Source organism: Schistocerca serialis, chromosome 7 (assembly GCF_023864345.2).
Source record: "Schistocerca serialis cubense isolate TAMUIC-IGC-003099 chromosome 7, iqSchSeri2.2, whole genome shotgun sequence".
Classification (NCBI taxonomy): domain Eukaryota; kingdom Metazoa; phylum Arthropoda; class Insecta; order Orthoptera; family Acrididae; genus Schistocerca; species Schistocerca serialis.
This window is the reverse complement of record NC_064644.1, coordinates 505,041,626-505,329,983: the sequence shown is the minus strand read 5'-3', so window position 1 is coordinate 505,329,983 and position 288,358 is coordinate 505,041,626. Positions and strand designations below refer to the sequence as shown.

The following is a 288,358-nucleotide window of genomic DNA, read 5'->3' as shown; positions in this document are numbered from 1 at the left end:
ACAAATAACATTCTGGCAGTCGACCAAGACCACGTGCGAGTGGTCTTTAGCTGTCAATTCACTTAATGCTTCTAAGTGGCAGGTATATTGTGCTTGTACTGTCTTAGCCGAAATAAAAGTGTGCATACTCGGATTCTGGCAATGTCATTACATATCTCACATCTCATCCACAGTGTAACACCAGAAAAATATTAAATGCAGAACAAATATTATGGCCTCTCTAGTGTACTATCATTTGCCGAACACAAATTTTAGATATTGTGAACGATTCATGAAATAAATGGGAGTGTTACATCTTACGCAACTCAGCCTAGATAATATACTGGTGAAGCAAACATAGACTGGGTGGTCCAAAACCGTATCATCGCTCGCTCTTGCACACGTTTATTTTTATTTAATTGAAAACATCGTCATTAGTCTGAAAATAACACGTTTCTTACAGTTTTGTATTTATGTGAGAGCTGTGGATAAAATGGCAGCAGAAAAGAAGAATTGATGGATCATCACTTCTTCCTTGCGTTTGCAAATATTCATTTTACACATCTCTTTCAATAATTCATACACAGATTTTGTCTCTGCCAGGATACATTAGCTGATGCAGGTTAAAACTACAAGAATGTTCTCCTAAGTTCCAGACTTGATCTACTCCAGCGCAGCATAGAAGAGCTGACATCGGGGAAGGACGGCCACTCAGCTTCGCGCCTAGTTTTTACCTGCCTAGCTTGAAATACCTCGCAGAGAGTAATTCTAATGGCAGACTTCTCATGAATGACGCAACTCACGGTGAGCGAGGCCGACTAGAAATACCTCGATGCCGAGCGAGTTGCCGACTTAACTCTGTTATACACACTAACAGCTGCACATATATAAACAAGGCCTTCACATTTGAAACAAATAAGGTTTTCGGCAGGAACTGGTAATCTCCTCCGAAATATTTTAAACTGGGATTCGCTGCCACACGTTCAGACCACCGATTTTCGCTAGAATGAATCAACCTCTGTTTTTAAGAGGTCAAATCTCAAACAACTCGCTTTGCCTGGGGAGGACTGAATATGTAAATAAAAAATTGAACATTGATATGAATTGTGTGTTTACACCGCAGTTTTTATGATCTACCGAAAGTTGTTCAAAATTACACTGTTATATTTATAAAAAGCTGATATCTCAGTATGGAAAGTTAGGAGTCTTAACCTCACAGCAAAGTTTTCACCCATTTGAGTGCTATCGCCCTAAACCATGTCTGTTACATCTTGAAACTTTGGTGACAATGTGAACGTATCTGTGACTCTTCATAACTCCTGCCGGGCCATATATAGGAACTCCAGAAAGTAAGTTACACACGTCGCCCCATGCTAAGACCATTGCTCTAAAAAGATTGGCGCTATTTGACAAGAGAGTAAATGTTCAGGGTTGCCTGCAGACACTGTTGCGCTGCGGTAGAGACAATATATACATCTCAATGTAGGAGTGAAATGGTACGTCAACTGCAAACGTACTTCAGATTCGAAATACATGGGACAGTACGATTCTTGTGGATAAAACGTCTACATTGTACAAAGATTAACGATGACATACGGGCCGTATGCCCAGCCTTTTTGAAATGTTGCCGACAATTTGACCAAGGCCACACGTGTGTTGGTGATGTTGACAGGGAAATCCAGATCTTGCACAATACGATTTCCATCTTTCCAGTAAGCTGAGAGGGCATCCGAGGAAAGAGGTTTCCCAACGACGAAGACGTTCACAAAGCAGTTCTAGAATGAATCCGTGACCAAGCAGCTGGTTGCCAGTAGAACGTTCCGAGCGTTGCTTGCAGAGGTTTGACTATGTTGAAAAATAGCGTCATGTATCTGTTACACTTTGAAGTGTAGTGAACCATAGAGTAAAAAGCTACTTGTCCTTCCATAATAATGTGTGAGTTATTTTTTGACGTCCCCTCGTAAATGGAACTACACTACACTGAGAAGATGAATGCACACAGTGACCGAATTGACATAAGCTAATATGTCCAGAAAAGTGCCTCTTAAACTTGCGTACAGTCATAACAACATTGGCATTTAAGCTGTTGTTACTCCCAACATTTCACCGCTACCCAAAAACGGCGACGTACTGAATGCAGCGGTTAAACATCACTCTCAGCACAGTAGAAAGCTGAGTAATACTGTTTAGTAAGAGCTGTCAGTGATGTCCTGTTAAACCTCTTTCCAATGTTCATTAATCCAATGCATTTCGAGGCACAAGGCTCACCATCAGCCACCAAGTGCAATGCTGCCCCTTCTAGTGCTTCTTTCGTACTTCAAGACGGAAGCAGTGACTGGAAGTTACGATATAGTCTACAGCATTACATGGCCCCTTGTTTGCGGACAAATTCATACCAGTGGTGTAGGAAGAACCACCTCCAAAATGGGGTACACCTTATGTGACGAACACAAAACTCGTGTGTCCAACAGATGTTGCCTGTAGAAATGATCCCCTAAGAATAGTTAGTCCTTTCTCTCCTTCGACATAAAGACTCCAGGTATAAATAATCAGGCGCCAACGCCGATTTTGTTGCAATTATTTGGTTGGTTTTGCCTGAAGCTTTAACAAAAAATCACAGTGTTGCCTTTTTTCTATTGCTTTGCGCCCCAAAAATCAAATTTGAATATCAAGAAAGTACAATGACGCCACACATTCCCTCGTATTATGTAAATAAGCTTGCACCTGAGACTTAAAATGCTCTAATCCTCTACAAGCAACTACAAATATTTTCATAATTCACTCTGTATCTGTTGTATACGGAACTTCAACCTTGTGTTTTCTTAATCTTTCCATAGCAACAAAAGAAATGGGAAAGCCAAGGCTTATGTGAAGAAGTATAGAGTGTTTCAAAATGAAAATACAGGTTTTAAGGCTTTGTAGCACATATTACATTGACCTTACAATTATAAATAACACACCAAATGAAAGAGAAACACAAACAGTTTTTCTTACAATTATTCAGTGTGAACACAGAGTCGACAGACGAGTTGTTTCGAAACCTTGATCAGTGTGTCAGAAGTAATTGTTGCAATAACACTGTTTCTAAAGTAGGATAGATCAACTGGTATCGGAGGCACATCACACAATCGCGTCAGATCGTGTGTGAACGTGGAGGTCATGCATAATATGCTGTGTTTACGGGCCTCTTGCGCCCAATCCACCAGTCGGATACAACGTCGTTTAAGCTGTCACGTACCGAGTTACGCCAGTGAGGCGTCGCACCATATTGCTTCCAAATAAAGATGTGTTATTCAGTTTTTTACAATTGAGGCACGGGCCACAGCCGTAGCACTTCAAGATAAGAAACGTCAGTTACAGGTGATTCACGGAAAAGGAAAGGCTCATAAACTTTCCGCGGCGATATTTCTTGGGGCTAAGCGTCAAAGACTCGCACTCGTTCAACACGTATTTCAGTCACTCTTTTTGTGATTCCATACTCTTCCCATTGTGCACAGGTATACAGACAAAACTGTTTGTGTTGCTCTTTCATTTGGTTTATTATTTACAATTGTTAAGTTGAACGTAATAAGTGCTACAACGCCTTAAAACTGGTATGTTCATTTTGAAACCTCCTGTACTGTACACTTTTAGCAACAACATACGGCTATAAACCCGAGAGGGAATACATTCTAAGAAAAAAGGCGCACGGCCGAGGAATTGCGCAAATTGGTAATATACTGATATTCATACACCTATCTACGGAAAATGCAAAATTGTAAACTTTGGCGGCCGATGGGTGAATGTGTGGCGCTGCTGCACAGTTTCACCACGCACCTGGCAAGGATAGTAAACAGGGGACATGTCGATGCCAGGGCTTAAAGTCTTTGCCAATTACATTCCGAGCTCTCAGTTGGACAGTAACTGTGCTTTGCAGACAGGCGCATGAACAATATCCGCAGATGTGAGCATTTGAGGGAGGATGTGTAGATGCACTCAAAGAAGCAGGTTGGAGTAAATGGTGAATCTCTCGACATTTGAATAGGAGCGATGCATCTCTTCTGTGATGCTGTCAAGAAGGAAGCAGTCGACCTAGAGAACTGACAGATCGTGAGGACCGGTCAGTTGTCAGAGAGGCACTTGGAGCCCCAGAGTCATCATTACCATCGATCCGACGTGCAGCTGGTTCTTCAGTGACCACGAGGGCCATTAATAGGCGGCTCACAAAAAGGGGACTGAGCTCACAGCACTCCATGCACTGACTACCACTGATCTCTGTACGCCAACAAACCCGTCTGCAGTGGTGTCGCACACGTTCGGTCTGGAATCTCATTGAGAGGAGTAGAACTGTCGTCAGTGAAGAGTTCCGCTTTCCAACTGATGACCAGAGAAGGATTGAAACTTCCTGGCAGATTAAAACTGTGTGCCGGACCGAGACTCGAACTCAGGACCTTTGCCTTCCGCGGGCAACTGCTCTACCAACTGAGCTACCCAAGCACGACTCACGCCCCGTCCTCACAGCTTTAATTCCGTCACTACCTCGTCTCCTACCTTCCAAACTTCACAGAAGCTCTCCTGCAAACCTTGCAAAACTAGACATGGCTTAGCCACAGCGTGGGGGATGTTTCTAGAATGAAATTTTCACTCTACAGCGGAGTGTGTGCTGATATGAAACTTCCTGGCAGATTAAAACTGTGTGCCCGACCGGGACTCGAACTCGGGACCTTTGCCTTCCGCGGGCAAGTGCTCTACCAACTCAGCTACCCAAGCACAACTCACGCCCTGTCCTCATAGCTTTAATTCCGCCAGTACCTCGTTTCCTATCTTCCAAACTTTACAGAAGCTCTCCTGCGAACCTGCCAGGAAGTTTCATATCAGAGCACACTCCGCTGCAGAGTGAAAATTTCATTCCACAGAAGCATTGTTCGGAGACGTTCCAGACATCGGTGGGCTACCAACCTGACTGTCGCTTGCAGTGCAGCCTGGCAGCGGAAGTGGTGGTCCGGGGTGCCGTTTCATTTCACAGCAGGACCTCTTTGGGTGTCATCCGCGGCATCATTGGAGCGCAGTGTTATGTCGACGATGTTTTACATCCCGTTTTGTTGCCTTTCACGGCAAATCATTCTGGGCTTACGTTTCAGCAAGATAATATTCTCCCGCACAGGGCGAGCGTTTATACTGTTTGTGTCTGTGCTTGCCAAACCCTACCTCAGCCAGCAAGGTCTCTGGATCTCTCCTCAATTGAAAACATTTCCAGAATTATGGGCAGGGTCCTCCAAATAGATCTTTGACGATCTAACATCCAGTTGTTGTGCAACTAAAATTATTGTTTGTCTGCACATGTACTACTGGTCTCCGACCTATAAGGATAATTCCTTCATGATGCGTCGGTGTTTCTCTTTTTTTTCTGTTTTTACCCTTATAATTGAAACATCCCCTTTGAAAAATTAATGAGTTACTGTACTGATAAACCTCTTACGTTACTTGATTTTCAAACTGCTGAGCAAAACTGACATTTCTCTCTTTACTTATTCTGATCATCACTAAATTGACACACTATATATATATATATATATATATATATATATATATATATATATATATATATATATATATATTAGCGCAACGCAATCTGACTTTCAATAATCCCTACAAAAGAAAGGCCCTGACTAACAATAACCTATAACTTTCATGAATCACTTACCTAGCGGCTCACCTCCAACTGCTCAACGCTACGCGCTGTGCACATCCAACTGCCCTACACTACAATAGCAAATATTTCATCGATGCAAACCAGCCACAGACTTCACACAGCATTGTGAGTTTCATATAGAGCGCTACGTGGTATTGCCAACATAAAAACCTAAACAGCCTACGTACATAATGAATGTCCGGTTTTGCAACTAGTTTCCGAACAGAAAACGTAGGAACGTTTAACACCACATTTCGGTAGCTTAAGCCGGCCAGTGTGGCCGAGCGGTTCTAGGCGCTTCAGTCTGGAACCGTGCGACCGCTAAGGTCGCAGGTTCGAATCCTGCCTCGGGCATGGATGTGTGTGATGTCCTTAGGCTAGTTAGGTTTAAGTAGTTCTAAGTTCTAGGGGTGTGAAAGGGAAGCAGTGGTTGGGAAGGGAAGGAGACAGGGTTGTAGCCTATCCCCGATGTTATTCAATCTGTATATTGAGCAAGCAGTAAAGGAAATAAAAGAAAAGTTCGGAGTAAGTATCAAAATCCATGGAGAAGAAATAAAAACTTTGAGGTTCGCCGATAACATTGTAATTCTGTCAGAGACAGCAAAGGACTTGGAAGAGCAGTTGAACGGAATGGACAGTGTCTTGAAAGGAGGGCATAAGATAAACATCAACAAAAGCAAAACGAGGATAATGGAATGTAGTCGAATCAAGTCGGATGATGCTGAGGGAATTAGATTAGGAAATGAGGCACTTAAATTAGTAAATGATTTTTGATATTTGGGGAGCAAACTAACTGATGATGGTCGAAGTAGAGAGGATATAAAATGTAGACTGGCAATGGCAAGGAAAGCGTTTCTGAAGAAGAAAAATTTGTTAACATCGAGTATAGATTTAAATGTCAGGAAGTCGTTTCTGAAAGTATTTGTATGGATTATAGCCATGTAAGGAAGTGAACGTGGACGATAAATAGTTTAGACAAGAAGAGAATAGAAGCTTTCGAAATGTGGTGCTATAGAAGAATTCTGAAGATTAGATGGGTAGATCACATAACTAATGAGGAGGTATGGAGTAGAATTGGGGAGAAGAGGAGCTTGTGACACAACTTGACTAGAAGAAGGGATCGGTTGGTAGGACATGTTCTGAGACATCGAGGGATCACCAGTTTAGTATTGGAGGGCAGCGTGGAGGGTAAAAATCGTAGAGGGAGACCAAGAGATGAATACACTAAGCAGCTTCAGAAGGATACTGGCAGATACAGAAGGTACTGGGAGATGAAGAAGCTTGCACAGGATAGAGTAGCATGGAAAGCTGCATCAAACCAGTCTCAGGACTGAAGACCACAACAACAAGAACAAGTTCTAGGGGACTGATGACCTAAGATGTTAAGTTCCATAGGGCTCAGAGCCATTTGAGCCATTTTTTTCAGTAGCTTAGCGCCGCGGCTTCGCTCAAGTAGACTGTACGGTTTGCACAGATTTTTCTTTTCTTGAATCAAATTTTTATGGTGTCCAGTCAGAAATTGCAACGCCCTCCTAAGCTTTTCATGGTAATTAAGACCATGGAAGCACGGTCTTTACCGAATGCAATTCTGACCAAAAAGCGATTCTGGCAGTTGGAGTCCAAGGTTTTTGTTAATCATGCCTTTTGCGTTCTTGTGGTGATGTTTCCACAGAAACTTTCCACCCAAAACACACATTTATCTACATATAACCGAGAAAAACTGAAACATGTATTTTTTTATTTCTAGCCAAGAAGTCAAATACCAATTTTCGCACATGTAGCTTCAAAAATGCTATAGTAGTTCTTTAATAATGATCCTTTTTTCAAAGAAAACTTCACCACCTGAGCAGCTGAATTTCCGAAAATGCTGAAAGATGTATTCTCTAAGTTCTCAGTGAGAATCGAAATACCAGTTTTCGGAGTTATAGCTTCAAAATTGCCTTAATAGCTTCATATTTTCCAAAAATATTTCATCCCCTGTTTCACCCCCTTAGGGGCGGAATTTCAGAAAATCTCTTCTTAAACAACCATATATATATATATATATATATATATATATATATATATATATATATATATATATATATATATATATATATATATATATATATACAGGTTGGTCCATTAATAGTGACCGGGCCAAATATCTCACGAAATAAGCATCAAACGAAAAAACTACAAAGAACGAAACTCGTCTAGCTTGAAGGGGGGAACCAGATGGCGCTATGGTTGGCCCGCTAGATGGCGCTGCCATCGGTCAAACGGATATCAACTGTGTTTTTTAAAATAGGAACCCCCATTTTTTATTACTTATTCGTGTAGTAGATCTGTTTTAGTTGGACCACTTTTTTCGCTTTGTGACAGATGGCGCTGTAATACTCACAAACATATGGCTCACAATTTTAGACGAACAGTTGCTAACAGGTGGGCTTTAAAAATTAAAATACAGTACGTAGGTACGTTTGAACATTTTATTTCGGTTGTTCCAATATGATACATGTACCTTTGTGAACTTATCATTTCGGAGAACACGTGCTGTTATAGCTTGATTATCTGTAAATACCACATTAATGCAATAAATGCTCAAAATGATGTCCGTCAACCTCAATGCATTTGGCAGTACGTGTAACAACATTCCTCTCAACAGCGAGTAGTTCGCCTTCCGTAATGTTCGCACATGCATTGACAATGCGTTGACGCATGTTGTCAGGTGTTGTCGGTGGATCACGATAGCAAATATCCTTCAACTTTCCCCACAGAAAGAAATCCGGGGACGTCAGATCCGGTTAACGTGCGGGCCATTGTATGGTGCTTCGACGACCAATCCACCTGTCATGAAATATACTATTCAATACCTCTTCAACCGCACGCGAGCTATGTGCCGGACATCCATCATGTTGGAAGTACATCGCCATCCTGTCATGCAGTGAAACATCTTGTAGTAACATCGGCAGAACATTATGTAGGAAATCAACATACATTGCACCATTTAGATTGCCATCGATAAAATGGGGGCCAATTATCCTTCCTCCCATAAGGCCGCACCATACATTAACCCGCCAAGGTCGCTGATGTTCCACTTGTCGCAGCCATTGTGGATTTTCCGTTGCCCAATAGTGCACATTATGCCGGTTTACGTTACCGCTGCTGGTGTATGACGCTTCGTCGCTAAATAGAACGCGTACAAAAAAATCTGTCATCGTCCTGTAATTTCTCTTGTGCCCAGTGGCAGAACTGTACACGACGTTCAAAGTCGTCGCCATGCAATTCCTGGTGCATAGAAATATGGTACGGGTGCAACTGATGTTGATGTAGCATTCTCAACACTGATGTTATTGAGATTCCTGATTCTCGCGCAATTTGTCTGCTACGGATGAGCGGATTAGCCGCGACAGCAGCTAAAATACCTACTTGGGCATCATCTTTTGTTGCAGGTCGTGGTTGAGGTTTCACATGTGGCTGAACACTTCCTGTTTCCTTAAATAACGTAACTATCCGGCGAACGGTCCGGAAACTTGGATGATGTCGTCCAGGATACCGAGCAGCATACCTAGCACACGCCTGTTGGGGATTTTGATCACAATAGCCATACAGCAACACGATAAAGAACTTTTCCGCAATTGGTAAACGGTCCATTTTAACACGGGTAATGTATCACGAAGCAAATAACCGTCCGCATTGGTGGAATGTTACGTGATACCACGTACTTATACGTTTGTGACTATTACAGCGCCATTTATCACAAAGCGAAAAAAGTGATCCAACAAAAAAATACATATTTCTTTACGTACTACACGAATATGTAATAAAAAATGGGGGTTCCTGTTTAAAAAAAAAAAAACGCAGTTGATATCCGTTTGACCTGTGGCAGTGCCATCTAGCGGGCCAACCATAGCGCCATCTGGTTTCCCACTTCAAGCTAGACGAGTTTCGTTCTCTGTAGTTTTTTCGTTTGATGCTTATTTCGTGAGATATTTGGCCCGGTCATTATCAATGGACCACCCTGTATGCATCCTTCCGGTCGAAGAAAATAAACAACAGATAAACGCGTAATGACACTAGCTTAAGCAAATGTTATTACAGTCAGATTTCAACATTAACATAGTAACATCATTAGTTTTTATTTCATGAATATCTTATGTACAGTTACTTTTTCTTCTTCTAAAAGGGTATGAAAATGTAACTTTTGTTGGTAACTTTGGTTGGTAACTGATATTTCAGACAGCAGATGTTTGTTATTAGCGATATTGTCATATCCTTCCAGTACATGCGACCAAAGGAAATATGTCTTCCGACGCTCTGAATTCGCGCGAAGGAGATAGTACGGTTTGATGCGCCAGAGATCGTGATTAAACATCATGCGGGACACAACAACTAAGAACTCTCGGCCGCAGCTGACTCCACAACGTCACGTCGATGTCGTGGACACTGCAGATGGAGCATTAAGTCACTTTGTAACTAATTTACCCGTTTATAAAATTTTTCATCAGTTTCTGCCAGTTAGGTAAAAGTACAAACACAAAGTGTCTACGGAAAAAAGCTGTCTGCAGTGATAGCTAACCAAGCTACAAGCACGCACAACCACCCACTGGTTCGCATCTACCTTTTTGGTTTATTGAGTCGCCGAGTACAGCGACACTGCAGCCCTCGCTTTCACTACGCAAGCTCCTCTGACATTGGACTCCTTTCGGGGGACACATTCGTATACTTAGAATTAAATGATAGGCCATGGATGAGGGCGGATGGCCTGCAAATAAATATCAAAATTGTCTTGTATACGTAAGTATCCTGTTCATAATCAAAGCTGTACGTACGTAATACTAAAACTCAAGGAGCCTTCAAAGAGAGCCACTAATTCAGAGGAATGTCTTCCCCACACTCACTACAAACTAGCGACGCCAGAGGAGGTGAAACAGCAGACGGCCATCACGCACACACATTAAACGACGCGTGTGTAAAACATTCTTTGTACACTAGAGGTCATGATTTGAAATATCGCCCGGCACCATTTACCTAACGATTCTCACTGTTATCACGTTCACCCACTCAGTTGTGAGCATAAGCCCATTTCCGATTATCTAAAATAATGCTGAGAATATCCGCAGCATAATGGTTAGCACAGTCCTTCTTACCACGCAGTGGAGAGCAGCGGCACAGAGGAGTGGTATATACTTTTTTCGTTTGATCTAATCACATCTGTGACTGTAAGTATTGCCAGCATTCAAAATGAAACATTTGTTCACCATTTAAAGTCCCTACCTACACGATTATACGGATTTCACTTGGGAACATCAAATAAACTACTAATTCAGCCTATTGTTCCACTGAGATTCGACTAACACAACGGTGATGTCAGATACAACAAATTTCATGGCAAACGTAATTAAAATACTTTTATTAGCAACAACTGTGACGAACGCTTACACCCACTCAGATCAACTATTACGAATATTTTCCTATGTATTTATATTATCCAGACAGTACCTTTTCGGATGGACTATCGTGTCTGATTAAAGCTCATCATGATGACATGACTGGGCAGGTCATCTGCCAGAATGAAACATCTAATGAATTCTCAATAATGAGTGAGCTCAGACAAGGATGCATTTTTGCACCAACATTATTTGCCTTGTACCTGACAGCTATGCTTTATGGGACATCTGTAAACAACGCTGGGGTAGAACTAAAGTACAGGTTCGGTGGACAATTGTTTAACCAACCCAGACTCCACTCAAAAAAGTTCAGAAGTACTAATAGTGTAACAGAGCTGCAGTATGCTGACGACAATGCCACTCCAGCTCATTCAACTGCAGAGATGCAGAAGTCTGTTAATTGTTTCAGCAAGGCATACAAACGATTTGGTCTTTCCATCAATATTCAAAAGACAAAGGTGCTTGCACAGACAGCTCCTGGCTCTTCCCTTCCCGATTTCAGCATATCCATTTCTGATACACCCTTGGAACAGGTGGACGATTTCCTTTATCTGAGAAGCATATTGTCATCTAACTGCTTATCTGAAAAAGATGTGAAGAACAGAATACGTGCTGCCCATGTACCATTTGGTCGCCTCAGAAAAAGTGTCTTCCTGAATAAAGACCTAACACTATACACCAAATTGATGACGTATAAAGCTGTTGTCATCTCAACGCTGCTCTATGGTTGAGAAACCTGGACATTAAACCGCCGCGACCTGAAGAAACTAAAACGCTTCAACCAACAGAAGCTAAGATACATCATGAACATGAAATGGGATGACTTTATATCAAACACTACCATTCTTGAGAAAGCGAAAATGTATAGTGTAGAAGCTCTCATTATTGAGCGCCAACTAAGATGGGTTCGGCATGTCCAGCGGATGAGAGACGACTGACTTCCACGTCAAATGTTGTACAGTGAAGTGAGCACAGGTTAAAAGGCTGCGAGGTGCCCCTCTTCGCTATAAGGATAAGTAAAAGAAAAATCTAAAAACCTTGAACATCGATCTGAGTAACTGGTCCACCACAGCACAAGATCGCAGTCGCTGGCGCTCAACTACCTCAAAAGCTCTTCAGAACTTTGAGCGGAAACGTCGAAGACTGGAGAATGACAAACGCCAGAGACATAAACTCCCCCAGGCCCAGCCAAAAGACATTTCCACGCCCGAACCGTGACAAAGGAAATCTCAGGACAGAAACGAAACCTCGGATACAAATGTCAGCCGACGACAACGATCGTGTCCCCCTCACGTCAGGGACATGGACGAGTCCATTCCTCTGGGCCCCGCTACACAAACTGCTTCTTACTTTTCGTATACATACGCCAACCTTTTAAAAGGTTCAAGAAAGCTACGTTGTCCCCTCCACACTATATAGCTTCATCCCAGTTCAGCGTCCCTGCTGCTTGCTTGCCAGTTTCTTCCGTCACCTGCCGGAACAATAGCTACCTTCCACTCCTCCGAATCCTGCTGCTCTGCTAACTTTAAACTTGCATATAAGTCAAACTACACTACTGGTCATTAAAATTGCTACACCAAGAAGCAATACAGATGATAAACGGGTATTCATTGGACAAATATATTATACTAGAACTGACATGTGACTACATTTTCACGCAATTTGGGTGCATAGATCCTGAGAAATCAGTACCCAAAACAACCACCTCTGGCAGTAATAACGGCCTTGATACGCCTGGGCATTGACTCAAACAGAGTTTGGATGGCGTGTACAGGTACAGCTGCCCATGCAGCTTCAACACGATACCACAGTTCATCAAGAGTAGTGACTGGCGTATTGTGACGAGCCAGTTGCTCGGCCACCATTGATAAGACGTTTTCAGTTGGTGAGAGATCTGGAGAATGTGCTGGCCAGGGCAGCAGTCGAACATTTTCTGTATACAGAAAGGCCCGTACATGACCTGCAACATGCGGTCGTGCATTATCCTGCTGAAATGTAAGGTTTTGCAAGGATCGAATGAAGGGTAGAGCCACAGGTCGTAACATATCTGAAATGTAATGTCCACTGTTCAAATAGCCATCAATGGGAACAAGTGGTGACCGTGACGTGTAACTAATGGCACCCCATACCATCAAGCCGGGGGATACGCCAGTATGGCGATGACGAATACACGCTTCCAATTTGCGTTCACCGCGATGTCATCAAACACGGATGCGACCATCATGATGCTGTAAACAGAATCTCGATTCATCCGAAAAAATGACGTTTTGCCATTCGTGTACCCAGGTTCGTCGTTGAGTACACCATCGCAGGCGCTCCTGTCTGTGCTGGAGCGTCAAGGGTAATAGCAGCCATGGTCTCCGAGCTGATAGTCCATGCTGCTGCAAACGTCGTCGAACTGTTCGTGCAGATGGTTGTCGTCTTGCAAACGTCCCCATCTGTTGACTCAGGGATCGAGACATGGCTGCACGATCCGTTACAGCCATGCGGATAAGATGCCTGTCATATCGACTGCTAGTGATACGAGGCCGTTGGGATCCAGCACGGCGTTCCGTATTAGCCTCCTGAACCCACCGATTCCATATTCTGCTAACAGTCATTGGATCTCGACCAACGCTAGCAGCAATGTCACGACACGATAAACCGCAATCGCGATAGGCTACAATCCGACCTTTATCAAAGTCGGAAACGTGATGGTACGCATTTCTCCTCCTTACACGAGGCATCACAACAACGATTCACCAGGCAACGCCGGTCAACTGCTGTTTGTGTATGAGTAATCGATTGGAAACTTTCCTCATGTCAGCACTTTATAGTTGTCGCCACCGGCGCCAACCTCGTGTGAATGCTCTGAAAAGCTAATCATTGTCATATCACACATCTTTTTCCTGTCGGTTAAATTTCGCGTCTGTAGCACGTCATCTTCGTGGTGTAGCAATTTTAATGGCCAGTAGTGTATAAGTTCGATTTATACGCGGTTTACATCAATTAATTGGAAATTTCATACCGCATGTTTTCCCGCTCTAGTTGGGAGAGTGTTGTACGTAGATGGCCATTGTTCGATGCTTTTATGTAATGACTGATTCTAAAATCACATGGAGGAATGCCCACTAGAGACCACCATACGCAATTTGCGCCATTTTCTCGTTTTCGTTGTTCCCAGATATAAGGCTGAGTTTTGTGCGGCACTTGTAAATATTTCTAATTCTATATATTTAAGTTCTGTATAATATAATAAAGCTATTTGGAATATATTGTTAATTCTTCAGTTTAGGAATTCTGTGGTGAGGAAAATGCTATGTATTTTAAAACCATTAACACAACGCGTGGACAGTTAAGCCATAACGAAGTTTTCACTCTGCTGTCGTGCGCTGATATGAAACTTTCGCTCTTGGGTAACTCAGTTGATAGAACACTTGCCCGCGAAAGGCAAAGGTTCTGCATTTGAGTCTCGGCCCTGCACACAGTTTCAATCTGACAGGAAGTTTAGTTACAGCGTACACTCCGCTGCAGAGTGAAAATTTCATTTTGGAAACATTCCGCACTGTGTTGCTAAGCCGTATGTCTCCAGTGTCCTTTCTTCCAGGAATGCTAGTCTTGCAAGGTTTGCAGGAGAGATTCTATAAAGTTTGGAAGGTAGGAAATGAGGTACTGGCCGAAGTGAAGCTGTGAGGGCGCTTCGTGAATCGTGCTTGGATAGCTCCGTCGGTAGATCACTTGCCTGCGAAAGTCAAAGGTCCCGAGTTCGAGTCTTGATCCAGCATACAGTTTTACTCTGGCAGGAAGTTTCAGTTATGCCATACTCTGTCGTCAGTTGTGCATGATATTGTACCTTGAAACAGAAGGTCTCTAACCATGGAACATGTGATATTTGCAAATGAACTGATTTTCTTTAATATCTTATCAATTTTACCTGTCTTGAAAATGGAAATCTGTGATGGTAATTTGATTTCACTTACTGATTATTGGTGTGTAATAGAGTAACAATGTAACGCATAGGCGATTAAGTGCAGTATTGAGAAGACTTTATCGATTGCAACACTTTTAAATTTCAATCGAATATTTGTTCCTACGAACATGACAGTGTTGTACTTTGGAAATTTTTTTTCAGATTTGGAGGAACCTTAATTTTTCAGAGTAATTGCCGTCATTTCAGGAAAACACTTTAGCACATAATAAATGGATGTGATTATTTAAAATCGAATAAGAAAATATAATAAACTTCAGTTAAAGGGCTGGCTAGTGGTGAATGTCTGAAACTTGTACCAATGTCCAACAGTCTCCCCTGCACAGTAATTTCATCTTTACGTTATTAAAGCATACTAGAGACAGTACTCAGTGTGAACAGAGGAATGAAAATCACTGCCACGTGTGAAATTGCACAAGAATGGAGAATTTGAATAGTTGTGATGTTACTGAAAGAGCCATCCAAGCTTCACCTGAAGAAAAGTGATTAAAGAAAACGTAACTCAGGAATACTCTGCTGGGACATGAACTTCGATACTTCCAAGTTCGTATAAACCAGTGCAGCATCGTGCCGAGCACTAATGTGGAATTTGCATTGTATGAGCTGTAACGTCGCATGCGTTACTGGCTGTCCACGGAACAGTCGGAAGAAAGAGTGAACACTGAATACAGTTCCTGTAGAGCGACGCGCGTAAGCTGATTTGTGAGCACATTACAGATGATTTTATCGAAAGTGCTTTCTAGATAGGATCACCCGTGCGTGGCAAGTCCCGAACGTTATGGAATAAGGCATCATACTTATGACGCGGCCCAAGTGAATAACAGAATGACGGGAGTGTAAAATGCTATACTATGAACACGTTGACCAATAGCTACCAAACTGTCACTCCAATCTTTCCACCCTGTGGGATATGATGATTAAAATTTCATCCACATAGAAGCTTATTTTCTCTATAGAGAAAAGTCATTCCTACAGCTGAAGAATGGTGCGATTACTTGATAACAACTGGGTCTGCTAACGTTATTGAAACTTGTCAAGTGGAGATCACAACCCAGCGGCACGCCCGGAGGACGTACACATACAGCTAATCACCGTCCTTCGTGCTCTGAAAAAGGTCGAATAATTCACATGAGGTACATGGGAGCACCACACCGCCAAATCGCTTAGACCACGGGTGGGCACTTAGCGGCCCGCGAGTTGTTTCATTCTGGCCCGCCGGAGAAATATTCGTGGGAGAGTGACAGCGAGGCGCTCGTATTGTACTCCGTCTAGGACGCATTTTCGGAAATTTCCGTGATCAGTCATCAAAACTATTTTGAACAAACATCCAAAAGATGTTTCCTAATAGTATCTGTGTATATTAGTACACTAAATTTCAAACACTCCAATTCTTTTTCTGTGGTCAAAAATCGCAAAGTTGCTCTTAATTGCTTGTCGACTGGAACTGCCTATGTCATTGCCATATTTTGTTTTTCTATTTTTCCCGTATTATCATTAGTAAATAATTCTTGTTTTTTATGGACACAGTAGAATACTGTGAAACGCCGCCTTAGAAATATTATGAATGGCTGTGCTGGTAAACTTCTACGTTATTTGATTTTCAAACAGCTGAGCAAAACTCAACGTACTCAGACATTTCTCTCTTAACTTATTCTGATCATCACTAAACTGACACACAATATTTTTGCGCAACACAATCTGACTTTCAAAAATCCTACAAAAGAATGGCCCTAACAAATCACTAAACTGCCACACAATATTTTTTGCGCAATACAACCTGACTTTTAATAATCCTACAAAAGAATGGCCCTAACAATAACCTATATCTTTCATGAATCACTTACCTCACAAAAATCTTCGTTACTCGAACTACTGCAATACAGCGAGCGCCAATACTGCCAGCTAAATAAAAGATTCTAACTACTGAAGGCACTAACTACTGGTAGGCATAGTTAGCAAATGAAAGATTTTGATAGAGAACAAACATTGTATTTACCTTAATAATGTTCAAAAGGGTCAGTTCATGATATCCAATAGTACAAATTTACTCTTTCTGATGGACACACGTCCAGATTGTTCGCTCTCAAAATTCTGCCATCTCTCTCCCTACATCCACCACTGCTGGCGGCTCACCTCCAACTGCGCAACGCTACGCGCTGTTAACATCCAACTGTCCACCACTACACAAGCGAATATTATAACAATGCCAACCAGCCACAGACTGCGCACAGCACAGTCAGTGATTTTCATACAAGGCGCTACATGGCGATAGCAACATAGAAACCTAAACAGCCTACTTACAACTGCAACCGCTGAAACCGAAGGTAATTATAAATTTCCCTTCACCCTCCATGGCTTTTTTGTACTCTTCTTTCTTCAGTCTGGATTCGAGCTGAGGAAGTTGTCTAGAATGGACGAGCGCTAATTTTTTGGACACCGTGATAATTACCGGAAGAGCATTTGGAATAAAGATATCTCTGTTCAACAGATAAGTTAGAACAATTTTTTATGGCGAAAACGCAAAGGATCTGGAATTATTCAGGTTAAAACCTTTCCAAATTTCCTCATTTAAGTATGCATCTGTCACTTGTTGCAGTATAAAAGAGATCATTTTCTGCATTAAAGAATGTTCCGGTAGACAAATACATTAATTTAAATGAGAGAATTTCGATTATTATTCATTTATCACATGGCTTTTAATGCCGGGTCTCCGAAGAGACACTCGGGTCGCTTTCGATACAGCTATTTTGATTTAATCTGAGAGGCTGCATCTTTAAGGAAATTCGAATCTTTCAGGAAAAAAAGGTATTCGGAAGGGATCGGCTGTGACCTATAGTAACAGATCAACCCCGTCATTTTCTTACATTGAAAATGGGAAACGAAAGAAAACAATTTTCAAGGTTACCGGCGGGTGGATTCAGATCACCTCGGCTCCTGAATCCAGGAATTGCCAGCTCAGCGGCTCAGCACGTAGGGTCGGTGGGGAATTTGGTAAAAAACTGGTTGTTGTACATAGTTTTAAAATGAAATGCATCACAACACAAGACTGAATTCTGACATTGCATATTTTTCCTTTAATTGTGCGTGTTTAGTCATTCGAGGGTACATGAGCGCATGCATACTTTAATTTGCGTCGAATTACTGGTTTCAGTTATTACAGAATTACAAGAGCGTAAAAAGATTTTGGTCGAAAGGGGGAGGAACGGATGCAAGGCGCAGTCAGCAATTTTTTTAAAGAAATGCAGCCGTCGTCGTTGTGGCGATATTTTTCATTGATCAACGCGACTTTTGACGGACATAGACAAATCCAAGTGTGTTTTTAAGCACTAATTTTAATTTAACGTTGTTTGTGACATTTACTGCTACGCTGCCTTGTGAAATTCTGAATTATTACAACCCCAAAGTTCTATCAGCCTCCAAATAACGACTCCAGTGCTAACATCAAAGAGCTATAATTGGAAATTAGACTATTATTGTAGTGCGTACATAGTTTTAATTTACCATAACGCTAGCGGACGAGTCAAAATACGTTTTACTCTTCTTTCTTGCAACAAACGTATCCGTAAATAGAAACTACCACAACAGCACACAGCACAAAAACAAAAAACGGTAGCACTTATATTAAATTTAACTGAAAGTAAGAACTGAACTGGTTAACAAAACAACTGAACGCAAACAAGGCAAGCAATTGGGCTTGGCTGAAATATTGATGGGCGTTATGAATGTTTAGATAGTTTAAATCTATAATCAGCCTTGCTGTCGACGGTGCGTACACATTTTTCGTCGTATGACTGAAAATCAAAATATTTTTCAATTTTACTACACGTTACTTAGGTCGTGTATAATTTCATTTAGGTGATATCGTGGGGAGGGGGGGGGGGGCAGGGACCACCTGGAACCCCTCTCCCCTTTGGCTACGTCCTTGCCGTAGGTAACCAAAGGTTGATCACGCCTGACTTAAGACAGTTAGCAGTAGTGCAATGGCTGCAGAAACAAAAAAATTCGAACAGGCTAACTAACGTAAGCAGAACCAGACGGCAATTTTCTTGCAGTCACTTCATCTACGAAGGGCTGGCAAGAAACCGCTAAAATGTTGCAGCACATGCCAAACTGTTGTCAACAGAAGCCTACTTCTTTCGATAACATCAAGCAAACGGGTTGCTTCCTAGCTAGGGTGCCCATTCGTCCCGTTTTTCCCGGGACAGTCCCGTTTTTTACCAAAATGTCCTGCTGTCCCGAAAGTTTTTTTGGGGACGCTCAAATGTCCCGTTTTTTATGATTCCGCTTGGCTAGAGTATTTTACGCTGCTGGTTGTTTGACTTGCCATTAACTGCTCAATTATTTACGCTAGGAAGCGTGTGATGACTTTGAGCATATCCCAAACATGTACCGAACTGTCAAAAATCGCAAGTAATTTTAAACGCACTATAGGTTACGAATAACAACGAAGATTCTTCTCTTCTAAATCGATCCCCTGAATCCGTCCTTTCGGTCCAGAGATACTCTACACCACTAATACTTGCTCTCTGGCTTTCGCCAGCACACAGTTAATGTTTTGCACTGTGCAATCACTGTTTCATTATGCCAAAATGAAAGTGTAATTTTAACAGCAATATAAAAAGCAAGTCTCCTTATATCACTGGTAGTGGAGAAACTGTAGAATGTACGTTGTGCAGATCAAAATTTGCTATTGGTCATGGTGGAAGGTCTGACATTGTGAATCACAATAAGACTAAGAAACATCGCATGAGTGATCAAACGAAAAGAGCAAATAAATGCGTGAGTGACTACTATGTTTAAAATCAGTAACAGAAATGGATAGGCAGTTGGCAGCACAAGAAACTACGTTTGCATACCACAGTGCAATGCATAACCATAGCTTTAAGTCAATGGACTGCACAACAGTTGTTAAAAAACTTTTCAATCCTAAATTCACATGTGGACACACAAAATGTAATGGAATTATTTCAAATGTTATTGCACCGTATGCAGCTCAGCAGGTTTTAAATGAACTGAAAAGTGCTCAATTCATTTCTGTAATGATTGATACATCAAATCACATGGATTTGTAGTTGGTTCCTCTCCTTATCAGGTATTTTCACCCTGAAAATGGCATCACGGTGAAAGTGCTCGAATTGGTTAATTTGGCTGGAGAAGCTTCCGATTTACTTCAGAATTATGTGCTGGAGGTTTTAAAGAAATATGATCTTGATGGAAAGGTGATTGCAGTTACTGGAGACAACACTAACACCAATTTTGGTGATAAGCAGAGGAAAAGAAAATACAATTTGTTCTGTAAACTGCAATAGAACACAATAAATAATATAGTAGGTGTGGGCTGTCCAGCACATGTGGTGCACAATTCCTTACAAACTGGCTCAGATTGCCTACCCATCGACTGCCAATTAATTGTAAACAAATCTACCAGCATTTCCACATATATACAGTAAGGGTTGAATCTCTGAAGTAATTCTGTAAGTTTACTGAAACTGAATACAAAACTGTACTTGGGCACAGCAAGACAAGGTGGCTATTTCTGCCACCAGCATTGGAAAGAATTGTAGAGATATTTCCTGCTTTGAAATCATATTTCATTTCTCTTGATAAGTGTCCTGTTATCCTTAAACAATTCTTTGATAACCTTTTGTCTATTGTTCTCCTACATTTTCTTGTTAACCAGCTAAAACCTTTCTCCACAACAATTAAATGTATTGAGAAATAGTGGAAGTTTATCAAGAAATAAACAAAATATTGGGCAAATTACAATGTAGAAAATCTGAAAGATTTCTCACATCCTTTGTACATGAGACTCTATGAAAGCTGTAAGAAGAGGGTGAAATTACTGTAGAACAATTTGATATTTATGTTGACATCTTCTATGACTCTTGCATTGAGTATATTAAAGAATGGTGTTTATGATTTCTCACACCTTTTAAAGCATTTGACTGGGTTAATACTGAAAAGGAGCAGCTACAGTGGAAGGATATTCGGGACTGTTGTGTTTTTGTTAAAAGTATTGTACCAAATTTTTCTGTTGATGAAGACGAACTGTTTGATGAATTTTCATGTGCACAGAACATCATAAAAAGTGAAGGAGACAAAGAAAGTGTTAGTGCAACGTGGTGTAAAATATTTGCTTATTTCAAAAGTAAAAACATTATCATGAAAAACATGATTCATTTGGTGGAGTTTTGTCTGGCAATTCCTGGGTCAAATGCTGTTGTGGAACGTGTGTTTTCGTTAGTGAACTCATTGAGGTCAGATGAAGAAAGCAGAATGAAAGTTGAAACAGTGAGGCCCTTGCTCATTGTCAAAACACTTTAATGGTGTATCGTGTACTGACTTATGATACAATTTCAAACGAAAATGCACTTCTTGATAAAGTACATAAAAGTGAAAAGTACGGTGATAGTGAGGCAGAATAATTGTAAAAAGTGATTTGGGGTCATCTGAGTGCACGTTGTAAAGGTAAACTTGTATGTGTATTAAATTTAGTCAATACAATATTTATGTTCCGTTTTTTTCTTCATTGTCCCAGGTTTTTCTCTAATTTATTTTAAATGTCCCCTTTTTCAATGAATATGAAATGGACACCCTACTCCTAGCACAATATGAAATGTACGAGCTGTAGCCTTAAAACGCGCCAGTCCTTGATCTATGACCATCAGTCATGAAGGATAATCTTTTCCTTGTTTGTCTCCCTTCTCAGTTCGGGTTGTGACCTAGACATGTAGCTCTTTATCTCCTACATAGTTCGGATCTTAAAGTCTCATTGATGCTCGATCTGAAAGGCGCCGACTTAAAACCTTATAGAGCAAAAGAAATTTCCATAACTGCATATGACCGTCAAGAAAGCAGAGTTGATGTGTAAGACTATTAGTAAGCCCCTCTGCAGTTTCGGTTTGGCTCAACAGCTGCTGCTTGCAGTGTTTTTTTTTTTTTTTTATTTTCTTTACCCGTCGCTCTTCTGGCTGGTAGACACGGCTAACCACGCTTTCCCATGCTGGGTCAATCTCTTAATCTCAAAGTAGCACTTACATCCGACGTCCATTATTATTTACTGTGTGTATTCTACATACTCTGTTTAATATCTGTTTAAATGATTCTAACGAAGCTGTGCTGTGACAAGAGGAGGAAGGGTAATGAAATATATAAGATATGCTGGTGACATAGTTTACTGAGTAAGAATGAAGAGACAATTGAAGACATCTGCTTTAAACAATGTTGAGCGAAATACGATGTTAAACTGAGTTATTGGCTGCTAATCAAAACAAATGATGTCCTTCAGTCCTATCATTTGATATTGTTGTTGTTGTGGTCTTCAGTCCTGAGACTAGTTTGATGCAGCTCTCCATGTTACTCTATCCTGTGTAAGCTTTTTCATCTCCCAGTACCTACTGCAACCTACATTCTTCTGAATCTGCTTAATGTATTCATCTCTTGGTCTCCCTCTACGATTTTTACCCTCCACGCTGCCCTCCAGTACTAAATTGGTGATCCCTTGATGCCTCAGAACATGTCCTACCAACCGATCCCTTCTTCTGGTCAAATTGTGCCACAAACTCCTCTCCTCCCCAATTCTATTCAATACCTCCTCATTAGTTATGTGATCTACCCATCTAATCTTCAGCATTTTTCTGTAGCACCACATTTCGAAAGCTTCTATTCTCTTCTTGTCCAAACTATTTATCGTCCATGTTTCACTTCCATACATGGCTACACTCCGTACAAATACTTTCAGAAACGACTTCCTGACATTTAAATCTATACTCGATGTTAACAAATTTCTCTTCTTCAGAAACGCTTTCCTTGCCATTGCCAGTGTACATTTTATATCCTCTCTACTTCGACCATTATCAGTTACTTTGCTCCCCAAATAGCAAAACTCCTTTACTACTTTAAGTGTCTCATTTCCTAATCTAATTCCCTCAGCATCACCCAACTTAATTCGACTACATTCCATTATCCTCGTTTTGCTTTTGTTGATGTTCATCTTATATCCTCCTTTCAAGACACTGTCCATTCCATTCAACTGCTCTTCCAAGTCCTTTGCTGTCTCTGACAGAATTACAATGTCATCGGCGAACCTCAAAGTTTTTATTTCTTCTCCATGCATTTTAATACCTACTCCGAATTTTTCTTTTGTTTCCTTTACTGCTTGCTCAATATACAGATTGAATAACATCGGGGAGAGGCTACAACCCAGCCTTACTCCCTTCCCAACCACTGCTTCCCTTTCATGTCCCTCGACTCTTATAACTGCCATCTGGTTTCTGTACAAATTGTAAATAGCCTTTCACTCCCTGTATTTTACCCCTGCCACCTATAGAATTTGAAAGAGAGTATTCCAGTCAACATTGTCAAAAGCTTTCTCTAAGTCTACAAATGCTAGAAACGTAGGTTTGCCTTTCCTTAATCTTTCTTCTAAGATAAGTCGTAAGGTCAGTATTGCCTCACATGTTCCAGTGTTTCTACGGAATCCAAACTGATCTTCCCCGAGGTCGGCTTCTATCAGTTTTTCCATTCGTCTGTAAATAATTCGTGTTAGTATTTTGCAGCTGTGGCTTATTAAACTGATAGTTCGGTAATTTTCACATCTGTCAACACCTGCTTTCTTTGGGATTGGAATTATTATATTCTTCTTGAATTCTGAGGGTATTTCGCCTGTTTCATACATCTTGCTCAACAGATGGTAGAGTTTTGTCAGGACTGGCTCTCCCAAGGCCATCAGTAGTTCCAATGGAATGTTGTCTACTCCGGTGGCTTTGTTTCAACTCAGGTCTTTCAGTGCTCTGTCAAACTCTTCACGCAGTTATCATTTGATAGTTCCACAATAATCCGAGGGATAGCAGATCTATCTCGAAATTCAAATTCTATGTAGTGGCAACTTTGACAGGATGTGTGCATGTGAAAAGTGGTAAGTGCCACAAACAGGGCTGTTTCCAGTGTAACATCTGTGGTCGTCGTACTCAGAAAATAGTTTTCAGGAACGAGCTATACGAATCGGACGATGATATGGTTACATATGACTCCCATAAAGATCCTGCATATGTTCCTGAACGGAAATACTCATCAAAAGGTGTTACTAATCAGATAAATGTGCATTTTCTTCAAGCAAGTAGACAATATTATGTCACGTCGTTTGCCGTGGTTTAGGTACATTTACGTGACGGGCGATGGCAGGCAAGTTACGGTAAGCGCCATCCTTAACATCGTTGACGTGTTGTACGAGGGTCGTTCAATAAGTAAATACCCCACACTTTTTTTCTCATAACATATCTATCGTTAAGAGTCAGAATTTGGTGACAATATACATCAACATGTCTTGTGCATGTCCTATTTTTCAACGTCGTCTCCATCACGTTCTACGGCCGTACGCCAACGTTGTGGAAGAACATGTATTTGCTGCTGGTAGAAGCTCTTGTTGTCTAGGCGTAGCCAAGTTTTCACTGCATGACTGACACTCTCGTCATCTTCAAAGTGTTAGATGTGTTCCCGAGTTCTCAGACTTGTGTGTGGGCGTGCACTATGGTGTTGAAGCAAGATTCTGCTAGATTCTTGTCCGATCGAACACGTCGGAAACGGAACCTCAGTTTATTCAGAGTCTTCACGTATGCCTGTGAATTGATGGTTGACCCTCTTGGCATCACATTCACGACAATGATGTCATCACAATCCCAGAAGACTGTCACCATGACTTTTCCGGCAGACGTGGTCGTCTTGAATTTCTTCTTTTGAGGTTGATGCCACTCCATGGGCTGCCTTTTTGTTCCCGGTGCAAAGTGCTGCACCCAGCTTTCGTCCCCCGTAACGATCTGTGACAGAAAGGTCTCCAACAATTCAGATAAAATGGCCTTTCTTTGAATCTTGTGGTCCGCTATGAGCATTCGTGGAATCCATCGTGAGCACTTCTTTGAATATCCGACAATCTCGATCATTGCAGAAGCACTTCCAATGCTGACCGACGACTGTAGAGTTAATTGTCGAGTTGTGATGCGCCGGTCGGCACAAATAATGGCATCCGCACGATTCAGCATGTCTGGAGCAGTGGCTGTGCCAGGACGTCCCGAGCGTGGCCGATCATGGAGCACTGTTTCTGCATTTCCTGAGGCTGTAACTTTCTTTACCCATCGCCCAACTGTACTATCAACTGCAGCATCGCCATACACTGCACACAAACGTTTATGGATATTCTTTTTCTGCACACAAGTATTCAATAACAGCACACTGCTTGTAACGTGACTCGTACGTAGACGCCATTCTGACGCTGTACTACGGCTCTGCCGTCTGCCAGAACGGTTCGAAGCTTCACCGGCGTCCGCAGCTCGTGGTCGTGCGGAAGCGTTCTCACTTCCCGTGCCCGGGTTTCCGGGTTCGTTTCCCGCCGGGGTCAGGGATTTTCTCTGCCTCGTGATGACTGGGTGTTGTGTGATGTCTTTAGGTTAGTTAGGTTTAAGTAGTTTTAACTTCTAGGGGACTGATGACCATAGATGTCAAGTCCCATTAGTGCTCAGAGCCATTTGAACCATTTTGAACTTCACCGGCGCTAAGAGCAAACATCAAATGTGAAGCACCAACAAGGACGTTTGTCTATGTATATTAATGGCTTTTTTTTTAAACAAATGTGGGGCATTACATATTGAATGGTCCTCGTAATAAGATGCTTGCATTACTTTCTTATAAAGCATTATGTTCAGCTGTATCCATACCTTGAAAACAATGCGAACAAAAGTCGGTTAAATATTTACTTGTTTATGCACATTATTACTTCATTTATATATCCTGTAAGGCATGTGCTGCATGAATATGTATTAGGATGCTAACGAGTACGTGCTGCAAACTGTGGATGGATGGATTTTACTTTTCTGCGTGAATTTATTCTGAGATATGTGGAGGGCGTTAAGCTTATAGCTCTGAATTTTTGTAGGTTCAGAGGAACATCACAGAAATGTATCCTTCCAGAGATGGTTCAAATGGTTCATATGGCTCTGAGCACTATGGGACTCAACTGATGAGGTCATTAGTCCCCTAGAGCTTAGAACTAGTTAAACCTAACTAGCCTAAGGACATCACAAACATCCATGCCCGAGGCAGGATTCGAACCTGCGACCGTAGCGGTCTTGCGGTTCCAGACTGCAGCGCCTTTAACCGCACGGCCACTTCGGCCGGCCCTTCCAGAGATGGGCCAGGTCCTGAGATTCTACAGGCAGACGGAGTAAAATTTTTTTCGAGCGTACAAGCAACACATATTCAAAAATTCCTGGCAGCTGAGTTGCTATGATGCACAAAACACATAACTACAAGCTTGTTTACAGACAAGAAGTATTACTTGTACTCTGAAGAGTCTTCACAGTAATGTTTCGTTAACTCTCCCAGCAAGTAAACAGTGGCAAGTAACTGATAACTGATGTTAAATACACTCGGTTTGCAAATGAACAATATTAAGTACCCACTGGCGAAATTTTAAGAATACAATTGAGGGTAGAATTTACCATTTTAAAAATGTCATTACGGTAGATATATACTAAAAAAATGTTGCTTACCATTGTTTACAGCCGATGTCTTCAGTTAATACGTTAAAAGAACTGACCACAAGCTCTGAGGAATAGGAAGACTCCATATGTAAAGAAAACTAAAGCAGTTATTTTTACAAGGCAAAGAAGGAAGCAAATTTGTAATGACTTAGTTAAACAAGTAGATAATTTAAGGTTCACGGGGTGCAAAATTATCAATGACTCTAATCAAGAAATAAAAACAAAGATAAGTATTGCAAAAAATGTTTTTCAGAAGGGGGAATACTTTCTGTGTTACATTAAATAGGCAATAAAGGAAAAGATTAGTGAACTATCTTATCTGGAGCGTTGCCCTGTATGGTGCCGAAACATGGACACAGCGGTGGAGAGAGGGGTAACGCTTCGATGCTCTTGAGATGTGGTTCTGGAGAAGAAATGAAGTTGTGAAATGGAGAGATAATATAAACGAGGAAAGACGAATATTGGAAACAATGAAGAGGAATAAAACTAACTGGCTTGAACACTGGGTGAGAAGAGACTGCATAAGACAGGAAGCACTAGAAGGAATGTTGACTGGGATGAGAACAAGAGGGAGATAAAGATACGATTTAACTGACTACATAAAGATAAATGTATCATACTCACCTACGAAAAGGAAGGCACAGAAATGGAGAATGCAAAATTTGCAGTGACAGACCTCCCTAATGGGCTGAACACATCATCATTCCTGTCTCTGTTTTTCCCAGCAACTTTACCCTCTGTAGCTCGCACAAATACCGTGGAAGTTAATCCTTAATGTCTTAACACATGTCGTATCATCCTGTCCCTTCTTCTAATCTGTTTTTTCCAAACATTTCTTTCCTAGCCTACGCCGAGTGACTATTCATTTCTTATCTTACCAGTCCACCTGATTTCTAGTATTCTTATGTAGCACTTCATACTCAGGTACTTCCATCAACAGCTCTGCGTTCCATAATCCAACATTTCTATCACACTCTAATTAAAAATAGTGACACACAATGAATATAGCTTTTATCTTCTTCTAGCCACTTGTTTGACTGGTAATTACATAATGAATAGAGGGGAATACAGTGAAGTTTTTATTGCATTATTTATGTGGCGTTTGCATGTCTGTGTGCTGTGTACTGAAATGGTTTCGGTAATTTAGGAGTGGTTTGCGTGTCTGCAGAGCGTTATGTCAGTAATTTACGAATAGTTTACTGGGCTGTTGGCTGTGTGGCGTAACCCCAAGCATGTCAGAGCTTATGTTTGGTATCAGTGTGATAAATATAATATCTAAAATCCATCCCTAAATAAATTGTTCCAAAATAAATAAAGTACACTCCTTCCTCTCTCCAGCAGCCTAATGCAGGCTGAGTCATTTACCCTTGCAGACAGCCATCTTGGGTTACACCACAGAATGGATGACAGCCCTCTGGTGGCAGTACTGTGTACTAGGTCAGTTGGACTCCTGACCCCATGGTGACTACACTTGGTGGTACTGCCTCTAATTGTTTAAATAAATAGTGCATGTAAAATAAAGACTTATGTCCAGCACAGGTCGAGTCCTGTTCCTGCCATTTCCTAGGACGAGGTGGCAGTCAGTTGACTTAGGTTAGTGGAGGTAGCCCAAGTGACCTAGCTTCCTGCCATTTTTTGAGGTTAGTAGAGGTAGCTGTAGTGTGTTGCATTGTCCTGATGGAATTTGAACTTCCCACCATTTTCTGGGGGAGAGAAGGTGGGGTTAGGTAAGTGCAGGTAACCCAGTTGATCTATCTTCCCGCCAAAATTCAAACTTCCCGCCAAAATCCGCCATCTTGGATGACATCACGGCCACCATATTGGATTACGTCATGCGCTGCTGCCAACTCTACAGGCCACCAACTTGGATTACGTCATCGCCACCATTTTGGATACATCTGGCAACAATGGAGAGTGGGGTGACACTCTCCTAGCTCTACTACTCCAGTGTTGTTGCCGATTTGGTCTGGGATAATGTTGTAAATTTGCTTTTGATTGTCGTTGGGAGCCCTTTGTTGTCATGAATGTATTGAAGTAGTTCGTTTACTTAGTAATCTAGTAAGTTTTTTCCTTTGTAATTTAGAAGTTTAGCACACTGACAGCAGCATTTCGTGGTGCTTGCATCCCAAGTTGTACTTAAGCTGGTTTTTTATTGCTAAACATTTGTCTCCTAGAATAATGAGTGTTTCATTGAAAATATCGTCGCTGAATTCGATGGTCAGTTCAGGATGAGCTTTTCGGATGTGGTATACTCTGGTATCACGCATACTCTCTTTAAAGACGTCCCATACCTGTTTTGAATTCGATAGGTTACATGTTGTTGGAATTATAGCGAATGAGTGCCTCATTTGTTCAGCTGAGGCTGTGAGTGAGGTTTTTTGTAGTGTTACTTCCCAGTGGTTGTTGTTTTCCCGTAGTCCTAACCATTGGCATGCTTCTCTGTACGTCTGGCATAGAGATCTTTGAAACTTGTAGGTCCCCGCACTTAATGTAGAAACATCAGGAGATGTTTGGCGCTGTTCGGATGTACGGTGTATTCTCAGCTCAGTGCGCCAGTTTTCATGATTCCTGGATGAACTTCTACTGGAATTCCTTGCTTTCGTCGTTGAAAGATTTTTCTTGTTGTGTTCCGCATATAATATAATATAGTAATGTTATCTCGAATCGATCCGTTTGGCACTGTTGGTAAAAAGCTGTGTGGTCTGAGGTGGTTCGCTTGCAGTTTTTCTAGCGATGTTTTTGGTGAGGTAAACTTTCTGTCCATTCTCCAAATGTACTGCTAGATGTGGCACAGATGGTCCGCGTTCATGTATGAGAAAACTGAAAACCCGCTACGCTGCTTCGTTACTGTTGATATATCTTCCCCTTTCGTACATGAGGATCTCGTCGTTTCTGTTTTGTTGTTTGCTGTCTTCGGTTACTGGAAATACTGCCATGTCATAGCCTTTGTTCATATTTGTACAGACATATTTTATGGATTTCACTGAACTGCCGTATTCTACGTTTATGTGTACTTGGGAAATTTTGATAAGTAGTGTGTTATATGGTACTACCCATTGGTTATCTATTTCCAGTTCGTCGCTGCCTCGTATTCGTATTTTTGCTGCGAAGCCACCGTTCCTGGATGATTGTCTTCTGTACTTGCGATAGCCATCAGTTCCGGTGTGTGTGTTGTCGAACTATGTTTTGGGTATTTTTTTGGTACATTACATGGCGCATCGGGGTTTAATGGCCCGCATTATTCGTGAATCATGTTTTTCACTAATGTGTCGTACAGTTTCGGATCTTCTTGTGGAAAGGGAAATCCAGCTTGGACGATTTTGACGATATCCATGGGGAATTCTGTCGTGTAGCCATATGAGATTGGGTTGAGTGAGGCAATCCTCGTGTGTACATCCTGCGTCTAGCGGTTCCAAAGATGTGGTATTTTGTGAGGACTTCAATAAATCTCATTTGTTTTTGTTGGGAAACTTGGACTATTATGTTGTGTCATTGTGTGGTGGCTTGTAAGTATCTTAATTGACCTTTTATTTCTGGCCACGACGAGTTGCATGTGAAGTTTATGAAGACGTCCTGTCGTCCATATTTTCTTATGTAAGTAATGGCATCTTGGGTGTATTCGTGCACGTGTCTCGGACTTCCTATGGATGATGAGAGATAAGATTACCATTGTTCCAGTGTCTTCTTTGTTGCCCTCATTTATGATTGCGTCCCGAATGCGCATGTATTCTTCTGTGCGTAGTTTCTTCTGATCCAGCCTTATGTAAAGCAGCCGTTCCGTTTCAATTTTTGCATGCATATCTACCAGGAATTGTTGGAGTAAATTGGAGTGTTGAGAATGTGTGTGAATGCTTCGTTGTCTCTCATAATTAAGCAGTAAGCATAAAACTCCTTGGAAGTGACTTTTTCGTCTGTTTTCGTGCCTCTGCGCGCAGAAATATTAATCGATACTGGAGAGCATCATATGAAAGGTGTCTCAGTAATGCGTTGTAATCCTTCTCTTCTTCGTTGTACAATTATGTCACGGCTTGTATTTTCATTGTCCACAATTACGAGGACGACTTCGTCTATCTGAGGTATATTAAATCGACGTTCGTGTTCTCCATGTGGTTTTTTGTCAACTCGAATTATAACTTTTTAGTCATCCTAAATCATTCGGTTAGTGCTGTTTTGAATTGTGGATCAGCTGATTGCATTCGTGTAAGATTCTCTGTACACCTCGAAATACTTTTTGTCTCAGTCCACTGATATTTGTGCGTCGTTGATCAATTTATGTTTCTTCTTTTCCGATGAAACATACCTGCAGAAATTTATGGTCTTCATTGGATAGTTGTAAAATGATCCAATGTTGTGGTAGATTTGTGCAAGGATGGAGAAAACATGACAGATTTCATCTGCGTTAGCGTTGATCGAATTGATACCGAAAGAAGTCATTTGGAAGCAGGCTTTGTACGCTTTTATATTTTTAAGAAAGTGTTTTGATTCGGGAGTTTCCCCAGTCATGCAATTTAAAAATTCCTGCGGAGGTACTTCCAGTGAAGGTAATCGAGTTTTTCCATTCCTGCGGAATCCTGATGTTTCTATGCTGAATTTTTTCGCGTTGCAAAAATGGCAGATGTTATCCACTTTTTGCAGTTACAAAATGTTTGTGTTTCTTATCTCCTTTCGTCGGGTCGTAGTGGAATGCTTCATTTGTTAGGTTGTACTTTTACTTGTCCTCGTCCGCGCTTCTGGTAGGGTGTTATTTTCATGGCTGGCTTGAATTCGTAGTCATTTATTTTAAGACTGTGTCGCAATTCTTGATTCGTCAATCAGTTCATTTCGTTGTTCTTCGATTCCTCTGCTTGTCGTGGTGCTCATTCTCGCACTTCGTCTGTTTCGTTTTTGCGCTGTTCTTTCTGTTTCCGCCGCTTTGCTTCAGAACTGGCTAGATCTACCCCTCTTTTACATTTGGGCATTATCTCTAATATAAGTCAAATCAACTGTTTATTAACAGTACACCAAGTACACTCTACACCCGTTTCACACTTTATTTTCGATTTATATTCCGTCACCGTATCACTTTGACTTCTCACACTTTACTGTTTGTTTTTATTCACTCACTGCAATACTTTTTCGTTTCCTCCCTTCGTCACTGATAAGAAATTGATGTTCGAACCCTCTACGAACCTTGCTTTATACCAGGTGTATCGGTACGAAATGAGCGTTAACATACAAATGTGTCGAGAGGGAACATTTGTTGTGAACGATCCTTAATTTTTTTGTTTGGTTGGTATGACATCTGTCAAAGATATTTAGTATACATCAAGTGCCAGCCGGAGTGGCCGTGCGGTTCTAGGCGCTGCAGTCTGGAACCGAGCGACCACTACGGTCGCAGGTTCGAATCCTTCCTCGGGCATGGATGTGTGTGATGTCCTTAGGTTAGTTAGGTTTAATTAGTTCTAAGTTCTAGGCGACTGATGACCTCAGAAGTTAATGTTCAGAGCCATTTTATACATCAAGTCATGGAACAAACAACATCATCTGTTTTCATCGTGTTAACGATGTCGAATTTTGTACCAGAAAGTGATGATTTGCGGAAAGCATTAATTTTTTGTTTTCATTTGAAAAAAAGTGCTGCAGAGTCGCATCGAATGCTTGTCGAGGCATATGGTGATCATGCTCTATCAGAAGCAACATGCAAAAGATGGTTTCAACGGTTCAGAAATAATGATTTTGATGTAAGCAATGAAGAACGTGGAAGACCACCAAAAAAGTTAGAAGACGCCGAATTGCAAGCTATATTGGATGAAGATGATACTTTGAGTCAGAAGCAAATGGCAGCAATGCTAAATGTTGCACAACAAACAATTTCTGACCGTTTGAAAGCAATGGGAAAGATCCAAAACTGTGGAAAATGGGTGCCACATGAATTGAATGAAAGACAGATGGAAAACCAAAAAACCATTTGTCAAATTTTGTTTCAAAGACATGAAAGAAAATCAATTTTACATCGAATTGTTACTGGCGATGAAAAATGGATTTCCTAAACGGGAAGAATCATGGGGTAATCCGGGACAACCATCGACATCGACTGCAAAACCAGATCGATTCGGCAAGAAGACAATGCTCTGTGAGCTTCTAAAACCCGGTGTAACAGTGAATGCTAATCGCTACAGACCACAAATGATCAATTTGAACTATGCACTGATCGAAAAAAGACCAGAATGGGCCAGAAGATATGGCAAAGTAATTTTTTTACACGACAATGCACCTACACACAAAGCATAATTGGTTCAGGATACAATCAAAACACTTGGCTGAGAGCAGCTGCCCCACCCGCCGTATTCACCAGACTTGTCCCCTTCCGACTACCACTTGTTTTCACCAATGGAACACGCATTGGCTGAGGAACACTTCGATTCCTACGAAGAAGTCGAAAATTGGGTGTCTGGTTTGCTTCGAAAGACGAACATTTCTATTGGCGTGGTGTCCACAAATTGCCAGAAAGGTGGTCAAAATGTAAAGAAAGCAATGGTCAGTACTTTGAATAAAATGCTTTTACTTTTCAATTCAGAATTAGTGTTTCATTTTCACAACAAAAAAAAAAAACGCTCATTTCATACTGGTACACCTGGTATACCCCTACCAGTGGGTAGTCTCACCAGTGGCCAATGCCAGAATATACCAGAAAGGCTTCGAATGGTCCACAATGTTCCAGAACATTCTACAACATTCGAGAGTGTTCTGGAATGTTCCACAGTGATCTGAGTTGTTCCGAGATGTTCTCAAACATTATATGTCTATGGAGATCTGGCAGTGAACGAAGTGAGTCGTTGGGAGAGACGTCTGTAATCACCACAACAAAGTGGCATAATCTTGTCCAATCTCACGCGTGCCAGCCGGTCGCACGTAACTGTGATTCCTGCAATGTTGGAACGTACGGACACTCTCATTCGGTGTGATTGATGGATCACAATAAAACACATCTCTGCACAACTGGTTATCTCTGTCGATAGTGTTGACACACTCGTCCATTGAGACAGCGTAGTCAAAGGTTTTCTTCCTCATCCACGCAATAGCCCGGATCTCGCACCTTCCAACTTCCATCACTGGCCCAATGAAGGATGCACTCCGTGGGAAGCGGTGTGTAGACGATGGGTAGTTTATTGATGCAGCACGACGTTGGTTCCGACCTCGACCAGTAGAGTGATACCATGCGGGCATAAAGGCTTACCCAGTAAGGTGGCATAAAGGTCGTTACATTGAACGGAGATAATGTGGAAAAACATGGTTTTGTAACCAGAAGAGTGAAGAATAATATAGTGTATTGGAATCCTGAATAAAACCAACTGCTTTCAGGAAAAAAAAAAAAAAATGCGTTGCGTAGCTTATGAACACCCCATGCATATTAATGACACAGAAAAGTAACCTCAGATTTATCTATAATGAACCACTACCGCAAATAGGCTTCACAAATATCAAGTCAGATCTTGATAAGATTTCAAAGGAGTGAAACGGTTGCCAGCTTCTTTTAAATGTTTAGAAACTGTGAACTTCACACACAGCAGAAAAGTAGCACCCTACAACTATAACATTAATGAGTCATAATTGGAATTAGTTAACTTGTACAAATACCTAGGTGTGACAATCTGTAGGGATATGAAATGAAATGATGCCATAGGCTCAGTCGTAGCACGTAAGGCAAGTGGCAGAATTCGATTCAGTTGCAGGATAATGGGAAAATGCGGTCAATCTACAAAGTACTGCTTACAAAAGAGTTGTACGTCCCATCTTAGGATATTTCCCAAGTATGTGGGACCCACATCAAACAGGGGATATTGACCGTGTACAAAGAAGAGCGACACGAAGATTATAGGTTTGTTTGAGCCAGGGGAGAGCGTCACAGAAATGCTGAAAAAACTGAACTGACAGATTTGAAGATACACGCATTGGACAAAATATGGAAGCACCTTGAGAGAAACACGGTCGAAAGTAAATGCAAATAACAGCCAAGCCTGTTGGTTGCGCTGTTGTATTTGACCACAAACGGCACCTGTTCAGTGCCCTCCATAAGTGTCATTAATGGTCAGAGCAGTGTTCTGTGTAGTTGTGAGTGCATTATATCGGAGCTAAGTGAATTCGAACATGGGCAAATAGTTGGTTCCACCGTAACTACAGGAGCTGAAGTGTTTGGTAGTTCAAGAGGTGTCATATCGAAGATTTATACTGTATACTACAAAGCGGAATACGTTATCCAAGAAGTCACTACGCGGACGAAAGTGTGTACTGAGTAATCCTGACGGACGTTCACACTGCTTCCAACTTCTAGCCGATTTTACGTCAGAAGAGTGAAAGATGACGGGGGTTCAGTGATGATATAACCAACCATGTCGTAATATTCCATGCTTATCCTGCAAGGTCCACATTAGTGGCAAGGATTATCTGACCATTTTAACTGATCAGGTTCATTTCATGATACAATGTTTTTACCCGAATGATGTTGCTGTGTTCCAAAAAGACTTGGTCTCTGTTAACACAGTTCGCATTGTCCAGTATCGGTTTTGTGAGCACGAGGATGAATTGTCGCCTCTGCCCTGGGCAACACACTCGTCAGATCTCAACATTGTTGAACCCTTGTGGTCTATTTTGGATACAAGGGCGTGTGATCGTCGTTAGTTTGCAAGAATAATAGTCTAACATTCCCTCGGAAATCACACGCAACCTGTATTTATCCTTTTGGATACGACTTGGAGCTCTTTCGAATGGCAAGGGATTTCTACACTTCATTAGGCACGGTAAGGCGTTCTGTTTCATGTGTTTGCATATTTTTGTCTGACCTCAGTAGGTGCCGATTATCATGCAAAAGCCTACTAACGAAGCTTTAGGAAGCTGTATGAAGCGAAGAATCCCATGAACATTCTTCAGTCTCCTACTATGGTTCCCGCAGTGACCGTCAAAATAAAATTAGATTAATTGCAGCACTTACAAAGGCTTTTAAGTAATCATTCTTCCTGTGTTCCACACATGATTAGAAGGAAAAAACAATGACATGCAGTGAGTCTACATTTGCATCTACATCACTAGTCTGCAATTCACACGTATGTACCCTCTGCCATACACTTCACAGTGCTTCGCACAGCATTTATGTTGATGTAAATAAAAGCATTGGATTTTGTGGCGGTCAACATTCTGAAACTTGCGCCTTAGGAACAGAAAAGCAAGGAACATTAATAACAATAATAATAAAAATCACAAGAAACAATTTGATGTTTTCAGCTTCTCAACTTCTGAAGAGAAATAAATAAAAAATTTAGTTTAATTTATGAAGGCGTATGCATTTCATTCTAGAAACATCCCCTAGGCTGTGGCTGAGCCATGTCTCCACAATATCCGTTCTTCCAGGAGTGCTAGTTCTGCAAGGTTCGCAGGAGAGCTTCTGTGAAGTTTGGAAGGTAGGGGACGAGGTACTGGCGGAATTAAAGCTGAGAGGACGGAGCGTGAGTCGTGCTTGGGTAGCTCAGTTGGTAGAGCAATTGACCGCGAAAGGCAAAGGTCTCGAGTTCGAGTCTCGGTCCGGCACGCTGTTTTAATCTGCCAGGAAGTTTCAGAAGATATATTGAATTTAATTGCTGAAAGGAGAAAATATAAAAATGAAACAGGCAAAAAGGAGTACAAGCCTCTCAAAAATGAGATCGGCAGGAAGTGCAAATTGGCTAACAAGGGGAGGCCGCCAATTATGAAATTCAGATTGGATTCATACTGCGCATAATAAAAGCTCATGGCCAGAGGTGTAATGTGGCAAAGCACCAAGATGCACTTCTCAGCCGTTGTCGAGAAAATCGACAGTTAAAGAAACCGTTCCGGTGAAATACTCTCTATGATTGATAACTTTCTACAGCGTCGTAGCGCAGCGGTAAGCGCTCGGGTTCGTAATCGGAAGGTCGCCGGATCGAATCTCGCGCCATGCGATTTATTATTAGTTTTTTGTAATTCAAATATATATATATATATATATATATATATATATATATATATAAACTATTAATGAATTGCTTATGCATGCTGGTGAAGGCGGATCGCTCTCCAATTGTACCGACTCCATTTTTCCGTTTTTTTAACAGGGTGTACCAAAGCTCTCGCGTCCCCACTGATTTTCGACGATGTTATAAGTTGCGCTAGGGACCGCATCTACCTTCTTTCGAAGTTAGCAGGCAACTACGCTGTTATGCGGCGGCTCGTTTCGGCCCATTCAACATCTGTCCTTCAAGTGCAACGAGCGAGTAACGGAGTTTATATTTCATACCTGCCACAGCGAATTTGTGTTCGTGGGGTCTCTATTCTAATTCGAACGTTTGACTTACGCTTGAAACGTCCCCTTTAAACAATTATACATGACTGTGCTTAAACTGACACACAATATTTTGTTAGCGCAACGCAATCTGACTTTCAATAATCCCTACAAAAGAATGGGCCCTGACTAACAGTAAACTATACCTTTCACAAATCACTTACCTCACAAAAATCTTCGCTACTCAAGCTACTGCAATACAGCAAGCGCCACTACTGCCAGCTAAATAAAAGATTCAAACTACTGAAGGCACTAACTACTGATAGGGATAGTTAGCAAATGAAAGATATTAATAGAGAACAAACAATGTATTTACCTTGATATCATCATATATAAATATAGCAGTTCATGACAAATTTCAAAACTCCGCCATCTCTCTCCCCACATCCACCACTGCTGGCGGCTCACCTCCAACTGCGCAATGCTACGCGCTGTTCACATCCAGCTGCCGCTGCCCAACACAATGGCAGACAACAATGCAAACTAGCCACAGACTGCACACAGCACAGCCAGTGATTTTCATATTGAGCGCTATGTAGCGTTGTCAATAAGAAAACATAAACAGCCTACTTACATAGTGCCAATAAGAAAACATAAACAGCCTACTTACATAGCCCCCATGCTCCCCACAAAAAATTTTACAAATTGGTTTGGGCAGTGGCCAATACAGATTTGAAAAAAATTTTCATAATTACAATAACAAAGAGATCAAATGCACACACTTATTGATACAATGTTGGTCAAAAGCTCAAATTTTCTCACAGTCCATAAAGACAGTCCTGATCGTTCATCACTGTAAAATAGTAGTGTTTTTCTCAAAGTCTGAGCAGTAGAAGAAAATGCACACGGAAGTAGTGGATTTCCATGCAGTCTTGAAGAAGTAGTGTTGTACTTCCAACGGAAAGACAGTGCTGACTCTCGACATGCTGACAGGTAATGGGCCACAACAGAGCAAACCCACAGCAGAATCATTCGACGTTTCGAAGAATATTGGTAAGTAGGTCATCACAGAGCAGACCCATTGTAGTCCTGGTAGAGATAATGGTACTGGTGGATCATCAAAGATGCAGACCCACTGTAATCCTTGTAGAGATGGTCAGCAGCCATCTGTTGTGACTGTGCAGGTGCACAATCACTATTGAAGAGTCTTGCGGATAATATAGCAAGTCCATAAACCACAACTTGTGCACTCACAAAGTTTCTGGAATTGTCCTTAGAACCAGCAATGCTGTTATCCAGTCCCTTGCTGAATTAGTAACACACGTCCAAACACTAACAGTCCCAATTTCTCACATATTGTCCATATACTATGACCAAAAGAAACGTGTGCAGTGAAATGTAACTAACAAGGTACAAACTACATCATTAAAAACATAACAATACAGATAACATTTGTAGTACAGGCTTTACAAAAGAATCGAACTAACATATACATCAGTGGAATTATGACATGAGTACATACATAAAAGATCACAATAACTTTTGAAACATCAACTTCACACATGAGCATTAAACAGAACAGAATTAATAATGTCTAACATCTTTACAAAGTAAATAACATATTATTAATGCCAATTATATTCGAGTATAACAGTATTCCTCATCATAGTGAATGTAGCTTAATATTAAAAAAAAAAAATTCTATGGAACTACACAGAGACAGGAAGAAAACAAATACACAAGGGTACACAAACACATAGTGGGATAACACCAATAGGAAAGGACAGGGTTCGTTTTCAGTGTAACATTTAGTACTGCAGTCCAACCCAAAACTTCATATATCTTTCCTCTTATTTCATCCTTTGTTTCCACCAAAAAAATTCTATCTAAGCATGCTTTCTGTATTTATATGTTCACACATTTCTTACCTCAACATTTATTTCCAAGAAAATCCTACCTAAACCTGTTTTCTGAACTTTTTTTTTTAACTTCTCAATGCATTTCTTCCAATTCATCGCAATTCATTCTTTTAGAGGCTACCCCTCTTAAGCTAACTTAAATCTACTGAGCTCAGATGCTAAACTAAGGGACGAGGCAATGCAACAGCACAAAATAAGTAACACAAACAGCAATGACCAAAAAAATGGAAAATTGCAAAGCAAGCTACAGTAAATCTAAATTACCAAGCAATGCAACATTAAACTAATATGAGCCAATGTGCAGCAACAAGAAAAATAAATGAGTAGTAAAACTGGCTTAGCAGAGTAACACAAAGTCAAATTCAGTAACACTATGCCTGGCAAACAGCAGTAACTTATACCTAAACATGACATAGCTCAAGCAGAAAAAATATTACAGTAAAAACAACAATGCAGATAGGGGAAATGTATATTCACATCTTAATGTCTATGTAATTAAAGTGGTGCACCACAAATTATTCTACAAAAGAAATTACCAAGTACTTGAAAAGAAAATTATAGATGCAGTTACTGTTATTAGTCCCTTCTTATTGTTCTCTCTATTCCAAGAGCTCCTTTTTCGAAGAATGTGGATCAGAAAATAATTATTTAATAAATCTGTTGACAGAAAGTGTTCACATTAGCAGATGCATTTAAGTTGATTTTATAAAACCAATGCTGCAACACAGCTGGAAACCAGATATTAAACAAAATGAGCAATCTCTTAACTACAAAGACAATAGATGTAAAATGTTTCTAATCATTTCATTAGGCATTTTGGTAAATATCATAAATTACGAGCCCCACAGTATGCTCTCAACAAGGAAATGTCAATAGCGAGGACAATGGCCTCCCCTTTCTTTTTTTCTACCTGTGCTTCTGATGAGGCACTCACTAATGACTTGTTCTCCCAGCGTCTGACACAGCTGCGTGCCCACGACGCATTACGTGCAGGTGGTCACTTAATTTTCTTACGGAAATATTTATGACAGCAGTTTCCGCTACAGTGGCAGTCTCATATAAAAAAATTCACAGGTTAAGAAATTGCGTTACAAATGTGTAGAAACAAAATCCTGTAAATATAACAGAGTCCAAAAATTTTCGCCAGCATTGTGATACATTCACGCATTTACACACATTTCATAACTCTTAAAGTACGATTCTTGGTTTCCAACAACCTTTTCCACAAATTGGAGTCCCTAAACACTACTCATTATTCCTTACCTCATTATACATATACATATTCGTCGACACTTCTTCAATATTTCATCATGAGAAATACGTAGCATAATAAACATTCCTCAACAACATAATACACATCGTCGTCGTAATAATAACATCATACCACCTCAGTCAAATCTCAAAATCGTCGTAGCTTCCTCCAATAATTTCAAAACCTAAAAAGAATTCTCTACTCATTTAAATAGTGTCACCTACCTCAAACGTACTTTAAAAATCATGATCTCATACCAAATACATCATTCAAAGCTCTCATAGTATCACAATGGGTCTGAAAAAATATGAACAGTTCACACAGTACAGACAAAATACAATTTCATAAGTGTGAAGCAATCCAACTCTGTAATTGCGTAAACATCTGTCACTGACGTAGTAAAAAGAATGTTTGTTTCTCTGTCAAATAATCAGATAGCTGTGTAATTCTGTGTTAGAGAAATATGGTACCGAAGTGTAAAGTTGTATAAGCAAATACCATATTAGCTAGGGCTCCTTGTGCTTGCCAAACACATGGTACACAAAGTAAGTGTGTATCCCCCTGAGGATTAATGTAATTATACCCTCAGGTGTTACAGATTACGGCAATGGAATGAAATGTGTCACGGAAAACCTTTGTATCATTGTACTTCAAATATCTTTAAAAATAAATATTTGAAGTACAAAATCAATCACTCAAATACGTGTCCTGTAGCGCTAAATGTGCGTCTTGTTGCAACATAATCTCTGTGGAAGTGTCGTAGTTATAGTCCTCCGAAAGCTAAGTTCTGCAGAAGTCAATGTACTTACCTCATGATAAACAAAAGTGAAATGCTTTGTGTATAGATATCGTAGTTATTACGTACATTACTGTGATCAAGAAAGTACTATACTGTAACGTATTGTTGTGCTACGGAAAACCCTGTCTCATTGTAGCTATACTACAAAAGTTACTACTAAAACCTGTTTTACTTTCCAGAAGAATTCAGAAAAACTGTGCAGATATAAAACAGATACACCGCAAAAGCAACATTGTAAATTGTCACTCATTAGTAGCGTCGTGATAAAACCGTGTAGTTGTCACATAAACTAACCACTGTGTCGTCTGGTATCTCACAGAAAGTACTTTAAACCCAGAATGTATTTTCAAGTAAACCAAAATGTTGCATTAAAATCTCATTAGCAGTACTGGTAAATGTAAGCCTTATAGTCGTTACGTAATCGTACAACTAACAAGCAAGAATGTACAAATAACAACATTGTGTCGTCTGTTCACTATAACAATGCATTCGTAATTTCTGTTTAAAAATGTTCCCTAGGTTCTACACTGGATATTTAACTTCAAACATTGTTGCATGTTAACAGTTTCTTAAGTCTGACAAAGCATACTAGAAATGTGAAGTGAAAAGTTTTATGGCAAAGACAAAGTTAAAAAGTAGATTATCTTTCAATAAACGGTTTTACATGTGAAATGTGGTGTAAACCTTTACTCTTCCTAGTACGCAGAGTTTCAACTTCAACGCAATTATCATGTGGTATACGTCGGTAAAGAATACTGGAATTTTTTTCTCAAGGTTAGCGTCTATGTTATTTTTCTCTGAGCCAGCCGGCGCACGCGGATGCCTGCGGTGCGAGTCATTGTCTGTTCCTTTGTTGGCGCGCGTCGTTATTGGGATTAGGAGACCTAACTTCTACAAATTCACGTTGTCGAAAGTGCCCTGCTCTGTTTGAATCCCACCAGTTGTGATGAAATTCAGGTCTGTCGTTATGATTATCTCGTCTGTCGTCACGTCGGTAGATTTCATAATTTCTTTCTTGTCGGTCATGTGGTGGAGAATTTCTCCCTGAATTATCACTGCACGGTGGACCTTTCCGTCCGTGATAATAATAGTTCTGGTTGCCAAATTGTCTGTTTCTATGATTGTCTCTGTCATATTCCTTACTATGGAAATGCGATCTTTCTCTGTAACTATTACTCTGCCAGTGGTTGTCATACAGGTGGTGTCTGTTTTGGTCACGATTTACGTTGTAAGAATAGGCTTGTCGTGTCCAGTTATTGCTTCTGTCGTCACGGAATTGTGACGGATGTGACCTGTAGTGATTGTTTTCCTGTTTTCGCATCCCGCGACTGTCTGTGTCAATTTCTAATTCTTGTAAGAGTCCCTGAAAAGCTTCAATGTCATCTTTGCAACGTCCTGCTAAAATAATATGTCGTAAATGTTCAGGCAATTTCATTAAGCAAATGCGGATGAGTTCTGAAGGGCTGTATGGGTTTGAAAGATATTGATTCTTATGCAACATGTCTTCAAAATATTTGACAAGACTGGAAAATTCAGATTGTTCAAAGTGTTTCATCATCATGATGCTATGTTTTACTCGGTCTTGTGTAGCTTGAGACCAATATGCTGAGAGGAAGGCATGGTAAAATTCTCCTTCACTGTGACAATCGTGAATGACCGATCGCATTCTTACCACTGGTTCATTCTCTAAATAGCCACACATAAATTCTAACCTGTGCTCCAATGACCAGTTGGGAGGAAAACAATGAGAGAATTGATGGAGCCACGCTTGTGGATGAATGTCGTTGCCGGAATTCTTAAATGTTTTGAATTTATGTGTAGTAATGAACAGCTTATAGTCAAAATCATCATGTCGGCGAGTCGCATGTCGGTCATTGTTACGTCGTGTCGGCTGTTCAATCTCAAAATTCGGTGCACATTGCCAATTTCTTTCATAATTTCCGAAATGCGCTGTGTTATTATTTTGTGGCTGTTCCGTATTTCTATGTCCCTCTTCCTGTATTGGGGCGCGAGTGTCCTCTGAAATACGTAATTCTTGTACTACTTGTGCCAACTGATCTTGCACTTCCCGGATTTCTCTTTGGTACTGTGTATTGATTTGATTTTGATTTTGTTTGAATTTTCTAATTTCTAGATACTCTTCAGTGTCAGTGAAGGCTACAGGTGTTGTGTCATTCAGATCATCATCTACCTTTGTAGATAAGTTAGTGAACTGATCTGAATGTTCGGCTACTTTATCCGATAGTGAAATTATTTCCTCTGTATGTTTTTCTGAACCTAGTTTCAGAGTATCTACTGTGTCCTTTAAGTTTTCCTGAGTTTTTGCAAGTTGCGTAACTGAATCGGTAGATGCAACTGAGTCAATTTTAGCTTGCAAGGTGTCGTGATTTTCATGAACAATGGTTTGCAGTTCTTTTATGGCTGCTTCGTGATTCTGTAATACATTTTCATGCCGTTGAAAATGCTCACAAATTTGTGTTTTTACGTCATTACAGACTTTTTGACATTTCGATTCAATGTTATGTAACTCACTAGTTAAATCTTCACGTGTTTGTTCAAGTGTGGTGTCTAACTTTTGAAGATTTTGTCCCATTGGGTCTAACTGTTGCTGTGTTTGTCTCTGGTGTTGTTCCATTGTGTCTAACTTTTCAAGCTTCTGTCCCATTTATTGCATTAATTGTAATAACAATGCACTGGTGTCTGAAACATGTTCCTCAGTGCTTTTCGGCAGTGAATTTGCACCGGCAACATTCACATTTTGACAAGCGGAAAATGTGTCTTCACTCATTTGAGAAAACGGTGAGGACGCAAAACCTGAATCTACAGTATTTGCAAAATTGTGTCCTGTCATTTCGGATTCCTGAGGCGAGCTGTTGCCGACCGATCGATCGATAATGCTTCCCTCTTCACTAATTGTTTCACTGTCCACGCCATTGTTTGCCGCCCGCTCCATTTCCCTATGCACAATTACCAAATTACTACTTTGAACATCAGTTAATTCGGGCCGGCCGAAGTGGCCGTGCGGTTAAAGGCGCTGCAGTCTGGAACCGCAAGACCGCTACAGTCGCAGGTTCGAATCCTGCCTCGGGCATGGATGTTTGTGATGTCCTTAGGTTAGTTAGGTTTAACTAGTTCTAAGTTCTAGGGGACTAATGACCTCAGCAGTTGAGTCCCATAGTGCTCAGAGCCATTTTTAGCCAACATCAGTTAATTCATTACTCGGTGGCGCTAACACACTGCTTTCATTTTCACTGTCATTTCTCAGTTTACTTTGGACCCTAGTATTACGTTTTTCACACGCCATTATTGTCACTGTATTTCACACGACAACACAGAAAAACACAATTTGAAGATCAAAAATCAGAGAACACATTACAATAGTACTGAAAATAATATCTAGTTAATTGCAGCTGCGAAATACTTGGTGCAAATCTACATGCATGCCACAACTGTTTTACTGTACAACAATGAAAGTCTGCAACTACAAAGGAGATTCTCAATACAATTACACACTAGCAATAAACAAATTCTACACTAATTACACAAACTACAAGAAAAAAATCAGAAGATTCCAGTGAGGTATCCTCGGCTAAGGGTCGACATATGAAACGTCCCCTTTTGAACAATTATACATGACTGTGCTTAAACTGACACACAATATTTTGTTAGCGCAACGCAATCTGACTTTCAATAATCCCTACAAAAGAATGGGCCCTGACTAACAGTAAACTATACCTTTCACAAATCACTTACCTCACAAAAATCTTCGCTACTCAAGCTACTGCAATACAGCAAGCGCCACTACTGCCAGCTAAATAAAAGATTCAAACTACTGAAGGCACTAACTACTGAAGGCACTAACTACTGATAGGGATAGTTAGCAAATGAAAGATATTAATAGAGAACAAACAATGTATTTACCTTGATATCATCATATATAAATATAGCAGTTCATGACAAATTTCAAAACTCCGCCATCTCTCTCCCCACATCCACCACTGCTGGCGGCTCACCTCCAACTGCGCAATGCTACGCGCTGTTCACATCCAGCTGCCGCTGCCCAACACTACAATGGCAGACAACAATGCAAACTAGCCACAGACTGCACACAGCACAGCCAGTGATTTTCATATTGAGCGCTACGTAGCGTTGCCAATAAGAAAACATAAACAGCCTACTTACACGCTATACGTATTCGTTTCGGAATATCGTTTCTACGTCTTCCGTTAACTATACGTGGTTAAGATTATGAAGACAATTAATAACATTTGTGAAATACAACTTTGTTTGCGGAAAAAATAATGATATTCGAAGTCGCCAGTTTTTCCACGACAAACAACTTTCAACAACTTATTACATGCATAATTGTTGCAACTGATTGCCGGGAATTATATATATATATATATATATATATATATATATATATATATATATATATATATATATATATGAATTACAAAAAACGAATAATAAAAAAATTTGCATGGCGCGAGAATCGATCCAGTGACCTTCGGATTACGAACCCAAGCGCTTACCGCTGCGCCACGACCCTGTAGAAACCTATTAATTGTAGAAAGTGTTTCACCACAACGGTTTCTTTTAACTGTCGATTTTCTCGACAACGGCTGGGAAGTGCATTTTGGTGCTTTGCCACATTACACCTCTGGCCATGAGCTTTTATTATGCGCAGTATGAATAGAATCTGAATTTCACAATTGGCGGCCTCCCCTTGTAAGTGGGGGTGGCTATAGGACAAATGTAAGGATGTAGAGTCATATATCACTAGGGGTGAGGTAGACACAGCCTACAGGAACATTCAAGAGACCTTGGGAGAAAAGAGAACCACCTTTATGAACATAAAGAGCTCAGATGGAAAACCAGTTCTAAGCAAAGAAGGGAAAGAAGAAAGGTGTAAGGAATATATAGAGGGTTTATAAAAGGGCGATGCACTTGAGGGCAATATTATGGAATGGAAGAGAACGTAGATGAAGATGAAATGGGAGATATGGTATTGCATGAAGAGTTTGACAGAGCATTGAAAGACATAAGTCGAAACAAGGCCCCAGGACTAGACAACATTTCGTTAGAGCTACTGATAGCATTGGGAGAGCCAGGCATGGCAAAACTCTACCATATGGTGAGCAAGATGTATGAGACAGGCGAAATACCTTCAGACTTCAAGAACAATATAATAATTCCAATCCCAAAGAAAGCAGGTGTTGACAGGTGTGAAAATGACCGAACTATCAGTTTAATAAGTCATGGCTGCAAAATGCTAATATGAATTCTTTACAGACAGAAGGAAAAACTGGTAGAAGCCAACCTCGGAGAAGATCAGTTGGATTCTGTAGAAATATTGGAACTCGTGAGGCAATACTGACCCTACGACTTTTCCTAGAAGATAGATTAAGGAAAGGCAACCTATGTTTCGAGCTTTAGAGAACGCTTTTGACAATGTTGACTGGAATACTGTCTTTCAAATTCTGAAGGTGGCAGGGGTGAAATACAGGGAGTGAAAGGCTATTTACAATTTGTACAGAAACCAGATGGCAGTTATACGAGTCGAGGGGCATGAAAGAGAAGCAGTGGTTGGCAAGGGTGTGAGACATTGTTGTAGCCTATCCCCAATGTTATTCAACCTGTATATTGAGCAAGAAGTAAAGGAAACAAAAGAAAAATTTGGAGTAAGGAATTAAAATCCATGGAGAAGAAATAAAAACTTTGAGGTTCGCCGATGACATTGTAATTCTGTCAGAGACAGAAAAGGATCTGGAAGAGCAGCTGAACGGAATGGACAGTGTCTTGAAAGGAGGATATAAGATTAAAATCAACAAAAGCAAAATCAGGTGATGCCGTGGGAATTAGATTAGGAAATGAGACACTTAAAGTAGTAGGCGAGTTTTGCTATTTGGAGGGCAAATTTGCTATTTGGAGGGCAAAATAAATGATGATGGTCGAAGTAGAGAGGATATAAAATGTAGACTGGCAATGGCAAGGAAAGCGTTTCTGAAGAAGAGAAATTTGTTAACATCGAGTGTAGATTTAAGTGTCAGGAAGTCTCTTCTGAAAGTATTTGTATGGAGTGTAGCCCTGTATGGAAGTGACAAGTTAAGACAATAGGAGAATAGAAGCTTTCGAAATGTGGTGCTATAGAAGAATGCTGCAGATTAGATGGGTAGATCACGTAACTAATGAGGAGGTACTGAATAGAATTGGGGAGAAGAGAAATTTGTGGCAAAACTTGACTAAAGGAAGGGACGGTTGATAGGGCATGTTCTGAGGCATCAAGGGATCACCAATTTAGTATTGGAGGGAAGCGTGGAGGGTAAAAATCGTGGAGGGAGACCAAGAGATGAATACACTAAGCAGATTCAGAAGAATGTAGGTTGCAGTAGGTACTGGGAGATGAAGAAGCTTACACAGGATAGAGTAGCATGGAGAGCTGCATTAAATCAGTCTCTCGACTGAAGACCACAACAGCTCAGAAGAGTCTGATGATTGACATCATAAGCAGAACGCTTTCAGCTTCTCTGTTCTTACCGTGTATTGAAAAATAATTAAAAATTTTCATGACCATTATTTCAAAGTCGACATTAAGACTCCAGCAGCGCTTGATATACCGTAGTATTGTGAAGAATATGGGTAAGGCATCCAATTCCTTCTACATTTTTTCCTAGTTCTCCTTTAATTTGGTGAAAAACATTCCGTTGGTTGCGTCGATTATGTCCTCCGATGTTGGTATTGTCGCCACAAAAAGCGATTAATTTATCTAATGAAATTTGCAGTTGTCTTAAAGTTCTTGACAAAATTTTGCAACTGTCGCCGATGTTACGTTATTCGGTGAATCAAACTTCAGCTTGTGTTGGAGATCGTCAGTTTCGGTAGAGCATTGAACAACTAAAGGAAACATTTTTTCAGCCTTGTGGTTCGATACGTTGGTGCCTATTCCGTAAAATAAAACTTCTTACAATTGTTTCACGCATTCAGACACGGAGTGTGGTGCGCTAATATTTTTAACAATCGCTGTAGCTTTGGTTCTGGCTATAGACTGCTTTGCGGCGACTGTGGAATCAGGATACATTGCGGCACCCAGTTTTAGGGTACAGTCAAGGGAACTGAAGGACTGATGATGCTTGACAACTCCATAAGTTGTTGTTAGTTCTGCAACAGCAACAAGCATTTCTTCCTGGGTATCTTATCTAATCATTAATGTAGAAATAGGGTTTCATGTCGATGCTACTGCGAATCTGTTTGTATGATTCTTCGTATAAATGTGATGCCTCACATCTAACTTACCTCCGTGAGTTACTGAGATGAAACAGCTACAAATCTCACAAAACGCTTGCTGATCGATACATCCCTTCTTGACAAAACACCACTCCTTTGTGTAATTATCCGAAGACTGACACTTTCTCTTCTCATCCTTAGGCATTTTTGTAACCTATGATAAGTTTATTAGACGGTAAACCGTCGACAATAACATTTTAGTCATTGAAGTACACGTCACTATAGACTTCACGCCCGATATAATCGCAGTAAACACTTCAGACATTACTAACTTGCACGCGATGTTTGTCTTACGTTTAGAAAGAATAGTCTTATCAGATAGCTATTCAAATGGGAACCGCCTTATTCTTCCGCGCGGAAGTGCTTAAATAATTCCAGCCCCGCATTATGCAAGTCTGGTATTTTCTCGAATAATGGCGCTAGACATAGAAGGTGGCTGCACCGTCGATACACGACACGCAACATGTAACGCCATCTGTGGGATAGCCTTGTCAGCATAAGCATGTTGACATAAATAAAACTAATTGAGGCTGCAGTTACATGCTGCTCTAACAGATGGTGTTACTTCAGTGCTTGAGCCAGGCTCCTAACAATGTTTTGCAAAATCGGGACAAAATGGGATCTTGGTAGGATGTCGGGATAAGAAGGTCCGCCGGCCGCAGTGGCCGAGCGATTCTAGGCGCTACAGTCTGGAACCGCGCGACCGCTACGGTCGCAGGTTCGAATCCTGCCACGGGCATGGATGTGTGTGATGTCCTCATGTTAGCTAGGTTTAAGTAGTTCTAAGTTCTAGGGGACTGATGACCATAGAAGTTAAGTCCCATAGTGCTCAGAGCCATTTTTTTAATAAGGTCCATAACGGTGACGTTCCCGATGTATCTTGACGGATGGCAACTCTAATTTTACACCCCACGTTTGTATATGGTTTAAAAATGTGCCAGTAAAGTAATGCAGTAAGTCATGGACTTTGTCAAAAACATTGGCCTAGTGGAATCGAGAATGAAAAAGTTACTGTAGTGGTTACGGACCAGGCTAAGTAAATGGTTTCAGCTGTCAAACAATTGAAATCTGTGTTCCCTAAGCTACAGCATGATACAGGCATTTTCCATGACTTCACAGGGTTTGTGAATCCATAAGGAACGAATGCGACATCGGAAATAAATTCATCTCTGCCCTGAATATGATTCAACTGAAAGAACCGACTCGTGTTGTTGCCTACAGGAAATCAATATTTCCTGGTCCTTACTCGCTCGGGATCTTGGACTGAGTGTGCAGCAAAGTTGTTTGAGAATTTTAACAAGAATAAAGTGTTTGTAGATTTTTTTTTTCTTGGATCCAGCTGGCGCAGGTACAATTTCCAGAGCACAGCAACTTCTGCTTCCCGAGAAAATACATAGTTTGCACAGCTATTTTTTATCCATAGTTACCTCTACTGACAGCAGCAGATTGAAAGAACAAGGTCTTGAAAAGGAAAAACAATGGTATATTTTTGCTCATGTGAATGAGCAGTTAGAGGGCGTTGCCAACAAACTTGAGTCTAATCTTCATAATAAACCGATTATTGGGGAGTTTTCCACATATGTAGAGTTCCCATTCCGAGTGAATGCGAAGTTAGCCCCTCTAGTTTCTGTGGATGTAGAAGCTATAGCATCTACAAAGATAATGTATCTCCTAATAGAATCAGACATACTTATGAAAACGTAGAGATGCTTAACTTCTTTAAATACTACCGCTTCATGTTTCTCCTATCATCTGGTTGCTGATGATTTGATGTACTTGTTTGCAATTCAGTAAACTAGAATAGGAGAAAGAAAATTTGTTGAATTAGTTGAGTAAAGCACCACCTTTTGGTCCTTTTTTACTTTATTTTAGCACCTTTTCCGTCCTTTTTTTCATCTGAAATTTGCCTCTAAAAACCCTAACCCCATTAATCACCAGTATTAGACAGCTAACAACATTGTGTTTAATGGATGCCAATAAATGAGTCCCAAATTACATTTCAACGGTTGTTAACTCGGCCTACGCTATAGACCTACTAAAAGCTAAACAGTGTTGTATGGTAGTTCACGTTAACAGCGGTCAGATATCGGTTTAATACCAGTCGATGTCATTTGCTTTCAATCGATTCAAATTGTCCCATCATTAGTGTTGCCAAACATCTCGTATTTCCCGGTACGTTCCGTACTTCCAGCATAATTTTAAATGTCCCGCTGGGACAGGCTCTATTCCGTATTTCAACCTTATTCGATTACTACAGCGAAATCTTTTTCGCTGCAGCTGGCTAAAACCCACATTACATTCAGAAAGAAAACGAAACACTTTGAATGAATAGAGACAGGACGTTCATATTCACAGCTCTTCTACATTAGTATGCTCTGCAGAAATGATTAGTATTTGAATCATGTCTGCCTGCAGTCACAGTGTCAACATGGATATCGCGGCGCGACACTACCTACCTTACGGCTCTCGTTGTTGCTATAAACCGAAGGAATGGACCAGTGTGACTTGAGTTGACGTGCAAGCTGCATCGCAGACGTATGAGCGAACCGTACCGTCAAATCAGTGCGTTTGAAAGAGAGCGCATTATTGGCGTGAGAGAAATTGTTCACGGAATGCCGTAGATATGATGCATCCACCTGGGAAATTGCTGCTCGTGCGAGACGGGGTGCTCCGGCAGTGCAACGGGTGTGTGCAAAATTGTTCACGGAATGCCGTAGAATACGACGAGATGGGTCAGGTCGCACCACCCAGACCATCCCCCGAGAAGATCGACATCTCATCCGAATGGCATTGCAGGACAGATCTGCGGCCTCCTCGCCTTTGGTGCAACAGTGGAACAGCGTGACACATAGTACACTGTCAGGGGTGACAGTACTTCGCCGTTTATTACTGCACAGGTTACGTGCGCGCCGTCCACTTGTCCGCCTGCCTTTGACGAATTTACAGAAACATGTAATGGTGTATGGACCTCCATCGATGGGGACATGAATGGCATCAGATAGTACTGTTGGACGAATCCAGGCTCTGTTTGTTTGAAAATGATGTCGCATTTTGTTTCGCCGCAGACGGAGAGGCATCGCAGTGCCTGGATTCGCACAAGACATACAACTCCAACTCAAGTCCTCACAGTGTGGAGTGCTATTGGGTACAACCACAAATCCCAGCTGGTGCGTGTCCAGGGCACAGCGACCAGTGCGACCAACGTGAATGACATACTGCGACCTGTAGGCATACCCTTTCTGCACAACACCCCAGACGCCATTTTCCAGCAAGACAATGCACGACCACATGTTTCTGCACGAACATGTGTCTTCTTGGCGTCATAGGATGTCAGCCTTTTTCCCTGGCACGCCATATCACCATACTTCTCGCCAATCGAAAATGTTGGGGATGTGGTGAAACGACACCTGCGGCGCTGTGACACAAGCCAACCACCATACATGAACTTTGGAGCCAGGTGAATGCAGCGTGGATGGCGATACCATAGGATACCATTCGCATGGAACAAGTTATCAGAGCCCATGGTACACCCTGTGGCTATCGACAACAGGACACATGCTGAACCGAGGTGACTGAAATGTGTTGGATTTTTTGGGCGGAGGCGACCAAACAGCAAGGTCATCAGTCTCATCGGATTAGGGAAGGATGGGAAAGGATGTCGGCTGTACCCTTTCAAAGGAACCATCCCGGGATTTGCCGGTAGCGACTTTTAGGGAAATCACGGAAAACCCAAACCAGAATGTCCGGACGCGGGATTGAACCGTCGTCCTCCCGAATGCGAGTCCAGTGTGCTAGCCATTGCGCCACCTCGCTCGGTGGTGACTGAAATGCTTATCATTTCTGCAGAACATACTAATGGACATGTCCTTTGAAAATGAATGTCCTACCTCTAGCGTTCAAGGTGCCCTGTTTTTTTCTTCTTTACATGAGTATATTATATATGCATGTACCTCATGAAGGTACGACTAGCTCGGCTATCAATCTGTGACAGTGCCGGGCAGGGGCCGATTTTCACCGTTTTCCACCCACTCTCGCGGCGCCGCACGTCTCTCTTTGCGTCCGTCTGTTTGTTTTACATTCTTCTATTTGTTTTTATCCATTTCACTTTCTTTCTACACTTTTGTGTTTACATTTTCATTGCTTTGTTAACTCGTTCAAACCCTATGTCAACACGTGTTCGCGGAGTGGCCGCGTGGTTTAAGGCGCCATGTCACGGACTGCGAGCCCTCCCTCGGCCATGGGTGTGTGTGTTGTTCTTAGCATAAGTTAGTTTAAGTAGTATGTAAGTATAGAGGCCGATGACCTCTGCAGTTTGGTCCCTTAGGAATTCACACCCACCCACACACACACACACACACACACACACGCAACACGTGTTAACAATACTGGAAACATCTTTTAAGTCATTCTTGATTGTCATTCTAGTTCAAAACATCGTTCATTGTTTTGAGAGAACTGCTCAGTACTGAACGTGTTACGCTTACGAATTATTTCTAAACCTATAGAGAAAATTAGTGATCTAAGCTACACTGACACAGATAATTCATCTAGAAGTGGTGGAATACCTTCTAAGACAGCCAAGAGGCTTACTAAGTATAATCCGAACTGGCAAAATGGTTATTCCATGTTAAGACAAGTAAAACAAAACGCGTACAAGGCGCACTATCGCCTGTGCAATAAAGATTTCTCCAGTGCTCTTGGAGGCGTTGCTGATCTAAAACAACATGCATCTACCAAATCTCAAATAACTGTTGTTAACAGTATAGCATCAGGTACGTTACCCAAATATTTCTCGAAGCCTGAACCGTCTGCGTCGGTGGCGGCACGGTAATTGCTGGCGAACTCGTCATCTGTTTATCTCACGGTAAAGCATTCTGTTAGTTACAATAGTATGGACTGTTCACACAATTTATTACTACATATCTGCAGGGATTCAAAAATTGCTCAATGTTTTAGCTGCGGAAGAACAAAAGCGGAAGCTAATGTATGCGAAGTATTGGACAAAGAACCTGTTAAAATTGTTTTAAAGACCATCCAAGAAAAAATATCTATACTTTTCTGTAGCGACAGATGCAAGTAATAAAAAACATAGAAAAATATTTCCAATTTGCTTACGATTCTTTGATTATGATACTGGTATTGCAAACCCTCTACTGAAATTTGTAGAATGTAACGTAAATGTGCAGATAAAAGTCATTAACAGACGCATTGGAGAAGAATGGATTACTTTAAAATAAAGTTTCGGCATTCGCTGCTAACAATACCAATGTAAACTTTGGCAGAAACGATTGAGTTTGTAACTTCTTTTAGCTGAAAATGATAAAATTCTCCACAATACTGCAAAATATAGTACTGATAAGCTGGAAGTGAATATAGAAAGTTTGATACTGAAAATATGCAGTCACTTCAGTAGATCTACGAAACGAGGAACGGACTAGGCAACTCCAACTCGAATCGAATGAGATTAGATTAGATTAGTTTTTCGTTCCATAGATCCGTGTTGAGGAAATCCTCGTAGATGTGGAACATGTGAGATACAATGGGAATAAATAGTAAAACATGTTGCCACGAGATTTTTATCTCTTGGTCCCGCTGTCGAAAGAGCATTAAAAATATGGTCTCCACTAAAATCTAATTTTCTGGAATTCCGTAATGAATGTCGTCATCTATCAGAAAAGATAGTCACATGTGAAGAAGAAGAAAAGAAAACTTCGGTGTATTTGTCGTTTCTGCTTAACATAATGTTTTCGATGGACATAACAATGAAGAATTTAAATTCCCCGTCACTTGTTTAGATGCATGCTGAAATGCAAGAGACTCGCGAAAATACTGAGCAACTAATAAAAGACAACTTTTTCGGAAGTAAGACAAGAGCTATGGTTCAAATGGCTCTGAGCACTATGGGACTTAACTTCTGAGGTCATCAGTCCCCTAGAACTTAGAACTACTTAAACCTACCTAACCTAAGGACATCACACACATCCATGCCCGAGGCAGGATTCGAACCTGCGACCGTAGCGGTCGCGCGGTTCCAGACTGTAGCGCCTAGAACCGCTCGGCCACTTCGGCCGGCTCACAAGCTATAATGGGTGACATAAGCACTACCATGAAAGAATCTATTCGGAAAGATTTTCTAGAGTTCTATACCAGTTTTGTAGGATATTTGTTACCACGATATGCTTTATCACAAAACAACGTTCTTTCGAAGACACTGTTTTTAAACTTAAAGTCCCCGGTAATTACGACCATTTTAAAAAAGCTGCGGAACTTTTAAGGATCGATCAACTGAACGTCAGCTCCTTATACGAAGAATTTCAAATAATTACAAGAAACCTGGACATGGCATAGTCCTTTGATGACAAAAATAAGGGTGCGATTGAGAAATGGAAGGAAATCGTGTAAGAGTTTTGCAAGAATGAAATTCCTAACATTTTTCACGTCTTCATCCCTGGTATCTCTAAAATAGTTCAAAGTGCTTCGTAGAACTTTTTTTTTTTTTTTACAGATGACATTAAAATGAACTGATGTACGAAATAAATGTACCCCTAATTTGAGGAGAAGTGAATTAATGACCATTTTCAACTACGATTATATCTTCATTGATTTTTAAAAAAAATTTAAAATCAGACAAAAGGATGTTAAAACTTATACATTCTTCATTAAAATACAACAAAGACCAAATATAAAAAAAATTGTTTTTCATTTGTCCCGGGAAAAAAACGAAATCCCGTTTTCTTTGCCAAGCTTTGTCACTTACAGGGTGAAAAAAATCTGGAAACACTACCCATCAGCCACTTCCCTGAAAATCTTCTTATAATGCTCATACAATTCGCGCACAGCAAACGTCTCACAATTTAGAAATGTATGTAGGATATAGGGCCTATGCTATATTCTATAACATAATTTAGCGATGTACAGCACGGGGAACTGAATTACCTCAACAGTTGCGCTACGGCTCGTGTCAACTTCACGACGATATTTGGAAGAAGCCAAAAATGGAAGTCAGTATGCACAAAAAAGCGGCTTTGTTTTACTGCTTTCATTTGCAGCTTGGTACAGCAGCAAGCTCAAGAACACGGGAAGCAGAACAACCCTTTCTTACTACTTTGTGTGTCTCCCATAAAATTTACTACTTGTGGCATGACACATACCGAAACTCAGCAATTTAGTTATATCAAGAATGGCATTATTTTAGTGTCTTGCCACCCATCCAATCCCATGCGCAATTTCATGTGTTACCCAATAAAAGAAAACCCATGCATCATGTCCAGCATTCGCCGAAAATTGTTTTGGGAGAATAAACATTGTGTTCATGACGGTGGAATCACATATGCCGTATTAATCTCCCACCAGCTTGAACTATATCTAGAAGATGTACGTGTGTTAGACCCAGACACAATTATTATTCCTTTCTTTCGCTTAGTTGATACTTATTGCCTAATTTAGAATTTATCACATAACATCCCATAGGACATCAGCGAATGAAAATATGTTGATTTACTGATTGTTATATCCCAATAGTTAGCTGAACATAAATATTTCAGTATTCTCCACATGTAGATTAACTTTCCAGTTTAAGTTTTCACCAATAGGCACATCAGAGTCGCTTCTATCTTGTTTATAATTTATTGTTGTTACGTAATTTTGATCCGAAGTGGGGTATTTTTCACAGTATGAAACTGGATGAGCCGTTTTTTCCCGAAGTTTAAAGCTAAACATTTTGTGCAAAATCAGTAAATAAATTTAACTAACCTTTTACTGTTTGCCGTGTTGATGTTTCTTTACTCGATTCGACAAGAACGTTTTTACCATCTGCACAAAGGACTTATTGTGCCTCCTAATTCATATAGAATGGTACATCATTAACGTAAGAGCAGGAAACATAATGCGGGAACGGTGACTTCCACAGCTTCGTATGCTATTGTCAGCTGCTTTGTAATTCTGCGGTTTCGGAATATGTTACAGCTTAAATTACATAGGTAGCGCTATTGTCGGACTGCCACCGATGGTGTTGCTATGTCAACCCGTTCAACAAAATGGAAATTTGCAGATGCACTCATAAATTTGAAATATGGAAAATAAAAATGGGATCGTACCAGTACTATCAATGAATTATAGATAAGTTTTTTAAATACAAGAATTTGTGCGTTTAATATGTTGAATCACATAAAATTGTAGCAGATTTGTAGCACCAGGATAAATGAGAATGATGACATTCACCGTACAAACTGAATTATTTACACATATGTAATGATGGCAGTGCTTCGTAAAACTGAAGCAAGTCTGCCAACTGACACAATTTTATAGAAACAGATTTTTAGTTATTTTCTGTGGCCGATTTGAGAGTTGCAGATAATTAACATACATCAGATTCACGTATTTCATTAATAATGTTGCTGGCGTTTTGTAGAGATTCGAGCATATCCTGTGCGTCTTTCCTTCGCTGAGCAATGTGTCCTGGCTCGCTGAGCAAATCATCTACTTGATTGGATGTGTATAAATTCGCCACCAGCTCAGACAGGAGGCTGTCCTTGACGTAATTCACGAGGAAATGCATCACTGCCTTCGGCACGCTGTCCTGAATAGTTTTGCGCACTATACAGAAGTACTCGATTATAAGGTGTTCTAGAAGATCACAGTCTTTCCTCTCTTTTTCAGAGAGCTTTCCGTCTGCCTGTAGCGGAGCATCCGGCAGCAGATTAACGGACCTCTGCCGTAACAGTCTCGATTTGCGTTCGTGAATACGTTTTGGTGAGGCAGACAAGTGGATTTCATTTCGATCTTCATCAGTGTTTTGGTTCTCCTTAATGGAACAAGCTCCAGTCGGAAACAAGTTGGACAACCACGCAGTCACTTCACTTGTGCGCCTGTTGCCCTCAGACTCGGCTAGCGCGCAAGGAAAAATTGTATCAGAGTAATTCAGTACGGAAAATTTGGATGCAGTTTTTTCTTCTTCAGAAGCGGTTGGGCTGTCCACGTCGGTGGCTGCTGGCCAGTCCTTGCTGAGGTTCGGATGAGTGGTGTTAACGTAAGCTAGCTCCATCGCTAACAAGTTCTCAACCATCTGATTCGTAATCGGCAGTCTTCGTCTGAGCAGCTGGGTAACGATTTCTACGATTTTTTTATGGAGGTTGGGAAACCTCGCAAGTTCCTGCTGCACTTCGAAGCCGCAGTGACTGATAGCCCGTCGCATTTCCTCGTGCACTAGCTCCACACAGCAAAGGGCAGGCTCCAGCAGGCGACGGATCTGTCGCTTCACGAGTATCTCGAAAGACACCTGTGGAACAAACAGCGCCGGTCGCAGTCCACTAGCATTGCGTATAGCTGTCAGCAAGTTGAGTTTGTTCAGGCCTCCCAGAGGATGGATGGTGTCTAGAGTTTTTACAAAGGTTTCGTGGAATATAAAGCAGATGCGGGCTCCGCTAGTTAGTTCGTCCGTTTTCATATGCTTCGCAGGTCCTTCAATAGTGGCGCAGTACGACGAGGCGAATTTAGTGATAACCTGAAGCAAAGTCTGACTTTTGTCCGAGATGTCGTCGCCATAGGACGCGAGCACTGTCTGGAACTGCGATATCATAGAGTTCACTCTTGCCTTGAGGTCAGGTAAACAGTCCCGTATGTGCAGCATCAACATTTTGCTCAGTGTTCTGGCTAAGTAAGGCGTCCCATTCCTGTCCGCCAAAGCTGGGTAATTTCTCTGCAGGAACTTCGCTTCATCTTTGAGAGAATCAGACACTGTTTTCTTGTCGATGATATCCTTCTGTGACCTGTTAACGACGCCAATGATTCCTAGTTTGACAGGGATCACCCGTCCGCACAGTATGTCCGTCGCATCTGTGCCAGCGTCCATTAGATCCAGCTTCGTCACCACAGCCAAAGTTCTTCGCCCATCGGGGTCACACTCCTTGGCCAGTTTAAGGCTCTCGTTGGTGGCCATGTCAGTGTTAGCAGTGACTACAGCTAGTATAATTGAATTAGGATTACTGATGTAGCTTAAAACCAACTCACGTATCTGGTGCTCGATGTCTACCGGCTGGTCGTCTAAAGGCACTTTGGTGAGACCGGGAAGATCCACAAGCGTCAGATCCACCACGTTTGGCGAAAATATTTTCAGTACAATAGGTTCTGCACTGATTCCCTTGCCGGTTCCAGCAACTTTATCCGTTTCCCTGTCAATTTCTTTACGAATTTCGCCGAAATCCTTAAATACTTCGTTGTTTTTATGACGGAATATGCCAAACGCTTCCAATTGAAGAGTCCCTTGTCCAAGAGATCTGTGACGCGTGTCTCCTTTCGGGCTATGTACAAGCCGCAGCAAAAGTGGGCGACGTGTAACCATACCAACTCCTCTGGGCAAGAAGGAACGCCCCACAAACCCTTCTAATACCGAACTCTTGCCAGAACTCTGAGTCCCAACAACAACTATCTGCGGCAACTGAACAGATTGAACTCCGACAGCACCAAACACATCTTGCAGTTTGTTTAACACAGGTATTAGTGCCTCCATGGTATACTAGTTGTTTCCAGCAGTTCAGAAGATGACAGTGTATTTTGCAGCTGTGAATTGTATAGACAAGCTGTTGTATACCTGGGTTGTTCTTGTTAGCGGCAAACCCGTCAGCCTGCGAGCTATACTTCAACACATAACACAGTATGTAAACGTAGGAGAGAGTCACTGCTGTTTACTCTTTGTTTACGGGATACGGCTAACACTCTTTGCAACCTTCACACGCGATGCTGTTCCTTTGTATTACGATAGAGAGCACTCGGAGCAGATAGTTTTATTTTTAATTTTTATTGACTTTTTGCTGTCGCTATAACATAATTATTGCACCATTCCTAAAACATATTCTACTGTGCATATCATTGTCATTTACAAAAGATGTCGGTAAAGAGGAATCTGCAATACTACTCCAGTTTTGACCACTGGCTTAATGGTTATAGTTGCTGAGACGTCGCTTTCTGGTGCGTATTTTCAATTGCATTTTTCTATAGCGCTTTTCGTTATCACTCATTCATTGATTTCGAGACAAATTATTTTTTTAAATCTCTGCTGTATATGAGAAACAAAACACCTCGATTTGTCAATCTTTTTTTCTTTATTTACAAATATGTCCTCTCTCTTGCCTTCGATACCATCCGTCGACTTTCATCAATGACATCATAAGAAGCCCCAAAACACTTACAAATATTATTTAAAAAAGGCAACCAACGACTCTACCCGTTCCCATGGCACGAAAATATAAACATTAAATACAGAATCATACAAAATTCTTAACAATAAATATTGAAGCCAACGCAACAGCCGTGGGAAATTGTAGTTTTTGGCGGGAACAATTGCGAGAAATAATAGAGCTCAATTCTCGTAACCGGTTCCAAGATTTTTTATTTCGTCGTGAATTTTCGTTACAGTACTTGTACAGTGCCTTTTATGAGTTTTGTTCTGCTCTCTCCTGTGCTTACTTCTTATTCCGTTTTGCGGTTTTAGTATTGGATTTTGGTTCGTCCCCACCCAAAACTCCCAGTTTCCTGCGGTAGTTGCCATAGATTAAACATTTATTGTTAAAAATCGCTGCTGTTGCATAATATTGGGAGTTTGCGATGTATGATATTGACGACCTTAAAGGTCGTCCGTGATTCTTTCACTTACTAGCATTAACTACGATAACAATTTACTGTATTTCGCGCCAGTATATTTCCTTTCTTCTGTTGTTAATATCTTTTTCGCTACCTCAATTTTTTCCGATTTAATTCTTGGCTTTGTAATTAAGCGCTTGAATGTGATTGTATATTCATGGAGGTAACTTGTGATTGTAAATTCATGAATGTAATGTAGTGTGCTCTGATTTATACAGAAATTCGCTTTAAAATGGCCAGACTCGTTGTGTGACAGTAAAATGAATATAGCAAAAGTGGAAAAATGCCGCCGTCTTTTTAGGTTAATGTCACTATAACATACAAACTCAGTCTCGATCCGCGTCCGGCCATCCTGATTTAGGTTTTCCGTGATTTCCCTAAATCACTCCAGGCAAATGCCGGGATGGTTCCTTTGAAAGGGCACGGCCGACTTCCTTCTCCATCCTTCCCTAATCCGATGAGACCGATGACCTCGCTGTTTGGTCTCTTCCCCCAAACCAACCAACCAACCAGTCTCGATCTCGCTCAGCAAGCAGCACGCCAGGCAAGGGTTTCATATTCAAAAGGAGAATGTATTCATAAATAATTCCAAATTCGCGTTAACTATAATCACTATTATCTCTTGTTGCTATGAAAACAACATATAAGGTTTAATCTGTGATTAGGTACGTAATCTCGTTAACGAATAACATCACCCGCCGAAAGAGTGCTGTATCATCGTTCAAAACCGACAGGCGGTATCGAAGGCTCAAGTTGAGCTTCTTATTTTAAATTCATTTTGCATGTCGTGGTCTCCACTGCAGCTGTAGATTTTTTATTTGTGATGCTCTATTCATTTTATTTCCGATAAATAATAAATTTTTGATATGAGTGCTATGATATGTAAAACAAAGGGAACATTGGTGTACTCAGCGACTTTGATAAATACCTGTATTAACTAAATACGAACAGCAAAGTGTTTGGAAAGCTATCCTCTAGCCGCAATTTAAATGCTATTTCCTTGAATGGGATGTTTGAATTCTAAAGGCGTAAATTTATTTATTTATTTTTTTATTTATTATCATCCCAATGATCACATTTGTGATATAGGATTTGTCAGGGTACATTTTAACAACTATATAATATCTTTACAAAATTTGTATCTGTGCTGAATTCATATTAATCTATCTTATGTTTAATACAATATACAACTAATAAGTGTTTTTATAACATAATTTCTTATGCACTGATGTAATTTCACTTGTCACATTAACTTAAACATATATTGTTATACAGTTGCACAGAGATATTCACTTATGCTGTAATAACATTTGTCAAGCATGTGGTTCTTTATAACAGTTTTAAATTTATCCTCGTTTTCTAGCTCTTTGATATGTTTTGGTAGTGCATTAAAAAGTTTGATGCCTTGATTACATACATGTTTCTGGCTTCGGGTCCTTATTACAGCTTGTATGTGGAGATCTTTACATTGCCGTGTATCGTAATTATGGAAGTCTGTATTGGTTTTCATTTTGTCCTGATTTCTTTTGATCACCAACAGACATTTCAGAATGTATAATGACGGAATTGTTAAAATTTTCAATGCTTTGAAAAGGGGCCTACAATGTGTTTGAGGTGGGCTGTGGGTCATTATCCGAATAGCAGGTTTTTGTAATTTGAAACTCTCATTTAGACGACAATTTGTTTTTCCCCAGAATACTATCCCATAGGATGCAATGGACTGAAAATAGCCAAAATATACTAATCTGGTACAGTCATTACTACAAACTCTTGCCCGCATCTCGTGGTCGTGCGGTAGCGTTCTCGCTTCCCACGCCCGGGTTCCCGGGTTCGATTCCCGGCGGGGTCAGGGATTTTCTCTGCCTTGTGATGGCTGGGTGTTGTGTGCTGTCCTTGGGTTAGTTAGGTTTAAGTAGTTCTAAGTTCTAGGGGACTGATGACCATAGATGTTAAGTCCCATAGTGCTCAGAGCCATTTGAACCATTTTTTTGAACAAACTCTTGAAATTATTCTAAGCACAAAACATGCTTAATTTAGTTTTAGTGCTAAGCTCACCACATGGTCCTTCCAATTAATCTTCTCATCAATGTGCAAACCCAGGAATTTTGCACACTGTACTCTTTCAAGTTGTTTGCCCTTCATGGTGGGATTTAGGTCGTCCTGTTCACTTGTTTTTCCATTTGCAAATAATTAGTTTTTTTTGCATTCAGTGTTAGCTTGTTAGCACTAAACCATTTTTGTATATCTTGTAGGGCATGGTCCACAGTACTGTGCAATGACTGCTTCATATCACTAACTATTAAACTAGTATCATCAGCAAATAACATGATTCTAGCTTTTCTCTCTGACACCTGAATATCATTATTGTAAATGAGGAACAGCAAGGGGCCTAATACACTTCCTTGGGGTACTCCTACTGTGACCTCCCTTGGATCTGATCTTAGTTTAATTTTTTGATTAATATTGAGTGCTGTAATTTCAGCCACCTGCATCCTCTTTTCTAGATAAGACTCAAACCACTTTTTTACCGGTCCTCTGATACCTATAGCTTCAAGCTTTTTCAAAAGTATGCTGTGGTCAACAGTGCCAAAGTTTCTAGATAAGACTCAAACCACTTTTTTACCGGTCATCTGATACCTATAGCTTCAAGCCTTTTCAAAAGTATGCACTGGTCAGCAGTGTCAAAGGCTCTTTGACACCGTTGACCACAGCATACTTTTGAAAAAGCTTGAAGCTATAGGTATCAGAGGACCGGTAAAAAAGTGGTTTGAGTCTTATCTAGAAAAGAGGATGCAGGTGGTTGAAATTACAGCACTAAATATTAATCAAAAAATTAAACTAAGATCAGATCCAAGGGAGGTCACAGTAGGAGTACCCCAAGGAAGTGTGTTAGGACCCTTGCTGTTCCTTATTTACATTAATGATATTCAGGTGTCTTTAAGCTACCAGATTGTTATTTGCTGCCACATTTTCTTTTGTTTCAAGGGAAATATCGTCCCTTTCGAGGGAACTGTAACATTTCATCGAATTATCATCCCTTTTTCTTTGCAGTAAACGCGTTTGTTTTCATAAAAAAAAAAAAAAAAAAAAAAAAAATCTTCATTGCGTGCCAAGGTCTCTCTTATTTACGATACTCAATTCGTTTTCGTTCCGACAAATAGTTAACAGATAACCATTTCTATTTACTTCTGATACATACATAAATTCACATCTCTGTATAGCTTGTGTAACAGTGTTTTGAATCTCAAGGGCGATCAACGGCGAGGTCTTAATTCGTAGTGGTTGCTGGGTCAAAAATGTTGTGTGTCCACTCAGAGTACATGAGCACCATGCTCTCTTTCATCTTGAGCACTGAGTGGAATGTGTTAAGAGAAAACTGAGTAGGAATCATTCATAACGGTGATTCTGTTGCCTAGGATTTCAGCTACTCTAGGAATTTTCTAATGAATCAGTGAGATCATTAGGTTTTTGTAATATGTAATTCTTTTCCACAGACCTCACATGATTTCTGTATTGTGCTAGTGCAGCATAGTTGTCTGCTTATATATGAACTGCATCATATTTCTTTTTTATGTTCTGTTTGAGGTGTATTTGTGTCTTTTAGGGGATTTAAACTGACCTCTGCTGTGTGGGGACATTTTTTTTTAAATTATTGCGTGTGACAATCTGCTTTTGTGTTAGCAAATACATATGATGATTATTTTATTGTGTTAGATTTGCGTGTGATGAATACTTTTTCTTTTTGTGATGCTAAACTGAGCAAAGAATTAGTGTACTATTTTGGGCATCCAATTTGTATTGGAAATTTCCTCAGTCATAGTACTTCATTCACTTGTTTGAACTGCAAGATAGTTATGTGCAGTTGTTCAGGAAACTGCATAAGAAGGAAGGAATTAGAAGCTGGGGACTTAGTAGATAGCATGCTAAGAGAGGATGTTTCAGACACAGAAGTCAGTGTTGTAGAAAGTAAGTCATCACCTTCAGTGACGAAAATGTTGGGACTGAGACACTATGTACCCACAGTGCTAGGCAAGCAGAAGAGCAAATGACTGAGCTGAACTCTAGTGGCAAAGTATGGATGTTACACTTAGAATATGCCCACCGAGTTCCACTCATGGTTGCTAGTAGTTCTAGCCAAGTGCTCGATTTTCAAAGTAAGAGTGCAGACAAGGCTGAAACACGGCAAATGAAGAGAGTTCGCCAGTATGTGTGGCTCCAAGCTGTGAGTGATCATTTGCTGATTTCATCAGGATGATGGCAGGAATGAAAAAAGACTTAACTGTGGGAAGTGATACATTACAAAAAAGTAAATTGCAGTAAATGCAGAGCAGAGGAATAAGTTGAAGAAACAGTTAATATCAGCAAATGTGGAGCAAAGTAATAACTCACAGAAGGAATTAATTGTAAAATGCTACAGTAAAGAAAGAGTTGTTTGTGGAAAATATTAATTTGGAAGAAAGATTATCACAAGACACAGTCAAAGTATTGGGGTCAAAAAATTAGGGAATTGAAGGGAAGGTTCAAAACTTGCCACTTGAAATAAAAAATGAGATTGCTGCAGAGTTTGAGACAAAATTTAAGCATGTACAAATATATTTAAATGCAATAGAAGGGGAACATGCAAGAATAAGGAAAGAGGTTAAATCACAAATTGAAAAAGTAGAGGCAGACCTCCACACATTAAGTGAGAAATATAACTGCAAACATGAGGAACTTTAAACCCAAATGAAAAGCATTGCACCAGTAAAGGATAAAGCTGAAGAGAACAGTACAGCCATCCTCAAGCTAGAGGAAAAGTATGACACTTTGAAATTGACCAGCATGGAGAAAATTTAAAGTTCAAAGAGGATCTCATGACTTACAGAGAGTGAAGAAGGTTTAACAGTTGCTGGGAATAGTGATAAGAGGGCACCTGTGAGTAATGGAGGAACTGAAGAGATCAGATGATTACTGAGGTTCCAACAAGAGCACTATGAGGTAAATCGAAGGCATCAAGTTGCCACTAACGAGCTGTGCAAGTGCATCTCTCAAGTAGAGAACCTCCTTGGGCGCGATACTGAGGACAGAGAGTGGGCACAGAAATGATCATGACTAGAGAGATTTGGATCATGAGGATGCTTACAAATGTAGGCATGAATAAGACATTGTCAAAGTGTTTAGGAAATCCTCTAATGGGTTACACCCTTGAGCACAGCTCAAGCAGTTCCAGTATTCTCTCCCATCCGCTTGGTTGAGCAGCTATAAAATAGAATTATGTGTAACTGCCTAGAGAGTGAGGCAGCACTCAGAATCTCATTTGTAGTATGAATATGTGTTGCAGTGCAAGATTTCTACCACATATTTCTTTCAGCATACTGGTCAGAGGCAGTTCTGGATAGGGTGAAACATGGAATCATAATCTTGATGAATCTTAATCAATCTGATTTTGAGAGCCCTGCATGGCTCTTTGGGCACATGCTTTAGTGCAATCAATCTCTATATGATCAGTCACGTCCAGCTGAACTGACATGGATTTGTGCAACATTGTTCTTGGTGGACAGTGTAAGAATGATGTGCACACATTTGTTACCCCATGAGTTAAAAAAATTACACTAATGAGTGTATGCAGGATAGTGCACTGATGGCAAGTTATTACATGGCATGTGCACAAGATAACACTCTTGAGCATAGTAGGAACAGGCAATGTGGTTGTACAGGGTAGGAGTGTGGCGGACGAATGAACAAACGATTCAGTAATCACTGCCAAACAAACTGAAATAATTGAGGAAAAAGCAACCACAATGGAAATGATAGGACTGGAAGGAGAAATGACAGAAAAAAAGACGTGATGGCAAAGGAATAGTTACAGGAACCAGGACCAGGAGTGTGGTGAATGGGATAATAACCACAACATAGTAGTGTAGGCGCCCTGGTGGTCCCGGTCGCCTACGGTGGACTGGATGGCCGAGCGGTGACCTCTCCAGTTGTCAGGATGCTAGGAAATGACTGTGGACGCATCAGAAACGCCAAAGAAACATTATTAATTCATAACAACTTTATTCCTGCCGAGTACAATGTGGCTTGGTGATATCAACGACCTTCCCGAGTCCTCGCTGACTCGTAGCGATGACACCAGCTCCGGGCCGTACAGTCATGCTAGCGCAGCGCCGTGTCCTGTGACGTAGCAAAGGAATGTCCTTACTTCGTACTTCGGCCGCATGTGGCTGGAGGCGCCTGGCTGGTCGGCCGGCTAGGCTGCGGACAGCAGGAGGCTCCGGGTTGGAGTTCCGGTGCTGTCGGCATGGGAGGTGTTCTCGTAGTGCGGAGTGTACTCTATCCCACCCCGTCTTCTTCACTGCTCCTCCTGGTGGCTCATCCACGGTGGACGGGCGGAACGGGCTGTAGTCCCCCAGCGTCGGTGGCTCACCCGGTTGTAACAGCAGATGCACAGGGCCTACGCCCCACGCGATCTCGACAACGGCTCACTGATGTGGTAGCATTGGCGGCGAGCAAGGCTGTTGCGATGTCTGCTAATCCTGGGTTGATGATTGACAGCGGCAGCAGAGAGGACCAGAGCTGGTACTGTCCCCCCACGTCTGCTGCTGGATGGGTCGCCCGTACTGCAACATCTCCTTAATAAAGATTAACATGTCGATCACTGAGCTGAGCACTACGCAGTGACCCAGTGCACATCTCACTGCAAGTCTAACTGCACGTGCGTTGTTGCTATCAAAGCTGCCGTATTTAAAGGAAGCACGAGCGACGTTCTGACGTCATGCTTGTTTGTAATGAACGCATTCATTCTACTTATACTGCTGATTCATCTGTCGTACTCGCCCCTTAGGTGTTCTTTCGACAGAGTCACATGTTGTTACGGCAGACTTACGCGAAGTTGTGAAATGCAGTACAGCTGATGCCATACCTCTGTCTTGCACTCTACGAAAGTCTCCGTCTAACACAAACCTGCATGCTAAGCAATTCTCTCTTGCCTGTTGTGTGTAACCAGGCCATTGCCCCTGCATGATGACACATTCCGATATATGTGCAATCCTCTTACTTCTTGGCTAACCTACTGCCTCTGGCTCTCGGCTTAGGCAACGAAACTTTGACAATATTCCATGTTTCCAACTCTTTACTATTCCGCGACACTACAGTAGTTATTCCCGCAGGGGGTGAAGATCAAGTTAGCTGATTCTCAGAACAACTCACTGGACAACAGACAGCTGTCACTGCTAGGCCAGCTGTCAGCCAGAGAAAGAGTTCTGGGCAATGAACCAGAGCAATGCTATATTGTGTACATACATTGTATAGGAAGATATAAGGGAGGTGGTGTTGCAGGAGCTCACCAACAAGAAGATTTCAACTGTTAGCCCTGTCATTACTATTTCTATTAGGAAAGTACCTCTGTCATATCAGTAATCCTTTCTCTGTCATTAGTGAGGCCAAATGTTGGAAATGCAGAGAGGCAGGAGCGTGGCCCATCTTGCTGTTGAGGGGGACAAAGGTGATAGGAGCTGTTTATGGAAAGATTGTGGAGGTCAAATGTCAGACTCAAGTTCCCTTTATGTGTCAAGGAAGCTAATTTGAAGTTAATTTTTTAATCATACCTCTGATGAACATTGAAGTTATATTGGGGTCTGATTTCATGAGTACCCACTGCCCAGTTATAGATTCAGGTGGAGGTGTCAATGAAAAATGCCGAGGGAAACCCCATTAAATTACTTTTTGGTAGTTGTATTTTGTAAATTGAGTCAGAATAAGGTGCCTGAGAGATCTTGCTCAATCTGAATTATGACTAGAACCTGAGGTTGTTGTCAATTACAGAAGTGGGATAAGTTTTCCATCAACAGAATGTGGAAGGACCAAAGTACCTGCTAAAATTATAGAGGAAGGCTCTGCTAGCGAGTGGGAAATGTTGGAGATCAATTGAATGAGATTGTATCACATATCTAGTAACCATTAACAGGTATTGTCTGAGGCACCTGGTGTAATTAAGAATTTCTTTTATGAGTTCCAAGTGTGGGAACATATAAGTTTTGTTAGGCCATACTTTGTGGTTAACCATTTTTGTGATTAACAATAATATTTATATTTATGTAAAGTTTAAGAAGTTCATTGAGGAACTGTATTAAATGAATTTGTTTTCATGAGAGGAATACCAACTCAAATGGAAGCCAATACATATAATCTGGAAGGAATAGGAGTGAATAAAAAGAGGTGAGAATAAAAGTTAGCCTGGTCAAGTACCAAGGTAACAAAGCAGGCAAGAGATAGGGATGAGTGGGAGTAATCGAAAAAATAATGAGACGTAGATGAATGTTAAATTAGATTCTTAGTCAAATTGTCTGTTATAGGCATCAGTGGGAGATTTATTGTAATTTGATTTTCAGTGTCGATAAGGAAAATGTCACGCAGTAAATTATGTGTATTTGTCAGGCTGAATTTTAACCTCCTTAAAGAAGAGTCAGTGGTGTCTTGGCTAAATTAAAGTTTGCACTCTGTTTAAAGAGCATGTTGTATCCCGTGTAATCAAAAGTGAATTTGTTGTCTGTAAGGAACAGTCAAGTAGCACTGGTTACATTTAAGTTGTTCTCTATATGAGGAGCTGATTAGTGTTGTTAAGTTAAAGTAATTTTATGATTGAAATAATGTGTAGGTTATAATGAAATGTTTTTATGATTCTTCAGGGATGTGCATCTGCTTTGATGAAGTGTATTTGTGGACTGATATCACAAATAGATGCAACTATGTTTTAGATATGGGGTGAATTTCTGCTGATAGGTGCAAGGCCATGAGAACATACTGTGTGAAGCATGAGGAAACCATGGAATAATGTGAAGGACATGAGCTGAGAGAGACAAGTAGCTCATATCTATCATTTAGTAGTAGTGAAAATTTGGTGTGATGTCACATGAGTAGATCTGTGTGTTTATGTATTTTATAGTAGTAATTGGCAGTAGTAGGGAGATAGCAGGAAGTGTAGTATAGTGACATGTTGGTAGTTGTGAATTAAATAGAATGGTAGACAGTGTGAGTGTAGTTGAAACTAACACCACCTAAAACCTGTGAGAATGAATCCAATGTTGTTTGAATGAGTGTTGTCTATTTGTTATGTAGAAATATTGCTTTGCCATTTAATTTCCTACCGTTTTGAGTCAAGGGCATGTTTTGGTAAAGCATTTGATTTGAATGAGCTGTCACTGTTTGTAATTAGGGATGGAACTTATATTTTGGCAGTATTATTCTCTTGTCATCTTGTTTATCTTGCAAAGCATAACTAGTGATCAACTTAAAACATATTATGAGACCTGTGTTATGAAGCTGAATCTTTGGTGCTAGTAATTTTTGTATTCTTCTAAGTAACAGCAAGTTTAATGTTAGGTTGGAAACCACCCACCCTGTAAAGCTATTATTGATGGAAAATGATGGATTTTGTAATTTCTTACTTAAGTGTTATATTATTTGTTTATATCGACACTGAGTCCAGTCAGTAGTGAGAAATGCACATCGCCGTGACTCAGTGCCTGTGGGCAAGGCCAGTTAGTGATGGATGAATGTGGGGTGTCCCGGGTACTTCCACTGTGTCAGCTTGGAGTCCTGCTGGTGTTCAACTTACAGCCCTGTGAAAGAGCGAAGTGGTTCCATTCTCCTGTGGCATCATGACAGCCACTACCTGGGTGTGGCTGTGGCTCAGTACAACTTGTGATGTGGATAACCTTGGCTGATCATCTGTCCATGGAGGCCAGAGACACCCTGCCCACTGACCCACTTAACATGCCACAAGCAGCTGTAAAATGATCGTAGCAGTGCATGTGCATGACCCACCCACTGGAGCACTGATGAGGCATGCATAGCTTGCTACAAGAGAATCATGTATCACAGTGCTGTCTAAGATAAAGTCAGTGGAAGAAGATGGGCATTGGTGTTCACAGGGAGTGTGCTATTCACCATGGCTGTCAGTGTCCCACTTACAGATGATGCCACACCACAATTAGATGTCAGTGAGGCAAGGCAATGCACTCACATCAGTCCAACTGATTGCAGCGAGGTGACACTTGGCTTTCTGTCACAAGATATGATTATGATGATGATGATGATGATGATGATGATGATGATGTCCACTGAACTCTAGTCACTACAGAATTAGTGCTTGCCATTCTTACACGGTTGCTAGTTGTGAGATGGAAGTATCCTGAATCTGATGTTTCTTCCCATCCACTGTACCTGTACGTACCACCATGTCTGTGGTGTGGCTGAGTACGCAAGATGATGGGGATCAACATGAGCCACATTGCATTCTTTTGTGAAATGTCAGAGGTAGGGAGGTCACCTGTATTGTGGATGAACAATCTACGGTCTCTGACAACCCCAAAATCGAGCCCAGCCGTTAGTCTCCAGGTATCCTCATCGAAAGTCCAACAATATGTTTCTTTATGATCAGCGTTTGTGCTTGTGACAACTGCATGTTCAAAGTGCAATGAATAAGAATAGTTTTATCAATGTTTTTGCCTGTGTGTTTTACAAACTGTAGTCAATTTGAATGACTGATGTTTTGTCTGTGTGTTTGATAAATTTTGGTCAGTTTGACTAATTGCTGATTATATCTGTGGCATGTGTTGTTTTACTGTGTTGACTTTCAGATGTCTGGTTAAATTGTACTGAGTATTCTTGGGTCCATCTGACAGGTGACTTAATGCAAGTGAAAAGAAAATCCCATTCTGGACACTACTGGTGTATTTCCCAATGTTTTCAGCCGTCCTAAATATATTTAAAAAACGATTTGATATCATGGAGTGATCAAAAGAGAGTGGCTTTGACATTTAACACTAGCAGGTTATGATATCAAATTGATGCATCTTTGTGTACAACTTGTATTCTAGATAATGCTTATGTTTTATTTTATTTTCTGATGTCTTTTATGTATTATTTCATCTTGTGACTTAGTGTATTTTATTATAATTGGCTTATTCTTAAGTGATTATATATTCATGGCATTTTTGGTGCTCTCTATTTTCTTGTGGAAATAATTTATTAAATTTTTTGGTCTGTGTTTTGCATTCTACATATGGATAACCCCATCACGGTAACATTCATCAAATTACATTAAATTTGTAACACAAATGCCACAGGTAAACTTTACTGTTCCAGAAGTGGCCTGTATTGACTTATTTCCTCCAAGAACACAGTTAAATGAAGAGTGTGGGTGTAAGAGGTTTATTTATGATAAAATTTGACTGTCAAATGCTTGGTGCAGGTTTTGTTTTCTGTTTACATGTCTTTTTCTTTGTCTATTTCTTTGACATTATTTAGTAAATCTTAGTGAAGAAAAGTTTGGAAATTCCATTCCATGGAAAGGTTACACCCTGCTCATTGTTTTTTGTTGGAGGCATAGTGTAATGGAAGGTCTCCATGTGAGTTGTTTCACTGGTTTTTGAGTGGACTTCAGTTTGCTGTTATTTCTTAGTACCTCTGATGTTTGGTATGTCTTTGCTTTAAAGGGAGAGGAAGATGAACAGCAGAGTGCTTTATTTTGATGGCCGTGTGAATGTCTGTGTATGATACTTAAAAATGCCTTGTTTCATGGGCATAGGTTCTTTGGATAGCAAAAGCAGTTTTTCCAACTTATGTGTAGCACCATCTTCCCAAAAGGAGTGTTAACATTATCATCATTGTTGAACGAAATTTTTTGTGGACATATAACGAGTGCCATTGATATACATCTGAAATGCAGTTTCCCAAACTGCACTGAACATATGAAAGGTAAGAGTGAATTTATTGAGATGCTTAAGCATTGTGGCAGCATTTTTTGCAGTTACAGTGTGTATTATTCTGTTGGATACCAAACAGTTGATAGCACTAAGAAAAAACTGCATTGCTAATTGTGAATTCGTTTAGTGGCTTACGCATTGTGGCATCGAATTTTTTGCAGTTACAGTATGTAATATTCTATTGGACACCAAACAGTTGATAGTACTAAGAAAACACTGCATTTGTAGAAGTTGGTGCTAACAGAAAACAGTCTGATGGATTTGTGTTCAGAGATCAGAAATCTGACAAATGGCAGACTGTTACTGCTACAACTTATAGAACATTTGAGGGAAAAAAATGGTGTACTGCACAAACCACTATGAAAACTGAGGACATCTAATAAGGTTAAGCTCACCTGTTGAAGAGTACAATAACCCACTCCTATGAAGGGCTGTGATACCTATTAGCTGGTTCATATCACTTCAATACTCACAGCTCCAGAATATTGGACAGAAATTTTAACCCATGAGCAAAGTATTTGTGCTATGCTTTCATGTGAGCTACATATCTATTGCTTTCAGGGGCTACTTATTTTTTTTTTGAGCAGAGCATAGTTTTAAAGATAATGTCCCTAAAACTTGCTGCATAGTAAAAGTGTGTGCTGACAGGGGCCTGACTCAAGATGGTGTTGATTGGACTAAGAGGTGTAAACTGCTCCGATAAAAATGAATTAAAAAGTGATAGTGATTGTAATATGTGTGACAGGAAAGTCAGGAAAGGTATCCAGTGCAAATGTTGTAAATGGTGGTTTCATGAAAACTATTTCAAAATAGACATAAAATTGATAACTGTGGACTACTCATGGTCTTGTGATGCCTGTGTAATAGAAACGCGTGAAAAAAGTACATAAACATTATCAGAGACATAGACTCAGTAATTCAGTTTCTACAAAGTGATACTGAAGTGTTACATATGAAATGTGCTGCTTCTGAACACATATACAAAATTCTGGGGAACAGCAATAGTTTAAAAATGGACAAAAATAAGTGTTTCAAAACATTTAACCCCCTTATAACCAAGAAATGTGCTACATCTAAAATGGTAGGAATGAAAAGATTAGAGAAAAAGACTGTGTAGCAAAAGTGGACAAGAAACAACATTCTACACAGATTCAGTAAGCAACCAATAAAAAGATTGCATCCGAAAATGTAGAAGACACCACTGCAATTCTTAAAAACATGTGCAAAAATGGACCATCAAAAACTGATAGAAAATCTGCAAAGAACAGTTCTGCAGCAACATAAAAACAAATGCATCATGGAATAAAAGTTAAAATATTCAGAGATAGCCATGCACGCAATGTTTCAAACTTTGAATCGGACTCTACAAAAGACAACGTGACTGTCTCAGATTTTGTTTAAGCTTAGAGCGAAGTTCGAAAATGTGATTAGTAGAGTCAAAGAAGAATGTGCCATTTCTACTAAAAGTGACCGTGTTGTTCTCATAGTGGGGTCAAATGAAGTTTACTGCAATGAGGCTAGTGAATTTATCAAAAAATTGGTCATTATCTTGCATTTGTTTTCGACTACAAACATTTTAGTGATGAATCTACCTGTGAGGTTTGATATGGTGGACTGGTCATGTGTAAATACTGAAATTCGATGAATGAATGAAAAATTAAAACACTTCTGCTCGAAGTTTAAAAACATAAACTTCTCAACGTTAACAATTATGAAAAAGCTAGTTTCACAGTGCATGGACAACACCTGAATCGCCAGCCGGTGTGGCCGAGCGGTTCTAGGAACTACAGTCTGGAACCGCGCGACCGCTACAGTCCCTTATTTGAATCCTGCCTCGGGCATGGATGTGTGTGATGTCCTTAGGTTAGTTAGGTTTAAGTAGTTCTAAGTTCTAGGGGACTGATGACCTCAGAAGTTAAGTCCCATAGTGCTCAGAGCCATTTGAACCATTTGAACACTTGAATCAATCTGGTAAGAAGAGACTCGCATCAGATATAAACTAGGCTGTTGACAAAATAATGCACAAAAACAGCTGCAAAAGGAAACAAGCCATCACCTCAAGTGCCTACACACAGGGAAACTACTGAAAGGGACCAATTCTAATCGAATTTGGCCCAACTCTAACAATACAGAAGTAGTACTCAATACACAGCTGGAAGTTTCTTTACCATGTGAACAAACTAGTTTTATAGGTGCTTTACCTGATATGTATGCAGTATCCGCAGTAACTTCATTATGCATTTGGACATTGGGGATCTATCTGAAGGAATCATGAGCAAACTATAAGACAACCAAATTATGTTAGAAAGTATTAAACAGTCATTAAAGGTAATATGTCTAAATGAACATTGGACTAGAAACTAAAAATATAAGTCTGCTTAATGAACTTCCAGGCTACAAACTGGCTGCCAGCTTTTGTAGAACTAACAAGTATGGAGGCTCTTGTATAGTAGTTCATTCATCAGTAAACAATGAAATTGGACAGAATTTTAGCCATTTAAATGAAGAACTTACTTTTGAAAGTTGTTGTGTAGAACTTAGAGTACAACATGTTAATCATCAGTATACATTTTATCCCTGGGTACCATGTAAGTTCTTTGTTCTTTGGTAAATTTGAAACTATGTCACATAAATTAAAAACTGAAAAACTGCATAAGAAACCAGTTAGTTGTACTGACTTACATAGATGTAAGTACTGATGACAAATTTGCTTCACATTTAAAGAATCTGATAGCCACAAATGGACTATATCTAAATTTTGACCACTGCTCAAGAATTACAGCAAGTACTTCAACATGTGTTGGTGACACTGTTAGTAGTTATAATTACAGCATCAAATAAAAATGTATTGTAAGTTTAGGAGTATTAGACCACGCAGTGCTATTTGTACAATTATCAAAATTAGATTTAGGTGGCACAACAAATAGATGTAGGAACAGCAGCCAAGAAAATGTGGAAGTATTTATTAAAAAACTAAGCCTCGCCATATGGTCAGTCAGCAAATACATCTTAGCAAATGACAACTACAATAACTTTTCAACTGAATTCATGAGCATATTAAATGAATGCTTTCCTGGACTGAGTCTCATAAAAATAGGTCTTGGCTAACAAAAGGATTTGGAGTGTCTACCATGCAGAAGTGGAAACTGCATATGTAGTCAAAAGTTAACTGAAATCCAGAATTTCTTAAATATGTAAGCACATACAAAAAAACATTTGACAGAGTGGTTAAACAAGCAAAGCTTACTGCAAACAATACATGCATTTGAAATGAAAAAAGAAAAAAAAATTGAAGGTGTCTGGCCTGTTGTAAGAAGTAAGTTTGGCAGTGAAATGGAGAGAAAATGTAACTCTAAACCAAAGATAAATGGCAGGACAGTTACAGATTCCAGTTCCATGTGTGAAGCCTTCAATAATTCCTTCATTAGTTGTAACAAAATTGGTGACTGCTCACCACCAAGTACAGTTCTTAATATTGCACAGAGAAATTGCTTGGGTTTTAAATTTTCACCTGTTTCAAGCTTTGATGTCATTAAAGGCATGATGTCCCCAAAAAATTTAGACTCAGTGGGTTGGGATGAGGTTCTCACTAAAATGATAAAATCAGTATGTCACAGTATTGCACATCCACTCTCTCTCATAACCAACCAGTCTTTCAAATAATGGTGTTTTCCAGATCAGTTAACATGTGCTGAAGTTTTGCCAGTTCATAAAAAGGGCAAAAAAGATGAAATGGGAAACTATAGGGTTATCTCATTGTTACTAATTTTTTTAAAAAAATATTTGAAAGAGTAGTGTGTGACTACATAGAAAATTATGATTCATGCCAAAATATTATTTTAAGCAACCAGTAAGGTTTCAAGAAAGGCTGCCACATAACCCCTGAAATAAATGAATTGGTCACAAAAGTTAGCAGTTGTCTTGGTAACAGAATGTGTATATCAGGCACATTTTGAGATCTTACCAAAGCTTTTGACACTGTAAATCATGACCGGCTTCTGCAAAAATTTACTAGCTATGGTTTTCAAGGAAAATCTTTAGAAAACAAAGAGTACTTATTAATAACAGTGGCAAGAAATTCCTTTCTGGCTGGAAACATGTACAATTAGGTGTCCCACAATTCTAGATATTAGGGCCACTACTATTTTTGCGTTGAATCAATGATATGCCATGCCAGGCTGAGTCAGATACCAACCTTTATACAGATGATTCAATAGCAGTAGTCTGCTGGGAAATCGATGGAGACTTAATCTGCTGTATTGAGCAGACACTTGGGGAAGTGGAGGCATGGGTAAAAAATAATAATTTGAAATTAAACTTTGCAAAAACAGGAATTTTTCATTTCATCACAGAACAATCGGCATCATGTATAAGTGAAATTAGTTATATGGACAAAAAAACTGGACACTGCAAGCTGTGTCAAATTCCTTGGTGTGTTAATACATAAAGATATGTTGTGGAGTTATCATGTAGACAGCATTCTAAGTCGACTCAATAATCTTGTGTGGTCATGATAATCTTTTTTAGTATCACTGATTTAGCAGTTTAAAACACTGTATATTATGCAGATTTTGTTCCAGTAGTTAAGTATAGTATAATTCTCTGGTGGTCTGAGAAAACTAATTTCCTCAAAGCCTTCAGACTACAAGAAAAGATCATCCAAGTCATTGTGGAAGCTAAAAAGAACCAACACTGCAAACCCCCATTTGAAAAACTAGATCTAATGTCCATTCCTAGCATGTATATATATGAAATTCTTGTTTTTGCAAAGAGAAACCCACAACTTTTTGAGGACAACTGCTTTCTGCATTAGTATGAGAGTAGACTTAGGGAAAGTTACATGCTACCTACCCAAAGACTCAAACTTTATGAAAAAGCTTCACACTATATGAACATGAAATTTGTAAATAAAATCTGTAAGAGGAAAAGTGATCCAGGTCTAAAAAATAAGGAGACTATAGTGTAGAAGATTTCTTGAATGATGACTATGTAATATAGTACCTCTCTAAAAAGTAACACCATGTGTATTATAATCGTACCTTTTTTTAAAAACTGATAACCATTTGAAGTAATACATATGTATTATCATCTTAGATTAGTTTATTAGTCTGTATGTTAGTCTTAAAACTGACAAGTCACTTATGTCACAATCTTTGATTGTAAGAGACACGTTATGTGATGATAGAAATTTCATTTGACTCTAAACTTTCATCTATAGCAGGCAAACATTCTATTGGCTAAGCTGCCTGGGCACAATTCATGATCCTCCCTCACAGCTTTGCTTCTGTCAGTACACCTCTCATACTTTCCAAACAACACAATAATCATTCTACATGCATTGCACTACGAGCACTCTTGGAAGAAAAGATATTCTGGATAACACAATAAGCATAATAGATTGGTAAATTTGCCAAAAATAAATTTATAAGCTGCAAAATACACTTTGTTTATATGGGCCATTATGGTTTTCGATAAATATTGATTAACAGACTCATCGGCTTAGCAAGTTCACATCAATTAATTACTTAGTAATATTGAAAATAAAATATGCCTAGCATGTTCACAAACTTGTTACTGAGTGCAGAGTACAGTAACAAACTCAATTTTATGTAAGTTGCCTCAATCAGACTAATTACTGGAATAGGTGCAGTGTAGAAGTGTACATCAAACAATTAATTAAGCATAAAATAAATGTAGTCTCTTCAGGGGGTGGCAAAGGATGCTAAAGGGGCTGTTTTATTACAATACCCCCAAAGAGGCTTGTCTGTCTAAGAGATCCAAGTCTCTTCCAAACTTCTTAAAAAAAAGAACACCCATGAAATGTATAACTTGTCAGCTTGAAAATACATTTGACATACAAAATATTAAAGTTATCATCATGTTATAAAACCACAGTATACTATATGATAATAAATCTGACATTTAAATAACATATAAAATTTGGTGTCTGAGATCTGTGCAACCTGATGCACTATTTACCCAATTCTATTAATTTTACTCAAAATTCTGTCATCTTGAACTCTAATTCAAATAATACGATTCATACAAGACACTGTTACATTATGTAGACATAAGAATTTCTGAATTTAATACTAAAATTTCCAGTATTTGAGGGCTTCCCACAAATAATTATAGCACTGGATAAACGTTTGTTAAATTAAAGAGACCTTTGGAGATAAGAGAACCACTTGTATGAACATCAAGAGCTCAGATGGAAACCCAGTTCTAAGCAAAGAAGGGAAAGCAGAAAGGTGGAAGGAGTATATAGAGGGTCTATACAAGGGTGATGTACTTGAGGACAATATTATGGAAATGGAACAGTATGTAGATGAAGATGAAATGGGAGATACGATACTGCGTGAAGAGTTTGACAGAGCACTGAAAGACCTGAGTCGAAACAAGGCCCCCGGAGTAGACAACATTCTATTGGAACTACTGACGGCCTTGGGAGAGCCAGTCCTGACAAAACTCTACCATCTGGTGAGCAAGATGTATGAAACAGGCGAAATACCCTCAGACTTCAAGAAGAATATAATAATTCCAATCCCAAAGAAAGCAGGTGTTGACAGATGTGAAAATTGCCGAACAATCAGTTTAATAAGTCACAGCTGCAAAACACTAACACGAATTCTTTACAGACGAATGGAAAAACTAGTAGAAGCCGACCTCGGGGAAGATCAGTTTGGATTCCGTAGAAATACTGGAACACGTGAGGCAATACTGATCTTACGACTTATCTTAGAAGAAAGATTAAGGAAAGGCAAACCTACGTTTCTAGCATTTGTAGACTTAGAGAAAGCTTTTGACAATGTTGACTGGAATACTCTCTTTCAAATTCTAAAGGTGGCAGGGGTAAAATACAGGGAGCGAAAGGCTATTTACAATTTGTACAGAAACCAGATGGCAGTTATAAGAGTCGAGGGACACAAAAGGGAAGCAGTTGTTGGGAAGAGAGTAAGACAGGGTTGTAGCCTCTCCCCGATGTTATTCAATCTGTATATTGAGCAAGCAGTAAAGGAAACAAAAGAAAAATTCGGAGTAGGTATTAAAATCCATGGAGAAGAAATAAAAACTTTGAGGTTCGCCGATGACGTTGTAATTCTGTCAGAGACAGCAAAGGACTTGGAAGAGCAGTTGAATGGAATGGATAGCGTCTTGAAAGGAGGATATAAGATGAACATCAACAAAAGCAAAACGAGGATAATGGAATGTAGTCGAATTAAGTCGGGTGATGCTGAGGGAATTAGATTAGGAAATGAGACACTTAAAGTAGTAAAGGAGTTTTGCTATTTGGGGAGCAAAGTAACTGATGATGGTCGAAGTAGAGAGGATATAGAATGTAGACTGGCAATGGCAAGGAAAGCGTTTCTGAAGAAGAGAAATTTGTTAACATCGAGTATAGATTTAAGTGTCAGGAAGTCATTTCTGGAAGTATTTGTATGGAGTGTAGCCATGTATGGAGGTGAAACATGGGCGATAAATAGTTTGGACAAGAAGAGAATAGAAGCTTTTGAAATGTGGTGCTACAGAAGAATGCTGAAGATTAGATGGGTAGATCACATAACTAATGAGGAAGTATTGAATAGGATTGGGGAGAAGAGAAGTTTGTGGCACAACTTGACCAGAAGAAGGGATCGGTTGGTAGGACATGTTCTGAGGCATCAAGGGATGACCAATTTAGTATTGGAGGGCAGCGTGGAGGGTAAAAATCGTAGAGGGAGACCAAGAGATGAATACACTCAGCAGATTCAGAAGGATGTAGGTTGCAGTAGGTACTGGGAGATGAAGAAGCTTGCACAGGATAGAGTAGCATGGAGAGCTGCATCAAACCAGTCTCAGGACTGAAGACCACAACAACAACAACAACAACATAATAAACTATATTATGAAAGAATTATACTGCAAGATTCAAGTGTGCAATTTCAAGTGCATTTACATATCTACAGTACAAAGTGTTCCCTCATATATAGACACACACACTGCAGAGCCAAAGGAACACACCTGCCTCATATTGTGTAGAGCCTCCGCAAGCAAGCAGAAGTGCCGCAACACAACGCGGCATGGACTCGACTAATGTCTGAAATAGTGCTGGAGGGAATTGTCACCTTGAATCCTGCAGGGCTGCCCATAAATTCATAAGAGTACGAGGAGGTGGAGATCTTTTCTGTACAGCATGTTGCAAGGTACCCCAGATATGGTTCCAGTTATCAACAGTCCAATGTCAGTGTTAACGATCCCAGGTGAGGCATAAAGCTATGTGTTGTAGAGTCATCAAGGGTACACAAGTGGACCCTCAGCTCTGAAAGCCCATATTGATGATGTTTCATTGAATGGTTCATGTGGTGTCACCGCCAGACACCACACTTGCTAGGTGGTAGCTTAAATCGGCCGCGGTCCAATTAGTACATGTCGGACCCGCGTGTCGCCACTGTGTGATCGCAGACCGAGCACCACCACAAGGCAGGTCTCGAGATACGGACGAGCACTCGCCCCAGTTGTACGACGACATTGCTAGCGACTATACGGACAAAGCCTTTGCTCTCATTTGCCGAGAGACAGTTAGAATAGCCTTCCGCTAAGTCCATGGCTACGACCTAGCAAGGTGCCATTAGCCTTACATAGTTTGAGAGTTATCGTATAAATGTCTCAAGAAGAACGTTGTATACAACAATGATTAAAAGTTAAGTATAAAGCAGCTACGTACTTTTCTTGCTACCATTCAATAGTTATCCTGTTCCAGACTTCACGCCAGTCGGCGTGTGTGTACGCGTGCCTTTCTTTCGGCTCCCTTCTCAATGTGGCGTAGCTAGCTTGTTACGCCACAACAGTTCATGCGCTGACACTTGTCGATAGCTCAGCATTGAAATCTGCAGCAGTTTAGGGAAGGATTGCATTTCTGTCACATTCAACAATTCTCTTCAATCGTTGGTCCCATTCTTGCGGGATCATATTCGGGCTGCAGCAATGTCGGAGATTTAATGTTTTACTGGATTCCTGATATTCACAGTACACTCCTGAAATGATTGTACAGGAAAATCCCCACTTCATCACTACCTCGGAGATGCTATGTCCCATCGCTTGTGCACTGACTATAAGACCATGTTGAAACTCATTTAAATCTTCATAACCTGCCATTGTAGCAGCAGTAACTGATCTAACAACTGCAACAGACTCTTGTTTTCTTTGGCACTTCGGTGTGTATATAATACACACACATATGTGCAAGGATGTGCACTGGACAGTATGTCAGACACCCATTTAAGTTTGTTGGATCAATGCCAACTACTTATCAAGCTTCAATAAATCAAACAAGCAATATCCTTGCTATAAAGTACTCAATCTCAAAGTAATCATTAGTTACAATATCTTTATCCCTCATGCAATCTCTTGCACAAGTGTAAGCTCAATGGTAAGTAGTAGTAGTAGTAGTAGTATCATGTAATCAGTTATATTAATAAAGATCATAATTATTTTATGTCAGTGTAAAATCAATCTTTGATGTCTAGCTTAAGAGTGCAATTTTCTCTTTCCTTGTTACAGCATCTCATTCTAACTCATTTCATTCAATCAAGTTCAACTTAAGGATCTGTAATCATCAATTTGACTGTAGCATACCTCATATCATCACGGTGTGTGTAAGATAATAAACAATAAATAATCATAGTACAATGTCATCATAGTGCATGTGTATAAAAACATCAGCATTAAAGCGTTATTGTTTCTTTCTACTTCAGTTTCGATTATCAGTATTCTTCCATAAGCTTCACAGAAATAATTGTAACATCAAAAAATCTCAAATAAAAGTGTGTATTTACAGAGTGACAATTATTGAACTATATGAAATAAAATTGTCATAACTTCTGAACGGCGTGTGTTAAGATGTTAAAACTTTACAGTTGGCTGTGGGGATGATGGGAATTAGTATGCATAGTATGGTTTGAATCCCACTTTTATTTGGATGGGTTCTTCAATAAGCAAAATTGGCGCATTTTGAGGGACTGAGAACCTGCATTCCACGACCGAGAAGTCTCTTCACCCTCAACGGATGACTGTGTGGTGTGCAATGTCCAGTCATGGAATAATTGGTGAAATATTCCTTCATAGCACAGTGACTACTGAATAGGATGTGAAGGTTTTGTAAGATGATTTCATCCCCTTTATCCAAAGTGACCCTTATTCTGACAAGATATATGGTTCATGCAACATGGAGCTTGACCCTATTTAAGCAAGAGAGTCCTGGAGGAGCACCTTGGGGACACTTTCTGGCTCTGCAGTACCCAGAGGCCATTGGTATGGGCCTTGATTGGCTGTCGTGTTCTCCAGGTCTGAACATATGCAACTTCTTTTTGTCAGGCTACATTAAAGACAAGGTGTACAACAATAACCCCAAAACCATTGGTGAAAAATAATGAAAAAAAAAAAACCTTCAAAAGGTCATCGAAATTTCACTATCCATCTGCATCACATCATAGCCAATGATGGCAGGCGTATCGAACATGTCATAACCTAAATCCAAATATCCGTAGAGACATTTACATGTGGAATATATAGTGTGTACTCTGTTGTTTGTAACTGTTTTTTTAAACATAGTTCAATAACTGTCACCCCATACGTGTACTGTACTGTTGTAGAAAGGTATTCGATATATGTAAGCATCATAAGCAAACATGTAGCATAGCATTCAGTGCGGCTAAGTATATCAGGACCACAGCTGCAGATATATTTTCTTAGCACTGCGACCCAGTGTCTTGTAGCAAAGTTCTTCTTCATTGACTAGAATGTGCCTTATATAATCTAATTATAGTAAGTGTTAGTGTAGAAAATCATATCCTCATAGTGTTAGATTACAAAAGCAGTATATTCAGAAGTAGTGAGCATCTGACTCATCACTAATATCATGTGTGTTAGAATAAATGTGTCACCAAGTCAAAGTGTTCAATTAGTAAAATCTTCCTAAGTAAACTGATAAGATGTAGAAAATTCTTAACTATTTCTCCTCAAACTCATGTCAGATAGACGTGTCTGTAAAGAAAGGCATTTAAGAATGTGGCATTGGTATGTTATGAAACAAATGCTGCATTAGCTAGGGGATCTTGCATTCACCACTTGCTTGGTATTCAGAGTGTGTAGCCTCCCAAGGATGTGGTATTGAAAGTCGTATGATAACATATATAGCAACTGCATTCAATTGGTAAAATTCTCACAAGTAAACTGACAAAATGTAGATAAATGTCAATTATATCTCAACATTCAATCAGATAAGATACAAGTGATCAAATATTTCAAATAAAACGATGCAGGTTAAAACTGTTATAAGTTTATAGGTGTGTGTATCCCTCCCTGAGGGTTTGTCATTATTTATAATTAGGCTTCAGGTGAGTGACATTTCTTAGTGTAAATAATTTGGGTGATTTAGGGTTATCAATCTGTATGCATTTGGACGTGAAATCTCCATGGTGTCAAATGGTCTAACACAGACGTCAAAAAATTTCTTTGTGATTTTAGTGATGGCTTTAGATTTTTCATAGCTTTCAGTTAAGACAAGATTTTCTACTTCGGGCTCAGGGACTTTCAGTTTCCTATCATGTTTTTGTTTTCTTTTACTATGATACAACTCCATATTTTTCTTAACAATCTCTTCTTTTTTATCTGCAGGCAATTCTGTGCATCTACATCTTTACAAAGCAAACCACCATGAGGTGCATGGCAGAGGGTACATGTTGGGTAACTAATCTGTGAAGTAAATTCGCTGCCTTCTTGTTGGAATTTACCTCACATGGAGCAAAACGTGATAGTATGCTGTAGGCTATTCAGTATATCTTCAAACTGACTAATTTAACAGTACCAATTATGATCTTTTGCACAATATGTTCTGCAAAGTCTGCCAATCTCTCCCATATATCTTTCAGTTGGATTGCCAGATGATAAATAAACTGATACAAGAATGAGTTTTATGTTTTCATCACTAACAAACTCTCTCCATACATTTGATGTAAATTAACTTTTATTATCAGATAAGATAACATGTATTTACCTACTTTCTGAAAATAATCATTTGTGAAACAGTGTATTATCTTTCTGCTCATAGCTCTCTTGAGGGGCTATAGTTTGACAAATTTTAAAATAAACCTACAGCAACAGACAAATAAGTGTATCCTTCCTTAGTGCAAGTAGCTGTACAAATAAATCTATGCTGACTCATTCTGACTTACCTTTAGGAATGATATTCTGCATAATACCCTTCTGTTTTTGATTAGTAACCTTCACTCTCTGGCATCTGTGACATCTTCCTAAACATTTTCTAACTCACCTAGCAATGTTGTTGAAATAAACATTCTTTTGAATACATTTCATTGTACCACAATGTGTATGACTTTGATGTGTGTATATAATCAAAGTGTCTGTGTCAAGCTCAGGCAAAGGACCTTCAAGATATCTGAATCCACACAATGTCTTTGAAATAAAATTTCTTTATAAACCTGGTAATATTTTTTTTACTTTTTCATGACCTTTCTTTGTTGAATAACTTTTCACCAGTTTCCACTCATCATCTTGGTTCTGATTTCATCTTAACTGTTCACAAATTTTTACACTTTCTCTTTGTCCCTTAATTTCCTGAATATCCATCATTCTGAAATTTCTGTTGTCCTGAAAGCTCTCATTTTCATATTCACCCCCCACTAGTAATGTAGACAGAATACAGTACTTTTATATACTGAATGGTATAATCAAATTGTTGCAAATAAACTGCCCACCTGGTAATTCTGCTGTGGTACAATTTTCACTCTTGTATATAACATAATGCTTTGTATTTGGTGTAAACTATTTCTTTGTATCCTACTAGGTAATTCTTGTATTTCTTAAAACCTCAAATGATGGCTACAGGCTCCTTCTCAGTAACAGTGTAGCTCTTCCCATGTTTTTGTAAACCCCTACTACCAAAACTGATTGAATGGTTTTATGTCTTTTCATTAATTTTGCTCTCTTGAAACAAGTGTACACCTAAGTCATAATCATTTCCATCAGTCATTAAATAAAATGGCAATGAGTAATTGGGTCTGTGTAGTATTTCATTATTGAATATCTGTTTCTTAATTTCATTAAACTTCCTGACACTCTTCAGTCCATTCCCAGATACTATTTTTCTTTGGCATCTCATGAAAACATGGTGCATTAACTGCCTGTGTTCTGATGTACTGCCTGTAAAAGTTACATAAACTGTAGAATGATCTAAGTTCTTTCTTTGTCTTTGGTCTTGGAAATTCTGCAATGGCCAAAAGATTGTTTTTATCAGGCAGAATTCCCTCTTCATTAATTGTGTGACCCATAAAATTTAACTCTTTCATATCAAACTTGCACTTTTCTAATTTTGCAGTCATGCCTCCCTATCTAAACTTTTCTGCAACTCTCCCTCAAAATTTCTGTGTGTTCTTCCCAAGTTTTACTAGTAACCAAAATCTCATCTACATAAACAATCAGTTTCAAGAGTAGATCACTACCTAACACAAAGTCCAAAGCATGTATAGATTCTGCAAAAGATATGTTTAGACCAAAATGTACAATACAGTATTGAAAACTCTTCCTGTTGTACAGAAATGCTGTTTATTATCTAGAGTTGGGTTCTAAAGTAATTTGCTGAAAAACTCATTTCAAGTCAAGACTAATAAAGTATTTGGTGTCATGGAATTTGCTCAAAAGTTATTCTGTGGACGTAGGATGATCTGTCTCCCTTTCTAAGAATTTACTTACAGGCCCAGAATCAAGGACTAATCTTACACCCCCATCTTTCTTGGAAACAGCAACCAGTGTGTTGTTTCATTGGCTGCTGCTCCTCTCTACTATCCTCAATGTCTGCAATTTCTGTAATTCTCTTCAAATTATTATTATTATTATAATTATTATCATTAATTTTCTTTCTTTCTTCTTCTTTTTGCAAATGGGAACATCATAGGATTTGATGGAAAAAGACATGTTTCCTCAGTTTCAATCTACAAATATAGTTTTTCATTCTACCTGGCTTCTCTCTGTTTCACAGCAATCCCACAAAAATTTATGTAAATCATCTCTTTCTGTACTACTCAAATTATCTGCTGTGTTTATTTTACCTGAAACTAACTGTAAAAGGCTGTCACTAACCAAATGTTTATCATAAAACTGTAGTTCCAATCACCAAAAACATCAACATCTCTTAACTGATTGCTACAGTTTTCATTAAATTGCATGTGTAATTTAGTTTCTTCTCAAATTTCAGATTTCGGTTCTACAAACTCCACAAATTCCAGATTTTCGTTCCACAAACAATAACTTTATATTTTCCAAGTTACAAGACACTGGCTTTAACTATCCAGTCCATCACTAACAAAATGTGTTTATTCAGATCAGCTACCACTAGACAACCTGGTTCAAACATAAAATTATCAACTGTGAACCAAATCAGAGCTTGTCTATTTATTAAATTTTCCTGTGGTTCCTTTAATTCTAGCACCTGTGATAGGGACTTATGTATAATATTATGTTTTCTTCAATCTATCTCTTAACTTACCAGATATGCCACAAATAGGACCACCAGTGTCTACCAAACAAATTCCTGTCCAAGTACCTATAAAAATCTCAATGTACCCCCTAGAGGGTTTCCAGATCTTAGACCAGCATAAAATCGATAACAAATTTTTCGGTTCTCTTCCTCAGTCTGTCTCGAGCTCTTTCTCAGGCATCCTTGATTTTGACTCCTTCACCCTTACAATTTAATGATCTGGGTATACATTACTTCATAACACTATTCATAGATGTTTTAATTCTTGGGCTAGGCTCTCATTATCTGAAAGTGTTCAAGCTCCAAGAACCAGAATATTTGGCACCAAATTTCTTTGTGATGGATGGTGATGGCTCAAGGCATGGACCTAGAGGTCAATGTGTGTTTTTCTATGTACACACACACACACACACATGACCGAGGGACCTGTCCTATCTCCTCTTAGCTAACATGTCAAGGAAATCTCATAAGCCTTTTTTCTAAGTTCCATAATGAATTTTCTACTTGAAGGATGAAGTTTAAATGTTCCAGAAACTCTTGAAGCTCTTCTGCTATGTGTGGTCACACTACAAATGTGTCATCCATGTACCGACAGAAATGCATTGGTTTCATCTTGGTGATTTGTAGTGCCTTTGCTTGAAACTGATCCTGGTATAGATCCTCCACAACAGGTGATAACAGACTACCCATCACCACACCTTTTGTTTGTTCATAATATTTTCCATTGGATAGAAAATAAGCAGGTGTCAGAACTTCTGCAGCGTAGTCGAGTGGGCATTTGGGCTTGATGGCATGCTCCAATTTCTGCAAAGTGTCCATGTACTGCTGTGGGTTAATTGATGCACTGTGTTCCAGAAAGTCAATGAGCAGTGGGCCCTTGCAGCTAAAGAAAAAGATCATCGTAAGTGTCCTGGAGCTGATGTTCCTGTTGTTTTGACTACACTGTAGAAGTTTCACTAAGAAGCCCTTACACATCCTCCAGACAGTCCCAACCTCTAAATATGTCAGTTTCATATTGTTGGAGCTCTGTAGAAAGACATTCACAGCCATCAGTTTCCTTCGAATGAAGAGGTGCACAATGGTGTACAATCATCATTGTGCAGGCAACTGCAAACATTTTTCCATGAAGGCACTGACTGTGTTTTCTCACGGTGGGATAAATGTACTAACACTAATGGAAATTACTTTTGAAATAACAATCAGTTTACTTACTTTTTCCATTGTCTCATTTTCATTTGACTGTCTCTTACAGAAACTAAAAGGAAGGTAGTACAAAACATGGTCAGAAGGTTCATATTGCAGCTGTGATGACTTGCTTTTATATGTTTAACTGTACTCCTGTAGGGACACTAATGGAAACTGGATTAACGCATTGAGATGTGTATGGTGATAAAGTTAAAGTCCATATCAGTAACTTGTGAGATGGTTGCTGTACATTAGTACTAATACAAGCCCCGACATACCTTATGCAGCTAGTGTTTTAGGCCAATATAATTGTTAGTTTACTAGTGTGCATTGGAAAGCAGCAAGAGAGTCCTTCACTATCTCAAAGGTACTGCACTCATCTAATGCAAGCCATTTCTGTGATTATAATAACTGTATGTGTCACATTGAATCACATGTTGTGCTGAAATATCCAGTATTATTTTGTTTGTGCCTCGTATGAACTGTGTATTGCATTAGCATCATTGTGTGCATATGTGTGCGTGTGTGTGTGTGGGGGGGGGGGGGGGGGATGGGCGTGAAATATGAAATAAAAGTGCCAGACCCATGATTTGGGACCCAAACACATCAAGAAACTCGACAAAGAATTGGAAGTGAACTGATCAATTGTAGTGGCAGTTTGGCAATGGCAAATGGTTCGTGGATGACATTGAGTGCTCTGACTGGACAAAACCAGCTCCAATGCATGAAGTGTCAACTATCAATAATTTAATCACACTATAGGAAAAAAATTGCAGAATAATGTATCAACAAAAATGTCACATTAATATTCCTCAAAGTGGAGAAATAGGGAATAAATGTTAAAGAGTGTCAACTGTCATAAATTAAGCTGAACAAAATGTGGTTTGAAAGCTACTTTTTTTGGATTGATTCAATAAAGCGTAGTATGAAGCACTGCACCAAGGTGATCCTTCCTGATCTATCCAGTTTGTCACACTACTATTCAGCACTTGTAGACTTTGAGAAGGTACCAGGATATGTTTTTTTTGTCTAATGTGTTTTGGATTATGTGCAGATGTACACATCTAAAAATCTAGCATGGCAGTGTTCTTCTGAGTGTACTACAATAAACTCTACTGTATAAAATAGAATGAAAAATCAGTAAGCCATCATGTGTTTTATTTTTCTACTGAGAAATGGTAAACCACTATTGTGACTCTGTTGTGCAACTAGGGAAGGGAGCATCCTTATGGGAACTGGGGATGGATGACTGGCACATGCTGCTGCCATGTTTGTATGTTGGGACTGGGTAAGGGAAACCATGCACAAGGCTCCCTTCTGTAGCTCGGTAATGGCTGAATGCCGAAGTGACCAAAAAAGACTGAAGATATTACTTTGGCACGGTTCTGCTTTGACTGCAGATCATTGCCAAAACTGCAGCTGCACCAGTGAATCAGCATTTCTTATTAACACAGTGATAATTAAGAAAATCCAAGATACACTGATGCAACACCAAATATTTAATGTAGAGTAATTAAATTTTAGGAATACATTTGTCTAGGTAACACATTTAAGTGATTAACATTGCAAGATCACAGGTTAATGTGAGTGTGAGATAAGCCACTGCAAATGTGAAATGGTGGTGCATTAATAACCAGTGTAACCACCAGAATGTTGAATGCAAGCATGCAAATGTGCATGAATTGTGCTGTACTGGTGCCAGATGTCAGTTTTTGGGATGGAGTTCCATGCCTGTTGCACTTGGTCAGTCAATACAAGGACATTTAACGGTGGTTGTGGATGACACTGGAGTTGTCGTCTGATGATGTCCAATATGTGCTGAATTAGAGACAGATCTGGTGATTGAGCTGGCCAAGGCAACATGTCAACATTGTGTTGAGCATGTTGGGTTACAACAGTAGTATGTGGGTGAGCATTATCCTTTTGGAAAACATTCTCTGGAATGTTGTTGGTGAATGTTAACACAACAGGTCAAGTCACCAGATCGACGTACAATTTGCAGTCGGGGTGACTGGGATAACCATGAGAGTTCTCCTGCTGCCATACAAAATTGCATCCCCGACCATAACTCCAGCTATAGAACCAGTGTGTTTAGCATGCAGACAGGTTGGTTGCAGGCCCTCAATTGGCCTCCTTGTAACCAGCACATAGTCATCACTGGCACTGAGGCAGAACCAGCTTTCCTCAGAAAACATAACAGACGTCCACCGAGCCCTTCAGTCATCTCTCAGTTGACACCACTGAAGTCGCAAATGGTGGTGGTTTGGGGTCAGTGGAATGCCTGGCTCTGGGCTGTCTTTGAAGTAACTGATTTATAACAGTTCTCTGTGACACTGTGGTGACAGCTGCTGCTGATCTGCATCTATACAGGGTGTTACAAAAAGGTACGGCCAAACTTTCAGGAAACATTGCTCACACACAAAGAAAGAAAATATGTTATGTGGACATGTGTTCGGAAATGCTTACTTTACATGTTAGAGCTCATTTTATTACTTCTCTTCAAATCACATTAATCATGGAATGGAAACACACAGCAACAGAACGTACCAGTTTGACTTCAAACACTTTGTTACAGGAAATGTTCAAAATGTTCTCCATTAGCGAGGATACATGCATCCACCCTCCGTTGCATGGAATCCCTGATGCGCTAATGCAGCCCTGGAGAATGGTGTATTGTATCACAGCCATCCACAATACGAGCACGAAGAGACTCTACATTTGGTACCGGGGTTGCGTAGACAAGAGCTTTCAAATGCCCCAACAAATGAAATTCAAGAGGGTTGAGGTCAGGAGAGCGTGGAGGCCATGGACTCTGTCTAGATAAAAACGTACCGCGCCACAGCTATTGCCCCGTGCTAATCCATACATCAAATGGGCATCTGCCAACTCTGCATTTGTAAACATTGCACTGACTGCCAAACCACGTTCGTGATGAACACTAACCTGTTGATGCTACGTACTGATGTGCTTGATGCTAGTACTGTAGAGCAATGAGTCGCATGTCAACACAAGCACCGAAGTCAACATTACCTTCCTTCAATTGGGCCAACTGGCAGTGAATCGAGGAAGTACAGTACATACCGACGAAACTAAAATGAGCTCTAACATGGAAATTAAGCGTTTCCGGACACATGCCCACATAACATCTTTTCTTTATTTGTGTGTGAGGAATGTTTCCTGAAAGTTTGGCCGTAGCTTTTTGTAACACCCTGTATATACATAGATACACCACCACCCACTGTATGGCACATGGTGGAGAGCACCCCATACCATCCCCGTTCCACTTGCAAATAGGGTGAGGGAAAAATGACTGCCTGTATGCCTCTGTATGAGCCCTAATTTCTCGTATCTTATCTTTGTGGTCCTTATACACAATGTATGTTGGCAACAGTAGAATCGGTCAGCAGTCAGCTTCAAATGCCGATTCTCTAGATTTTCTCAATAGTGTTCCTCAAAAAGAACGTTGCCTTCCCTCCAGGGATTCCCATTTGAGTTCCCGAAACATCTCCATAACTCTTACATGTAGTTCGGATCTACTGGTGACAAACCTAGCAACCTGCCTCTGAATTGTTTCAGTGTCTTCCTTCAATCTGATCTGGTATGGATAACAAACACTTGAGAGAAGTACTCAAGAATAGTTCGCACCAGTGTCCTATATGCTGTCTCCTTTACATCTGAACCACTCTTTCCTAAAATTCTTCCAATAAACTGAAGTCGACCATTCACCTTCCATACAACAGTTCTCACATGCTTGTTCCACCTCATATCGTTTTGCAACATTATGCCCAGATATTTAAATGACTTGACTGTGTCAAGCAGGACGCCAGTAATACTGTATCTAAATGTTTCAGGTTTGATCTTCCTATTTACATTTTTCCACTACAATGCACACAAGCTATGCACTGAACATGATGGTCTTCCCTCCAGGTAATGCCACGGGACCATCTGGAGTCCGGTCATCTTGTGACCATACATTCTCATGTCCACCGCTGCCAGCAGTCATGTATAGTGGCTACATTCATGCCCAAGTCTTTCTGCAGTATCACAGAAAGAACATCTAGCTTCTCACAATCCTATTACACCACCTTGTTGAAACTCAGTGAGGTGCTGGTAGTGGCGTCATTGTCACCTTAAAGAAATTCTCGACTAACATCAACTTACCACATTGAGTCTCAAAGGTAACTAACGCTCATGACCGTTACAGCACGTATTTAAAGCAAACCTGACTTGCATCCTCATAGTAGCGCTACTAGCGCCATTCTTACACGCCTGGTGCGAAATATGAATAGACAGCATCTTTCAGATGTTGCAACACACCTACAAATTTTCGTTTACGTCGGACAACTTCTTGGTGTTGTGATTGCAGTTTAATGGAGTCGCAGACAATGATTGCTAGAAAATCGAGATAATTAGCTAACGAATAAAAGGCTGCAGTCAGGTTCCAATAATGGGCAATTGCCCCCTTTCGCCCGTCCTTCGTATGACACAATATTTTGAGTAAAGGGGACTGTTATGACATCGTGCGACTTGTTAGCAGCTGACACAGTGGCTGCACCAAAGACTGAGATGGCGTGGAGTTTTACAATTATTTATTGAACTTTTTTACAATTTCTCCCTCGTCGTTGCTGCCCAGCCCTGCGGATCCCTCTGCCTGGCTGCTGCTGTGTAGATTCTCCGACAATGTGCGCCGCTGATCGCACTTAGTAGCTGATGCCATGATGCCCTGTGGTTGAGATGAACTTGCTGTGAGGCCAGCTGCCAACGCCTGCTGCACCGGCAGCTGGGAAGCCGTCAGTCGCGATGTCCGCGAGGTCACGTCATGGATGGACCACGCGCCGTGGGGTCAGGTTGCCATGAAGTCCAGGCGTCAGTCCCCGGCGGTGCCTGTGACCAAGACCGCGCTGCGGCCGGTCCTGCTGGAAGTTCTCGCTGTAGTTGGTCAGCCCTGGTGCCGACTGAACTCGGGTCGACCCCCAGAGCTGAAGTTGGCATCCGGCGGTGAACGGATGACTCCTGCGAGCTGGAACAGACTTCTGGTATCGTCCCCTACAAAGATTGAACATTCGGACACGGACCACGTCCGTCCTCAGATCCGAACTGCTTCCGGATGGCTTCTGTCTGCTGCTGCCTGCGCTCGGCTATTTATATCCGGCAGGAGGACGTTTTTTACACTCGGTAGTAGCTTTTTGTTATTACTCCCGCAGTATATTGCAGCGTAACTTAGTGTGCTGGCCTCACTTCCCCTTACTCAGCAGTCTCCAGGCTTCGGTCAGCGCTCTGTCTGTGTGCGTCCTTGCGTCAGCTTGTTGGTAGACCGCTTCTGTCAGCAAGGCTATCTGTGCCACGCTTACTTCGCAACGCCTCAGTCACCAGCTGCCTCTGTTTTGCCATTCTGCACTGCATGAAGCAACACTTACTAAATGTGGCCACAACAGGACAGTTTACATGACCCTTGTACATATTTGGAATAATCAGAATAGTTTACAAACATCATAGGTTACACTAGCTACTAAGATAACCTCAGATAACATTTAATAATAGACCACTTAAGTGCTCCCTGGTCAATAATACTGCGCAATATTTCTTGATGCACAGTAATATTGAACGTGTTGGGGCGAGACTGAGAGGTTGCACAATAATACTGAACACATCAAAAACTTTTGAAACAGACTGTCCATCCACACTTTATGTTTCACGGAATCGAAGGCCTTTGGAAAATCGATGAATGCCAGGTACATGGTTGCTTGGAATTCTTTGATTTGCTCTAAGATGATCCTAAGAGTGTTAATAAGATCAACACAGCTGTGTTGTGCCCTAAAACCGGCATGTTCTTCACGCAGTCGCTTTTCAAGGGATTCTTTAATTCTGTTTAAAATAATTATGGTGAGGACCTTACTGGGCACTGACAACAATGTAATACCACGCCAGTTGTTACAGTCTGACAAATTTCCCTTTTTTGGGAGCTTTACCACCAAGCCATTTTTCCACTCCTTTGGAGATTTCTCTTCAAGCCAAATATGCTTCAGCAAAGGATGGAGCAATTTAACAGTACTTTCAATATTGGCTTTTAAGAGCTCCGGTGCTATGTTGTCTAGGCCTGGAGCCTTTGTATTTTTTAGTGTTTTCAAGGCAATCCTAATTTCGTCCATTGTGGGGCACTGCAAATTTATATCTTGATCTTCTTCGACTTTCTCTGGAACATCTCTTACCTGTTCCTCTTGGTTGTCTTCACAATTTAACAGCTCCCTGAAGTGCTCCTCCCATCTCTGTAGCTGTGCCTGTTGAGTTGTAAGCATCACACCATTCTTGTTCTTAACTGGTCCTTCATGTCTGAAGTTCTTCATTGACAACCATAATGTTGTAGAGCTCTGTCATATTTCCTTGTCTTGCTGCTTATTCTGCTAATTTTGCTTGCTCATAAAGTGCTCTGGCAGGTGTTGTGGAAGTATGGCATACCACAGAAGATCTTAAACATCACAAAAGATCTATATGACGGCTACAAATGTTGTGTACTCCACAAGGGAAATATGACAGAGCCCATAAAAGTAACAACTGGAGTTCGGCAGGGTTGCATTTTGTCACCAACACTTTTTATACTCATTCTAGACTCTGTTATGAGAAGAGTCACAGCAGGCAGGAGACGAGGAATCCAGTGGGGGATCCACGAACGTCTGGAGGATTTGGATTTTGCAGACGACATAGTTTTATTAGCTCCAAGGCTGACTGATATGCAAGCTAAATTAAACTTGCTGAAAGAAGAAGCAGAGACTGCTGGCCTCAAGATAAATACAGGCAAAACAAAGGAAATGAGAGTAAATTCAGAGAACATGGAGGTGCCCCTGTTAATAGGTGAGCAGCGAGTGGAGACTGTCAACTCATTCCTGTATCTGGGTAGTATAGTGGCAGAAGATGGTGGAGCTGGAGATGACGTGAAAAACCGCATTAAAAAGGCAAATGCTGCCTTCATACAATTGTATCCAATTTGGAAAAATAGAAATATCACATACAAAACAAAAATCCGTATTTTTCATACAAATGTGAAGGCTGTCCTTCCGTACGCCAGTGAAAGCTGGAAAATGGATAAAAAGATAACAACCCAGTTACAAAGCTTCATAAATAGATGTCTTCGACGCATCATGAATATCTGGTGGCCAGAAAAAATATGTAATGAGGAGCTCTGGCGAATAACAAACCAGACACCTATAGAAGACCAGATACGAGAGAGAAAGTGGGGCTGGTTGGGGCACACCTTGAGAAAAGCAGATGGAGCCATCGAGAAAAAAGCATTGGAATGGAATCCCCAGGGAACAAGGAAGAGAGGAAGACCAAGGGCATATGGAAGTGGACAGTGGAAGGGGAAGCAAAAAGAGTTGGCAAGACCTGGGCATAATTGAGGCAAATGGCCAAAGAAAGAGTCGGATGGCGAGTTCTCCTGGATGCCCTATGCCCCCATAGGGGCCAAAGGAATTAAGTCAAGTCAAGTCAAGTCCATCCACACTAATGTGACCACTTATCAGAAGGCTGAATAACCACCTTTTGCAGCGCAGATCACTGCGAGAAGTGCAGAAAGTGAGGTTCTGGGAGGCACCGACTGAGATGCAGAGCCATGCCAACTCCAGAGCCGTGGCCAGCTGCACTAGGTTCCTCGGTTGGAGATCCATGGCTCGAACAGCTCGATCGAGATGGTACCACAGATTTTCGACTGGGTTTAAATCCGGGGCTTTGGTGGCCAGGGGAATATGGCAATCTCATCCTGGTGCTCTTCGAACAACACATATATGCTGTGAGCTATGTGGCACGTTGCGTTGTCCTGCTGGAAGACACCATCGTGCTGAGAAAAACAAACTGGAAGTATGGGTGTACATGGCCCCCAGGGATAGATGCATACCGATGTTGATCCATTGTGCCTTCCAGAATGACGAGGTCACCCAGAGATTCTCCTCCGATCTACCATACACGCCAACAGCCTCTCTCTGATAGAGCATAAAACGTGATCATCTGAAAAGTCCACCTGTCGCCAGCCAGCGGACATCAGGTTGCGCTTCTGGGGTGCAAATTTCAGTCATCATCGCTGTTAGCGTCGGTGCGGAGGCCCATACGCAGCAACATTTGCTGAACGGTCGTTGAGGAGACACTTTCAGTACCTCGCCCATTGGTTCATCTGGGCAGTCAGTTGCTCAACAGTTGCACGTCTATTTGCCAGTACACATCTCCGCAGCCGTCTTTCACCCCTGGAGCATCACAGTAGTCTTGGCGGCAGTTTTCAATAGCGTCATTTTCCGATGAATGGCACGTGAACAGTTTACAGACTTAGCCATTTCGGAAATGCTTCTGCCCTTGCCCCGAAAGCCAGTTACCATGCCCTTTCGAACGTCAGATAAATCATTCCGTTTCTGCATTACGACAACAACTGCTCTGTTTTCCGCATCTCCTCGACATGCTTTGTAAAGCCCTCCATCGCTAATGCTGCCACCTCCCTTTTGGGTGTGGTTACTGCGCATTGACACCGAACATAGGCTGTGGCCACATTAATGTGACTGGATGGTAAACATTGTGCTGCCTGGAAATATTGTTGTCTATGGGCAGTATTGACAATATCCCTGCCAGCCTCTCATGTGCTACAGAGTATGGATATCATGGTGTTCACTATTCGTTGTCGTGGTGTTGAAAATGAGTTCAAACTAGACGAAAGATCATTAAGGTTAGAGTGCATCGAAATGTATAAATAAGTGCCAGAATTACGGAATGTTAAAACAGATTGAGTACAAAACCAGAAATAGTAAAAATCAGTTGTATGAATGTTGCACAGAAAATAAGGGGAAAGGCAACGATGGACGATAGTTTAAAAAAGTTAATTAATACAGAACTATGAATAAAAGTGTGTATACCAGTATTCATGTGAGTGTAAACGTTACGTACCCAAATATAATCATTTAGTGTATGTATTATAGCATGACATGTTTCCATACTATGGTATATCTCAAATACTTTAAGGTGAATGGCATTTGTAAATTTGAAGTCTTCGAAAGAACCATCAGTGACGAGGTATTTTGCACAATAGGTAAACACTGACTTGTAATGTTTTTTTTCTGATCAAGAGGATGAGGGAGAGAGACTCTAAAATTGCCATTTTTGATGTAAACAGGTTAGTTAATTTTGAGATGTTCAATGACACAAGAACTGACATAAAAAGCATTATCTCCCACAGAACTGATGGTTATCCACACAATATTTGCTACACATACATTACTTCGATATTTAACAAACAAACTATTAAACGGCAATTGCTAAAGCCATAGTACTGTCTCATTGCAATCATCCAAATAGTGCTGCATTTACCTGAACAAGAGATTAAGCGGAATCATGGGAAACCACTAACTACTAGAAGCGTATAAGAATTTAGTAATGAATAAAAAACACCGTACACCAGATTCCAAGGGGGGAGAAGAGGAGGGGCAAGTACGTATGTATGGGGACGGCTATGTATTCGTATTCTGACAACCATTTCCAGCAATGTATCAGGATGTTATGATAATCTTTTTCGTTCAAACTTAATTCTCTCATCATGTTTCCGTGTGTGATCTTTGACGCTGCATCCAATTCGTCATCCAACTTTTGTTTTTCTACTTGCAGCAAAGTAGATAAATCATCACGGTGGCAGTGTCTTTATTATCAGCATTCCGGACCACAATATTATTGATCAGTCAAGGGGGAAATTCAGTAATAATTCACTATATTGTTGACGGTGTAGTGGACGCTTTACAATCCTTCACAACGTGAACTCACGCCGTCACAAAGGACTTCATGTGTCAAAGCAGACCGGTGCTGATCATAATACTCTGTTGCAGAAGCTAAGCTAGGTAATTATGGAATACGAGGCCTGCCAAACAAGTGGATACATTCCTACCTTCATGACCGTCAACAGATCACTCAAATAAAATACAAAGACATAAAAACACAAAAAAATTGTAATTTTTGCAGTAATGCACAAAACATTACATATGGGGTTCCTCAAGGGTCAGTCCTTGCGCAATTCTTTTCATTCTTTATGTTAATGATTCGTCAGAAAAAATAACTAAAGGAGAACAGTACTTTTTGCAGATGACACAAATATCCTAATCAAATCATGTGTTGAGGAAAGCCTACAAAAAACAACTACAGATATAATACAAAATTTAAAACAATGGTTCAGAACAAACAAGCTAATAATAAATAATGAAAAAACAGTGAGTCAATTTTCCAAATTGATAGAAACTACATCCTGCAAGACCGATTTTTAAAATTGATGGAAAAACTGTCTCATCTGTGAGCGACAAAAAATTTTTAGGCATACGTATTCAGCAAAACCTAAAATGGGAGACACATATTAATCATGTAAATAAAAAGTTAAACACACTTAGTATTCAGTTAAATTCCTCGCACAAAATACAAACTGTGTGTCAGTGATCACAATGTACCATGGCAGTATTCACTCATGTCTGATGTATGGAATTACCTTTTGGAGGAACTCCATAGGTACAAACAAAACATTTAGGCTACAGAAAAAAGATTGTTAGAATAATAAACCATGCTAAGTACAGAGACTCCTGTAGACCAATATTTAAAAATCTCAATATACTGCCTCTTCCTTGCTTATATATGTATGAAATATTAAATTTCACAAAAGGAAGTATTTTAAAAGATGGAAATATCTTCTAGTACAACTGTGATTACCACCCTCATGATACTAGGCAGAAGCATTATTTGCATGTCATTTGTAAGAGAGGAGTGTATCATACAGGCATAATGCTGTACAATCACATGCCATCCTATTTGAAACGGATGCAAAATTTACAAAAGTTTAAAGTGAAACTGAAAGAGTACTTGCTTGACCACTGCTTCTATTCTGTCTCTGAGTTTTTATAGTACCAGAAAAGTATAGTGTAACTGCTCAAATATTCTTAACCAATCTATAATTTTATTTCATTATATTAATTTTGTCATCAATTTCAACATGTACTGAATAATTTTTAATTATTTATCTTTTCAAAATAACAATGTGTATGATGTTGCATATACTGTTCTACCTGACTTGTTCTACATCGTTTGTGCAAAATATGTATCTAAACACGATTTACAGCACCAATAAAGAAATACAAATGCAATGCGTTTGATCAGGACCGTTTTAGGAGGTGCTGACTTGACTCGCAAAATGCTATGCTAGCAATTCTTTGTCGTAGACCATCTGCAGTTTTGTATATACTACAAACAAAAGTATACGCTTCCATTTGCATTATCAAAAACTAGCATACACATTCATTCGACTTAGTTTCTCTACTCACTAATAGAACTTGGTATTTGTATGACATGACTGACTGGTTGTGACTCATTAGTCGTATAATTAATGCCTGATACATATATGCATTTCGTGAAGTGCCCAGTTTTAGGAGGTTTAGTCAATTATTATCCGCAATTTCGTTATATTTTTGTTTACTTTGGTGGTACTGTCGTTTAACGTTGATGACGCATGCTTTGTTTATTTGTTATCATATCTTCACAATTTTCAAGCTACTATGTTAGTTTCGTTATTGCTGCCGTGCTGTTAATCTTGGCTGCTCCGCTGTCTGTCTGCACCAAAGAAGAACAACGTTCAGTGATCCGTTTTTTGTGGTCGGAAGGCATATCACGGACCGAAATTCATCGAAGATTTTCGGTACAGTGTTTTGCCACAACGGAGTGTTTACGAATGTATTGTAAAAATTCCGAAATGGTCGCACAAGTGTTATGCACGATGAAGGAGCCGGACGACTGTTTACCGCCACAAATGAAGAAACCATTGAGCGTTCGCGTGAAATCATTCTCTTAAACAGATGATTAACTATTGGCGAAGTGGCACATCGCCTGCAAATTAGTCACAGTTCTGCCTATGAAATAATCCACAACAGACTTGGGTTTCATAAAGTTTGTGCAAGATGGGCTCCAAAACAACTCACACAGTTGCATAAACAAACGCGCTTCGACATCTGCAAAACACATTTGGATCGCTATGTTAACGGAGGGGACAACTTCTTAGACAGGACCATTACTGGTGACGAAACATGGATCCATCATTACGAGCCGGAGAGTAAACGGCAGTGTGTGGAATGGAAACATCCAAATTTGCCGCGCAAGAAAAAGTTCAAGACCCAACCGTCCGCAGGAAAAATGATGCATACGGTTTTTTGGGACGCACAAGGTCCACTACTGGAACATAATGGGGAAAGGGTCATAACAAACAGTGTACGTTACAGTGAGATGCTTATGCCGAGCTAAAAGCCTGCAATTCGAAGCAAACGCCGAGGATTTCTGTCGAAAGGTGTGTCGTTGCACAACAAGCCCGTCCGCATACTGCTGCCTACACAGCTGAAACGCTACAGAAACTCAAATTTGAAGTAATGGATCATCCTCCATAGAGTCCCGATCTTGCCCCTTCTGATTATCACTTGTTTGGTCCACCCAAACAGGCATTAAGGGGCCGCCCATTTGCCTCGGACGAAGCAGTGAAAGAAGCGGTGCATTCCTGACTCGCAGCTCAACCGAAAACCTTCTCTTATGAGGGCATCAGGAAGCTTGTACAACGATGGACCAAGTGCATTGAAACGCAAGGAGACTATGTCGAAAAACGATGTTCTTGTAAGCTTCCTATTTGATTACAATAAAATTTTATAACTACTTTGCGGATAATAATTGACTTACCCTCGTACATTTGTCTGTTTTGCCAGTATTTTCATCGGGCTGATATTTTGTCGAGTATTACTACGATTTAAATCATGTAAGCAACCTCATGTAAAGTTGCATTTTCGAAAAAATATTATAGACTACGTCTTTAATGAGTAACGATATGACTAATATAATCAAAGATTAATTGGGCATTATTATGTAAAGAACTGTAATAATCGTCGTAACCTTCAAAGTATTGAACTAAGGGATGCCTTCACATTTAATAACATTATCAAAACCGTAATATATTGGCATCTGAGGGGTACACGCAATGTCAACACTACCAATATTGACAAGTTTTGAATTACATTTACATAGCCTTACTTGATGCACGCCAAGTGCTCGTATTGCTTTCAATAAAAGATCATAATCCTCACTGGTAATTACGTGGCTTCTTCTTCCTCCAAAATGTTTCAATATTGCTACTACGTAAAGAGTGTATGTCATCTCGAACTGGCGGTTTTGACAATAGTCGCCATTCAGGTGTTGTCAGAACTCAGCCACTCGAAGTTAGTGTGCCATGTATGTACTGTTTGCTGTTTATGTTATCAGTCCGTATTTGTGTATGTCATTGCTCAGATTCAATTTTTCAAGTTATCTCTTAACACAAACTGGTTTTAAAGTAGAGCTCCAGAATTTGCTGAGTTCCTACAATCTTACATCAGTGGTTGACTTTCCTACTAGGATCACACCTGACTGTCAATCTCTGATAGACAATATATTTTTAGATGTAAATTTATACCAGAACTTCACTGTCACTGCAATAGTAAATGGCATATCAGACCATGAGATGGACAGCTCCTCACTCTACATGACTACAGACCTGTCAAGAAAGCAGTCCCATCCTGGAAGGCAATCAGACTTATGAACAAAGAGACCCTGGAATTTTTTAACCATAAGCTGCAGCATGAAGATTGGAATTCAGTTCGCAGAGTAGATGATGTTGATACAAAGTTCAACATATTCATAAATGAATTCCTATCCCACTTTGAAGAAGCTTTTCCTAAAAAGTTTGTTAGGAACAATATTTCCTCGTCCTTAAAGAAGCCATGGATCACAAAGGGTATTCGAGTGTCATGTAAATATAAGAGAGAACTTTATGTTGCAACCAGAGGGTCAAGGGACAGAGAATTAATCAGCCATTATAACATGTATTGTAAAATCCTAAAGAAAGTTATTCAGACATCAAAAGCACTGTATTATGTAAAAGAAATTGATAACTCCAATAATAAAATGAAGACTGTCTGGCAAATAGTTAACAAGGAGACAGGGAACAATAAAAAAAGAGCTGTAGAAAACTTCATAATCAAACATGCAGGGAATCTTGTGCAAAATCCTGAGATCATAGCTGAAATCTTTAATAAACACTTCCTGTCAGTGTCTGAGCAAATAGGCTGCAAGGGTTCTGTGAATGATGCCCTGACCTTTTTGCGAAATGCTTTCCCTAACAAAATCATCCAAATGCATATTAGACCTGTTACAGTATCAGAAATTGAAAGAACAATTGCCTCCATGAAAACCAAGAACTCCTGTGGAGTAGACAATATTTCTAGCAAATTGTTAAAGCAGTGTTGTACTTCTGTAAGCAATATACTGTGTCATATTTTCAGTGCCTCTTTGCAGCAAGGAATTGTTCCTGATAGACTAAAGTATGCTATCGTGAAGCCTCTCTTTAAGAAAGGGGAGAAAACTGATGTTAAAAATTTCAGACCAATATCTCTCCTGACTGTGTTTTCAAAGGTACTAGAAAAGCTCATGTATTCTAGAATTTTAGAACACCTACATAAATTCAATATTCTCAGCAAACATCAGTTTGGTTTCCGGAAAGGTCTGTCAACTGAACAAGCAATATATGCTTTTATAGATAAGGTTTTGGAATCTCTAAATGAGAAAATGGTGACAACAGGGTTATTTTGTGATTTATGTAAAGCCTTTGACACTGTGAACCACCAAATACTGTTACTGAAGGCAGACCATCTAGGAATAAGTGGTGTAGCAAATAACTGGCTTCAGTCATACCTGACAGAGAGGAAACAGAAAGTAGTCTTAGATAAGTCAGACAATTTGTGTGGTGGAATGATTTCATCGGAATGGAGAGACATAAATTGTGGAGTTCCACAGGGCTCTATTCTTGGTCCTTTACTGTTCCTGTTATTTATAAATGATTTACCTTATTCTTCAATGATTCAGTGCAATTTTACCATCTTTGCAGATGATACTAACATAATGGTTAATGGTCTTAAATGTGAAAATGTTCAAGAGTCTGTTAATACTATTCTTATAGATTTAATGAAATGGTTTACTGCAAATGGTCTTTCACTTAACCTGAGTAAGACTAATTATATTCAGTTCACCCCAACTGCCAAAACTGAGGAAGAAATGACTGTTAAATATGCCACACAGGTCATAGAAAGAGTGGAAGTAACAAAGTTTCTAGGCGTGAAGATTGACTGTAGAGTAAACTGGTCCCATCACATTTTAGATCTTTACAAGAGACTCAGCTCTTCAGTTTTTGCAATGCGAATCATCTCTGTCAGTGCAAACTTAAGCATTAAAAAAGCTGCATACTATGGTTACTTCCATTCTTTGATGGCATATGGAATTATTTTCTGGGGAAATCAACCTCTTGCAAAGAAAATATTCATTGCTCAGAAGCGTGTTTTAAGAGTGATGTCTGGTGTAGATCCTAGATGCAGCTGCAGAAGCCTATTCCGGAATCTGGGAATTCTTACAACTACTTCTCAATATATATACTCACTTATGTGTTTCATAAGTAAAAACACTGATTTATACAAATGTAACAGTGAATACCATCAGTATAACACAAGGAGAAAACATGATTTCCACACTGAAGGTAAAAATTTGAAGATTGTGCAGAAGGGTGTACAGTCCTCTGGTATAAAGATATTTAATGCTCTTCCTCCAGAAATCAAATGTGAAATTGCCAACAAATCTACATTTAAAGAGCTTCTGAGGCAATTTCTTTTAGCCATGTCATTTTACAGTTTGGAAGAGTTTATGAAACACAGTGAGAAACGGCCTTAAAATAAGATGTATTATCATATAAATTGAACATTAAGCTGAACATTCTTGTCACATATGTAACTCTTTTAGTGTTAACTGCTTATATTTAACAGTCTGGGTTATATGACCTTTTCAGGTTTAATTTACTTTGTTGTATACCTGTAATCTGTAGGTCTAAGGATTCTCATTCCATTATATTGTGTTATGGATCATTGTAGTGGTTAAGTAACTTTATATTCTTTACCTGTAAACATAGTGTACAAGTACTTGTCATTGACAATGTAAAAATTGACACACACTACATCCATGTGAAATTGTCACAGTTGGATCCATGGTGTAAGAAATAAATAAATAAATAAATAAACAGTGACTACAACATTATAGTGGTCAAAGGCATTGCTTTCTTTGTTAATCTGAAAACAGTAATCCTATTAACTTGCTGATTACACAGCAGTGTACGAAAATGGCTTGTACTTATGAAAGTACGTCATATATTTGCAATAGCTACTAAAAGATTTGCGAAATATATGTCAGCCTCACCATATCATCACAAAACGTAAGTATATTACGTTAATTACGTTAATCAACGCAGGATAGCTGTAATCACGGGACAGGTTTCAGTAACAGTTTTGCTATTCGTGTTTGTTGATATTACGGCACTAAACTTAAGGCATTTGTTTGGCCTGCATGTCGCCAAAAATCTAAAAGTTGCACTTCATTCTATCATCTGCTGCGATTGCCTCTCTCAGTAATCTATTTTGCTTCGGTATGTTAAATTGCATCAACATAACCATTTGTCGTAAGATGCAGGGCTCATCCAAAAATAGTTTATTAAATCTTTCGGGTCACTGAATTTACTTACGCCAAGTAGCTCCTTTTTTTCAGCCATTCTTGGATGCATTTCCACTTATTCGTTGTTTACTAGCCGTACCGAATATAATTGAGGCACACGCTTTACGTATTCAACATATAATATTGTGAAGTCGCATTGCCAACTGACAATTATTGATGGTGTGAAAGCCGCTTTAATATATCGAAGTTTTGACAAACTGTTATTGTAAATAAATAAATAGTAAATAAATAAAAAATTGGAAGTGCACAGGCCCCATGTACATTATAAGTGGCAAAATTCACTTTCGTTTATACTTTATTTTACTTGTAAGTATCCTACAATACTATACTTTGTTTTTAGAAAATTCTTTTATGTTTAGCTATTGCAATTGTTAGTTCTGTTGCAGCAACGTGAAAACTTCACGCGTTTCTGAAATTATATGTAAATTCGCAGTATCATTGTGCAACACCGCCCTGATTCAGATCTTTCTCGTCCCACCAAAGAGAAACAACGGCGTAACTACGTTTCTGAGATTCTATTGGTCGGCTGTACTGCGCAGATGTGTGAGATCTCTGGTACTTTCGAGATACGTCTAGTTCTTGTCTGATGCAAGGCGTATAGCGTCGCGGTAAGCCGCATCGTATAAATGCGGGTTACAAGCGCACTGCGCGCAGTTTGTCAGTGGAAAGCGTGAGGCTTTACGTGCACGGTGTTTCTGCACTAGTGAGTTACATCGTATACATTATGTTGCGATCATTCGGAAGAGTGATGCCAGCTACTGTAGCTGTTCGTCAAGCGTTGCGGCAGCCTGCCCAGTGCCGCAGTTTCTGGGATTTTAGCAGATCTTCTGATCTTCGGTCCTTGGCACGCGATATGGAGCGGCAGGTTGAGAGACTGGAGAGGGAAATCATGGGCGGTTTTCCCTTCAATAGGTTACGGCCTCGTTACATACCGATATCCGGCACCAGCACTTCACCAAAATCATATCGGTATAACATTGACGTTGAAGGTTTCAAACCAGAAGAAATACAAGTGTCATTGAAGGATCGTTTATTAACGCTCTCGGCGAAGATGGACAGGACATCCGAGGACGGAAGCAGATTTTACCAAGAAATTGTGCGCCAGGTAACAATTCCCGAAAATGTGAAAATTGAAGAGCTGAAGTCTTACATAAATGACGGCGTTCTTTCAATAGAGGCACCTCTTGAGTCTGCCAGCGGACCTAAAGAAATACCAGTCAGTCGCGAAGAGCAGACAAATTAATGAACATTTAAATATTTCAGAAAGTATTCCGTAGTTTGCAAATATGTTCATTTATGTACCATACCATTAAAACAGTCATCGACAAACGCAGCACAGACTTTTAAACGACGCAGCACAGTCATTTTCAGTTGATATTAATCATTATTGAGAGACTCTCATTGCCTGACAGTGGGCGAAATTTTGTATTTCTCTTTCTGTTGTGTTTGTTACTCTTTGGAAAAAACATGCTTTGAAATTTATAGGCAATAATTTGCTAGAATGAAGAAAAAGAAGAGGCTGTTACTACGGTCACTCAATTGTTGTGTGTCGTGATGTTCTTTCTGCTGTTCGTTTGTACCTCTAAATAACAGTGGAAGAAGTTTGTGACATGCATGTGGTACTGGCTAAAACAATTAAGACTGATGTAAAAATCTCATTTTGATTTTGATTTTTGCGGCTCTGATGAATGCATTATGGCGAAATTATATGCGTTTCGCCCTAACCTTGGTAGAAATAATTTAGTTATTTGCCCCTAAATTTACAAGAGAGATTAAGTATGTGTGACTCATTGTGAAATCAATGGTTATCATATACTGTGTTAGTTATGGCTTAACAATGAAACTTGTAAGAATTATTTTGCAGTGTTGTAATTCAAATCGTGGAGATAAATTGTGCAGTAGGCCTAATGCTTTTGTGTGAACAAATCATTGCCATTCTGATGCCTGCATATTGCTGCACATTTAGAATTGTCAATTTTACTTTTTTATGTTCATTTGCACAAAACTTGTTTGTACATTGCACATTGACTATTCTTAAATAAATTTTTTGTATACTGATGATTCAATTTATTGGAGTTGTAAGTTATTCAGCTGATATTTTAATTGTGTGTTATTTCATACAAAAAGTTACACCCATTCATGAGCTGTGGTGGAGTGATTGGAAACCATGATACAGATTCAAAGCAAGGGTGGAAAGAATAGATTTACGTGAAAATTAATCAATTATTTGTGTCTCTAAAAGACAATTACTGCTTGTACATTGTTGTTATAGTTTGTAGAGATAAATGTTTTAGCTCTGTCGAGACAGAAAGGGAGAATGAGCTATAAAGTGATATCTATAATTGAAAAGTTGTTTAGATAGGTCTTCATGTTTTGTAATGATTGTAAAAGCTTCTTGGTTTCTCAGTGTAGAGATTTTAAATTACTGACATTCACTCACATCAGATATTGGCTAGAAAGAACTGTTCAAAGTTACAGTATATTAATTTTATGCATCAACTTACATTAAGGGAAAACAAATCAAGAATTATTATGTTAAATTTATAATATGTGGAGTATCTATTTGTAATAATTGTATAAATACCTACCTGGCCTCCAGTCACAAATATTAAGAACTCGTGGAAGTATACCATCTCTGCTCCAGTGTCATGGCCAACTTCTTTAACTCCTGGAACATTATTTATTAGAACTCCAATATTACACAAGCAGATGTAAGTTCACTGTAGTAAATGACCAAAATATTTTTGTATAGTCATCTTTAGTCAGTGTAAAGCATTAATCATACGGCAGTAGAAAGGTTTAACTATGATGCTTTAGAACTGAGCTTGCCATTGGGTAGTGATATTCTGGTCTTTATTTCCATATTGTGGTACTCGGAAAAAGTGTTTGTCTGTAGGAACAGACAGACAATAAATGTAAACAGACATATAACTGAACAGAAAAGAATACTTATTCACCTTTGAACATGTTTACATGCAGTCGATGTCATCGTACAAAATTCACACTTATAGTCCCAACATTACAGTAATTTTACGTGGCTCCTAAACTAATTGGGTTACAAGGAGGCTTAAACAAATACTTGGATTATGCTCTTAGAATACAATTGTATGACATTTTTGATGTGATAATTAGTTGGCCTACTTGTGGCTTACTGGTGAATGCAAACTAAGTTACTTAGACATTGAAATGAAGCTAAACATTTTTTAGAAATTTCTGCAATTCAGGAACTTAATGCGTGATAGGACAGGTTTATGTGAAGCAAGGGTTTTAAAGCTTGTAAAAATGTTAGTGTCATAATGTGAAGAACCTTGTTCATGATTTGGTATCATTTCCACTCTGTTGAAACATTATAACACATTCCACAGAAATTATCTGAACCATGTAATTGTCTGCTCTCTGAAAGATAACTGTTTTATAATACATGACCTGAGTACTGGAGGAAATAGTAAGCAACAAAGTGCGTGATGTGTAACAGTCACATTTCGCATTGAAAATTATATGTGAACAAAAACAGAAAGAGTATGAATAGCACAAATTCAAATCCCCCACAATCTGATTTTACAAAAAATTGGTACACTGCTTTTTATAGTTTAAGAAAACATTTACTGGGTCAAACAATCATTCATTAGAAATGACTTAAGAGTATTTGGTGGTTGTTTTGTATGATTAGGCAGGCTATTGATTAATTTGACTGTGATGTGTGAAAAACTTTTCCAGGAAAAGGCACAGGTAAGTTCACAGGATGTCAGCAGGATAGTTTTTGCTGTGCAACAAGGACTTCATTTGTGAGATTGTATATATTACTTTCCTTGTAAAGTCCCTTGAGAAACCCATTTTGAGAAGCTATTAACAGGTTCTGTTAGCCACAATGAATCAGTGTCCTATTGTAGACTACTTAAATATATATACATTAAAATGGAGTGCAAGGTATGGAATGGTTGGTTTATTTATTCATTTACACACATGCATCATGTTCTGTAAATCTCTTCTTGAAGGAGAGTGCTAATCTACTCGTAGTGGTAGTTACTTCAGATTATTTTTGCGTTTTAAGAGAAAATTGCTTCTTTGAAAAAAAAGCAATGCTCCTCTTGGTGTGCTACTCAGCAGCTATTTCAGTGTAATATTTAAAAAGAAACCATTTATGTTACTTTACATAGATCATTATCAGCTGTTTGTAGGGTGACAAAGTCAGGGTCTTTCTGATAAGATATACTTTTGTCATGCTTTTAGTCTGTAGGGACAGGTACACCTGGGATGGAAATGTTCTTAAATCAATCTTTGATTCTACTGTAACAGAATCTTTACCTGGCTGCTTTATATTTAACTTCAGCAGGCTCTTTCTATTCCTCGTTCTCCTTTTCACTGCCTTGTCCCATTATGCTAGATGCATTAGTTCTTCCATTTTGCCTGCCTTCTTACTGATATCTTGTAAGGCAAAGACATCCGTTTTGTATTCTCGCAATTTATCATCCAATTCCTTTGCTGTACCTGGTGCATTCAACATATGAACATTCCATGTCTCCATCTGTATATTTTTGTGTCATAATTCCTGTTTGTTGCCATACCCACAAACATATGAATCCGTTTGTGAAGCTTGTTTTGGGTGTTTCATAATGTATCCCTGTAACAGGGTGTGTTGTTAGCCCAGTCATCAACCTTCAATGTAGAGGACTAGGATTTATGTAACATTTTTTCTCATGGAAGTGATGGGTTCACTTCATCTTCCTCAGTTCCCTTGCCCCATGATTTTCTGTTAGAGGTATCCCTCCATCAGGCTTTTTTTGCTTAACTATACCCACAAGGCAGTTTGGAGGGCTCTTAATCTTCAATCGTGCTTACTCATCATGTCACAAGACCAGCACTGACCTCATGCGGTATTTATTGAGTGTATCACTGCGGTTGAATTCCCTCATTGACTGCATGAAAAAGTAATTGAAAAAAAAAATTTCAAATACAAACTAAGTACTGTTTCTTCAGAATGTGCAGTCATCACACAGCAAAGTAAGTGAAATTTAAATTATTTTGGGAAGTGAATTAATGTATTTAACACTACCCTCTTCTGTGCGGGATTTAGCATATAGAAAAAAAAACTCAGCTTTGTCTTCCTTTAGCCGTATTTTATTCACTATTTTGATGGCTTTTTTATGAACAGTCACATTGTGCCAATATTTTAATCATTTGGTCACAAGAATTGTTTGCCACTTAATACTGAGTTCACTGTTCATTGGGGAGAGAAGGAATGTAAACAGTGTCATGTGTTTTACCTATAAGTTTTAAATTTGGTGGGTGATTTCATTTGTCAGTATACTACAAGCCGACATACACTATCAGATATATTTGTGCACTCAGTTTTTGACAAATCCATGGTTGCTGAAATTATCCTCACAACCAAACATTGAATTATGTTTGATGAGACAAAATTGTGGTTTTTGCACAACATGCAGGCGTCTGTGATCAAGGAAGCTGTTGAATTAAGAATTAGCAAATTAACCAGGACTGTGGCTTTACACTTTTTTGGTGCTTAGAAATGGGTAGTTGATGTTGAAAGACTACAGAGAAATACACCAAGTTCTGCACTATCCAGCAGGAGTAGTGGCATTGCTGACATCCCTTTATTGCAGACATTTGACGTAGTCTCTGGTATGTTACAGAAAATCTGTAATTTGTGCTTCTGTGAGCATAACATAATTAAATTAACTTGTATATATGAAATTCATAGCAGCATCAGTTACAGTAATCAGCCTATGAGGACGACTGTGAAGGAAATTGGAGAAAGATGGAGTTTCATTTCAAATCCGACACACCAAAATAGAAAAAAAATATTTTATTGAAGAACGTTCTTACATACCTGTGAAAATTTGTTTACACAGATGATGAATGTAAATATTACATTATAAAGCTTTTTGTAAACCCTCAACAGATTAACAGAAGGAAATGAAAATTTGATTCTATTGGATGAGTTTTATAATGATTTTTACAAAGAATTCAAAACAGAACACATTTACAGAAACTCTTGTTAACTTTCAACCTGAAACCTACTGTAGAAATAACAACAGACCCCACAAAAATGATATATATGCTCTTGAAATGCAGCACAGAAATGACAAACACAGGCTTTTGGACCTGTACAGCCTAGAATCTAAATATTGCTTACTAAGGAGAAGAAGAGTAGCAGAAGCCAACTGTAAATAAGTTTCAGTCTTACCTGAGAAAAGAAAATAGTAATGAATGCAGAATGCAAGTAATTTACTATAGGTAAGATGGCGTAAGAAGATCCTCGACAGCTTACAACACTGTTGCCAGCTTTCAGCTGTGAATTGCTGATGGCTGCAGGTGAAATCAGTAGATATCTACAGAGCTGCGACAACACTGAGGTGCTGCCATAGAGACATTCACAAAGTCGTGTTATGTTACTGGCTTAGGAAGACTCGCAAAGCTGCCATGCCCAGCCCACTGCAACTGTCAGGCATGAGTTACACCTGCCTCCTGTTGAGTGATGCCCCACCTGGTTGTACAATACCAATAATTCTGTATAATGTTATAACCTTCTATGGTCTAGAATGGCATGTCTCAGCCAATTTTCAAGCTTCTATATCACCATATTATGAAAACTTCATGTTATAATTTTCAGTTAATTACAGGGAAACTATCAAATGGATTGATCTTATGTTTTGTAAGTATAATTCTCTAAACATTGTGGAACTTGAAAATGAAGTATAACTGATATCTTGTTACTCAACCCAAAATTATTAGAAAATATTGTACAATATGATTGATATGCAGAAGGAGTGTAGGGTCTGACCAGGATATTGCAGAGATTTGGGAGGTAGGGGCACAGGGAAACAAAATTGTATACAAGGTAATTTGGGCAATATATCAGTCAGAATGTATCTCATTTTCTGGGCGAGAATTTAGGAAGTCATAATCCTTTTAAAATAGCTGATTAATACATTCAAGAACAGATAGTATGGAGTGACAAGAAATTTACTCCAAAGTTTTTTTTTTTGGAGGGATCACCAGCTCTGTGATTGAATGTGATTGCCCAGGAAAGTTGCTTTTGAACGAGAGTAGTGGGATGATTATGAACAGTGAAGACTTAGGTGAGAATGGTAGTGTACTGTTGTAAAAAGTCTTCATCTGAACAAATATGTTTGCCTCAAATGCCATGGGTGTACGGGAGGAAACATTTGACATGAAAATATGGCAAATGTCAAAATTTAAGCAGTAGTGCAGTTGTTCATTTGTGGGTTTAATGTAAACAGAAGTGTATATCTCAGTAAGGATGAGGTTGTCATAAAGAAAAGTGTCATGAGACATGGAATAAGACCAAGTGAAATTTAAGTGGGAGAATATGCTTCGAGATTTCGAAAATTTTAACAGGTCTACCTCACTATGAGTCGATATGGCAAAGATGTCATCAATGTAGCTGTGGCAGCATCAATTGATGAGATCAACATCGAGCACCAATTGATAATAGAAACAATGAACAAGTGTTTATGCTTATACAAATTGTTATCTTTGTCTTTCTGTTTTCCTGTATGACATGGTGTGGTATATCTGTGATGTTAAGCACTCTGTGACTATTTTATATGTAATCACTTCAATAACCGGTCTAATTCATGACAACAGCATCTGAATATTCTCCTGCATACTCACCACTGCCAAATGCCCACATACCTAAACCAGAACAGGGGCTGAAGATTTATGGATCACAGGGAAGCACCCTCCAAGAGACCCATGGAAAGGCTGACTCAGGAAGGAACCATCCTGTTAGCTGTGGCCATACCCATGATCTGTTTATATGTCTGCCCCTGATTTGGTTTAGACACATTGATGATATCTTTGCCAAACAGGCTCATAGTGAGGGCTGACCTGCTGAAATTTTTAGAATCTCCTAATTAAATTTCACATGGTTCTATTCCAAATCTCATGCCACCATCCATGATGTTGACCGCACCTTCACTGAGGATCAACTACATATTTATGTTCACATTAAACATACAAACACTAGTACTTCAATTTTACAGTTGTCATCTTTTCTTTGTCATCAGACATTCTGTCCCATGAAGCATTGGCATTTGTTCAGATGCAGATCCTTCATAGCAACACACCACCATTCTCAACTCTGCCTTCCCTGTAAATAATTGTTTCACAAACTCAGTTCAATAGCCGATTTCTCAGGCCACGAAAACCAATCCTGGTACTCCAAAAAACAACTTAGGAATACATCTCTTGTTACTCAGTACCATCCTGGTCTTGAAACTGTTAATTAGCTACTTGACAGGGCCATGACTTACTAAAATCCTGCCCTGACATGAGGTCCATTCTGTCTGATATTTTGCCCTCTTCATCTAGAACAGCTTGTTGTTGCCCTCTAATATCTGCAATATCTTGATTAGACACCATTATCCTTTTGCACCAATTTTCCTACTCTAATGCTCCTACCCCTGAACCATCCCCATTGTAAGACTTGTCCAATGCATCCTCCGGTGAGATCTTGACATGTGGAATAATCGGGTCTACTGCTGGATGTTTGTGTCGCTCTGGCACAATATTTCGGCCATGTAACTCATTACCTTCTTCAGGTGCTACCTGAGTCTCAGGTAGCACCTGAAGAATGCAACGAGTTACGTGGCCGAAATATTGTGCCAGAATGACACAAACATCCAGCAGTAGATCCGATTATTCCACACATCCTCCTATAACTGGTGAAACATGTACTATCAGTGCAAGAGCCACCTGTGAAATAATAAGTCATGTACCAACTTTTACGTAAATAGTGTTCAACCTTTTACGTTGGGCACGGCTACCTTCAAGTTATCATTAAGACTGAATGGGCATAGGCAGAGGGTGAATAATGTCAACACTCAGAATTCTGTTGAAGAATAAACTCTACAGCATGACAATCATGATGTCAGTGCCTGTTTCACTACACATGGCATTTGCCTTCTCCCTCCTGACACCAGTTTTTCAGAACTTTGCAGATGGGAACTTCCTGTACTACATGTGCTTGGTTCTTGGAAACCACTTGACCTATATGTACAATAATTTATGTTGTCTCAGCATTGTTTTTCAGTAACTATTCCTTTTCTTTGCTCCCTTTTATCTTTTATTTTCTTACTGATTGGTGTCCTTATGCGAGCTGACACAACAAGATAAGGCTCCAGATAGACACAAAACAAGACTCACTTTATTCTGAATGACTGTTGCTAGAACTGGATGACAAAATGACAAGAAGGAGAGTAATATATCTGGAGCAAACCACAATTAGTGTGGAGTTTTGACTGTACAGTTTGCAAGTCAAGGTAAACCATGCCTAGAATGGCTGTCCGAGTTTAATGTAGAAAAGCCAGTGAACCAGCGATCACCAAATTGTGGTGCCTGAGTCCTGAGAGACTGAGGTTGGCAGCAGAGGTTCATTGTTGACTGGCAGGCTGCCCCTAGAAGCTGCAAAAGTGGAGGTGTCCATAATGGTGTCAATGAACCGCAGACATCAAGTCCGAGTGCCAGAGTCTGCAGGGACCATAATCAGTGAGATGGAGGCTTGTTATTGATTGGCTGGCTGCTCATGGGGACAGCACAGGCAAAGTTGTCCTGGATTGGTGATTGGAAGTTGTTCTTGGTTTGTTGGCTGGAGACTTCACCTAGGTTTGGCTGTGAAATCCAAACTGCTGTGTCAGGGCCACATGGTAGCCTAAATATTGTGCTGGCAGTGGAATACAACATGGGCTACTTGTGGGCACTTGACATTGTGGATACATAAGGAAAAGACAGACTGCTTCTCAGTGTAAAGATGACTTGTTGAGTTGCAGACAGCCCCAATAAAAATATGGCCTTCTTTAGAAAAGGAAACATGCACACATCCATTCACACAAGCAAGCACACATCACACACACATGACTGCTATCTCTAGCAGCTTGGACCAGAAAGCAACTATCACTGACTCTATGTCCATTCATTCTCTTCTTTCCTCTGTTTATTCACTGCCTTCCAAGCCTCACATACTTCTGAGCCACATTGTATCAATGATCCCATACATGCACAACATATGGCTACATGACAGTGCAGATTGTTGATGCAGCATCTGATGCCCCAAATTCTTCCCATCGATAATTATAATAATTCCTAGTGATCCTACTTCCTCCCTCATCCTTGTGTATTTTTGCATCTTATTTTCCACAACTACGAGTGCCACTTCTACATGACAGTTTCATTTCAGCCCAAACTGCGGGAGATGGCAGTGGCCATGTGTGTGTGTGTGTGTGTGTGTGTGTGTGTGTGAGAGAGAGAGGTGGCCATGTGTGTGTGTGTGGTGTGTGTGTGTGTGTGTGTGTGAGGTGTCCTCTCTTGAGTGAATGTGTGTGTGTGTGTGTTTCCTTTTCTGAAGAAGACTTTGGCCAAAAGCTAAATGTGTAACTGTCTTCTCATTGTGTTGATCTGCAACTCAGTTTGTTATCCTTATGGTGAGTAGCAATCTATCTTTTCCTTATATTTTTGACATTCTAACCTGGAGTTTCCATGGTTTGACACAGTGGAAACATGTTATGCCTTGATCGCCTTGCTTTCTAGTGGTGATGCAGACATTGCCTATTGGTGAAACAGGCATCACTGTTCACAGAGGTAGCTGCTAGAGTTGCCCATGAAAACACACTGGGTTGATGTTTTCACCTGGGACCTTTTTTGTTAGGTTATTGAAGACATAGTGGGTGCTTCAGCAACCCTCTGGACCAGCCTGTTATGTTGGTGGACTACATGTGTGGCTACAGCAGCAGAAGCCACTAGATCTGGAAGCTCTCATGTCTCCACACTTTTTATGTATTTTTTCATGCTGCTGATTGGTGAGTAGATTTTTTTATTTATCCATGTTATATTTTCAAATGCTGACAATTTTTGAAACTTCCTGGCAGATTAAAACTGTGTGCTAGACTGAAACTTGAACTTGGGACCCTTGCCTTGTCAATAGAAACATTGATTCTCTTGTAGGATTCTACTTCTGAAGGACAATGGTGTAGAATTTAGCTGACAGACACAATAACAGTGTGCAAGGGAGTTTTGCAAAAGGAAAAGTCTTTGACAATCATCAGATGGTGAGCAATACTGTACACAATCTGCATGACTGGTGGGTGCAACAGTTAAAAGTAGCACTTACTGGAAAATGTTAAGACATTGCTAGTTGCAGCCTATATGAGAAGTTTTTTTCTGTTTTTCTTTCTTGCTTTCTTTCTTTTCTCATAGTTGACATGAATTTCTGGTGATATATCATATTGTTTATTTTGTTCTGTAATGTAATGAGTAATTGTTTGTTGAAAGTAATAATATGCGACTGATATTACCTCCATTTTGGACATTGGTAATTAGGTTTTCTTGTCTGTTGAATATGTAAAATATTTTGTTTCTTCATTTTTCATTTATTGCATTAATTTTGATTGGAATGAATTTGTAAAGTTAAATGTATACTGAGATATTGTATGAGCAGAGCAAGAGTGACCAGAATATTGATTGTGGGGGTCAAGCAGTGTGAGTAGAGCATGTGTTGCACTCATGTTTTGTAGTGTGAAGGCAGAAGGAAGTTAAAAGTGTGCTGACTATGTCATGTCGTGAAACAATCGGTGGGAATGAAGCTGATTAATGATGAGATGCATTTCTGCTCCTTCCTGTAATGGAATGTAAAAACATTTAAAGTGGACAGAGAAGTTAGACTGTGTAAAAACACTAAATGAACTGTGTCGGGTAAGTACAACAATGTAGCTGTGGATAGATGACATTGTAGTTACAATGTTCTGGAAAGAACTATGTTCGCTGTGACTGTCGTGTGCATTTTAAATACTTTATTGTTTCAATGCATATTCACACTGTTGCTGACTACTATGTGCATGAACTGTTAATTGTGCCACAGGCGTATAGAAACTGTTCATTATGAGTATGCATGTTAGAACCAGCCGTGGCCAGTTCATGGTCAATTTAGTGGTGTGGTAAACGAACAGACTGTAATTCCACAATTGAAATAACTTTAAAACCCTCTACTAAACTGTGTTACTTCAGTGTTGTGCATGAGAGACATAACAAATCGCTCGTACAAAGCTGAATGTTGGCAACAACTGTAACAATGTCCAACTATCCACTGGCCTATAATATGCAACTGACGAAATCGTGGCTGAGTGGACAGTAAAATTCCACATGAGATAAATCATTTGCAGCATCTACATACGAAAGAGCTGATTTCAACACGCTGCCTGCAACAATAAGCTGCTGATGACATTGCACTTCACCGCCTGCATCATAACGGATAAGGATAACTGCTTTAGCTCTTGTTAAAGACTAAAAAAACTATTAAAATTGTGAACTGCCTATTTTGAATGAAAATAATCTTTAATTTGCTTCTTTTGTAACATAACATTTATGTTAGTGAAATTTTGTTATTAATGTAGACATTGCTGACCTCCATCAGTGTAGTTGTTTCCAATCCTATGCCTATTTCTCTCATTCATAATTTTAGTGCTTCTGCCACCACCTGCTATTTTAAGTATCTTTTGGGTGAGAATGAAACATGTGTGCACCATAATTTCCGTGAGGAAATTTAATTTGCTGTTATGTAGGCATTGTATTTGTTCAAATTGTGACATCCTTTATTAGTCGGAATGTAACAGCCAATGACAGCAGAGCTGCTTACACCTGACTGGTGCAATATATGCAGACTGAGCACTGTGTTTTCACTTAGAAGTAATTGACCTACTGCCACGTCATCATAACCATATATGCATGCAGTTGTACTGTACTTAACTGTGTACGCATAAACTTTTGTTTGCAGAAATCAGAGAGTATTTTTTTCCACACCACATTAGATTTGCAATGAGCAGGATTGACTCAGTGTTTTATGGTAGTTTGACGAAAATTTAGTGGTAGGACTGAGTCACAATCACTACATACGGCTTGATTCATACCTGAACTAGATAACATAACAGGTTAGGTCTTAATTTTGTTAGTCATTTGTAGCTGGGTCGCTACACACTCCATACACGAGTCACCCTCATAACCAAATTTTTCTTCAGAAATCTTTTGTTGATGCATTCTCAATATTTGCATTTCTTCCTCTGTCACAGCCTGTAGATAATTCCTAAGAGAAAAGCTTATGGATGCAGTTGCTGGTTACTTTTCTCAGTATTGCAAAGAACAAAATGTAAAGAATTCAGCTGTTAACTTGGTTCTGATAGCATATATTTTGACATTTTGACATCTTTGGGACAATCTCTCCTTGATCACTGAAAGGGATCATGCTCTTTTCAAGAAGGGTAAAAAATGTACCTATGACTGCCACCAAAATGGGAAAATGGTCGATAGTCTCTGCGTCAGGCATAAGGAAATGCAGCTATTCTTGACAAATCTCGACAAGGATGTTTTCTCGGGTTATCTCCTGTGTCAAGGTGTCATTCTGCAGCAACATTTTGATAAATTTTCAATGCGTCATCTTTAGATGAAGTGTTGGATTAATGTGGATTGTGTGTCTTTATAATCGGTGGACCAAAGGCTCCTCTGTCTCGTCTGCAACAGGCATGCCAGTCATTCACCTCCAGAAGGGGAATCATGTACAGTGATGGGGATAGCCATGGACAGTGGTGGTGGAGTAGGGGGGGGGGGGGAATTCACAATTTGCTGGAGGGTCTAGGCATCATGTACTGGCACTGTGTGTCTGTTCCATCTGCTACCTTCATCACCTTCACATAAGAGCACTCTTGGTGTAATCTTGCAACCACCGCAACATGTGCGGAGGTCAACTGGAAACCACTATCCCAGTTGACAAGGACATCGTGGACCCATTATCTCCACTGTCTCTTCGATGATCAAGTCCCAGAACCTGTTTCCATGGCTGTGCACCTTGATCTGTTCAAAGTTAAATATATGACCTTTGTTGAGGCCAAGCCAAGCCAACACTTCTCACATTTTCTAAGTGGCACTGCAAAGTGCAATGCTGCATCTGGCCAATGTATTGTTAACACATTCACAGCCGGCCGTGGTGGCCAAGCGGTTAAAGGCGCTATAGTCTGGAACCGCGCGACCGCTACGGTCGCAGGTTCGAATCCTGCCTCGGGCATGGATGTGTGTGATGTCCTTAGGTTAGTTAGGTTTAAGTAGTTCTAAGTTCTAGGGGACTGATGACCTTAGAAGTTAAGTCCCATAGTGCTCAGAGCCATTTGAACCATAACACATTCACAACTGATGCTATAGACTCCAGGTGCCTGTAGTCCTAATTCGTCTTTCACTGAGGCAAGAACATTTTTGATTTTAGCTGTTGAATGGATAATGATTCTGATTTTAGTCTCCTCCAAAATCATGGCAATCTTGGCTCTGGGTGGTCCAGCATATAGAAGGAATGCCAGATGCTTTGTATCTTCTTCTGGATCACCTACATTCTTCTTCTTGTTTGGCTGGAGAGCATGTCTTATCTGTGTCTTCCAGTAGCCATTCCTGTGAAAGATTTCCCGAAGCTACGGGAATTTAGGTACAGGTCCATGTGCATCTTTTTTTCTGTAGAGAGAATGTCTCAGTGTGCCATCAGTTTTCTCCTTTATCGGGATATTGAGGAAAGGTAGGCATCTACCTCCATAGTGAACTTTATATTCTCCTGGCCAAACCATGAATATGTCATTCACGTACTGGCAGAACACATCTGGTTTCAGGAATGCAGTTTCAAGAGCGATTTCCTTGAAGTGAATTGTGATGCCTGGCACCAGGGGGGATCTTGTGGCAACTCCATGTAACTGTTGGTAGAACTTTCCACCACAATGGAAATAGGTGGTAGTGAGTGTGTGGTGGAACACTTCTACAGTGTCATGGGGAAAGTGGCTCCCCAGAATGTCAAGGAATCATCTAGGGGTACCTGTGTGAAAGGAAACATGACAGCCAAGCTGACCAGGAGGTCACCCCTGTCCAGATACATTTCTTGAAGCACCTTCACAGACTCCATTGATTTTTTGACATGGTGTGAACAGTGACCCATAAGAGCCTTTAGTAGTTGGACTTAGTGGAACTCCCTTCTTGTGTATCGCTGGGAGGCCATACAACTGTGGTGATAACAGTGCTCTGGAGGACATGCCTCTGACCATATTCTTGTCCATTCCTGAGTTGTGGAGAGGTGAAATGGTCTTCCTTGTCGTCACTGTTGTAGGATCCTTTTCTACTTGCTTGTAGGATGGATCTTGTAATTGCGTCACACATCACAATCTTCTCCCAGTAACCAACTGATTGTAGCAGTACCATTACATTGCCTTTATCAACTACTAGGATGACTGTGTCTTCATCTTTTCAGAGGTAACATATTGCCCTGTGTTCTGCCAGAGAGATGTTAGTTTTCAATATTTTTGCTTTGTCAAGGATCCTGCGGGTCTCTCTCCTCACCTCTTTGGTAGTATCAGAGGGTAGTTGCATGTTCAATGCTGCATTCCTTCCTTATGCTGGACCACCTATGGCCAAGACTGCCAGGATTTTGGAGAAAAATATCAGAACCATTTTCTGTTTATCAGCTAAAGTCAGAAATATGCTCAGCTCAGTGGAAGACAAATTAGGACTAAGACACCTGGAGTCTATAGCATCAGTTGCAAGAAAACAATACATTGACTAGACACAGCACCACTTAGAACATGTGAGAAGTGTTTGCCTTGGCCAAATGGACAAATCTACAGTTATAGTGCACAGCCTCAGTGAAGGTCATATGTTTAACTTTGAACAGACCAAGGGGCTGTGCTAAGCAAATGGGTTATGGCATTTGATCACCAAAGAGGCAGTGGACGATTACCTTGTCAACTGGGATAGCAGTTTCCAGCTGAGCTCTGCTTGGGTTGCAGCAGTTGCAAGAATATGCCAAGAGTGTTCTCTGATGTCAAGGTGATGAAGGCAGCAGATGGAATAGATAGGTAGCACCAGGACATGATGCCTGGACCCTCCAGCACACTGTGAGTTCGCACCCACCACTGTCCACAGCTCTCCGTGCTACTGTCCGTGACACTCCATCTCGAGGCCCACAATTGGCACAGACATTGCAGATGAGGCAGAGGAACCTTTGGTCCAGTAGCTATCAAGGCACACAATGATCAGGAACCCGACACTTTGCCTGCAGATGATGAGTAGAAAACTTCTCAAAATGTTGCCACAGAACAATGCCTTGACTCAGATGGAAACTTCATCATCTAGGGCAAGTATTTCCTGTATGACCATGGGTTGGAAACAAGCAGGTGGTGAGCTGGAACGAAATTTTCACTCTGCAGTGTAGTGTGTGCTACTATGAAACTTCCTGGCAGATTAAAAATGTATGCCATACTGAGACTCGAACGTGGGACCTTTGCCTTTCATGGGTAAGTGCTCTACCAACTGAGCTACTCAAGCATTACTCACAACCCATCCTCACAGCTTTACTTCTGCCAGAACCTTGTCTTGTACCTTCCAAACTCCACAGATGTTTTCCTGCAAAACTTGCAAGAGTAGCACTCCTAGAAAAAAGGTGAGCTGGTTGTTCAATAGCTGGAGCCTTAGCCGACACAACCTTGGTAAGATCGATTCTGAAGATTCCCTCTCTGGATTAGTAACTATCCCTGTGCTACAGATGCAGCAACAGTGATGCAGCTACAGTGAGAAGTGACAAAGGCAGATCAAAATATATTGTACATATCTTCATCCGTCTAGATTCAATGTACTATTCCTGCGCATTGTTTGAAAGTATTAGTTTGGTTTGAAAGTATTAGTATTTTCTGAAGCATCTCAGGGAATTGTGAAAATATTCTGTTCAAGTGCTTTAAAAGAATAATGAGAAATGCTACAGGGATTTGATCCTCATATAGCATGACATGCCATAGATGCACCTGAAATGCCATAGATGGACAAGGTTTTATTGTTTGATTAATGAGACCAGAATTGTATGACAGCATTTTGGTAGCAGTTTGTCAGATGTAGTGACTTCTAGTACCTAAAGACAAGCCCACAGCCATATCACAGAGTCAGCGATACCAAATTACTCTGAGTTCAAAAACAGTTTTCATATGGTTTCACTAATGGGTCCAGCATTTTGGTATGGCTTAAAGCAAGTAGTAACCCCAGACATTGCAGTACACACAAATGAGAAACAAATTTTGCAAATGCTTGTATTAATGCATCTAACTCTCCAGGATCTTCATCTTGTTCCCAAGTTACTGTAGAATATAAAGAGGATCTCAGTGCAGTACACACATCAATGAATGTCTCACAATAAAATGTCATACAAAGAAAATATATCTCCTTCTTTTGATACTTTCTTGAGAAAAAGAAAAAAAAAATGGTTCTCTATTTCTGTAGTGTAGGTGGCCCCATTTATCCACAGATTTTTTTCTAGTTTGTTCAATAAAGATGTATTATTAGCTCTCAACACTGCAGCAGTACAGAGTATTTTCTGAAGCATCTCAGGGAATTCTGAAAATACTCTGTTCAAGTGCTGTAAAAGAATAATGAGAAATGCTACAGGGATTTGATCCTCATATAGCAAGACATGCCATAGATGCATCTGAAATGCCATAGATGGACAAGATTTTATTATTTGATTAATGAGACCAGAATTGTATGACAGCAGTTTGGTAGCGGTTTGTCAGATGTAGTGACTTCTAGTACCTAAAGACAAGCCCACAGCCATATCACAGAGTCAGCGATACCAAATTACTCTGAGTTCAAAAACAGTTTTCATATGGTTTCACTAATGGGTCCAGCATTTTGGTATGGTTTAGAGCAAGTACTAGACACAGACATTGCAGTATACACGAATGGGAAACAAAGTTTGTTGTTGTTGTTGTTGTTGTTGTTGTTGTTGTGGTCTTCAGTCCTGAGACTGGTTTGATGCAGCTCTCCATGCTACTCTATCGTGTGCAAGCTTCTTCATCTCCCAGTACCTACTGCAACCTACATCCTTCTGAATCTGCTTGGTGTATTCATTTCTTGGTCTCCCTCTACGATTTTTACCCTCCACGCTGCCCTCCAATACGAACTTGGTGATCCCTTGATGCCTCAGAACATGTCCTACCAACTGATCCCTTCTTCTAGTCAAGTTGTGCCACAAACTTCTCTTCTCCCCAATCCTATTCAATACCTCCTCATTAGTTATGTGATCTACCCATCCGATCTTCAGCATTCTTCTGTAGCACCACATTTTGAAAGCTTGTATTCTCTTCTTGTCTAAACTATTTATCGTCCATGTTTCACTTCCATACATGGCTACACTCCATACAAATACTTTCAGAAACGACTTCCTGACACTTAAATCTATACTCGATGTTAAAAAATTTCTCTTCTTCAGAAACGCTTTCCTTCCCATAGCCAGTCTACACTTTATATCCTCTCTACTTTGACCATCATCAGTTATTTTGCTCCCCAAATAGCAAAACTCCTTTACTACTTTAAGTTTGTAAATGCTTGTATTAATGCATCTAACTCTCCAGTTTCTTCATCTTGTTCCCAAGTTACTGTAGAATATAAACAGGATCTCAGTGCAGTACTCACATCAGTGAATGTCTCACAATAAAATGTCAGATACAAAGAAAATATATCTCCTTCTTTTGATGCTTTCTTGAGAAAAAGAAAAAAATGGTTCTCTATTTCTTTAATGTAGATGGCCCGATGTATCCACAGATTTTTTCTAGTTTGTTCAATAAAGATATATTATTAGCTCTCAACATTGCAGCAGTACAGAGGGAGAAAAACATTAATCTTACAAAGATAATGAATAAGTTGGTTGAGTTGATGCATTGTTGTAACTCTGGTTAACTTTCTCTGGATTCTATCAAATCAAGGCCTCCAACAAAATGAGTATGTAAACCTACTCACAATGGTTGCAACTCACATCAGGCATTTACTTACCTGGACTTGAAAGCATCTGACCACATCCCTAAGATTTAAATGAAGGCACATAATCTATGAAAAGAAGAGTGCCCCAGAAAATCACTTTTTATGGATTCAATGTTCAACATGTCATTTTTTTGGATTCAGCATGTGAAAGTTGATGTCCAATGTCAGTTATGAAAAATGCATATCCTTCATGGAAACTTCCCATCACCTTTACAGGATAGGTGTTAGGGACATCTGAAATTGCCCATCAGAAAGTGATTCAAATTACATATTCATGTGATTGCTATGGTGATCATCAGGTTACGTCGTGCAAGAAACTAATCAAATTGAAACACTAATTACCATCTAACATCACCAGTATGCCCACATCAGAGAATGTGAAAACTTAACAAAATACTCATTGACTTTTTAAGAAATTGTAGTGTACAAATATTATTATCAGTTACTATGAGATACATACCACATCTATTAACATAAATTTATCATCAGGTGAATGTAATGAGTTATCTCAAACAAAATCCCAAGAACATTGATCATGTGAAGCCCAACTTTTCTCACACGGCACACTGAAAGCCATGATTCAGGGCAATCACATAGACACAGTATTTCTTGATTTGCAAAAAGCATTTGAGTCAGTATCACATGGATACTTATTGATGAAAATGAGAATGTATTGGGTGCCAAACAAGGTAGTGTCATTAACAGGTGTAGAAATAACTTTAAAAGTGTTCCAAGGAAGTATTTTGGGGACCCTGGCTGTTCATGCTGCATATTTAATGAGGTATCAAATGGTTCAAATGGCTCTGAGCCCCTAGAACTTAGAACTGCTGAAACCTAACTAACCTAAGGACATCACACACAACCATGCCTGACACAGGATTTGAACCTGCAACTGTAGTGGTCGCACGGTACCAGACTGAAGTGCCTATAACCGCTCAGCCACAATGGCCGGCAATGAGGTATCAGATAATGATAATAGTAACTTAAGACTTAATGCAGATGATGCAATTGTTTTGCTGCAGCTTGTGATGTAACAAAATAAAAGTGATGTTGTTATTCAACTGAAAAGTTGGAGTTCGAGATTTCGCTTACTGTTTTATCAATCACAAGTGGTATAAGAATCATGGATTGACCATTGTCATAAAATATTGCATGATGAAATGTGAATAGTCTTTACTTGCAGTTTCTCGTGGCTTGAAGCAGTCACAGCTAGCGTGCTATTGATTAAGAAATTGCATTATCGTCTTTCTAATTACTTCATGATCATAGGTATGATCATACCCGGTTGTGAAGTTATTGTAATGACAAAACAATTTCCTAAGGGACCAGAAAGTTCTTAAAGGCGCAAAAACAACTGTAACATCACACAAAAGGGAAATCAATATTAAAGCTGATGCAAGAAGACGATAAAACAGTTTACTTTTTATCAATGTAACACGCACATTGGACTGCTGATCTTGGTGTCTGTAATCTTAGCAAAATGCATAATTAAAATGAAAATAACACTGAGGAGATGATAGGAATGAGCACTGCTAACTGATTCAATATTTCCAGAACATATATTTATTATAACTAAAACATATATCGTACCTTAAGCTTAGTACTACAATGACGGTAGATTTTGATGTCCGTTTCATGTCCATTGAGCGCTGTTTTATACAGCCATTGTCCTTTTGAGTCACCCGTGCGTCGTCATGATAAGTTATAACAGTTCTTCTTTTTTTTACACGTCACTCAAACTTAGACGTTACTCGTTTTTATACATTTAGTAAAAATTAGATCAGACTGCCACAAATCTGCATCCATCTTACTTAAGAAAAACAGTACAAGTCTTTAGCGCTCAAGGCGTCATTTGTTCTCCAGCGAACAAAATAGTGAAGGATCGCATATCTATCCGTATTTTTCTGTCTATATTGCCACCCAGAGACGACGAATTACATTATTTAGGAAATTCCACTGTCACTATGCGACGCCTTATTATACATTAATCATTCTTTATAAACAAGTATATGCCTTCTGGCTGAAACTATTAACTATTTGCTCTTTTAATGAAGCCAAAAATAGCGAATATCACAAGCTCTCCCTCTAGTCTGTCCTATGTAAGCCTCTTCATCTTTGTGTAACACTGGCAACAGACATTCATTTGTATTCATACCTTGGTCTCCCTCTACAATTTCTACCCCCCCCCCCCCTCCCCCCCTCCACACTTCCTTCCATTGCCAATTTGACAATTGCTTACTGTCTCAGGATATTTCATATCAACTAGCATCTTCTTGTACTCATTTTGTGTTATAAATTTGTTTTTTTCGCCAAATCAATTCAGCATCTCCTCATCTGTTATTCAGTCTAACCATCTAATCTTCAGAATTCTGCTATAACACCACATTTCAAAAGCTTGTAGTCCCTTCTTGGCTTGATTACCTATTGTCCATGTTTCACTTCCATACATGACTATATTGCAAACAAATATCTTCAGAAAATATATCCCGACACTTAAATTTCTATTAGATGTTTATGAATTCCTGTTTTTCAGAAAGGCTTTCCTTGCTATTTCCAGCCTTTCTAATTTATATTTTCTCTACTTTGGCCATTATAAGTTATTTTACTACACAAACAGCAAAACTCATCAATTACTTTGGTGTCTTATTTCCTAGTGTAATTCCCTGTACATTGCCTCATTTAATTCAACTATATTCCATTACCTTTGTTGTACTTTTATTAATACTCATCTAATAGCCTCTGTTCAAGATACTGTCCATTCCATTTAAATTATCTTTCAAGTCCTCAGCCATCTCTGATGGAATTACAATGCCATCAGTAAACTGCAAAGTTTCTTTCTTCTCCCTGAATTTTAATCTCCTTTCCAAATTTCCCCTTGGTTTCCTTCACAACTTGCTCAATCTATAGATTGAATAACATTGGGTTTAAGCTACAACTTTGTCTCATTTTCTTCTCAACTACAGCTTCCCTGTCATGCCTTCAACTCTTACAATTGCAGTCTGGTTTCTCTGCATGTTGTAAATAATCTTTTAGTCCCCATATTTCATCCCTGCTACCTTCAAAATTTCAAAGAGTGTAGCTTAGTCCACATTGTCAAATGATTTTTCTAACTCTGCGAATGCTATAAACCTACTCCCATGAACCATGGACCTTGCCGTTGGTGGGGAGGCTTGTGTGCCTCAGATGGCAACCACAACAGAGGGGTATCTGTTGAGAGACCAGGCAAATGTGTGGTTCCTGAAGAGGGGCAGCAGCCTTTTCAGTAGTTGCAGGGGTAACAGTCTGGATGATTGACTGATCTGGCCTTGCAACACTAACCAAAACGGCCTTGCTGTGCTGGTACTCCGAACGGCTGAAAGCAAGGGGAAACTACAGCCGTAATTTTTCCCGAGGGCATGCAGCTTTACTGTATGGTTAAATGGTGATGGCGCCCTCTTGGGTAAAGTATTCCGGAGGTGAAATAGTCCCCCATTCGGATCTCTGGGTGGGGACTACTCAAAAGGACGTCGTTATCAGGAGAAAGAAAACTGGCGTTCTACGGATCGGAGTGTGGAATGTCAGATCCCTTAATCAGGCAGGTAGGTTAGAAAATTTAAAAAGGGAAATGGATAGGTTGAAGTTAGATATAGTGGGAATTAGTGAAGTTCGGTGGCAGGAGGAACAAGACTTTTGGTCAGGTGAATACAGGGTTATAAATACAAAATCAAATAGGGGTAATGCAGGAGTAGGTTTAATAATAAATAAAAAGAATAGGAATGCGGGTAACTACTACCAACAGCATAGTGAACGCATTATTGTGGCCAAGATAGACATGAAGCCCATGCCTACTACAGTAGTACAAGTTTATATGCCAACTAGCTCTGCAGATGATGAAGAAATTGATGAAATGTATGATGAGATAAAAGAAATTATTCAGGTAGTGAAGGGAGGCGAAAATTTAATAGTCATGGGTGACTGGAATTCGAGAGTAGGAAAAGGGAGAAAAGGAAACATAGTGGGTGAATATGGATTGGGGGACAGAACTGAAAGAGGAAGCCGTCTGGTAGAATTTTGCACAGAGCATAACTTAATCATAGCTAACACTTGGTTCAAGAATCATAAAAGAAGGTTTTATACATGGAAGAATCCTGGAGATACTAGAAGGTATCAGATAGATTATTTAATGGTAAGACAGAGATTTAGGAACCAGGTTTTAAATTGTAAGACATTTCCAGGGGCAGATGTAGACTCTGACCACAATCTATTGGTTATGAACTGTAGATTGAAACTGAAGAAACTGCAAATAGGTGGGAATTTAAGGAAATGGGACCTGGATAAACTGAAAGAACCAGAGGTTGTACAGAGTTTCAGGGAGAGCATAAGGGAACAATTGACAGGAATGGGGGAAAGAAATACAGTAGAAGAAGAATGGGTAGCTCTGAGGGATGAAATAGTGAAGGCAGCAGAGGATCAGTTAAGTAAAAACACGAGGGCTAGTAGAAATCCTTGGGTAACAGAAGAAATATTGAATTTAATTGATGAAAGGAGAAAATATAAAAATGCAGTGAATGAATCAGGCAAAAAGGAATACAAACGTCCCAAAAATGAGATCGACAGGAAGTGCAAAATGGCTAAGCAGGGATGGCTAGAGGACAAATGTAAGGATGTAGAGGCTTGTCTCACTAGGGGTAAGATAGATACTGCCTACAGGAAAATTAAAGAGACCTTTGGACAGAAGAGAACCACTTGTACGAATATCAAGAGCTCAGATGGCAACCCAGTTCTAAGCAGAGAAGGGAAAGCAGAAAGGTGGAAGGAGTATATAGAGGGTTTATACAAGGGCGATGTACTTGAGGACAATATTATGGAAATGGAAGAGGATGTAGATGAAGATGAAATGGGAGATATGATACTGCGTGAAGAGTTTGACAGAGCACTGAAAGACCTGAGTCGAAACAAGGCCCCGGGAGTAGACAACATTCCATTAGAACTACTGAAGGCCTTGGGAGAGCCAGTCCTGACAAAACTCTACCATCTGGTGAGCAAGACGCATGAGACAGGCGAAATACCCTCAAACTTCAAGAAGAATATAATAATTCCAATCCCAAAGAAAGCAGGTGTTGACAGATGTGAAAATTACCGAACTACCAGTTTAATAAGTCACAGCTGCAAAATACTAACGCGAATTCTTTACAGACGAATGGAAAAACTGGTAGAAGCGGACCTCGGGGAAGATCAGTTTGGATTCCGTAGAAATGTTGGAACACGTGAGGCAATACTAACCTTACGACTTATCTTAGAAGAAAGATTAAGAAAAGGCAAACCTACGTTTCTAGCATTTGTAGACTTAGAGAAAGCTTTTGACAATGTTGACTGGAATACTCTGTTTCACATTCTAAAGGTGGCAGGGGTAAAATACAGGGAGCGAAAGGCTATTTACAATTTGTACAGAAACCAGATGGCAGTTATAAGAGTCGAGGGCGATGAAAGGGAAGCAGCGGCTGGGAAGGGAGTAAGACAGGGTTGTAGCCTGTCCCCGATGTTATTCAGTCTGTATATTGAGCAAGCAGTAAAGGAAACAAAAGAAAAATTCAGATCAGGTATTAAAGTCCACGGAGAAGAAATAAAAACATTGAGGTTCGCAGATGACATTGTAATTCTGTCAGAGACAGTAAAGGACTTGGGAGAGCTGTTGAACGGAATGGACAGTGTCTTGAAAGGAGGATATAAGATGAACATCAACAAAAGCAAAACGAGGATAATGGAATGTAGTCAAATTAAGTCAGGTGTTGCTGAGGGAATCAGATTAGGAAATGAGACACTTAAAGTAGTAAAGGAGTTTTGCTATTTGGGGAGCAAAATAACTGATGATGGTCGAAGTAGAGAGGATATAAAATGTAGACTGGCAATGGCAAGGAAAGCCTTTCTGAAGAAGAGAAATTTGTTAACACCGAGTATAGATTTAAGTGTCAGGAAGTCATTTTTGAAAGTATTTGTATGGAGTGTAGCCATGTATGGAAGTGAAACATGGACGATAAATAGTTTGGACATGAAGAGAATAGAAACTTTCGAAATGTGGTACTACAGAAAAATGCTGAAGATTAGATGGGAGGATCACATAACTAATGAGGAGGTATTGAATAGAATTGGGGAGAACAGGAGTTTGTGGCACAACTTGACAAGAAGAAGGGACCGGTTGGTAGGACATGTTCTGAGGCATCAGGGGATCACAAATTTAGCATTGGAGGGCAGCGTGGAGGGTAAAATCATAGAGGGAGACCAAGATATGAATACACTAAGCAGATTCAGAAGGATGTAGGTTGCAGTGGGTACTGGGAGATGAAGAAGCTTGCATAGGATAGAGTAGCATGGAGAGCTGCATCAAACCAGTCGCAAGACTGAAGACAACAACAACAACATCTTTTAAAGCAGCTCATGGGGTCAGTATTGCCTCACATGTTCCTACATTTCTCTGGAACTAAATTGATCCTCTCCAAGGTCAGCTTCCATTAGTTTTTCCATTCTTCTCTTAATAACTCGTGTCCAGATTTTGAAACTATGACTTATTAAACTAATGGTAAAATAGTATCAGCACCTGCCATCTTTGCAATAGGCATTTTTACATTCTGGTTGAAGTCTGAGTGTATTTGATCTGTTAAATGTATTGTCCATACAAGGAGGAATAGTTTTGCTATGGCTGGCTCTCCCAAGGATCTCAATATTTGTGAGGGAATGTTATCTACTTCATGGGTAATGTTTTGACATAGTATGTAACTGGGTTATGTAAACTCATTAATATATATTTGAAATTTTAAAGCTTGTACATGATTTGACTGGAACTTATTGCTAATGTATACTATGTGATCAAAAGAATCCGGACACTTGGCTGAAAATGACTTACAATTTTGTGACGCCCCCTTTTGGTAATGCTGAAATTCAGTATGGTGTTGGTCCACCCTTAGCTTTGATGACAACTTCCACACTCACAGGCACACATTCAGTTAGGTGCTGGAAGGTTTCTTGGGGAATGGCAGCCCATTTTTCAGGGAGTGCTGCACTGAGGAGAGGTATCAATACCGGTCGGTGAGGCCTGCTATGAAGTCAGTGTTCCAAAACATCCCAAAGGTGTTCTATAGGTTTCAGGTCAGGACCCTGTGCAGGCCAGTCCATTACAGGGATATTATTGTCATGTAACCACTCCACCACAGGCCATGCATTATGAACAGGTGCTCAATCATTTTGAAAGATGCAGTCACCATTCCTGAATTCCTCTTCAACAGAGGGAAGCAAGAAGGTGCTTAAAACATCAATGTAGGCCTGTGCTGTGATAGTGCCATGCAAAACAACAAGGGGTGCAAGCCCCTTCCATGAAAAACATGACCACACTATAACACTACCGCCTCCGAATTTCACTATTGGCACTACACATGCTGGCAAATGACATTCACTGGGCATTCGCCATACCCACACCCTGCCATTGGATCACCACATTGTGTACTGTGATTTGCCACTCCACAAAAAGTTTTTACACTGATTAATTGCCCAATGTTTACGCTCCTTACACCAAACAGGGCACCGTTTGGCATTTGCTGGTGTGATGTATGGCTTATGAGCAGCTGCTCGACCATGAAATCTAAGTTTTCTCACCTCTCGCCTAACTGTCATAGTACTTGCAGTTTATTCTGATACAGTTTGAAATTTCTTTGTGATGTTCTAGGTAGATGTCTGCCTGTTACACATCACACCCCCCTTCAACTGACAGCGGTCTCTGTCAGTCAACAGACAAGGTCGTCCTGTATGCCATTGCACTGTATGTGTCCCTTCCGGTTTCCACTTTACTATCACATCGGAAACAGTGGATCTAGGGATATTTAGGAGTGTGGAAATCTGGCATACAGATGTATGACACAAGTGACACCCAATCACCTGACCACATTTGAAGTCCGTGAGTTCCTCAGAGCACCCCATTCTACTCTCTCATGATGTGTAATGACTACTGATATCACTGATATGGAGTACCTTGCAGTAGGTGGCAGCACAATGCACCTAATATGAAAAACATATGTTTTTGAGGGTGTCCAGATACTTTTGATCACATAATGTACATCACAAAGAGGCAAAAATGTTGTATGGTAATGTAAAACAAAATAAATTTTTAAGTAAATACTATTATCTGGGGAGGGTTACTCGATTCTGGCTAGCCATATATTGAAAATGTTGTGCTGCAGACAGGAATGACAGAAAGACTGCTTAACAAGTGAAACAAATACTAACAAAGTGATAGAGGGGCTGGCCAGTACTTACCTCAGCTCAGTACAGCCGATAGATACACAAAAAACAGAACCGAAAATTTACGTTCCTAGCTTTCGGAACAAATGTTCCTTCATCAGGGAGGAGAGAGGGGAAAGAAAGGGAAGAAGGGAAAGTGGATTCAGTTACTCACAACCCAGGTTATGAAGCAACAGGGAAAGGAAAACAGGGAGGGTAGCAGGGATGGAGGCATGGTTGTCAGAGGGAAGCCAAAGATATTCTACTGTAAGTACTGTGCCAGCTTCAAACCAAAGGGGATGCATACAGAAGTAAAGAGGTATATAGTATAAAGATAAACACAACTATGTAGGGTGAAAAGATGTGTGAATGGCTAAAGAGGAAAGGGAAAGAGGAGAAGACTGAAGAGTAAATGGGAGTGAGGTTGTTTAACGTAGGTTCAGTCCAGGGGCATGGCTGGATGAAAGGATGTGTTGGAGTGCAAGTTCCCATCTCCGCAGTTCAGAGGGACTGGTGTTGGGTGGGAGAAGCCACATGGCACATACGGTGTAGCAGGTTCCTAGGTCCCTAGAATTATGCTGGAGGGCATGCTCCGCTACTGGGTATTGGACATCTCCTAGGCGGACAGTTCGTCTGTGTCTGTTCATGCACTCAGCCAGTTTAGTTGTTGTCATACCGATGTAAAAGGCTGTGCAGTGCAGGCATGTCAGCTGATAAATGACATGTGTACTTTCACACGTGGCCCTGCCTTGAATTGTGTATGTTTTACCAGTAGCGGGGCTGGAGTAGGTGGTTGTGGGGAGATGCATGGGGCAGGTTTTGCAGTGGGGTCGGTTACAGGGGTAGGAACTGCTGGGTAGAGAAGGTAGTCTGGGAATATTGTAGGGTTTAACAAGGATGTTATGGAAGTTAGGGGGACGATGAAAGGCAACTCTGGGTAGTGTGGGGAGATCATCCCTTGACAAAATTCTCCCCACACCACTCAGAGTTGCCTTTTGTCGCCCCCCTAACCTCCATAACATCCTTGTTAAACCCTACAATATTCCCAGACTACCTTCTCTACCCAGCAGTTCCTACCCCTGTAACCGACCCCACTGCAAAACCTGCCCCATGCATCTCCCCACAACCACCTACTCCAGCCCCGCTACTGGTAAAACATACACAATTCAAGGCAGGGCCACGTGTGAAAGTACACATGTCATTTATCAGCTGACATGCCTGCACTGCACAGCCTTTTACATCGGTATGACAACAACTAAACTGGCTGAGTGCATGAACGGACACAGACGAACTGTCCGCCTAGGAGATGTCCAATACCCAGTAGCGGAGCATGCCCTCCAGCATAATTCTAGGGACCTAGGAACCTACTACACCGTATGTGCCATGTGGCTTCTCCCACCCAACACCAGTCCCTCTGAACTGCGGAGATGGGAACTTGCACTCCAACACATCCTTTCATCCCGCCATGCCCCTGGACTGAACCTACGTTAAACAACCTCACTCCCATTTACTCTTCAGTCTTCTCCTCTTTCCCTTTCCTCTTTAGCCATTCACACATCTTTTCACCCTACATAGTTGTGTTTATCTTTATACTATATACCTCTTTACTTCTGTATGCATCCCCTTTGGTTTGAAGCTGGCACAGTACTTACAGTAGAATATCTTTGGCTTCCCTCTGACAACCATGCCTCCATCCCTGCTACCCTCCCTATTTTCCTTTCCCTGTTGCTTCATAACCTGGGTTGTGAGTAACTGAATCCACTTTCCCATCTTCCCTTTCTTTCCCCTCTCTCCTCCCTGATGAAGGAACATTTGTTCCGAAAGCTAGGAACGTAAATTTTCGGTTCTGTTTTTTTGTGTATCTATCGGCTGTACTGAGCTGAGCTAAGTACAGGCCAGCCCCTCTATCATTTTGTTAGTACTTGTTTCACATCTTTATATGAGATTTTCCATTAATCATTTAGACTGATTAACAAGTAAGCTTTGGCTAAAAAGGCCAATGTCCTTGCCACAATGGTAACACCAGCTCCTATTTGATGACTGAAGTTAAGTGCTATCAGGCTTGGCTAGCACTTGGATGGATGTCCGCCCAGTCTTCCAAGCACTGTTGGCAAGCAGGTTGCACTCAGCCCTTGTGAGACAAATTGAGGAGATACTTGATTGAGAAATAGCAGATCTGGTCACAAAAAGTGACAGTGGCTGGAAGAGGGGTGTGCTGACCACACGCCCTTCCTGCTGACCACACACCCTTCCATATGCTTCCATATGCATCCCCAAACCACCTTCCCTACCCTCTGGCTCCTACCCTTGTAACTGCCCCCGGTGTAAAACCTGTCCCATGCACCCTCCCACCACCACCTACTCCAGTCGTGTAACCCGGAAGGTGTACACGATCAAAGGTAGAGCCACGTGTGAAAGCACCCACGTGATTTACCAACTGACATGCCTACACTGTGAAGCCTTCTATGTGGGAATTACAGGCAAGAAACTGTCCATTCGCATGAACAGACACAGGCAGACGGTGGTTGTTGGTAAAGAGGATCACCCTGTGGCTAAACATGCCTTGGTGCATGGCCAGCACATCTTGGCACAGTGTCACACCATCCAGGTTATCTGAATACTTCCCACTGACACCAACCTATCAGAACTCCGGACATGGGAACTTGGCCTTCAATATATTCTCTCTTCCCGTTACCCACCAGGCCTCAACCTCCGCTAATTTCAAGTTGCTGCCCCTCGTACATCACCTGTCATTCAACAACATCTTTGCCTCTGTACTTCCACCTCGACTGACATCTCTGCCCAACCTCTTTACATTTACATATGTCTGCCTGTGTCTGTATATGTGCGGATGGATATGTGTGTGTGTGTGTGTGCGAGTGTATACCTGTCCTTTTTGTGAAAGCTTGAAATTTGTGTGTTTTTTTATTGTGTCTATCTACCAGTGCTTTCCAGTTTGGTAAGTCACAGCATCTTTGTTTTTTAATATATTTTTCCCATGTGGAATGTTACAACTGTAGATGATGGGAGAAGCAGTCTGGATGGTGAGGGTAAGGAGGCTGGGAAGAGGAGGGATAGCAGGGTTGGAGTTGGGGATAGTAAAGTGGTAAAGTGTTGCTTGTGAGAGCATACAGGTATGAGTCAGAGAGAGTGTAGGGCAACTAGATAGAGCAGGGAGGTTAGAAGGGTGGCAGGGGGAAAGGAGGAGCAGGAAAGGAGAAAAGTAAAAAAAAACTGTGGTTGCCTTTGTGGAACAAAAGAGTGTGTAAATGTGTAGTGCTGAAATGGAAATAGGGAGGGGGATATGTGGGTAAAGGACAATGACTAACAAAGGTTGAGGCTACGAGGGTTGTGGGAATGTATGATATATTGCAGGGAGAGATCTCACCTGTGCAATTCAGAGAAGTTGGTGATGGTAGGAAGGATCCAGATGGTACAGGCTGTGATGCATACACTGAAATGAAGAACATCAAGTTGAGCAGCATTCTCAGCAGCTGGTTGGTCCAACTGTTTCTTGGTCACAGTTTGTTGGTGGCCATTCATGCAGACAGATACCTTGTTGGATATCATGGCAGTGGGACTTTAGGAGGTGGTGGGTGACTGGAGAGATTTAGCACAGGGGTTGCAGGTTACCTTGTAGATCCCAGGACTGGTTTCACAGGTAACCTTGCTTTTGATGGAATTGGTTATGCTTGTGACTAGACTGGAGCAAGTGGTGGTGGGAGGATGTATGGGACAGGTCTTGTATCCAGGTCTATTACAAGGATATGAGCCATGAGGCAATGGATGGGAAGCAAGAGTTGTATAGAGATGGATGAAGATATTGTGTAGGTTTGGTAGGTGGCAGAATACCACTGTGGGAGGGGTGGGTAAGATAGTAGGCAGGACATATCTCACTTCAGGGCATGATGAGAGGTAGTCAAAACCCTGGTGGAGAATGTGACTGTTGCTCCAGCCTTGAGTGGTTCTGAGTCACAAGGGGAATGCTCCTCTGTGGCCAGACAGTAGAACTTTTGGAGGTGGTGGATGACTGGAGAGATAAGGCACAGGAGATCTGTTTCTGCACAAGAATGGGTAATCACAGTCTGTGAAGGCCTCATGAGACCCTTGGCATGTTTCAGGAGGGACTGCATATGCAGTGGCCATGGGTGGCTAGGCTGTATGAAAGGGACTTCTTGGTATGGAATGGGTGGCAGCTGTCGAGGTGGAGGTATTGCTGGTGGTTGGTACGTTTGATATGCACGGAGGTACTGAAAAAGCCATCTTTGAGGTGGAGGTCAATATTGAGAAAGGTGGCTTTTTGGGTTGGGGAGGATCAGATGAAGTGAATGGGGGAGAAAGTGTTAAGGTTCTGGAGGAATGCTGATAAGGTGTCCTCACCCTTATCTAAGGCTGATTAACTCACTAATTAATAATTTCATGTAATTCACTTTAATTTGCATTACAGTATTCATTCTTGTAAACTAGAGGATTCACATTACAGAAGAAAAATAGCGCAGTTGTAGTTTTTTAAATCTGTAACCAGAAACATTTTCTATTAGCAAAAATCATATTGATTCTTGTAGGCTATCAAAAACTGTAAATTCCAACCCAGTCATTTTTCGTAGCATAATATAGTTTTTAAAATAACAGTTTTTTCTTAAACCCATCTAAAAGTAGTTGGACAACACCCAAAATAATCAGTTGGCTGTTTGAAAGTAAACTGGTAACAATTTGCAGCATTGTCCATAGAATTGATTGTGGCTCTTTGGTTATGAGTCAAGCGAAAGGACTGAACCAGACATTGTGAAGGTTCTGTGATAAGCTAGGCTGTGACTTTCTGGACTTGTCGCATAGGACTGAGAACTGTAGGATCCCCCTAAATGGATCAGGTGTGCACTACACATCAGAGACTACTACTCAGGTAGCTGACTGTGTGTAGGGTGCACACAAGGATTTCTTAGATTAGGTCACTCTCCATCCAGTCCAGGTACTAATAGCTGTAGGAAATGTGGAATTATCAGTGCAAGATGGAAAGGAATGCATCTCACAGGCGAGAGTATTAAAATCATAATGGTAAACTGCTGAAGCATTCACAACAAAGAGAATTTGAAGCACTCATGAAAAGCAGCAAAGCTCGCATAATACTAGGTACAGAAAGCTGGTTAAAACCTGAAATTGATAGCAGTTAGATTTTTGGGGAAAGTTTAAGTGTATATCAAAAGGCTGACAGTTGCAAAATAAAGGTGATGTATTTGCTGCAGTAGACAAGAAACTCAAATCCACTGGGATAGAAATTGAAGTTACATGTTAGATTGTTTGGGCAAGACTCAGTATCAGGGGTGGGCATAAAATGATAACTGGATCCTTCTATTGCTCACCAGAATCATCTCCTTTTGTAACTGAAAACTTTACAGAAAACCTCAATTCGCTTGTAGATAAATTCCCCAATCATAGTGTAATCATTGGTGGAGACTTGAATCATCCAGCTGTTAATTGGGAAAACTACAGTTTTGTTAGTGGTGAGTGTGATGAGCCATCCTGTGAAACATTACTAAATGCTTTCTCTGGAATCTACCTAGAACAGATAGGAACTCCACTCACGATGGAAATATATTGGATCTAATGGCAACAAATAGACCTGACCTCTTTGAAGATGTTCACATCAAAACTGGTATCAGTGACCATGATGCAGTTGTGGCAACAATGATCACCAAAGTACAAAGGACAACTAGAACAAGCAGAAAGACTAGATAAAAAATGAGTAGTGTCATATCTCAGTGAAGAATTTGAAACTTTCAGCACATGGCAGGAAGCATGTAAAGCAATGGTTCCCAGCCTGAGGATAATTACCCCATGAGGGTAAAATGAAATTTTCTGAGTGGTGAAAACAAAAGGCTTTGATTGTGTTTGTATCAAGGACATACATTTTTGAAAGATCTTTACTATTACCACTATTTTGAAAGATTGAAATACTGATTATATAACTTACCAATAATTATATTTTTTTCAATGCATGACAGAATGTGGTTGAGATTACAGCTTATGAAACAAATGTATGAACATCCTCCTCACATAGTCACCCCATTACACATGTACTTCGCACTTGACACTGTGCATCTGTGACAGTAAAGGTAAGACATATACCAGGTGATCAAAAAGTCAGTATAAATTTGAGAACTTACTAAACCATGGAATAATGTAGATAGAGAGGTAAAAATTGACACACATGCTTGGAATGACATGGGGTTTTATTAGAACAAAAAAAAAAAAGTTCACAAAATGTCCGACAGATGGCGCTGGACAGCAAAACGTCAGTGACTGCACATGACAATCGTGTATAAAAGGAGCTGTAATGAGAGAGAGAATTAGATGCGCCAGCAGTCGCAGCATGTTGACGTTACCTGAAAAGGCGCTTTTAGTGAAGCTATCAGAATGGGGAATGTGCTAGTTCAGCATTACAATCCTATCGCCATAGGAAGGGGATTCAAATGGGTAAAGGTCCGTTGACAAATGCAGCTGTGGCGAGAATGATTTCGAAGTTCGAAGCCACAGGTTGTTTAGACGATAGTCCCCGTAGTGGCCAACGGAGCACAAGGCATAATGCTGCTGAGACACTTCAGGAAGAAATGGAGACTGTAGCGGGTTCGTCTATGCATGGGGAAGTCAGCGCTCGTGCAGTCGCACGTCGCACCAGCATTCCATACACTACTGTTTGGTTGGCACTGAGGCGTACCCTCCGATGCTATCTGTACAAAATCCATCGGCATCATGAACTGTTACCTAGCGATTTAGTGAAGCGGAGGGCATTTGCGGTGTGGGCGTTTCAAAAGATGGCGGAAGATGATGATTGGTTGAGTAACGTGTTGTGGACCGATGAAGCTCATTTCATGCTCGTTATTGGGCCTTTTTTCTTCAAGGAAATGCGTGATTCTGGTTTTGTAACTGCTACCGTGACGGGTGAGAGGTACGGCGATATGTTACAGAATTGCATCATTCACAACCTGGCTGATAAACACTTGCTGGAACGTACGATGTTTGTGCAGGATGGCGCTCCACCCCATATTGCTAGACGCATGAAAGATCTCCTGCACGTGTCGTTTGGTGATGATCGAGTGATCAGCCGCCACTTTTGTCGTGCTCGGTCTCCCAGGTCCCCAGATCTCAGTCCGTGCGATTATTGGCTTTGGGGTCACCTGAAGTCGCAAGTGTATCGTGATCGACCGATATCTCTACGGATGCTGAAAGACAACATCCGACATCAATGCCTCACCATAACTCCAGACATGCTTTACAGTGCTGTTCACAACATTATTCCTCGACTACAGCTATTGTTGAGGAATGATGGTGGAAATATTGAGCATTTCCTGTAAAGAACATCATCTTTGCTTTGTCGTACTTTGTTATGCTAATTATTGCTATTCTGATCAGGTGAAGTGCCACCTGTTGGACATTTTCTGAAATTTGTTTGTTTTGGGTCTAGTAAAACCCCATGTCATTCCAAGCAAGTGTGCCAATTTGTAACTCTCTATCTACATTATTCTGTGATTTATTCAGTTTTCAAATTTATACTGACTTTTTGATCACCCAGTACATCACATATGCTTAAATATCTCATGAAAATGCCTTCCCTGAGTTGTAGGTCTCACAATTTCTTCGTTGTTCACTTTTTAGCATTAAATGAACTGACAGTACAACACAACAGTAACAATGAGATGACTACTACATTGCTGTAGGGCCTACACATTTTTTTTTAGTATATATATTTTAGTATTGACCTGCTAGAATCACGTAACAATCTCACTTCCTCTTCTTTCCTTGTTATTTTCTATTTTTCCAGTACTCCTTCATCTTCTTCCCATTTTGTCTTTTTCTTTTTTTCTGTCCACATTGTTTCTGATTTGTTATTTCTTTCACATCAAAAGTCTTCTAAAGCTAATATTTTATTCTTAAATAGATTTCTGTCTGGTATTTTCAATTCTTTGATGTTGTTTCTTTCTAGAACTAAGCCATCCTCAGTCCTAAAGGTTTCAAGGTTGCCTGTCACAAGTCAGTGTAAAGGAGAAGTGACAGGAGTTGTTGTTGTTGTTGTTGTTGTGGTCTTCAGTCCTGTGACTGGTTTGATGCAGCTCTCCATGCTACTCTATCCTGTGCAAGCTCCTTCATCTCCCAGTACCTAGTGCAACCTACATCCTTCTGAATCTGCTTAGTGTATTCATATCTTGGTCTCCTTCTATGAGTTTTACCCTCCACGCTGCCCTCCAATACTAAATTGGTGATCCGTTGATGCCTCAGAACATGTCCTACCAACTGATCCCTTCTTCTAGTCAAGTTGTGCCACAAACTCCTCTTCTCCCCAATTCTATTCAATACCTCCTCATTAGTTATGTGATCTACCCATCTAATCTTCAGCAGTTTTCTGTAGCACCACATTTTGAAAGCTTGTATTCTCTTCTTGTCCAAACTATTTATCGTCCATGTTTCACTTCCATACATGGCTACACTCCATACAAATACTTTCAGAAACGACTTCCTGACACTTAAATCTATACTCGTTGTTAACAGATTTCTCTTCATCAGAAACGCTTTCCTTGCCATTGCCAGTCTACATTTTATATCTTCTCTACTTCGACCATCATCAGTTATTTTGCTCCCCAAATAGCAAAACTCCTTTACTACTTTAAGTGTCTCATTTCCTAATCTAATTCCCTCAGCATCACCCGACTTAATTCGACTACATTCCATTATCCTGGTTTTGCTTTTGTTGATGTTCATCTTATATCCTCCTTTCAAGACACTGTCCATTCCGTTCAACAGCTCTTCCAAGTCCTTTGCTGTCTCTGACAGAATTACAATGTCATCAGCGAACCTCAAAGTTTTTATTTCTTCTCCATGGATTTTAATACCTACTCTGAATTTTTCTTTTGTTTCCTTTACTGCTTGCTCAATATACAGATTGAACAACATTGGGGATAGGCTACAACCCTGCCTCACTCCCTTTCCAACCACTGCTTCCCTTTCACGTTTCTGTACAAATTGTAAATAGCCTTTCACTCCCTGTATTTTACTCCTGCCACCTTCAGAATTTGAAAAAGAGTATTCCAGTCAACATTGTCAAAAGCTTTTTCTAAGTCTACAAATGCTAGAAACGTAGGTTTGCCTTTCCTTAATCTTTCTTCTAAGATAAGTCGTAGAGTCAGTATTGCCTCACGTGTTCCAGTATTTCTACGGAATCCAAACTGATCTTCCCCGAGGTCAGCTTCTACCTGTTTCTCCATTCGTCTGTAAAGAATTCGTGTTAGTATTTTGCAGCTGTGACTTATTAAACTGATAGTTTGGTAATTTTCACATCTGTCAACACCTGCTTCTTTGGGATTGGAATTATTATATTCTTCTTGAACCTTGGTTCAGCTGGCCAGGCTGATAGTACCATGTAAGGGCCCCTTGCCAGGGTTACAGTGAAGATGTCAATGGCAAGAAAAACAGAGAAGATGGACTTCAGTATGGTGGAGCTGGTGAAAGAGGCAGCCTCTTGTCCAAGGCTGAAGTGGACAGAGGGCACAACGGTTCCACACGTTAGTGGTGGTGCGCTGACAGCATCTGTTCCACATGTTATTGGTGGCTGAATCACTAATATTCCAGGCTAACAACCTGGTCTTATTTTGGTAATTCAAGGATAACCCTAGATATTATTATTATTATTATTATTATTATTACTAATATTCTAATTATTAATTCCCATGGTACTTTCTTTTAGTTCAGAAGTAAAGGTCTGACAGTTAAGTGATTTACACACAGTAGGCCTAAGTATAGTGCACACATTTTAATTTTGTTGATTTTAAATAGGGGTGCAAAGTGTGGGTGAAGCAAGTGCCACTGGAGAGATGAATGGCCCAAAGGTAACACATTGTCGAACAACTGTCTACCCTCAATATTGATATTTAACATTGCTTTATGAGAAGAAGTTGTAGGAAGCTCTCATGATACAGTGAAAATTACTTCAACACCATATATAAAAAAAGAAAGTGTTTTAGATGCAGGCATTACCATTTGTCTCATTGACTCATTAATTTGTGGTTCCATGAAACTTCTAAAAACTAAATCTCATTCATCTTTAGTTATTTTAAGAATGGAAGTGTTCAAAGAAAATTCTTTTGCATTCCGAAGTTTCATAAGGCACTAATGTTGATGATGGTTGGAGGAAGGGGGGGGGGGGGGGTTGGGGGGAGGTGGGGAATCACTAGTATCTGATTACACTTATTAATTTGTTGCTGAGTTAGCCCCTTTTCTAACTTTAATCGATCATACACCCCTCAAACAAAAAGCCAAGCCCAGTTCTTGAAAAAAAAGCACAGCTCTCATGTGTCTACAAGAAGGGTAGTAGAAATGATCCACAAAATTACCATATTTCTTGATTTCCAAACAGCATTTGACTCAGTATGACTGCTATGCTTATTGCCAAAAGTATGATGATATGGGTTATCAAGTGAAATTTGGGATTGGATTGAGGGTGTGGCGTCTTTGGCATGGAGTGCCCTATCTTTGACTCTGACTTCTTTGAACTGCTTTATTTCTATGTTTCGCTTGGTGCACAACTTGTGTTCTGCCATGTTTGTTCTTTCTGGCTCAGTGATTACTTAGTGTGTGTTATTACCGATCAGCCACAGTGGTGCCCCGACATTGTCGTCATGTGATTGCGAGTTATTTTGTGCTTGTTTTCATCCTTTATGAACTTCGTATGCCAGCCCACATTGCTTTAGCCTGCTGTTGCAATGGCACCGGCTGTTACACCCGCGCCATGTTCTTCTTCGGGCCTGCAGTTTGGATACACTGTGCCAACTTTTGCACCCATACATTCCACACAGTGGGCTACATGCGGCCGCCCCCCCACGCAGACCTTGGGCGATGCACCATTCACTGCTACTGCACTCCCAGTGTCGGAGGTGTCGTGCCCTGCTCGCGCAGATCTCCATCTGCCAGTGCTGCCTCAACTTGTGTTACCCGGCAGGTTTCCCAAGCTACCTGCTTTGCAAAAAGTTAACCCAAAGACTAGGTTCGCCTCAGTGGATCACCTACTAGACATCCACGGCACTTTGAATGATGACGCCTGTTTTGCCTGCCTGTGAGCCGCCTCCACACTCATATGGACCTCATCAGTGAATTGCTTCTCTCACTGCCTGCCTGGCCTAAATATTCAACAGTGAAAGCATTGCTTATCGAGTGCCTTTCTCACACCCCTATGGAGGCTATCCACAACATTATTCACAACAAGCATCTCGATGACCGCACTCCTTCACAGCTTTGGCGGCGCCTACGTGCATTAATTGACAATCAGGCTTTACCTGATGCCGCACTTTGGACATTGTGGATGGTCAAAATGCCTTCAGATCTACATCTTCATCTGCTGTTTCACATTGCTGACCCACTAGAGGTTTGTTTACACATGGCGGGTCAGGATTACGCTATCATTCATCACTGTCACCGCCTGTCACGAACGACGTCTCCATCACCCTCAGTTGGCATGCCTGCACCTTCGGTTCCGCACCCAGCTGCCAGAGGCCAGTGCATTTGCCTTGACGCCTCAGCTGCTAGTCAGGAGCTGCCACCTACCTGCCTACAGAAGGTACTGCCAGCGGACTCCCGACAGCTGCCGACCTTGCCCGATCAGAAACCCGATCAGCTACTGGCCCTGACGCAATCAGCTGCAGCTCCCTTCCACATCACACTACCCGAACAACTAGCCTACCCACTGTGCTGGTTCTATGCTACTTACAGGGATGCTGCCCACAACTGCTGTGCCTTGTGCCTACATAAACAAGACTGGCGGGCACGTTTAGGCACCACATCCCACCATACTTCTTCATGGTGTCTACCGTCTGATGCTGCACCACTCGCTCTAGCATCGCGACGCCTCTATGCCACAGACATGTCATCGGGCACTCGCTTTCTCATCAACACCGGCGCAGACGTTAGCGTTATTCCAGCCAAGCACGCCGGCAACACACTTTCACCTGCTGACATCACCTCGATCGCTGCCAATCATTCTCCTATTGTGGTCCGTGGCTCCATCAAGATGTCACTTCATCTATCACCAGTCCACACCTTCCCTTGGAAATTATATGTTGTTGACATGGATGAAACTATGATTGGGTTCGATTTTCTACACCATTACAAACTACCACCAGACCTGCAGGCCACCACGCATCAGGCTCTGCTGTTCTGTGCTCAAACGAGTTCAGCATGACTTCGCTCTCTGCCTCTTTGGCTATGCTTTCCACATGTGCTTTCCTGGTCGAGCGCATTACTACATGGCTCTCTGAACTTTCGGATGAGTGCTCACAAATCTACGAACTCTGCACCCAGAATGATGCGTTACACACCCGCAGTGCCTGTGCTTCCGCTGGATTGTCACTTGCACGACATACATTATGTCGCCTATCTGCAGACCTGCAATGAGGCATCCCAACATATGCGTCTACTGTACCTTCTTCCCAATCTGCTCATGTGTTGAGCATTCCTCCACCTGCTGTCATTTTCTCAGCACCGCAGACGAATCTACAAGGTGCATCTCCAAGCTGCACTCCTGTACTGTGTCTTCCATCGCTGACTTCAGCCGATGCACTGCCTACGCCACCCCAGTTCAGCTAGGTCAGTGAACCGATGTTGCCTCCAGACCCCTTCCTGACCCCTCTTGCCAACCTCCCTTCATGAATATCGGCCATCAGTAATGGCACTTATCATAGAATTTGCATCACAGACGGCGCACCTGTATGTTAAAGGCCAGGTGCCTTAATGCTTCCAAACTTCTGTGTGCCAAGAAAATTGTTCAGGATCTGTTAGCTTTGGGCATGCTCTGCCCCTCTGATAGCAACTGGTCTTCACCTATTCACCTTGTTCCTAAAAAGGACGGCACCTTACGCATGTGTGGGGACTACAAGTCCCTTAATGCTGACACCATTATTGATAACTGCCCAATTCCTCATATCCAGGATTTCACGTAATTAATACATGGTTCTAAGTTTTTCTCTGTTTTAGATTCTTCCAAGGCGTACCATCAAATCCCTATGCATCCACTGGATATTTCAAAGATGGCCATCATCACACCCTTTGTCCTATTTGTATACTGCTGCATGCCTTACAGATTGAAAATGCTGTGCAGATGAGGCAGCGGTTCATTGATTCCATTTTGCTATCTTTGCCATTTGCTTATGCTTACTTAGATGATACTAGCTGACCTGGCGAACTTCGTACCGCCTAACAGTCAATGAATGTCGTGTTACCTTTTAGCTGAACTAATTTAGGCTTTGATGAACGTAATACAATGATACAAAATAATATTAATATAGATAGAAATATAAAAGTATTTTATTTTGATGAATGATGATGAATACATACAGAATGAGAATAAAAATTAAAAAAATAATAATAATTAAGTATTTCAAACACATGTCAGAAAAAAATCATTGAAAACTATGTTGTGCAGGTTGGGATACACTCTGATTAATTCATTAATCAGATTTTCATTCAAGCACCTTGTGGTAAACGACATTCTTTGTTTTTTGGTCAGGCGCAAGAACAAATAAAACGGATGGTTTGCCGACACGTGAGCATGCCACGTACAATTGACCATGAGAAAAACTTGCATTTTCTAGATTGAGGCCACAAATAGTCAAGGATTGGCCCTGTGATTTGTTGATCGTCATGGCGAAGGCAAGACGAATCGGGAATTGAATTCATTTAAACTCAAAGGGCATATCTGTTGGGATCATCGGAATCCTTGGAAAAAGAACTTCCTCATCTTTCAATTTTCCTTTAAGTATCGACGCGTGAATCACATTGCTCATCAGTTTTCTTATCACCAAACGCGTTCCATTGCACAGTTTTGGTTGGTTTAAATTTCTAAGCATGATGACTACCGAGCCAACCTTCAGTTGTAAATTGTGCGGTGGTAAACCAGGCACATCCAAGGAGTTCAAAAATTCAGTTGGATAATTAGTGGCTTCTTCTTCGTTTGTTACACAGTCGATAGATTTGAATGAATACAGAGTACCTACGATTTGATTTTGAATTATAAAATTGAGGTAATCTACATCTTTATTTTTAGTCGCCAAAATCGCTCACTCACTTAACCATTTAGTATTTTTGTGGTTAGCAATGATATCCAGAAATACTTTGTTGATAAGCTCGTCTTTTGATGAGACGAAATTGCAAAAATTTGGAGGAAATGAAATCAAACCGCTCGATTTGTCAACAGGAACACAGCCATTACCGATAGTCAGCAATTGCTTCGAGAAATCATCAGCAGATAGATCGTTCAACAATGCAACTCTCATATTTACAGACAGTTGAAGTTTGTTTGCATATCGCCACAGATTTGATGCTTTGAGGCAAGCGTTTATTTCGTCGGCAGCAGTAGATCTTGGAATTACTGGTAGTGTTTGTCAGAAATCGCCAGATAATAAAATCATTGAACCACCAAAACATCTCGAGTCATTGCGCAGATCTTTTAATGTTCGGTCTAGTGCTTCCAATGCGCGTTTGTGCGCCATTGTGCATTCGTCCCATATGATGATTTTTGATGCTACTAAAACTTTGGCCATTGCGGAGTGTTTCGAAATGTTACATGTCGGTTGTTCAGTAGTTTGAAGGTTTAATGGCAATTTTAACACTGAGTGAGCCGTACGGCATCCGTCTAACAATGTGGCCGCTATTCCAGAAGAAGCAATTGCTACTGCAATTTCGGATCTCGCACGTACCGTGGCCAAAATCAATGACATGAGGAATGTCTTCCCAGTTCCACCGGGGGCATCCAAAAAAAATAAGCCACCATTTCCATCATCAATTGCATTAATCAGTGTATCATAGACTTCCTTCTGCTTAGGATTCAACAGTGGTACATTCGTTTAAACTGATTGGATTAGTTCATGTGGATCATATTCACGTTCACGTTCCAATTCTCTATTAAATGCGTCATTCATTCCGCGATCTGGCGCTGGCATTCCTAACCTAACTAACAAACTGCCGCACATGAGGTAACACATATCTTCGATCAAGAGCAAAGCCTGGTTATGCATCTCCTCATTCGCCTCAAGATCGGGATTTCTTGAGCTGACATGAATTCGATATAAAATGTCTTCTGACATGTTATCTTTGTATTTGTTCCACAGGTCACGTGGGTTCGATGGGAAGCACGTCGAAATGATGATAGCAAATAATGTGCGTATCTGACTTGGAGATGCAGAAATAATTGCTTCAGCAATTGTCGTGTCCCAATGAGTATCGTTTTCAAGCGAATTCAGCTCTTGACATGCTGCACGAAATGTGGGGCACACTATACCATTAACAGTTCGTAGTGATTCAGCCTCAGTGATACAGATAGCCGTACCGTAGGTGCAACCACAACGGAGGGGTATCTGTTGAGAGGCCGGACAAACGTGTGGTTCCTGAAGAGGGGCAGCAGCCTTTTCAGTAGTTGCAAGGGCAACAGTCTGGATGATTGACTGATCTGGCCTTGTAACAATAACCAAAACGGCCTTGCTGTGCTGGTACTGCGAACGGCTGAAAGCAAGGGGAAACTACAGCCGTAATTTTTCCCGAGGGCATGCAGCTTTACTGTATGATTACATGATGATGGCATCCTCTTGGGTAAAATATTCCGGAGGTAAAATAGTCCCCCATTCGGATCTCCGGGCGGGGACTACTCAAGAGTATGTCGTTATCAGGAGAAAGAAAACTGGCGTTCTACGGATCGGAGCGTGGAATGTCAGATCCCTTAATCGGGCAGGTAGGTTAGAAAATTTAAAAAGGGAAATGGATAGGTTGAAGTTAGATATAGTGGGAATTAGTGAAGTTCGGTGACAGGAGGAACAAGACTTCTGGTCAGGTGACTGCAGGGTTATAAACACAAAATCAAATAGGGGTAATGCAGGAGTAGGTTTAATAATGAATAGGAAAATAGGAATGCGGGTAAGCTACTACAAACAGCATAGTGAATGCATTATTGTGGCCAAGATAGATACGAAGCCCATGCGTACTACAGTAGTACAAGTTTATATGCCAACTAGCTCTGCAGATGACGAAGAAATTGAAGAAATGTATGATGAAATAAAAGAAATTATTCAGATTGTGAAGGGAGACGAAAATTTAATAGTCATGGGTGACTGGAATTCGAGTGTAGGAAAAGGGAGAGAAGGAAACATAGTAGGTGAATATGGATTGGGGGACAGAAATGAAAGAGGAAGCCGCCTGGTAGAATTTTGCACAGAGCACAACATAATCATAACTAACACTTGGTTTAAGAATCATGAAAGAAGGTTGTATACATGGAAGAACCCTGGAGATACTAAAAGGTATCAGATAGATTATATAATGGTAAGACAGAGATTTAGGAACCAGGTTTTAAATTGTAAGACATTTCCAGGGGCAGATGTGGACTCTGACCACAATCTATTGGTTATGACCTGTAGATTAAAACTGAAGAAACTGCAAAAAGGTGGGAATTTAAGGAGATGGGACCTGGATAAACTAAAAGAACCAGAGGTTGTACAGAGATTCAGGGAGAGCATAAGGGAGCAATTGACAGGAATGGGGGAAATAAATACAGTAGAAGAAGAATGGGTAGCTTTGAGGGATGAAGTAGTGAAGGCAGCAGAGGATCAAGTAGGTAAAAAGATGAGGGCTAGTAGAAATCCTTGGGTAACAGAAGAAATACTGAATTTAATTGATGAAAGGAGAAAATATAAAAATGCAGTAAGTGAAACAGGCAAAAAGGAATACAAACGTCTCAAAAATGAGATTGACAGGAAGTGCAAAATGGCTAAGCAGGGATGGCTAGAGGACAAATGTAAGGATGTAGAGGCCTATCTCACTAGGGGTAAGATAGATACCGCCTACAGGAAAATTAAAGAGACCTTTGGAGATAAGAGAACGACTTGTATGAATATCAAGAGCTCAGATGGAAACCCAGTTCTGAGCAAAGAAGGGAAAGCAGAAAGGTGGAAGGAGTATATAGAGGGTCTATACAAGGGCGATGTACTTGAGGACAATATTATGGAAATGGAAGAGGATGTAGATGAAGATGAAATGGGAGATACGATACTGCGTGAAGAGTTTGACAGAGCACTGAAAGACCTGAGTCGAAACAAGGCCCCCAGAGTAGACAATATTCCTTTGGAAATACTGACGGCCGTCGGAGAGCCAGTCATGACAAAACTATACCATCTGGTGAGCAAGATGTATGAAACAGGCGAAATACCCTCAGACTTCAAGAAGAATATAATAATTCCAATCCCAAAGAAAGCAGGTGTTGACAGATGTGAAAATTACCGAACTATCAGCTTAATAAGTCACAGCTGCAAAATACTAACACGAATTCTTTACAGACGAATGGAAAAACTAGTAGAAGCCAACCTCGGGGAAGATCAGTTTGGATTCCGTAGAAACACTGGAACACGTGAGGCAATACTGACCTTACGACTTATCTTAGAAGAAAGATTAAGGAAAGGCAAACCTACGTTTCTAGCATTTGTAGACTTAGAGAAAGCTTTTGACAATGTTGACTGGAATACTCTCTTTCAAATTCTAAAGGTGGCAGGGGTAAAATACAGGGAGCGAAAGGCTATTTACAATTTGTACAGAAACCAGATGGCAGTTATAAGAGTCGAGGGACATGAAAGGGAAGCAGTGGTTGGGAAGGGAGTAAGACAGGGTTGTAGCCTCTCCCCGATGTTGTTCAATCTGTATATTGAGCAAGCAGTAAAGGAAACAAAAGAAAAATTCGGAGTAGGTATTAAAATTCATGGAGAAGAAATAAAAACTTTGAGGTTCGCAGATGACATTGTAATTCTGTCAGAGACAGCAACGGACCTGGAAGAGCAGTTGAATGGAATGGACAGTGTCTTGAAAGGAGGATATAAGATGAACATCAACAAAAGCAAAACAAGGATAATGGAATGTAGTCTAATTAAGTCAGGTGATGCTGAGGGAATTAGATTAGGAAATGAGGCACTTAAAATAGTAAAGGAGTTTTGCTATTTGGGGAGCAAAATAACTGATGATGGTCGAAGTAGAGAGGATATAAAATGTAGGCTGGCAATGGCAAGGAAAGCGTTTCTGAAGAAGAGAAATTTGTTAACATCCAGTATTGATTTAAGTGTCAGGAAGTCATTTCTGAAAGTATTTGTATGGAGTGTAGCCATGTATGGAAGTGAAACATGGACGATAAATAGTTTGGACAAGAAGAGAATAGAAGCTTTCGAAATGTGGTGCTACAGAAGAATGCTGAAGATTAGATGGGTAGATCACATAACTAATGAGGAAGTATTGAATAGGATTGGGGAGAAGAGAAGTTTGTGGCACAAATTGACCAGAAGAAGGGATCGGTTGGTAGGACATGTTCTGAGGCATCAAGGGATCACCAATTTAGTGTTGGAGGGCAGCGTGGAGGGTAAAAATCGTAGGGGGAGACCAAGAGATGAATACACTAAGCAGATTCAGAAGGATGTAGGTTGCAGTAGGTACTGGGAGATGAAAAAGCTTGCACAGGATAGAGTAGCATGGAGAGCTGCATCAAACCAGTCTCAGGACTGAAGACCACAACAACAACAACAGTGATTCAAATGATGTTGGCCCTCGAACATGTACCAGCAACAACCGCAAATAGAAACATTCATCATTCTTCGGATGAACTGTGTAAATACGACCAAGAGCATCAGCAGAATGCATATCTGGATGACCAGGAACTGCATCGCCTTGCTTCCAACATTGAAATTTCTTCGATGTAGTGTTCCAAGTGTAATAACGTGGCATTTCCGAGTAAAGCAACGTTCGTGCGAACGGATCGTTTTGACAAATCACAAAGAAACTGGTCAGTGTTGTCGCTGGAGGTGTTTCGGCATGTTGAGCAGCATTCGACGCTGTGAAATATACTCTCTGACCGTTCTCTAGATGCACCCCCAAATGTACAACAGTGGGATAACATTCGTGAATAGGGAATGAGAATATACGCCAAATTGCTTCATTGCAGTTCACATATCTACCAAATCGTTGATATTGGATGTTTGGATACCAAAAACCGCCATGTCGCTCCCTTTCGTGACATATTTGCAAATGTACCAAATCGTTGATATTGGATGTTTGGATACCAAAAACCGCCATGTCGCTCCCTTTCGTGACATATTTGCAAATGTATTTAATAGATTTGACCGAATTGCAATACTCAACATTACAATGTGCCTTGAATGTTTTGGAAAGAAGTGGCGAATATGGAACAATCCAACTGTTGTCAACTATGAAATCATTTCCTTTCACTTTAGTTGTGATAGTTCTACCATTATCATCGGGCGATCGACGCCGATACAATGGATAACCATCGTTGCCTGTAATGGTCTCTGCCGTGAATTTTCGCGGATACCATTTGGAACACTTGCCGTCGACCATGCACGGTGATTGGCGGTTGATAGTGCCACATGGTCCATGAGTCATATTCGTGATTACAACATCATGTAGGTCTGGATCGGTTTCAGGAGCAGGAATCTCCACACATATGATGTCATCTATTTGATCTGGCCGAATTCTGTCTACTAACCAAATTAGAATGTGAGCATGCGGTAGGCCTCGTTTTTGCCATTCGACTGAATACATCCAGCATCGAGTAATCCCAAAGACGTGTTGCTTAACAATGTAATTTATTAGTGACCGAATTTTTTGCTTGAAAACCCGTGCGGTGATGTCGTGTCGATCACTTGATGTTTGTCCGGGAAGCAGCAATTGAATAATTTCCATCCATTTCGGATTACATGTAAATGTAATGAATAGATCTGGCCGACCATAATGACGAACATATGTCATTGCATCTTGCGCATATTCATGCATATGATGCGGGCTACCTGTGTATGTCACTGGTAAAATAGTCAATCGACCAACATTTTCTGAATCTCCTTCTGTGCTTATTGCATCGCGTAAATGAATATACTCTTCCGAACACAATTTAGCTTGATTCAACCGGATGAAAGTCAGGCGCTCCGTTTCGTTTTTAACGTACATGTCAACGCAGTATTGTTGAAGCAGTCGACGAAATCGCAACAAATAATTGTCAGAATTTTCACGAATCATCAAACAATATGCGTAATAATTCATGGAACTAACCTTCTTGGTAGTTTCCTCACCTGAAACAAATACAGTAAAAATTGTATTTTAGAACCCTTAACAGGTTAACGACTCTTACAGCTACTCTCTACTAAATTAGGAGTGACAACTTTTTTTGTGTACCAAAAGCAAACAGAATAAAATGCATACCAAGTTAAAATGAAAACAATGATATTGATCTTACCATTCAATGGATTAATCATTTTGATATTAAAGTGATATCCATCGTCTCCTTGCCAAAACATCAGCGGGTATTGTAACGCGTCATATGAACGGTGTGTTTCATATATTCTTTGTAGTTGCCCAGTATTGCGTCGTGTAAGCACAATATCACGTGTTTCCAAGATTTCACCAACAATCAGGATTGCCACTTCATCGATTGTTGGAGCATTAAATGTGCGTTCATGTGTTCCAGCTGGTCTTTTATCTGCTCTGATTACAACTTTATAGTCATCACTTGGCATGCGCTCTAAAGCAGTCTTGAACAGCCTGACCAATGCATGATGTTCATGAAGCATTTGCTGCAAATATTGGAGAATTGCTCTTTACGTAGCTGTGTTGATCCCTTGACGCCAGTCAAGTTGTTCTTCCATATTGCCCATGAAGTATATTTGCAAGAATTTGTGCTGTGCACCTTCAATAGGTTGCAATGATCCAATGCGATGGCAACTCTGGCCTTGAATCTGTAAATTCAAAGCCATAGTTATAGTTAGATTTACAAACACTTTTTTTTTTCAAATAATAACATACCATTTTTATTTTAGAGACAAATACAGAAATCTAACAAACTACATTCCAAATTTTTTTTACAATCATAGAAAATAAAGTTTTTAACGTAAATTACCTTAAATGTCGGATTATATCCGTGTTCTTTGATAATTTCCGCCCCAAATGAAGTCATTTGGAAACAGACATTGTATTTTTGAGTCTTCGCTAGAAAATGTCGTGATTCTAGTGTTTCGCCATAAAGGAGGGAACGCAATGGCTCTGGTGGCGGGACCACTAATGGCAATGTCACTTTACCACTAAGGCAGCACAAACCAGGTGTTTCACCAGCAAACTTCAATGCGCCACAATGCTGGCAAACAACGTCCATTGGACCAATGCAAACTAAACGATGCAAGCTGTAGTCGATGGTGCAATCATATCGAAACGCTGCTCGATTCAAATCAATACTTGAACCATTTCTTCTTGCGCTTCGAAGATTATTCCTCTGTTCATCTGTACGATAAGCTTGACAATTTCTCGTTTCTAATCTAGCCGGTTCACGGGCTGCCTCTCTTTGCTCTTGTGTTTGAGAAGCACGAATTAAGGCCCTTCTTTGCTCCATCCTAACGCGGCGCTCTTCTCGGGCAATTTCTCGTTCTTCGTCAGATAATTGACTCGCGATATTCCGTTGCCTAATTGCATTACGGCTCTGCTGGGAAAGATTAGATCTTCTAGGATGCGGCATTTTTATTAATAGTAATACTGAATATGCACTCGCACAAAACCACATAAAACAATCGAGACATGGACAATAGCTTATCAAGAAAAATCATAGACAACCTATGAAAAGACATTTACACTTTTGTTAACCTGTAGAATAAATCTTTAATTAATTTAATAAATAATTTACACAAATTAATGTCTAAAACAAACAAATATAACAGTACCTACCTGAACTTTTGAGACATTTTACACAAAATAAATTTCTGAACGCACACATAAATAGTTGTTACAGTATTTGACAGGATTGGACAACAAATGTTTGACATGTAATAAACAAATGAGCATTTATTGAAATGATTAAGTATTCATTACACATTTCTGAACGCACGCGTAATATTTTTCAATCTTTTTTTAAAAAAAATACACATAATAGTTTATTCATCCATTTTAAATAGTTTATGAACGCATGCATAAATGTCAATGATTACTTACAGATTTTGACAAAAAAAATTTGACAGCTCCGAAACTAAAGAACTTTTAGGGAAAATAACACATTTTTCAAGTATTCGTCAATTTTTCATTATTTTTAAGATGTATTCTGCTATTCGGGGCAGAGACAAATCCAACAAATAAAAAACCACGAAAATTTTTATTCGTCAATTTTTCATTATTTTTAAGATGTATTCTGCTATTCGGGGCGGAGACAAATCCAACAAATCAAAAACCATGAAAATTGGTCCAGCAGATCTCGAGTTATAAGTGTTGTAACAAACCTGACTTTGTTTTATATATATAGATATAGATACTGATCTTATCCTCCTCTGCTGAGGAACATCAAGTTCACCTCGATGCAGTCCATTCGACCCTCGCTGCCAATGGCGTGGTGATCAACCAAGATAAATCTCAACTCTGTTCCATGTCTGTTACATTCCTAGGCCATACTGTCTCTGCCAACAGCCTCAGACCGACGATCTCTCATGTTGAAACCATACTTGATTACACTCATCTCCATCATTTTGTGGGTATGGCAAACTTTTACCACTGCCATATTCCTCAGGAGGCCTTTGCCTAATTGGTCCTCCCCGACTCCCTCTCCGACAAAAACATTATGGGGAAATGGAAGTTGGACTGGACCAAACCCATGCTCAATGCATTTGTTAAGCTTAAAACTCCCATTGACAAAGTTGTTACACTCACCCATCCTGACCCTGAGGCCCCTGTTTTGATCATGACTGATGCCAGTGACTCAGCTGTGGGTACTGTTTTACAACAGCACACCGCCGCCTCAACCCAACTGCTCCGCTTCTTTTCAAAGAAGCTGACTAAGAGCCAGTGTAAGTGGTTGGCTTTTGATTGTGAGTTTCTCACTGTGTACGAGGTGATTAAACGCTTCCATAGTGACCTCGAAGGGCGACCTTTCATGATCTTCTCAGATCGCAAGCCTCTCGTGGACACTATTCATAATCCAGCTAAGGACCTTTAACCGAGGTGTTTCCATCATATGGACTACATCTGTCAGCACTCTTCCGATGCATGCTATATCTACACCATTGAACTCAGAAGAGCTTGTCCGACTTCAGGCTGAAGATGACGATATATGGCGATTAATTTCAGCCAACAAGTCATTGCTCTCTGTCCAACCCCACATCCTACATGGGTCAACAACTCCAGTCCTTTGCGACATCCTTATGGGTGCTCCCCATCCCTGGTCCCTACCGCTCTTTGACAAGGGGCCTTTACTGCTTCGCATGGCTTGACCCAACCGGGAATGCGTGCTACAATGAAGCTGGCTACTGAGTGCTTCGTCTGTCCCAGCGTGCAGCATGCCTGCTGCACTTGGACCCACACGTGTGTACCTTGCCAGCGTAGCAAGGTTGGCAGGTTTGATGTTCCAAGAAGATGCCTCTGGCACACCCACATCAACATCGTTGGCCCCCTCCCTCCTTCTGAGTGGTACAGATACATCTTATCAATCATCGACCGCATAACCCACTGGGTCGAGGCAGCTCTCTTGTCGACATTTCGGCTGAGACCATCGCTCATTCTTTCGTTTCCATGTGGGTTGCCAATTCAGTTGTCCTCTTTCCCTCACAACTGAACAGGGATGACAATTTGAGTCCATCCTCTTTTCACAACTGTGCAAACTCTGTGGTGTTGCTAAATTCCACACCACAGCCTACCACTCGCAGGCAAACTGCCTGGTCAAACAGTGGTGCTGCACTATCGAGGCCGTACTTATGTGGTACAGCAGCTTACAATCTGAAGCCCTCCCTTGGGTCCTGCTGGGCATCTGCTCAGCCATAAAGAAGACTTCAATGCATTGCTCACTGAGATTCTGTATGGAGAGCCCCTCCTCCTTCCAGCAGAGTTCGTGGAGGACTCACCATCAGCCGATACTATGGACCTTCCAGTACTGGTTGAATGGGTCCATGGATGTGTCACACACCTCCACACCCCGCTGCCTCCCTCATTCCACCCCGTCTGGATTTGTCCACAAGGACCATGCATCTTGTGAATTTGTGAGGCTGCGCGACGACTCCATGTGAGTGGCCTTGCAACCACCTTATTTGGGGCCTCACCGAGTGTTATTTTGAGGTGTGAAAATGTCCATAATTCATCTACATGGATGATCACAGACCATGTCTGTTAATCGCCTGAAACTGGTGTGGTCACTCTCCAACCTGCCTTCCAGCACTTCTGATCTACTTTCCGTCACTGCTGCCCCGCTTGAAACTTGTGTGGTCACTCTCCAACCTGCCTTCCGATGCTTCTGATCTGCCTTCTGTAACTGCTGCCCCACCTTCCAATGCCGCTGATTTTCTCCTGGCCGATGCCTCTCCGTATATGCAGCAGTTGTCTACAAGGGACTCTTGCAGCACAGTTTCCGACGCGCCTACTTCTCGTGCCAGCCACCACCTACACCCACCGCGCTGGCACAAGGATTATGATTTCGAGTGATGAAGCTTCCCTCTGCTGTGCTCTGCACTCCTGGATGGGGGAGGGGGGGGGGGGGGGGTACTCTGTGGTGTGTCTGGCACAGAGTGCCCTATCTTTGACTCTGACCTCTTTGAACTGCTTTTTTTCTATGTTTTGCTTGGCACGCAACTTGTGTTCTGCCATGTTTGTTCTTTCTGTCGCAGTGTTTAATAAATGTATATATGATACTTAGTGTGTGTTATTATCGTGATAACCACAAGGGCTTTTTGATAGGAAGGATGCAGCATGTTGTCTTGGATGGAGTCATCTTCAGATGTAGAAGTAACTTCTGTCCCCCCACACCCGAGGAAATACATGCTGGGACCCTTGCTGCTCATGTTGTATATTATTGACCTTGCAGCTAATATTAATAGTAGCCTCAGGCTTTTTGCAGATGATTCTGTTACCTGTACTATACCTATAATGGAGTATGAAATGGGTCTACCTTCCCATCCCTATCTAAAATTTCTTCCTTCCTCATGTCAACATCCTCTGAAGAGGTCATTTTAGCTCAAATTTTTAACTTTCTGGACTTTATACTTCTATGTCTATATCCATTTCCGGTAGTAAACTGCCCTTTAAGAAATTAATCTGAATGAGTTTACTATCTCGCATTACATATCATATTAATACACTACCCGATGTATATTAGACATTTGTTAGTAATCCAACTTTGAAACTTTGTGATATGAACTGTGCCGTCATTCTGCACCACATATTCTTGAAAATTTACTTCTCCCATATTTCTGAAAAGCTATGATGTTAATTCATTATATTATTTAAAATGATAGCTCTACTTGAGAGCAAACCAAAATCTGTTAACAATATTTTGTTCAAAGTGATTTTTTGATACTTAATTAAAATGTGATTTCAGTTGTACTGTAAAATTCATTGAAATTGTATATGAAATTACGTAGGACAATGTGTGCCCTTTTTTTTATCTAAGTAAGTAAAATCATCTCATGGCTTTTAATCATTACTTTGTAAATCTTATATTCAACAATGTATTTGATTGTTTAGTTTTATATGAAAGGGAGAGGCACGGGGCCATAAAGTCAGTCTGCATTATTGTGTTTCGAAAGCTGTTTTTGTGAGAGTCTTTTGGAGGCTGTCAGATGGCCAGTGTATATTCCACCAATGTACATGACAATTGGTGATGATACAAAGCAATAAAAGTGATATACTCTGTGTTGTATGTAAAAATTAGTACATCAGCAACACTGGATTTTTGGACTTTCTGAAGCAATAACCCACAAGGATATCATAATTGAGTATTTTGTCATATGGCGCAGCTAAGTTCTTTTGTGAATTTTCATTAACTGTGATTGAAATTTTCTAGTTTTCACTCATCTTTGTACTCATGAATAGTGAAAGTTGCTTTAATGGTATGATTGAGAATTCATTATTACCACTGTTCAGCTATAGACAGAACTAGAGAAACTGTGCATTTTTTTTTCACTCAGCATCAGTAGTAATTAAAATCCTTCCCTCCTCTCACACATTTAAGAGTGGAATTTTAAGTACTATCTGAAAGAAATTGCTTAAATATTTAGTCACATAGTGATAAGATTTCAAAGTGGTGCAAAGTAGGGGTATTAAATGGATCACATAGCACATAGTAGACTTTGGTTTATTGGCACAATGCCGGGGAAGTACAATCAGTCTACAAAGGAGATTGCTTACAAATCACTCAAGTGACCGGTTCTACAATATTTCTCAAGTGAGTGGAACCTGCACCAAACAGAACTAACAGTGAATATTGAATGTACACAGAGAAGGGCAGCACAAATGGTCAAAAGTTTGTTGGATCCATGGGACAGTGTCACAGAGACACTGAAGGAACTGAACTGGAAGACTCTTGAAGGTAGACATAAATTATCAAGAGAAAGTCTATTAACAAAGTTTCAAGAACTGGCTTTAAATGATGATTCTAGGAATGTACTACAATCCCGTATATATCTCACATAGGGATTGTGAGGATAAGATTAGAATAATCACTGCATGCACAGAGATATTCAAACAATAATTCTTCCCCACTCTGTATGTGAATGGAATGGGAAGAAACCCTAATAAGTGGTACAATGGGATGTATCCTCAGCATGAACCTCACAGTAGTTTGCAGAGTATAGATGTAGATGTAGATATGTTGGACATGCTCTCATTGTCGATTTATGCCGCTATTATGTTTTTTCTGTCTGAGAGAATGTGCTCTCTGGTCACAACAAAATCAAAAACTTTAGTGTTTAATTACTTAAAAGTGACCTCTGTAACCTAAATTAATGAATTTTTTAAGTGAACTGTGTTATGTTCGTCAGGAGTGTGAAGTGTAATAGTCAACAAAATGAACTATTGTTGGACTCAGTGATTCTTGTGTTGGACTCACTTAAATGAACCACTGGAGAGTATCGTCTTTGACTGGAACTGTGGTAAGTGAGAACTGTGACTTTTCTTATAAATATGAACATTATTTTGTGCCACTATTGAATATTCAGCTTTGGCGACAGGACGGGCATCCGGACACCTCTTAAAAATTAACATGCCACATCCGATTAACCAGCAGGCCCTGAACGTCGGGATTAATGCTTGGAACAAGATTGAATGTTCAGCTTCATCACTGGACAGTGACTATTCTATTGTGGGTTCTGGACTGGAAAGCTGCACTAATTATTGTCTGTAGTGTAAAAACTGGTCTCTGTAATTAATAACTGAACTTTGAAGAGAATAAAATGTGTGCATTAATGTCATCAAAAATATGGTGGTGTGTACGTCTTTGAGCAAACACCATCTCACACTAACTTAAACTTTCTGTCTGAAGGTTATTGACATTTGCACTGCTTAGGATAAAGGTACAAAATCCAGGCCAGTTCAGTCACATGATGTCAAACCAATTTTCTGAAATTTTCTGTTACAGTAGGCTTGTGTAAAATAATGGTAATTTGAAAGCTCCAAACAAGCTTATTTGCAAGTGAAGGTAATTAGAAACTCATATCCAAGTGGAATCAAGTATGGTCATATTAGCCATCATCTACAAAATACATATTCTATATGTGATCTGTGTAGTAGGATTTTCATCAGTCCTGACATTTATAACTTCATAATATTGTTTCCTGGTCTGCCACATTCCAATGTCTTTCAGTGTTCTGTCAAATTCTTCTTGCACTATTATACATCCAATCTCATCTTCACTTACTACATCTTCCCTTTCTATAATATTTTCTTCAAATTTGTTCCCCTTATATAGACACTGTTAGCTATTCCTTCCACCTTTCAGCTTGCCATCCAAGCTCTTGCTATTTGTAAGTTCCTTCTCTTTTTCGCACATGTCTTTTTCATTTTGCTACAGGTGGCATCTGTCTTTCCCCTAGTTAAGCATGCTTTTACAGCCTTGCATTTGTCTCTTAGCCATTCCATTTGCCCCTTAGCCATTCTATTTTGCACTTTCTGTCAGTCTAAATTGTCGGACATCTGTGTTCCACTTTACCTACTTCATTTGCTGCATGTTTATATTTTCTTCTTTCATCAATTAAACTCGTTATCTCCTGAGTTATTCAGGGATTTCTACTAAGCCTTGTCTTTTTACCTAGGTGATCCTCTGCTTCCTTCCCTATTCCATCTCTCAAAGCTACATATTCATCATCTTTTGCAGGCCTGTTCACTGATCTGCTCATGCAAGCTATCTCACACTCATGCTGCTATGGTGAGCAACTGGGTTATTTCTATATACAGTGTGCATCAAAAAAATGTATACACACTTTGAAGCATCAGAAAATTTATTTCCCATTCTACAGTGTTAAATTTCTGGAAATGGAAAGCTTATAGTCCAATTGGAAAAATAAATGTACTTTGCAAATGTGATTAATGTTCCAACTGGTGGCCTTCAGCATCAATACATTTCTGAGTACGAGTCACCACTGATTCCGTACATTGAACCAAAGTGTCCAATGAGGTTTCTACACACACCGCCTGAATCTCATTCCAAAGTGTGTCCAGGTTACGTGGTATACGTTTGTACACCTCATCTTTTACTGTGCCCCATAAGAAGAAATACAGCGGCTTGAGGTCTGCAGAGCGTGCAGGAAACTCAATTGGTCCCCTGCGTCCTATTCACTGGCCTGGCACATTGTGATCCAGGTATGCTCGTACATCCCTATGATAGTATGGCGGGGTGCCATCTTGTTGGAAATAAAACTCACCATTACCATATAATGCATGAATGGCAGGGAATATGGAGTCAGCAAGCATTGTTAGGTACGTTTCTCCAGTAACAGTGCCTTCAAAGCGGAAAGGCCCAATGAGTCCCCTTGCAGACAAACCACACCGCACATTTACACCAGGCAACTTCACAGCCTTTTCAACTGTAATGTGAGGATTATCTTCAACCCAGGACACAATTGTGCCTATTGACAGTTCCATTGAGTTTGAATTGGGCGTCATCTGACCAAATTATGCTACCCATAAATATCCTGAACCCATTCACAAAATTCTAACCTTCGATCTGGATCGTCGTCACTTAGCTATTGCACCAGCCTTGGAATGTACACATGAAACTTGCCTTTCTTCAGAATGCGTAGCACACTACTAGCACTTACATTACTCTCATGTGCTGCTTGGCTTGTTCCATCAAATTTTTCTCACAGTAGCCTGGTTCAGATTCACTGATGACATATTTGTGATCTGGATCGACGGTGAGGACACCCTATCCACATTCTTCCAGAACCTCAACAGCTTCTTCCCCATTTACTCCACCTGGTCCTACTCAAGAAGCCACTTTCCCAGATGTTGACCTCCACCTCAAAGATGTCTACATCAGTACCTCTGTCCATATCAAACCTACTAACCACCAGAAATACCTCCACTTTGACAGCTGCCACCCATTCCATACCAAGAAGTCCCTTCCATACAGCCACCCGTGGTTGACGCATCTGCAAGTGTCTCACTGAAGCCTTCATAGACCATAATTATCCTCCCAATCTTGTACAAAAACAAATCTCCCGTGCCTTAAGTTTCCAGTCTCCCACCAACTCCCAAAGTCTCACTGTCTGGCCACAGAGGAGCATTCCCCTCATAACTCAGTACCACCCAGGACTGGAGTAACTGAATTACATTTTCTGCAAGAATTTTGTTTACCCCCCATCATGCCCTGAAATGAGAAATGTCCTGCCCACTATCCATCTCACATCTCCTACAGTTGTATTCCACAATCCACCAAACCTACACAATATACTCATCCATCCCTACACAATCCCTGCTGCCAAACCTTTAATTCATGGCTTATATCCCTGTAATAGCCCTAGATGCAAGACCTGTCCCATACATCCTCCCACCATCACATACTCCAATCCAGTCACAAACATCACTTATCCCATCAAAGGCAGGGCTACCTGTGAAACCAGTCATGTGATCTACAGGCTAAGCTGCAACCTATGTGCTGCAGTATATGTGAGCATGACAAACAACAAGATTTCTGGCCGCATGAATGGCCACTGACAAACTGTGGCCAAGAAGCGAGTGGATCATCCTGTTTCTGAGCACGCTGACCAACACAACAGCTTTCATTTCAATGACTGCTTCACAGCCTGTGCCATATGGATCCTTCCCACAAACACCAGATTTTCTGAATCATGCAGGTGGGATCTCTCCCTGCAATATATCCCATGTTCCCCTAACCCTCCTGGCCTCAACCTTCTTTAGTATTCCAGCACTAAATGGCCTTCATTCCACCAATGCAAGCAGTCTTTTTTACTTCTCTCTTTTTCCGCCCCTCCCCCATCTCTCCCCTCCCCTTCGTCTAACCTCCCAACTGCACCTAACTGCCATACTTTCTCTCCACTTTGTCCCTGTGTGCTTCCCAACAGCACTTCACTATCCGCCACCCCTACCCTACTATCCCTCCCTCTCCCCACCCTGGCCTCCTCGTTACCCCCACTCAGTTGCCACTCCCATCATGCACTGCTGCTGCTGCTTAAAGTGTGGCTTCAGCTGCCAGAGACTGCAGTCATGTGTGTGTGAGTTGCATTTGTGTGTGTGTGTGTGTGTGTGTGTGTTTTGTCTATTTTTGACAAAGGCCTTGTTGGCTGAAAGCTTATCTGTGACAGTCTTTTTGTTGTGCCTATCTGCAACTCAGCATCTCTGCTATATGGTAAGTAACAACTTTCCTTTTTGTAATATTGTTTCTTTTATAGATCCTATTTGTATTTAATCTTTCCAGTTTTCAGCCTTCCCTTTTTTGCTTAGTACTGGCTTGCCATCTGAGCTTTTTAAGTCAATACAGCTGCTTTCCTTTTTCCAAGGGTTTCTTTAATTTGCCTACATATGTTGTCTATATTTTGTAAACTCATGCATGCTTCTACAGTTTTGTTTTGCTCCTCTAGAAATTACTGCTTTGTGATTTTGCTCTTTCTGTCAATCTCAATTTTTATGCGAATATTGGGCATATATGAAGAAGGGTGACATGACTGCTCACAGGTCTGTCTGAAGACAGCGGAGGGTCAAAGAGACAAAAAGAGAAGGCCCATAATAAATCCTTGGATAACACATGATGTATGGAATCCAACTGATGAAAGGAGAAAACATAAAAATGCAGCACATGAAGGAGGTAAATGAGAATATAGACATAAAAAAATGAAACTGACAGAAAGAAATCAGGAATGGCTAGATGAGAAATGCAAGGCTGCGGAAGCATGCATGACAAAGGGAAAGATAGATGGTGCCTATAGGAAAATTAGAGAGACCTACTGAGATAGAAGAAGCATCTATATGAGTTTTAAGAGCTTAAGTGGCAAAGCCTGTAATAAATAAAGGAGAAAAGAATTAAAGGTGGAAGAAATATACAGATGGGTTTTACACTGGAAACAAACTTGAAGATATCAGCATAGAAATAGAAGAGGGAATAGATAAAATTGAGGCGGAAAATAAGATATTGTAAGAAGAGATTTGAAAGAACACTGAAAGATCCAAGCAAAAAAAAAGCCCCAGGAGTAAACAATATTCTCTCAGGTTTACTGAGATCGTTGGATGCCATTTCACCTTGTATGCGAGATATATGAGATAAGCAAAATATCTCCAGAGTCCAAGAAGAGTGTAATAATTTCAGTTCGAAAGTAGGCATCTGCTGATAAGCATGAATATTACTGAACCATCTATTTAATAATTCTTGACTGCAAAATACTGACATGCATTATTCACAGAAGAATGCAAAAACCAGTAGATACTAACCTCAAGAGAGATCAGTTCGGGCAAAGCAGTACTGATCCTATGATTTATTTTAGAAGATACGTTTTAGAAAGTCAAACTTACATGTATAGCATTTGTAGATTTAGAGAACATATTTTACAATGTACACTGGAATATACTGTTAGAACTTCTGAAGCTAGCATGGGTAAAATATAGTGAGTGAAATGTTATCTACAGATTGTAGAGAAACTAGACTGTAGCTAAATGAGTAGAAAGATATGAAGGGAAAGCAGTAGTTGAGATGGGACTAAGGCAGGGCTGTAGCTTCTCCCCAAAATTATTTAATCTGTATGCTGAGTGAGCAATAAAGGAAATCAAGGAGAAATGTAGGAAGGAAACTACAGTTGAAGAAGAATTTTAAAAATTGAGGTTTGCTGATGACATTGTAGTTCTATCAGATTGGAAAGGTCTTGGAAAATTTATTGAATGAAATGGACAAGAGGTTGTAAGATGAACATCAATACAAGTAAGACAAGGTTAATGGAATATAGTTGAATTAAAACGAATGATGCTGTCAGAGTGATATTGGGAAGTAAGGCATTAAAAATAGTACATAAGTTTTGCTATTTGAGAATGGAATAACAGCCAGTTGTCAAAATACAGAGGATGTAAAATGAAGGATGACAATAGCAAGAAAAGTGTTTGTGAAAAAGAGAAATCTGTTAACATTGAATATATTTTTAAATGTTAGGAGATCTTTTGTGAAGATATTTGCATTGGTGTAGCCTTTCATGAGGGAAAATTTGTATGATAAACAGCACAGAGAAGAAGAGGCTAGGTGCATTTTAAATGTGGTGATGTACAACAATGTTGAAGATTTGATGAGAAATTGAATAACTAATGAGGATTTATTGATTAATTGATTCACCGATTGAGGGGGTTTATGGGACTAAATGGTAAGGTCGTCAGTCTCAGGATTCAAAAGTTACTTGCATAAGATAGTGTGTTCAATAAAAGTGGGCAGATCCAGTCAAACGGGTCAAACTATAAAGTGAGGAAGTTAAAACACACACAGTGGAAGGCATAAAATGGTAGGCCAAATCTAAAAACTGGAAAAACAGAGGGATAGAAGAGCAGTCTCTGCATGAGGGAGTGGTCATGGGCTCCAGACCTAGAAAATACTAAGAGAGGCCCTAACCACATCCTTCATGCCTCTGCTTCAGGAGTAAAGCAAAACCTTATAACTGAAAATAAAAACCTCTTTCACCTAGGAAACTTAGGACCAATTCAACTATCCATTAATCATCTGCTAGTATTAAAGGCAAGAAATCTGGAGCACTATACTTAGTATGAAGAGCCAAAAGAAGGGGACATACCATCAATATATGGGATAAGGTCAGTTTGGCTCTACAGCCACATTGTGGGGGTTGGCTTGTTACGCAAGAGAAAACCAGGGGTGAGCCTAGTATGATTGATGCATAGATGGCATAAGACAGTGGGCTCCTTCCAAGAGGGCCAAACTGCAGTAGTGTCCTTGACTGTATGGAGTTTACTACTGAGAACAGTAGTGCACCAGATGTCATTCCACTTTTTGGCAAAGAGATATTATCTGTGTATCTGCACCTGAAATCATGAAAGGGAATAGGGGTAAGCATCTGCCTCTCTATCAAAACGGTCAGCTAGTTCATTCACTGGGATACTCACAAAGCTTGGGACCCAGAGGAAGACAACAGAACAGATGGTGCAGCCCAGGGCAGAAAGAAGGTCATGGATAGCAGAGAGCAAAGGGTGACGAGAGTAGCATTGGTCTATAGCCTGCAGGCTGCTCATTGAACCAGTGCATATTAAAACACTGTGAAGGGAGGCCTGAGCAACACAATGGAGGTCCCTGTTAATGGTTAGCAGCTCTGCTGTGAACACCCTACATGATGCTGGCAGTAAATGTGTGCTTCACCCCAGAAGGAGGTGTAAAAGCATATCCTGTCTTATCTATCATTTTAGTACCATCAGTGTAGAAGATGATAGCACCCTGGAACTCTTCAAGGATAGAACATACAAGACACCAACCCTGGAATAGGCTGGTCCTAATTCTTGGTCAGGACACCGTCCAAGGGGAGGGTGTGAGAGGAAATACACAGGGCACTTTCCAGTGAGTGGAGATGGAGATCCCAACAGAGGGAAGTGAGACACATTCCTACTGGCACTTGAGGCTGAGTATCAGGAGGGAGACATGCATCATTTGCAAAGAGGACAGGGTACACAGGATAGTGAGGGAATTGTTGAATGGCAATTGCATGAGAGGAGGAATCCCCACTTCTGCAAGGAGACTGTTGATGGGACTAGTGTGAAAAGCATCAATAGCCAGATGCACCCCATAATGGTGAACAGGATGAAATAGTTTCAGAGCAGAGGGAGTTGCCAAGCCATAAACCTGAGAACCATAGTCTAGACTGAACAAAACTAGAACAAGGTAAAGATGGAGAAGAGTAGCACAGACTGAACCTCAAGATGTGTGGGCCAGGAGACAGAGAGCATTAAGCTTCCGCATGCAGGTATCTTCAGGTGGCAAATAGGGGGCACCCATGTCAGCTTTTTATCAAGAATAAGGCCCAAGAAATGAGACTGCATACAACATCTATGTGCTGGTTGCCTAAATAAAGTTCTGGATCAAGATGTACTGTGGGTCAACAGCAAAAATGCATATTCCTCATTTTGGAGGGAGAGAACTGGAAGCCATGGGAGAGAGCCCTTTATAGGTACATCAGATGGTGCCTTGGAACTGGTGTTTAGCAGATGCTACCAAGTGGGAGTTGCACCAGATGCAAAAATTGATGACATACAATGCCAGGATAATGAGAAACCCAACAGAAGTTTCAAACTCATTGATGGCGATGAGGAAGAGTGTGACACTTAATGCACAATCCTGTGGGATACCATTCTCCTGGATGTGAGGGGTGCTGATTGAAGTACCATTTCAAGCCTGGAAGAGCCAGTGGGATAAAAACTCGTGGATATAAATCAGAAGGGAGCTGCGAAAGACACAGTCATGGACAGTAACTAAAATGCGATGGTGCTGAGCTATGTCGTGTCCCTTATGTAGGTCAAAGAAGACTGCATCAAGGTGCCAACGGTTAGTAAAAGCCTCTCAGATTACAGTTTCCAATCTGAATAGATGGTCGCTTGGAGATTGTCCTACCTGGAAGCCAAATTGATACGGGGACAAAAGGAATCAAAAGCTAACCATTCTCTCAAGCAGTTTACAAAATACATTGGTCAAGCTTTGGGGTGGTCTGCTGAGAGACATTGGGTTCTTCCCGGGCTTAAGGATGGAGAGAACTATGCTGCCTTACCATTGCAATGGTAAGGCACCTGTGAGCCAAATGTGGTTGAAGACCCTGAGTAGATGTTTCCTCTGGGTTCTCCAAGTGTGGATCATACGGTTGAAGATGGAATCTGGGACTGGTGCCATTTCACGTGAGGAGGTAAGAGCCTGCAAGAATTCCCATTCAGTGAAGGGTTTGTTGTAGGCCTCAGCTTGGTGGGTGTTGAAACAGAGGGGGTTCCTTCAACTCATTGTTTCTGCTGAAGATAGGTAGCAGGATGGGAAGAGGATGCTGATGCTGCTGAAAAGTGTGTCGCAAGGTGTTCTGCAAGGACCGATGGATTGGAATACAGAGCACCATGTAGGATAAGACCCTGGAAAGTTAATTTTTACTGGTGGTGCAGAAGTATACAGAGATCAGACCAAACCTGCAATGAAGAGACATATATCCCCAGGGAGGAAACGTAGCACTCCCAGCAATCCTTTTTACTCTACTTAATAAGGTAGCATGCATTAGCACGGAGATGCCCAAAAGCAATAAGGTTGGTCTGTGAGGGTGCTGTTTAAATCATTGCAGCACCCATCAGTGGTCCAGGATAGTAGCTGCCATGTCTGTGGTCCACAACAGTACCTGTCAACAACAAGGGGGACCTATGGATAGGAGTATACCAGTGCCCCAGCACCATGAAGAAGAGTCTGTAAAGGGACACCCTCCTGTAACATTGTCTTTAAAGTGTCTAATGACAGAGATGATTCAGGTTTTGGGTGTCCTTACATTAAGATTAAACAATGGAAAATCCAGGACTAAATGTAACAATATTATGAGAAAGAAAGTTGCCACTTACTGTATAGCATAGATGCTGAGTCACAGATAGGCACAACAAAAGGATTTTCACACTTAAAGCTTTTGGCCAATGGCCTTTGTCAACAATAGACACAAATATGCACACACACACACACACACACACACACACACACACACACACACACACACAACTAACACAGCTCACACACACTACTGCAGTCTCAGGCAACTGAAACCACACTGCAAGCAGCAGCACCAGTACATGATGGTAGTGGCAACTGGATGGAGGAAAGGAGGCCAGGGGAGGGAGGTGGAGGGATAGTATGGTGGGGATGGTGGACAGTGAAGTGTTTCAGCTTGGGCGGTGGGCAGGGGAGTGGTGGGAGGGCTGAGGGGGGGGGGGAGGAAGTAGTGGGAAAGGAGAAACATAGCAAGAAATAGAGAGAAACAGATAAAAAAAATATAAAAATAAAATTAAATAAATAAAAAACGACTGGATGTTGTAGTGGAATGACAGCTGTGTAGTGCTGGAATGGGAGCAGGGAAGGGGCCGGATGGGTGAGGACAGCGACTAACAAAGGTTGAGGGCAGGAGGGTTACGGGAACATGGGATGTATTGCTGGGAAAATTCCCACCTGCACAATTCAGAAAACCTGGTGTTGGTGGGAAGGATCCATATGTCACAGGCTGTGAAGCAGTCATTGAAATGAAGGATATCATGTTTGGCAGCGTGTTCAGCAACAGGGTGGTCCACTTGTTTCTTGGTCACAGTTTGTTGGTGGCGATGCATGCAGACAGACAGCTTGTTGGTTGTCATGCCTACATAGACTGCAGCACTGTGGTTGCAGCTTATCTTGTAGACCATATGACTGGTTTCACAGATAGCCCTGCCTTTGTTGGGATAGGTGATGTTAGGGACCGGTCTGGAGTAGGTGGTGGTGGGAGGATGTATGCAACAGATCTTGCATCTAGGTCTATTACAGGAGTATGAGCCATGAAGTAAGGGATGGGGGGCAGGGGCTGTGTGAGGATGGATGAGTATATTGTGAAGGTTTGGTGGATAGCAGAAAACCACTGTGGGAGACGTGGGAAGGATAGTGGGCAGGACATTTCTCATTTCAGGGCACAATGAGAGGTAGTCGAAACCCTGGCGAAGAATGTAACTCAGTTGCTCCAGTCCTGGGTGGTACTGAGTTATGAGGGGAATGCTCCTCTGCTGCTGGACGGTGGGGCTTTAGGAGGTGGTGGGAGACTGGAAAGATAAGGCATGGGAGATTTGTTTTTGTACAAGGTTGTGAGGATAATTACAGTCAGCGAAGGCTTCAGTGATACCCTTGGTATATTTTGAGAGGGACTGCTTGTCACTGCAGATGTGACAACCATGGGTGGCTAGGCTGTACGGAAGGGACTTTTTGGAGTGGAATGTGTGGCAGCTGTCGAAGTGGAGGTATCGCTGGTGGTTAGTAGGTTTGATGTGGACGGAGGTACTGATGTAGCCAACTTTGAGGTGGAGGTCAACATCTAGGAAAGTGACTTGTTGGGTTGAAAAGGACCAGGTGAAGCAAATGGGGGAGAAGCTGTTGAGGTTCTGAAGGCATGTGGATAGGGTGTCTGTGGTATTGTGGGGTCCAACATTGCTATCAAAAGTTTTCAAATGGTTCAAATGGCTCTGAGCACTATGGGACTTAACTTCTGTGGTCATCAGTCCCCTAGAACTTAGAACTACTTAAACCTAACTAACCTAAGGACATCACACACATCCATGCCCGAGGCAGGATTCGAACCTCCGACCGTAGCAGTCCCGCGGTTCCGGACTGCGCAAAAGTTTTCATTCAGACAATTTACATCAAGTAGATTTTCTGCACCACTGCAGAGGTAGTTTTGTGGCAGCCATGAGTGAAAACCAAAAAATTAAATTTGTTAACAGATGTCTTGAAGGCAAAGCTCTGTCTTGGGTAAATTTACATTTAAGTCCACGGGAAATATATCCAAGTTTTGAACAAACTTTTTGAAATAAATTTTGGTCAGAAGCTGAATAAAGGAGAATTAAAAGTGAATTTCTGAATGGTCCTAATTATAGGAATAGGAACAGTACTCTGAAAGAGTTTTGTAAGAATCAACTTAAGAAATTACCACACCTTGCAAATCATTTGACAAAATGACATAGACTGATGTACGTAAAAGGAGATTACCAGAAAGACTGCAATGGTATTTAGTACACAGACCTGTTGATTGTCTTGAACAATTTTTATGATATGTTGACAGGCTGGATACAGCAGTAGAAAGAAATTAGTACAATAATAATTGAAATGATAGAAATCATGATGGGAATAATTACAGGAACAGCTATAATGGTAACTTCTAACACGATTAATATGTTAATAGAGACAGAAATATTGAACATCAGCAGAATAGGAAAAATGGGGATAACCATGGGCGGTTTAATAAGAGAAGCAATCATAGAGGTAAATACTTGGGAAATGGCAATCTGCCTCAATGATAGTCCACAGTTTTTGGGTGAGTAAACACAACAAGCACAGGACCATTAATTTACACTTGCAATTGGACAACAATAAATGATATGGCACAGGTATCTGAAGTTGAACAGAAGGAGTATCATATTTCTTACTTATGTTTTGATCAAAAGTTTTGGGGTACTATGTTTAATTATAGTGATGTAGGTACTAATCACAAACCAGAATGTGAGAGTAATGAGAATTTTGATGTAGTATGTACTAATGATTTCTTCTCTTGGTCAGAAAACAATGTTATTGATGTATGTAAACCATATAAAAATCAGGTGACGACTGTATTGGATTGAATTACGTGGTATTTTTTATGTAGATGTGAATGAGAGCTGTGAAATAAATGAGGTTGGTAGGTCTGAAACTGGTAGCTTATTGCAAATGAATGGAGGTGTTGATGGAGATGAGACCTGTGTTATTAATGATATTGTTGATGAAATAATTTTTGGAAAAATATGATGATGATGATAATGATGATGATTATGTTGATGAGTATCAGGTATTTGTGGAATTTAAGAATAATTAAGTTTCAGAGTTATTTGTGAATGATGTTGAAAGTACAGATAAGGCAAGTGATTTATGTAATGATGTAAGTAAGATTCAAGGAATACCAATCCAGTCAGAGCAGTTTGTAAGATTGTAAAGATGGTGTGGTATAGAAAAAAGTGAAAAAATAAAAATCAAGATAAAAACAGGCAATTCTTCAATAGTTGTCATGTAATTTGGAACCTACAATGTCAAAAATTTTAGCCTTAAGAATCAACCCCTAGACATGACGAACTGGAGCCAACTACAAGAAAAGAAGCTAAGTAAAAAAGTTATTTGTAAATCTTACTCCTTTCGAAGCTTATTAAAAGAGATGTCTTGCCTGACCGCAACAGTGCAGTCAGAGAGATAAGTGTCAAAGAGCACAGCAGACATACATAAAGGCCAATTGGCTCTGTGGAATTCCCAGCATGGAGGCCTGCCTGCCTGGTGGCAGCAAGGAAATGATAGAATCATCGAAAAGTGGCCACTGTCACAAAGATCATCATGGGGTGACCAGTTTAGGGAAGTCACAAGAGCAGGGGAGGAGATTGTGAGAACAATAGCAGAAAAGGTGCCATAAGCAACACTGAAATGGTCAGGGGAAGCATCATTGAGGAGACACAAATCAAAGTCTGTAATAAGTTGGTCAATTAGAAGAGCCTTACTCATTGAAGTGGCACACCCCCACAGGAGGTGGTGTGCATTGAAGTCCCCAAGGAGGAGGTATGGGGGTGTGAGTTGCTGTGTTAAGGTGGGCAGGTCAACATATGGAAGCGGTCTACCTGGAGGGTGGCAGACATTGCAAATGGTGATTCCTGGAGTCATTTGCACTCATACTGCTGTTGCTCCCAAGTTGGTATGAAGGGGGATCCAGTAACTGTTAGATTTGACCATGAGTGAGAAGTGTGGGCTTTGTCATAGGTTTGAGTAATAGGTTACGGTGTGGGAGTTTATCAAAGTATTTTCATTGGGGGAAATGCAGTGGGGAAGCCAGCGGGCATTCTAGTGAGATCCTCCCCTGTGAATGCAGAATCTGTAGAAGAAATAAGATGATAGAGGAACAGGAGCATAAGGTCTGTGCCCTTCAGGTGCAGTTACAATACGCTGAGGGGAAATAGACAGGTTGAGGATTGTGAAGTGTGTTGGGGAATGGGAACTGGCAGTTGGCTAGAAGGCAGCTATGAGGAGGAGGTATTCAGACAGTTTTACTTTTTGTATATGCTATATATGTGACCAATTGTCAGGTTGAGTGGAGAGGAGCCTTTTGTACCTGTAGGTGTAGGAAACATGCAGCAGTCCTCAGCATTTAGAAGGCCTAAGTCAGTTGCAAAGTCTTAACAGAAAGGAGAAGGTTCTGCTGATAGGTAGTTCACATGGTAGAGGTGTGGGCCAGCAGTTGGAGAAAGTGTTGGGGAGTGAGTACCAGATCACCAGCTTTGCGAAGCCTCGTGCATGTCTGGCTGACAGCATAGGGGAGTTATGCAGGAATTTTATGAAAGAAGATCAGGTACTGATTGTAGGTGGAGCAGGGAATAATCTTGATAGAAATGGGGAATATGATATAGATGGTGACCTGGTGATGATAACTTCTCAAATGCTTTCATGCAACTATTTCAGCATCATGATTAGTCTCATCTTAATGAGGCTGTTAGGCACGTTAACATGGGGCTGGAGAAGGTACTGGTGGCAGAGGGCATGGGTCACATTGCAGTGGTGCCAGTTGAGTCTATCAATAGATCGGGTTTCACTAGGTGTGGCCTGCACCTCAATAGGTATGGGAAGGGGAGGCTGGCAAAGCTTATAGGTGACAGTGTAGTGGGTAGTGGTGGGTTCTCTCATGGAAAAATTCCTGTAGTAGTTGGTGTTAGAGTTGCACCTTTTTTAGATTGAAGTCAGCTGATAGGTATACCTGCTTGAAGGAAGTCCTTCTAACTAAGGAGGTCAGGTATCCAAGTAGAGAAGGAATTAGTATTTTTCATGAAAATATGAGAGGTATTACAGATAAAGTTAGTGAACTGCTTGTAGATGTTGACTCTGACATTATTGGTACATCAGAGCACCACTTAAATAATTTGACAATTCAGAGGCTTCCTTTACCAGGATACAGATTAGCTGTTTCTCAAGGAGTTCGTTGCAGAGTGGGGGAGTGGCCATGTGCATAAAAGAACAGTATTTCATTTTAGTCAACAGACATATCACGGCACTGCACTGAACAGATATTTGAATGTTGTGCAGGGGCAGCTACATTTAGAGAAACTAAATTTCTAATTGTTGTTGTTTATAGGTCCCCTAACTCTGACTTCAGAGTATTTGTGCTCAAGCTAGAGAGGGTTCTTGGTTCACTTTATAGGAAGTACCAGAAATTAGTTAGTGTAGTGACTTCAATATTAATTTTGTATACGATTGTGCAAGAAAAAGGATGTTGGTAGATCTCCTAAACACATACGATCTGATGCAGACTGTTTTTTTCCAACGAGGGTGCAGGGGAACAGTAGCACAGCCATAGACAATATTTTTATTCATTCTTCATTACTAGATGGGCTTACTGTTAGTAAAAGGGTGAATGGCCATTCAGACCATGTTGCACAAATTTTAACACTAAAAGGCTTTTGTACTCAAACAAATATCATGTATAATTACAAACTATGTAGGAAAGGTAATCCAATGGCAACAGAGTTTTTTAAACCTCATTGAGGAACAAAAGTGGCAGGATGTTTATAGTGCCAATAACACAGATGACAAATATAATGCTTTCCATAACACATTTTTCATGCTCTTTGAGATTTGTTTTCCATTAAAACATTCTAAACAGGGTACTAGCAGTAAAAGGCAGCCAGGGTGGCTGACTAGTGGGATAAGGATATCATGCAAAACAAAATGGGAATTATATCAAAATATTAGAAGTAGTTACAATAAAGCTACAGTAACTCATTACAAACAGTACTTCAAGGTGCTTAAAATGTTATTAGGAAGGCAAAGAGTATGTGGTATGCAAATAGAATAGCTAATTCACAATATAAAATTAAAACCATATGGTCAGTTGTGAAGGAAATGTCTGGTCAGCAGCACAAGGTCAACGATATAAAGTCAGTCGGTAGTAAAAATATTTCTGTTACTGGTAAGTACAGTATTTAACAATCATTTTCTGAGCATTTCTGGTGAGTTAAATAAAAACTTCGTTTCTACAGGGCATCATATAACTCTCTTGGAAAATGCCTTTCTGAGACTGATGCCTGAAATACTTCTCTGTTGTACTGACAAAGGGGAGAATGAATTAATAATTAAATCACTGAATATTAAGGACTCTCATGGATATGATGGAGTGCCTAGAAGAATATTGAAGTACTGTGCTGCACATGTTAGCCCTGTACCTAGCCAAATTTGTAATTTTTCCTTTAAGAAGCATCAATTTCCTGAACAATTAAAATAGTCAGTGGCAAAGCCACTTTATAATAAGGGAGAAGAAAGGGATAATGTGGACACTTTTAGACCTGTTTCTATGTCATCAGTGTTTGCTAAAGTTATTAAAAAGGCTGTGTATGTAAGGATAATTGATCACTTTATATGACATAATTCGCTATCAAATGTACAGTTCGGCTTTTGAAGTCATTTAACAACTGAAAATGCTATATTCTCTTATATCTGTGAGGTACTGGATGGATTAAACAAAAGGTTTTGAATGTTAGGCATATTTTTTGATTTAACTAAGGTGTTTGATTGTGTTGATTACAAAATATTGCTCCAGAAGTTGGCCCGTTATGGAACATGCAGAGTAGCTCACAATTGGTTCACTCTTACATTAACAACAGACAGCGAAAGGTCATTCTCCAGAGTATTGAGAATGGTTGTGACGTGGGGTCCGAGTGAGGTATGTTTAAATGAGGGGTGCCCAAGGGATTAGTGCTAGGGCCATTCCTGTTCCTCATTTATATAAATGGACTCCTTCTAGTATTACAGGTGATTTTAAATTATTTCTGTTTGTTAATGACACTAGCTTGGCAATAAAGGATGTTTTGTGCAACATTGGCTTTGTTTCAAATAGTGCAGTACATGATATAAGTTCATGGCTTGTAGAAAATAAACTAACATTAAATTACAATTAGACTCAGATTTTACAGTTTCTAACACACAATTCAACAAAACCCAACATTTTAATTTCACAGAATGGGTGTATGATTAGTGAAACTGAACAGTTCAAATTTCTAGGTGTTCAGATAGACAGTCAACTGTTGTGGAAAGTCCATGTTCAGGATCTTGTTGAAAGACTAGGCTGCCATTTTACTATTCGAAAAGTATCTGAAGTAAGTGATCGTACAACATGAAAATTAGTCTACCTTGCTTATTTTCATTTGCTTGTGGAATATGCTGTTTTATTTTGGGCTAATTCTTCCCATTCTAAAACGATATTTTTGGCTCAGAAATGAGTAGTTTGGGCAATAAGTGGTGTAAGTTCGCAACCTTCTTGTCAACCCCTGTTCACTAGTCTGGGCATTTTGACATTGCCCTCTCAATATGTATATTCTTTACTGTTGTTTCTTGTTAACAATATCAGCTTATTCCCAAGAACTAGCAGATTTCACTCAGTTACTACTTGGCAGAAATCCAATCTGCATTTGGATTTAACTTCCTTAACTCTTGTACAGAAAGGTGTGCAATATATTGCTGCATCCATTTTCAATAAGTTACCACAAGAATCCAAAAATCTTAGCAGTAATCTATGCATTTTCAAATTGAAACTGAAGAGTTTCCTCATGGGTCACTCCTTCTATTGTGCTCAGGAGTTCCTTGAACAATTAAGCTGATTCTTATGTTATATTGTTGATTGTGTTTACTTAAACTTATGGCTTGACTAGTGTCTGTGTATGTGTGGATGGATATGTGTGTGTGTGCGAGTGTATACTTGTCCTTTTTTCCCCCTAAGGTAAGTCTTTCCACTCCCGGGATTGGAATGACTCCTTACCCTCTCCCTTAAAACCCACATCCTTTCGTCTTTCCCTCTCCTTCCCTCTTTCCTGATGAAGCAACCATTGGTTGCGAAAGCTAGAATTTTGTGTGTATGTATGTGTTTGTTTGTGTTTCTATCGACTTGCCAGCGCTTTCGTATGGTAACTCACATCATCTTTGTTCTTAAATATATTTTTCCCGCTTGGAATGTTTCCCTATATATATATATATATATATATATATATATATATATATATATATATATATATATATATATATATATATATATATGGTTATAATAGAGGGAAACATTCCACGTAGGAAAAATATATCTAAAAACAAAGATGTAGTGACTTACCAAATGAAAGTGCTGGCAGGTCGACAGACACACAAACAAACACAAACATACACATAAAATTCAAGCTTTCACAACAAACTGTTGCCTCATCAGGAATGAGGGAAGGAGAGGGAAAGACGAAAGGATGTGGGTTTTAAGGGAGAGGGTAAGGAGTCATTCCAATTCCGGGAGCGGAAAGACTTACCTTAGGGGGAAAAAAGGACGGGTATACACTCGCACACACACACATAACCATCCACACATATACAGACACAAGCAGACATATTTAAAGACAAAGAGTTTGGGCAGAGATGTCAGTCGAGGCAGAAGTGCAGAGGCAAAGATGTTGTTGAATGACAGGTGAGGTATGAGTGGCGGCAACTTGAAATTAGCGGAGATTGAGGCCTAGTGGATAACGGGAAGAGAGGATATATTGAAGAGCAAGTTCCCATCTCCGGAGTTCGGATAGGTTGGTGTTAGTGGGAAGTATCCAGATAACCCGGACGGTGTAACACTGTGCCAAGATGTGCTGGCCGTGCACCAAGGCATGTTTAGCCACAGGGTGATCCTCATTACCAACAAACACAGTCTGCCTGTGTCCATTCATGCGAATGGACAGTTTGTTGCTGGTCATTCCCACATAGAATGCGTCACAGTGTAGGCAGGTCAGTTGGTAGATCACGTGGGTGCTTTCACACGTGGCTCTGCCTTTGATCGTGTACACTTTCCGGGTTACATGACTGGAGTAGGTGGTGGTGGGAGGGTGCATGGGACAGGTTTTACACCGGGGGCAGTTACAAGGGTAGGAGCCAGAGGGTAGGGAAGGTGGTTTGGGGATTTCATAGGGATGAACTAAGAGGTTACGAAGGTTAGGTGGACGGCGGAAAGACACTCTTGGTGGAGTGGGGAGGATTTCATGAAGGATGGATCTCATTTCAGGACAGGATTTGAGGAAGTCGTATCCCTGCTGGAGAGCCACATTCAGAATCTGATCCAGTCCCGGAAAGTATCCTGTCACAAGTGGGGCACTTTTGTGATTCTTCTGTGGGAGGTTCTGGGTTTGAGAGGACGAGGAAGTGGCTCTGGTTATTTGCTTCTGTACCAGGCCGGGAGGGTAGTTGCGGGATGCGAAAGCTGTTGTCAGGTTGTTGGTGTAATGCTTCAGGGATTCCGGACTGGAGCAGATTCATTTGCCACGAAGACCTAGGCTGTAGGGAAGGGACCGTTTGATGTGGAATGGGTGGCAGCTGTCGTAATGGAGGTACTGTTGCTTGTTGGTGGGTTTGATGTGGCCGGGCGTGTGAAGCTGGCCATTGGACAGGTGGAGGTCAACATCAAGGAAAGTGGCATGGGATTTGGAGTAGGACCAGGTGAATCTGATGGAACCAAATGAGTTGAGGTTGGAGAGGAAATTCTGGAGTTCTTCTTCACTGTGAGTCCAGATCATGAAGATGTCATCAATAAATCTGTACCAAACTTTGGGTTGGCAGGCCTGGGTAACCAAGAAGGCTTCCTCTAAGCGACCCATGAATAGGTTGGCGTACGAAGGGGCCATCCTGGTACCCATGGCTGTTCCCTTTAATTGTTGGTATGTCTGGCCTTCAAAAGTGAAGATGTTGTGGATCAGGATGAAGCTGGCTAAGGTAATGAGGAAAGAGGTTTTAGGTAGGGTGGCAGGTGATCGGCGTGAAAGGAAGTGCTCCATCGCAGCGAGGCCCTGGACGTGCGGGATATTTGTGTATAAGGAAGTGGCATCAATGGTTACAAGGATGGTTTCTGGGGGTAACGGATTGGGTAAGGATTCCAGGCGTTCGAGAAAGTGGTTGGTGTCTTTGATGAAGGATGGGAGACTGCACGTAATGGGTTGAAGGTGTTGATCTACGTAGGCAGAGATACGTTCTGTGGGGGCTTGGTAACCAGCTACAATGGGGCGGCCGGGATGATTGGGTGTGAATTTTAGGAAGAAGGTAGAAGGTAGGGGTGCGGGGTGTCGGTGGGGTCAGGAGGTGGATGGAATCAGGTGAAAGGTTTTGTAGGGGGCCTAAGGTTCTGAGGATTCCTTGAAGCTCCGCCTGGACATCAGGAATGGGATTACCTTGGCAAACTTTGTATGTGCTGTTGTCTGAAAGCTGACGCAGTCCCTCAGCCACATACTCCCGACGATCAAGTACCACGGTCATGGAACCCTTGTCCGCCGGAAGAATAACGATGGACCGGTCAGCCTTCAGATCACGGACAGCCTGGGCTTCAGCAGTGGTGATGTTGGGAGTAGGATTAAGGTTTTTTAAGAAGGATTGAGAGGCAAGGCTGGAAGTCAGAAATTCCTGGAAGGTTTGGAGAGGGTGATTTTGAGGAAGAGGAGGTGGGTCCCACTGTGACGGAGGACGGAACTGTTCCAGGCAGGGTTCAATTTGGATAGTGTCTTGGGGAGTTGGATCGTTAGGGGTAGGATTAGAATCATTTTTCTTCGTGGCAAAGTGATACTTCCAGCAGAGAGTACGAGTGTAGGACAGTAAATCTTTGACGAGGGCTGTTTGGTTGAATCTGGGAGTGGGGCTGAAGGTGAGGCCTTTGGATAGGACAGAGGTTTCGGATTGGGAGAGAGGTTTGGAGGAAAGGTTAACTACTGAATTAGGGTGTTGTGGTGCCAGATTGTGTTGATTCGAATTTTGAGGTTTTGGAGGGAGTGGAGCTGGAAGTGGGAGACTGAGTAGATGGGAGAGACTGGGTTTGTGTGCAATAAGAGGTGGTTGAGGTTTGCTGGAAAAGTTTTGAAGGGTGAGTGAGTTGCCTCACCCACCTAATCCTTCACCTACACATCAACTCAGCCAATGAACACACCCGTCAACTCCTATCCTTAATAAAAGTCCTCAATCTTTCCTCTCCCACATCCACACTGGCTATTCAGAGCATCCTCCTACAGGCCAACCGCAAATTAGAACAACATGCCACCCTTCACCTCAAAAAACTATCCAATCTCCTGGTTTCCCACCTCCGGAAAGGCAACTCACTCACCCTTCAAAATTTTTCCAGCAAACCTCAACCACCTCTCATTGCACACAAACCCAGTCTCTCTCATCTACTCAGTCTCCCACTTCCAGCTCCACTCCCTCCAAAACCTCAAAATTCGAATCAACACAATCTGGCACCACAACACCCTAATTCAGTAGTTAACCTTTCCTCCAAACCTCTCTCCCAATCCGAAACCTCTGTCCTATCCAAAGGCCTCACCTTCAGCCCCACTCCCAGATTCAACCAAACAGCCCTCGTCAAAGATTTACTGTCCTACACTCGTACTCCCTGCTGGAAGTATCACTTTGCCACGAAGAAAAATGATTCTAATCCTACCCCTAACGATCCAACTCCCCAAGACACTATCCAAATTGAACCCTGCCTGGAACAGTTCCGTCCTCCGTCACAGCGGGACCCACCTCCTCTTCCTCAAAATCACCCTCTCCAAACCTTCCAGGAATTCCTGACTTCCAGCCTTGCCTCTCAATCCTTCTTAAAAAACCTTAATCCTACTCCCAACATCACCACTGCTGAAGCCCAGGCTGTCCGTGATCTGAAGGCTGACCGGTCCATCGTCATTCTTCCGGCGGACAAGGGTTCCACGACCGTGGTACTTGATCGTCGGGAGTATGTGGCTGAGGGACTGCGTCAGCTTTCAGACAACAGCACATACAAAGTTTGCCAAGGTAATCCCATTCCTGATGTCCAGGCGGAGCTTCAAGGAATCCTCAGAACCTTAGGCCCCCTACAAAACCTTTCACCTGATTCCATCCACCTCCTGACCCCACCGACACCCCGCACCCCTACCTTCTACCTTCTTCCTAAAATTCACAAACCCAATCATCCCGGCCGCCCCATTGTAGCTGGTTACCAAGCCCCCACAGAACGTATCTCTGCCTACGTAGATCAACACCTTCAACCCATTACGTGCAGTCTCCCATCCTTCATCAAAGACACCAACCACTTTCTCGAACGCCTGGAATCCTTACCCAATCCGTTACCCCCAGAAACCATCCTTGTAACCATTGATGCCACTTCCTTATACACAAATATCCCACACGTCCAGGGCCTCGCTGCGATGGAGCACTTCCTTTCACGCCGATCACCTGCCACCCTACCTAAAACCTCTTTCCTCATTACCTTAGCCAGCTTCATCCTGACCCACAACATCTTCACTTTTGAATGCCAGACATACCAACAATTAAAGGGAACAGCCATGGGTACCAGGATGGCCCCTTCGTACGCCAACCTATTCATGGGTCGCTTAGAGGAAGCCTTCTTGGTTACCCAGGCCTGCCAACCCAAAGTTTGGTACAGATTTATTGATGACATCTTCATGATCTGGACTCACAGTGAAGAAGAACTCCAGAATTTCCACTCCAACCTCAACTCATTTGGTTCCATCAGATTCACCTGGTCCTACTCCAAATCCCATGCCACTTTCCTTGATGTTGACCTCCACCTGTCCAATGGCCAGCTTCACACGCCCGGCCACATCAAACCCACCAACAAGCAACAGTACCTCCATTACGACAGCTGCCACCCATTCCACATCAAACGGTCCCTTCCCTACAGCCTAGGTCTTCGTGGCAAACGAATCTGCTCCAGTCCGGAATCCCTGAAGCATTACACCAACAACCTGACAACAGCTTTCGCATCCCGCAACTACCCTCCCGGCCTGGTACAGAAGCAAATAACCAGAGCCACTTCCTCATCCTCTCAAACCCAGAACCTCCCACAGAAGAATCACAAAAGTGCCCCACTTGTGACAGGATACTTTCCGGGACTGGATCAGATTCTGAATGTGGCTCTCCAGCACGGATACGACTTCCTCAAATCCTGCCCTGAAATGAGATCCATCCTTCATGAAATCCTCCCCACTCCACCAAGAGTGTCTTTCCGCCGTCCACCTAACCTTCGTAACCTCTTAATTCATCCCTATGAAATCCCCAAACCACCTTCCCTACCCTCTGGCTCCTATCCTTGTAACTGCCCCCGGTGTAAAACCTGTCCCATGCACCCTCCCACCACCACCTACTCCAGTCATGTAACCCGGAAAGTGTACACGATCAAAGGCAGAGCCACGTGTGAAAGCACCCACGTGATCTACCAACTGACCTGCCTACACTGTGACGCATTCTATGTGGGAATGACCAGCAACAAACTGTCCATTCGCATGAATGGACACAGGCAGACTGTGTTTGTTGGTAATGAGGATCACCCTGTGGCTAAACATGCCTTGGTGCACGGCCAGCACATCTTGGCACAGTGTTACACCGTCCGGGTTATCTGGATACTTCCCACTAACACCAACCTATCCGAACTCCGGAGATGGGAACTTGCTCTTCAATATATCCTCTCTTCCCGTTATCCACCAGGCCTCAATCTCCGCTAATTTCAAGTTGCCGCCACTCATACCTCACCTGTCATTCAACAACATCTTTGCCTCTGCACTTCTGCCTCGACTGACATCTCTGCCCAAACTCTTTGTCTTTAAATATGTCTGCTTGTGTCTGTATATGTGTGGATGGATATGTGTGTGTGTGTGCGAGTGTATACCCGTCCTTTTTTCCCCCTAAGGTAAGTCTTTCCGCTCCTGGGATTGGAATGACTCCTTACCCTCTCCCTTAAAACCCACATCCTTTCGTCTTTCCCTCTCCTTCCCTCATTCCTGATGAGGCAACAGTTTGTTGCGAAAGCTTCAATTTTGTGTGTATGTTTGTGTTTGTTTGTTTGTGTGTCTGTCGACCTGCCAGCACTTTCATTTGGTAAGTCACTACATCTTTGTTTTTTATATATATATATATATATATATATATATATATACACACATCCAAAGGAAATATGATTACAGCAAGTCACTGTAAGGCCACAAAACAAGTTATATTTAAAGAAATTCATTTACATCCTAACATACAATCAAATACAAGAGTTAACCTATGAAGCTATATATATATATATATATATATATATATATATATATATATATATATATATATATATATATATATATATATATAAAAACAAAGATGAGGTGACTTACCGAACAAAAGCGCTGGCAAGTCGATAGACACACAAACAAACACAAACATACACACAAAATTCAAGCTTTCGCAACAAACTGTTGCCTCATCAGGAAAGAGGGAAGGAGAGGGGAAGACGAAAGGAAGTGGGTTTTAAAGGAGAGGGTAAGGAGTCATTCCAATCCCGGGAGCGGAAAGACTTACCTTAGGGGGAAAAAAGGACAGGTATACACTCGCACACACGCACATATCCATCCACACATACAGACACAAGCAGACATATTTAAATGGTCTTTAAATATGTCTGCTTGTGTCTGTATGTGTGGATGGATATGTGCATGTGTGCGAGTGTATACCTGTCCTTTTTTCCCCCTAAGGTAAGTCTTTCCGCTCCCGGGATTGGAATGACTCCTTACCCTCTCCTTTAAAACCCACTTCCTTTCGTCTTCCCCTCTCCTTCCCTCTTTCCTGATGAGGCAACAGTTTGTTGCGAAAGCTTGAATTTTGTGTGTATGTTTGTGTTTGTTTGTGTGTCTATCGACCTGCCAGCGCTTTTGTTCGGTAAGTCACCTCATCTTTGTTTTTATATATAATTTTTCCCACGTGGAATGTTTCCTTCCATTATATATATATATATATATATATATATATATATATATATATATATAGCACAGGTGCTTCATAGGTTAACTCTTGTATTTGATTGTATGTTAGGATGTAAATGAATTTCTTTAAATATAACTTGTTTTGTTGCCTTACAGTCACTTGCTGTAATCATATTTCCTTTGGGTGGATGGATTTTTCATGGTTCTAGGCTCTACTTTGGTGTCAGTTAACAGGCTGGAGGGAATTTTCCTTTGAATTTTCTTTCATATACTTTAAATTAGTGTTTTTCTATGATTTGGTGTAGGATAACTCTTGATCCCATGTCATTCATGGACACAAATATACATTTTGTCTGGTACAGTAGGTTAGATTTTATACTGTCTACTTGAATTTTGTTTTGTCACACTGTATTATAAACACAAAATAACTCTTTACATTTTACTTCTGAAAAGGAAGTTACACTGTGATTAGATTAATTAAAAATCATGCTTGCTTTTCATATTTTATTACTTACGAGATATATGTATACCCGAGTAAGCTAACCATCATTTTGTGCTGATACATGTTTGAAATGAATCGAAGAAGGAGTTATATAAAATGATGTGGAATGGAATATGGTAAAAACACAACATTTTACACTGAAATACAGTTTACTGCATTTGAAAAACTCATAAAGGTAAGTTGTAAAGTAGTTCTAACGACAGGGGTTATTCTGAGAAAAAAATTAAGTTTTTTTACTGATCTGCATTCACACTTATTTGAGGACACTGGTCTAGATGTGATCATTCTGACCATTAAATTTGGACGATGATACATTTCTTTGGTCCACTGAAATTTTGACTTTGAAATCAGTTTGATACAGCACCAAATGTCTGGCATTCTGGTTGAGGCAAGTTCTTGTCTGGGAAAAATGAAAGTACAACCATAATTTACTTGTGACCTCATATTTAAAAAAATAATTTATGTGATACTATATTCACATTTTGACGCCCAACTAAGCAGAGACTTCTGAGAAACCAACTCAAATTAACATTTTTCTTTTAGAAGTAAGACACATTTTATTAGGTAATAATATATGTACACTGAACGTAGTCATAAGAGATCTCATCGAACATTCAATGGAGTGCGTAAAAAGGGCACAAAAATAATAAAACTGTGAAATTTTATACACTAGTATTTTTTTCTGTAATAGTGACAAAAAAATTTCATTTTGTATATGAGAAAGTTGACTGACTAAACTTTATACACTCCTGGAAATTGAAATAAGAACACCGTGAATTCATTGTCCCAGGAAGGGGAAACTTTATTGACACATTCCTTGGGTCAGATACATCACATGATCACACTGACAGAACCACAGGCACATAGACACAGGCAACAGAGCATGCACAATGTCGGCACTAGTACAGTGTATATCCACCTTTCGCAGCAATGCAGGCTGCTATTCTCCCATGGAGACGATCGTAGAGATGCTGGATGTAGTCCTGTGGAACGGCTTGCCATGCCATTTCCACCTGGCGCCTCAGTTGGACCAGCGTTCGTGCTGGACGTGCAGACCGCGTGAGACGACGCTTCATCCAGTCCCAAACATGCTCAATGGGGGACAGATCCGGAGATCTTGCTGGCCAGGGTAGTTGACTTACACCTTTTAGAGCACGTTGGGTGGCACGGGATACATGCGGACGTGCATTGTCCTGTTGGAACAGCAAGTTCCCTTGTCGGTCTAGGAATGGTAGAACGATGGGTTCGATGACGGTTTGGATGTACCGTGCACTATTCAGTGTCCCCTCGACGATCACCAGTGGTGTACGGCCAGTGTAGGAGATCGCTCCCCACACCATGATGCCGGGTGTTGGCCCTGTGTGCCTCGGTCGTATGCAGTTCTGATTGTGGCGCTCACCTGCACGGCGCCAAACACGCATACGACCATCATTGGCACCAAGGCAGAAGCGACTCTCATCGCTGAAGACGACACGTCTCCATTCGTCCCTCCATTCACGCCTGTCGTGACACCACTGGAGGCGGGCTGCACGATGTTGGGGCATGAGCAGAAGACGGCCTAACGGTGTGCGGGACCGTAGCCCAGCTTCATGGAGACGGTTGCGAATGGTCCTCGCCGATACCCCAGGAGCAACAGTGTCCCTAATTTGCTGGGAAGTGGCGGTGCGGTCCCCTACGGCACTGCGTAGGATCCTACGGTCTTGGCTTGCATCCGTGCGTCGCTGCAGTCCGGTCCCAGGTCGACGGGCACGTGCACCTTCCGCCGACCACTGGCGACAACATCGATGTACTGTGGAGACCTCACGCCCCACGTGTTGAGCAATTCGGCGGTACGTCCACCCGGCCTCCCGCATGCCCACTATACGCCCTCGCTCAAAGTCCGTCAACTGCACATACGGTTCACGTCCACGCTGTCGCGGCATGCTACCAGTGTTAAAGTCTGCGATGGAGCTCCGTATGCCACGGCAAACTGGCTGACACTGACGGCGGCGGTGCACAAATGCTGCGCAGCTAGCACCATTCGACGGCCAACACCGCAGTTCCTGGTGTGTCCGCTGTGCCGTGCGTGTGATCATTGCTTGTACAGCCCTCTCGCAGTGTCCGGAGCAAGTATGGTGGGTCTGACACACCGGTGTCAATGTGTTCTTTTTTCCATTTACAGGAGTGTATATAACATGTACACAATAACACATACCTTGTATTAAAATCATACATGCTTTTTAAAATTTTGTTATGGTTGTAGATATATTTCACAGACACTAATCATCAAATTGTTTGTTTGTTTCACTAGTCATGATTATGTTCCCTTAATTTTAGCTAGTGATTTAGAAGAGCTTTGTCTCTCTTCGACAGTAAAACCTCTTTAGGGGGGTATTGTAATACCACAACCCCTTGGGACCCTATACCCTATTCCAATCTCATCTCCACTCTCCCGAAGAGGGCATATATATAAAACTAGTAATTTATACTAATTTAAACAGTTATTTTAACATTGTGTCTCGCCAGTAAATGGAATGAAGGAAACATGTTGGATGTACCATCCTAATTTACACACAATACAACTTTCAGGTACATGATGGGAACGATTTTGCTATTGTTATTATGGAATAATTAATGATTAAAGATCCAATATAAGTCATAGAGACGGCTATTTTTATGTTCTGAAACCAGAAATTGTTTGAATCTCTAATAAAAATATGACATGATGATTTTTCAGTCAGAATCAAGCACACACATGTTTTAATTGGTGTTAGTTAATAGAACTATAATTATGATCATATGAAAATGTAAAATTTTACTTGTACAAAAAATTAATTAGTTACATTTAGGCCTTTCATTCAATAAAACTAATCAGTCTGTTCACCTGAAAATGATAGCATGATTTTTCTTTAAGTCAGTGAAATACTATATGAAAATTAATGAAATATATTGTTGAAATGATAAAACATGTAATTTATAGTCTTAATAGAAACAGATTCTTTCCTGTCTTTGTATGAAATTATTCACTTTTATTCTATGTAATTTGGGGAGATGTATGCAAAAACTTTAATTTTATAAATGCAAAATTCAGTATGTAAAAATGACAGTAATTGTTTAAAACTATATAAATAGAGGAGATTTGCATGCCGCCATACTTCAGTCTTAGACCGAATTTTGTATCAACAGCATGTAGACAGACTTCGTAAGTTCTATGATGTATGTTTGCCGCCAAACATCTAGTGTGCAAAATAAAATCCTTTGTAAACAAGAAACACTAAAACTTATTTTAACCATCACATATTATCCATGTAATGATGCAGTAACATCAAAATAAACCTATGGCAGCATCAAGAATCAGCACCCCAGATTACACAAGATACACATAAAATTGGTGGGGGATATGTTTTTGTGCTGGTAATGTGATGTAAAACATGGTGTACTGAACATTGTTTTTCTTGTGTTAAACTACGATACTCATCCCAAACTTCGTAAAAACATTTTCGCCTAGTTTTATTACAAACACAAGGGCTTCTCTCAGGGAGTGGGTAGCCACAGTCACCACACAGAGGGTCTGCCATACAGCAGGAAGACATGTGCCCAAAATACTATCACCGAAAGTATCTCATGGGTGGCAGGATATATAGCTTCACATCACATCAGTAACACATAATCTTGACCTTCTCTGGGAGGGTATACCCCTCAAAAGCCAGGATAAAGTTGCTGATATTGGTGTGGTTGTCTTTATGACCCTTTTGCACATGTGGAACAAAATGAATGCAGTTTGCATGATGAGGTCCCTACGAGAAATCACTCAGTGTACCATATTCAGAGACTGGTGAGGGGTGATAGACACTGGAATGTTGTCAAGGCAATCACAACCATGAAGATCTGCTGACTGGGTGGCAGAAGAAGCTTTGATCAACAGGGAGCCCAACAACATCTTACTGAGAAACTCTACTTTCACAAACTTGTCCTCAATATTCTCCACAAAAAACAATAGCTTTGTGGTGGTGAATGTGTCCCTGTCCATCCTAGTACAGACCAGGTAGTGGGGAAAGTATTTCATCCCAAGACAGTGATCCTGGCCCTCCTCCCAGGTTGTAGGCAGGGAAGGGAAGGCTGCAGGGTCATACAAAGCAGCATTCAATGATCCTCTACCAATCAAATAGAAGGCAGTTTGAGAATGGCCAGATTTTTTGCAGCTTGGTATGCTTCATGTGCCAAGCATCCACCCTAATACAGACCACTCTGATCAGGGGCTTTGCCTGTGGGCACTACACATCCACAGCAATGGCCGTTGCTGGGACTTCTGATGCTCTAGGCTGACAAACAACCACTCCTTGGCATACATGGAGAGGGAACAGCTCAGGTATCAGTAGTGTGATCCCTGTGTTGCCAGGGGGCTCAACCACATGGCTACATAACAGATCCACCACAAGGACTGGCAACTTGTGCTGGTGACCTAGAGGGGCGGAGGAGAGCTATGGTGGGGAAGGAAGAGGGGGAGGAAGTGGGGGGGGGGGGGGGGGGGGGAGAGAGGAATCCATGCCGTAGATGCTAGGGATGGAGTTCTTTCCCAAATGGCTCACACTGAAGACAGAAGTGGAGGGCAGACCCCATGGGGAGAGCAAATTGCCAAAAAAGGACGAAAGAGAATAGGAGAACAGGCAAGAGAAACAAAATTGCAAGGAAGGTGGTGAATCAGGTGGACAACCATGTTAACGCAAATCAGAACACCAAGAGAGGGGAAGGAGGAGGAAATGGGGAAGGAGTGAGGTTGGGGATGGAGGGGCACGGTGAAGGAAATGCTGCCCAGGAAAGAACAATGGCTGCAATAGCTTAGGGCAATGTGTGGTCCACACATGATCTGTGAGCCCCAAAATGAAGAAGTTATGACACTACTCACCAGTATTACATACTGAATAGCTCCATATTAATCTTTCCCTAGCACATCTAACCAATGTGACTCAATTTACCATTCATTATTGTGACTCTTCTTATTTAAGACCAGACATGAGTAAGATTTTTTTTAATAAAGTTAATGTTACAAATGATGCACTCAGGCATTTATTGCAGTAGAGATCCTAGCCAATTAGAATATATTTATGAAGTTAATGTGACATATCACTAATCTTCATTATCACCATTCCATTCTGCACAGAACCCTATCACTTCTGTAAACAGACCTGTACTATACTGCTGTGAGACACTGACACTCACTCACCATCCGGACACAACACAAACAACCCACATTCCATTATTGTCAGTCAAAGACCTGCCAGAAATGGCATGCCACTCACTGGATGTGCAAACAAGAACAACAACAAAAATAAAAAAATAAAAAAAGATATCAAAACAAATTTGATGACTGAGGATTCTGAAACATCGTAAGGAATTGAATCAAACTGAGGAGTAAAGAAATTTATAATACATCTTGACAGGGAAAGGATTGGTTGATAGGACACATTCAGAGGCATCTAGAGGTAATGGAGATGGTTGTTTACTGTGGCCTTGATAAGGGCTCCAATGTGGATGTTTCTGGTGTGAAAGGATTAGCTATTATTCTATGACATTTCCAAGGTTTCACCTGATTGCTTTTATTGTCCTGACCACAAGTCATCACAATCTTCAGGGAGACCTCAAAATACCTTGGAGATACACTTGATACATCTCATACTTTCAAGAAGCACTACAACTGCAAGTCAAAAGTTTCCATCAGGAACAATCTTTTACAGAAACTGGCCAGATTACAGTGGGTAGTCAACCTGAAACATTACAAACCTCTGCACTGGCACTATGCTGTTCTGTGGCAGAGTATGCATGTCCTCTTTGGTATAATTCAACATGTCAAACAGGTAGACCTAGCTCTCAATGATACTTGTAGAATCATAATAGGGTGCTTGGAATACACTACAGTCAAATGGCTTTAGTACTTCACAGGAATCAGTGGTAGCACCACTTCCTGTTCAAAGAGAAATAGCCACAAATGAGGAAAGAAAGACAGTGGAGCAGGAGAGAATGCATCCTCTGCATTGAAATGAACCACAGACACAGTGCCTGAAGTCAATAACATTGACAACACTAGGAACCACTGCTGGAAAAGGTAGATTGCAACTATGGAGGGCTACGACCTACCTTCCCCCTACTGGAATAGAATTTCAGAAACTGTACCTCCTGGCTACAAAGATAAATGGATTACTTGGAAGTCTCTGAACAGACTGAAAGCTGGAGATGGTGGATCAAATGTTTATTTGCAAAATGGGGCTACACTGATCAAGACGGTATTCGGTAGGATTTTGGAGAAAACAGACTGTTCATCATATGTATCAATGCTGACTGTGTCCAGCCTCCTGCACAGAAGATGATCTTCATCAAAGAGCAGAAAAACATTGGGAGTGACCAATTTTTGGGCAAAAGTAATATCGTCGTTATTATGTACATATTATGCATGTTTTTGATACAAGAATAAATTAAGAGGCATCTAGAAATGGTGAATTTGGTAATGGAAGGAAGAGTATGGGGTAAAATTTGTAGAGGAAGACCAGGGCTCGAGTACAGTAAACAGGTTTGAATGGATGTAGATTACATTAGTTATGCAAAGATGAAGAGGCCTACACATAGAAGACTAGTGAGGGGAGTTGTATCAAACCAGTCCTCAGACCAAAGACTGCAACAACAAGTATTTTCATTTGGATGATCTATTAGTTGCCACTTACTTTACAGTAAGAAGTTTTTCAGTCTTTTTGACTATCTAGAGTATAAACTGCAAATTGAAATTTGGGAATGGCCATTTAAATTTCTTGGGCCAGTACTTTACACTGGAAGTAAGTTTTTTTGGATAAGAGGAAAATCAGTACACAAACTAATTCTTGCAAGCCATCCACTGAATGACACTTGAAGCTATTTGAGAGACTGTGGAAGTTTTAGGAGCAGTTAGTGCATTGTATATTTCAGCAGCCAGGAATTATAAATTGCAGGAGGACAAGATTCACCAATGTGTCTGACAAAACTGCAACAAAGAAAAAGGTGATTTGACAAAAGAGTATCAAAAATATGAGGTTGTAAGGTGACTGACGAAGATTCACAGCAATTATTTGCTTTTATTAAAAAGTCAAGAAGTGGGAATTTTTAAAAATTGTCACCTTTCATGATGGCTAGAATTCCACCCTTACAGCTCTGCTTGTTATGTTTTTGATATCCAAGTGAGGTGAAAGCCTTATATGCTTCTCAAGACATGAAAAAACGTTTGAGTAATAAGACATAAGTCAATGCACAAAAACTTTATCTCCACATGAAGTGTTATTTGTAGCTGTTATTCAATTTCATGATTTTTCTCATATGTATTTGTTTGTATATCAGTTTCACATATTAACTGAAGCATTCCCTCAAGTTTTAGACTGGGTGATTGTAAGCTAACACATTAGTCATTTCAATTTCATCTTTTTTCATTTTTATCCACAATGAATATAATCTTTTTACAATGTCTTACTTACTCAAGATTCAATAGATTGGATATGCTGTGACTGAACTGTAATTTATTCTGTATGAATGTATGGGAGAAATCAAAAAATTAAATGTATCTTCAGGATATACAGTGAGGAAGAAATGAGATTTGTGGAAGTATTTATAGTAGTGTAATGCCTGACTTTAGCTTTTAGTTGGATTTTGTTACATTTAGTGAATGTCAGTGCATTTCAATCCTCAGATAGACGGGGCATTAATATGCAGAGTGTAGAAAAATGACAGAAAATAGGAGGAATATTCTTAAACAGCAGATGTGATAAATGGAAAAGGTGTGAACAGAGCCTGTGTTGTACATGTTGTGGATGCATTACATGGTAAGATGTGAACTATGCATGTGACAAACACCAAGCAGTCACATGAATGTAACAATGACAAAAGATGGTAGCATTATGATGTAACTGGATGGCATTTACAATGGATCTAAAATTCAAATCAGAAACTGCTATGTGAGTTTCATGTACAGATTTCCTCTTTATCTAGTTTTAAGGACTGAAGTATCCTGTTAGCTGCATGATGAGTACCAATCTATAGTGTAAGCAGGCCTCTAACTTTACAGCAAGCAGCTTCTGATTTTTCTTTAATAAATGGCATTACAGTAATGGAAGTATTAAGTTATCTGCAGGAGACAAACAGCAGTTATTTCATAGTACTGAGGGAATAGCAGCATCTCTGCTTTCTTTGTTAAGTTAATAACAAGAAATTTAATTATTAATAACCCTGACTTTGTTCTGTTTCTCCAAAGGTTCTCCTTCATAATGGGCTCTATGGAAAATGATGAAAGGATAAATGAATGAGTTTGAAATTAGCATTTGAGACACTATTTGGCTATGGTGCAGAAGCAGTTGACTGAAAGATCATAGATATTTAACCACTTGATCAGCTGGAAGCTAGAAAAAATTTTACTAGTTTGTATTGCCATGAGACTCTGAATCTGTACATCTACATTACTTTTTATTTGTGTCACTTTCTGAAAATTCTCTGCAGTCCCCTTGTAGAAAGTTGTTTATAAGTTAATTTTGCTGACTAAGGTATGCTGGATAACATAACTAGAACAAAGTAATGTTTTCCATGTATAACAAAAGTTTTTATTGCTTTTGTCATTTGTGTAGCATGACAGAGTGTAAAAATGACAGTAATGAAAGCACACAATTAATGAAAAGTGAATAGAATGATAAACATTTCTCACAACATATGTTATGAAACAGTAAAAATATGCGAGCTTGCAAGTTAGAGTTACATCAGTTTTATATTTCACACAATTATGACTGCAAGTCAACAGAATGACATGTCATAACTTATAAACAAAAATCAGAATTATGAGACAAATATGCGGCTCACACTTATAGTAAATGAATATTTGTTAATTACAGCCTCAGTTTAGAATTACATGGCAGTACACAGTTGATATTACATTCTTGTACCTGAGCATTAATTGACAGTATGTGTAGAAATATACATTTTAAACTTGAGTTTCAGTAGCATTAACTGCCAATTAATAACTTTACATTGATCCACTTTCATTTATTGCTTTAGTTATTACATTGACAGATTTTTGAGTGAAAAACCTTAAACCATAACAATTAAATTCTTTACTGTTCATTGAAATTGTTACACTTTCATTGATTGTTTCTTTCTAATAAATTCACATTCTACTGTGTTACTTCCTCCTCTAATTATTTTAAATAATATTTATGGCTTTAGTTAGTAGTATTGCTTTGATATTACATTTTTGTTAACTGTCATTTGTGTTGTTCCTATTAATTACCACCTTGAATCACTTTGCTAACAAATATTTGAGCACTTACATTCACTGGAATATGTAAGGGAACTTACCTTCTCACTGACTATGTCAGCTAAAAAAAAAATTATGATCTTGTATCACACACACACGATTTTCAGCCATACAAAACACTTGTATGTTGTCTTGGATCAACAGTGACAATATCAACAGCACTCACTCACAGTAGTGAAAAATAGACTTCAGATGAAGAGCACTATTCATCTAACATTATCAGTCAATTGCGCACCAAATTTGTACAAATGTTCTGTTTCATCAAGAAACAGAAAATAGTTTAATGTCTTCTGGAGCAACAACACCACTTAGTCATTATTAGTGTCTCAAAAATTTCAGGTTTGGTGACCAGCACATATTAGTAGCTGCACATTTTATTTATTTTATCTTTTTACTCCTGTCTTCAATAATTCCATTTGATGTATGGTTCTTGAATCCATTCTGATGGACTTCTTTGCTGATAGATCTCCTGTAAGAGCTTTCATTACCATCAAATATTTTTGATCCCTAAAAATGAAATAAATGAAAGACATTAATATCAATTTTTTTTGTTTAAATGAGACTCGTTGAAGATATTTTACATGCACCAATTGTAATTCTTACCTTGGCCATATATGCCTTTGCATAAAAATTTCCAAAGAGGGCAATGAAGGACATCATATAAATTACTAGTGTATACTGCATCCATATAGGAAAATCACAGCCATTTCTAATACCATTGATACCCATTATCATTGCGGTTGTGAACTGAATCTGCAACATACAATGCTTTATCAGTAATAAATTGGTCATTTCTTTTTTTATCTCTTGTCACTTGAGTTACTCTATTATTTTTGCCTTTTGAGATGATAGGTATGTGATATTTACTTTACAGATCTGAGCTCTGAAACTCAGCAGATTTCACACACACTATTTTCAGTTAAAATATGTATATATTTTCTGGTTTCATCACCAAGCAGTTAGTTTTGCTCATAAATGCAGTCACATGATATCCTGTGAGAAGGAAAATTTCATCTACATCTACATCTACATTTATACTCTGCAAGCCACCCAACGGTGTGTGGTGGAGGGCACTTTACGTGCCACTGTCATTACCTTCCTTTTCTGTTCCAGTCGCGTATGGTTCATGGGAAGAACGACTGTCTGAAAGCCTCCGTGCACGCTCGAATCTCTCTAATTTTACATACGTGATCTCCTCGGGAGGTATAAGTAGGGGGAAGCAATATATTTGATACCTCATCCAGAAACGCAACCTCTCAAAACCTGGCAAGCAAGCTACACCACGATGCAGAGTGCCTCTCTTGCAGAGTCTGCCACTTGAGTTTGCTAAATTTGCTTGAGAAAACTATAAAATGAACATTTCTTACCTCCAGGAAGCAAAACCCTAAGACTGCCAATCTTTCCTTCGTTGCCAGTGCCCTCTATCCAGCATTTGTCAAGACCATCATAGTTCATCTCCAATTTTATGAAGAACCAACCTTACCCATATAGGGGCTATGGCTATAATGAAGTTGCTGCTCACAAAGACATTTTAAAGCTACTGCCAGCTCTGCTCCCACTCAGTGTACCCCTTCTGTTTAGACTCGGTGCAATCACACAGTCAAATGTGACATTGTTTTCAAAGAGTTTGTCCATCATTTATCTGAGCTGGGGCATGGAAACCAGACCAGTATTTACCTCATTAGATGACAAGCACTGCCCAAAAATAAGATCCAGGCTGGTTGGCACACTGACCTCCAACATTAATAATGAGGTGGATTTGATACAGGGCCACATGCCTCTCTGTTTCCTGGAAGCAGGCTCTGTAATGCACATGCCTATCCAGGTAGGTACCAAAACTGCCAATAGACAAGTATAAAAGTAGAAAAAACTATATGAGGTTGCCTCCAAGTTCTCACAGCATGTGAGCCCCTTTCAGTCTACGTCGTGTTTTGTAGTTTTCTTCAACCTATCACTCTTTCCTCCCCATTGAAGGAACTAATGATTCCTGAAGCTATGATAATTGTTTCTAGTTTTATGTGTGTCTGCAAGAAGTAGTAAGAATTTTTCCTCTTGGTGGTTAAGCATATACCTCTGTTCCAGTTTCATAGTTATTTCATAGTTTTCACATTAAGCACACTGGATAAACAGTAGTGCCTGTTTTCATACGAAATCTCTAGATAAATATTCAATGTATGAACATTTCCAAAAAACAACCAGAAAGGAAAAATGACTTACTCAATCCATAACTCAACATTAGCATGACACAGATTTTAAATTCTTAGGCCTGTAGGCCTTTAGGATAACACCAAATGTGAATGCTTCACAAGATATTACAATATGAAATTTTATTCTGACAAAATTTTCAACCTAATGCAGACATAGACAGATACCAATTTGGAAAAAAGCCATTACACCTTTCATAATGCAGCCATCTTCCACTTGCTGTTTCTATATTCTGAGAGTGTCATTTTTTAGAAAAAAAATGAGCATATATATCAGTATTCAAGGCAGAAGCTCGAAATTCATATTGTAATTGTATGAGTCTCACTTTATAAATTGTTCCCTTTTAATGCAAGTGAACAAATTAACAACAGTACAAATTGAAAGCCCAAGCAGGGCTTGAACTTCAACAAATGAACATAAACTTAGGAAAAGAGGACTACAGTACATGATTACAGCACAGTCACCAACCTGCAAGAGCTGTTGGATCCTTTTTGGGTAATACAGTGGACATTAGACTTTTGTAATTGGACAACTATGTCTATTATAATTATGTTTTAATGGAAATTCTTAAATGTAATGTATTTCCTTATAATATAATTCACGAAAACATTGCATGTTATAGTATTTCACAACTCTGAGTCATTCTATGATTTTGGATTTAAATATGGAATTTGACCCTAGTGACATAATGTGAAAATGTGACCCAATAAGGTAGAATTGCTTCTCTTTCCCTGTAGCAACTGTGCTCCACTATGAAACTTGGCACAGAGAGAAGGGAAAGGGCTGAGAGTGAGAGAGCAAGAGAGAGAGAGAGAGAGAAGGAGAGGGTGTGGGGTGTGGAGGGGGGGAGAGGGGGAGGAGAGAGGTAAAGAGGGGAACAATTATGTATATACCTTCTGAGTACATTAATTAACATATTACAATAAGATGTGAATGATACACAGACATTGTTTACATTAATTTCACTACTCTGTACCAGTGTTTTTAAGAGTTTCTCGCCAAGCATCACCTGCTTGATATCCACAGCCACACTAAAAAGAACACTGATTGCCAACCTACACTGGTCACTAAATGAGTATCCGAGCTTTGAACACAAAATATAGAAAACTTTATACAGGTAACATATATGTCTGTCCATTGTAATAAGTGAAAAGCACCAGTTTGCTTTTGTTCTACAAATGTCTGAAGATGTCCTTGTAAGCCGAAAACCAGTTTACAATAAAAGTAATATTGTGGAACAAAAGCAAAATGGTGCTTTCCATTTATTATAATGTTGTTCTACCAAGAACCGACGGAATGTTCTGTTAATCTGTCTGTTGTATTTAATATAACATATACGTCTGTCCGTTGTAATAAGTGAAAAGCACCAGTTTGCTTTTGTTCTACAAATGTCTGAAGATGTCCTTGTAAGCCGAAAACCAGTTTACAATAAAAGTAATATTGTGGAACAAAAGCAAAATGGTGCTTTCCATTTATTATAATGTTGTTCTACCAAGAACCGACGGAATATTCTGTTAATCTGTCTGTTGTATTTAATATAAACACTCACAGGGGTTGGACAAAAATATGGGAACACCACAACAAATGCATACTTGAACATAAATGCAGAGGCTAGCTGAGCATACACATTGCACTGTTGTATCTGACAATGAATGGCCCCTAGGCAATGTCTTCAGTGTGTTACAAGTGACAGTTGTAGTCAGAAGTGTTGTATGTAGTTGCTAGTGCAGTACATCAGAGATAAGTGAATTCAAACATGGGAAAATTGTCAGTGCTTGTATGGTGGGTGTTTCTGTAACCCATTTGTGAACCCTGTGAGTACCAAAGCAACATGAAGGAAGCTCCATAAGCAGGGGATTGCAAAGTTAGCTGGAATTCCAAACCACTAATTAGTAATGCAAATGCCTGTAAAAAGAAAATGTGAGGCTGATGCCATCAAGCCTGAACTATGGCACAATGGAAGAATGTTATCTGGTTCAGATGAGCCTTGTTTCAGATTGTTTCTAACTTCTGGCTGAGTTTACGCCCCAAAAGTAAAAAAAGGCAGGGGTTTGGTGATGATTTGGGCAGCCATATCAGGATATTTCATGGGCCCCATGGTTACTCTGCAAGGACATACTACTGCTAAGGATTATGTGACCATTTTGGCTGATCAGGTTCATCCCATAGTACAATGTTTGTTTCCCAATGGTGATATCGTGTTCCACGATGACAGAGCCTCCATTCACCCAGCTCACATTGTCCATGACTGTTTTAGTGAGATCAAGGATGAACTGTCAGCACAGTCACCAGATTTCAGTGTCATTGTCCTTTTGTGGTCTACTTTCCAGAGAAGGGTGTGTGACTTGTGCCCACCTCCACTGTTATTACCTGAAACTACCATTTTTTTTTTTTTTTTCAAAAGAATGGCATAAGATTTCCTTGAGAACCATACAGAATCTGTATTTATCCATTCGGAGATGACTGGAAGCTATTTTGAATGCTAACAATTTTCGTATACCATATTAGGAATGGTAATGTGTTGTGCTTTTTAGTGTTTCCACATTTATGCCCACCCCTTGTAACATTCAATTTTTCTTTTCAGTCATTTCTTAAATAAATAATCTAAAATAATTCTTAATTTTATAAGTTGCAATGTTTCTACCTTCAAATCAAGCCTCATCTATCAGCATATGACTTCCAAACCTGTCTTGTGAAATGGTAAATTCAGAAAAATGATGATTGCATCATTTGATGCTGAACATGAGTTGTTGTTATTATTATTATCATCCAAATTTATCTGTTTCCACAGTAAAATTATTCACTTGACATAATGTAAATCTACCAATTAGTATTCGGATGTCCTATAAGTGCATAAAGAAAAGTGACATTTTCTTTTCTGTTTACAGAGACTACAAATATTGGTAACTCACAAGCTGCAAAATGGTAAGGTATTTCTTCCACCACAGGTACTTAGCTACTGCTGGGCCCAGGGCAGAAAGCCCATAATATGTGTACATCAGTACATGGATGAAGCTATTAGCCATTGCTGGAAGGAAGGCTGAAAAACAAGGATACATACCTTAAATACTAATCCAAGTAAGAACACTTAAAACATTTATACTACAGAGAGACAATATCACTTTTTAAATTCATCTAAATAAAATTGAATGGTAATAATAACACTTTTAAAGGAAAATAATATTGCTTAGTATAAATAAAGTTGTATAATTCACATAACCCATTACACATGGTAAAATTGACACTTACTGTTCCCACAAGTAAAAAAAGTGAGGAAATATTTGTAGCTACTGAAGGAGTATGAAAGTACAAAACTAGTATGTATTTTGTATACATGGGAATGAACAATGAAAATAGTGGGAGACATCTGAAAAACAAAGAGATCACCACTCAGTGAATAGAGGCACAGTTGAGCAGTGGCAAGGCACTTAGAACACAAAGATACAAGCTATGCTGTGTCCAGGCACTGTGTGTGTGTGTGTGTGTGTGTGTGTGTGTGTGTGTGTTTGTGCAAGTGCACTCTGAGGATAGCTGATAATCCTTTTCTCGAGTGTGTCTGCTGCTTGATGCCTTATCTATTCAGTGACTGTTCATCATATGGAAATGCACTCTATCTTTATCAGTCCTTAAAAAATATTTATATTTCATCCTGGATTTGCCATTGCTCTACGTATGTTTTTTTTTTTTAAAAAAAATCAAGAAATCGATATGCTCAATGGCAACAAATTATGCGGACTGTTGAATGAGAAATAACCATCTCTGTAAGCAATCACAAATTTGTACTTATTTGTCTGTGATGCACTTAAAATCTTTTCACAATGAGTAGCACTGCACTACTAACAACTGGGTATGATTTCAGATGAATGCTGGTAAATGTTGCATACATATTAAAAAATTATAGTCATATTGTTGAAATGAGACACTAATCCATAGACACCATTTATGTTGAATTGCAATCATAACAGTACACCAGCTACAGAAATAATAAACGAATAAGCTTTGTACAACAGTGGCACTATGAGTGCACCACTTTATGGTTCCCTGGAATGACCCTTTGACATGAGCTGTAAAAGTCACTAGCATGGGCTGATTTATGAGTGATAATTAAATTTAGTCAGTTAAATTATGGACAACAAATTTTGAGACAGAATTTCTGGCCAGAATTTACCTTAAGAGGTCATGTGTGTAGTACTGCTGATAGACACATATAAAAATAACTGTGATACACTTACTACCTTTTGGAGCTAACTGTTTCTTCCATAGGATTGAGAGAGGGATAAGTTTGGGTAAGTGAAAAAGGAAGGGTAGCTCACTTAGACCCCAGACTGAGAGTGACCCCCTATTGTGAGGATGAGAGCAGACAAAGATGAAGGGGGAGGCATCACAGAGAGCAATTAGAGGTGATACTTTGGCAAGCAATGTGCCAGCTTCAGTCCAAAAAGCCTCCCAAAAGTTGTGGAAAGTACAATTAGGTGCTCCTCAAACATTGGTGTAGTACCAGAAAATTCTTCCTAATAGGTGCTGCTACATGGCAACAGGGAGTATTCAACAAACACAGGTGCAAGTAGTCCTCCTCAGCACCAATAAGACACATGATACAACTCAGTTAACATTTGTTACAGCTTCAGAGTCTGTTACTTAAGAATAAAGTTAATCTCAGCCCCATTTCCCTGCTCCCTCTTCTCTTCCAATTAAGCGTTTCAATCAGCTTGTAATATATGTTATGGACTTTAACAGCCATAGTAAAAAGTGGGGACATGTGGTACAAGATGGAAATAAAACTGCTCTCAAAGACTGGGTGGAAGTGAACAGTCTCCACCTCATCTACAATGCTAACCATTCAGTATTTTTGGTTGGTTGGTTGGATTGGGGAAGGAGACCAGACAGCGAGGTCATCGGTCTCATCGGATTAGGGAAGGACGGGGAAGGAAGTTGGCCGTGCCCTTTGAAAGGAACCATCCCGGCATTTGCCTGGAGCGATTTAGGGTAATCACGGAAAACCTAAATCAGGATGGCTGGACGCGGGATTGAACCGTCGTCCTCCCGAATGCGAGTCCAGTATTTTTGATCTGGCAGATGGCAAAAGGGTTATTGTCCTGATTTCTCCATAGTGTCCTCACCAGTGTATAGCAATGAAAGTACGACACAAAGGGAAGTTGTCAAGTTATTCCCACGCAATCAACATGGGCCAATCATCCATTATGGTGTAAAAATCTCAATTATCATCTCAGTTCCACATCCTTGATGGGACCAATTTAAGAAGAGGGTTGATGGCACTGTCCAATGGATCTCTCCAATTCCTGCCACTTAAGAGACATTTGTCAGCACTTCAAATTCTAATGCCATGAAGTTCATACCATGTGAATTTAAAAACATCTGTACATACCTGGAAGGGTGGAAGAATGCAACAAATTGTACACACAATATCAGCAGTCAGACAGTGACACAATAACTGAAGATCTCTTGAAGGCTCTCAATCAAAACAGAAGAGATAAATGGCACAAGACCAAAACTGGACTGAATTTTATGCAATCCAATTGTAAAGCTCAGAACCTTATAAGGAAACTTCATACAGATCCACATATACCAAGAAGAAATGCACTCAATCAGTTAAATACCAAGAGATCTCATTTGGAATCTTGCATGTTATTTTTACATATGTGGGCTCACCTTAGCCCTGGGATTTGTGAAAACAAATAAACCTGCTGGTTTTGATGGAATATGTTTGGAGTTCCATAAAGCTGTAAGCCTCATGAACAAAACAGTCTCGTATAGTTACAGTGGCCAAAATGGTTTCCCCTGCATAGTTTTTTCTTTATGATGCGGAACGATACTCAGAAAACTTTTATATCAACTGACTCTGGTCACAGAAGCCTACAGAGCTATAAATGTCTCCTGTGATTCTTCAACAAAATTTTGCAAACTGGAAAGCTACCAAAGATATTTAGAAAATCTAAAATAATCATAGTTTTGAAACCAGGCAAAGAAGAACTCAATGCAGCTAACTATTGACCTGTCTCCCTTCGCAGTATGACACAAACTACTGGTGTGGCTAATTCCCAACCAAGTCCAAGAAGTCACTGATAAAATAATGCCAGCTGAACAGAGTGGCTCTAGAGAAAGACAGAGTTGCTGAGATGAAGTGTTAACTATCACAGCATTGTTGGAACCAGTTTTCAGAGGGGCTTACCATCAGCTACAGCTTCCATCAGTCTGACAGCAGCTTATGATACCATATGGAGAGAAGGGTTTGTAATATAAAAGACTGAGATTTGCCTATTGAACACTATATAACCAATGTAGAACACTTGTATATTTCATTTTTCATAAATAATCTTTCAGTTCTTATATTGCTTCATAGCATTGCAGTAGTACTATTCAATTATGCAAATTTTTTGTAATTTTTCATTTATTTGTACTCATTATTCTATAAACAAACCAGCTGACTAAATCAAATTATAATAACAATATGAAAAACAATGTATTGTTAATGAGGTAATTAATGTGAAATGAAATGTCGTGTGGCTAGGGCCTCCTGTCAGATAGACTGGTCACCTGATGCAAGTCTTTTGAGTTGACGCCACTTTGGCGACTTGTGCATCAGTGGGGATGAGATGATGATGATGAAGACAACACAACACCCAGTACCTGAGCGGAGAAAATCTCTGACCCAGCCGGGAATCAAAGCCTGGCTCCTTGGCATGACAGTCCATCGCACTGACCACTCAGCTATCGGGGCGGACAAATTTTCATATAAAGACATCAATTCTGAAAAATTATATTCACTGGAAAGATGCTTATATTTATTGATATTCTAATTCTTGTGGACAAATGTTAAAGCCCAACATAAATAAAAAAAGTATTAAATTAAGGTAAGTGTGGGAATTTTTAGACTTCTGTGAGCAGTTGCTGACATACTGCCTGTTGGCTTCTGTCTTGGGTTCTTCAGGCAACATTTGTTTGACAATAGTTCTTATGTTTCACCAACAAGAGTGACCGGCATTGTCAAAGCTTCACCCTCCATCCACATATAGTAATGAAGGGTGAAGCTTTGACGATGATAGGTTCTTGTGCTGGTGAAATGTTAGAAATATTCTCAAGAAAACGTCCAAAGAACCCAAGAAAGCCAGCAGGCAATGTATAAATGTGTAAAGTTTGGCAATTTCATCAAAAATAAGAATGTTAGGTGAAAACACTATAGCAACTGTGCTTGAGTAAATTGTCTAGCAAGTCTTAAAGTGAATTTTGTAGGGAAATCATTTGCATTACATAAATGTAATTTTGGTGTAAGTTTTAACAAGGAAGTAAACAGTTAAAAGGTGACCATGGCTGTGACTGCATGCTCAACTCAAGATAGTATTTACTCAGTTTTTGTTCAGTCTTGGGTTACTGTGAATAAATGTGGCTCTTAAAGAATCATTTGTGTTGGGTTTTTATTTCCAAAAGCAAGATTTATGTATGAAGAAAATGCAACCCAAAAACACAGAAGTGTAGGACATCTGAAGCTAAGAAGAATAATGTGCTTACTTTGTCGACAACAGTGGACATCCTCAGTTCATCAAGCTATGTGAAAGTAACAAAAACTATTTTTTTCTATTAGTTGCAGAAAAATCATTAAGAGTACAATAGTGTGTATAAAGTTAATTTTTAAAAATCAGTTACATCCTAGTTGAGAGTATGAACATCACAGGTGCTCAAGCTTGTTGAAGTAATTCCATGTCAGAAACTAGTAACTTTAATCAACAACATGGTCTCTGAATGGAAAAGCCAACAGATGGAGAACCCTGAAGAACGGGTTGCCTCAAGGATTAATCCTGGTTCTCATTTTGTTTAATGTTATGTTCGCAACATCTCAGCTATTAGTTTCAAGAAAATCCAATACGTAGATGACCTAGCATTAATCCTCCAGCCACAGGAAACATGCATGTGCTGCTGATTCTGTGATGCACACTGTTATCCCATCGGATGTAATTTCTGGGCTATTCATATATCGGAAGTTAGTATTTTCCTGTCAAATCTTTTTTGTTGGTCTTGAACATCAGGAGTCACATTTAACACATTCTCAAATCTCACTGTCGACATAAATGGACAAGTTGTAAAATTTGCATCTAAGCAGAAAGAAAAATCTGTAAACATGATTTTTCACTGAACTGGAATCAATCATCTTGTTGGAAAAAGTATATTTACACCAGAAATTGCAACAAACTCACTATACTACATCATATGCAATACAACTACCGTACTGGATCTTACTTGGAAATGATTGAGGTTGTCTGAAAGTTCTAATGGCAAATAAAATACTACAGTTGTACCCAAATTATTTCTTCAGCAGTCAGACAACAGCTGGGGAATTTCAACAATGGAAAGATCTGTAACAATTTAGTATCAGTTGTGAAGCAGCAGTGCTGACAGTGAGTCCGTATTCTCTACATCTCAAAACATGCTATATATTCTGGTGATGAGTCTGAGGTACTGAATCCAGTAAAGATTCCATAAATTTTGGAAGAGACAATGACAGCTCTGAGGGAAGCCTCAGTGACAACAATGAAGAATGGGACAAAAATGATGGATTTGTAAGTTGGCATGTATGGAATGAAATTGATTATGTAACTTTCCTACCGCTACACCAGCTTTCCCTTTTACTTCAATCCTGGGAGTAAAAATAAATTTAGATACAACTGCTGAACCACTTAAGTATTTTGAAGTATGTTTTGATGTCGATTCATATTCTGGAAACTGAAACCAACATGTATGCATATACCAGTTTGTAAATACAAACTGCAAGTCACATAAGTGTTAGTGAAGATGGAATGAAAGTTTTCACAAGCATTTTGTTATTACGAAGTGCAGTCAGTTTACCTGATCAATGATGGTACTGGTGTGCTTTCAATCTGCATCCATGCCAAAAGTTATGAAAAGCACACGAAGTTATTGAATATTTGTGAAACTAATTCCGCTCAGCTTTAGTTCCAGAAAGAAATATTGATGTGGATGAAAGCTTATTATTATTATTATTATGCAAAATCAGGCTTGGTTGGAAATAGTGTATACCAATGAATAGATCTCACATTAGTATACAATCATTTATTCTGTTTGAATCACAATCAGGTTACATATGGAACTTCGTTGGCAAAAGTATACCATGCTTGTATAAGTATATGGAATATTGTATGTCTACCAAAATTGTTTTACATGTATTGGAGTCCCTATTAGACAAAGACTACTGCATAGGAAATGACAATTTTTCACATCATTTGCAGATTATTTGGTGCAAAGCAGGATGGATGTCTATAGAAATCTTTGAGCAAACAGAAAGTAACTACTGACCCATAAAACCTAAAAAGGGAGAAATTGGAGCTTTCCAAAGAGGCAAAGTCATGGTCCTAAAGAAGCAAGAAAAACAAAAAACAATTTGCACTTTTAACACTACACACAACCAATCATTGCATATAACGGAAACAAAAACTGGTGAAGGAAAAAAAAAAATCTCAGGTGATGAGAGACTATAATGATACAATTGTCTGATCAAGAATTTCTTTTTATGAGACTATGCAGAAACAACAGAATAAATATTACCAGAAAGTATTTCAGCATTTTATTGACTGGTCTCTATTCAAAACATTTTCTATATTCCACAAAAACACAAAAAAATACATTTTTGAAATTTAGAATGGATGTAATTGAAACATTTTTTGAGTAAAATGTGCAAGCATTACCTCAAGATGTACAGTGAGATACAAGTACAACAAAACTTACTAACAATCAATTATTGACAAAATTATTTAATTGTAGAGATAAAAACTTACCAAGTGGTGGCAGGACACACACATAAAAGACTGATGTAATTGGCAAGTTTTCTGAGCCAGTGGCTCCTTCTTTAGGCAGAAGGGTATAAGGGGAAGGAAGTAGGGTAAAGAAAAAGGACTGAAGAGGTCTAGGGAAAGGGATAAATTTTGGGAAAGTCACCCAACTGCAGGTAAGGGGAGACTTATCGTACGGGATGAGAAGGAAAGACTGATCGTTGGGAACTGCATCAGATGAGATTTGAAAACCTGAGAGATTAAAGGTGAAAGTCAGGGTAATATGAGACAGAGATTACAGCTTAAACATCATGCATGAGTTATTAAGAGTGAAAAGCTAAGTGCATTGTATGTAATAGAGGTGGGATGGGGCGGTGAAAAATAGACAGGAAACACAATGAAAGATGCTGAAAACTAGAACAGAGGGAAGCAAAGAGTAGTTACAGTGAAGAAATGCTGAGACAGAAGAAATTAATGTAAATTCAGGCCAGGTAGGTAGTTGGCACTAGCTCCCACCTGTGGAGTTCTGAGAAACTGGTGTCTGGGGACGAATCCAGATGGCGTGTTTGGTGAAATAGGCACTGAGGTCATGAAATTCATATTGTAGAGCATGCTCTGCAACAGGATATTGCAGTTGATAATTTGGTGGTAATCATTCCAAAGTAGAAGGCCAAACAGTGTTTACATAATAGCTGGTATATGATGTGTTTCACAGGTGGCTCTCCCTTTGGCAGTATATGTTTTGCCAGTTACAGCTCTATTATAGGTGGTGGTAGGAGGGTGCATAGGGCAGGTCTTCCAGTGGGGATGGTCACAGTGTTAGGAGCCATAGGATAAGGAGTTGGGTGCAGAAGGAGCATAGGGTCTGACAAGAATATTGCAGAGATTGGGAGGGTGGTGGAAAGCTATTCTAGGTGTGGTGGGCAAAATTTCAGACAGAATGGATCTCATTTCAGGGCACGATTTTAGGAAGTCATGACCCTATTGAAGTAGCTGATTAACACATTCCAGACCAGGATAATACTGAGTCACCAATGGTGTGCTCCAAAATTGTTTTGTGGAGGGATTAGCACTATCCGAATTGGATGTGATGGCCCAGGAAATCTGCTTTTTAACTGGGCTGGTGGGGTAATTATGTGCAGTGATGTCTGAGATGAGAATGGTGGTGTACTGCTGTGAAGAGTCTGCACCTGAACAAATACATTTTCCTTGGATGCCAAGGCTGTACAGGAGGGAATGTTTGACATGGAAAGGATGGCAACTGTCAGAATGTAAGTACTGTTGTTTGTTGGTAGGTTTAATGTGGACAGAAGTGAGTTGCTGGCATTCAGTGAGGATGTCATCAACATCATGGAAAGTGGCATGGGATTCAGAATAGGACCACATGAAATCTAATTGGGAGAAGGTATTCAGAGATTCTAGGAATTTCAGCACATCAGCCTCACCATGAGTCCATATGGTAAAGATGTCATCAATGTATCTAAATCAAACCAGGGGCCGATGACTTATGGGTCCCAGGAAAGCCTCCTCCAAGCAATCCATGAAAACATTGGCATAGGAAGGAGCCATCCTGGTTCCCATGGCTGTACCCTTGATTTGTTTGTATGTCTGCCCCTCAGTGGTTGTTGTTGGTAAGCATAAAGGTGATTAAGGTGAGTAGGAAGGATGTCATGGGTTTGGAATCAGGTGGGTGCTGACTGAGGAAATGTTCAGCAGCAGACAGGCCATGTATGTGTGGGATGTTGATACAGAGGGAAGTGGCATCAATGGTGACAAGCAAGGTGTGTGGCAGGAGTGGGACGGGCACAGATTTCAGACAATCTAGGAAATGGTTGGTATCTTTGATGTAGGAGGGGAGTCTTTGTACTGTGGGTTACAGGTGTTGATCAACTGAGGCAGATATACATTCGGTGGGTGCTTTAAGCCAGCAACTATAGGATGGCCAGGATGCTTGGATTTGTAGATCTTAGGAAGAAGGTAAAAGGTGGAGGTGCATGGTTTGGGTGGGGTAAGAAGTTCTATGGACTGAGGTGTTAGTCCTTGTGAGGGGCCTGAGGTTTTGAGGAGAGACTGCCGGTCAGTTTGAATCACAGGGATGGGGTCTTGATGGCAGATGCTGTATGTAGAGGTGTCAGACAGCTGGTGTAGTCCTCCACTAACATACTCTTTCAGTCAAGTACTAAAGTGGTCAATCCTTGTCTGCAGGGAGGATACAGATGGAGTCATCAGCTTTTAGGGAATGTAGAGCCTGGAGTTCTGCAGAGGACAGGTTAGGGTCATGTTGTAGGGACCTCAGGAAGGGTATGAAGCAATGCAGGATGTGAAGAATTCTTGGAAGGCTTGTAAGGGATGATTTTGAGGTACTGGTCATGGATCAAATTGAGATCGTGATCTGAACTGTTCAAGGCAGGATTCAATGTCAGATTTGCTGACATCTCCCTACCCTTTTTTCTCCTACCTACCTCCTACCTGCCTCACTGAATGCCAGCTACCCTATGACCATCCCCACTGCAAGACTTGCACTATGCACCCTCCTACCATCACCTGTAATAGCCCTGTAACTGGTAAAGCACACACTATCAAAGGGAGAGTCACCTGTGAAATGACACATATATACCAGCTATTATGTAAACAGCTATTCCACATTGACATCAATTAGGATGAATGGGCATGACAGAGGGTGTATCCTGGTAACTTGCAATATCCCGTTGCAGAGCATGCTCTACAGCATGACATTTGTGACCACGCCACCTGTTTCACCACATGCGCCATCTGGATTCTTCCCCCTTACACCAGTTTCTCAGAACTCTGCAGGTGGCAACTAGTGCTACAATGTGTCCTTGGTTCTCGCCACCCACTTGGCCTTAATTTACATTAATTTCTTCTTTCTCAGCATTTCCTCACTGTAACTACTCTTTGCTTCACTCTGTTTTAATTTTCTACATCTTTGATTGTGTGTCCCATCTAGTATTCACTGCCCCTCTCCCACCTCTGTTACATACAATCCACTTTGCTTTTCACTCTTATTAACTCGTGAATGATGTTGAAGATGTAATCTCTGTCTGAGTATTGCCCTGTCTTATACCTATAAGCTCTCAGGTTTTCAAATCCTGTCCGATGAAGTCTCCAACAATCAGTCTATCCTTCTCATCCCGTACGGTAAGTCTCCCCTGACCTGCAGTTCTGGGTGACTTTCTCAGAATCCAACCCTTTGCCTAGACCTCTCCATTCCTTTTCCTTCACCCTTCTTCCTTCCCCTTCAACCCTTCTGCCTGAAGAAGGAGCCACTGGCTCTGAGAGTTTGCCAATTACAACAGTCTTTTATGTGTGTGTTCTGCTGATCCTTGGTGAGTAGATGTTTTATCTATCCAATTAAATAAAACTGACAGAAAGGACTTCATATCCCGTATACCCCCTGATCCAATAAAAAGAAACTTCATAGAAGATACAGCATATGTCGTTCCAGAAAAAATGGTGACATGAAAAAATACAGAAAGAAACAATAGCCTGGAGTGAAAATTGCAATGTGGGATTGTGTATGGGACCTTGGTTCAAGATACACCACACAAGGACAAATTAGCAATATGTTTCTCCCATGTTTGTAGTGTTGAATGTGATTTTCACATGTTAAATCTCAATTAAAAATCATTTCTACATTCAGTTTTTGTTTTTTTTGCTACATTCCTTTGATATAATTCTTAGAAGTATTCTAATTATCAGATAAAATTGGTCCTCAATTTTAAACAGAAAAATTGGAAAATTGGTACAGTTGGAGGTTTAATATGCCATAACAAAGACATCGAATATTGTGAAAGCACACTCTCAAGTGACCTCAACATACTGAATGAGTACTTTTGCAAATGAAGACTCCATCCACACTCCGGAGAACAAAAGTTACAGCATTCCATCTTTATAATAAACATGGGAAGTAATGTGTTATTTGATGAAATCAAAGTTTCCCACAAATATGTCCCTAAATATTTAGATATCGCCCTTGATCAGACACTGTCACTTAACCAGCAATGTGTGAGCATGTCAAAGAAACTTTGCTTAAGAGAAAATCTACTCCACAGCTGCAGATCAAATGTAATGCTGCAATTTCTCTTGTATACTTAGCTGCTGAATATAGTGCCCCTCTGTGGGAAAACAGTACACAACAGCTCAGATTGACGGATGTGTGAATGAGGTCATGAGGACCATTACTGGCACTGTCAGATTTATTTACACTCACTCAATGGTTGCCTGTTTCCTCCCTCTGCATCTGAGATGGAAAGCTGGCACTGTGCAAATTCTTAAGAATATGTAGTCAGAAAAGTATTCATTTCTAAGTAGGGCTTTCCAGAATACACCCTTCTTCTGAAGTTACACAAACCCCCATGTGTGGATCTTTGGGTTACAGGTGATTTTTTATGTAATTGAGAAGTAGGAGGAATGCTGGAATGATCATCCTTATCAGAATGCCCACCAAATTTGACACCAAACTGTGAAGATTGTAACGTTTGAGCTTCTTCACCATGAATGGTCAAGACAACTGTGTCCAAACAGGAAAAGGGAGATGTGCCAAATCCTGAAGAAGTGAGAATATTATGAAAGATCTTCATGTGCCTGTGGTGTTGATGAACAGACAATAAGAAAGCGCTGGCAGGTTGATAGACACACAAACAAACACAAACATACACACAAAATTCTAGCTTTCATAACCAACGGCTGCTTTGTGAGGAAAGAGGGAAGGAGAGGGAAAGATGAAAGGATGTGGGTTTTAAGGGAGAGGGTAAGGAGTCATTCCAATCCTGGGAGTGGAAAGACTTACCTCAGGGGGAAAAAAGGACGGGTATACACTCGCACACACACGCATATCCATCCACACATATACAGACATAATATGCCATAACATTTATATATGTATATGTGTATATGTTGTGTATGTGTTGTAATGTATGTCTATGTGTATATGTATATGTGTGGATGGATATGTGTGTGTGTGTGTGTGCGTGAGTGTATACCCGTCCTTTTTTCCCCCTAAGGTAAGTCTTTCCGCTCCCGGGATTGGAATGACTCCTTATCCTCTCCCTTAAAACCCGCATCCTTTTGTCTTTCCCTCTCCTTCCCTCTTTCCTGATGAAGCAGCCATTGGTTGCGAAAGCTAGAATTTTGTGTGTATGTTTGTGTTTGTTTGTGTGTCTATCGACCTGCCAGCGCTTTCTTTTGGTAAGTCACATCATCTTTGTTTTTAGATATATTTTTCCCACGTGGAATGTTTCCCTCTATTATATTGAAGAGACAATAAGACGTATTGTAGAGAACTCCAACTCCTGGTCTGAAAAACTTGAATGAAAGACACTCAGTGCTGTGATCTGGCTGTCAAATTTAAACATTAACGTGTAAATTCATTATTTATGCACATATATATGTTATGTTATGCCATATAATAATAATAATGATCATCATTCACAGGCTAAAATTAAAACCATATGGTCAGTTGTGAAGGAAGTGTCTTGTCAGCAGCACACGGTCAACGATATAAGGTTAGTTTGCAGTAGAAATATTTTTGTTACTGGTAAATCAGATATATATGTACAGTATTTAACAATCATTTCCTGAGCATTGCTGGTGAATTAAATAACAATTTAGTTTCTACACGAAATCATCTAACTTTCTTGGCAAATGCCTTTCCGAGATTGATGTCTGAAACACACATCTGTGATACAGACAAGAGGGAGATTGGGTCAATAATTAAATCACTGAAGACTAAGGACTCTCATGGTTATGATGGAGTGCCTAGCAGAATATTAAAGTACTGTGATGTGCATGTTAGCCCTGTATTAGCCATATTTGTAATTTTCCCTTTAGGAATGGCCAGTTTCCTGAACGATTAAAGTACTCAGTAGTAAAGCCGCTTTATAAAAAGGGAAAAAGGGATGATGTAAATAATTCTAGACCTATATCTATGCCATCAGTGTTTGCTAAAGTTACTGAAAAGGCTGTGTATGGAAGGATAATTGATCGTTTTATATCACACAATTTGCTATTAAATATACAGTTCGGCTTTAGAAATCATTTAACAACTGAAAATACTATATTCTCTTTTCTCTGTGAGGTACTGGATGGGTTAAACAAAATGTTTCGAATGCTAGGCATATTTTTTGATTTAATGAAGGCATTTGAGTGTGCTGGTCACAAAATACTGCTCCAGAAGTTGGACCATTACGGAATACTGGGATTGGCTCACAATTGGTTCACCTCTTCAGCAGACAGTAAAAGGTCATTATTCACAATGTTGAGAATGGCTGTGATGTAGGGTTTGAGTGGGGTACTGTCAAATGGGGGATGCACCAGGGACCAGTGTTGGGGCCACTCCTGTTGCTTATTTATATAAATGATATGCCCTCTAGTATTACGGGTAACTCTAAAATATTTCTGTTTGCAGATGACATTAGCTTGGTAGTAAAGGATGTTGTGTGCAACACTGGCTCTGTTTCAAATAGTGTGGTTCATGACCTAAGTTCATGGCTTGTAGAAAATAAACTAACATTAAATAAAAATAAACTAACATTAAATCACAGTAAGACTAGGTTTTTACAGTTTCTATCACACAATTCAACAAAACCTGACATTTTTAAGCTGTCATGGAAAGCCCACATTCAGGATTTGTTCAAAGACTTAATGCTGCCATTTTCACTGTTCGAATGGTATCTAAAGTGAGTGATCATTCAACATGAAAATTGGTTACTTTGCTTATTTTCATTTGCTTATGTTGTATGGTATTATATTTTGGGGTAACTCTTCCTATTCTAAAGGACATTTTTGGCTTAGAAATGGGCGGTTCGGGCAATAAGTGGTGTAAGTTCATGAACCTCTTGTCAACCTCTGTTCACAAGTCTGGGTATTTTGACACTGGCCTCCCAATAGATATATTCCTTACTGTAATTTCTTGTTAATGATATTAGCTTATTCCCAAGAATAAGCAGCTTTCACTCAGTTAATACTCGGCAGAAATCACACCTGCATTTGGATCAGACTTCCTTAACTCTTGTGCAGAAAGGTGTGCATTATACGTTTTCAATAAGCTACCACTCAAATTCAAAAATCTTAGCAGTAATCCACGTCCTTTCAAATCGAAACTGAAGAGTTTTCTCATTGGTCACTCCTTCTATTCTGTTGAGGAGTTCCTAGAAAAATTATGCTGATTCTTGTTGTATTGTTGATTGCATTTACTTAAACTTATGGCTTGACTATTTTCAGGTTCATAAACATTTATTTTTATCTGTTATAACTTTTATGTTGTAATTTCATGTGATGACATGTTCCATGACCTTGGAGATTTGATCCTCAATTTGGTCCTATAGAATTTGACGTGTAAATTAAATAAATAAAAAATATCATAATCCAGAGATGATAAGGACAGAGTGAGAGACAAAGATAGATAAGAAGAAAGAGATGACAGTGCAATTAAGAATAAGGGCAGGAAAAGAGAGTAATTATATAATATACTTGAGGGCAAGTTAACATCTCTGGAGTTCAGAGGAGTAAGTATTTGGGTAAAATAAAGGAAAGTAAACTTGTATGGCATGAATGGCTTGGGGGACACTAAAGGGCAGATCAGCCACTGAATTGGAAAGTTTTTCCCTGTCCTTCACACCTGCAGGTGTGTTTCCTTCATAAAGTATGAGAGTTTTGTGGGTAAGTGTATCCTGTTAAGTGTAGGTTACTGTAATGTATGTGTAGTGTGGCGTGTAGTCTCACATTCATTTTGAAGATGGTGGGAGAAGGTGAAACCTTGTGCCAGCTGACAGCCTGCTCTTCTCAAATAACACCAAGTATGCCCTGAAGCTTGAAGCCCCCACCTGATAAATTGAAAACCACTGACAGTGTCACATGCCCTCATTTCATGAAACTGTGCAAAGAGGTTTGGAATTTAATCCAGGCCATTGGCACAAAGACTGGTGGTCAGGGATTTCGTGTCACCATCACTCCTGTCCCCCGGGACATAAACGCAAAGGAAACATTGTCAACAGCAAGCCGTGTGCCCAAACAATCACCTGTACAGGTGCTTAACTTCAGGGATCTGATGGTAACCGATGTCTCCAACTCAGTACGACCACTGCCAAGCACCTGGTGGGAGAATACAAACAGCCTGTGTGGTGTAGCAGACACTCAGGTCCCTTGAGTCATGCTGTAAGCATTTCCAACAACTGTGTACCGAATGTCAGCACGGTGGACAGTTCTTCCACGCCCATCCATGCACTCAGCCAGTTTGGTGGTGGCCATCTATCTTATTGAATGATTAGCCCATAATCAGTGATTGAATTTAAAATGCTATCATACTCTATTTATTAAGTAAGATCTTATATTAAAAGTTTAGCACAGCAAAACAAGTATTACAGTCAGAAACTGTGTCTATGTGTTTAGACAGTGTAACTCATGGTGCACGAATTACCCAGACTATATTCATCCAGTATATGTGAAGAGCACTTGGTGACTTCCAACATACCTTACATTAACTGCATACTTTATGAAATTTTTCCCACTGACATCCCCCACAAAATGCCAAAAGAGAAAACAGTTTATGATTTACTACATTTTTGTTTCTCATGTGATAAAACTTGAGCATCAGGCATACTATTTTAATTTATTACTTCTTTACTACTAAGTCTATTTATAATACATTTTGCTGGAAGTATCTACATATATCACTGAATATACCTGCAAAATTATATCATTATATGATACATAGCTCAGGAGTTGTGATACCGTAAACATTGAGATGCGTGAAAAATTAGCTTTTCCTTAAAATGGAGTCCAGATTATATTTGTCCAGTGTTTGATAATGAGGGCACTTAGTGACTTCCAAAAAACTTTAAACATAATTTCCAAGCTTTTCAAAACTTTCTGTTACATGTTTAATGTCAAATATTTAACACTAACTCATTTGTAAAGTAATCAGACATTTGTAGCTGTTTTGTACATGGGAATTTTGATTCTTTAAGGAATGAGTGGTGTGGGTTCACTGACACCTATATAAAATACTATGCAGTGGAAACAAGTTAGGTAATAAGCAACATGCATGATTTCACAAATTGCTCTACCTTCGACATTGTATCAAACAATGGAAAATCAAGGATGGAATGTAACAACATTGTTAAAAGGAAAGTTGCTACTCACCATACAGTGGATATGTTGAGTCACAGATAGGCACAACAAAAAGACTGTCACAAATATAGCTTTTGGCCAGTAAGGCCTTCATCACAATTAGATGACAAACACACACATACACATTCATACAAAAGCACCTCACACACATGACTGCAGTCTCAGGCAACTGAGGCCAGTTATGATTTACCAGTGGTGTTGCTGGAGTAGTTGGTAATGAGTTGGTGCAAGGGACAGATTTTACACAGGGACAGTTGCACAGGCAGGAACCTTCGGGAATGTATAATGTCTTTAGGTTTGACTAGCACGTTACACAGGTTAGGAGGGCAATGGTAGGTGGCAGTGAGTGCTGTGTGGAGGATATCAGAAAGAAAAGATCTCACTGCAGAATTGACTTGAGAAAGTCATAGTGTTGGTGGAGAAAAGTATTGAGGCATTCAAGGCCTTGGGTGATACTAGGTGATAATGGGAGTGCTTCTGAGTTTTTTAGAAGTGGAAACTATTAGTAGAGGAGTGACAGGAGGATAATGTCTGGGAGATTTGTTTATGAATAAAATCTGTGTAGTTGCAGAAAGGAAAGTCTTGAGAGGTGTTTAATTATGTGCTGAAGGGTTTGATGATGGAGCAGATATTTTTGCAATGGATGCCTGTGGGCCCTCCTTACAGCCTGGCTTCCCTGAACTATGGACATGGGAACTTGCCCTCCCATATATCCTTGCAATTTGCACCCTAATATCTTCCTGGATGCCATCCTCTCTTCTTTTCATTATTTTTTAATTAAATGTATTTTTTATTATGAATCTTTTTGCTGTCCTAATTCTTACTTACATTATTCATCTCTCTTTTCCATAGTCTATCTTTATTTCTTACTCTGTCTTTATCATCTTTGAAGTGGAGCTGAAGCTGGCCCAGTGCTTATCAGAGTGCCATGTTTTACTTAGTGTCTCTGATGCCTCCCCTTTCATCTTTTGTCTATCCTCATTCCTGTTTCACTCACCCTACAGTCTGAGTGGTATGACCTTCCTTCTTATCTTCCTGGACATATCCCTCCTCCTTCCCAACAAAGCATTTATTTGTTTCAAGGCCTTGTTGGTGTGTCACTTTTGCTTTTATATGCATCCATTGGCTGTACTACACATTTTGCCATCTGAAGTAAATACTGACCACCAGTTCTGTCTCATAATTCAGTAGTATACTAATTTGAATTTTAGTTTGATAAAATTATGAACATAATCACACAAATTTTCAGCTAAGGGTATCAGACTAATTTGAAATTGGAGCTAACAGAACTTAACTGTCCAGCCACCTGTAGCTGAAACAGTGTACCTGCATTATAAACAATGCCAGCAACTCCACTGTGCTGATAGAATTCTATGGCATCTGCGTGGCTCCAAAGATTACACTGTTACAAGCTATATAACTATCTGCTGGCCACATTGGAGAAAATATATAAATAAAATATATATCTGATGCGTAGGCTTGGCATATGGGTAGATTGTATATAAATCAATTGAAGTGTCAGGGAAATACATGAATGCATACAGATAAATTTTATATTGTGCGTACTTTACAAAGTTCAAAAGACCTGGGAAAATGCAAAGTGACTCTTGGTATGCTCATAAAGTATCCCCCATAAATTTAGCCTTGTAAAAAGATTACAGTTAATAACTGTCATTTTTAAATACTTACTTGAACCACTAGGCACCCACTTAATGCCTATCCACCACAGAGAAAACATGGTAGAGTGATGGTACACATGTAGAAAGGTCAGTTGGTTGTCCTTCTTTCGCAAAATGAAAAAGAATGTGTCACAGAATTCAAGCAGTTTTGAAATGTAGTACCACCACACTGCATTTGCTATCTGGAAGAAGGTGAATAAACAGTTATATAACTAAGTAAAATAATAATAATAATAATAATAATAATAATAGAAAAACAACATTTTGTCATATAAAGATGGTAACACAATACATGGCAGCAGTTTAAATTATACTACTTTGTGACTAAACAGTGATCCCAGTATTTTAAAATCTACAGACACACATTAACAAAGTACCATGTTCTACATAAATACATAATGTTATCACTTAATTTTCCTTTTTCTTGAAAACCGAGATACATTTAAGCAGCGTATCAGAATTAAAGATAACTGCAATGAACCTTAAGAATTATTTGTTCATAATTATAAGAATAATATTTACTCTATAATAGGCAAATGTCAGTAGAGTGAAGAACAGCTCTCATCCACACTCATCACAAAAAAGGCTTCAAAAAGACCCAAACAATTACATATGAATATCACTGCTGGATGCAGGATAAGATTCTTTCAAAAGTTTTTCTCAATAGAGAAGAGCTGCATTTGGACCCACAAGTGATTTTTTTTGGGGGGGGGGGGGGGGGGGGGGAGGGGAGAGGTTCAAAAATGGCTCTGAGCACTATGGGACTTAACATCTGAGGTCATCAGTCCCCTAGAACTTAGAACTGCTTAAACCTAACTAACCTAAGGACATCACACACATCCATGCCCAAGGCAGGATTCGAACCTGCGACCGTAGCAGTCGCGCGGTTCCGGACTGCAGCGCCTAGAACCGCGTGGCCACCGCGGTCGGCGAGGGGAGAGGGATACCAGGGAGGGTTCAGAAAGGGTAGATCATACTCTGAACAAATACTGAAACTCAGAAACATTATGGCATATAAAAAATCAAGTACAAAGGCAGACATAGTTTCCATCATTGATTTCAAGATTATGTTTGATTCGATTGATAGAGAATCTCTCATATCAGCAATGAAAGAACTGGGTTTGGATAAGAAAACAACCAACATAGCAAAAGCCACTGTTAGAAATACATTTTCAAAAGTGAAATTCATGTGTGAAGTATCAAACCCATTTGAAATAAAAAAAAGGATTAAACAAGGAGATAGCATTTCCCCATTATTGTTCAGTTGTGTACTTCAGAAAGCAATCAGAGAATGAAACAAAAATATAAAGAGTGGAATAAGACTGAGCTGAAAAAAGAAGAATCTCAAAATCAACTGCAGTGCATTTGCAGATGATCTGGCCCTGTTTGCTAAAACAATGGAGGAAGCAAAGGAATAAATCTTTGAACTAGAGAAACAAGCATATAAAGTAGGTCTTAACATTTCCTTTGAAAAAATTAAAATCATGGTAGTTAAAAAAAAAAAAAAAAAAAAAAAACAAATAAATACCCTGAAGTCTAAGAATAGAAAATAAAAATAGTAAAGAATTTAAATATCTGGGATTTTGGATCTGTTGGAATGCAACAGAATGAAGGGCAATATAATCCATGGAAAACGAACTTGAATTAGCCTTCCAATTGAGAAAACAGATTACAACAAGAAATACCTTTCATGGGGGTCCAAAACTAACCATTGCCAAACAATGATCAAGAAGAAGTATTGTATGCAGCAGAAACACTAACCATGAATCACATAGGCCAGATAGATCAATTGGAACTAAAAGAAAGAAAAATTTTAAGAAATATCATAGGAAAAAATATCAGGATGATAAAATAGTATACATAAAGGATGAAACTCTCTACAAAACAACTGAAAAACTCACATTCTATGCAACAAATGAGACTAAATTTTTATGGACATCTTTCCAGAATGAACTCTAACAGATTAACTAAATTAATTTTGAATTTCTTCCATAACCGCTTAACAAAACTTAAATGGTTTACAGAAATTGAAAAAGACCTTAGAGAATTAAAAATTACAGAAAAGTCATTACTCCATAGAACAATGCAGATAAGTACCATACTAAAAAAAGATCCAAGTTCAAGTTCCAAGACAAAATTATAAATAAAGTCAAAACCCATTACCTCAGAAGAGGGGAGGAGGAGCAGGAGGAGGAGGAGGAGGAGGAGGAGGAGGTGAGAGAGAATGAAGAAATATTGAGCATAAACAAAGGAACAACATATAAAGAAATGGCTGATTCATTAGGCTCCAAAGAGGGTGAAGTGAAAGAAGAAGAAACAGAAGAAAGCACACTGTGTTCCACTTTGTTTATTACAATATTCTGGGTCCAACTTAATTACAAGCTAGGTGCTGATAAAGAGTGGAACATTTTTAATTGCAAGTACAAGGTGAGCAATGGAAACAAATGATTACTGGACTAATTGACTTGATTTTCGCTATTATATTTGTATACTTAACAGTTAAAATCTTAAGGCCCCATGACACTGGGGACATTAGAAATTTATTTATTTGGTTGTTATTGTTTAGTCTCATGCTTCTTATGATATACAAAACATACAAGATATATGACAATATCATGAAAACACATTACACAGGATACATTAGAAAAAATAAACACACAAAAATGTTTCATACCTTTCTTATAAAATTGATCACGTTAAAACAGAAGAAAATTTTGTCAGATAATCAAATATTTTAGGTCTTAATAATACAAATAAATGAAAGCCACTAACTGTAAAACACTATTAAGTAGCATTTACACTAAATGGTACTTCACTGTTACAAATAAGTATAAGAAATACTTGAAATACATATAAAAAGTAAAAGATCTTCTCAGCATAAGAAAATGTACAGGACAGCAAAAATATAAGGTACTCATATGAGATACAAGTACTTAGGTATAGACTCTTCCCCATTTATGCCACTGACTAGTGCAGTTCCCATTTCTCTTCATGTACTTGTCAACAGAGTAGAAAATATTTTTGCTAAGTAGATCTTTAACGTTTTTCCTAAATGTGCTTTTCTTCTTTCTTATGGTAAAGGGTAGTTTGTTGTAGAGTAACCTTCTCATGTTTCTTACTTCAGCAGTGCAGCATCTGCTCACTCCTTGAACTGTTACATGACTGTCTCCAGTAGTTCTTTTATTATATCCATCAATTTTATTGTGTTTCAAAGAGGTATAAATTTTTCTGAATGAGACAGATAGCTACTGTAATACAGGTGCAGGGAGCTGGCAATATGTTTAGTTCCTGAACAACTGGTTTGACTGTTGTTTGTGAAAATACACCTTTAATGATTTTTATGATCTTTTTTTGCATTAAGAATACTTTTCTGTTGATGCCACACAGAAAGGTAGGCCACATGGAAGTTGTGAATGGGCTAAACCATAGTATGCTGTTTTCATTGTATTAATGTCACAGGATTGACCGAAACTTCTGGAAGCTTAGCAAAGGCTGCTTCATTTATTTAGCAGTTTCTCTCTGTGTGCATCCCACTGCAAAGAATTATCAGCCTATCCACCCAAGAATTTAGAGAATTGACAGTTGCTCAGTTTTAGTGTCTTCTACTGGCAATGTGTGGGTTGTCTGTTGTCTGGACAGACAGCATAACATGTGTGCTTGTTTGCTAGTAATCAATAATGATCTTTTTGAAGAGCCAGGACAGTAGTCTGCTAATACCATCAGTGAGCCTAAGTCTTCTTTGGTGAAGTGATGTGCCATGGAACAACAAATTTGTATGATCAGCAAACACAACTAGAGGAGCATCAGGCAGATTGAGAGTTAGATCATTTATAAAGTCAAGACAGAGAAGGGGTCCCAATACTGTACCTATTGAGTCCTGCAGCACACCACAGTTGATCAGATCTTTTTCTGCTCAAACTTTTCGTTTAGTGACAACTGATTTCTACCAACTGTTTCAAATAAAATAACACTGGGGCAGTTGCAATTTAAAGGTATGTATGACTGCAGTTAGACACATGTAGCAAAAAAATTGTAGGGTTGGAGTAAGTGGCTTTGTTCCACTCTTGGACAGGGGTGTTAAAACAGGTCATAGAAATAACTATCAATGGCTACAAATGCTTTGTGTCTATAGTCCTATTTAAATTAGTTGGTGTTTGACAATGAGTGGGCTGGACTGCTCCCACTAACAATACAACAGTGCTGGCTGTATTGGCATTGCCAGCTCCCAAGGTTTTGTATTGTATTGTATTTATTGGTCCAGTAAATCTTACATGTACAGTACAGTACATCAGATATTGGACAGGTCAAAGTATATCTTACAACTAAAACACTTTAGAAACTAGAAAATTATGTTCACAAAATTTTACAGCACTTCATGCCACCTTCACTGTGCAAAATATTGTATCTGCCAATTCTGAAGTAGCAAACTTTTCCAGATGCCAAACTTTCACCTATCTCAAAAAGAAATATAACTCAGACATTAATGAAAATTGGAAAATATTTTTTTAAAGATACTTTTAGAAACTATATAAGCCTGTATCATAGTGAATTTTTCCGTTTTTACATAATTTCTGTGGGAGATATTTGTTATGAGCTATATATTAGGGAGGGGAGGGGAGGGGAGGGGAGAGGAGGATCAAAGGTCTTTTTCAATGTTTATACTTAACTAATTGCAAATATTTATTGCTGAGTGGGATACTTTGGTACTAAATGGAAAAAATGCATTTCAATGAATCCATGGTTTTTGAGATATGATGTGATAAATTTGAAACTGTTTTCTATCAGGAAAGATTCAGCCATCATGGAACTGCTGAAAGTTTTATAACAACAACAACAGTAACACTGACAGCAAATACAACAATAGCAGCAAAAAAAACTGCAGCTTCAACAGCATCAGAGTAACAGATAATACTGCACAGGCATAGCAACAATGAATCCTGCTACAGCTGATCATCTTCAACAACAACTGCCACTGTCATAATGGTGAAATGATATACGTATACATAGATACTGTGCAATGAATCATATGGTGCAAGGTGGAGGGTACCCTATACCACTACTAGTCATTTCCTTTCCTGTTCTACTGAAATAGAACAAGGGCAAAACAACTATCTATATGCCTCCATATGAACCCTAATTTCTTGTATCTTATCTTTGTGGTCCTTACACACAACATATGTTGGGGGCAGTAGAATCATCCTGCAGTTAGCTTCAAATGCCAGTTCTCTAAATTTTCTCAATATTGCCCCTCGAAAAGAATGTTGCCTTCTCCCCAGAGATCCTCATCTGAGTTCCCGAAGCACCTCTGTAATACTTGTGTCTTATTTGAACCTACCAGTAACACATATAGCAGTCTGCCTCTAAATTGCTTCAGGGTCTTCCTTTAATCTAAGCTGGAATGGATCCCAAACACTTGAGCAGTACTCAAGAACAGGTTGCACTAGTGTCCTATATGTGCTGTCCTTTACAGATGTATTACGCTTTCCTATAATTATTCCAGTAAACTGAAGCTGACCATTCACCTTACCTGCCAGAATTCTCTTACCTGCCGCAATTCTCAAATGTTTGTTCGATTTCATATTGCTTTGCAATGTTACACCCAAATATTTAAACAACACGACAGTGTCAAGCAGGACTACTAATGCTGTATCTGAACATTACAGGTTCATTTTACCTACTCATTCACATGTAAATTACGTTTTTCTATATTGAGAGATAGCTGCCATTGATCACACTGATTTGAAATTTTGTCTAAGCCATCTTGTATCCACCTACAGTTGCTCAACTTTGGCACCTTACCATACATCATAGCATCATCAGCAAACAACCACATCTTGCTGCCCACCCTGTCTCCCAAATCATTTATGTACATAGAGAATAATGGCAGACCTGTCACACTTCCTTGGGGCACTCCTGATGGTACCCTTGTCTCTGATGAACACTCACAGCCAAGGACAACATACTGGGTTCTGTTGCTTAAGAATTCTTTGAGCCATTCACATATCTGTGAACCTATTCTTTTGTATTAGCAGAAGAGCCAACATCGGGTTATGACTGGAGGCCGAAATGCACGCGTTTTAGCTCAAGCAGGCTAGCGTGAGGAGGGAAGAACTATACTGACATGAGGTCTGGAACATGACAAGGAATGAGAATTCAGAAGGCAGACATAATTAGTTTGATACTTAACTCTAATCCATTAATGATGAACGTCACTCTTGACGGTATATGATTCACAATATTATCTGTTCAGAATACATTCTTGAAGATAGGCATTATAGTATCTGAATAGGGTGCCTTGCTAGGTCGTAGCAAATGAAGTAGCTGAAGGCTACGCTAAACTGTCGTCTCTGCAAATGAGAGCGTATGTAGACAGTGAACCATTGCTAGCAAAGTCGGCTGTACAACTGGGCAAGTGCTAGGGAGTCTCTCTAGACTAGACCTGCCATGTGGCGGCGCTCTGTCTGCAATCACTGATAGTGGCGATACACTAATGGACTGCGGCCGATTTAAAGGCTACCACCTAGCAGGTATGGTGTCTGGCGGTGACACCACATATTCCATATGCCCATACCTTCTTCATTAGCCTGCATTGAGGCACTGTGTCAAATGCTTCCCAGAAGTCTAGAAATATGGACTCTGCCTGTTGCCCTTCATCCCTAGTTTGCAGTATATCATGTGAGAAAAGGGCAAACTGAGTTTAGTGCAACTGATGTTTTCTAAAACCATGCTGGTTTGCAGACATACAGTTCTTGGTCCCAAGAAAATTTATTATATTCAAACTGAGAATACATTCAAGGATTCTGCAGCAGGGATATTGGCCTATAATATTGTGAGTCCGTTCTTTTGCCCTTCTTATACATAGGAGTCACCTGTACTTTTTTCCAGTTGCTTGGGATGTTGTGCTGGGTGATAGCTTCATGATAAATGCAAACTAGATCAAGGGCCAAATCCATAGAGTACACTTTGAAAAGCGGAATTGGGTTCCATTTTGACAAGGTGAGTTATACATTTTCAACTCTTTCAGTTTGTTTCTCTATGTCAGTAATGCTTATTACTGCGTCGTCCATACAAGAGTCTGTTCGATGGTCAAATAATGGTATGTTTGTTCGATTCTACTGTATGAATAATTTCTTGAACATGAAATTTAAAACCTATGTTTTTGTTTCGCTATCTGCAACTGCCACACTAGACTGGTCAACAAGTGCCTGGATGGAAGCCTTAGACCCACTTAGCGATTTTACATAAGACCAGAATTTTCTTGAGTTCTCGGCCAGACCTTTTGCTGAGGTATGACAGTGCTGGTAGTTGTATGTTTCATGCATAGATCTTTTCACTGATGCACGAATCTCTATTAACCTTTGCTTGTCATCATTTCCACATTCTCTTTTGAACCAAGAGTGCAACAGCCTCTGCTTCCTCAGCATTTTCTGAATCTTGTTATTAAATCATGGTGGGTCTTTCTCATCCTTAATCCACTTAATAGGAACATAATTTTCCAGGGCATGATTTACTATCTGCTTAAACTTTACCCATAATTTTTCTACATTCATCTTATTGGAACTAAGTGATGTCAATTCACTGTCTAAGTGAGATGCTAATAACTACTTATCTGTTCTTCCTAGCAGAAACACTCTGCTAGCCTGCTTAACTGATTTATCAGTTTTTGTAGTCATAGTTGCTGTAATTACATCATGATCGCTAAACCCTGTTTCTATACTGATGTTATCGATGACATCTGGCCTATTTGTAGCTACAAGATTTAAGATATTTCCATTGCCTGTGGGCTGCCAAACTACCCTCTGCAATGAATCAATCATAGACATCTGAGTCTATACTCAATGTAATTGGACAGATAACCAATTGGCAGTAGGAGAACACACACACACACACACACACACACACACACACACATACACTTCAACCATCCATCTGAGCCAATGGCTCCAGAAGAGTTCATGGGGAAGAAGGATGAAGGAAAAACACTGGAGATCTCATCCAGTGCAGTCGCCAACAATCAGTCTTTCCTTCTCATCCCATCTGGTAAGTCTACTCTGACCTGGGATTCTGGGTGACTTTTCCAAACTGTACCACTTTTCTTAAAATTCGCCGTTACACTCAACTTTGACCTTAATTGAGGCAATATTTTTGTCAACTGCACTGAACATTTCCCTCCTATGGCCTCTGATCTGTCTTTCTGATGCACGTTCCTTTACTCACTAAATATCTTAGAGCTTTCCTCTTCAGGTTTCAGCTAGCTCTTGGTTTCAACCATAATCTGAGCATGAGAAATTTCCTAGAGGTCACAAAATTCGGGAACTTTGTTATGAATACTTCGACAATTTACTGATAAAATTTTGACAAAGTATCTTTACTTTGAATGTTGTCTGACTTCCCTTGCTGCCTATCAACTGGTGAATGTTCATCAGAGAAACTCAAACTACCACCTAGCCTAAAAAACCCTCAAGAGCACTCCACAAGTATTCCGTTACACAAGTAACTGCTTTTTTTGTGCAGTGCACCCCTGTCTTATCAAAGAGTGTCCTACAAATCCCCAATCAATAATGCAGGTCTAGAAGTCTGCAGCCAAGACTGTCACAGAGTCAATGAATCCTTGAGTTGAGATCCTTCACTAGCTGCAAACTAAAGGACCCTAATCAACTCTGGGAACAATGCTGCAGATTGTGAGGTCTGCTTTTATTCTATGTATGAGGCCAATAGCCTTCACTACTTCTGCCAACTGCCTGTATGCACTGAGGACGGCCTCAGAACACATACAACAGGCATCGTTGGTGACAATGTGAGCCACAACTTGCAGATGACTGCATCCTGCACACTTGACAGCTGCAGCTTAGGCCACCTCCACATCTCGGATGAGGTCCTGTGGCAGACATACCAAGTGCACATTGGGCTTCTTTCCAGTCCTGAATGATAGCTGCCTAAGGTGCTCCATGGTGCGCCTAATGTTGGAGCTCTCGGTAACTAGTAAACCTCCCCCCCCCCCCCCCCCCCCTTGTGCCTACTCAGACCCTGCTGAAGGAGTGGCCACCTGTTCACTGACAGGGGCAGTGGGCAAGGCCACACAGCCAGTATCCACATTGGTCCTCTGCCATGAGCGATGCAAATGTGTTACTACCCATCACTCATTCTGCTGTGAGGGTGGATCCACCACGTCGCATACACTAGGAGGTGTCTCAGCAGCAGAGCCCATGGGCAAAACAACTGAGACCTGAGGTGTCCCATGCAACATGCCAGATTCTCTGCCACCACTACACCCTGAGGCAGCAGCCTGAAGGTGACTGACCATAGCCAGAATCAAACAATAGAAACTCTAGGTAGGTCTATCAACAATGTAGGAAAAGATAAATTGCTACTTACTGTAAAGAAGACACATCTAGTTGCAGACAGGCATGATTAAAAGACACTCATATGTATCTTTTGGCGCGTGCACACACACACACACACACACACACGGCCGCCAACTCCAGCATCTTGGGCCACAATCAGCATTCAGCTGTTCGTGAACTGTGGCCAGCTCCTCCTGCATCTGTACACAGCATGCACCCATCCTACCCATCCAAGCAAGACTAACTGAATAAGTAAATTATAAAAACAGACATAATCCTTGATAAGGAACTTGCTAACCTCCTGATTTGGCACCAATGGACACTGATGCTTCAGTGAGCCATGTAGCAGACTGTTCACAAGAAATGAAAACTGCAATACTGCTTGGATTTACACTTACAAAATGTGAGCTTACACCTCTTAAACAGAAAAACTTGCATGAAATTCAGGAAATATTCCATGAGGAAAACAAAGGGAAAGGTATCAGCCAGGATAGGTGAAATGGTGGTTTGCCAGTCTACTTCTTCAAAGTTTATACTTAGCAAAATCAGAGCCATACAAAGCTTATTAGAAACATTTATTGCTGAGTGGGATACTTTGATAATAAATGGAAAAAAGAATCTTTTCAATTAATTCAATCATTTTTGGGATATGACATGGTAAGTCTGAAACTGTTTTATGTACAGGGAAGATTCAGCCACCACAGAACTGCTGAAAGTTTTATAACAACAACAGCAGTATGATTAATGGTAAATACAGCAACAATAGCAGCAGAAACAAAAGCAGCTTCAGCAGCAACAGAGTAAATGATAATACAGCACTGGTACAGCAACAACAGCAACAATGGATAATGCTACTGCTGATAGTTCAGCAGCAACACATGCCACTGTCATAACAGTGAAATGATAGTTTGCTAGCAACTCTTTTAGTGTACTACACTGTCAATTCTGTCTTGGACTCTTAGACACCATGCAGGGCTTTTAACTTTCAAGCTCACAAACAGGAAGGAATATTAGGGTTTAATACCACATTGACAATGTCATTAGAGACACAGTATGAGCTTGGATTGGTGAAGGAAATCAGTTAGGCCATTTCAAAGTAACCATTTCAGCATTCACCTCAATAAATTTTGGAGAGATCACCAAAAACCTGCATTTACATGACTTTATGGGGATTTTAATTGCTGTCCTTCAAAATACAAGTTCATAGTCTTACCGCTGTTCCACATCACTCAGTCACAGGCTCACAAGGCACGTGACAAACATTAACACTTCTTTCTTTTATCAGTAGGACAGGAATTGTTACCATTATTGTAGAACATCTGTTATGAGAGTGATATAATGCCCATGGCATTTACAGCACTTCAGCAAAAGCTGTCTTGGTATTTTTGAGGCACATTTATGTCGCATCAACTCCACTGGCTTCCTTTGGAGCCACTAATCAGTCAAACAAATAGAGGATTGCCATATAACCATTTGCAGGAAGTTCAGTTCTCTTGTAACTGTTGCTTGTTGCATGGTGTTCAGGGCTGGTCATACAGAATGCTTCCTGTACATTATTTGGCAAACAGAAAGACTGGGAATTTTTCACTTTGCGAAGAAGTGCAGACAGCATTACTCATATACAAACAAACTAATGACAGTTTATATGGTTTGTGACATGAAAAATGTTGTTAAATTAGATAAATTCTCAATCATTTCAGCATTGAGGAAGAACGTTATTTTCCAACTGAATAAGGGGCTACTACTTCATTCAGGACTCTCTCTGTAACAAAACTTAGGTTGTCTTTGTCTGGAGCTAGTCATGGCCTATGGCAAGCACAAGTTCACTATTTACAGCAAAATGATAATCACTGCTTGTCCAGAGGCCAGTAGTTCAACTAGCACATCCACAAGGTGACACAATCTATTATCTTACAATCACACAACAGAAAGAATGTTACTATGAGAAATAAAACTACCAACAGAAGCATGAGAACTAAGTGATCCAATGATGAATGTGCATATGTGTTGGCCTGTCAACTAAAGCTTGACAAAATATATATTGCAGAAGAATTTTGATCAGTCACACCAACATATGTGACAGAACTCAGTGTGGACATAATTTTCTTCCAAGAACAATACTCCAAAGATGGTCAACTCAGATGCATTCTTCCATAAATAGTAACAATTAATGATAACCAAATGCGAATGCCTGCCATAATAGTACTAAATAAATAAACTGTGGAAGCCAAAATAGGTTGCCGCCATGCCAAGCACACAATAAAAACAGATATCTCATGGGTAGATACAAACTGAGTCACTGCATCTCTCTCTATGCACAGTACTCTGATAATACTGAACTAAATGTACATTGCATTAGGAGCACTCTACAATACACAAGACACAAAAGCCTGTAGTAAATTGGTGTTATGGCACTCCAACACTACTGATGATACAGTTAGAAGACTAAATGACACACTACACAAACAGAGTTTACACATTATTAACAGGGAGGAGCAGCCACATACCTTTTAAGGAGACCCAGGACTTCAAAGTAACACAGATATCTCTGTCACAAATAATAAAGCCCTGACACAATTAGGAGACTGGACCATTTTCAAAAGCTGCACACAAAGTGATCATAATGTGGTTACAATAAAAACCCAGATCCACAATGTTGCAGAGAGATTTTTACACTCTCAATCATACCTGTTTGTCCTCTACAAAACATAATATAAAATGTGGATTACAAAATCCTTGCATTGACTGAACTAATAGAGATGGCACAAAAATCAGCAATACCACACACAAACAATAAACCAAAACAATATTAAAAAATCCCATAGTTACATGAGCTCAGTCCCATATTTACATGAGCTCACAAAGCTAAGGGGAAAAAAAAACAAGATAAAATTAGAAAATACCACAAATAAGCAAACAGTGACAAAATACTAGTAGGACTACAGATATAGAGAGATGAAGAATAGATACAGAACTGCCATTTTACAGGCAAAAGAACATCATTGGGACAACTTTACACAAAAACAATTACAAGAATACATTTAAGGATTAGCTTACAAAATTTTAATGGAAACAATCATAATCCCTCTGATCTTGTCAACACTGAGACAAAATATTGGCACATGAGTGCACAGGTGGAGAGGACTGTAAAATCTGACGATCAAAACACAGATCTACAGATTCACATTAACTTGTGAGCATCACCAGAATGTAACTATAGAACTGAAGATGCACTTGTCCTTTCCACAAGAGGAGGTTGTGTAAGCAATAACAAGAATAAGGGGAAAAAAAGCCCATGGACCTGATGGTGTCCATGTGGAAGTCCTACAACACATTGCACTACTCATTGCCTCATTCCTAATGGGGAACCTGAACAAGACTCAGTGACTGGGGAGAAAGCAACAGTGCAGAAAATAGAAAACACTGTAGTTATTAAGAAGGGCACAGGTAAAGACCTAACCAATACAAAATCATACTGGTCAGTTTGCTTCCGAGCTCACTTGCAAAGGTCCAAGAACACCTTTGGTCTGACAGATTAAGTTACACAGGGAGCTAACGTGACTTATCTCGCACCAATATTGATTTAAAAAAAAAAAGTCAATTGATGAAGTGTTAAACCAAGCACTCTGTAAAATAGAAAACAGAGATCAGAAATATGTAACAGCCATAATGATAGACATCACAGGCACCTTTGACAACCTCCAGGAGTCTGATGTTTATGCACCTTAGGAAGCCGTGAGTCTGGCCACCTTGTGCCACAGCCTGTTGGGTTGCTGGGTGGTGAATAGGCAACCAGAAAGTGGTCAAAAGACTAACTACTGGATGCCCACGAGAACTGATCTGTGGGCAGCCCATTCTCCGGGATCTAGCAATACAAACCCTTTTACATCTCATGGAGAGCCATAACTGCACCAGTGGAATCTTAGCATATACCAACAACCTGTTGGTAACATTTTCGGCAGACTCTTGAGCACAACTCGAGGGAAAAAAGCCAGTGGTATACTGCAACATGTGAACAACTACCGTACACAAAATAAACAAATGATTGCCCCAAACAAAATACTTTGCCTCCTATTTAGAAGTAGACTCATTAAAAAGTCTACTGATGAAACTTGCAAACAGAAGCACAGGGTGAAAACAGATGACTAGATAACTAAGAATTATGATTGAAGAAGGCCTCTCTTTCAAGACCCACATACAAACTACAGCAGGGAAGGCTAAATAGAACTACAAAAACTGGGAAGAATAAAAAATACAGATTACAGACTCCCACTAATCCATGTGAGAATATACTACTGTGGAGTCACTGATCCATTACACGCTTTGTGGCAAGCAAATGGGCACATAAACTTTGCTGCCAACGAACAGAACTACAATGAGATGCAGGCAGGAGAGTGTGCTTCTACAGATATTGGGTGCTTTTAGAGCTACATCGCTGGAAGTCCTTTGTGTGATCTTTGTGTCTATGCCGCTGGCAACTGGTGTAGTGAAATTTCTCGACATGGCATAAAAAATAAAAAGCAGTAGTTTTATATTTTCAAATATAATTTGGGAAATTTTAGTCAAGAGTTATAAGCCCAAACTATGTCATGACATGTGCTTAAAAGTGAATAACACAACTTAAAGAACTTTTTTATAGGTTTGATGATTAAGACTATACATTTGAGCAATGGGATATTTGCAACACTGGTATTCATTCAAAATGGGCAAGTATTGATTTATTCATGGCAGTGCCACATTAAACTCTATTCAACCCAGCCAGACGTATAGTCAACTTAATAATGTAATAGATGACTAGGTTTCCATATTGAGGAGGTTAAGACTACCCTACTATACCAATCCTGAATAAAAAGTGATTACTTTATCCATATCATTTGTTATAATGATACTTCAAAATAAAATCTGATTAAGGTAGGAACAAGCAGCATGAGTAAACTGAACTGTTGCTTGAAAAATCAGTTTTAGCTGAACTGTGATCTACATAACCACAATATGACACAAAAATAATTTTCATGTTTGCCTCCTTGTCTACGGTTTAGAGTAGAGTGATTTACTCTGGTACAAAAGTATTCAACAACTTCCCATCTAACATATATCATGAGCTACTCCTACTTGTTATCTGCACCATTAGGTTCAAGGACTGACAAGTTCTGTAAGCTGTCAATAAGATATAGGCAACATCTTTCAGTGTAGCAGATTTCTCTCTAATTTACTAGATTAAATTTAGCTGGAATATGCATAAACAGTGTTAAGCAGTACAGGAATATTTAAGACCTGTTGCTAACACAATACATGGATTAAATTATGATTTGCTTGCCTTTTGTTAATATTAAACTTTGTTTCTTTTACATCCCAGAAGGTTCTCCCTCTTGATGGGACCCATGGAACATTGTGGATGAATTACTAACTGAAGGAGGTGTACATGAAATGCCTTTTCTTCTAGAGACAGACAAACTATCTAGTCATTTGAAGACAAAGATATCACAGCATTATAGGAATCAATCTTTCACTCTGCACTGGAGCATACACTGTTAAGAAACTTTTTGACTGGCTAAAACAGGTTTCCAGAATGGAACTAGATGTCTCATCTGGTAAGAATAACAATGGCCTGATATAGAATTCAGGTCCATAACACAGTTAAAATAAGAATGTTAGCTGAAACTTCCTGGCAGATTAAAACTGTGTGCCGGACCAAGACTTGAACTCAGGACCTTTGCCTTTCACGGGCAAGTGCTCTACCAATTGAGCTACCCAAGCACAACTCACGCCCCATCCTCACAGCTTCAATCCCGCCAGTACCTCATCTCCTACCTTCCAAACTTCACAGAAGCTCTCCTGCGGAGTGCACACTCCACTGTAGAGTGAGAATTTCATTCAAGAATGTTAGCTGCTTATTCATTTTCAGTTCACCGAAGAACAACCTAAGAATATAAGTTATAGTTCATCATGAAACTCACCCTCAGTTCTTCTGGACTCCTCAGTCTTGTAATTGGTTGGCAGAAGTAATTGTATCTAAGTTTTATTGATGCTAACAGGAGCTGTAATGATAAAATGGAGTATTATTCATAAAGACTGTGAAGACACGTTACAAAACAAAAGGTACATGCAGGTGAATGTCATATCAATATTTTGTTTAAGATTAGAAATCTGAGGAAATAGATTACCAGAATTTCTTTCAAATCTTTTCTGCTTAAAAGTTAGACAATAACAGACAAGAGCATGAGAAATGAGTTTATTGTCCAAGATTTACTATCCTATAGTCATTAAATTCTGATGTGTTTAAGTTTTTGAAACACTAAATATTTAAAATTTTGGACAATGTCTAAGTCAGACTTTTTTAACAACCTTCAGTTGCAATTTCAAGTGGGTACCAGTTATTCCCAGTATATAAGACTTTTTGCATGAATTTCTGTAATTATCTTCTGAACTACACTTAAAGAAAGAAATATACAGTAGAAATTTGGTTGGTCAGTTGGGCTTCAGATTAATGGTAGACAGGTGCTCCCCAATTTAATTTCACTTAAAATATTTGTCACATATATTAAAAATGTGACCTTTGAATTCAGGTAATCTGTGGTGTTGTTTTCTTCTGTTAACTGAAAAGTTGGGTTCGTCCTCAAAAGTGTACAGTGCATGAATGTCCAGCACAATATGTAAAATTTTCACATATGTTGGCTCGTGGACATTTTCGTTTATATCTATTTGATCAATAATTTCTTTTTGTCTTCTTGTGATTTATAGTTTACATCCAACATTAAAGGAACACTAACTTTCTCACAGATCATAATGTCTAACTTTCTCACAGATCATAACGTCTAAAATTTTATGGCAACATGAATTTAGCATGTGATTCATTGCTTTCATTACAAAATGTTTTTTAAATAACAATAATGGAAACTCCAGGGTAGATAAAAAGATAAAATAAGGGAAAGGCAACCACTTACTTGTAGAGTTCTGGTGTGTGGTGCACAGAAACACATAATAGAAAACAGTTAACACCAGCTTTTGAGATCCTGCGCTTTTTGTAGTGAGCGTATACCTATTCACACACACAGCCACACAGTTTAGTATCTAAGAAAGCTGAATCTTACCTCAAAAGCAATGTAGAAATTCAATGCAGCCATGGCTAGATTGTAAGGCACAAGTGCCCATCGTAGGTTAAAAGGCTTTCGATTCCTCATCAAACGTGGACCGATCCAGACAATGAGCAAATACAAGGCAGTGTATATGATAGTTGGAATGGGGGAGTCGACCAGTGGCCATCCTCGTGTGCGGTGGTCTGAAATAATGCATCATTAAATTCTGCTTACTTATTAATGAAGTAACAGTACACTGTTATTTGCTATACTTGTGTCATAAAATGTAACAACTGTTATGACTACAGGAAAGGAATCTCACCAGCCAACATTACAGAAGGAATTCAGTATGATTGATCTTTCATTGTATCTTATAAACAGTAAGTGGCTATGCAGTATGTTAATTGTTTATGTGGATGTGCTGCAAACTCTTAAGGTAACTTATCTCATATGTGCAAACAGAATATTTAGGACAGATCAAAAAGTTATGAAATACAGGAAGAAATGAATATGATCTGAACAATAATAAACAAGACTAATGAGTTTTTTTCCCACAGGGAATGACCAGAAGGAGAAAGGATATTGACAATGTAGAATGTACTTGGCTATTGCCAGCTGAGAGTGTTGGGTGCATCACATAATTTCGTTAGCAGAAATGCTATACAACATAATATCTGTGTTCTTACTATATTTGTCATTTTACATAAAATGAAGTGTGTAAATGGCTTTAGTGGCCAGGAGACCCCATTGGAGATATTTAGCTGCATAGCGCAAGTCTTTGTTTGATATCACTTCAGCAAGTGGTGCATTATTGATGATGAAATGATGATAAGGACAATCCATAAACACCCCCAGTCCTGAGCAGAGAAAATCACCAGCCCAGCCAGGGTCCCGTGATCAAGAGTTAGCAAATGCTAACCACAAGATCACAAGCTGGTGGCTGTCATTTTACATAATACCTGGGCATAATTACATTCTGTAAGATACATAACAAGTGCCATTGATGTTAACACATCATTCAGTCATCTCCATGTCCAGAGAATCTGGAAGTCTGCTATTTAAGCAACTCTGAATAAGGGTAGATTCTGGTGGCCTAGCAATCGTAAGAGCATGATACAAACTATCTGTTGTTAAAGCTTCTGGAAGGAGTATGAGCATGTGATGCCCCATGCAAAGAGTAGCTTCTGACAGAAAATATAGCACAGAGGGATATCTAAAATTAGGTATCACAAGCACCTCTGTTTTTAATTGAATATTAGTCTGCACTCTGAAAAAAAGTCAGTTGACACTCAAGTATAGATGAAGGGACACCATTCAGGCAGTGTGTTGTATAAAACTGTACTTGGGATTAGATATAATACAGATAATAGTTATTATTTCTTGATTGCAGATTCCTTATAAACAGTGCTTTCAGTTCTGTTAGTGATTAATATCTGTGCAATTTTGGTGACAGAAATGTATTTTAAATAAAATACATAAAGACATCACAACTTTGGAAAAAAACCTAGCAACATATCATTATCCAGGTCTTACTACAGCCACATTTGTCAAAAATATTACTAGAATGAACAATCCTTTGCAGGAACAAAGCAGTAATTTTGATCATGGAAGTGTCTGAACTTAGCTGAATGTCAAGGTATGAGAATATGTAATATGTCTCACTCAGCTTAATCTCTAGCAGTTTACATGTAGAAGGAGAAAAATAACTGAGGTGTCTTGCAGACTGTCCATCATGTAAGGCTAGAATATAACTACAGTGGAGAGAGAAGCAGGGCTATGAATTCCAGTTGATGTTCCGGCTGTCAAATTCAGTTATATGTGAGTTCTATCAAAACTCATCTTGGGTGTTGTCTGAGTAACTCATGGTGTACACACCATCTCCTCGTGTCATGGACATAGTAACCAAGCTGGGATGGTAATAATTAAAACAAAGGTGTTTTTTGTTGTGGTGAGATCTCACAAAATTTCAATCACCAAATTTCTCTCAAAATTTCAATCACTAACTTTCTCCTCTGACTGTGGAAATATGTTATTGATTCCAGCATACATAGGGATAAATGATCATCATAACAAAATAAGAGAAATCAGAGCTTCTACAGAAAGATCTAAGTGTTCATTTTTCCCATACACTGTTAGAAATGGAATGGTAGAGAAATAGTCCGGTGGTGGTTCAAAGAACCCTCTACCAGGCACTTCAGTGTGAATTGCAGAGTTGTCATGCTAGATGTAGATATACTGACTGAGATGGTGCATTGGTAAGACACTAGACTCTTGTTCAGGAAGACGACAGTTCAGATCCCCCATCATTTGGATTTAGGTTTTCCTTGATTTCCCCAAATAGCATGAAGGTGAATACTGAGTTTGTTCCTTTGAGAGATGCTGCTTATATCCTTCCTCATTCTGAAACTTGGCTGTATCTCTAATGACCTTATCATCAGTTAAACACCAATTTTCCTTCTTCCTTACTTTTCATTCCTTATCAAAATTAATGTTGGTTATGGGAAGACATTAGATGTCATACACCTATAAGACCATTAAATTGTTAATCAACCCAAGCCATAAGAGTGAAGTGCAGAATTTTTTAAACATAAAGATGGACGAGCTCATTATCATTTGAATCTTCACTGATCATCTGATTGTGAAAAAACCTATTACAAAATGACACCTAGCCGTTTCCATAAAGAAATCTCAATATACAGATTAAAGTTCCTTTCCAAACACACACATTACTATGTCACATTACTTGGAAATAATTCTGAAGTTGTGAAACTATTCATGAATTTTTACACAAATATGTAATCAACAATCAGAGTTTACAATTGACAACTGCTAACCTACTATTAAATTGTGAGTGGATGACACGTCAACTTAAAGGTGTGTTCATACACACGTGTGCACCCACAGACTGACTTGGTGTGTATTTCTTTTATTTATTTGCAACATGCTCCATTACAGTATTTGTAATACTGTGTGCATGTTTTGTGTATGTGTATTGCAATTAGTGTAATATTTGTACTATGTGATAATGAGTTAAGGGAGAGGGTGAAACCTGGTGGCAGCACATAGCCTACTACTCGCAAATAGCACCAAGGGGGCTGCCGAGCTTAACGTCCCCTATCTGATGAGTGGATCACAATCAACAGTGTCACATGCCCTCACTTCATGAGAAACTGTGGAGAGGTTGGGTATTTAAACTAGGACACTGGCACAAATTCTGGTGATCAGGAACTTTATGCTACCATCTCTCATTCCCTTGCTGGCCAAATAATGGCAGTGAAAATTTTTTCCAGCACTAGGATTCGAACCCACTTACCTCTGGCTCGAGTGCCACTGTATAAGCATGTGTTTGTGACCTCAGCCATAGAAATGGGCAGAGTGTGTGTGTGTGTGTGTGTGTGTGTGTGTGTGTGTGTTGTGAGAGTGAAAGCTAGCATGATTTTTCAGAGCTTTCAATTGTGCTTATGTACCTCTCATCCTTCATCTGCAGATGATTCTTCACTCCTCGAATTCCCCTGCATGGTGATGAATACATTTTCAGATGTAAATGAATGTTGTCTGACATTTGTAATAATTGAGAAAAGAGCAATATGCATAACTGAAAATTTTATAAATTCAAATGATTGAAATTGTGAGAGTTGTACCATAATTTACTTACCAGATAAGGAAAGCGTCCACAGATAGTAGTTGTAGGCATCATAAAAAATGTTCTGTGTTGAATTTACAAATGACATTTCTGTCTGAAACAAAAAGAGAAGAAAAATGGAATATTCAATTGGATACTTTCTACACTACATTTCTATAAACAAAGAACTGAAGTTCATTTACTCAAGTATAGTGACATGTAAACAACACCATGTTACAAGCTGTTCCTGTGTGCTGACTGACTACTAAATGAGAGAGAAAAGGAGGCTATCTTATCTGTGACTATTATTGTAACTACACTATTTTTATGTCTGTTATTTATACGTCAAGTATTAATTGTCATTTATGAGAGTTAGCTTCAATATAAACAATGCTGGTCATTAGCTTTAATGTGTTTGCACTGCAAATGGCTTAATATTGATTACAGGGGAGCTGATACTTTGTAAAAGATTTGAAATAAACAAATCCTGCCATTTCCCCAATTGCTTTTCAGCTTCTACTATGTAATACAGATTTTTGAAAGTACGTGGATATTATGAGTGGCCTATAAGACGGGACACTCACATGAGAATGGATATTATTCCACATTATTCCCTAGAATGCTAACAAGGATTTCAAGTGCCAGAATTTAAGTACAGTATTCAGACAATTCATGTAAGGACTTACCTTTACATCAGAGATATGAAATGTTGTTTGGTGGTATGTTGGCTATGCTACTTCTCTCTGACAATACTTGACAATCTGTTTTCACCTCCAAAGGATTTTCTTTGCATTGAGATACACAGAACACAATTACTTTAGAAAAAACTGACACATCAGTATACAAAGTTTCAATAATCAATTTTAAGTGTTGAGTATAGGTATTACTTCAGTTCCCTAAGTATCACTCCTGTATGAATCATGGAGTTAAGATTAGACTAATTACAGCATGCACAGAGGTTTTTAAGCACTGATTCTACCCATGCTGCAGTTGTGAACGAAATGGGAAAAACACTGTTAAGTGGTACGAGGGGAAGGACCCTCTTTCATGCACTTCACAATGATTTTCAGAGGATGGACATAGACATAGTAGAGACAGACAAGATGTTATTTTAGTTATTTTCTGGGAGGTAAAAGTTAAAACTGTCCTCAGCCAGAAGGTTGGTTTGAACATCACACTGCTTTACTCGGCACAGTCCTATTGGAGGTGATAGGAAATTGCCTTCCTCTGACGTTTGAACTGACTTACTCAGCTTGATATACTGTATAGCCATACTCCGAACTATGGTGCAAATTGGTATTCTCCATATTGAAAATTAATTACCAGAGGTGAAAAAAGTAATAAGAGACAGGAAAAATTCTATACACTGAACTCTGAACCTAGGAATTTGTAATCTAACATTCTCCCGTTAAGCCACTGAGCCTCTCGGGGATGAAAAGATTAATAATAAATGGCAGCTAGAAGAAAACTGAAGCAATAGTTTGAGTGTTTTGGTTGAAGAAGTAAAGGCCGAAACAGTATCATCTCATGGAAATAAAGTATGAGAGGTGGTCAAAAAATAATAATTTGCACATCTATAAAAGGAGAACATAAATCAACAGGAACAATGATGTGCTAAGGAAAGAGATGATTTAAAATTAGTTCATTTAACATGTTGTGGACTTTAATTGTGTCAGAATAAATGACAGACTAATGACTGTAGCAGCAACTTTGAAATAATCCAATATGATGCAGATTATATGTTTCATAAAGTGTTTTACCATTTGTGTACAACATTCATAGCCCTGTACCAGTTCAGGGTTTGATTACCATCCTTCATACTATACTGTTATAACAGACACTTGAGAGAGGTATGAAATTTTTACCCAGTAAGAGATCACAAGTTTCCAACTATCTTTTAAGTGATTCAAAGTTGCAAGTTTTGTTGAATGTAGAGGCGCAAATTCTAAGTTACCTTGGTAACTTATAATGTTGACTGGAACTTCTTCAAAGACCAAAAAGATAGAAATTGAGAGCATGTATATCATCTGTAGTAACTCACCTACAGAGATTTTAGACTATGGTGCTGGTGAGACAAGCATGAGTGCCTGTAGAGCTGGTGCAACTGAAAGTGAACTCCACAGCCAGCAGTAGGGTCAGCCACAGCTACCCCCCCCCCCCCCCCCCCCCCGGTCCCGTCCTCCCCACCCACCCATTCTCCCGCTGCCCCACCGCCCCCCCCCCCCTTTCATTTAGTCCTCTCTCCTGAGTTCCCTACCTTTCTTTCAGTACCTGGAACTGTTTCCTTCTGCAGATACAACAAGGACTATGACTCTTCTCAAACCACTGTTTACAAATCTGTCTCGTATGGTGACAAAGACATGAGTTTTATGAAGTACAGTTACATTACTTGCAAACAATGTAGCTCACATGTATGTATGTATACTATGAAAAGTCTTCTGAAATATCTTTTTTGTGCACAACACATTAGAAAGTATCTTGATATTTTTATAAAAAAGACAGTAGCTTGTTTTTACTGAAAGTGTTGTGACTGTACAATTTATGTGCTCCGTAAAAGAGATATTAATCAATTTTTGTCACCCTGTAATTAAGCAAAAAAACTGATTTTTGCACAGAATAACTTCCTTTTCTTTATGAATTGTACATGCTGAAATAATTGTTAAGAGCAGAATATGCTCTAAGAATTGCTTCAGAGCCTTGCAATATTTTTGTAGTATCTGTTGTATCTTTCACAGGAAAATATGTACATTTCTGGTTTTAGCTTTGGATTATCCTCTAGCATGAAGAATGTTTGGTTTCAGATAGCTGATAGTTCCATGCCACAAAATAAGTGAACATGGTGTATTTACTACATCTGATTACATATGTCTTCCACCAATAAAACCAGTGTTTGTGCTACCCATAATCTTGTTTTTAGTGGGAAAGTAAATGAAGAGGAAAATACCATTTTGTACAATGTAAAGTTTAATGTTAAGTTTTAAGAAAAATATGATGGAGGTTGAAAGGTACGTGATTCCATAGCACTGACATGTCGTTGAAGCAAAGCATAATTTTCCATTGAGACAGTTGCAAGTTATATAAGACGGAACTTCCATAATAACACACAACACCTACTTCCCAGCAGGAGAGAAAGAAAACAGAAGCAAAGAGTGCCTCGACGAATAATTTGTTTTCCCACCTATACATTTTTAAACCACGCGCTTCAGCTTGTTAGAATGAAATTATTATTAGTTACTTAATAACGTGTGGACCTATTCTGTCCACTATGGTTTCTATTCAGGGTCAACAATATAAAATTTCGCAGTCGCAGACTGTTGACGACTTCGCCTTTTTGGCTGATATTTTGAGTAGTGCTCAGAGGAAGGAGATTCCGCAAACCGTAACACACTACCGGTACCCGTATTCAGAGTCATTTCAAACAGTTTACATTAATTTATGTAGTTCAATACAGAGGGCTGCTGTCTGAAAATGATAGAATACATTGCTATTTCTTGTACTTAATGTACAGCAGCACTTTATTGTAATTACGAATCAATTACTTCAATTTGCCCGTCTTAAATCGCCCGATTGTAAATGACACGGCGCTCTCTTGTTTCCTATGTAGTTCCAAGGTGTACTATAGTATAAACGAATTTCTAATGATTCTAAGACAACTCTCCCCGTAGTGTTTTGTTTCAATATTTTATTTATAATTTTACATAATTGCTAGAGAGTTCTACTGAAAGGAAGCGACGGCGTTAGTCCATGCGGTTGTCACAGATCACAAAACACCGCGCAAGCGTTGATTGATACGAAACAATTGGTCAGGGAGAGATATCTTCCGGTCCCATAAATTCGGGGCGTTTGTCAATCGTTCGCGCACAGCGCCAGTCAATTGGACGCATACAAAGGTGTGGAACAGTGAGAATTACAATCTTTGAGTCATATGGTGTAGTAATCATCAAAATGAAACAGACTCAAATTGATATTTGGCGGTGATATTGTATGTGGCGTATCTCTTCAGTATTAATTTAGTGCTGATTTGTGTGATTAACTGGAGGGGAAGCCCGCGTAGCATCGCTTTTCAAAAAGTTCTGTTCTCAAACATTTCATTCGCTGAACATACCGCGTAAGCTTATTTTTTTCTAATAAACTAACACCTTACGTTAACTTAGCGCGTTCCCGGTGGAGTCACGTTCGACTAGATAAATCATTCGAAATAGAATGAGGAGAGTAAAAGAAACAAATACGAAATCAAGAAACAGGTATTCCGTGATGACGCGGCTCTTATCTCCCTTCACACGACCACCGCAAAACGGATTCTGATGTTAATAACAGCGTACGTCGTCATCTGCTGCATTTGACTGTAGTCAGTGTTATTATAACTTACGACTATTATTCATGAGGCTTAAGAGTTACACATTTTTCGAATAATCACGCTGGGTGTCAGGTATAGCATAGCAGACGGTTCTGCTAGGAAGTAGCTGGTACGATTTTGTAGCTTCTTCCGTGTTTCTTATCACACAATTACAGATTTAATCAAAATACTGATGTGCTTTAGTTACATCACATTGAAGAGAGTCTCGAGTGACGTCCTGGCATATTGTTGCAGTGTTGGCGAGACACCAGCAGCAATTTGCTAAGATGAGATAAAAGTACTCGGTGCTGATTTTTTAACATTGAAAGCGGAAGTACGAATGTATTATCAGAGTTGCGCCATCTCCTTACTAGGATGAAATCCCACTGCAGTAGCCGATGCGGGAGAAATAACAGTCCTCTAAATATTCACTCCACACGATCGCTTTCTCACTCGTATCGGAAACACTGGTAATATATAAAATTCGAGAACTGGAATTTGTTTCATAGTGGTTGTTGAATACCGGTAACAGTATGTGCAGCGAACAAAATTTGTGTGTTTCGATTTCCTGCATGTTCATAGGCCAGGAATAAATGGTAAATTGCCTCAAGGGACCTTTCAGGGCTGACACGTTCTCACGCTGTAGCAACTTCGGTATCGATGAGATCAGAAATCAGAAAGTACTCGCCACATTCTGTACACAGTCATTGCGTTTGCAGTGGAGGACGGTGTTGGTTGTAGACAGGGTGAGTTTCACACACTGGCTTAGGCACACGTGCAGGTCTGTGTGTCGCTCACCTGTGCGGGCGCGCCTGGCCGCGAGCGGCCGCACACGCTACGTCGCGTCGGATGCGCCCGTCCGGCGGCACTGGACTCTGCTCTCACGGTTCACGGCGGCAGTGCGGGCACAGCCGAGCCCCGTTCAATCGATCGATACTCTCCGCGGAGAGAGGCTAGCCAGGCTGGGCTCGGAGGCAGCGGGCCGGCGCGGCGTGCTGCCGGCAGGGGCGGGGCCTGCCGCCTCTGCCGCCGTGCGTAAGCGCGTCCGCGTGTGCGTGCGCACGCATCTTCCTTCTGCTGTGCGTGCGCAGGCCCGCGCTTGCGTAGAACTGAGGTGCACACCTGGCAGGGCCGCTCGGAAGCTCTTCGGGTCGGGTCGCGTCCCCCGCTGCGGCGCGGAGGCTACTGTAAAATAGGTCACCGTTACGAATCTGCTTCCCTGTCAGTGAGCGCTCAAGGGCTCTCACGATTCAGGGGCGATTTGTCCATACTGCACATACTTCAGGCCTCGCACTGCCCTGCTTTTTTTTTTTTTTTTGGGGGGGGGGAGGGGGGAAGAGATAAGAGGAATTAACCGTTAGCAATACTGGATTTATAGTAATGAGAATGTCTAAGACTCTGTGCTCTCGATAGTTCAGTATTTTGAGAGCGCCAGAAATAGATCATTGACATAAAACTGTGTATATTTTCGAACGTCTGAAGAATTCATTCAAAATAATTTACACACATCAAAAAAAAGTTTTAGCTCACCTCGATTCCGAGAGTTCCGGAACCTGTACAGAAAATTGGAATAGAGATCAACGTAAACATCATTCCCGCCCATTTTATTGCTCATGGAAACCACACATTGCATATTGTACCACAATACAGTGAGACTTTCAGAGAGATTGCTGTACACATCGGTACATCTAACACCCAGTAGCACGTCCTCTTGCACACTATCCACAAGTTCATCAAGGCACTGTTGGTCCAGATTGTCCCATTGCTCAGCGGCGATTCGGCGTAGATCCCTCAGAGTGATTGGTGGGTCACGTCGTCGATAAACAGCCCTTTTCAGTCTATGTTCAAATGTGTGTGAAATCTTATGGGACTTAACTGGTAAGGTCATCAGCCCCTAAGCTTACACACTACTTAACCTAAATTATCATAAGGACAAATACACACACCCATGCCCGAGTGAAGACTCGAACCTCCGCCGGGACCAGCTGCACAGTCCATGACTGCAGCGCCTGAGACCGCTCGGCTAATCCCGCGCGGCTTTTCAGTCTATCCCAGGCATGTTCGATAGGGTTCACGTCTGAGAACATGCTGGACACTATAGTCGAGCGATGTCGTTATCCTGAAGGAAGTCATTCACAAGATGTGTACGATGGGGGCGCGAATTGTCGTCCATGAAGACTAATGCCTCGCCGATATGGTTGCACTATCGGTCGGAGGATGGTATTCACGTATCGTACAGTCGTTATGGCGTCTTCCATGACCACCAGCGTCGTACGTCGGCCCCACATAATGTCACCCAAAACAGCAGGGAGCCTCCACCTTGCTGCACTCGCTGGACCGTGTGTCTAAGGCGTTCAACCTGACCGGGTTGCCTCCAAACACGTCTCCGACGATTGTCTCGTTGAAGACATATGCGACACTCATCGCTGAAGAGAACGTCATGCCAATCTTAAGCGGTCCAATCGGCATGTCTGTACTGCGCTGTGTGCTGTCGTGGTCGCAGAGATTGGCCTCGCTATGGACGTCGGGAGTGAAGTTGCGCATCATACAGCCTATCGCGCACAGTTTGAGTCGTAACACGACGTCCTGTGGCTGCACGAAAAGTATTATTCAACACGGTAACGTTGCTATCAGGGTTCCTCTGAGCCGTAATCCGTAGGTAGCGGTCATCCACTGCGGTAGCAGCCCTTGGGCGGCCTGAGCGAGGCATATCATTGACAGTTGGTGTCTCTCTGTATCTCCTCTGTGTCCGAACAACATCGCTTGCATTCACTCCGAGACGCCTGGACACTTCCCTTGTTGAGAGCCCTTCCTGGCACAAAGTAATAATGCGGACGCGATCGAACCGCGGTATTGACCGTCTAGGCATGGTTGAACTACAGACAACACGAGCCGTGTACCTCCTTCCGGAAGGAATGACTGGAACTGACCGGCTGTCGGACCCCCTCCGTCTAATAGGCGCTGCTCATGCATGGTTGATTACATCTTTGGGAGGGTTGAGTGACATCTCTGAACAGTCAAAGGGACTTTGTCTGTGACACAATATCCACAGTCAACGTCTATCTTCAAGAGTTCTGGGAACCGGGGTGATGCAAAACTTTTTTGATTTGTGTACATCTATTTGCTTACACCATATTTCACATACAGTAGTCCAAATAAGACAAGTATTTTTCAAGTGTTCTGTTCCCCTATCGACTGTTGTTAGGAATATGCGCCACGATATTATCGAGACGGATTATTTCCTTAGCATCTATAATACTAAACCGTCACCCTCCTCAGTTGCAATTGCTTATGTAACTGTTTCAATGGCCAACAAAAATCTGATTATGCTGTCATAATTACTCATTAACAGGTATAATCTTACGTTAAAAATTTAACACAATAAGCCAAGCATTAAAGTTGGGAACTACGTTTATGTCTTGAGGCGGTGTACTTACACACATTGCATTACTCCAATATTTGAGAATCAGAGCGCTTGGCGACTTCCAAAAAACTTTACACATAATTTCAATCCTTTCCAAAACTTTTTCTCTCTGAAACCTTCCACAAAATAACGGAAAGAAGAGAGGTTATCCCTTATTACGTTTTCGCTGCTCGTACAGTAAAACTTCAGCATCAGGTATGAGGTTTAAATTTATTACTTCTCTACTACTAACTATATTTGCAACACTTTTTGTAAACAGTATTTACACGTACCAGTGGATCTGCACTCTCGTCTTTGTACGACACTTGAAATACACTACTGGCCATTAAAATTGCTACACCGTGAAGATGACGTGCTACAGACGCGAAATTTAACCGACAGGAGGAAGATGCTGTGATATGCAAATGATTAGCTTTTCAGAGCATTCATACAAGGTTGGCGCCGGTGGCGACACCTACAACGTGCTGACATGAGGAAAGTTTCCAACTGATTTCTCATACACAACCAGCAGTTGACCGGCGTTGCCTGGTGAAACGTTGTTGTGATGCCTCCTGTAAGGAGGAGAAATGCGTACCAGCACGTTTCCGACATCGATAGAGGTCGGATTGTAGCCTATCGCGATTGCGGTTTATCGTATCGCGACATTGCTGCTCGCGTTGCTCGAGATTCAATGACTGTCAGCAGGATATGTAATCGATGGGTTCAGGAGGGTAATACGGAACGCCGTGCTGGATCCCAATGGCCTCGTATCACTAGCAGTCGAGATGACAGGCATCTTAACCGCATGGCTGTAACGGATCGTGCAGCCACGTTTCGATCCCTGAGTCCACAGATGGGGACGATTGCAAGACAACAACCATGTGCACGAACAGTTCGACGACGTTTGCAGCAGCATGGACTATCAGCTCGGAGACCATGGCTGCGTTTACCCTTGACGCTGCATCACAGACAGGAGCGCCTGCGATGGTGTACTCAACGACGAACCTAGGTGCACGAATGGCAAAACGTCATTTTTTCGGACGAATCCAGGTTCTGTTTACAGCATCATGAAGGTCGCATCCGTGTTTGACGACATCGCGGTGAACGCACATTGGAAGCGTGTATTAGTCATAGCCATACTGACGTATCACCCAGCGTGATGGTATGGGGTGCCATTGGTTACACGTCTCGGTCACCTCTTGTTCGCATTGACGACACTTTGAACAGTGGACGTTACATTTCAGATATGTTACGACCCGTGGCTCTACCCCTCATTCGATCCCTGCAAAACCCTACAAAATGGTCAAATGTTCAAATGTGTGTGAAATCTTATGGGACTTAACTGCTAAGGTCATCAGTCACTAAGCTTACAGACTACTTAATCTAAATTATCCTAAGAGCAAACACACACACCCATGCCCGAGGGAGGATTCGAATCCCCGCCTGAGACCGCTCGGCTAATCCCGCGCCGCGCAAAACCCTACATTTCAGCAGGATAATGCACGACCGCATGTTGCAGGTCATGTACTGGCCTTTCTGGATACAGAAAATGTTCGACTGCTACCCTGGCCAGCACATTCTCCAGATCTCTCACCAATTGAAAACGTCTGGTCAATGGTGGCCTAGTAACTGGCTCGTCACAATACGCCAGTCACTACTCTTGATGAACTGTGGTATCGTGTTGAAGCTGCATGGGCAGCTGTACCTGTACACGCCATCCAAGCTCTGTTTGACTCAATGCCCAGGCGCTTCAAGACCGTTATGAAGCCTGTGGTGGTTGTTCTGGGATCTATGCACTCAAATTGCGTGAAAATGCAATCACATGTCAGTTCTAGTATAATATTTGTCAAATGAATACCCATTTATCATCTGCATTTCTTCTTGGTGTAGCAATTTTAATGGCCAGTAGTGTATTTAATACTAGCGTGTCCCTCGATTCACTATAATTTCATCTTCTTCCCCAGATTTTCCTTGAGTGCTTTCATAATTTCCATTACCAATGGATTAGTTTTCTTGAGAAGGGCTGGTGTCTGTGTAGCTTGGAGTAAGCTTCCACAATTCAATGAAATCAAAATTGTTTGCACTGTGAGGTCCAGCAAGTAATGTAGAGCTGCAAGTATAGCTTGACTTCTGCAGAAAAACTAGAAGTTTCACTGGGAAGCGACATCTGTTCCTTATAACCGGTGCTTCGACACAAGGACGCGCAAACTGCTCTGTGATTATCTGCGATTCTGGAGACGTCAGTATATAACTCGAAATACTCCGGGGAATTATCAGCAAAGCAGGTTTTTATTAACTGCTCTTCCGCGGCGAATGTTTGTACTGGAAAGTAGAAAATGTCGGCTGCTGAAGTTATACAGGAAATTGGTATTATCGAAGTTGGCGTTCTTCAGAGATAAGGTAAAATGTCCTTTAAACTTATGTAGCTTGTATATGATTCTGATTGTTGGGCAATCTTTATTCTCTGTCCATCTATTTGCCCTTGATACAGTCTGTTGAGTTTTTGTGCCAGTGAGTGGTCATTTGCAGAAAGTGTTTTCAAAAGGAATATGTCTGTCATTAATTTCCATCTAAAAATACTGGACATTTCAGTTGCTCCCGTTAACAACGCATTTGTTGGCGTAGAATGCCCAGGTCCTAGACAAGTCCTGATGAAGCTAAACCGGATTTTTTTTTCTAGTTTAGATACTGATGTTCTATCTCCTTTGCAGAACAACATGCTACCATAGTCGATTTCAGATGTTGTAATTATAAGACTCCTGTATATTAACAACCGAAAAGTGATCCGCTCCTCACCATATTCTTTTAACAGAGCACAACACGTTTAGACAGGGCTGAATCTTCCCTATGAGACGTGCAATATACCCCGTACATGAGAGGCTTGCCCTTGGAGTTTAGTTTGACTCTTCATTGGGAAAAAACTGATCATTTAATTTCACGTATATTAGACCCTGTAGACTCCTTCGCCTGCCAAAGTAAACAGCGGTCGTCTTGAGAAACTGAAAGCTTTAAGCCTGTAGATGAAAAAGTGGCTCTGCCTGGGACAAAAAAATGGTTCAAATAGCTCTGAGCACTATGGGACTCAACATCTATGGTCATCAGTCCCCTAGAACTTAAACTACTTAAACCTAACTAACCTAAGGAATCACACACATCCATGCCCGAGGCAGGATTCGAACCTGCGACCGTAGCAGTCGCGCGGCTCCGGACTGAGCGCCTAGAACCGCTAGACCACCGCGGCCGGCTCTGCCTGGGACATTGCTGAACCAAATACCCTCCTTGTTTCTTCAAGGATGATAGCAGAAGTATATCTACACATATCATCAACACGTTGAAGTACTTGAATAGCTCCTGGCAATTTGGTCCCCATGTCCGATGCGTATGCATTAAAAAGTAATGGGCTTAATACGATTCGTGTAGAATAACATGGCACGCGTTGAGCCTACAGTTGTATTTTTTAGGCGTAAGACGACAGTTCTTCGAACGAAACATGTGCTTACACCATAAACCAAGTTGTAATGCAGTTCAATCTCCATCGTTCTTTGCCATAATAAGGGAATGATAACTAATCATATGACCGTTTCCGTACCCACAAACATAAATGTAAGATACTACATTGGTCGTTTGAAAAGTTATCGGGATCACCACGAGAGGTCAGCGCTAGCGCAACGTGTTGTTCACGTGAGATTCATTGGTCTGTTGCCTGTGAACACGTGCCACGTCAGTGCTATTGGATGAGAGCTGTGGCGGTGGCGTAGCGATTTGCGAAGATGGGAAAAATCGAGATTTGAGCAGTGATTCGTATATGAAAGCAAAGGACATTCATGCCGGTTTCCAGGATACTCTGGGGGCGCTGCTCCTTCATATTCAACTGTTGCCAGGTGGACAAATGAATTTAAATTTGGTCACTGCTCCAGAAATCGTTGCAAAAGTGCACAAAATGGTCATGGAGGATGGCCGATTGAAAGTGCGTAAAATTGCTCACGCTTGTCAGATGTCATCTGAAAGGGTGTACCACATTTTAACTGAAGAATTAGAAGTGAAAAAAATTATCTGCAAGATGAGTGGCGCGACTGTTGACGCTGGATCAAAAACGCATGAGACTGGACATATCGGAACAATGTTTGGCCTGTTTTAGGAGAAACGAACAAGATTTTTTGGGCCAGTTTGTGACCACATGTGAAACTTTGATGCACTACTATACCCCAGAGACAAAACAACAATTAAAGCAGTGGAAACATGCTGATTCTCCGCCACCAAAGAAAGCAAAGACAATTCCTTCGGCGGGAATGGTCATGGCATCAGTATTCTGGGATGCAAACGGGATTCTGATTTTAGATTATCTCCTCACAGGGCAGTTATTGGAGAATACTATGCTAACCTGCTGGACAAATTGCAACAAGAGATACGTGAAAAAAGGCCAGGTTTAGCAAGAAAGAAAGTCATCTTAGATCAAGACAATGCACACCTGCATACATGCGCCACCCCCATGGCAAAATTACACAAACTAAGGTAGAAATTGTTGCCACAGCCCCTTTATTCACCTGGTGTGGTTCCGTCAGACTTCCATCTCTTCCCAAAAGTGAAAATTTTTTTTGGTGGACGAAGATTCACTTCAAACGAAGAATTGATAGCCGGAGTTGACAACAATTTTGCAGGCCTCGAGGAAACTCATTTTCGGGATGGGATCAAGGCACTGGAACATCGTAGGACCAAGTGCATTCATCCACAAGGAAACTACACTGAAAAATTCAGTGATGTAAGTACTTTTTTTCTACTCCGTTCCGAGAACTTTTCAAACTACCTTCGTATCTTTCCTCAAATCTCTTTATATGTGCAAGTTAGTTGTGTCAAATTATTAACTTATATCGAACGATGTTTAAGAAAGCAGTTTTGGTAGTATAGTAATGCATACATGGTGAAAATTAATTAAACCAACAAGCTGCAGGGACAGACTACTGACTGGAAATGGATGAAAGAAAGGTCATATGAACAACATGCGCCCGGAAATGCATCCGTTGCCACAGTAAATGACGCTGACGAATGAAAGTTCCTCTGACAACATACTGTGTGTTCTTTGTGTGTTACAGGCTGTGTGATTGGGGCAGCGTACCATAAGCAGCAGAATGGTCCGGTATTCATGTCGGGAACAAGCCGAGGTGGTGTTTGCGTACCGCCGAGCAGATAGAAACGGTCTGTAAGTCTGTTAGTCTGTTAGTTATTGTTCAGTGCTGTGTAGAATACAACGTTGTGTAGCACAGTTTGCAAATTTTGAGATGTCGGAGTTAGAGGAGCAACACGCCTGCATTAAATTTTGGGTGAAACTCAAGAAAGCTTCAACAGATGACGTAGGAAGCCTACGGTGATGAGTGCTTAAGCCGTACCGGGTGTTACAAATGGTTCACACGGTTTAAGAACGCTCGGACGGAAGTTAAAGATCACCCTCGTACAGGACGCCCTCGGCGACACTCATATCAGGAACGTCAACGAAATTGTGCGTACCAATCAAAGACTGACTGTCCGAGAGACTGCAGAAGAATTTAACATTTCAGTTGCATCATGTAATGATATACTGACACGGGGTCTACGAATGCATCGTATTGTCGCGAAGTTCGTACCACGGCCCATTAGTCACGACCAGAAAGACCTTCACATCGCAATCTGTGAAGAGTTTTTGGATCACGCAAATGAGAACGAGATGTTCCTTAAGAGAATCATAACTGGTGATGAGAGGTGCGTCTACGGTTATGATGTAGGGATCAAGGTTCAGTTTTCGCAATGGGCCGGGAATGGTTCTCCAAGAATAAAAAAAAGCTCGTCAGGTCAGGTCAAATTTAAAAGCCATGTGATAGTTTTCATTGTCTTTGAGGTTAGTTCATCATGAATTCGTGTAACAGGGACAAACTGTTAACCGATGGTTCTATCGGGACGTATTTCGTCGCCTGCGAGAAAACGTGAGACGGGTACGGCCTGAAATGTGGCGAGACAGTTCATGGCCCTTGCATCACAATAACACACCGGCACATTCATCCCTGTTAGAGGGTGACTACTGCACAGAAAACGAAATCACTGTGCTGCCTTGTCCTCCATACTCTCCAGACCTGGACCCTGCGGACTTTTCTTTTATTTCCAAAGTTGAAAACCCCGTTGAAAGGACGAAGATTTGCAAGGACAGACGAGAGAAAATAACATTCGCAGACGGCTCTTCGCGCGATGTAGCAAGAGGCGTACCAAGACGGCTTGCGCCAAGTGGAAACGGCATTGGAAGTGGTGTATCAATTGTGGAGGAGAGTATTTCGAAGGAGACCATGCACCATAAGTAAAAGGTAAGCGTAGAAAAATTTTGTGAGCAAAGTTCTGGAATATTTTGAACAGATCTCGTATTTCTGTCGAGACTTTTGACGTACACTACATATGGATCAAGATCTGTCTTCTTATATGTGTTTTGAGATGACCGTCGTTCTATCGAAGGTGGCTGTGACATCTTCTGCGTGTTCTCTACTACATATTTTACTTTCATCTGTCACTTGTCGGTTGTGGAAGCTTTCTTCTTTTTGCGTGTTCTATAGACTTCACTGGAAGATTTCATTTGTCGCCTTTCCTCAGGTGCTCTCTCTAGATCTATTAATCGTTCTTTTGTCAGTACCGAGCTCCATCTCAAAGTGATCTGTAGTCTCTTGAGAATTTAACCCGACTATAATATTCATCTCAGTGGCTTAAGAAAGAGCCCAACGGTGATTCTGATATCTGCGCATGGTTTCTGGTGGTCATACGCGATTTCCTGGTTCGCAGCTTTCTTCGCACACATCTTCAGTATAATTCTTGCCAAACGTGGTGGGGATCTGGGGGAACTAGTACTGCCATTTATTGGTAAACTCACTGCTTCACTGATACTAATATTTTAAGCTACACCGTACTATTACAGAATTGTCACGGTGCTGTACTCGAAAACGTTGGAGCGCTTACGGTAATCGCTTCGCAAGGTACGACGTCCAGCAGCGAACTGAAAGATTAGCACTTGATACAGTTTATGTGATTCTGTTTTATGTTTCTTTTCACTAATTTTCTGTTCCGTAACAGTTAGCACGTACATTTTGATCGCCTACTATGTTCAAACGCACTTGTATAAAAGTTTCATGCATGCTTTAATATTTATCCCTTTAAGTGACACATATAAATATATATTCCAGTGGCCTTTAAGGCTGTTTATTACTTTATTTACCACAAATAGTAGATTTTATTGGTATTAGTATATTCACAATTGTTTCTTTGCTAAGTATGAATACAGTTTTTATGTTTCCAAGTCTGCAGGCTTGAGATCTGAACAAGCGAGAGAGTAGCGGTACGAACATTTACCGATGGCCTTTGAGGCATTCTCTTCAGAGCTGCTTTTGTGTTCAACTAGCATTTCTCACCTGTAGATTTACTCTTCTAACAGCTTCAGAGATAAACGACAGCAAGTTCAATTCGCAGCAACGTTTCCAACATTATAAAGTATAAAATCAGTACGAGAGTCGTTTGTAAGCATATTTACAACTAGTTTCCTTCCACGTCATAAACGGAAAGAAATAGGAAATAGGCTATCGTGAATTCAGTACCTAATTACATCCAGTATTACTGATGATGCGCTGTGAAAAGCTTTTTCGAAGGAAGAATCAATATGCAGATAATACTGTTTCACAAATTATCTTGAAAATATCAGTCGCTGAGATGTTGTGTTTGTTATTGTTGTGGTCTTCAGTCCGAAGACAGGTTTGATGCAGCTCTCCATGCTACTCTATACTGTGCGGGCCTCTTCATTTACGAATAACTACTGCAACCTACATCCTTCTGAATCTGCTTACTGTACTCGTCTCTTGCTCTGCCTCTACTATTTTTAAGCCCCCCCCCCCTCCCACACACACACGCATACACCTCCCTCCAGTGATCCCTTGTAGTCCCAGAATGTGGCCAATCAACCGACCCCTTATTTATTTATTTATTTATTTTTTGTCAAGTTGTGCCACAAATTTCTCTTCTGGCCGATTCTATTCTGTACGTCCTCATTAGTCACTTGATCGAGACACTTGATCTTCAACATTCTTCTGTGGTACTAAATTTCTATAGCTTCTATCCTCTTTTTACCTAAGCTGTTTATCGTCCATGTTTCATGCCATTCTCATTCTACATTTTATATCCTTTCTACTTCGGCCATCATCAGTTATTCTGTTGCCCACATAACAAAACTCACCTCCTACTTTAAGTGTCTCGTTTTTTGATTTCCTTAGCATCACCTGATTTAATTCGATTGCACCTCATTACCCTTGTTTTGCTTTTGTTGAAGTTCATCTTATGTCCTCCTTTCAACACACTGTTCATTCCGTTCAGCTGGTCCTCCACGTCGTTGCTGTCTCTTAACATGATCAAAAGTATCCGGACACGCCCAAAATCATACGTTTTTCATATTAGGTGCATTGTGCTGCCACCTACTGCCAGGTACTCCATATCAGGACCTCAGTAGTCATTAGACATCGTGAGAGAGCAGAATGGGGCGCTCCGCGGAACTCACGGACTTCGAATGTGGTCAGGTGATTGGGTGTCACTTGTGTCATACATCCGTGCGCGAGATTTCCATACTCCTAAACATCCCTCGATCCACTGTTTCCGATGTGATAGTGAAGTGAAAACGTGCAGGGGCACGTACAGCACAAAAGTGTACAGGCCGACCTAGTGTGTTCACTGACAGAGACCACCGACGGTTGAAGAGGATCACACAGGAATTCCAGACTGCATCAGGATCCACTTCAAGTACTGTGGCAGTTAGGCAGGAGGTAAGAAAACTTGAATTTAGTGGTCGAGCGGCTGCTCATAAGCCACACATCATGCCTGTAAATGCCAAACGACGCCTCGCTTGGTGTAAGGAGCGTAAACATTGGACGGTTGAGTAGTGGAAAAACGGTTTGTGGAGTGACGAATCACGGTACACAATGTGGCGATCCGATGGTAGGGTGTGGGTATGGCGAATGCCCGGTGAACGTCATCTGCCAGCGTGTGTAGTGCCAACAGTAAAATTCGGAGGCGTTGGTGTTATGGTGTGGTCGTGTCTGTCTTGGAGGGGTTTTGCTCCCCTTGTTGTTTTGCGTGGCACTATCACGGCACAGGCCTACATTGATGTTTTAAGCACCTTCTTGCTTCCCACTGCTGAAGAGCAATTCGGGGATGACGACTGCACCTTTCAACACGATCGAGCTGCTGTTCATAATGCACGGCCTTTAGCGGAGTGGTTACACGACAATAACATCCCTGTAATGTACTGGCCTGCACAGAGTCCTGACCTGAATCCTATAGAACATCTTTGGGATGTTTAGGAACGCCGACTTCGTGCCAGGCCTCACCGACCGACATCGATACATCTCCTCAGTGCAGCACTCCGTGAAGAATGGAGTGCCATTCCCCAAGAAACCTTCCAGCATCTGATTGAACGTATGCCTGCGAGAGTGGAAGCTGTCATCAAGGCTAAGGGTGGGGCATCACCATATTGAATTCCAGCATTACCGATGGAGGGCACCACGAACTTTTAAGTAATTTTCAGCCCGGTGTCCAGGTACTCAATTTCTACTCCAAAATTTTCTTTCTGAAATAATACAAACTCTTTCCGCTGTCAGTGCAGATGTTGGATGATTACTGGAAATACGCAGCATAACGAAAAAATGTTTATGCACACACACACACACACACACACACACACACACACACACACACACAAATTCAATAGGCATCATTCGATCATTCGTGAATGAATATTTCTATTAGATATATAAGAATGTCTTCACGCAGGTGGGATAGTTCCATGGGAGATTAAGTTATGAATGGTCGTGTAATGAACTGCTGGAAAGAGGTTACAGAAGAGCGTGCATAATATTAAGATTTGGACAAGACTATGGTGCAGATGATGTACACTCCTGGAAATTGAAATAAGAACACCGTGAATTCATTGTCCCAGGAAGGGGAAACTTTATTGACACATTCCTGGGGTCAGATACATCACATGATCACACTGACAGAACCACAGGCACATAGACACAGGCAACAGAGCATGCACAATGTCGGCACTAGTACAGTGTATATCCACCTTTCGCAGCAATGCAGGCTGCTATTCTCCCATGGAGACGATCGTAGAGATGCTGGATGTAGTCCTGTGGAACGGCTTGCCATGCCATTTCCACCTGGCGCCTCAGTTGGACCAGCGTTCGTGTTGGACGTGCAGACCGCGTGAGACGACGCTTCATCCAGTCCCAAACATGCTCAATGGGGGACAGATCCGGAGATCTTGCTGGCCAGGGTAGTTGACTTACACCTTCTAGAGCACGTTGTGTGGCACGGGATACATGCGGACGTGCATTGTCCTGTTGCAACAGCAAGTTCCCTTGCCGGTCTAGGAATGGTAAAACGATGGGTTCGATGACGGTTTGGATGTACCGTGCACTATTCAGTGTCCCCTCGACGAACACCAGTGGTGTACGGCCAGTGTAGGAAATCGCTCCCCACACTATGATGCCGGGTGTTGGCCCTGTGTGCCTCGGTCGTATGCAGTCCTGATTGTGGCGCTCACCTGCACGGCGCCAAACACGCATACGACCATCATTGGCACCAAGGCAGAAGCGACTCTCATCGCTGAAGACGACACGTCTCCATTCGTCCCTCCATTCACGCCTGTCGCGACACCACTGGAGGCGGGCTGCACGATGTTGGGGCGTGAGCTGAAGACGGCCTAACGGTGTGCGGGACCGTAGCCCAGCTTCATGGAGACGGTTGCGAATGGTCCTCGCCGATACCCCAGGAGCAACAGTGTCCCTAATTTGCTGGGAAGTGGCGGTGCGGTCCCCTACGGCACTGCGTAGGATCCTACGGTCTTGGCGTGCATCCGTGCGTCGCTGCGGTCCGGTCCCAGGTCGACGGGCACGTGCACCTTCCGCCGACCACTGGCGACAACATCGATGTACTGTGGAGACCTCACGCCCCACGTGTTGAGCAATTCGGCGGTACGTCCACCCGGCCTCCCGCATGCCCACTATACGCCCTCGCTCAAAGTCCGTCAACTGCACATACGGTTCACGTCCACGCTGTCGCGGCATGCTACCAGTGTTAAAGACTGCGATGGAGCTCCGTATGCCACGGCAAACTGGCTGACACTGACGGCGGCGGTGCACAAATGCTGCGCAGCTAGCGCCATTCGACGGCCAACACCGCGGTTCCTGGTGTGTCCGCTGTGCCGTGCGTGTGATCATTGCTTGTACAGCCCTCTCGCAGTGTCCGGAGCAAGTATGGTGGGTCTGATACACCGGTGTCAATGTGTTCTTTTTTCCATTTCCAGGAGTGTAGCTACTATTACTACAATTTCAAACCGTACTGTAGTAACTGATGTTAGTCTGGGTAGTACAGTGTCAAGTGAACCTGTGTGTGAGACGTTTAGCACAGATGCAGCCGGTAGGGTAGACTATTTGCTTGAGCTGGAAGAAGCATTGCATGAAGGTCGTGAAATTACTTTGATATTGAAATGGCTCCAAATGTGGATTTAGACGCTTGGTTTCAAGTTGGTTGTGAGCACCAGTCCTTTGGGAAATGTCTTCCTCTGTAGGGGAGATGCGTTCTAAGATGGCACTGCTACTTTGCTGCAGATTTTTTTCAAGCTTTTTCAGCAGAGATTTTGTTCTCCGATTCGTATGAAGATTTACCACTCCATATTTCACACTGGAGTCAGAAATACGTAATCATTTGAACAATTTTATTGATTACTGTTCCCAAAGTGTACACAATGACTCTATTTCATTATTATGCTGGAAACATTTTGTGACCTAAGGGATTAAGCCACTCAGATAGCCGAGTATGCTCATTCTCTCCGCCGAACGTCGCAGTGTTAGTTTTCCGGCTTCCTCGACAAAGCATAATATAGACTAATCTTTTCCAACGGGTCGATGGGCGTGACTTCGACGTTTTATTGAATGGGACAGAACCAGAACGGTATTCAGAATCTTTAGAACCATAGACTAAACCTGTGGAGGAGGCCTCACCAGGAGAAATTTTGTGACAACTAACTCGCAGAAAATTGGATTTTAGAAAACTTTTCAAATTGTAACACTACAAAGCGGCATTTACGATGTATTGTTCTTTTGTATAAAATTTTAACTACAATTTATGATTTAATGGATCGATGAGATTAAATATCGGAAAAATTGAAGTAATAAAGGTATTCTCGACGATTTGTAAAAATCCCTATCAACAACTATACCTCTTTAGAAAAGGAGCAAAAATTGAGATTCGTGTCCAATAAAAAATCAGTAATTCTGTTTTGAAAAAGACATAACGCAGCTACATACCAACATGTTTGTTAGGCAAATGGAAGGTAACGAAAGGAACGTATCAACCAAGCAAAATTCAATTACGATACTTTCGCGAATAATCAGTGTTACAATGAAAGTTTTAAATACTCTTACTGTCGAAATGGTTTGCGCAAACACTTCACACTAATGAAGCTACTTACAATATTTTCATAACTTAATTGCCTTAAAATACGTAGCTACTTGAGAAGGCGGGTTACACATGTCGTAACACGCTAAGATCATTTGCAACAGTCGCGCGGGGTAGCCGTGAGGTCTCAGGCGTCTTGTCACGGTCAGCGCGGATCCCCTCCCCCGTTCGGAGGTTCGAGTCCTCCCTCGGGCACGAGTGTGTGTGTTGTCCTTAGCGTAAGTTAGTTTAAGCTAGATTAAATAGTGTATAAGCTTAGGCACCGATGACCTCAGCAGTTGGTCCCATTGGATCTCACCACTAATTTGCAAAAATTGCGCAACAACAGTGCCGCACTGTCAGAAGACAGTACGTGTTCCTGGTTTCCTGCAGATGCAGTAATGCTGTGGTACAAATAAGAGGTGCACCATGGTGTGGAAGTGAAATAGTGTGGCAAATGGAAACGTACTCCAAAGTTGAAGTACGCGCGAAATTACGATTCTTGTGTGCAGATCGTCTGCGTTGTACGCAGACTCACTCCGAAATTCTGGCGGTATACGGGTCACATCCAGCCGTATTGAAAGGCTGCCAAACGGCTTGACCAAGGACGCACAGACGTGGACGATGCTGTTAGGGAAGGAAGCCCGTTGGCATCGACCACAGACGGCAGTATCCGGGCAGTCTTCTGGAGGGTCATAGATTTTGCAATGATGAGGACTTTGACACAGCAATTCTCGAAGGACTCGCCAATGAGCTGAACGACAGACAGAACGTACCGACCGTTGTTTATGTAGTGGTGTAATATTTCTGGTTTTATAGCCATGACATTCAGGTACAAGAAGCTCTTCTTAGAGCAGTTGAGAAGGTAGAAGTGGCAAGGTCACGTAATGTGGTGTGAGGTACCGATGACAGATGGTTTGCTCGGTGTGGGTATCGTGAGAAAGATCGCCTAAATTGTGGTCCTTCTCCGCGATTGGTTGCTGCATTCGGAAGTTGCGCGCCAGAATTATAACCTTCTGTTATTAATATTAGACGAACTAAACAGTGTATTTACGTGCACGTCATAGTTGAAACATCTCTCAATAGCGTGTCATCATGCCATTATTTCTCAAGTAACCAGAAGAATTATAAACAACTGCGAAACGAAAAGGCAGACGAAGCACTTCAGTGACCTTCGGATCACACCTAACTTGGATGGCGGGCGAACTGGTTCGGCTGTAAGATTACAGGTGGTTCGGCAGCGTCGGAGGACAAACATGATGTCACTGTCGCGGCCGGTGTTAGTTAAGTTTTCGTTAGTAATCTATGGTTTGTTAATAGAGCTGGTTAGGATACCTCGGTGGACAGACATGTTGTCTGCCGCGGTCAGTGTTAGTTAAGACGTTACTAGCAATGTATTGTTCTTTGGACGTATATTTGCGAACAGTGTGATACTAATTATGAAAATATGCAGTTCGTTAATTTTTTGAAGAACAGAAATCATTTGTGACTCTAAAGTGGAATGTAATTGTGCAGTTTCTCGTGCTCTGTTAATAAAAAGCGAGTGGCATACCGTATAAACAAACTAATTGGAAATTTAATTATTTCTAAAATAACAGTTCCTCGTTAAGAGTTTCTTACAGCCTCAAGATTACGTAATCACGATCTGCGTGCTGTTTTCTGCGCAGGGTTCAAAAATGGTTCAAATGGCTCTGAGCACTACGGGACTTAACATCTGAGGTCATCAGTCCCCTAGAACTTAGAACTTCTTAAACCTAACTAACCTAAGGACATCACACACATCCATGCCCGAGGCAGGATTCGAACCTGCGACCGTAGCAGTCGCGCGGTTCCAGACTGAAGCGCCTAGAACCGCTCGGCAACTCCGGCCGGCTCTGCACAGGGGACAACAACTGTAGAAGACTGCAGGTTGGTGAACTTTTATTAGAACTTATGCACTCCACTCTGGGCAGTGGAAGCAAATAGGCATCTCACGTGTTCTGCAATCTTAGTACAAATGAGATCAGTGACTTGTCATTTGTGGTAACACAAAGGAGGTATGAAGGAAAGGAATATTTTTGAGCGGAGAGGTTTATCATGTACTCGTATACATCGTTTCTCTCTTCTCTTTTTTAAATTGTGGTAGCTGGTGAAGTATAGCGCAGTATACAACAAAAGTAACTTGGCTTGCCATAATAATCAGTAAGTTACTTGTTTAAATCCTCTCGTATCACTTTCAGTATTGAGCGAAGCGCAAACGTTGAGGCTATCTTCTAACACGGAGTTTCAAAGCGTATTTCTGATCAACTTCCAGTTTTGAGGAGGGCCCTTTTCAGTTGTTGTTTGCGATAGTAAGCGGCAGGTCCTGTTTTAGAGTGACCTCGATACAGTATTAGAAAATCAGTCTTTGACATTTTATGGGTCCTGCTTTGGATGAAATGAGGTGCGGGAGAAGTTGTCTGTCGGGGAACTTTTTTCAATCAAGCAAAACTCCGTAACGTTTTTTTAAAAGTCTCAGCGCTTTTTTCAGCTGAAATAGCACACAACTGACTTGGTTCCATTTGTAACTTGACGTGAGGGACCATCGCGCATGAGAGGTGAATACTGACTTGTATCAGCCGTCCATTGAAAAAAATCATATTTGTCAGCCTATACAACACAATTAAATCCACCAATTTACTATTGTAAGGGGGCTCGCACCACGGTATTATCTACATCTACGATTACTCAGCAGTTCTCACTAACCTCCTAGGCACAAGGTTCATGGAACCAGTTTTAGACTATTTTTTGACCGTTCCAGTTGTGACGGGTGCCGTCACGGACATTGACTTGCTTCAACATATTAACTTAGCGGTTGGCAAGTATTAAATACTTGATGAATGGTTATAAATGTATGTATGTTCTGTAACTAAAGTCTTATGTGTGTAAATGTTGTAGAAAAAGCGAGTTTCAACTGCGCTTGACAGAACGAGCAAGTTGCGGCAAAGACTCTCCTCGGGCTGGCAGCAGCAGACAACAGCCGTCCGAGCCAGAGATATCATCACATCGAGGTGGCCGCCATTCAACGGAACGAAGGCCGCTGTTGGACTTACATTTAGTTGTTAAAAGCAACGGAATTGTGAAGTGACTGTCTAAATTGGTTCCCCTATGGTTTTTGGAATTTAGAAGCTCAGTTCTGATTTGAGTCTTGCTAGGGCAGCCTATGCTAGAGCTGGTAGGTGCAACCTTTAACTAATTGTAGTGTCGAATAGTCACCGGGAAAGACAATAGATCGCGGATATATGTTGGGTCGCGACTATTAAATTTTGTGTGAATATCGTCTGAAGTTTTATTGAATTACGGAGTTGGGTACTCGGCCGGTGTTGTAGAACGAGAGAAAGTAGCGTACGTTAAAGTAATTGACTTAAGTTGATTTTGGGTCGTAGCGCTAGGGAGATTTTTGCTACGATCGTGTATGTGGAGGAATAGATTAATTGACGCTGCAGTAGCGTGGATAAAGTTTATTAGTGATCACTTTGTGAAGGAAGTAACGGACTAGCCTGCTGTTGTAAAGCTACGCTCTAATTTCGGTGAAACTGTGTTCCATATTTGGAGGAGTTGATGTTTGAAGATGTTAGTCAATCATTGAGCTAGACTTAAGAGAACGATTCGTGGTATTCCACGTGCGCACGAGACTATAGAAGTCGACGTGGTTTAAGCTGGTAAGGTAACTGAGCCGTTGCGACATTTTTGTGATTTTGGACGCCCACTCTATGGTATTTGAGTGTTGAGCGGTTTATGTTGGTGTTTATTTTGAGTACCTACGCACTACAGGGTTAGTGGCGCAATAATTGTGGCTTTGTCTACCACTGAGTTTAATTTTCAATTGGTGTTTTACAAAGCCAAGCTCAAGGATCTGCACGACTTATGTAAAAGAGAGGACACCGTTTTTGTAGTCTGTAAAATTTGTGTGGTCGGCCGTTTGTGACCGAGCGGTTCTAGGCGCTTCAGCCCGGAACCGCGCTGCTGCTACGGTCGCAGGTTCGAATCCTGCCTCGGGCATGGATGTGTGTCATGTCCTTAGGTTAGTTAGGTTTAAGTAGATCTAAGTCTAGGGGACTGATGACCTCAGATGTTAATTCCCATAGTGCTTAGAGCCATTTTTTGTAAAATTTGTGACCTTAATCGTTGAAGATAAACTTCGTACCCAAGCGGAACCAATTAACATTATTCGACGATATGCAGTTCCATTGCTTGGTAGGGTGACGAGTGGCAAATTTATTTAAGGGACTATTAGAGGGTTTACGATTGCCAACCACTGAACTGGATGAGCCTTTATTGCTTTATTGAAGTTATAAAAGTGGTGGTGGCACGTTGGACTTTTGTGTTTTTGTTTTATCTGTCCTATGCCGATTTGTTTGAAGCTCAGATTTTTTTGAATGTCACTCGTTCATATGAAAGTTGTATGTGAGACACTAATTTGATCCAAAGAAAGAAAAGTCAAACTTAATATCTGAGTCTGGAGCCTAATTTTACAGTGGAAAGGTTTGAATCCCCACTGAAAGATATGCAAGTGGCGTAAATAATAAAGAGCTACACTGATGCAAAGTATTTAAAAGTCATTCTGACAAAGATAAGTCAGTTATTCCAGATTTCAAAGAGATGGACTCAAGAATCAATGTCTTATTGAGATTTTATTACGATTTAAAATCAATAATTAGAGAAAATGGATTTAATTAGATTTCATTTAAGAAAAGGCAAAGGTATTAACTTCTTTATTCACTTAATGATTATTTCAAGGCTAAAAGAGAAAGAAGTAAGGAATAGCGACAGTAACAACGTTTTCAGATCGTAAGAGAATTAATACTATCGTAAATACGGATATCGCTAGGTATTGCTGGTTTGCAATGAAAGGTTTTTGGTTGCTGCGTTCGGAATTATCGTAATGAGAAATGGTTTATTAAATTTAACTGAACAAGGGTGCACGAAATTGAGATTTACCGTTGTTGTTGTTGTTGTGGTCTTCAGTCCTGAGACTGGTTTGATGCAGCTCTCCATGCTACTCTATCCTGTGCAAGCTTTTTCACCTCCCAGTACCTACTGCAACCTACATCCTTCTGAATCTGCTTAGTGTATTCATCTCTTGGTCTCCCTCTACGATTTTTACCCTCCACGCTGCCCTCCAATACTAAATTGGTGATCCCTTGATGCCTCAGAACATGTCCTACCAACCGATCCCTTCTTCTGGTCAAGTTGTGCCACAAACTTCTCTTCTCCCCAATCCTATTCAATACTTCCTCATTAGTTATGTGATCTACCCATCTAATCTTCAGCATTCTTCTGTAGCACCACATTTCGAAAGCTTCTATTCTCTTCTTGTCCAAACTATTTATCGTCCATGTTTCACTTCCATACATGGCTACACTCCATACGAATACTTTCAGAAATGACTTCCTGACACTTAAATCAATACTGGATGTTAACAAATTTCTCTTCTTCAGAAACGCTTTCCTTGCCATTGCCAGCCTACATTTTATATCCTCTCTACTTCGACCATCATCAGTTATTTTGCTCCCCAAATAGCAAAACTCCTTTACTACTTTAAGTGCCTCATTTCCTAATCTAATTCCCTCAGCATCACCCGACTTAATTAGACTACATTCCATTATCCTTGTTTTGCTTTTGTTGATGTTCATCTTATATCCTCCTTTCAAGACACTATCCATTCCATTCAACTGCTCTTCCAAGTCCTTTGCTGTCTCTGACAGAATTACAATGTCATCGGCGAACCTCAAAGTTTTTATTTCTTCTCCATGAATTTTAATACCTACTCCGAATTTTTCTTTTGTTTCCTTTACTGCTTGCTCAATATACAGATTGAACAACATCGGGGAGAGGCTACAACCCTGTCTTACTCCCTTCCCAACCACTGCTTCCCTTTCATGTCCCTCGACTCTTATAACTGCCATCTGGTTTCTGTACAAATTGTAAATAGCCTTTCGCTCCCTGTATTTTACCCCTGCCACCTTTAGAATTTGAAAGAGAGTATTCCAGTCAACATTGTCAAAAGCTTTCTCTAAGTCTACAAATGCTAGAAACGTAGGTTTGCCTTTCCTTAATCTTTCTTCTAAGATAAGTCGTAAGGTCAGTATTGCCTCACGTGTTCCAGTGTTTCTACGGAATCCAAACTGATCTTCCCCGAGGTTGGCTTCTACTAGTTTTTCCATTCGTCTGTAAAGAATTCGTGTTAGTATTTTGCAGCTGTGACTTATTAAGCTGATAGTTCGGTAATTTTCACATCTGTCAACACCTGCTTTCTTTGGGATTGGAATTATTATATTCTTCTTGAAGTCTGAGGGTATTTCGCCTGTTTCATACATCTTGCTCACCAGATGGTAGAGTTTTGTCAGGACTGGCTCTCCCACGGCCGTCAGTAGTTCCAATGGAATATTGTCTACTCCGGGGGCCTTGTTTCGACTCAGGTCTTTCAGTGCTCTGTCAAACTCTTCACGCAGTATCATATCTCCCATTTCATCTTCATCTACATCCTCTTTCATTTCCATAATATTGTCCTCAAGTACATCGCCCTTGTATAGACCCTCTATATACTCCTTCCACCTTTCTGCTTTCCCTTCTTTGCTTAGAACTGGGTTTCCATCTGAGCTCTTGATATTCATACAAGTCGTTCTCTTATCTCCAAAGGTCTCTTTAATTTTCCTATAGGCGGTATCTATCTTACCCCTAGTGAGATAGGCCTCTACATCCTTACATTTGTCCTCTAGCCATCCCTGCTTAGCCATTTTGCACTTCCTGTCGATCTCATTTTTGAGACGTTTGTATTCCTTTTTGCCTGTTTCACTTACTGCATTTTTATATTTTCTCCTTTCATCAAGTAAATTCAATATTTCTTCTGTTACCCAAGGATTTCTACTAGCCCTCGTCTTTTTACCTACTTGATCCTCTGCTGCCTTCACTACTTCATCCCTCAAAGCTACCCATTCTTCTTCTACTGTATTTATTTCCCCCATCCCTGTCAATTGCTCCCTTATGCTCTCCCTGAATCTCTGTACAACCTCTGGTTCTTTTAGTTTATCCAGGTCCCATCTCCTTAAATTCCCACCTTTTTGCAGTTTCTTCAGTTTTAATCTACAGGTCATAACCAATAGATTGTGGTCAGAGTCCACATCTGCCCCTGGAAATGTCTTACAATTTAAAACCTGGTTCCTAAATCTCTGTCTTACCATTATATAATCTATCTGATACCTTTTAGTATCTCCAGGGTTCTTCCATGTATACAACCTTCTTTCATGATTCTTAAACCAAGTGTTAGTTATGATTATGTTGTGCTCTGTGCAAAATTCGACCAGGCGGCTTCCTCTTTCATTTCTGTCCCCCAATCCATATTCACCTACTATGTTTCCTTCTCTCCCATTTCCTACACTCGAATTCCAGTCACCCATGACTATTAAATTTTCGTCTCCCTTCACAATCTGAATAATTTCTTTTATTTCATCATACATTTCTTCAATTTCTTCGTCATCTGCAGAGCTAGTTGGCATATAAACTTGTATTACTGTAGTAGGCGTGGGCTTCGTATCTATCTTGGCCACAATAATGCGTTCACTATGCTGTTTGTAGTAGCTTACCCGCATTCCTATTTTCCTATTCATTATTAAACCTACTCCTGCATTACCCCTATTTGATTTTGTGTTTATAACCCTGTAGTCACCTGACCAGAAGTCTTGTTCCTCCTGCCACCGAACTTCACTAATTCCCACTATATCTAGCTTCAACCTATCCATTTCCCTTTTTAAATTTTCTAACCTACCTGCCCGATTAAGGGATCTGACATTCCACGCTCCGATCCGTAGAACGCCAGTTTTCTTTTTCCTGATAACGACATCCTCTTGAGTAGTCCCCGCCCGGAGATCCGAATGGGGGACTATTTTACCTCCGGAATATTTTACCCAAGAGGACGCCATCATCATGTAATCATACAGTAAAGATTTACCGTAAGTAAGTGAAAACGTTGGTCACGGTAAATATTTATTACGTGTTTTTAGATGATTTTGTTTAAGAGTAGTAAGTGAAAGATCTTCGCGTAACAAACTATATCGATCGTTAGCGTGAATAACGTAAATAACCAACGATAGCTGTAGTTATTTCTGATTATAAAGTTATTTGCTGTGATTAAGAGGTTTTAATCATTAAAATTATGAATAACAACGCCATAGTCGGCGCAAGTTACGGGTTGTAACGTTCACTTTTTACTGAGATTTGTTGAGCTGTTGATGTCAATAGCAACCGACGTTACGGCTCATTGAACGATCGTATTTATGTTTCAAATAGCGTGCAGTGCGCACAAGATTTAATCAAATCCTAATTACTGTAACGAGAAATACCAATACTGAGGTATGTTGACCATTCACCACTTCAACCCATTTCAACTCTATTGACGAGTTTAGTATCGACAGAGCGTGTACGATGTAGTAAGGACATGTAAGCTGTGTACTTCCGTTATAGTCGGTTTCGTGGCTTGTGCGCAGTTCCTATTAGATTCACACGATTAAACATCTTGGACTAAAGTTTAACGATTTATATTAGAAATGGGTCAAGGTATCTCTAGTATTGAGGGCAGGGCTATTGTCAGTATACAGATTAGAGTCACGTCTCGCTACGTCACTCTACGTAGATCAACGTGGCGTAACACAGTACATTCTCTCGAATGGTATGTGGGGAAGGTGGACACTTAAATCTTTCCGTCGGAGCAGTGATTTCTCCTTTTTCATTACGATGTTTATTTCTCCCCGTGTAGGTGTGAGTCTACAAAATATTTTCGCACTCGCAGGAGAAAGTTGGTGGTTGAAATTTCTTGAACAGACCTTGCAGTGATGAAACACATCTTTATTTTAATTATTGCCACCGCAACTGGCTTATCATATCTGCGATAATACCAAACGAGCTGCCCTTCTTTGAACTTTATCGATGTCCTACGTCATTTCTGTCTGGTAGGGATCCCATAGCGGACATCAAAACCCTAGAAGAGGATGGAAAAAAGTAGTGTAGGCAGCGTCTTTAGCAGATTTGTTGCTTCTTCTAAGTGTTCTACCAATAAAACGCTGGCTTTGGTTCGTCTGCCCCACAACACTTTCTATGTGATGGCTCCAGTTTAAGATTGTCGTAATTGTACTCTCTAGGTATTTAGTTCAATTGGTGTGATTTACAGTGTAACATAAACTTGACGGAATACTTTCAGTGCTCATGTGGACGACCTCAACTTTTTATTGTTTAGAGTCACGTACCACTTTTCGCACTATAAAGCTATCTTGTCTAAATCATCTTGCCATTGATTTTTATCTTCTGATGACTTAACTACACTCCTGGAAATGGAAAAAAGAACACATTGACACCGGTGTGTCAGACCCACCATACTTGCTCCGGACACTGCGAGAGGGCTGTACAAGCAATGATCACACGCACGGCACAGCGGACACACCAGGAACCGCGGTGTTGGCCGTCGAATGGCGCTAGCTGCGCAGCATTTGTGCACCGCCGCCGTCAGTGTCAGCCAGTTTGCCGTGGCATACGGAGCTCCATCGCAGTCTCTAACACTGGTAGCATGCCGCGACAGCGTGGACGTGAACCGTATGTGCAGTTGACGGACTTTGAGCGAGGGCGTATAGTGGGCATGCGGGAGGCCGGGTGGACGTACCGCCGAATTGCTCAACACGTGGGGCGTGAGGTCTCCACAGTACATCGATGTTGTCGCCAGTGGTCGGCGGAAGGTGCACGTGCCCGTCGACCTGGGACCGGACCGCAGCGACGCACGGATGCACGCCAAGACCGTAGGATCCTACACAGTGCCGTAGGGGACCGCACCGCCACTTCCCAGCAAATTAGGGACACTGTTGCTCCTGGGGTATCGGCGAGGACCATTCGCAACCGTCTCCATGAAGCTGGGCTACGGTCCCACACACCGTTAGGCCGTCTTCCGCTCACGCCCCAACATCGTGCAGCCCGCCTCCAGTGGTGTCGCGACAGGCGTAAATGGAGGGACGAATGGAGACGTATCGTCTTCAGCGATGAGAGTCGCTTCTGCCTTGGTGCCAATGATGGTCGTATGCGTGTTTGGCGCCGTGCAGGTGAGCGCCACAATCAGGACTGCATACGACCGAGGCACACAGGGCCAACACCCGGCATCATGGTGTGGGGAGCGATCTGCTACATTGGCCGTACACCACTGGTGATCGTCGAGGGGACACTGAATAGTGCACGGTACATCCAAACCGTCATCGAACCTATCGTTCTACTATTCCTAGACCGGCAAGGGAACTTGCTGTTCCAACAGGACAATGCACGTCCGCATGTATCCCGTGCCACACAACGTGCTCTAGAAGGTGTAAGTCAACTACCCTGGCCAGCAAGATCTCCGGATCTGTCCCCCATTGAGCATGTTTGGGACTGGATGAAGCGTCGTCTCACGCGGTCTGCACGTCCAGCACGAACGCTGGTCCAACTGAGGCGCCAGGTGGAAATGGCATGGCAAGCCGTTCCACAGGACTACATCCAGCATCTCTACGATCGTCTCCATGGGAGAATAGCAGCCTGCATTGCTGCGAAAGGTGGATATACACTGTACTAGTGCCGACATTGTGCATGCTCTGTTGCCTGTGTCTATGTGCCTGTGGTTCTGTCAGTGTGATCATGTGATGTATCTGACCCCAGGAATGTGTCAATAAAGTTTCCCCTTCCTGGGACAATGAATTCACGGTGTTCTTATTTCAATTTCCAGGAGTGTAGATGGTAACGACAGCATCATCTGCATACAATGTAAGAGGGCTGCTCAGATCATCTGCTGTAGACTCCCTATAAATTAGAAACAGAAAGGGGCCTATAACATCATTGGAAACGCCAAAGATGTATCGGTGTGTTCTGTGCATCTTTCCAGTCTTTAGGCGCAGATATTTCGCTGAGCGAGCGGTTGTATATGATGGCTAAATATGTCATACCTCGAACGGAACCTAACTAATATGCAGTCCGGACCGAAAGACTTGCCTTTATTAAGCGATTTAAGTTGATTCACTACTACAAGGATCTCTACTACTAAATTAATAATGTTGGCAGCTGTTATTGATTTGAATTCTGAAATATTCACTGCGTCTTCTTTGGTGAAGGAATTTCGGAGAATCGTGTTTAGTAACAGCGGTTTAGATGCACTATCATCGGTAACATTGTCATTGCTATAGCGTAATGAAGGTATTGAATGGTCTTGCAGCTGTTGTACGTTACATACTATCAGAATCTATTTAAGTTTTCTGCCAGATTTCGAGGCAAATTGTCGTTGTGGAAACTGTTAAAAGCATCTCTCATTGAATTCAGCGTTACACTTCGAGCTCCTCTAGAACTTTGTCAATCTTGCGGGTTTTGCTTTCTTGTAAATCTGGCATGTTTTTTTAGTTTCTTCTGCAACAGCATCCTGACCTGTTTTGTGTAACACGGGGGATCGGTTTCGTCTCTTATTAATTTATATGGTACGAACTTTTCAACTGCCATCAATTGTATTTAACTGATTTTAAGCCGCAGCTGGTCTGCTCTACAAAAGAATTGTTTTATTTAAAATTTTGTGGCGCTCTCTCCTTTGTGGTACGAGAGCCTAGATAGCCTGCACGTAAATGCGGCACTATGGATTGTGTGCTGAAATTTTGTTCTGGAGATATAAACTTTATAACTGGATTACATAATGATTTTCACTTTTGTACTTGAGCTGTAATAATTCGTAATCAACTTTGAGACATTCTACAGCGATCCTATGCCAATTATACTTGCTGGTAATTCGAACGATGGAAAAACCTGGAACAGTGGTTGCCTTATTTATCCCACTTACTGAAAAGAGGAGTAAGAACATCCTGGTCACTTGGTCAATTTCAGTGTATACATAGTGTAAGTAGGTAATCGTCGAAAAATTTTATTTCAGTTTTGTGATCGCAAGACTTATTATTCCTAAGTAGTGCATATTTTCCAGATCTACTGTTGCAAATAATTTCAGTGTAAAATATTTGATCAAGTGAACATCCGCAACTGAGTAGCACATTCATGGAATAAAAATCCTCTTCAGTTGCCAGTAATTTATTAATTTATTCCACGACCGATTTCGAAGAATAAAGCTTCAGCTTCAGATGCCAGCATATAACTGTGGAAACATAAATGTGTGGCTGGCGGGCCAGTCAGTCATGGGAAATCACATCCACGTCAGACAAACGCATGGGAGCGTAGGTCCAGCAGCCACAGTGGCCGCCTGGACAGCACGACACGGAAATAACTAGTGCAGAAGGCCTAGAAACCAGCTGACCGCGGCAGCGGACCCGCTTTCAAACAGTACAGATTTGTAGAGAAATGGAAAAAAAAACTGTTATAAGTCAGCCTCGGTGAAGATCAGTTTGGATTTTAGAGAAATGTAGAGACAAGCGAGACAATACTGACCCTACAACTTATCGTAGAAGAAAGGTTGAAGAAAAGCAAATCTACGTTTATAACGGTATATTGATAATTTTTACTTATGGACCGTCTGACAGCAACTGAATAAAACACAATTTTAGTGCCATACGCGTTTCGCCTTTATTTTCTGCAAAGCATCATTAGTGGCAGGTTGCGTGGACAGTTTCTTACATATTACGCTCCTGTTGCATTTTTGGTGTTGTTCTTCTTCTTATGAATGCCGATTTGCGGTTATTTTCCCACATACCACAGCATTATGAACTGAACGCTTGTTTCAATGCAATGTTTTGGTTTCTGCTGCCGACTGTCAAAACAGAAACCAAAACATTGCATTGAAACAAGCGTTCAGTTCATAATGCTGTGGTATGTGGGAAAATAACCGCAAATCGGCATTCATAAGAAGAAGAACAACACCAAAAATGCAACAGGAGCGTAATATGTAAGAAACTGTCCACGCAACCTGCCACTGATGATGCCTTGCAGAAAATAAAGGCGAAACGCGTATGGCACTAAAATTGTGTTTTATTCAGTTGCTGTCAGACGGTCCATAAGTAAAAATTATCAATATATCGTAATATTACGCGCAACTGAGGAAGACAGGACCAAAAATGTTGAAGATGTCTACGTTTATAACATTTGTAGATTTATAGAAAGCTCTTGAGAACAATGACTGGATTACATTCTTTGAAATTTGGAAGAAGCAGGGATAAAATACAGTAAGCAAAAAGTTATTTACAACTTGTACAGAAACAGTTATAAGAGTAGAAAGCCATTAAGAGGAGCAGAAGTTGAGAAGGCAGTGAGGCAGGCTTGTAGCCTATCGCTGATGTTATTCGGTCCGTACGTTGAGCAAGCTGTGAAGGACACCAAGGAGAAACTTGGGCAGGGAATTGCAGTTCAGCGAGAGAGAGAGAGAGAGAGAACTTTGAGGTCTGCCGATGAGAATGTAATTGTATCCGAGACAGCAAAGGATTTGGAAGAACAGTTGAACGAGATGGATAGTGTGGTGGAAAGAGATTAAAAGATTAACGTCAGTAAAAGCGAAAACGACGTTAATGTGATGTGGCCAAATTACATGCAACATATCTTTTTTTCTGGGCCAATTTCTATTGGAAAACTTCGGAATTTGTTGGGAATATTTCCGCTTTACCCCCTGTAGTTTCATGAAGTTCCGACAGGTGGCTATTTGTAACCTTCAAAATGGCGTCTGTAATGGAGGTGCATTCGAAGCAGAGAGCTGTCACTGACTTTCTTTTGGCGGAAAACCAGAGCATCGCAGATATTCATAAGCGCGTGCAGAATGTCTACAGAGGCCTGGTAGTCAACAAAAGCACGCTGAATCGTTCGGCGAGGCGTCTGTCATCATCGCAACAAGGTCGCACAGACCTGTCCCATCTCCCACGTGTTGGCCGGCCGTACACGGCTGAGTGTCTTGCTGTGTCGGAACATGCGGACACTATCATTCGAGGTGATCGACGGATTACGAGGGTGAGTGAAATGAAAACCTTAAATTTGTAGTAACAATTCGAAATTTCACGCCGTTATCCTGTAAGTTGGTAAGCGTGCTAAAAACAGCGTGCAGAATGGCCTGTAGGTGCAGCATAGTGCAGATGCACACATACCGTCGCAATATCAGTATAAAGATGGCCGCCCCACTTGCGACTTGCACCAGGGAAGAACGGCGTTCTGTTATTCGGTTTTTGCGTAGTGAAGGTATGAAACCTATTGAAATTCATCGACGAATGAAGGTTCAGTACGGTGATGTATGTTTGTCACAACAGCAAGTCTACGAATGGAGTAGGAAGTTCGCAAATGGTGTGACTTCAGTGGAATATGCTCCTCGTCCAGGTCAGGCACAACGAGTTGTGACTCCACAGAACATAGCAGTAGCTGAAGCCATAGAGAAGGAAAACCGCCGAGTGACAGTAAATGACATTGCAGCATGTTTACAGATTAGTCATGGGTCAGCACGCCACATTGTGCATGATGTGTTCCAGTTTCACAAAGTGTCTGGAAGATGGGTGCCACGGCAGCTGACTCCTGAAATGAGAGAACGACGTGTTGATGCTTGTGAAGAGCTTCTTCGGCGCTTTAAACGAGAAGGTGATGGCTTCCTTGCAAGAATCGTTACTGGGGACGAAACCTGGGTTCACTTCCACCAACCGGAAACGAAGAGAGCGAGCAAGGAATGGCGCCATTCCTCATCACCAAAACCAAAGAAGTTTCGAACAGAACCATCAGCAGGGAAGGTTATGCTGAATCTCTTTTGGGACGAAAAAGGCATCATTTTGGAGCATTACATGCCTAGAGGGACCACTGTCACCAGTGCGTCATACACAGATCTCCTAAAAGATCATCTGTGGCCTGCAATCAAACCACAGTGACGTGGATTGCTGTCAGCAGGTGTCCTTTTGCAACATGACAATGCAAGGCCCCACACTGCCAGTACAACAGTTGCAGAAATCACGTACCTGCATTTTGAGTGTCTTCCTCATCCACCATACTTACCGGACCTTGCCCCAAGTGATTTACATATGTTTGGATCACTCAAAGATGCAACGGGAGGAAAGAAGTTCATTTATGATGAAGAGATACGCCACACGGTGCATGTGTGGCTGTGTGGACTATCAAAACAATTTTTTTCTAAAGGAATTTATGCACTTTGTAAGCGCTGGAGGACTGGAGGACTCGCATTGAGCGTGGGGGAGATTATGTTGAAAAGTGATACAGCTCTGTCCCACTTCTGCTCAATAAATAATATTTAAAAAAATATTTAAGGTTTTCATTTGACTCACCCTCGTACAATCAAATAGCTCGCTGCACAATTGGACATCTCTGCTGGTATTGCTGACACACTCGTCCACCAGTTGGGGTACTCAAATGTGTGTGCCCGCTGTGTTCGTCGCCGCCTAAAAGAACACCGCAAAGAGCAACGAAGGATTATCTGTGCGGAATTGTTTGCGCATTAGGAGGCTGACGGTGACAACATTTTGTCGAACATCATCACAGGCGATGAAACATGGTTCAATCACTTCGAACCGGAAACATGACGGCAATCCATAGTGTAGTCCCTCTGATGAAAAAGTTCAAAGCCGACCCTAAGCTGGTAAAGTCATGGCGACGGTATTATGGGACTCTGAAAGAGTTATTCTGGATGATGTCCATCATGGTGCAACGATCAACTCTGGAGTGTATTGTGCTGCCCTCAACAAATTGAAGAAACGGTTTTAGCGTGTGTAGCGTGTATACAAACTTCTTCTCTGAGATACTGCAAGGCCTGACATAAGTCTGCGCATCCGACAGGAGCTCACAAAACCTCACTGGACTGTCCTTCCTCATCCACCCTACATGTTGGATCTGGCAACTTCCTCCTGTTTGGCCCAATGAGCGATGCACTCCACAGGAAGCATTACGTGGATGACTGGGAGATAATTGATGCAGCAAGACGTTCGTTCCGACGTCGACCAGTACAGTGGTACGATGCGGGTATACATGCCCTCCTTGTAAGATGGCGTAAAGCTGTCGCATTGACCGGAGATTTTGTTGAAAAGCAAGGTTTTGCAGTCAAAAGAGCGGAAATAGTATTGAGCCGTGCATGGCTCGTGTTCGTGCCATCTCTCATTTAACATCCTGTTTTTGCCGTACTGCCACCTCGTTACGTTAGTTTCAATTACTTGTGTCACTGAGTTTCTGCTTTGCCTGCCCGTGAGCGGCAGCAGCAGCGTTTATCGATATAAGCCCTGCCGTATTATCTTTGCGGGACTGCTATTACCTCCCGGTTGCCGTGTGTCGACTAGTCAGTTGGAGTGTGCCTGCAATTAGTTTGGATCTGGCAGTGTTTGAGTTGGCACACGGCACGAGTTCAGTCGGGGCGCGGCAGCAGTGAGGTCCGGACCGCCATGACTCGACCGACGGTTGCTGACACACATGGCAGTGGCGACGATTTTGGTTGGTCGTCGGTCGGTCGTCTTGCCGGACGACGTGTATTTGGCCGGTGATCGCTTATGGGTTGGCTGTGTGTGCCAACTCGTGATTCGTCCCTGTTATTGTACAGTCACTGCTGTTAGCATTGTCTAGTTCTTCGTGCAGTGTTCGTGAAACTGTGTAGTTTGTGTGATTTTGATGGACAAGTTATTTTAAATGTTGTCGGCGTACTGGCTCTGAGCAATCGGTCGGTTGGCGTGAAGCAGCGAGGAATTCTCGGCAGGGCGTGGTTTGGCCGGGGCCGCTGGCGGTCTCTACGCGGTGTCGAAGTGTGGCGCTGTTCCCATTGCTACGAGGCCCGTGGCTCACCGACCTTGGACACGAAAGTTGAGTTTTGATTTAACCTACCAGCAAGTCAAGACTGTTCACATTGTGTCGTCTGGAGTTCGTTGTCAGCTGTTGGGATATTCCCGCGAGCAACAACGTGGTTTTGAAGTTGGAAAATTCTAGCCACCCTCCGGCGGAGTTTCACTGTATTTCGTTATTTGAATTTAAGTGCACCAGCGGAGTCTTCTGCCTTGTGGCCGTTAACGTTCCGGTTACATGGCCTGGGCGTTGACGTAAATTTCAGGCAGTGTCCTTTCCTCACCGTGTTGTTGCTGTCCAGCACGGTGTGTAGTATGACAGCTCCGTGTATGATTGGTTGTGGGCGCCAATATCTTCTACATTGTTCCGTTGAACTCCCTGTTGTGCCCTGGTCGGGTGAAGTGGAAGTTATCTTGTCGGTGGGTCCGTTGACTGTCAGTCGGTTGGGTTGTCGTCGGATCGTGAATGGTTGGTCTGACTGCCTGTCCCACCTAAGCGAGCATTAGCGTTGGAATTACAGACCGGCCCGCGAACATCTGGGTGCCGTTGTGTGTACTGCCCCTTTTTTTAAAAATTTCTTCTTGTTGTTTGTACTTGTATGGCTTCTAGCCGATTTTGGTTCTAAACTAGAGTTGTTTTCCTCTTAAGACATTCAGCCTAGTTTAAAGTACTGTTTCATGTAAGCCCTCTGGCATTTAAAAAATTTTAATGTTGTTGAATTTTTCTACGGCCTTCATTCGATTTTGAGTTTCAGTTGTTTGTTCTTAAAGCCTTCAGCCTAAATTGAAGAACTGTTTCACGTAAGGCCTTTGGTATTAAAAAAAATAATGTTTTGGAGTTTTAAGTGTTCGGTCTTCAGCCGTTTGATTTTAATTAGTTTACTTCAGCCTAACTAAAGAACTGTTTTAAGATAAGGATTGCCTTTCAAATCTCTATTTATGCTTGTGTTTTAAGTTATTGGCTTTCAGCCGTTTTTAAATTAAAGTGGCTTTCAGCCGGTAATTATGTCCCAAAGTTTAAAACTGTGTTTAAAAAAAATTCTTTTTTGGGCTCTTGTAGTGTTTGATCAAATAATAAAGTTGTATGTTCGAGTGTAACTGACAGCCCCTTATTTTGACCCCTTTCCACAATTCATACTATCTGTCCTGTCCTGCGGGTTATCAGGGCGTCTCGTGAATAAAACACCTCTCGTAAATCGGGCGATGCGCAGGGAATTAAACTATGAGGTGCACCGCTAAAAGGAATAGAAGTGCTTTGCTATTTGGGCAGCAAGGTAACTGATGATGGTCGGAGCAGAGAGGATAAAAAATGCAGACTGGTAGTAACAACAAAAGCATTTCTGGAAAAGAGGAATTTGTTAAAAACTAATGTAAATCTAAGTGTTAGGAAGGTTTTATGAAGATATTTTATTTATCAGAATTTAGTTCAAGCGAAACGGTGGCGAAGGAATGCTAGTTCCTTTCTCGTTTAGGGTATTCGTGCCCATATAGTTGACCTTAATTGAGAGAGAGACTGTGGCACCCACCGGAGCGAGGCTGCACCAGCGGTTGTTTCCTCTCCCTGTCAAGTTGCTGCAGAAACATATTGGTTAACTGCGAATACGTATTGCGGTAAGGCATCCGAGTTAACAAACAGCACGATGGGCAACTCTACGGGATTATAGCATTAAATTAGACACATCCAGCATTACATAACAAAATTTTACACAATAAGACTTAGTTTTTAAGGCCTGTCATCGGCTTTGTCCGTCAGCTTATGTATGTCCTTAAGTTCACCAGTAAAGCCACGCACTGTGCACTCGATCTCGTGCTCACTCGACTGGTTGAGTCCACACTCCCACTGAGGGTCGTTTGATTGGTCCTATGTTCTCATCATATCCCTACATCTCCCGACGCCTGCCCCCCTTCGGTTTAAGGTAGTCCATACGCTTCTCGAAATGTTAAAGCCGTCTATTGGTATGTCTGGATTATCAACCAGGCTCCTGTTCTTGACTCTGCTTCTACTTCTCAGTGTTTTCCATTCCTGCCCAGAAGGGGAACACTTCTTCACGTGTTCGCCTTAGGGGTAACTTTAATTTCAAACGGTTTTTTGGGTCAGGTCCTGCTGTGTAGGAAGATTTGGGTTCGATAGTATCTCTGAATAGTAACTGACTTCTTTTGAAATGTGGTGGAGCTATATTAGTTACTATGGGTAGCCAATCAGTAACTGTAGGTCTAAGAATCCCAAATATTATTCTCATTGCTTCTCTTAGTTGAGTATACGTGCTGCAACGTACAGAGCCCATGTTGAGGATACAAAACAAATACCGAAATCTAGAAATACCGGCCGACCGTGGTGGCCGAGCGGTTCTAGGCGCTAAAGTCTGGAACGGCGCGACCGCTATGGTCGCAGGTTCGAATCCTGCCTCATGCATGGTTAGTTAGGTATAAGCAGTTCTAAGTTCTAGGGGACTGATGACCTCAGAAGTTAAGTCCCATAGTGCTCAGAGCCATTTGAACTAGAAATACCAATATTTCCGAACTCCTCGGGGTATGATGCGAATACCTTGCGAACTTCGGCGATGGCACTGGTATATAGCGTGGCCGAGTTTTGTGCACCTGTATGAGCCAAGCGTGCACACGTATCAAAAATCGATACTCAACTAAGAAAAGCAATGAGAATTCGGTTGCATATCTTGGACGAGAACACATCGCAGATAGTAGGAGTGCGGCAGTTTCCTCCATTTTGGTGTGTAGGAATTGGCCTCCATCACCTTGAGGACACCCTTCTGTTAAGCCTGTCCGGATTGGTCAGAATGTTTCTTGTTAGGAAACGCGCAGCAACGACGGTGTTTGCTTTCGTGCCATCAAGCTGTTTCTCCCCGCGAGAATCCGGCACCGCGACTCGACTGACTGCTGTGTGGTAAGCTCTGTTATTCGTTTCCTGTCTATGTGCACTGAACTCGTGCCTAGTAATTCTCAGTTTCTTGATTCATTTCAGTCAAACATTCCTCGCTCTCTCGTCGGGCTGGACCTGTTCTTTAAATTTATTATTTTTTGAAATTAAACTATCAATTAGGCCGTGAAACACCTAGAAGGAGAAGAAATTCGACGTCTTCACGGCCCAGCAACTAAAGATTAGCAGGTAAGTGCTACTACCTGTCTGACAAGGAAACGGTGATAGGCATTGATTTCCCGTTTCATTCAATACAGAATAGTTGCTACAATTTGTCTGGAGTGCAGTCTTATATGAAGTGAAATGTGGACGACAAATTATTCGGACAAGAAGTGTACAAAAAGTTTCGAAATGTTGTACTACAGAAGAAAGTTGATGATTAAATGTGTGCTTGGAGTAACTAATAATGAGGCAGAGAATCGACGTGGGCGCAAAGAAATTTTTGGTGCAAATTGACTAAAATAAGGGATCGGTTGATAGGACACATTCTGAGACACCAAGGAACTGTCAGTTTGGTAATAGGAAGCAGGTGGTGTGTATGGAGGGAAGGGGGGATTTGTAGAGGAGGATCAAGTCTTCAGTGCCATAAGCAACTTCAAATGAATGTAGGTTGCAGTAGTTATGCAGAGATGAAGAGCTTGCACGGGGTAAACTAGCATCGGGAGCTGCATCAAACCAGTCTTGAGACTGGGGATCACAACAACAAAATATTATACAGAACTAAAATAATACATTTACAAAAATATGAGAACATATTCCTGAATAGTTTCCGCAGTTCATCATTGCTATCTTAAGGCGGACCTCTCATGGTTACATGTACCGTGCTAGCCTCACATTCTACCCTGCCACACAGCCAGACGTACCAGTGCAGTATAGGTTTTCAGAAGGTGAGATATTAATTAGTGATACGCAGTGGAAACTAATCAGTAGCAAGTGCACCCAGAGTCATTTGTTGGAAAGTTGATTGGCTGATTGGGGAGAGGACCAGACAGCGAGGTCATAGATCCCATCGGATTAGGGAAGGATGGGGAAGGAAGTCGGCCGTGTCCTTTCAAAGGAACCATCACAGCATTTACCTGAAGCGATTTAGGGAAATGATGAGAAACTTAAATCAGAATGGCCGGACGTGGGTTTGAACCGTCGTCCCACCGAATGCAAGTCCAGTGTGGTCATCACTGCGCCACCTCGCCCGGTTAGCGCTGGGTTCTAAAAGCTTTCAGCTGCGTTGTACCTTCATTTGGAGATGTTTCTTTGTTGTATTACCAGCCGGTGACAAAAAATACTACGAGGGTCTGTCAGAAGGTAACGCCTCCTATTTTTTTAATTTTTTTGTTTCACAAGGTAAATGAATGCCTTCTACATAGATAACAGCCATAACATTCACAATTAATTTGTCTGTTTTCAGTATAATCATCATCTGTTTTGTCTACAGTTTTTTTTCGCCTAGAAACTAGAGAATTTGTATCTGTGCGGTAAAATTCGTGGTCCTGCTTCCTCAGCTACTGTTACAGAGAACTTTTCAATATCTCTATATCTTAAAGGATGCCCCCGATGAGTTTCTTTTAGTGGGCCGAACAGACGGAAATCCAGTAGTGCAATGGCATATCACTTGGTCAACACGCTGGGGGTGGGTTGAAATCACTGCAGTCGCTAGTTGGCAGCTGCGCGTTGAATCAATGACTTGTATTTATTTATACATCTTTAAACATGTATACATGCAACCGGCGTCATCATATAAAATGTATATACACATACAGCTGTAACATTACAGTGATTTCTCGTGGATCCTTACGTGATTGTATTACAAGGAGGGCTTTATGTCAGTTACTACAGTAGGAAACTACATTGTTATACAACTGGTCACTGTTTGCAAATCTAATACAGTATACAACAATGAATTAGTATATCACGTTAATATCTTTATATAATCTGAAAATAACTATAATAATCATAAACTTTATCTCTATATTGCCTAATATAGTATCTCACAGTGAATCGACATTAGTTAAATATTGCAATCTACAGGGTTATTAAAAATGATTGAAGCGATTTCACAGCTCTACAATAACTTTATTATTTGAGATATTTTCACAATGCTTTGCACACACATACAAAAACTCAAAAAGTTTTTTTAGGCATTCACAAATGTTCGATATGTGCCCCTTTAGTGATTCGGCAGACATCAAGCCGATAATCAAGTTCCTCCCACACTCGGCGCAGCATGTCCCCATCAATGAGTTCGAAAGCATCGTTGATGCGAGCTCGCAGTTCTGGCACGTTTCTTGGTAGAGGAGGTTTAAACACTGAATCTTTCACATAACCCCACAAAAAGAAATCGCATGGGGTTAAGTCGGGAGAGCGTGGAGGCCATGACATGAATTGCTGATCATGATCTCCACCACGACCGATCCATCGGTTTTCCAATCTCCTGTTTAAGAAATGCCGAACATCATGATGGAAGTGCGGTGGAGCACCATCCCGTTGAAAGATGAAGTCGGCGCTGTCGGTCTCCAGTTGTGGCATGAGCCAATTTTCCAGCATGTCCAGATACACGTGTCCTGTAAAGATTTCTTCGCAGAAGAAAAAGGGGCCATAAACTTTAAACCGTGAGGCATCCAGAAGCTTTAAACTGCGCATACCATCGCCGAATGGAGTTAGCAGTTGGTGGATCTTTGTTGAACTTCGTCCTGAAGTGTCGTTGCACTGTTATGACTGACTGATGTGAGTGCATTTCAAGCACGACATATGCTTTCTCGGCTCCTGTCGCCATTTTGTCTCACTGCGCTCTCGAGCGCTCTGGCGGCCGAAACCTGAAGTGCGGCTTCAGCCGAACAAAACTTTACGAATTTTTTCTACTATCTGTAGTGTGTCGTGACCATACGTCAATGAATGGAGCTACAGTGAATTTATGAAATCGCTTCAATCATTTGTAATAGCCCTGTATATTTTTGCATACTCCAAAAACTCCAAGCCACATATTGTACATTCTTCAAAATCCTTCATTTTATGAAAAGCTTCACTTTTTAGTCGCTTTGTTATTACGCTTTTAAATTTATTTAGGGGTACTGAGTGGGCATTTTTAGTTAGTATGTTAAAATATGGGTAACCAAGATGTTGATAGCTGTTGTGGACCTTTGCTAGTCTGGATTGTGGCTTGTCAATTGTATGTCTATGTCCAGTGTTATGATCGTGTATTGACACCCTAAGGTCAAAAATATTCAGGTTTTCTTTGGTGTAAATAGGAAACTATTAACACATGAACTAAGAGCTGACATAATATTCATTTCCTTGAAGTATTGTCTACACGAGTCTCATGGTGTGAGTCGCGCAATGCATCTGATGGCATTTTCTTTGCCTTTTAAATACAGTCTTACATCTGGGTGAGTTTCCCCACAGCAAAATTCCATATGTCAGATGGGAACTGAAGAAGGCAATGTATGCATACAGTAATATGCTGACGTCCACCGTAGCATCTCTATACACCTCCTTCAGTCTTTCATGGGCGTTTCACCTTCTGCTGTAAGGAATTCGATCATAGATTGCCGTCTTATACATACGTCACTGTCTGCCATTTTCTAAACTTATACAGTGCTGCCATCTGTTGATGTAGGGCGCTGTTGGTGTGAACTGTAGGAGGAGGATTGTGGAAGCTCGTCATATGCGTCACTACTACATTATCAACTTAATGAAGGAGAAATAAAAAAAAAAGGAACGTAACTTACCTGGCAACAAAAATAATGTGTACAAGCTTGGGGCTTCGGCTTCGAAAACCCATATCGATGATGCTTCATTGAATGGTTCGCACGCCGCTTCTTGTTGACGGCCCAGCCTTGAAATCTGCAACAATTTGCTGAAGGGTTGCACTTCCGTCACGGTGAACGATTCTTTTTAGTCGTCTTTGGTCCCTTTCTTGCAGGATCTTTTTCCGGCGCAGCGATGTCGGAGAGAAGACGTTTTACCGGATTCCTGATATTCATAGTACACTTCATCGCTACCTCGGAGATGCAGAGTCCCGTCGCTCGTGCGCCGACTATAACACCACGTTCAAACTCACTTAAATCTTGGTAACCTGCCTTTGTAGGGGCAGTAATCGATCTAACAACTGCGCCTGACACTTGTTGTCTTATATAGGCGTTGCCGACCGCAGATCCGTATTCTGCCTGTTTACATATCTCTGTATTTCAATACGCATGACTATACCAGTTTCTTTGGTGCTTCAGAGTATCTTTGAATAAAAATGTCATTTCCGTTCGTCTCAAGGCGCATTTCTTTCAGTTACCTTCTGTACTGTACTGCAGCAGTTCTGTCTATGTATGGTTAAAACACCGGGTGATCAAAAAGTCAGTATAAATTTAAAAACTGAATAAATCACGGAATAATGTAGATAGAGAGGTAAAAATTGACACACATGCTTGGAATGACTTGGGGTTTTATTAGAACCAAAAAACACCCCATATTGCTAGACGCGTGAAAGACCTCTTGCGCGCGTCGTTTGGTGATGATCGTGTGCTCAGCCACCACTTTCGTCATGCTTGGCCTCCCAGGTCCCCAGACCCCAGTCCGTGCGATTATTGGCTTTGTGGTGACCTGAAGTCGCAAGTGTATCGTGATCGACCGACATCTCTAGGGGTGCTGAAAGACAACATCCGACGCCAATGCCTCACCGTAACTCCGGACATGCTTTACAGTGCTGTTCACAACATTATTCCTCGACTACAGCTATTGTTGAGCGATGATGGTGGACATTTTGAGCATTTCCAATAAAGAACATCATCTTTGCTTTGTCTTACTTTGTTATGCTACGGTCGCAGGTTCGAATCCTGCCTCGGGCATGGATGTGTGTGATGTCCTTAGGTTAGTTAGGTTTAAGTAGTTCTAAGTTCTAGGGACTGATGACCACAGATGTTAATTCCCATAGTGCTCAGAGCCATTTGAACCATTTACTTTGTTATGCTAATTATTGCTATTCTGATCAGATGAAGCGCCATCTGTCGGACATTTTTTGAACGTTTGTATTTTTTTGGTTCTAGTAAAACCCCATGTCATTCCAAGCATGTGTGTCAATTTGTACCTCTTTATCTACATTATTCCGTGATTTATTCAGTTTTCAAACTAATAGTGACTTTTTGATCACCCATTATGTTTCATTCTGTATAGGAGACCTTCAAGGATGTAGAACATGTCATAATTTTAGATAACTATGTAACGCATACCATGCAACGGCACAAACTGTGTACGTCGTAAGGGGGAAACGACGCACATGCTGTCAAGGACGAACTCTGATAGTGGAGAGTATTACTACGACGTACTTTCCTGGGTTCCATTCCACTCACCCATCGGCAGTCCTCACATACAGACTCCGTAGAAACTGACATTCAGTGGTCACGATTGCCTCAACGATTTATCTCGTTTACTGAGTTAACAATCTGCTCAAGGAGACGTGTTTCCTCTTTTGCTTTCTTTCCTTTACGCGGGAGATGAGAGTTCGAGGTGTTTGCAGGAACTGCTGCGTGCAGGCTGGCGCTCCTGTGGTACAGATGGAACGCGGGAAACCGGTTCCCGGTTTGTCCGGCCGAGGAAGACGTAAACAGCAGCGAGGGAATCGGCGCTCCCGCTCCAGTTTCGGCAGCGGAGAAAGCTGGCGAGAGTCGGGGGCGCACGTCTCCAGTGATGCAAGGTATCCAGCGAGGCGTTGTGTGTTCCACTGTCCTCCAGTCTACCTCTGCTGCAGTAGGCCGTCCTCGGCAGTTTGTATGCGCATAGCGACTTCTCGTGTCTACTAATACAATGCACGGCTAATTTAGAGTGTTCAGATAGGATTATCACCGCTGTAAAGGGTGTCCTTTTATCTTGACCACCACAAATTCGCCCCTGGAAATGTGAAAAAAAAGCAATTGTTGTTTAGCTACTACGGGGACATTAACCAAATGAATGCCTTTCATGTACCTTTATTCGTTACGATTGTATGAACAACAAACAGTATGTCTTTTTTTAAATAGTATGCAATATGTTTTATTCAGTAAATGGGGTTCACGTGAGTTGGCGCCAGTACATACTATCATGGCTCAAATGGTTCAAATGGCTCTGAGCACTATGGGACTCAACTGTTGAGGTCAGTAGTCCCCTAGAACTTAGAACTAGTTAAACCTAACTAACCTAAGGACATCACACACAGCCATGCCCGAGGCAGGATTCGAACCTGCGACCGTAGCGGTCTCGCGGTTCCAGACTGCAGTGCCAGAACCGCGCGGCCACTTCGGCCGGCCATACTATCATGGTGTGAGTGTAATTGAAATGCAAAAGTGATGGTAGGAGCCGGCCGGTGTGGCCGAGCGGTTCTAGGCGCTTCAGTCTGGAACCGTGCGACCGCTGCGGTCGCAGGTCCGAATCCTGCCTCGGGCATGGATGTGTATGTTGTCCTCAGGTTAGTTAGGTTTAAGTAGTTCTAAGTTCTAGGGGACTGATGACCTCAGATGTTAAGTCCCATAGTACTCAGAGCCTTTTTTTATGGTAGGAATAAGAAGAGTTCCTTACATTTCGACGTAGTCCCGTTTTAGGTCAGTGACCCTTTTCCATTGGTTTTTCCTGCAGGCACATGAGCAGTTCTGGCAGCTCTGGAAAATGCTATTCTATGGCGATTGTTACCTCTTCATAGGACACGAAAAGTTTTCAAATTACAAATTTTATTAGTTTCGTGAATAGTTGGGAGACAGACGTTGTCAGTATCGTAAATATGAGTGATGTTCGAAAAGTCCCTTCCTAACATCACCGAGTGAGTTGGCGTCGTCATTAGCACTCTGGACTTGCATTTGGGAGGAAATCGGTTCACATCCACATTCGACCATCAACATACCAGTACATACTATCATGACGTGAGTGTAACTGAAATGCAAAACTGATCGTTTATAGGAATGAGAAGAGTATTTCTCGGCAAAACTGATCGTATATAGGAATGAGAAGAGTGTTTCTCGATCAGACAATAACAGACTGTTTATTTACTAAAAAAAGTCCTTGCTTTTCGACGTAGTCCAGTTTCCATTGGCTTTTCCTGCAGATAGATGTGCAATTCTGACAGCTCTGGAAAATACTATTCTGTGGCGATTGTTAACTTCTTCATAGGACACAAAAAGTTTTCAAATTACAAATTTGTAAGTTGGGAGTCAGACGTTGATCAATATCGTAAATATGAGTGATGTTCGAAAAGTCCCTTCCTAACATCACCGAGTGCGTTGGCGCTGTCGTTAGCACACTGGACTCGCATTTGGGAGGAAATCGGTTCACATCCACATTCGACCATCAACATTAAGGTTATCAGTGATTTTCCTTAATCGTTGCAGGTAAATTCACGGTTAATTCCTTTAAAAGGGCACGGCCGATTTCTTTCCTCTTCCTTGAAACAATCCGATCTTGGCTCTTTCTCTAATGACATCGATGTCGACGGGGCATTAAACTCTATACTTCCTTCTTCCCTAAGATCCTCCAGCTTTCCACTCACCAAATCAGCTTTGAGAGCAGATCCATTGTCCTTTTTTTCCTTTGGAGTCCACGCCTACTCTTGCGTATTTTTTATTAAATCTGAAGAAATACTCTATATAAATGATATTTTTCTTCTGAAATGTCCAGCACAGTTAGACATTTGAAATTATTAGAGGTCCCCTAAAATATTAAAGCCGAGTCACTGTGCCTCCGAGTGATGCCTACGAAGAGTCCAGAGCTGGCCTACGATGCCTACGGAGCCCTGGTCTCGGAGATGACGGACGAACACTGCAGCTTGTAGACCCGGCAGTAACTGGAGACTTACACGACTCAGCGCACTGAAGATCTCATTTATAAACATCAGCCTGGCACATATTTCTCCAAAATTGATCTAAAGGGTTGGGGGAAGAGACCAAACAGCGAGATCATCGGTCTGATCGGATTAGGGAAGGACGGGGAAGAAAGTCGGCCGTGCCCTTGCTAAGAAACCATCCCGGCATTTGCCTGGAGCGATTTAGGGAAATCACGGAAAGCCTAAATCAGGATGGCCGGACGCGGGATTGAACCGTCGTCCTCCCGAATGCGAGTCTAGTATGCTAACCACTGCACCACCTCGCTCAGTTTGATCTAAAGGATGCGTACCTCCAGGTACCACTGGATGAACATAACCCAGCAAAATGGCGCAGTCGGCAGTTTCTGTTTGATACATCCTTTTCTCTGCAGTGACCAGCAGATAGCGGAAAAAGGTGGAGTGCTTGTGCGTAATAATTTACTGTGCTTGTGGGCAATTTTCTGTTTCAGAGAGGCGGACAGCAGAACATAATTAATAGTATTTCTTATTTATCATATATATTCGTGTGATTGGTTATGTACCATGATTCCTAACGAGAACGTGACCTTACATGAATTACTTTTGTCTCAGTCACAAAGATAGCGCAGCTCATGGTTGATTTTCAAACAGTACTGCTTGGACAAGAGAGCAATAAAATCCCTGTGCCATCATTTAGTAATTATGACGAGGAGGTAGAAGACTGAAATATCTTGCTTGTGTAATTACAGCAGCACTTCGCGGCGTACAGTATCAAATGTGAGGATCGTCGATCATTTTTTCTAACCTGGGTTGGCAAGGAGACCTTCAGTCTTCTTGTTAAACTTTTTATTGAGTCTAACCCGGACAGCCGGACGCTGTGGCCGAGCGGTTGTAGCTGCTTCAGTACGGAACCGCGCTGCTGCTACGGTCGCAGGTTCGAATCCTGCCTCGGGCATGGATATGTGTGATGTTCTTAGGTTAGTTCTAAGTCTAGGGGACTGATGACCTCAGATGTTAAGTCCCATGGTGCTCAGAGCCATTTGAACCATTTTTTGACCCGGACAAGTGCACTTATGAGCAGATTATTACATCTCTGACGGATTACTGTGACAGCAAAAGTCACGTTGTATTGTATTGTATTGTATGTTAACCGGGGACCTAGAAACGACGGAGAGGCTCCGTCCCCGCCGCAGCCGCAGTGGTCCACACCCCCACGACGACTACCGCAGTCCACTTCACCGCTCCGACGCCCCACACCGAACCCAGGGTTATTGTGCGGTTCGGCCTCCGGTGGACCCCCAGGGAACGTCTCACACCAGACGAGTGTAACCCCTATGTTTGCGTGGTAGAGTAATGGTGGTGTACGCGTACGTGGAGCACTTGTTTGTGCAGCAATCGCCGACATAGTGTAACTGAGGCGGAATAAGGGGAACCAGCCCGCATTCACCGAGGCAGATGGAAAACCGCCTAAAAACCATCCACAGTCAGGCCGGTTCACCGGACCTCGACACAAATCTGCCGGGCGGATTCGTGCCGGGGAACAGGCGGAAAGCCGTGCGGTGCGATCATTCCCGCTCGGAAAGCCGTGCGTTAGACCGCACGGCCAACCGGGCGGGCAAATTCGCGTTGCTGTCGTTCCATTCAATTCTTTCGATGTAACCAACGACCACAACAACCGTACACGGAATGGCTTACTGAGCTACTCGGTCTTACTAGGAACTGCAAATTTGACTCTTCATGTGGAAAGTCATTTGCTGATGAAATGATTCGTGACGCAATTACTCAGAACGTTCGTGCTGAAAGAGTCCGTTCTAAAATGTTGCAGCTCCGGAATCCAACGCTGTCAGAAATTTTCCAAATTCTCGAATCATGGGAGATTTGTGATGCAGCAAACACTGGCGTGTCATTCCCCGTAACTGCTGCTGTTGCCGAAGTGCGGCGGCAAACAGCTGCCAACAGGCGCGGCCAGCCATACTCCTACGGGCCGGCTCAGGTACAGCGCTCTCGTAAACAAGAGGCGCGCTCGCTCAAGCACAGCATCTGCTGGAAATAAATTAAAATCATACCCACAATGCTTTGTCCGCCACAAGCATAAATTTTGTCTTCATAAAGACGCTGTATGTTTTTTCTGTAACAAACCTGGTCATGTTGAGCAAGCTGCTCTCAAAAGTTACCTTCGCAAAAGCCTTCAAAAATGGTTCAAATGGCTCTGAGCACTATGGGACTCAACTGCTGTGGTCATAAGTCCCCTAGAACTTAGAACTACTTAAACCTAACTAACCTAAGGACAGCACACAACACCCAGCCATCACGAGGCAGAGAAAATCCCTGACCCCGCCGGGAATCGAACCCGGGAACCCGGGCGTGGGAAGCGAGAACGCTACCGCACGACCACGAGATGCGGGCGCAAAAGCCTTCTGCATGAAAACAGCGCTCCAGGCAAGGATTCGAACAGGCTGCCTCGGGGTCGAACTACAACTCTTTGATGTGTTACCGACCACCTTTAAGCAAGCGGAAAAACGTCTGTTTAAGCAAACGGAAATACTGACAACAGTTTCTGTATATGAAACGCAATGTCCTGACAGACTGACTCACTGACCCCTCGACTGACTGACTGACTGACTGACTTACTGACCATCACCCAGCCCAGACCACTAAGGACAGAAACTTGAAATCTGCAGAGGGTATCGATCTTATACTGTAGGCGTCGTTTAAGAAAGGATTTTTCGAAATGTCACCCCTAAGGGAGTGAAATACGAGATGAAATGGTTTTTGAAAATACGTCGCTTTTAAGGCAATTTTGAAGCTAAACCTACGAAAATTGATATTTGATTCCTCGGTCAGAAATAAAGAAAAACGCGTGTCAGCACCTGTTTTTGGAAATATAACCCCTATGGTGGTGAAATAGTCGGTAAAAGATTTTTTGGGAATAAATAATAATAAACCAACTGTTAGTATTCTTAAAAATACGTCTATGAAAGTTGGTAGTTGACTTCTCACGTACAAATAAATAAAAATGTGTCTCAGTGTTTTTGGAAATTCAACCTCTAAGGGGATGAAATAGGGAATCAAATGTTTTGTGTAGCTATTTCATTATGAAAGCTTTTTTAAAGCAAAATCTATGAAAATTATAAAGCTAAATCTTTGAAAATTGGTGTTTGGATTCTCGGCTAGAAACTAAAAAATAAATGCTTCACTGTTTTTGGAAATTCAGCCCCTAAGGTAGTGAAACAGGGCAAGGTAGATTCACTGACTCGATCATCGCACAACCCAAACCGCTGAAGATAGAAACTTAAAATTTGGAGAGGGTGTTGATCTTATACTGTAGGCATCGTTTAAGAAGGGACTGTTCCAGATTCCACTTCTTAGACGGTGAAGTAGGGGATGAAAGGCTTCTTGGAAATATGCCGATATTAAGACAATTTTGAAGCTAGGACTTCGAAATTTGGTGTTTGGGTTCTCAGTCAGAAATAAATTCAGGTCCCAACATTTTTCGAAATTCAACCGCTAACTGAGTAACATAGTGAGTGAAGGTTTTTTTGAAAATAAATTATTATGAAAGAACTGCTAAAAGATTTTTAAAGCTGTTTCTACGAAAACTGGTATCTGACTTCTCGCTTAGAAATAAAAAAGAAGCGTTTCACTTTTTTTGGAATAGAGCGAAATAGGAGATGAAAAATTTTATGAAATTACATCATTATGAAAGAATTTTCAAAGCTAATCTATGACAATTTGTATTTGGCTTCTCCGTTAGGAATAAAAAATATATATTTCACTGTATTTGGAAATTCATCCCCTAAAGGGTTGAAATAGGAGATGAAAATTTTAAGGAAATATTTCGCTGAATTAAAAAGTTTTTGAAGCTAAATCTATGAAAGCTGGTATTTCACTTCTTGGTTAGATATAAAGAAATGTGTGTTAGGGGGTGGAAGTTTCTATGGAAATATCAGCGCAAGAACGCAAAAGTCAGGATTAACGAAAACCTTGGATTCCAGGTAAGAGTACCGCTTTATGTCTGGAAGTACATTCAGAAAAGTCCATGCTTCTATGGCTTTAATTAGCGTAAAAAGTTTACAAGGTGTTGCAATTTGTGAACAACATAAAAATTCAATTAAAAACCACAAAGTCTACGCGAGCGAATCAGCAGGCGATAAGCTAGTGTCAGATAAAACAACGTCTGGCGTTGACTCTGAACATCGGATGAAACTTTCCATGAGCAGTATTTGTGTGAATACAACTGCACAAATGAGATAATGGTTCAAATGGCTCTGAGCACTATGGGACTTAAATTCTGATGTCATCAGTCCTCTAGAACTCAGAACTACTTAAACCTAACTAACCTAAGGACAGCACACACATCCGTGTCCGAGGCAGGATCCGAACCTGCGACCGTAGCAGTCACGCGGTTCCAGACTGTAGCGCCTACAACCGCTCGGCCACCCCGCCGGCACAAATGAGATATTCCAAGCTATAAGGTTTATTATGAAACTAACCTATGCGTCATGCAGCTAGTTAATTCCATCTTGTATGGAAATAGTGTCGGGAGAAATAAGTACGCTTGCTCCAGATTGTTGATGAAGGAGTCTGGTCCAGGGCTGATTGCCACTAAACTAACAATTTAGTCAACTGTCAAGTAATTTAGTAATCACACGAGTATGAACAACATTATTAAGCCAAGTAAAGTGGTCTAGTGGGTTAATCCAGTGAAATAGAGGTATGACAGTAGGGTAACGTTTCCCACTTCAGCTCTTTCACCAACGGAGTACCACCATACGGACTGAACGACGTTTAATTAGTAGCTACTTAGCAGCTCGTACAGGACCTGTAACATGCGGTCGTGCATTATCCAGCTGAAATGTACGGTTTTGCAGGGATCCAATGAAGGGTAGAGCCATGGGTCGTAACACATCTGAAATATAACGTCCACTGTTCAAAGTGCCGTCAATGCACCCCATACCATCACGCCGGGTCATACGCTAGTATAGCGATGACGAAAACACGCTTCCAATGTGCGTTCACCGCGATGTCGCCAAACGCGGATGCGACCATCATGATGCTGTAAACAGAACCTGGATTCATCCGAAAAAATGACGTTTTGCCATTCGTGCACCCAGGTTCGTCGTCGAGTACACCATCGCAGGCGCTCCTGTCTGTGATGCAGCGTCAAGGGTAACCGCAGCTATAGTCTCCGGGCTGATAGTCCGTGCTGCTGCAAACGTCGTCGAACTGTTCGTGCAGATAGTTCTTGTCTTGCAAACGTCCCCATCTGTTGACTCAGGGATCGAGACGTGGCTGCACGATCCGTTACAGCCACGCGGATAAGATGGCTGTCATCTCGACTGCTAGTGATACGTGGCCGTTGGGATCCAGCACGGCTTTCCGTATTACCCTCCTGAACCCACCGATTCCATATTCTGCTAACAGTCATTGGATCTCGACCAACGCGAGCAGCAATGTCGCGATAAGATAAACCGCAATCGCGATAGGCTACAATCCAACCTTTATCAAAGTCGGAAACGTGATGGTACTCATTTCTCCTCCTTACACGAGGCATCACAACAACGATTCACCAGGGAACGCCGGTCAACTGCTGTTTGTGTATGAGAAATCGGTTGGAAACTTTCCTCATGTGAGCACGTTGTAGGTGTCGCCACCGGCGCCAGCCTTGTGTGAATGCTTTGCATGTCACAGCATCTTCTTCCTGTCGGTTAAATTTTGCGTCTATAGTACGTCATCTTCGTGGTGTAGCAATTTTAATGGCCAGTAGTGTAAGTGAATGCAGTGTGTGTGTGTGTGTGTGTGTGTGTGTGTGTGTGTGTGTGTGATTGACTGTGATGATTACTTGTAGAGTGTAGCGTTGCGTTAGTGTTGTTAAGGGTGAAAGGAAGTGTGAACGTCAACACTGGTGCTGGCACGTGGCCTAATACTCCCGAAGAGTAGCTTCGGGGCCGCCGAGCTTGTCTTCCCCATCCCATGGGTGGATCACCATCGACAGCGTCGCTTGCCATCACTTCATGAGATACTTTGGAGAGGTGTGGAAGCTAACCCTGGACATTGGGGCAATGACTGATGACCAGGAACTGCACACCACCACCATTGCTGCTCCCTCTGCAGTGAAGCCGAAGGCAAACTTGTCAACAGCACGCGGCCTACCAGGACGGTCTCCATCTAAATACTGGTCTTTGGACAACATGGTTGTGGAGATGAAGCAGCGATTAGTATGATTAATCAACTATTCAAAAATAGTCTTAATCGCATTTATTA

General features: G+C 40.8%; 3 protein-coding genes and 1 long non-coding RNA gene across 7 annotated transcripts; 2 read left to right on the top strand and 2 right to left on the bottom strand.

Annotated features, from left to right (window-relative positions):
* Positions 1-56,466: 56,466 nt before the first annotated feature.
* On the bottom strand, positions 56,467-58,617 carry LOC126413177 (dynamin-1-like protein). Its single transcript, XM_050083073.1, has one exon. The coding sequence runs from the start codon at positions 58,615-58,617 to the stop codon at positions 56,467-56,469; it is 2,151 nt and encodes a 716-aa protein (XP_049939030.1).
* Positions 58,618-103,362: 44,745 nt separating this feature from the next.
* LOC126412060 (uncharacterized) lies at positions 103,363-209,052 on the top strand. Its single transcript, XR_007575220.1, has 5 exons — positions 103,363-103,530; positions 114,514-114,664; positions 114,810-114,913; positions 196,624-196,813; positions 208,990-209,052. It is a non-coding gene; the product is annotated as an uncharacterized LOC126412060 (long non-coding RNA).
* LOC126412059 (uncharacterized) lies at positions 104,380-105,887 on the top strand. Its single transcript, XM_050081442.1, has one exon. It carries the CDS (start codon positions 104,551-104,553, stop codon positions 105,067-105,069), a length of 519 nt encoding a protein of 172 aa, XP_049937399.1. The 5' UTR covers positions 104,380-104,550; the 3' UTR covers positions 105,070-105,887.
* LOC126412057 (elongation of very long chain fatty acids protein 4-like) lies at positions 190,829-239,691 on the bottom strand. 4 transcript variants are annotated; one of them, XM_050081440.1, is made up of 9 exons: positions 236,448-236,540; positions 235,093-235,191; positions 234,440-234,521; positions 230,800-230,987; positions 229,666-229,746; positions 214,375-214,546; positions 196,648-196,775; positions 192,134-192,283; positions 190,829-192,037 (listed from the first exon to the last, which is right to left on the bottom strand). In XM_050081440.1, exons 3-9 carry the CDS (start codon positions 234,513-234,515, stop codon positions 191,909-191,911), a joined length of 924 nt encoding a protein of 307 aa, XP_049937397.1. In that variant the 5' UTR covers positions 234,516-234,521; positions 235,093-235,191; positions 236,448-236,540; the 3' UTR covers positions 190,829-191,908. The 4 variants fall into 4 exon arrangements, with proteins under 4 accessions (XP_049937397.1, XP_049937395.1, XP_049937398.1 ...); XM_050081438.1 differs by lacking the exons at positions 235,093-235,191; positions 236,448-236,540 and adding an exon at positions 239,541-239,691; XM_050081441.1 differs by lacking the exons at positions 235,093-235,191; positions 236,448-236,540 and adding an exon at positions 239,541-239,691 and having other exon boundaries at positions 234,440-234,517.
* Positions 239,692-288,358: the final 48,667 nt, after the last annotated feature.

Bases quoted from the DNA above. Each gene is read 5' to 3' on its own strand.
- LOC126413177 (XM_050083073.1), bottom strand. From the start codon at position 58,617: ATGGAGGCACTAATACCTGTGTTAAACAAACTGCAAGATGTGTTTGGT.
- LOC126412059 (XM_050081442.1), top strand. From the start codon at position 104,551: ATGTTGCGATCATTCGGAAGAGTGATGCCAGCTACTGTAGCTGTTCGT.
- LOC126412057 (XM_050081438.1), bottom strand. From the start codon at position 234,515: ATGTCATTTGTAAATTCAACACAGAACATTTTTTATGATGCCTACAAC. The intron at 230,988-234,439 runs GTAAGTAAATTA...GCATTATTTCAG, and splicing joins GTGGACGCTTTCCTTATCTG to ACCACCGCACACGAGGATGG. The intron at 196,776-214,374 runs GTAAGTATTTAA...CTTGTTTTTCAG, and splicing joins GTGGGTGCCTAGTGGTTCAA to CCTTCCTTCCAGCAATGGCT.